The sequence below is a fragment of the Pseudorasbora parva genome, chromosome 21 (genome assembly GCF_024679245.1).
Source record: "Pseudorasbora parva isolate DD20220531a chromosome 21, ASM2467924v1, whole genome shotgun sequence".
In the NCBI taxonomy this organism is placed as follows: Eukaryota; Metazoa; Chordata; class Actinopteri; order Cypriniformes; family Gobionidae; genus Pseudorasbora; species Pseudorasbora parva.
Window position 1 is genome coordinate 8,498,504 of NC_090192.1, and position 288,358 is coordinate 8,786,861.

Genomic DNA, 288,358 nt, shown 5'->3' on the forward strand with positions numbered 1-288,358 from the left:
TTTCAATGCTGCCACATTTCTCTCATAGTGAGTATCATATCAGACAAGCAAACCACCACAATTTTACAAATACTACAGTTGTTGTGTCACGAAATGTAGCTTTTAAATTTATGCTATTTTAAAGTTTCCTAATTTAGTTTTGGAGGTCTCCGACAACAAGTTTACATGCAACGGTCAAAAAACATTTTTCTTTTCTCATAATATGTATTGCATATCACCACATTGTTAAATGAATTCCGAGATTTGAGAAGCAGTCGTCAGTAAAACGATGTTGTTTGCAGGAAGAAAACATACAACATAGGCGGTATTATGCAAATGTCTGTTCTAGTGGCATAGAACCGTCCCGCAAAAAGATTTGAAATAAAAACGACTCGTTAGGATGGTTCCGAGTCGAGTTTTTAGGAGACCATAACTATTTATCGTGCACTTTCGACACTACAACTTTTACATTTCAGACAACTATATTACACACTGCAAGTAAGGGAATATTACAAAAAAACATAATAGGCGCACTTTGAGAGTTCTTTAGTCAAAAATACTTGTACATAAACATTTCCGGAGATGTGAGCTTCAGGCCGACCAAGGACATTCATCACTTATGTACTCACAGAGAACAGCTTCATGTAGATGGGGGATCCCCGAAATACACCATTAAAATGTTCTCAAAGCTCAAAACAACAAATAGCAGAACAAGCTGTAACTGTTGTGTGCGCGTGATGTGCAGCACTTTCAGAGCTGCATGTTTTTATTGATTTTTGTAATTTAAATCTCACACTTTAATCATATTTATAGCTCTTAACTTCATAAAACAAGCTATTACTATGATGAATGACTAGCTCAAAATGTAGATCTATATGTGCAATGTACATTATCTGCAATGTAATTAAACAAACACATCTCTCGCTTTTTCTCACGTTCCAGCGGTTACTCCGTGTGCTGTATAGGTTGTCAACCCTGATTTAAGTTATTTAAGAAATGTAATTTTGCGAAATAAGTTTTTTCTTTTTTTTTAAAGTAACTGACTTCAGTGTAGTAATGTGATGACGGGGCGCGGATCTAAATCAGAGAAAATCATGTGCAGGTGTACAGCAGATTCGGTGACGTTAGAGCTGATCCATGCATCTCTAGTCTGCCCATTTCTACTCTTGTTCTTATTTCAAGTTTACTTCCTATTCATTTACATTTACATTTAATCATTTAGCAGACGCTTTTATCCAAAGTGACTTACAAAAAAGGGTAGAGCAATAGAAGCAACGGAACAGACAAGGCCAAAAACCTGTAAGAGCTGTAAGAAATCTCAATTAATTAGCACAATACACAATATATATATATATTTTTTTTTTTTTTTTTTTTTTTAAGACAGACATCTACAACAAAAACTCACGTCCGCAAAGTGCCGAACACTGGATTTTGATAGCTATGATAACAACCCATTAGGACTAAGGCTGTTGCCCCAGCTGTTGTCCTTAATGCAGATTCAGTGGCCCAATGGGTTGGTTTTGTATTCTAGCTAAACGCGCAGCAATAGCCATCTACAACAAAAACTCACGTACGCAATATACAGAACACTGGATTCTGATAGTTATGATAACTATGTAACATACCCGCCTGAAGGCACAAATCCGGATGAGAGACGTAGATATGATCCAGGAGTGTGCGCTTTTGGTCGTTGCTGTGGTGATCAGTAAGTGCTATTCTGTATTGGTCAAGTGCAAATGGAAAAGATGTGTCTTAAGATGTTTTTTAAGAATGGCTACAGACTCGGCAGCACGAATTGAGATCGGCAGGTCATTCCACCAGGTAGGAACGGTCCAGGAAAATGTCCGTGAGAGTGATTTCATGCCTCTTTGGGATGGAACCACGAGGCGCCGCTCGCTCGCAGAACGCAAGCTTCTGGAGGGTGTGTAAGTCTGAGCAAGTGAATTTAGGTATATTGGTGCAGAGCCAGAGGTTGTTTTGTAGGCGATAACTAGTGCCTTGAATTTGATGCGAGCAGCCATTGGCAACCAGTGCAGTTTGATGAAGAGGGGCGTAACGTGCGCTCTCTTCGGCTCATTAAAGACCACTCTCGCCGCTGCATTCTGGATCAGCTGCAAGGGTTTGATAGTGCATGCTGGAAGCCCAGCCAGAAGAGCATTACAATAGTCCAGTCTGGAGAGAACAAGAGCTTGAACCAGGAGTTGTGCAGCCTGTTCTGATAGGAAGGGTCTAATCTTTCTAATGTTGTATAAAGCAAATCTGCAGGACCGGGCTGTTGCAGTAATGTGGTCAGTGAAGTTTAACTGGTCATCAATCACAACTCCAAGGTTTCTTGCTGTCCTTGATGGAGTTATGGTCGATGAACCAAGCTGAATGGAGAAATTTTGATGAAGTGCTGGGTTGGTTGAGAAAACAAGTAATTCTGTCTTTGCAAGATTGAGTTTAAGAGTTTAAAATATTCAATATTTTTTGCTTCTTACAAAAGCCACAAAGCCTTCAGAAGACAGTAAAGGCTTATGTCATGCCTCAGCTGAAACTTGAAAGTTAAGTTGCATAAGTTACATAAACGCAATGTTTAGGAATTATTATTATTTATATTAATTTTAAATAATATAATAAAATAAATTAATAATAAATAAAATATAATTTATATAATAAAATATAATAAAATAAATTTATATAATATATGGCAATTGAATGCAAGAATCACAATTGAATCTGTGTTTAGTTTTCACAGATATTAATGTATGCAATTTCAGCAAAAAAATAAAACAAAAAATCTAAATATATATAGTATTACTCTTTAATTAAGAAAAAGTAATTTTTATCTGATTACTCAAATAATTACTCAAATAATCAATGGAATAATTGGTAGAATACTCGATTACAAAAGAATCAAAAGCTGCAGCCCTAATTTGACTTGAAGAATATCAGCTAGAGGCCGGTATTTAAACACTTGTGCCATCGAACTGTTGATAAACGGTCGTAGCCGTGCTTCTATATACACAGATGAGCCAAAACATTATGACCTTGCCTTATATTCTGCTGGTCATCTGGGTGCTGCCAAATGATTAAGTTGTTATTCAGTGATAAATTCACAGATAATCTTTCCCTCCCATGAGCTGGTAACCAACCGTTGCAATCAGATTATTGAGTCTGTGATATGAGCATCGAGAAGTATCAGTCAAATTAGAGAATTAATCATTCACACCTCTGTTGTGAACTAGATGAACTGAGTCATTGAACACAGACCCAACTCAAAATAACAATTTAGAAATGGATACTATATTCTCATAAACTCAGTGCCACCTAAGACCTTAGGTAGATTATCAGTGAATAATTACCTAGCTTATGAATCATATGACTTCAGAAGAACTGGAATAAAGTGGTGCAGGGAGGACGTTAAAACCCAGAAGACTAATTTTCCACTGGTTCCCTCAAGATTTTCCAATGGGGTTTTTCAATTTATGCATTTCAATTTAAAATAAGGTCTGTGGTAAACATATTTGAGTGCTTTCTTGATCATTTTGAAAAGTAAATGACAAAAATCCATATTGAAAACATGAATGTCTGTTTCCATGGTAGAACAAAATGTCCAAGTATCATAAATTTATGTTTAACACAGACCTTATTTTACTCATAAATCCCCTTTCATTATATTTTTAAAAGAAGTTAGCAGAATTTGATTTAAATAATTGGTGTGATGCAGGTTTGGACCAATGTGAGGCGGAGTAAATAATGACAGATCTTTTGCTTTAAGAGATGAAGATTACATTTGAAGCCAAATTAAAATAATAGCTTTATGACATTTAAAATTAAGATATGAACAGATGATGTGTTGTGTTAGAAGGAACTCACAGAGTGTTTTACCTCAGGCGTTTGAGGTTTGTCTTCCTCTGTCAGTAGGAATGTCAAGCTACAGGATGAGAGAAAAAAAGGAGACCTGGTAAATGGGTAAAGCAGGTCTGAGAAATGTAATATAACCTTTATTGTATCTTCATCTATTCACTACCATGTTGATAATTATCCTGTAACTGTATTTGGCTGTTGACTTAATCCAGTAAATAATTAATTAATCTTTCTCTTTTTTCAGCATTGGAATTTTGCATCTTACCTTATATTTGGTGGGGTGACACAGAAACGTTTCCTCCAATCAGCACGCACAGCTCCCACAAACCCGTGCAATCCTGGATCTCTCTCTTCACACACAGTCTCCATCTCCCAAAAAACAACTAGAAATAGTTACAATCAGATCAGCAGCGGTCCACAATATTTGGAGGTTTCATATTAAAATTCATGAACGTGATACTTTCATAATCTCATACATTCCAAGACGCTTTTTTGCAACTCTTTTTTAAAAAAAAACACACTTTAAAGATTCTGTAGTAAAATCTTTTGTGTGTGAAAGTGAGAATCATGATCAGCCTGCCGATGTGGGCAAAACCTGCAGGTTTCCACCTTGGAATGCTCCTCACATATCATCTCAGGACTCTCCCATGAGGACCAGAAAAGAATCACAGTACACACACACTCAATGTACATGTAAAACTCTCACATGCTTTTATCTCAGTGCACGCACAACTTCAGTTGTCACACTATATTTCCCATGTCTTAGTAGGATTATATTTAAATGCTTAGTTTTAGGATAAAAGCTCTGTAGTTTTGGGGAGGCAAAACATATAATGCAATTCAATGATGATGATTGTGATCAACAAATATGTTCCTCAAAAGCCTGATGTATCATATTTGCTACTTCCATTTTAACATGACTTAAAAAAATAAAAAATATATATTGTACACAAATATAATGTATGCATAATTAAGTAAACCTAAGGCATGTATTCAGCAAAGTTTTGATCATGTTCATAATTTAGAGGTTAAGTTTTCTATGATAATAAATTGCATCCTCTGAACAATTTATTTGGAAAAGGTCTTACCTCAGTAAAAGATGACAGATTTCATCATCATTGGATTGGTCATTTGTGAAATCCCCAGATTCCCTCAAAGAGCTTCCTTTGCATGGTGCGGATGTCCCAGGCTTGACATGGCCGGATCTGAAAAACATCTACAAAAACTGGTCTTGATCAGTCACACATACCACGTGTGCGGGAGAGAGACAGAGAGGGAGAGCTTTCGATATGGTGTGATGTCTTTTGACAGATCTGGTGCACTAGGGCTCACGTGTAGAGATGGTGACCCACGCCTGCTGGCAGAATAAGGGTGGCTGTGGGACTCTGGCTACATCCGAAAGTGTATATTTCACAATTAAATAATAGGTGAAAAACAGTGTGACAAAGAAATATGTCAGAATTCACAGTACTCATAAGAGAGTAGGCAAAAAGTACTTGGATGACCTACTACTTCAGACGAGAAATGTGTGAGCACGTGACCAGCCAAAAGAGAGGCTATACTATGAGCACTGAGACAGTCAACAGCAGTGTCAGAAATTAAAGGGTTAGTTCACCCAAAAACCAAATTCTGTGATTAATTACTTAGCCTAATGTCGTTCCGATACCCACAAGGCCTCCATTCATCTTCGGGACACACAGGAAGATATTTTTGTTGAAATCCGATGGCTCAGAAAGGCCTCCATTGACACCAATGTCATTTCCTCTCTCAAGACTCATAAAAGGCACTAAAGACGTCCTTACAAAGTTCATCTTGCTACAGTGGCTCTACAATAATTTTATGAAGCGACAAGAATAGTTTTTGTGCGCAAAAAAACTAAATAGCGACTTATATGGTGATGGGCTGATTTCAAAACAAAGATTTAAATGGTTAAGAATCAGCGTATCGATTCATGATTCGGATCGCGTGTCAAACTGCTGAAATCACGGCTGCGTCCGAAAACCTAGGCAGCTGACTCGTTGCCTTGCTGCCTCATCAGACAATGACTCTGCAGGCAGCGTTTGTGCATGAAGGCACCTTACGGAAATTTCGGACAGACTTCTAAGGCAGTGTAACAGTTTAATGATCTACAGCTAAATAAAGAGAGCTTTGGTGAGAAATAAACACATATTCAATTACTACAATAGTGATTTCTCGCTAACAATGATATCAGAAATGTAATATGTTGGTAAAAAAACATACATTTACACACAAACTGACCCACAAACGCAACTTCTGGACGCCATCTTTTCCCCCCAGCTCAACTGTCCCTGAATGGAAAGCACAGGATTGTAGGATATCAAAGGCAGCGAAGTATACATGAATGATGACTTCAAAAATCGATCAGATGAAGGTTTCTCAGGAGACAGGAAGTAGAGCAAACATTAGATTCAGACGTGGCTCGATGCCTTCCTGCCTTGAAATGTGTCCTCCGAAGGCAGCATTTTCCAGGTTTCGGACGCAGCCCACGTGACATTGGCAATCCGAATCATGAAACGATACACTGATTCACAACCGTTCAAATCTTTGTTTTGAAATCGGCCCATCACTATAGAAGTCACTATTTAGGGTTTTTTTTTGCGCACAAAACTATTAGTGCAAAAAACTATTACACTAATAAAACTACTTGTATAAACTATTACTTTTAAAACTAATGTCTTTAGTGCCTTTGTGTGTCTTGAGAGAGGAAATGACATTGGTGTCAGTGAAGGCCTGTCCGAGCCATTGAATTTCAACAAAAATATTACAAATATCTTAATTTGTGTTCCGAAGATAAACGGAGGTCTTACGATGGTATCGAACAACATTAGGGTAAGTAATTACTGACAGAATTTTCATTTTTGGGTGAACTAACCCTTTAACTTGTAGGTGGTAATATTTCTTGTCTTCAAGGTAGAGCTGCACGATTCTGGATAAATTGAGAATCACAAAAGTTTTGTTTAAAATACCGATCACGAGTCCAAATAGCATGTCATTTACTAGAGGTTTTGACAAAATGTTAATTGCTGCAGTCCGTTTAATTAATTTGAATGAATTTTTGAATGAATGATTCAATGACTCACTCATAAAGATGTCACTTGTTTCATTAGTGGACAATTCGTTTTTAGAAAGAATCTCTTGAATTACATTTTTTTTTCTTTAAGAGTCACAAATCTATACATTTGAACCGTCAAGCACTTTCAAAAGGTGATTTAGAAACATCAGGGTTTACATCTTAACTATAAACTTTTATAGTAGGACTTCTGTGATAATTTGAATGATTTAACACAGAAACAATGTTGGTTCAAAAGACTGTTTGTGACGCAGTTTCATACATGAACACTGCTCTCTCTGAATCAGCAACACAGATATGAATGATCGCTGTGAATATGATTGTACTTGTCAAATGTCAATAGCCTAAAATGAAATTTTACAGAATTAAGAATTCATATGAATTAAGTTAACCACGAATTCGCTGAAACAAGTTATAAAATTCAGGGAGATTTTGGTCCCCCAGTCTTGGGGGAATTCTGCTTGCTGATAGTGTTATTTCATGCAATGAGTTTGGTTAAAAAATAAAGCACAACATGCCATCTTTTTAAGTCATTTTTAAGGCATAAATATAACAAATATTTAGTGAGAGTTATGCTTTTCTGAAAACAAGTTAATATTTTATAGGCTACAATTTTGCTTCTCATGTATATTCCACATATACACCACCCTTCAAAAGTTTAGGTTTGTAAGATGTAATGTTTCAGAAAGAAGTATCTTATTCTCACCAAGATCGTATTCTCAACAAAAATAATAATATAAGACATCTCTTTTGCCACCATATAGGCCTTTTGTCAGTTTCTGTAAGATTTTTAGCTCAAGTCTTGGGTATAATTACAGACTCCGAATTCCAAACTCAAGAGTTTCTAAAACATTCCAATTCTATTTTCAGGAAGATTGTTAGGAAGATATTAAAACTGGATTCAAGCGAAACAAAGTAGTGTTATGCTGAACATAATCAATCCCTGATCATGTGATGTAAAAATAGCAATCTGTTACTTAATTTCAAATCAACAAGTCCATGTTCTTGACTTTAAGCATACAGCATAGCAGAGCCAAAACACAAGATTCAGTGAGAGACTGGGAGGTTTTTTTTTTATCAACGTGGAACTGCAGCACATTTCATTTCTCTACAGTCACATATTTTGAGTGAAAAATTTTTATTCAAATATGAGTTGTTCAGGAATTGATTGGATTGCGAAAAGTGAGAATAGATATAGGCCTGTTGTTACAATGCATGGAAAATTCTTGGTGGACAGCACTCGAGTCGAAAAAGCAAAAACAGTACAAATGTAATACACTTCATACTTGACAGCCAGATTGAGGGAATGGTTGAAAAATATTGTGATTACATGATGAGGTCAGCCAGCAAAAATAAAAAGGAATAAGTTACATTTCAAAGGCAGAGCAGTTAGCACCTAGCCTAGAAATCTAGACGCACCCTGGGGCAGCAAATCTAATCTGCCCGCGAGTGTCGTCTAGCCACCCTCAATACCCTTCTGAGCTGTAAACGTCAAACTCTGGTCGGTCCAATCACATTGTGTATAGAGGTGGGCTTAACATAACGGCTGAGTTGCGCTCGTGCTTCTAGTAAACATAGAAACTGGCGAACAGCGGTCTTTCGAATCAGCTTTGACCGCGACTCTGGAAGACTTGGAGTTAAGCTTTTCTCGGAGAAAAGAACAGCACTGAAGTCATTCTTAAAAAGGGAAGATGTGGTTGAGTTTTGCCGACCGGATACGGCGAATGTTTAATCTATCAACCGTCTATGCAATCAACGAGCTCCGTTTCACCTTCGTTGCTCTGGTTGGTTTTAGCGCTATCCAATCGTGTGCAGAGGGAGTTTTTGAAAGACAACCGTTTATCCCGCCCCTCAGATTGAGCCCTGTCAATGGTGAGTTTCCAGACCAAACATCTTGATTTGGGTCTGGCTTGTCAGGCTAGTTAGCACCACTTGAATCGTGCACAATAACCCAGTAATTCATATTCACTGCTTTGGTACAGTAGCCTAGCCTGCTAAAATAAAATAAAAACTTGCAGAAAGAGTCACTGAAAATTCTCAACAATGATGCACTGACCGGTAGTCTGTCAGTCAAATTGAAACGGTTTAAAATGTATAAAAACTATTAAGGTAGAGTGAAAATCATAGACTGTGGAAAAAAAAATATATGGATGTAGTGTTCATGATGTCACCCATAGGATTCTGAAGAGCAGTTCTAAAGCATGACGGAAAACAAGTCAGAATTGTGACTTTATATCACGCAATTGCGAGTTTATATCTCAGAATTCTGACTTTATAAATCGCAATTGTGAGAAAACGTCCAAATTCTGGGATTAAAAGTTGCAATTACTCTTTATTTTTTATTTAGTGGTGGAAACATATTTCCATAATTTAGCCAGCCAGTTAGCATCAGCTAACAATATTTATTTTAGAAAAGGTTGATTTTCAGCATGGTTCATTAATACATTTTCATTTTTATTCTGGCTTGTCTTTTTAGTTTTAAAGGAAGTGTATGTAAGACTGTGGCCAAAACTGGTACTGCATTTACTATCCCCTCTCCCCCTCCCCGACTCGAGGTTGCCAGATAGGCTGCAGGATCCAGCAGGAACGTTTGTATCTGCAGCTGTGGTAGCTACAGCAGATCTGGCAACCCGGATACCCAATCACTACTGACTTCGTGATTGGTCGATAGGTGGAGGGTGGAGCTTCAGGCCAAAACACAACATGTCAACAACATCAGTTGAGGGCTTTTCAGTTGATCAACTTTTAAATGATAATATCCTGGCCAGACTACTGTTGTCAGTGATATAAGTATTTGAAATTAACATATTTTTTAATGTCTGGTGACATATCAGGGTCATTTTATGATTCATTGAAATACATTTCTTACATACAGTTCCTTTAAGCTAAAACATGCTTGTAATCTGATTTTGCTGTAAATCTAAAAAGCAAATTGCTTTGAGAGTGGGGGGCGTTTTACCCCACCTGTGGTACAAATTTAATGTTTTTTATTTTTTATTTAATAACATGAAAACTGGATATTTTTCATACTTGGTTTATATTTTTTCATTATCACTGAAAACAAGGATAACTTCTAGACACATTTACCTTTCGTTCCCCCACTCTACTATAATCTTCAAAACTACACATATTCTTTTCTAACGTATATAAAAACAGTTTTGAAGGAGTTTGTGTATGATGGAAATTTGTTTGTTTTACTTTTCTTTCTCAATCCAGTCTCATCTGTAAAAAAATGTTTTGTAAAGAAATTCATACATACAGAATTTATATTTGAATATTTTCAACTCATTTCATGAATTAATTTGTGAACAATTCATTGATGCATGTCCAAACTGTTCAGGTCTAAGTGAACCTTGAACCTTCTATTTTGGGAACTTACTTTTCCATCCATTTAGGGTCTTTAATGGCTGAACACAAGAAACATACTCATTTTGGTGCATTTCAATGTGCAGCCATCACCAGCAGGCCAGATTAGTTCTGCCAAGTGGACACAACGGATGAATAATGTATAGCTGGAGGAACAGAGAGACAGAAGAAGAGACATTGCCCTGCTTATAGTTAAGAGTGTCTGGTCTGGACAAAAGAACAAGGTCATGGGAAACAGCTGCTTGACCAAAGAAAAATAAGTGAGAAAAATAAGGCCTCAGGTAAAAAAATAAGATACTAGAAATGTAGGTTAGAAGTTCATCCAGAAGAGGTCAAGATATGGCTAGTTAACTCAGTCCAGTTAACCCCTGCTGGTAGATACAGTAACTAGATAACCTGGCAAAAAAGTGTAGTGTATAAACACTGCATAACTATACAATGCCAGCTGGATATGCCAGTGGTGGCGCCAAATGACTATGTGTGTGGATAAGTCATTGAATCATTCAGTCAACCGATTTGTCCAATAACACTGATTCATTTATTCAAGGGACAGTCTTACGAAGGCGGGTACACACTAGGGATGCCACAATTCTCAATATAATATTGAACCGTTCAGTACGTCATTCACGGTTTAATAAGCGCTTGTGAATAGGTTTTTTTGGTTGGTTTTGCATTGAATTAATTATTTATATTTCTCTCAGAGTCTACGCGCTGATATGAGCAAATATCCAATCATATGCACTAAAGTTAGGGGGTGTTTAGCCACACTTGAAATGCTGGTGTCAGAGAGTTATAGTCACGGAACTCTATAGTTATTCACAATCATGAAAGTTCATTATTTGCGTGCGTTTTAAAGTCTTGCCAGTTGAACATTTCATTCGCGTGCTAATGCACTTATGTGCACTAAAAGCCTGTCAAACACACGTGATTACTGGACTAAGCAGTCTTACTGCGCTAATACAGCTAATACAAAAATACACAAGGTTAACATATATAAACACAGTCGGTTATGTTTAAAGTGAAAGTAAAATCGCTTGTGTCTGTATATGAGATGCGAGCAGTGCTGCATTCCACTACTTTAAGACACGCACTTGCAAATTTCCCTAAGCACTTCCCCTCGGGGGAATCCCTGGTGCCATTTTGAAGTGTGTTCCACTTCATGAAGTGGACAAGGGAAGTTTATATGGACAGACACTTGCTCCCTTGATTTTGATTGAGGGAGCGAGTCTACTTCATATGTAGGCCTACACTTCAGGCAGCTTCATATACCACAATGCAACACTATTTTGATGTCACCATATATCGCGTTTAATTTACCGCACCACAAACAACTCTATGATATTTTAATTAGCTTTAAACATTAAAAACAACCCAAACACACATATATACATATGGAATGCTGCATTAAACAATTTCGTAAAGGAAAATAAATAAATAAATCAACTCCACAGTGGATTGCAACTGATCAAGGGATTAGGGCATTCCAGTTCAGCCCATTGAAAAGCTTCTGCCAGTAGTGGGCACTAGGGGTTGCACCGACTAGTCGACCTTAATGCTCACGACGCTTTAAGCTTGACGTCGACTAGTTGCTGGCCTATAGAGGGCGCAACAGGATAAACAATTCCTGACACGCAGGCTCTGTTTTGAACAGTTAAAAATGACAAATAAATGCATACTCCGTGAGCTCTCCACAAGACATGTTTGATTACCATCTGGATGCTCAAAACTGATCGGGAGAATGCAGGCTTATTGTACACGCAATTTAATTATCGCGCTTAACTACGCGTTGCATATTGCAACACACACACATAGCCGATCGCACATCAACGCAGAGATCGCGTGCGCCATTCAGTAGCGCAGAAATGTATAGCCAACACTGTTCTGTGATTTATCAAAAAAATTGCTTAGAAACTGAAACGTTCTAGCATATATTTCTTGATAACTAAAACTCACAGCTTCACTATTAGTAGAGAGACGCTGCCAGGTAGAATTAATTCACACACAATCACTCACTAACTTACTAATGCCTTCATATACATATTTTGTTGTGCTACTTTATCTGTATCTTATTCAGAACGAACAGAAATCTGTGAGAAATATAACGACCATAAGACAAAAGAACTGATACAAAAGCTGTCATGTAGGATCAATAACCTTATGGGCAGCGCTGTGTCATATGCCATATCAGCTGTGCTGTGCACAAGAAGACCCGAGTTCGAGTCTCAGCTCATGGTTCAGGTTTTTTTTATTTTTAATTAATGACTTTATTAGCGACTAGTCGACGTCGACTTTCATCACATAAATGTCGACTTTAAAAAAATTAAAAAGTCGTTCAACCCCTGGTGGGCACTCATGCAATTTAAGCAATGACGCACATCCGAATGAACAAAACGGAGGGAAGTTAGCGATTGAAGGGGATTTAAGGGTCCAGTTCACCTCTAAAATTATGTTAACAAAACAAAAGACAAAGAGAAAAATCATTAACCGCTATTGAATAAAAAAAAAAAAACTTTTAATCAATGTATATTGTATATTGAAGACTATGCAGTTTTAATTTTAGCCTATATTTATTCATTCAATTTCATACTTAAATGCTACTGTACATCTCTGAGCTGCCACTGTAAATCTTTATAAATATTTATTTTATATTATACAATACACTAGGGATGTGTACAAGGCTTTTTTTTAAATAAAGTTTGTCAAGTCTTTTAAGTAAAAAAAAAAAAAAGTATTAAGTATTATAAAAGAGTATTGCAGTAAAAACATTTTCTCCTTAACCTCTTTCTTTTCCTGTCGCCTAAGAATAGATTAGTAAAAAACCGAACCGAAACCGTGGTTAAAAACCGAGGTATGTATTGAAACGTGGACTAACTGTATTTTTGCATCCCTAGTACACCCTGCACAATTTTAGCACCAATTTTCACTGAAAGTTTTGTGGAATTGGCAGACAAATGCTCAAAATTAGAAGCAAATTAGTTAACATGAATGAGAATCACATAGTTTGCATTATCAAAGACGTCCCCTGAAAGAAGCGCCGATGCGTCACTGACGCCTGTGAGGTATTTATCCTCCTTCATAGCGGGAGTTGTCAAAAAGACAGCATCAACTCTGACTCTCCAGAGCCCGTACCATCGCTTGCAGCCATTTAAAGGGGTGGTTGCATGCGATTTCACTTTTTTTTTTTTTTTTACTTTTACTTTAGTTAGTGCGTAATGTCGCTGCTTAAGCATAAACAGTATCTGCAAAGTTACAGAGCTGAAAGTTCAATGAAAACTAAGATATTGTCTTTTAAACCTATGGCAGTTTTTTACCTACAAAAACGGCCGGTTTGGACTACAACGAGCTTCTTTCTGGGTTGGTGACATCATAAACCCTTGCTAGTCCCCGCAGATGTGACTTCTGCCAGGTAATGGTAAGGGCCGTAGGGTTTCCGGCAACCTGTGCTTGGCACTTCAGCCAATAAAAATACATGAAACTAAAATTGGCCATCTAACCAATCCAAGACCATTTCATTTTTCGGAGGGATGGGCTTCAAAGAAGCAGGAAGCAAATGAGCCGTGAAAGGACAGTGGAGACAGTGTGGAATAAAGGGAGAATATAAGAAAAATAAGGCATTTAAAAAAAAAAGAATTATTAAGACATGTTCTACTACACCCCATAAACACAACCAAGCCTTAAAAAAAACACGGAACCACCCCTTTAAGGAAAATTTCCAGCACTCCCAGTTTTTCAGGGGGTTTTTTTGGTTTATTTTTAGATTTTGAAAATAATATATTTATTTGATATTTATTAATATATTTATAGCACATTTGAACTCTTGGAAAATATAGAGTGCAGTTTTATATTTAGTTGTTGCTTTAGTGCCTTCTAAGGGATTGATTGATCTGTTACATTGCTGAATTATTGCACTTGACATTGATGAATGCTACAGTCTTTGATGCACAAAGATATTGCACAAGCAAAAACAATATGCTAATACCCAATGATATATAATGCCCCCATGGAAAATGAAATGTACAGTACTGGAAAGCCTCCCAAGGGCTTTCACGAGATTAAAAGACAGTCAGGATACCTAAGTCTCATAGTGCTGTTGAACAAAAGCCGTTTCACTTTGATATATCATTACATGATGTAAACGTGGTTACACCGCATGCAATATGAGAAATTACAGAGTGACTCAGCTAATGGATATTTTGTCAATGGACAAAAACCAGAAATAGAGTTATGTTAATTTACTCTCGAGATAATTGATTTCTTACACAAAGATGTGTTAGTCAGTCTTTTGGATGAAAATAAACCAGCTATTGTTTTGCCATGTGATTGTGAAGCTGGGACACTGACAAAAGTGGATCAAATACAGAAATAAAATGTGCTATAAAACATCTCTCTCATGTGACAAATCTCTCTCTTTCTCTCTCTCTCTCTCTCTCTCTCTCTCTCTCTCTCTCTCTCTCTCTCTCTCTCTCTCTCTCTCTCTCTCTCTCTCTCTCTCTCTCTCTCTCTCTCTCTCTCTCTCTCTCTCTCTCTCTCTCTCAAAAAGAAATTGTGAACAGCACAAACCACATGGAATCTGATCTTTTCGATTCTGATTTGGGCCACTTCCACATGTGGTCCTAAGGGTGCGTTCACACTTGTCATGTTTGGTTCGATTAAAACGAACCCTGGTGCGATTGCTCGGTTAGTGCAGTTCATTTGAACACGTGAACTCTTCCATCCGAACCCTGGTGCGCACCAAACAAGCGGACTGAGACCGCTAAAAAGATGGGTCTTGGTCCGCTTCCAAACTAACTCTGGTGCGGTTCGATTGATATAGGAACGCAACACGGACCAAAGACATGTAAATGAACCAAAAACCGGACGTAATGTCACAAGATGCGACGCATAGTCAGCTGATTTGACGACGCGGAAAGATCGGTGTAACCAAAATTAATAACGTTAACGTTAGAGGTAAAATGGTAAAAACGCTAGTGTGAACGCTAAACGGACCAGGACTATAGGTTGTTTTTGTTTTTTGGTCCGGACCAAACAAACCGAACTACAAGTGTGAAGTGAACAGATCAGATATATATATATATATTATGTTTCACAATGTGACCTCAGTCTGAACCTGAACAGTCATATCGGAATTCATGCAGTTTTATTTTTGAAAACTAGTATTTCTTGCCATATTATTTAAAGTCCCAGTGAACCGTAAGTAGCAAGTCTTCAGTGCTGAGACGTATTTCCAAGTCAAGCAGAATATTGAAGTAAAACCCTGCCCTCTATTCAGAGCTCCTCCGCTCCATCTCACACTCATAGCAGACTAACGGTTGGAGGGGAGTGTGGTTAAAGGGGAGGTGAAACACTCAGTTTCAGTCAATCTCATGTAAATATATTGAGTACCTACAGCAGTGATCGCCAACCCGTCGATCATGATCTTTATCACTGTCTCGGTAGCTCCCAATAAGTAACCAAAAATAAGTAACAACAAATTATCATGGCTTGAAATTGCTCCATATTAGCCTGACAAGTCAGACCCACATCAAAATGAAGTTGGGTCTGGGAACACACCGTTGGCAGGACTCAATCCGAGGGGTGGGATGAACAGTTGTCTTTCGCACAATTTCGAACGCCCATAATTCAGAAACAGCCGGTTTTGCGCTCCAAACACACAATTAGCTACCGGAAGGTTCTTAGTTTAATTTTGGCTGATCTCTATTCCGGACTTGCCCACAAACTGCATTGCGAATGTCATTTGTGTGAAAATATTATGAAGTATGTTAACGGACGTTATGAAAGGCCAGAGATGGGACACGAGCGCTAAGACGGACGCGAAGAGGAGATGCGCAGCAGAGAAAATACCAAATACAGTGTCTGGGACACATTCCAGATGAAATTGAACAAATGTAAATGCATCTGGTTTTGAAACCACATATGAAATTTTACTCCTCCAAAAAATGCTAATAGTAAAAAAAAATGTGTGAGTGTGTTAGAGGCTATTTTTGACAGCGCTACTGTATCGCCTCAGACGAGGGGCTGAATCTCTCTTCAGCAAACTGCCGCAAATTAAAGTGAAAGTTGTAGTTGCTCAAAACACAATCATCATCATTAAAAGTAAATAAATTAAGGGTGTGTTCACACTTGTCATGTTTGGTTCGATTAAAACGAACCCTGGTTGCTCGGATAGTGTGGTTCATTTGAACATATGTGAACGCTGCCATCCGAACCCTGGTGCGCACCAAACAAGCGGACCCGAGACCGCTAAAAAGATGGATCTCGGTCCGCTTCCAAACGAACTCTGGTGCGGTTCGATTGATATATGAACGCAACACGGACCAAAGACATGTAAACGGACCAAAAACCGGAAGTAATGTCACAAGATGCGACGCATAATGCAGCTGATTTGACGACGTGGAAAGAACGGTGAATCCAAAATGAGTAACTTTAACGTTAGAGGGCAAACGTGGAGCAACGAGGAAGTGCCTAATCATTTGGTCAGACGAGCATGTTTCGAAAATGCTAGAAAAAACACAAAAAGCATACCTGGCTCTTCTCATCAAAGTTCCTGTGTTGCCCATTATTAGCACAGACGATAGAACGGCCGTCTCTTTTCTGCACAACGGAGGAAATCCTGCTGCTGTTTTTTATGTTTTGAACATTTTATGAGCTCTTCATGAGTTCTCAGAGGGTAAAAATAATGCCACGTGTACATGCATAAAATGATCGCGTTTAATCCAGCACACAGCGTTGTTTTGAATGTTTTGAACATTTCATGAGCTCTTCATGAGTTATTTGGTAAAAAATAATGCCATATGTACACGCATAAAATGCCCGCGTGTAATCCGCACGCAGCATTGTTTTGAATGTTCGGAAAGCGAGCTCCTACGTCATATAAGCCGACCAATCAGGTTGTGACCGTCTAGGTGCCTTTGGTTCGGTAACTTTAGGTTCGCTGTTAAAAATGCCCGTGTGAACGCTAAGCGGACCAGGACTATTATGTTTTGTTTTTGTTTTTTGGTCCGGACCAAACGAACCAAACTAACCGAACTAAGTGTGAACTTACCACTAAATGATCTTACCAGTGATAATGCCACTCTCTCTCTCCTATTGCGGTCTTTGGTTCCGAATCAATATAATGCAGCTCATATTTGTTGATTTCGATGACGTGAACATTAAAAGTGCATAGAGCACAGGAATTGAAGACCGGATTTATATCCATTTTGCGTTGACACATTTATGTGACCAAGTAAATGGAATCGTTCTGATAAATCAGATAGATATCTGATAAGTAAAAACATGTAGGCTAGACCAGGTATAAACAGGCCCAGCAAGATCACTGATGCTTGAAATATAATCAGAAAAATATATTGATTTGGGGAGGGGGTTACTTACATGTATCTCTGAACAAAACTGAAGTCTTCAGAATAGTTTTGATGGCAGTTTTACAGCGGTACTCAAAGAAACGCTTCTTTTCCTACTGTCAGAGAGTGAATTAGCATTTTTATTCAGTCCATCTGTTTTTGTTTTGTTTAGGTGTCTTATGTAACAATTTCACAAAGCTAAATTCATTTTAATTTATGCAATCTAATTTAAATCAAAAACAACTGCTCATGCTACATGTGTGCATCTTTGTTTGGATTGTGATTAAAATGCAGTGGTTGCCTCATTTCAAATGGCTACTTTTTTCAAAGCCAGTTTGGCCTGTTATAGAGCAAATAAACAACAAATACATTTACTTAAACAAAGAAAATCGGCAGCTGGTATGGGAAATGGCCAATTTGCTTGTAAAAATCAAACTCTATCTATAAAATTCTATAGGCAGACCTTGCCTTTCATCAAGGCCGAGGTCAGGGACCTTTGAAAAGGTTGATGACCACTGACCTTCCGAGTAGTATTGCATCTTTCATATCTTCGAAAAGTTTTTAGTTTTATTAAATTTATAAAATAAAGATACGCTTTCTGTAAAAAAAAAAAAAAAAAAAAAAAAAAACGAGTGGTGTGGGTTGAGCAGCTCAAGAATGAAGAGCGCGTGCGTTGAGAGCATCTGCAAGCTCTGACAACCTTTACCGTGAGGAATTTTTTTTAGTTTTAAGTGGTTTTAAAATAAATAAATAAAAACACACACGCACACCTACAGTGGCCAGCTAAACAAATGTATTTAAACAACACACACACACACACACCATACATCGCATGCTCCATAGACAAATTAACTAACTTATGTTCATGTTGTTTACTTGCGGTGCAGTTATGCCAACAACAGACATTTGAAGCAGTTTCACTCACCGCCTGCGGTTCCAACGTACACACAACCGTGAACATTTTTATTGTCTGGACCAGACCGTTCTTTCCTTCAGCAGTACGACCTGCAAATCCTGCGTCGAACTTGGCCTTGTTTATAAAACAATCATGGCCAAAAACACTTTCACAACTTCGTTGATGCTCTGGAAAAAACTAACTTCATGCACTGGTCCCTTAACGCTGGGTTCTTTGGGAATCTGTGCAGGGTTGTTAGCCCTGGCAACCAAAAACACACTTTTTATTTATTGAAGTCCTGAGACCTGTGCCGCCGCTCTCGCGCTGGTCTACGGGTGCGCGTGCGCCTTTCCAGGAGAAGTGCCCTTAGGACCCAAACTTATATGTATAATTTGAAATTCCTCCCCATTTGACGTCAAACAGATCCATACTCGAAAAGAACTTTCCGAAATTTGCCATGTGCGATATAATTTATTTATTTTTTAATTGCAATTATAGTATAGATAGAGTACATTGGGAATTTATCTTGATGGCAAAATGCTATATTCATAAATGCAAATTTTCATCATTAATACCAACATTGAATACTTACCTCTGTGACTTAAACTATTTAATTAGGACTCTTTAAAAAATGAATAACAAAAAAAGTGTCAAACTCCTTGGAACTATACAAGGACTTGTTAAAAATGATATAACTTCTTGCCTCTGTATATATATATATATATATATATATATATATATATATATATATATATATATATATATATATATATATATATATATATATATATATATATAATTTCCCTTTCCTTCCCACTGTTCTCTTAATAGAACCTCATATTGTCATCCATTGTTGCTTGCTAAGATAATTGGCTGTAATGTTTACTTATATCTACAATAAAAAAATAAAAACATTTTTTTTTTAAACTTTCCGAAATTTGTGAGAAACCGGATCAAACGTCCAACTTATTGTTTTTGAAGCTTTGTCCATGTTTAGCATGGGAATCCAAGTATATACCAGCATAAAATCTCAGTGTGCATGAAACAGCATTTTAACCCTCACCCCACTGTCATCTGAGCAGACCGGAAGTTACTTCTCAGATTTTGATTACTGCGACACAAAATAGTTTTCTGTTAACTTGTACGGATTAATTGTTCACCCTAAGACCTGTAAAACTATCAAAGTAAATAGGGTACATTTTGATTTCATGAGGACTTTAATGTGCTGTCCTAATTATAAATGCAAGCGCAAATAGTTTTACATAGTGCACTTTATTAGTCTAGTTAATTTGAATCGGAAGTCTCGCACATTCACATAAAACAGCTGACTCCCGTGTGAACCGTACAGAGCCGAAGACACAAACATTGGGCTATGAAAGCTATTTATAAGTTCATCAGACATGGCAATCTGAACAGCGGAGGACATCAGCATCCGTTGCAGCCGTTACCATGGTCACCAATCGGCCACTTATTGTGATACAGTTTGCAGCGACATTTTCATAAGACAAGATCATTTCAGTGTCTCTGACGTTTTGCATAATTTAATCAGACTGTTAATTTAAGTCAGTCTAAACATTTATGGTGCTCTGTCCAATGACATGTTCTATGTGTATGACAAAAATAAGGGCATGATATAAATATTAAACAAGAAATCTGAACATTTTAGTGTTTGATATTTTTTTCCCTGTTTATTATTAACTGCTGACTAAATAAATGGTCAAAATCGCATCTCATGGACTGCCTGCCTTGTTCACTGATGCCCTCTGGTGACTGCAGGTGATGCGTGTTTTGCCTGTTTTGATTTTTATATAAAATAACTTTATTCCAGATACAGTATAAGCAGATAAACTATATTTTACTTAATAAAATATCATTTATTGTGTTAAGCACCATTGCTTATTTTTAAATCTGTATGCAGGAGACCTTTTTATCATTTCTATAGGAAATGTGGCTGCTCTTATTCTCCCTCCACTTCCTCTCTGGACATTTTGCCAAACCCAGACTGCAGATGGATTACACTCTTTCCTCTTAGTCAGCTCAGCTGTTATATTATTTCCAACAGTCAGAAAAGTACCTACAATTCAATATAAGCTGCTCAGTAGTCCAAAAGCATAAATATTACTAAATGAAAAAGTGTATAGCCTACTTAAAACTAAAATAATAATTTAAAAAAATATTCAAAAACATTATTTTATGATTATTTTGTCATGATTACACTATCCTATTACACTTTGATTACAAACCTTTGAACCTTTATTTTACACTGCACTGATTCAATAGAGAAATAGTCTACATTCAATATATTACAATAACTGATTTTAAAGGATTAATTCACATTAAAATGACAATTCTGTCATTAATTACTCACTCTCATGTTGTTCCAAACCCATACGATTTTCGTTTATCTCCAACACAAATTTAGATATTTTGAATGAAATCTGAGAACTTTCTGTCCCTCCAGCAGCTGCACAATTTCAATTCCCAGAAAAATAAGACATCGTTTATCTGTCTCCTGGGTTTAACCTCAGTTTTATGAAGCAACATGACTTGTGTGTGGGTACTTGGTAACAGCAAATAATAATTAAAAATAATAATAACAATTTACTACTTTATTTACAAAATATTAATCTCCAATGAGCGTTCGAGAGCACCATGATAGACACATGTTGTGTTGACACGAGAGCAGAGTGTCCCTTACAACAAAAAAAAAAAGGAGACTTCAAGTAAATTTTATAACGTATACTTAACTACATTTCAAGTATTTTTTTAAATATATAATAAAACAACCCTGAAGTATACTTTTTTTTTTGTAAGGGACAGTCTGCTCTCCTGTCAACAAAGTATACTTAAATAAACTTAAAGTATAGCCTACTAATATCAATGCATTAGAAGTATACAGTGTACTGTTTCAATCCCATTTGGAAATAAATTGTCCCACTTTTTAGTTCATAAAAAGTAGTATGAAAAGTAGTTTTCATAAGCTTTTATAAGTATATTGCAACAGTAGTAAATTTTGAGTACACAACTAGTAAATTAAGTTTTTCGCTTAAACTTCAACTATATATTTCTAAGTGAACTATAGGTATACTAATAGTTTACTAGTCAAATACCTGTAGCAGATTTGTAGTTTATGAAAGTACATTTTGAAGTAAACTCCCAGTAAACTTTAAGTAGCTTTATACTGAAAGTATCCTCATAAGTTTTCTTTAAGTGAACATAACATCATACTTATAGCTTACTATTTATATATATATATATATTTTGCACTTTAAGTATATATTATGTTCCTATTTAGGCATTCATGTTTTATGAAATATACCTTTAACTGTAACTCCTTGATACATTTCAATGCACCAGTAAATAAATCAATACAAATTAAATTACAATATTGTAACAAAATTATGACTTTTCAAAAATAAAACAATGTGATATGATAAATAAAACTATTTTATAAATATTAACATTTTATAAGCCTAATTGTACTATTTTCATTTTCAAATGCTGTTTATACTGTATACAGATATAACTTTTTAACTTTAAATGTTTTGATTTTGTACTAGAATATGCATAATAGCGCCCCCTACCGTATAACAGTGCAGCAAATTCCTATGTACAGTAGCCTAGAAATCTAGACGTAAGCGGCATCAAATCTAATCTGCCGCGAGTATTGCTAGAGTCTAGCAACTCTCAATACACTGTAAAAACCAAACTCTGGTTAGGCCAATCACATCGTGCATAGAGTCGGTGGGCGGGGCTTAACATAATGACTGCCGAGTTGCGTGCTACTAGTAAACACAGAAGCTGGAGAACCGTAGACTTTTAAATCAGCTTTGACCGCGACTCTGGAAGACTTGGAGTTAAGCTTTTCTCTGAGAAAAGAACAAAGAACGGCACTGAAGTCATTCTTAAAAAGGGAAGATGTGTTCTGAGTTTTGCTGACTGGATACAGCGAAAGTTTAATCTGTCAACTAGCTGCTTCACCTTCGTTGCTCTGGTTGGTTGTAGCGCTATCCTATCGCGTGCAGAGGGAGTTTGAAAGACAACCGTTTATCCCGCCCCTCGGATTGAGCCCTGTCTATGGTGAGTTTCCAGACCAAACATCTTGATGTGAGTCTGGCTTGTCAGACTATAGTACACTACCACTACCAGTGGACTGGCCTACACAAAAACTCAAAAAGATAATCCAAATAAGGAACATACACAAGTGTGAAAGTATGACAGCATGAAACTATGTGAAAAAAGGTGTACACCTAGGATGGCTTTAGGGTGAGTAAATCATAGGGGTAATTTTCATTTTTTGGTGAACTAACCCTTTAATTATACTTTGAGTACAGGGGCCAAATATACTTCTATTTTTAGTATCAGTATAAGTCCTGGAAAGTATCAGTATAATTCTAAAAAGTAGACTAAAAATGATCGTATTTTTAGTTTAAAAGCAGTATACTAATAGCACACAATAAACATTTTTATAAGGGTAATATGTTCTGCACTGTGACTGAGGAGTTTATTTTTATTTTATAACTATAGATAAATCAAGAAATCAGTCAAGTTTTTGGTATGTGTTTAACCATATTCTGTTCTTGGATATGTGGAGTAATATAAATCACAGATTGGATTTGATTACACAAATAAGCACCAAAAACTATTGTATATGTATCATAATTTTACAACCTTTATCCAAGCCTGCAGGTAAACACTGGTGACTGCATGAATAGACCTCAGATTGCATTCACTATGGTTACTGTATCCATGGAGACGAGTCGACAAGGCCACCTCACATCATGGCAGTGTAATGAAACCCAGTGCACATCTTTTACAGTATGTCTGCCTTTGTTTGCATTTTGCATAAACAGGACACGTGTTGTGAAATTGGGCTGTTAAAAAAAGAAAAGACAAATGGCCATGAAGCAAACAATGGTTATATCATCAATACTTTAATAATAAAAAACATAAAAATTCAAACAATATTAGAAACATAAATAATAATGGCACTACACCTAAAGGTGCCATAACCAAAGTTTCCTGTGATGTTTTTTTACAATATAAAAAGTGGTGGGGCAAATAAAAACCCATATGTCCTATTCCACTTTTCACTGGTTTTTTGAATATTATTATGATAAAAAAACATATTTCAAGTAACAACGTCTTGCTGCAAAAAACAGAAAGCAGTAAGAATACAAATGTATAGCAAAATATGTAAAACAGTCAACAAGATCTGGTATTTCAAAATAAAGAAATGAAAAGACAGCTAAACTGCTATTAAAAACAACATGACAGCATGTTCACAGATACATATTGCTTTTTAGCATGTGGTTTTTAACTATAAAATGTGGTCACTATGAAATCCAACTTTTTTTTCATAACAAAAAACAACAACAAACAAGGCATAAACATAAAAACACAATTCGTCCAGTGCTCCATGTCTGATCCCTATATGAGCAGGAGAGACGTTCTCTACAGATACACAAATCAAATACAATAAATAAACCAACAATCATCAAAACTTTGGTACAGCACAATACACTGATTATCACCTGTCCAAATACTGAAGAATGTTTTTCAGATTGTGAAATAGTTAACCAAATACAAAAATGACATTTATTTGTAGTTTTAGTGTAGTGAAGTCTTGTACGTCTATACAGAAAGAACAAAAAAACTCATCTCCTAAAACTTGACAATTTTGAAACCGTTGTTTCTATAAGATCGGTGACACATGGCACTGAAGACTCTCCATTATTTCAACTACCATCCGCGTACAGTAAACAAAACTAATCTAAAAGAAAATCGAAGTGTTCTGAACGCAGGACTAGAGCCTCCTAAAACAAGGCCACAGATAACCTAAGCACGGTCGTTTCTTCAGTGGAACATGCTGAGTGAAAGCATCCAGCTGACAGCTTCAGCTTATTACAGAGCGTGAGAATTCATCTTCTGTGCAGCACTTAACTTTGCATTCATGCTTCAGGCCACCGTTGCCACTTTGTCATAGTCATTAGTGTATTCCGTGTCTGGCGTGTTGGTTTCATCCGTGTTCTTGTTCCAGCAGGACAAAGCAGAGAGGAAAAGGCCAGCTCCTCCCAGCAGCACAAAGCTCCCGCTGAAGTAGAACGCCAGGTCGTAGGAGTGCATCCAGTCGTAAATCCAGCCTGGAGTGAGAAACGGAAAAGTGGCAGACTTACATACAGTATCTCACATACCACAAGTAAACCTGCTGAACCTTTACACTCTCCACACATTTAGAATTGAACCAAGAATGCCTTTTAAATTCTACCGGTAATTGGATTCCTGAATTTGAATTGATATAGAAAGCAGGATGTCTTTTAAAAAGCTCATTTAAAACACATGTTGGAAACGTGTTTATACACAGTCAAACCGAAATGTATTCAGACACCTTCAACATTTTCTGTCATTATCACCATAGTTTAGAAAATGGTAATAAAATATGACAAGAACTCCAAGTTAAACTGTGTCAGAACAAATTAATCTTGATAATGTCAGATAACTTTGATAGAAAGGTATGTAATGACTTACAATCAACCAATCAGCTGTCAAATTTAAAGGGTTAATTCAGCGATTAGCATATTGCTTACTATCAGTAGAAACCCTGGAGTGTATTCGAATGATTGTGCTCCCCCCCCCCCCCCCCCCCCCCCGCAAATATCGTCAGTTTGCGCCATCGGAGGAATTGTTGGCCAGAGGCTAAAGACTACAGCCAGCAGAGGGAGCCATTTCCACATGTTTTCAACTCGCGAGTGGGGGATGGGAGATCGCACTCACAGCACTCAGCTCGCAGCTGCAGCCTCAGGCATTCATGTTTAAACGGTGCGGCCAGCAGAGCAAAGCAAGTCTTGGATACCGATGTTTAGAAGGCAGATGGTGAACGGGAACATGGTTTGTGTAACATTAGCAACACATTATTAGCCGTTTTATAAAGTAGTCAAGTGAATGGCTAATTATATTAATTAAGTTATGTGTCCGATGTTGTAAAGAGCGATACCATTGTGAAGCAAGTTATTACAAGTTGAGCGCTTGGATGGTGCGTGTGAGGGAAGGCGGGGCTAATTTGCATATACATGAGTCTGCATATACTAAATGATGCAAGGGTCTAGAGCGGTGGTTTTCAAACCTGTTCTGGAGGCACCCCAGCCCTGCACATTTGGTATGTCTCCCTCATTTATCACGCCTGATTCAACTCATCAGCTTCTTAGTAGAGACTGCAAGACCTAAATTGGGTGTGTAGGAGGGAGACATACAAAATGTGCAGGGCTGGGGTGCCTCCAGGACAGGTTTGAAAACCACTGGTCTAGAGTTACATTCAAGCTTTTTTAAAGGGTTAGTTCACCCAAAAATGTCAATTCTGTTATCATTTACCCAAACCTGTTTGAGTTTCTTTGTTCTGCTGAACACAAAATAAGATATTTGGAAAAATGTTTGTAACCAAGCAGATAGAGCAACCATTCACTATTATAGTAGGGAGAAAAAAAATACTATGGTTGTGAATGGTTACTCTGCTTTGTTACAAAGATTCTTCAAAATATCTTCTTTTGTTTTCAGGAGAACAACGAAACTCAAACAGGTTTGGGACAACATGACGGTAAGTAAATGATGACAGAATTTTCATTTTTGGGTGAACTATCCTTTTAAAGCAGCACTAGGTAACTTTTCAACCTTCATAATATATTTTCAAGACTCTTGTGATGATACATCGTCTGCCATAGCTTGATGGGGTCTGTATGGTTTTTAATCGTACTTTTAAACTTCGGGTTTCGGGTAGTAACCCAAGAACAAAAAGAACTACAAAATTCGACTGCTTTACGGCATATACGTCACTTCGACCAACACACACACTTCCTTAAATTCGGACGTGCGAGCCCAACTTTGTTTGTCGGATAATTTAGTCATGTCCGAAGCAGCAGAGACAAATAAGAAAGAAGAGGTTTTGTTGGAGGAAAACAATAAGAGGAAACGAAAAAGTGATGGGATTAAAGGCAGGACGAGGATCAACATGTGACCAGTGTTTGCTCGTCGGCGTGAGCTGAAGGAGGCGTGCCCGACCGATGCTGTCCTGCTTGTTACGGTGAGCTACCACTCAAACATTGAACTGAAGTATCAGATTCTGTAAAACGGTAACCAATAGACTACTATAATGACGCTGGCTTGTAAACGTGAGCATCATGATTATTTGGCGTTTGAAAAAAAATAAAACCCATGAAATTATATTCATATGACATGCTGAAACATATGCCACTGACTGTAACGTTACCTGGGATGAAGACATTTCACACGCGACGCCAGAAGAACTCTGAACTCCTCTTGCAGTGTTCAGGGGAACTGTTAGTGCTGCACCAACCCGCGGGGCCGCTTTTATGAAGTTATTTGGCCCGCCCCGCACCACTGTATAGAATTTTACAACCCGCCCCGCACCCGCGACCATTAAATAGATATACGGGGTCCGCGGGTTATGAGACGACCCGCGCATCACTAGTTCAGGGCTATCAGGGTTGTCATGTCAACAAATGCACGCGTGATGGCATCCCCTGTTGTAGGATGACAGCTTACGACAGTAGTTAAGGACATTATTTTTTCCCAACTGTAGGGGGACCCCGAGAGCAAAAGTTACCAAGTGCTGCTTTAAGGGATGAATTTTTATTTTTATTTTTTTATGTCATTTTGGTGACCAAAGAGTGCTTTAAGTGACTACAGGGGGACTTTAAATTCATTTTTTCTCAGTCTCTGGTCTGTACTTCATTTGCTATTTACTATTTACATTTGCTTCGTGAATTTCCCATTCAAATTCCTGAAAAGAAGCTGATTTATAAATTAAAATTTTGGCCAATTTTAATGTTCATTTTAAAGCTACACTATGTAACTTTTCCGTCCGCTAGAGGGCAACTATTCAAACCAAAGGCGTATTTGATGAGGCCAGTTTTGAGCGCAGAATCTCGGGACATGTGGTCTTCACCTCACAGCCGGTGGAAAAGAATCAGGATAGGACTCATGTTCATAAATGTGATTATTAATGTTACTGTGGTATTAAGCAGAGCAGGACCGAGTGTTGTAGAGCTGAGTGAGGCTGCTGGAGCGATTGTTGAGCAACACATGGCTCGCGAGCACCGGGACTTTTATTATGACGGGACACAGTTGCTGGCGTTATTTCCGCTTTTCCAGTCATGAGTATAAGGTAACGCAGCTCTGTTTATCATTTCAGATACATTTAAGTGTGTTTAAAATGATGTTCTGACGTTGCTCTGTGCGTTCGCTCAGCGGCTGCTGTGACACTTGTTCACACTGCTAAGAGTAAAGCGCTTCTGCAGAATAAAACTGGAAACCGAGGGTAACACAGATATGACACAATTGACAGGCGACTCGCTCAGACATCCTGACTCGTTGGTTAAAATAGCAATTTTCTCACAATTTACAAATAGTTGGAAACATTTGGGATATTGTAAGAACTCAACTGAACAATTTATATAACACTGGCCTAGTGGTTTTTGGATATTTTATGGCAAAAATACTACATAGTGCACATTTAAAGGCTTGCATAACATCTGAGTATTAATTTAACAGAACTAAAACCACGGCAACAAGTTAAAAAAATTACCTGCGACAGGTGGTCCGAGCATTATACTAAATCCACCAAAGAACATCAAGATCCCATATGCCTCGGTCAGACGATCCATTCCCACAACCTTAGTGGTCATGTAGGGTATGACAGACCAGTTTCCGGAAAAAAAACCCAGCACCGCTGAGATGACCTGCAGCCCAGTGTAGTTCTTGGTGACGGGGATTATGAGAAGAGCCACCCCTGTGCCCAACAGGGTGAAGGTGTACAGAAAGATGCTGTTCATCCAGCGGATGTCCATCGTGATGCCCAGCAGCAGCTTCCCCACTCCTGCAGCAATGGACATGATCGAGACCAGCGGGATGGTGCTGATGCCATTGATCAGACCCTCACTCTGGGCCAAATCCTCCAGGAAGAGAAGAGGAGTGTACGCACCCAGGCAATACGCGAACAAAGACACGCACGTGGCCAAGAAGACCCTGTTCTGAAGCAGTTCCCCTGTCGAGTGCATGTATTCAATGTACTCCTTCTGTTTCTTCTTCATGAGCCGCACCAACGCCACATAACTCAGGAGGCTCTTCTCGTATGGTGGTGGCTCTTTCTTCTCTCCTGCGATGAGAAGGTTGACGGATGGATTTTTCTTGATGGGTTCCTCCACGACAGGGGTCTTTTCCAGAACCTTCTCCTCTGCCTTCTCGGCCAGCGCTGCTCTCTGTTTCAGGTAGTAGGCCGGCAGGTGCAGCGGTCTCATGAGTCCAGCACAGGCGATGATGTTTAGTGCAAAACAGCCAATTAGCAAAAGGCACCCGTCGAGTCCAAAGAGTGCAATGAACTCATTCTGCGCTGTAGCGTAGAGAAAACCTCCAATACTTGTACCTGAAAACATGAGAAGGTTAATGCATTCCTATTGAGCATCATTATTATTGTGATTGAATTGTTTTGCTTTTAATGACTACGAATGTTTTTTAGTACCAGTGTTGGGGGTAAAGCATTACAAGTAACTTGAGTTACGTAATCAGATTACTTTTTCAAGTAACTAGTGTAGTATTGCATTTTTAAAATTTAAAATAATATATCTGAGTTACTTTTTCAAAAAAGTAACGCAAGTTACCTTTCCACATTTATGACAGCTCTCTTCTCCCCATGATGAGAAAAATTGAGAGTAAGTGCGAACATGATGGTTATTGTAGTTCTAGACTAAATGTGAGCCTTTACTCATCTCACGTGCACAATAAAGAGTCAGTATTCCTCAAAATGAATAAAATCAGTCAAATGCAAAATCAGAATTCTATGCAAACTTCCAATAATTAATTATCAAATAAAAAGTATTTTTATGCATTTAATCTAAACCTTTATTGGCCAATGTTTTGCTGCTAACTTTCGATGATTCAGTTAAACTTTGCGCAAAAAATATTTTCGTTTTTCTGTTTTTATGGTGAATTAAGAGTGTTAAACTTTTTCTCCTGCGTCCTATTTTCCATTATTCAGCGCAGCTGAAAGGTTTGTTTGAGCTGCGCCCTCTATTGTACATGCGTGAATTTGCATTTTTACCTCGACCTGAGGTTTATTATTTAAATTTTGGTGTGAAGAGGTCTTTACATTTGCACAAAATTATCACTTTTTTTGTTGTTATAAAAAACAAAGGTGAAAAAAAAGTTATGCAAAAGTAACGTAACATTACTTTTCGCAAAAAGTAACTAAGTTAAGGTCTTTGCACACTGAGTCCGATATTTTCGCATGCGTTTTTTCGTATTCGTGATCCGAAAAATTCGTCACGCACAGAGACCTTGCACACTGAGTCCTATGCATATTAATGAATGCGTTACGGGGAAAAAACGCAAAATATGTGCTATAATTATAGCTATGATATAACAATATTTGTAGTATTTTTGCTAGAATAATATGTATGGTGGCTCTGAGTTGTCAAAACGTCTCTCAAAGTGCGTTTTTACAGATGCCAAAAAATCCGAAAATTGAACCTGTTCCGAATTTTTTTTTGATGGACGAAAGTTTAAGAAGCAGTGTGCAAGCGTGATTGACATAACATGAGGTCGAATTTATTTTTTGACATGCGTAAATTTCTCATGTGAATTACGGACTCGGTGTGCAACGGCCTAAACGGCCTAAACTCGATTAGTTACTTTTTAACGCAATAGTAACGCAATATTGTAATGCATTACTTTTCAAAGTAACTTCCCCCAACACTGTTTAGTACTATTGCTGCACGATTAATTGAAATAAAACCGAAACTGTGACATGGCTTTGAGTTAATAAGGCTGCAATTTAATTCATCTATTTTAAAGTTTCCTAATTTTGAGGTCTCCTACAATAGGTTTACATGCTTTTGACAAGGTCAAAAAACATTTTCTCATAATATAAAGGCATTATCATCACCTCTCTTCTTACAGTGTCTGAAATGGTGATACAAAGGGTTTAGTCTCTCTACACTCCCCCTTTCCAAGAGCCTACTCTGCTCTGGTTGGTCAGATGGCCCTGCCTGTCATGATGATCATAGACTGTAAAACAGATGGACAATGCCACTTCACTATTTTCCGTTGGAGAAAAGCAAAACCGCCAATGTCTGAATATGGCACTGACATCTTGCAGTGATTTAGGACCAGCATCTGCGCAATAGTGACCAGGAAGTAGATCCGCGATATCATAACCCGCCCACACTCCTGTAGTATCTGTTAGTACAGTTTACTGCAGAACCATTCATTATGTTGGTGTGAAATAAACTTTTATGGAAATGTAGAAAATAAAGCTAAAGCTCCAATCTTTTCCCGAAAAGGTCCTCCGCGACTTCTTCACTCACAGAGAAGTTGTCAATCACAGCTGTCAATCATGATGTCACACCCCTGTTTTTATAGCTAATACAGTAAAGTATTTGTATAATAGCTTATACTAATGATAACAAAGGAGACCTTATTGTAAAGTGTTACCACTACATTGATCACAATATTTTGTCCAAATTGTATAGCCCTACAAAAAAGCACAGTAAACTTGGATTTTTAATCACATTTTGAATCATAAATGATTTTTTTATTAGAAAAATCACAATTTAGATTCCACCCCTAAATTATGCAATCCTAATAAGCACTATTTTACACAATAGAGAAAATCTTTAATTTTATATTATTTTTGGTAACACTTTATTTTAGACTGTCCTTATTACACATTACATGTAGTTACTGTAGTAATAAACTATAAATTATGCATAATTACATGCAACTAACCGCAACCCAAACCAAACCCTATAGTAAGTACATGTAGTTAATTAATATTACTCAGTACTTAAATGTATAATAACACTATAACACGGACACCATAAAATACATTTATTTTACTTGCTTTTAAACAGCATTGAAGGAGTTCGTATATGATACATATCTCATCCAACTATGATAAATAAATGAATAAATAAAACGTACGTTTTCTAGAGAAATTTATATTTGTGCTTTTAGATCATGCTGTGTTTAAAATTGTGAGAAACATAAATGGTCAAAAATTGGACTAGTAGTGTATTATTTTTGACTGATCATATATTTACCTGTTGTTACAATGCCAAGAGCAAGACCACGTCTCTTGTCGAAATACTGGCAAGTGATGGTTACAGTAGCAGCATAAACAAGTCCACAGCCTAGTCCTGTATAATAAAAGTGTGAGGTTAAAGAAAAGTTCCTATGAGCTCAAATTCCCGCCAATTGAATTGCAGTCAAGTATAAAATAAATAAGCATGAATCAAAAATTTTTAAACACATGTGAAAATATAACGCACAAAACTGAAAAATCAATGCAGAATCACAAACAATGCGGTCATAGAAATACAAATAATAAGCGTGAGTCAAACATTTAACAAATTGGCGCTAAGCATTGACGCTCTCTATCACTGTATCGGCAAGGAAACGCAGTATTTTATTGTTATGAATATAATCTTAGGAATCTATTATTTTGTTTTATAGACGTTTAAGGGGGGTTCTCACAATTAAAGCAGTCAAATGAACGTGATCATGACTGCTTACAGACGCTTGGCCGCTCAGTTCAGCCAGCCGAGTTCTCTAACACCAGTGGTGGAGGAAGTACTGAATCTCTGTCATTAAAACAGCGTGTCAAAGGGAAAAATGAACAAAATCTACATCTAAATTCATATAATTTTTGTTTAAATTCTGAGTAATGACTTTATGTAATTTCAGTGCATATGCCATTAATGAAACTGGAATAGGCCTATTAATTTAAATGTGTATATCAAAATGAAAACTGAGTTTAAACTTCATAAATTTTCTCACTATTTTCTCACTTTTTGTGTTAATTTGTATTTCCTGTCGCTGTACATACTCGTTTATTGTATAGGACAGTGTAAAAAGCTTTCAATTTTAATTGTTTAAATAAGGTTTTAACATTTAAGGTTTAAGAGAATGCTTTCTATAGTTGAACTGAGCGGCCAGCCAAGAGTCATATGCTGCCTTCATATGCTTTCGGAAATGTTATAATTCTGACTTCTGAAGTCGTGATTAGGAAATCATTGCATTCAAGTTTCAAAATGTGCAATTTTTACCTTGGAAATTCGTATTTATGATAATTCCGAGAGCATGTGAAGGCAGCACAACATAATAATCATGATCACGCTCATTTGACTGCTTTAATTGTGAGAAACCCCCCTAAAACATCTAAAATACAAAATAATAGATTCCTAAGATTATATTCATAACAATAAAATACTGCATTTCCTTGCTGATACAGTGATAGAGAGCGCGTTATACTCGTAGCTGAAGTCAACAGCGGCTGGCTGTACTGAAGCGTACCAATCTTAGCATCAGACCAATGGTGATGCTAAGACCCGCCCCTGATTTACATGAAACTCGAACTGCAACATTTGGAACCGCAAGCGCAGAATGTGGAAACAAGCAAAGTAGAAAAGAGCAGACATACAAAAAATGAAAATAAGAGCAGAAAACATGATTTTGTGTGCGATTCAGATAATTTTTAATTCATGATTCAGTTTTGAGCACTATAATTTTAAACTTGTTTAAATGTTTGGCACACGCTTATTATTTGTATTTCTATAACCGCATTGTTTGTGGTTTCTGGGTAACTTTGCAATGATTTTTCAGTTTTGTGCGTTATATTTTCACGTGTTTTTAAAATTTTGATTCGCACTTATTATTTTTTTAATGCTTGACTGCAATTCAATTGGTGGGAATTTGAGCCCATAAAGTTCACCCGCTCATTTTATCTTCATTATAATCAAGCATAATAAAGGTAAACAGATTCCAGTTGTTTTCCAAGAAAGGGGGGAAATTAAGCACAAGACCATACTTTAAAATAACATCTAAAATAAACTACAGAATAATTTAGTAATGCAATGATAGATATAAAAGAATTTAATATGACAATAAATATGGCGACTTTTTAATGTTCTAGTACATTATGAGCAAATACTGTGAAGATAAGCGCATTTAATTTGAGCATGTTTTGTATATTTCATCATTATATCGTCCATCAGCCCACATTCAGGCAAGAGTAATCTATGAACCAATATAACTATAAAAAGTGAGATACTTACCAACAACAATCCCATAGGAAAATATGAGAAACTGAACATTGGGTGCAAAAGCACTAAGCATAAGCCCTCCGGAGACCATGACCCCGCTGAAGATGGTCACGGGTCTGGCCCCAAAGTTCACAACACAGGCACTGCAGATGGGACCTGTGCAAAAGGACGAAAGCATCATCTTATTGGAGAACGGAAACTCCGCTTAAAATGATCAGCTGGAACCCGAGGCATTTAACCAGACAGATTTTGATTGACTTATGAAAACACAGGACATGACATCAAATGTCCCACTGACACAAACTGAAAATCATTAGTCACAATTGTAGCTCTATTGATTTGACACGCTACTCTTCATTTTATATTGGTAAACAAGTTTCATAATGAAAAACAAGGTCAAGGGGTATAATAAAAGGGTGAGAAACTTTTCTTTTAATAATTGCTCAGTATATATTTATAGTGGCAGTTGAAGCATATTTATGCGGGACAAAGGGGAACATGCAATGCATATCTTTATGCAGGGTATATTTATTAAGCATAAAGTATCTCATATCAATGTTGGAAGCTTACTAGCGATGAGTCCGACCCCAGAGACGAGAGAGCCGACCCACGCTGTCATGCCTTTGCCATCCTGGAAGGTGTTCAGCCATTCTGGGTAAAGCACCCCCACGGACTGGGGCGAGCCGTAGGCCAGGAGCTGAGCCATGAAAGAGGCAACCACAATGACCCAACCCCATCCACCGTCCGGGGCTTGCTTTGTGTCCCGGGCACTCATGATTACACTGGGTTCCTGTGGTGAAAATCAAATTCAAGGAAAAGAAAATTACAATTCTGTTACCATTTTATTACACACACACACACACACACACACACACACACACACACACACACACACACACACACACACACACACACACGCTTTACAGACTGCTTTTATAATGATGTATGTTTTAGTTTATTCGTTTAGAGATCATGCATATCCATGAACATTGTTGTATAAAAATACACCATGTAAATATGCCAAAATTAGTAAAAATAACTACTTTTCGTCTGCAGTCCCTTGGCAGATAACATAAATATAACACTCATACAACATCATTCACACTGACTATAAAAATATTACATAAATGCATTCAGATTTACAGTGTAAGTGTACAATTGATATGTTAATTGATTGATATGATATTTTAAGTAAGTTTTAAAGGTGTTATGTAGGACATTCTCTTATTGAAAGGGGTAAGCTATTCCAGAGATTACCACATATTACTGACAGTCATTTCACTTTCTTTCCAGTCTCCTTTCACTTTAACTGTATGACAAATATTAGCTTAGATATCTTGCAAACCTTTATTTTTGATCTGATTTTATTCGTAGAGGAAGATATTTTGCTTTTCAACCTCACCTTAACTTCTCTAAAGAACAACACCTACGACTGGATGAGCGGAACGCGCGTAAAAGCAGCGCACGACTGTATGCGGCGGAGACGCGCACGGGCGCAAAACAGAAACCGTGCGCGCTCCTGAACTCTACTCAGATACTTCTAACTGGTTTATTTTCCGCATATGTATTATTATTATTTTTTTGTTTCACACGAATTTACAATTCAAACTGTTGTGAATATTAAGGTAAAAAAATAAAATAAACAGAAACATGAAAAACGACGTATACGTTCATTTAAAGCCAACTGTTAGCTGTGCTGTAAAATATCCAATATATTACAGGACATTACTATTAAAACATTATATCATCTTACTAAGATAATGAACGTAATGTCTTACCTCCCCAACCGGGAAATGATGATGATTTCCGTTGTAAATTCAGTTCAGGATGTTGGACTGGCTGTTTGGGGAATCCGGCGTTATGATTTTAAATGTCATATCTTATCATCGTGTCATAATGTAAGATGACCGCTATGATCTAACATATGGATGATTGTGGATGGGTTGGGCTGAAACATCCCGGTCTGCCCTTCATCATTGTGCGGTGTGTTCTGCACGAGCTCCGGCTTTTGTTGCCAGGCGTTTAAACCGGTTTGAAGCTGTTCTCGCTGGTCCAGCTTCACATTTCGATGCTCCAACTTTCTTTTATTCAGTGACAATAAACACAGCCTGCGGTGTCAACCAACCAACGAACATTTCCAGTTGACACTTAATCAATTACTTTTCGCCACTACTGAAATGATAAAGGCCACTATTTATATTTACAGGAAGCATCCGCTGTGTGTAAACAGAAGGTCGTTTCCTGTGGGCTTTATAGCCAGTGTTCATGGTATTTGCATATTTTATCAGCTTAAATGAAATTCTCTTACTGTAAATTAATTTGTAAACACATGCCACGTGCATCCTTATGTATGTGCGCTGCAGTTCCAGTCCGAACCGGTTAATGATGACAATACAGCAGTGACACGTGTTACCAGGATCATCTGCCTCCTTTCACATCTTAAAGGGACCATAGTCTACACTTCAGTGGCGTATTTTATAACTAATGTGTCATAAAAAACGGTCATTGCTCCCAAAACTCACCGTTAAAATTAAAGTTCACCCACAAATGAAGTGTCTGCAATGCATCATGTGTTCACCCTACATCCAATCACCCATCTAAAACAAGATTTGCTCAAATATAGGCTACTGTGACATTACAATTAAAATGAACTGGTTTCTGTTTCAACATTTTAAAATGTTATTTATTCCTGTTACTAAAGCTGAATTTTTAGCAGCCATTGTTCCAGTCTTCAGTGGCACAAAATCTTTCAGAAATCACTTTATATTATCATAAAGGTTGACAGTTTTAGCTGCTTAATTTGTTTTAATTATTGGAAGTCATGATACACTGCCATTCAAAAGATTGGGGTACAATTTTAACAAAAAGAAAGAACATTTTTTAAATACTTTTATTTAGCAAAGGCACATTAAATAAATAGGTAATGGAATAATTAAGAATATGTGACAAGAATGACAAGTATATTTATATGGTTAGGAAAACTGCATTTAAGCTGCTGCAGTGCGAGTAGAAACGGTATTGTTGCAGTTCAAGAGATCAAGCTATTCTCATGCAAAGCCCAGCTCTTAACTATCCATTTGGAGATCACACACATAAATATGCACATTTTAAACAACCCATCTTTATCAAATCAGGCCCTTGAGATTATGCCAGTGGGACGGACATCCATGCTAAATTTCTCACAGTATCAGAGCAAGGTCTTTGTACAGAGGGAATGCACTGCAAAGATAACGCCCAGTGCAACAGATCATGGGAACCAAAAGAAAACCACAAGACCAAAAGCTGCCAGAAAATGTTTCCTCACAGTACTCCCCAAAAATCTCTCAAACCGTTACTTCTTGAAGATGAGACCTGCAGACTAAACTGAAACATTTAGGAAAAAGGGAGATTGAAGTTGAAGTGGAATATCGTCAGTTGACAACCAACACAGTGAAGAGGTGCAACTCAACCAGCAGAACAACGTCAAAGCATTTCTATTTAAGGCATTTAGCAGATGCATTCATCCAAACTGACATAAGAGATTCAACTTCACATAGGAAAGAAATTATCCTGCAAATAAGTTAAAAAGACAGTGTCGGGTCATTAAGAGTTTTTACACCAATTCGAGATCTTCAGTTATAATCATTATTGTTTTAATAACCAAATTAACCATTACATAATACAGCAACTTTTCACTTTACAAATTATGCAATGCAAACCAGAATTAGTATCTGTTGAGTCAAGCAAATCACTGAACCACGTATTAAGGCATTAATAGTCTGATGTGGGGATAAGCTAGAGCAATACCACAGTGAGTTAAGGCTCAAAGGTGTCCTATCTGTTAATGATAGCGGTAAAATGAGCAAACGTTACATTCATTCGTCAACAGTCTTCAAATAAAAGGTGGAAGGGGCTGAAAATGACAAAAACGAGACAAACTGGTAAAACTGAAATCAACTGAACAAAGTATCCTCTTTCTATACAAAGACATGAATATTTACAGTGACAAAAGAAAAGGTAAACATAAGTGAAACATTACATTAAACATATTCCTAATGCTCATTTCTAATGAATTGTGCTCTCAAATAATACATGGTGAAACAAAACTTTACAGACACACCCTGTATTAAAGACTAAAAGCGCTGATGTCATGCTGCAGCAAACACAGTGGTGTTTTTTAAGAGGTTTCCGCATTCACTTGGCCACAGAAACCAACAAAAGCTTCGGTAGTCAAATATGGTCGCAAGTTCCGTTGAACTCCGTTGGTAACGACAGACCTTGCGACCATAAGCAGGCACTGGGAAACGCACCCCAGGCAGAGAATCATCGGTTGGGTCTTCAGTAAATCCGCATCAAACACTTTTTTTGTGAAGCATACAAAAAGTCTATTTACACATGCTTGAATTGACTTCCAAATTATTTTATACTCTGTATATTTTGAAATAAGAAAACATATCACAGTGGTACCAGACACTGTTTAGCAGAAAAGAGCTGCAGGTGTGTTTGTAAAAAGAAACAGGACAATCACTACACAAACACACACACACTTATCTACAACATTTAATGTTTCAAGTGTCTTGCTGAAATTTTAAAAAAAGCTTTTAGAACCTACCAGGATGATTAAAGTCTGGCAGACGCCAACAACGCATTACATCTGCAGCAGCCACAAAACTAAAAAAAAAGTCATCTACTGCAGAACATTCATTCAAACCCTGCTAAAAGTGCAATAAACATTTTGCATAAAGAAAATGAAGCCTATTTTAAGGCCATGTAGTTTTTTTCTTTTCTTCCCACAATGTTAATTTGTCAGGAAAATGTGCTCGTCATTAAAGTAATGCCACAATGTTAATGGTCCTCAGGTGGTTTCATTTTCTTTATGCAAAATATATTGGGATTCTGATTTTGAAATATGACCTGGACATTTCTTTGAGATTCATCATTAATACTAAGTATTTTCAGCAAGATTAACATATTTTGCAGTCTTGCTTTCTGAATATGTTTATGAGGCAACTATCAAATGCATATTGCTTTATAAACAGGATTTTTTTTCTCCACTTTTTGAGACACTTATTTAGCTTATAATTCAATAGTAATATTTGGGCCAGAGTTTCATCCCTAAATTAGATGCTTTGTCCATGTTTTTTTATCTGGAGTACAGAACGTTACTTGAGGCTTTCTGGAACGTCTTACTGGTCTACTCTGGCTGACACTTTTAAAGTGTCTAAACATGGAAAATGTTAAACAATGAAACATATATGACCACACCATTTCCTCAATGTTATTTTTTAGACCAAGCAATTTCTAAGAGATTGCTATAGGCATAGATTGCCAAGTACTCGCTAAAACTGTGCTATACACTGAAAACATGTTCATTCCCTCTAAACTGGAAATGCCTTTACCCCTCGTCTCAAGTGGAGACAAGAAATTCTTCCAAACACACAACTATGAACACAAGACAAATGAATGGTTTCAGTGCGAGACGAAGATAACTAGGATTTTTAAGCCTTTGGCTTGAAGGATGTTACAGTGAAGCAGCTCTGTTTGGAGTCCTCTCCGATGCATTGATCTATGGCAGTTGAGCTGCCTGGGATGAAGTTGGGTGTCCGGTGGGTGGAGGGGGAGGTGGTGGATGCACGCCGGCCTGCGTGTTGGGGGACGGTGGAGGCGTAGGCCGTTTAAATTTGTCAGGACTGTTGCTTCTTCTTGGGGATGGTCTCTGTTTGGAGAGAAAGGACAGTACATACACTAAACAATCTTGAACTTGTCATGGGATGTGAAAAAAAACTGATGTTTAGAACAGCTGAAGATTCACAACAGTCCTTTCTAGAGCTGATAAGACCATGACATAGTACAAGCAAAATCACTATCAGGACATAAAGTTTGTTTCTGAAGTTCCAAACAGTAAGCCAAAGTGAAATGTCTGAAAAGGTTCACTCAGGGAGGTAAACACCTTAAAACTACTTGTTTGCCATGTTTAATACTGTAAAGTGGCTTGGCTTTAAAGCAATCTATTGTATAAAGGGGTATATAAATTAATGTGACGTGACTCGACTGGAGTGCTGAATTGCAGGGTTTAAAACATTTTTAAAGACCTGTACAAATTAATACCATATGGGCATGTAGAGCAAGATCCATGGTAACACCCAAATCATTCAAAAAAAATTGATGAGCTACCAATATTTAGTGTAACCATGTAGCAAAACAGTCAGTTATGTCTGTTTTGGCTCTTAGATCAGTGGAAGCACAGGCTAGGATTTGTAGATCACAAATGTTTGAAATGTAATCCAAATTACCTTTAACACAAACACATTACAACAAGATAAAACAGGATAGGCCCACATGGAAATTGTGCTTTGTTTGGAGCAATCAGCAGAAAACTGTACCGAATGAACGGTTGTGTATTACAGGCTATCTGAAGTTTTCAAAGTCAAAATTAAACATGTTTAGACTTTATTTTAAGACCCACACAAATTAAAACCCATTCAATTTCAAAATAAAATCTTATTTTGCATGCAAAAAGGAATATTAGCAAAACAAGGTAACTGCTCATTTAAAATACTCCAGACTAGACTAACTGCATGATTCTAGATAAATTGAGAATCGCTAATTTTTTGTTTAAAATAGTCAGAACCTCTATTAAATTGCATGTTATTTTGTTTAATTGTCTATTCAGACTCTACTACTGTATGAATCAGCATTTTTGAAAGAATCTTATGAATAATCGATCAAATGACAAATAAATGTGAAGTCACTTGTCGTCACCTACCAGTGTAACAATGTAATTGATACAATATTTATTTGAAGCTAACACAGATTTTAATGTACCACTGTGATCGAAGTTAATAGAAACAGCCATTTCATTTTCATTTAGGAATGCAATTGTGTGGGTATTTGAATCAAGATCGTGATCTTGTAAAAATGTATTGTGCATGTGAATGCATTGAATTCGGTTTATATATTATATACAATGAGGAAAATAAGTACATTTGAACACCCTGCTATTTTGCAAGTTCTCCCACTTAGAAATCATGGAGGGGTCTGAAATTGTCATCGTAGGTGCAATTCCACTGTGAGAGACATAATCTAAAAAAATAAAAATAAAAAATCCAGAAATCACAATGTATGAATTTTTAACTATTTATTTGTATGATACAGCTGTAAATAAGTATTTTTTTGAACACCTGAGAAAATCAATGTTAATATTTAGTGCAGTAGCCTTTGTTTGGAATTACAGAGGTCTAACGTTTCCTCTAGTTTTTCACCAGGTTTGCAAACACTACAGGAGTGATTTTGGCCCACTCCTCCACACAAAATCTTCTCTAGATCAGTCAGATTTCTGGCCTGTCGCTGAGAAACCCGGGTTTTTGATTCTCTATTGGGTTTAGGTCTGGAGACTGGCTAGACCAAGCCAGAACCTTGATATGCTTCTTACAGAGCCACTCCTTGGTTATCCTGGATGTGTGCTTTGGGTCATTGTAATGTTGGAAGACCCAGCCTCGACCCTTCTTCAATGCTCTAACTGAGGGAAGGAGGTTGTTCCCTAAAATCTTGCAATACATGGCCCCGGACATCCTCTTCTCAATACAGTGCAGTCTGTATGTATTTTCTGTCAGTCCCATGTGCACAAAAAACACCCTCAAAGCATGATGCTACCACCCCCATGCTGTTCTTGGGATGGTACTCATCATTCTTCTTCCTCCAAACTCGTTTAGTAGAATTATGACCAAAAAGTTCTATTTGAGTCTCATCTGACCACATGACTGTCTCCCATGACCCCTCTGGATCATCCAAATGGTCATTGGCAAACTTAAGATGGGCCTGGACATGTCCTGTTTTTAGCAGGGGAACTGTCCATGCCATGCATGATTTCAAATCATGACGTCTTAGTGTATTTACCAACAGTAACCTTGGGAACGGTGGTCCCAGCTCTTTTCAGGTCATTGACCAGCTCCTCCCGTGTAGTTCTGGGTTGATTTCTCACCTTTCTTAGGATCACTGAGACCCCACGAGGTAAGAACTTGCATGGAGCCCCAGTCTGAGGGAGATTGAGTCATGTTTAGCTTCTTCCATTTTCTAATGATTTTCAAACTGCTTGGCAATTTCCCTGTAGCTCTTTCCAGCCTTGTGGAGTTGTACAATTTTGTCTCTAGTGTCTTTGGACAGCTCTTTGGTCTTGGCCATGTTAGTAGTTGAATTCTTACTGATTGTATGGGGTGGACAGTGGTCTTTATGCAGCTAACAGCCACAAAAAGGTGCATCTAATTTAGGATAATAAATGGAGTGGAAGTGGACATTTTAAAGGCAGACTAACAGGTCGTTGAGGGTCAGAATTCTAGCTGATAGGCAGGTGTTCAAATACCTATTTGCAGCTGTATCATACAAATAAATAGTTAAAAAAAATCATACATTGTGATTTCTGGATTTATTTTTCATTATGTCTCTCACAGTGGACATGAACCTACGATGCCAATTTCAGACCCCTCCACGGTTTCCAGGTGGGAGAACTTGCAAAAGAGCAGGGTGTTCAAATACTTTTCCTCACTGTATATAAGGGGACCAAGAGATTCTGAAATCTCTTGCTGCTTCAATATACCTGTATATATCTTAATTAAAATCATAATCAAAAATTATTTACAATATTTATCTTCCTACATTATTATAACGATTATTTCCAGTTATGATTTTGTTTAAGAAAATCACGGATTGTTTCTTGCTTTATAAAGTATTTGGTTTCTGAGGAGTGACTGAGGGCCTGGCCTAGAGATGTGTGATTGTTGCTATCAAGTGTTTAGTGACGTGTTGTTTGTTTGGATTTTGGGCGCATCACACACCCCTAACATGCCAGGAGTGCAGAAACAGTGTTTGCTCACTTGGCCTGGCTTCCAGATATAAAATATGGATTTGTCTTTCATTTAATTTCTAATATTATACATTTCCTTTTACTGAAAAACTAAAGAATCAAGATGAAAATTGTCTGTACTATTGAAAGTTTCTGGTCAGAACTGGAGCTTAATCAGCTCCAACCTTGGAGAGAATGTGTATCTTTGTATGAGCGCAATATTCTGTGTTACAGATGAGACGGGGAGAGGGCGAGCGTGGCCTATGAACTCCTTGTGAGACTTGAGAAGCTGCTGATGAAACTGCTAACTATTCTTCAGTAAATATTTATTTAAATTAATTGCACTCCTGGCGCTTGGCCTTCATTTTTCACTACTGGTCTTGGGTCATAAACTGTTAAAGGAACTGTATGTAGGAAATGTATTTCAATTAATCTTAAAATGGCCCTGATATGTCACTAGACATTAAGAAATCATATTAATTTCAAATACTTTTATCATTGACAACAGTAGTCCGGCCAGGATATTGTCATTTAAAAGTTGTTGTCGCAGCCCTCAACTGATGTTGATGTTTTGGCCTGAAGCTCCACTCTCCGCCTATCTACTAATCACAAAGTCAGTAGTGATTTGGCATCTGGGGGGAGGGGGATACACCGCTCAGCAGTCATTTGAAAGTAATTGCAGTACCAGCTTTGGCCACAATCTTACATACATTTTCTTTAACCCCTAACAATACAAATTGGAGGTTGACCATAATAATGTTTCAAAAAATTGTGCCACAAAAAAGTTATTTCCTTAGTCTGACGAGGCAGTCCGACAGAAGCTACAACTTTTGACAAGTCAGACTGCATGTGTATAGTGCACACATGCCATGTAGGTAGGTTAAGGACCATGCCACTGTCAGCAGCTAAGACTATTGGCAATAGCAGTGTTGTTTGAAGGGGGTCATATAATGGTACATGCACTTTTATAAGATGATCGTATGGAAATGTGTGTTGGCAGTGCCTGTACACAACTATCATATAATGATAAAAATCCATCCAGTGTTTTTTTTTTTTTTTTTTTAAATCTCCTTATACATTTTCCCATCTCAAATCAAGCCGTCCGACTGTGTGACGTCACAGTCAGACGCCCCTCTCACGATTGTTACTGACAGCAGCGTTTCAACACAGACCCGCCCTGAGCGAGCTATCATAGTCCGCCATTGTTGTATGCTGAAGCAGAATGGCGTCCAAGCGATTGTGGTGTTCTGTTCTTGGATGTAATAATGAATTGCTAATAATGAATTGCATTTTGATGTTCCTAAATCCAATCCACTGAAGACGCAGTGGCTGAGTTTTGTTTTTGAAGGGAATATTCCCCCCGATCAACGTCAATGCTTAAATGTTTGCGCAAATTATTTCTCACCACACTGCTTTATAAACGAGGTTCAGTATAAACCAGGTTTGGCTAAGAAGCTGCTCCTGAAAAAAGGATCAGTCCCAACTTTTCGTGTTCCTGCTGCACCTCCAGAAGAAGTGAGTGTAACGTTTTTTTTAACCTTTATATTAATCTTTGCAAATCGCTTCCACGATTCATGTATGCGGATAAAGTTGACAGGGTAAGTTACATTACGGCATGTTTTCTTTGTATGACGTTCTCAATATAATTCATAATCCTACGTTTATAATGAACATGGAATCAGAGACGCGGGGTGAGCAAAGCTCATTATCATTTAAAGTCGAAAGGGTTCACCAGGTAAAACGAGTGTTCTCTTACAATACTAATGAGAGTTTTTAATTAAAGTATATTACAAAGTTTTCATTTAGACACTAAAGAATAATATTAACTTTTACAAAAATGTAATTTTCCCCCTTTAGAGGTCATTTTCTACAAAGTTACAAAATATGTTTTATATGTACATATGATAAAAACTGGTAAGATCTTGTATTAAAGGGGTCAATATGATTCTATTTTAAATGATGCTACTTGGTGTCAGAATATGTTTTCATGGTTGAATGCTAAAAAAAGCATTATTTTTCACATACTGTACATTATTGCAGCACCTTCATTGCCAGTCTGACTGAAAAGCTTAATTGAAGCTTCGTCTTCCTTTCCGTATGGCTTTGGGCAGACATTATGCTAATATGGCACATTGTGATGTAGATGTTTGCAAAAGTAATGTCTGGAAATCGATCTAGGCGTTTTTGGCAGGTCTGTATCAGTGTTCTGTCAGAAAAAATAAATCCTGTTGTGGGAGACTATGAACTTTGTAACTTTGCATACATGCACAGATATATTACATACTAAAGGAAAAGAAAAACATTAAAGGAGACCTATTATGCCGCTTTTTACAATATGTAAAATAAGTCTCTGATGTCCCCGGAGTGTATATGTGAAGTTAGCTCAAAATACTCTTTTTTTTATAACATGTTAAAATTGCCACTTGGGGTGAGCAAAAACACTGAGATTTAAGAGCTCATGGTCCGTGATATAGCAAGCAACAACAAAACGGGACAATCTCACATACTAAAAATGTCAGACACAGTGTTCAGCCTTACATGTTTGAACCGGAGTCTGACAATAATGTAGAGACTCAAGAAAAAGTGACAACATGCAGCCGGACATTTCTGAATGGTTAATTTGATGAGTTAACCATCTCCAAGTCATCAATAAGCATGTTCCGTCATGATAATCTATAAACTGCTGTACAGGCGCTTGTGTGAGAACTGTTTTAAGATGCCTACAAAGCCAGAGAATATATGCAGCATGGAGACAGAACAAGTACAAGAAGGTAGAACAAGGTTTAGTTTAATTACGGTAATAACTTATGGTGTCATCTTGCTTTTATGACATGCTATTGCATTTGTGTTGCATACTGTATTACAATAAAAGTGAAAAATCCTGGATGCAACAGCTTGAGCAGACTCCCAAATGTGTGATTGACCATCCTGGATTGGAGCTCGTTTAAACGTTTATTTTCTTCAGATCACACATAAAATTTGGCACAGACATTGTAAATCTCCAGCTGCTACAGCGAGGATACAAAAATAGTGGACTTTGTGCTTCTCACTCAAGGCTGTGTTTATGCCAATAGGGCATATCGTCACCGGCTGTGGGCGGGACTTCTCCCTACAATGGAATCTGAAGAGACTGCTTTTGAATTTATATTGAGTTTTACCATCACAGGCTAGTTGTTTTCACATGCTGTGGACACACATCGGTGTTCAAACACCTTATTAAAAGTGAATTTTGCATAATAGGTCCTCTTTAAAAAGCATCATATGACTCCTTTAGAATTTGTTTACTCGCTTTAAAAGCAGAGCATTCTAACAAGGCATGTTAAAGAGAAAATGGGAAATGAAAGCATCAGTCTGAATGTCCAAATGGCGTACATGGCGTACACCACTTGATCAAATCATTTTGAAACAGACTAAAAATATGAGATTTTAGGATGGATTTCTATGCTGTTGACGAAATTGATCGTGTACAGCCATAGCGGACATTTTAAAACCCAAGTATACTTTTGGGCTTAATAGGAAGGGGAAAAAACACATTCATGATGGTGCAGACCAAAAGGAACTTACTGCAATGCCGTGCGAGGCTCCTACGTGGACATGCAGGCCGGGCGTGTTGTAGTAGGACATGCCTGCTCTGGTCAGTGTAGTTGGCGGGGTGAAGCCCACTGTGTGACTCGCATATGACAACCCTACAAAACCAAACATAATGAGGTACACAAAGTCAGTGAGGGTTTAGCAAAGTCACTGAAGTGTATTAATGAGTTGTTATACAGTGTTAATGAACTGGTCGCTCTTTTCCACACAATAACAATGAATAGGGATTGAAGCGCTCAAGATTTAAAAAGGGGGTTAATAATGGCCTTCTGAAGCGAATTGGTGGGCTTATGTGAGAAAAACATCCATACTTAAAATGTTATAAAGTAAAATATCTAGCTTCCGCTAGAACACTTCCGTATTCTACTTGACATGCTACGTCCAACGTCATCGCTTGCACAGCAGTTATGCTTTTTCCATAAGTTGAATACGGAATGCGGTCCGCCAGAAGTAGTGATAGGTCGGTCATGAACGATTTGTTCATTTTTAACAAATCTTTAATATGATTTGGGAACAACAAACCATCTCAGAAAGTGATTAGAAAAAAATGAATATCCCATAGTTTCTGTCCCGGAAAGAGAAATTATTAGCTCACGCCTCAAGTCTTTGGTTCCGACTCTTCTAAGTCACTTTCTTTAATATTAATTTCTCTATCCAGTGCCGACAGCATAGCTCAGCTTCACATGATGAACGAATGACTCGAACCCGAAGACTTGAGACAAGAAGTAATCAATTCTGTATCCGGTACCACAGACTGTATAGCTCAGTTTATGGGGATGCCATGTGGTAAACACGATTCAGATGAGTTTGATTCAGATGATTAGGTTAATAGCTCGTTAAGGGAACCTTTTCATGATATGCTAATTTTTTGAGATTTTGGGAATTTTGGGTTTTCATGAGCTGTATGCCAAAATCATCAGTATTAAAATAATAAAAGACCTGAAATATTTCAGTTGGTGTGCAATGAATCTAAAATATATGAAAGTTTAATTTTTATCATTACATTATGGAAATAATGAACTTTATCACAATATGCTAATTTTTTGAGAAGGACCTGTACACATACATACATACAGTACAGGCCAAAAGTTTTTGAAATAAGTTTCTTCTGCTCATCAAGCCTTCATTTATTTAATCAAAAATGAAATATTGTGATATATTACTACAATTTAAAATAATTGGTTTTCAATTTATTTTAATTTAAATTATTTATTTCTGTGATGCAAAGCTGAATTTTCAGGATCATTCCTCCAGTCTTCAGTGTCACATGATCCTTCAGAAATCATTCTAATATGATGATTTATTTTTAAAGTTGGAAACAGTTCTGCTGCTTAATATTTTTTCATAACCTGTGATACTTTTTTTATAATACTTTGATGAATAAAAAGTTAAAAAAAACAAAACAAAGCAGCAAATGTTTTAAATTAGAAATCATTGCATTTGTGTGATAAAGACATTTTGCGAGACCTGTGGGACAAATCATTCCAGTTGCCTTTTTCCCACATGCTTACGGAGGGGGGAGCTAAAGCTCATTATAATATGCAAATCACTGTTATCCAATCATAACAGTGGGCTTTTACTTCCAAGTCTTTAGTGCGGCACTCCCATTAAAACAGAGCATTCCATGAGAGCCTCAAAACCAGAGTAGAAAATACCCTATTACTTATTCATTATGTTTTCGAATGTAAAAACCACACGAATATAATAAGTTGACCTGAAAACAGTATAAGATAATTTAAAAAGCCAGTTCATGACCCCTTAAAAATAACTCTCACTATATTCATCTGAAAGAAAAATGTCATGAACATCTAGAATGGCTTGAGGGCAAGTAGGCTAAATCATGGGGTAATTTTCTTTTTTGGGTGAACCATCCCTTTAATTATGCTTTTTTTGGAGCTCGACACACCCAGTCCTCATTTAAAATATATTTTGATTAATTTCCCTTTTAATCTTTCTGAACATTTTCATTAAACAATGCATTGCATTCCAATTGGCTTATCCATGATGCATACATGCTTTGATTTCAGTCAAAATATGGCATATTAATTTAGTTGCCTGATGTTTAGAACAGTCTTCGTGATGGGAACACTCAGTAGTAAGAGAAAAAACTGTTTGCTTGTGGATTAATTATGAGTATCTGCCTTAACCTGAATGCTCTGATCTGCTAAATAATGTTGACTAGACCTGCTCCTGAAGACATATTAGGACTAAATCTGACTACAATCATATCAGTTCAGAATCAGTTTATGAAGAAGTGTGTTCCTGCAATAAACAAATTAATAACCGTATATTTAATTTAATTCTCTAATTGTCTGTGTAAAATAAAGGAAAACAGATTTATTGCTTTTCTTATTAAAAAACAAACAAACAATCAAATACTAATCAAATAAAATGATTAGTAGATTACAATGATCAGATGAGTTAGGAAAGTTGCATGAAGTTCTATTTCAAGTAAATATGGTGTACCTGGTGAAATGGGTCTGCTGGAAGACGGGGAGGGGCTGTAGGGAATGGGGCTGGATACGGTACGGGGACGTAGGCCTTGCGCGGACATCTCATTGAAGTACCTGCATAAGAATAGGTGGTGGTTAAAATGTTCATCAGTCAAATTAACTGGAATAAAATAGAGCATATAAGTGAAGCATAAAGCTTTGTTTACAAAATAAATAATAGGTTAGCAATTAGATGTTACAACACAACCATGGAAATATTTGGATTTGTGCAGAATAAGGTGTAGATGAGTTCATAAAATTAAGCAACTTGTCAGCTTTGCATTCTGTTTCACCCAATTTTCCTCAGATTTAAAAATGTTCCATGAGTTATTCCGCTGGACATGAAATCTTGTTTCTTTTCCCAAATCTTCACTCACGTCTCACCCACTTTTGAACCCTAGAATGGAGTCCGAAAACTTTTTAGAGGCTCTTAGTATAGTTCAAATGGCATGAAACTCGACACACATCAGAACTTTCAGCCGCTAGACACAGAAAAGAACTTAGAAAAAGTGGTGGAGAGGGAGCTCTGTAGTGCCACCTTTTGACAAAAGTGGGTGGGGGGTATTTTTTGCCAATAGTCACCACATTTCTTTTACTGAAAATTATAATTTAACACTATGACATGAAATTCATCCAAATTGAAATTAACTCATGGATGTGGCCGTGTTTCTGGTCATAGTGGCACCAGCTAGTGAAGTAAACGTGGCATATTCAAACAACTTTGACTTGACTTGTCTTTTTCCTCTTCAGACCTTTTACAACAAGTGTCAGTTATTTTACATCGGGAGAACACGAAGATATTAGACCAGAGATGGTCTCTCTCTGTCCTGCTCGTGTCCCACATCTCTCTCAAAGTGCAGAACAGTATACGAGATGACATTTTTATTTATATTAGGAAATAGAAGACAAATGTTGTTTATTTTTACTTAATATATGTACAGTGACAGATACTGGCATGTTAAAAGACAGGTGTTTGATCCGCATCACCTAGCTGTTCCATGGGATATGAATGTTTTTTTCCTTAGGCTGATCACAACGCGCTAAAAAGACAGAAGTATCTCTGCAAAGTCGGAGTGCAGACGCTGATCCATTAAGCCGCATCATTCTTACGGCGCATCAAAGCGGCCGCTTCCGAGGATATTGACAGGCAAGTGCGTAACTGAAATAAGAAATGATGGGCCTCGGTGGTGATTTTCTGTGGCTTCAGCTTGATGACGAATCTGTGTTATGGGCAGCCCCTCATTTATTTTTTCAGCTGCGTACTGATACGCTTGCCTGTCAGTTTCTTCAAAGCAGCTGCTTTTAGGTAACCTGACATGGTTATACTCAGTTCTAGTCAGAATTTGAGTCTGATACTGCTCCATTGGGCTGTAATTATGAGGCTTGTTTCAACCAAACCAGGAAAGACCTCAATTGGATACACTTACAACCAATCAGAGCAACGAAGCAACGGATAACGTTAGTTGTCAAATGTCAACAGAACTCAACTGCACTGTGTTGCCAAGACTGCGTTTTTTTTCTGCGAGTTGTTTTACATGTCTGTGGGTTGAAGAAACCTCAATTATGCAATATATATACCCAGGAATGTGAATTTTAGCAGCTAACCTTGCCCAAATAACACACATTTTACACCCCAAACGCCCCCCCCCCCCCTGCCAGAGCTCAAATGTTGTGGGCGGGGCTGAGTTCGGCTGGCATCCAGGCTAGCTTTTAGGATCATGATAAGCTTTTCTTTGACTGTTAGTCTTTTTAAGACGATCTTTTTGGGCTCACCATCTTCTAACATTACAGTCTGACACACTGTTTCTTGGCTGCTTAATTAGAGTTGTTTGATGACTGGTGTATATATCAGTCCAGAGTTTTTCACTCCCTAATTTAAATTGATTGACACTGACAGCACTAATTTGTAGATGATACATACCCCACACCCCAAGTGTTACATGTGATGTTTGGGCTGCTGGTACCTCTCATCGTCCATCTCCAGGCTGGACTCACTCTCAGAGAGCTGTCGGCACAGCGCCTCCCTGCGCTCCACCTCCCTCTGGAGCTTCCGCTGCAGCCGGATGTTCTCCTCCCGCATGTGGCGCTCTTCTTCAATGTACTGAGCCCTTTTCTCTGTATCTGTAAACACATACACAACATTGAGCGGTGCTCATTTTTATGTTAAAGTCATACGGCTACAGTGCATTGGTACACGTGCACATCCACGAGTAAACCAAATGAGGTCAACATGATAAAAAGCATGTGACCATATGAGAAAGTTTTAAACCAGTTGATGGAACCATCACTTGCTGTATTGGGCCAGATCATTTGTTCTTACTTTACAACAGTCTGACATTTATTAATCATGTACAGGTAATTTTAAATGTCACCAAGGCTGTGTTATGTAATTTTTATACAACTGTGCAAATGTTTTGTGATAACAGCAACATATCAACTTGTGACGCACTTAAAGTGATGGACTGTTGGGAAAAAGACTAGGATTTTATGAACCATAAAAATAAAGTAGGAGAGCCTTTGTACTCAGAGACTTCATAAACACACACACAAAAACACGAAACAACAAGTCTTCACCAAGCTTGACCTCGAGGACAGGATCATTTCAGCATAGTACAGTGTCCTTTTTGTTAATGCAGATACTGCCATCTAGTTGCCATGTAAAGTAATGTCATGAAAAATCACCAGGTGGCAATAGTGAAAACAGGATTTGAAGAAGATTTTTAATTAGGGCCCAAGCCCTAAAAGGGCGCAGAGCCCGATTGTTTTTCTTAGGAGTTTTTTTTAGACTATTCCGGCACTTTTGGGGCCCTTATCATGCTCAAAAACTCTTGAAACTTTGCACACACATTGGACTCTGTGGCCATCAGGGCCGGACCAAAGCTGGTACCCGGGCGTGGCAAGGGGGCTTGACAGTGGGGTCTGAAAACTTGGTCCATATCAAACACACTTGCACATAGATGTATGAAATTCGGTACACATAGATCTCATCGGGCCAAACAACTTTCGTGCTCTAAGTTATACGTCAGCCCAACAGGAAGTCAGCTATTATGGGTTGTTCAGAAAAACACATGCTCTGGAATTTGAAATACTCCTCCTAGGCGATTGACCCGATCAGTGCCAAACTCGGTCAGGCCAAGGCATTGAGGATGCAAAATTGCGAGCGGATTTTTGATATCTCGAACGGTTTGGCCATGGCGAGACAAATTCATGGCGAGAAAAGGGAAACAGGAAGTGTGTTATAAATTCTGCATGCATTGACTAAATGGGCAGTTTCCAGATTTTGATACCGTCAAACCTCCTCCCTATTTTACTTCGGTATACGGTATTACCGTGAAAAATTAAAAAATTAGGACGTAAGGCTCAGACAGCGTCAACAAACGGTTGGCTTGTGGCTAAACCACTCAGAAACTGAATATCAAACTATTAAAAACTTTTTATTAGTAACAAATAGCAGTTTATAAAAAAAGTGAGAAAAAAACCCAGTAAAACAGAAATAAATTAACAGGGTTGCGTTTCCCAAAAGCATTGTAAGCAAGTTGCTCGTAGATCAATTTTCACCAATGGTCTCTACGGCAGCCCAGAACATTTGCGCAGAGACGCGCACACAAATTACTTAAATTCAAACACACCGGGTCAACTTTTAATAACAAAGAGCAGCTTATAATAAAGTGCAAATAGACCCACAATAAACATAAACATCCATATTATAAAAATGATTGCAAAGCAATAGTCCTAAATAAAAACTTCCTTCTTTCCAGTCTCATTTCAAATATTGTTTTTAACAAAAAAACAAATGAAATACCTGAATCAATTAAATAAATAGAAATAAAACGCACAGCATTTTTTCCAGAGAAGTGGAAAAAAAATTCCTCATCTCGAGACGTGTAACTTGATCCAAACAGTGGGCTGTTATTTCAGCTCTGACTCGGTCCTCTACGGTGCCGATACCGACGGGACCTGCCATTGCATCGGCTTCTTTTTTTCCCTGCTTTTTTTTGCAGCAAAAAAAGCTGATGTTTATTTAGGCCTATTTATTTATTCATTAATTCGTTTAACAAATGAATGAGTTAATTGCTGCTTGCACCTTTAATTGGGATGTGGAGGCTGAAGGTCAAGTTCATATCCCAATGGATACATTCTATGCTTTTTTAATTACTTTATTACATACTCATCCCATTCAAAAGTTTTGGGTCAATTAGATTTTTTTGAAAGAAATCTGTTCACCAAGGCTACATTCATTTGCAAAAATACATAAAAAACATTTTTATTTCAATTTGGAATTACTGCTTTCTATGCTTTCTAATATATATATACAATTATTTTGGAATTGGATCGTGACTTCCAGAATCAGATCGGATCTTGAGGTGCCTAAAGATTCCCACCCTAACATACAATGATTTGTCTTTGTTGAATAATTTGGAAGATAAAATAAATACAAATCAAAAAAGCCTTACTTTCAATCTAAACTGCTTATGTCTCCTAAGCATAGTATTAATGAATGTTTCATGAGCAGTACAATAATCTCCCTCTCGTTCTTTAGTTATGAGAAAGAACCATATTCATCTACACAGTCGCACAAAGCAGAAGCACAACCAAAACAATGTTCTTCGACAAAGTGTATTCAGTTTTGTTTTTTATAACCACTAAAGGGCCAAAACTTAGAATGTGTACCTAAACTTTCATGGAAGAAACATTTTCTTTGAAATATTCATTATAGAACAAATCTGATGAATGCCATACATTAAGGTATTTTGAATTAAATAGGATCAAATTTTTTTTTTATGTTGTCAAAGGACAAAAAGCAGATCTAATGCAGTACTGGTACTTACGCTGTAATTCTGAAGTGCGGAGATTCTTCTTCAGACGCTCCACCTCACTCTTAAGGAATCTGATGTGTCTCATCATATTCTCAGGTGAGTCGATCTCCATGGAGATGTCTCTCGGGGACGGAGGAGCAGAAACCGGCTGGTCAAGCTTCTCCTGAAGAATCCTGCAGGGGTGGAAAAAATACAGACCTCTAACTCTTTCCTTTATTCTAACTAGGGATGGAACGATTACCGGTTTCAAGATCAAATTTACTGACAGTTAGTAATATCGTTTAAAATTGAATGATCATTAAAACCGTCAGTGATTATCACGATTTTGAAAACTTGCGGTAAATCCTGTCCAGTCTAGTGCAGGCGTGCGCAGCATGTGACGTAACGCTGTTTACTGAATGAGAAGAAATGACAGAAGGCAGTGACAGCACCGGGAGATTTTCTAGCCTTCTTAAAGTACAAAATCTGGGATGTGGGCATATTTTGGCTTTTACAAAAGTCCTGAGGGAAAATGATTCAAAGATGCTCTGGTCACTCTGTCTGCAGCAGAACATGCCAGAAGAAAGTCACTGTAATGGGGGAAACACTTCAAATCTGCGAAGATTTGCGAACGCAAGGCAAGTGGACTTTGACCTACATCTGGGAAATAATAACGTGAAGCTTGAGTCAAAGATGAACGAACACGTTCAGGCACGACTAGGGTGACATTTAAGGAATAAAATGTAGGGCTTGACATAAACACCCGACGTTTGTTTGGTGTATTTCGGCTGTGGCGTGTAACACACCCACTCACGTCGCTGTTGCTATAGTCACTTACTTATTATAGGCTTCTGAAAAGCCATCTGTTATAATCAAGTTGCGCATTATAACCGATCATACGTGTTTCTATTGAGTTTATGAATGCAATGTTTAATAATCAGATGCGTTCAGATAAGCCAGAGTTTTGTTCAGAGCGCGCTCTCACTCACTGGAATCTGCACTCAAAGCAGAGATGATCGTGCGTTTTACGCAGGAGATTCATTCAGCATACGGTTGAATGTTTTTGTTCTAGCTTATTTCAGCAGCAAAAATAGTTTAAAACAAACGCAGCAAAACCATAGCGGTAGATATGATATGACTGGCATACCATAGATATGACTGGCATAAAGTTGATTTGGCTAAAGTTGGCTTGACATTCGAGATTCTCAAATTTAGGGACGTCTCTAAAGTTACATACAATATTGGTATGCGGGTTAGTATAAAACTGACTGTAAAGTGTTTATATAGGTGTCGGGCATAATGCACACCTTTTGCATTTCTGATATTTATTAAAATAAACTGTCAAATCATATGAAAATATGGATATTATTTATTTTACTAGGATACTGTTTGGGCTCGTACACAAAATATGCTAGATTTAAATGCGTCATAGCTGATAGGACACTGATGAGAATATTGCTTGAACATATTTATAGAGATAATATTAGAGATTATATTTACACAAAATTATTATTTATGCATTATGTGGTGCTTTTATTTTCAAATATGAAACTGAAATGTTTTTAGTGTGTGCATTGGTTCTTTTTGAACACTTTACATTCCTAATATTAGGATCCGAAGGAAGCTTATGCATTGTGTTCTTATGCGACTGAGCTTATGTGACTGTGTTCTTCCACAACCAGGAATAACGATATATCTTAATCTTCCTCTGCATGTTTATTGTTGTTGGCTAGCACGAGCCCTCCGTGAGTCGGTGGGCAGGGCTACTGGATTAGACGCACTGTAGAGGTTTTTCGTCGCGCAATGACGCATATGAAACAAGACCGTTTGCTGAGTGAGCCTGATGTCTATAAAAGCTTTTCTTTGACTAACAAGGAAGTTTTCAGCTCTGAAACTTAGAGGATATTCTTAGATTACCATGACCTTTTATATATCAAAAGCTCAAGGGAAAGTTGATTTCGCAATTCATCACCCCTTTAAACTTATTTACACACAAAAGCATGTGTTCAGCATGTAGGGCACTTTAAATATTCAAAGTGTCTTCACTATGTTCTCAGTTACAAGGTAGTGTTTACATTTCTGAGGTGAGCCGTGGCAGCGTTACTGACAACAGAATAGACCTGACCTTTTTTCTGCTTCCAGTTTGTCCATGCGTTTCCATAGCCGATTCACAAGAGCTTCTTGTTCTTGCTCCAAAGTGTTTTCCAAGTCGATCTTCTCACGTCTGAGCTAAAAGAACACAACAAATATTCAAATACATGGGGGGGGGGAAAAACATTTAAAAGACTATTTTGGGACTCACGGAGCAAAAATTCAGTGGAGTTACCTGCTCTAAGGTGAGCTGTTTGGAGATGGTGTCGTTCTCCAGCTTCTTGATCTTCTTCATGAGTTTGTTCACTTGAAACTCTTGCTCCTGTTCTAAGTGCTGCTCCAATTCAGCTTTCTCATGTTGTAACTGAGCAAAAAGTGGAAAAAAAAAGGACTTTAAACTGATAAAACTATGAAAATAGTGTGTGCCAGATTTTATATTTAAGCTCATATTTATTATAGAAAGTGATAGGAATCTTAAAGGGGGGGTGAAATGCTGTTTCATGCATACTGATCTTTTTACACTGTTAAAGACTTGGAATCCCATACTAAACATAGACAAAGTTTCAAAAGTTAAGGTGGACGTTTGATGGGAGTATTTCTTTGTCAAAAATACTACTTCCGGTTAGTCATAAGTTTCGGCAAGTTTTTTGAGATCATGCGTCCCCTTTGACGTTAATGGGGACGGAATTTCCTTGTATGGGCCTTACGGACAATTCTACCGGAAGCGCGTGAGAGAGAGAGAGGGAGAGAGCGAAAGCAACAGCCTACGCCCATCAAAGCACTGGCTTGTAGGATGCTGGACAGGTGATATGCACATAACAATGTCACCAAAAAAGTGCGTTTTTGGTTGCCAGACCAAGACAGTCCTGCACAGATTCCCCAAAATCCCGCGTTAAGGCAACAGTGGATGTAATTTGCTTTTCCGGATCAGCAACTGAGTTGCGCGAATGTTTATATCTGTTCGCTGCATTTCGTTGCCGACTGTTTCATAAACAAGGCCCAGCTCGACGCCGGATTTTCCCAATCGCCTAATGCTGAATGATGGAGCAGTCCCAACGTTAGAAGGGTGAGTGAGACTGCTTCAAATGTCTGTGTTTTTTTTAGTCCGCTTACTGTCTACACAAACCACGCGTAAACACACAAACACACGTGCACAACTGCACTTCCCACATGTACACCTTCAAAGACAAAAATACGACGATATAATTCAAGTATAAATATGTAAATAACACAAGCCGCTAAGCATATTATATAGTTAGTGTATAACTTGTACCACATACAGACGTCCTGCTCTAGTCGTTTTTGCTGCTGCTCCTGTTCAACTGCAGCCTCTGGGTCTGATTCCGGATCATAGATGTATGGCTGTATCTGATTAAAAGCCATATTTTTATTTTGAATAAAGTTTTTTTCCCGCTGTTAGGGATGAGACAGCTTTACGACGCACTCGACTCAACACACAGCGCGCTGCTGCACACGTCATTATTTAGCTCCGCTCACACGACACGCCCCCACCCGCTCGGCTTTTTTCGGAAAGACTCGGAACAGCGCATCTTTCTTATATAATTATTAAAAAAATAAAGACTTTTCGGAGATATGCAGGATGCAATGCTACTCTATAGGTACTCAAGATTGACATGACACTGACTGAAACTGAGTGTTTCACCCCCCCTTTAAGGACTTTAAGAGTTCTTAATCGGTTTCCACTTCTGGGTTCAAACTATGCTTTGGTAACTTATTTACAACTTTTAAATGCAAAATGTTATTGTATTGTTTGAGGTCTGTAATTTAAAATTGTACAAAACACTTCTATATCACACTCTATTCATACTTAAACAATTTATTTGGAGTATTTAGTTTCCTCAAAATAATATTCAGCACCACAATTGTTTTCAACATTGATAATAATAATGTTTTTAAGCACCAAATTAGCATATTAGAATGATTTTGAAGACGTGAGTAATAATTCTGAAATGTAAGCTAAAAATAACTAAACTAGAAATTTCAAATTCAGATTTAAAATGGTATTCATTTTCCACAATATTTATTTTAAAACTTTTTTGATCAAATAAACAGAGACTTGGTGAGCATAAGAGACTTTCAAAAACATTTTAAAAATCTACAGACCCCAAACTTTTGAACAGTTGTGTATAAAGTCATTAGACACATTTTGAAAGTAAACATCATGAAAATCAGTGTGCTCCAGTATTTTCTAAAAGAAACCGCTTTCTGATTTCCAGCCTTAACTTAGGAGAACATTAGTTGAGTCTGAGTGCTTCATCTTTTATCAAAAAGCTGCGCCCATAACTCAACGTTTAACCATCTGTAATGAAATATGCAGTCGCATGTCACAATATGATTCTCTGCAGCAGCTCTCTTCCCCACTCAAACCCTTTCCTCTTTCTCTCATGTTACAAGGAAATTGAAGACAAACAGAATTCCCTTGACTCTTTAAACGAGTCGGCACTGCTGAAATAGTTCCCCAAAAGGGCATGGCGCACTACCTCTAAGGTGGATGAACCTCAAGAGTGTGGTAGAACTGGAAAGAGACTTTTGAGGAAGTTATTTCCTAGGTAGGTGAGACACTGAATGCTCTTGGTAAGGGAGTCAAATGTAATTATGTTAGCGACAGACACATTGAATGGCAGCCGAGCACTTACTTGCATGAGTTTTCGAGAGAGCTCATTGGTGAGGAACTCCTCCTCCTTCTCATAGTTGACTGCTAGGGTTTCTTTCTCTTTCTGCAGGGCCTGAATCTTCTTGAAGAGGGTGTTACTGATGAATTCTTCTTCTTGTTCTGCTCTCGCTTGCTAAAAAAAGATGTTTCAGAAAGTGTAACAATGTTATGAGAATACATCAGTAGCAGGTAATTGTTGTTTCATTAGGGCTGTATGTTAACTTTTTTGAGCACAAGTGTAACAAATATAAAACGTATGTTACATCTAATAAAACAACCACAAGTAGCTTAGTTTGTCACTTAAACAAGCAGGTGACTGGCAAAAGGAATGATAATGCTCAAACAGGGCAGGCAAAATCCAACCCTTAACAAGAACGCTTTAGACATTTTCTTTCTTTGTCCAAAATGCAGGAACGTAACATGCTTGCTTAACATTGTGTTTATATAGCCCAATATCTTAGCCTGACCCACATCAAGATGTTGGGTCTGGGAACACACCATTGACAGGGCTCAATCTCGAGGGGCGGGATAAATGATTGCCTTTCAAATTCCCTCTGCACGCAATAGGATATTGCTACAACCAACCAGAGCAACAAAGAAGGTGAGTGACGTAGTCAGAGTGAGTGTCCTTTTTTAAGAATTTAAAGGTTCTTTGTTCTTTTCTCAAAGAAAAGCTTTACTCCAAAGTCTTCCAGAGTCAATGCCAAAGCCGATTTGAAATACCGCTTTTCAGCAGCAGCCATCTTCTTTATTTTCGAGTAGGAGGAAATTCACGCGGAACCATTACAACTCTGCTGTCATTATGTTAACCCCGCCCACCAACTCTATACACGATGAGATTGGCCTGACCAGAGTTTGGTTTTTCAAGCTCGCAAGCCAATGGAGACGCTAGACGACCCTGGCTGCAAATTACATTTGCTGCTGGGGTCCGTCTAGATTTATAGGCTACCAATATCTCTGACTACAATCCAAACAATTTCCATTTACAATTCTCACAACAACAACTAAAAATTCAATGTAAAGAAAATCTACATTTCTCATTTTCACTCATGGAGATGACATGGAAAATGTGCTACGCAAAGTGGATAATTTCTGCCACCTGTTGGTAAACATGCCCTTTTAAAATGAAAACGGCATGAAATTACCATTATAAGTTATAACCAGTAGATGGCTGTAGAAGACCTATCATTTGCTAATTTGCCATATTTTTTTCAGAGATTATTAAATGACTATTATAGCAAACTTAAGTACTTTAATTGTTCTTAAGTATGATGGCAAATACAGGAAAAGTCAGTGTCATGCCATTTCGATGAAGATTGAAAATACAAAATAAATGTATTTCATTATTAATACCAATAATGTAATAAATTATTTGAATAACGTATTGAATAACTTTTTGTAAAAAACTAAAATAAAAAAATCTAATATTTTTTAGTTATTTTTTCTTTAACAGTAGGAGTTGTTGAACTTATCCAATAGGGACTTGTTTTTATTTGTTATCTTTTTTTGTGGCTTATAGCATGTAAAAGTCAAAAACACACTTTCTCTATTATTTTGATAATAGAGTAATCAGATTTTTTTTTTTGTGGTAATAAAAATAGACCCAAGCAAAGAATTAAATGTAAACATAATGATGGATAGGATAGGACTAGATGGAGGCAGATGATTCGCTGTGGCGACCCCTGAAAGGAACAGCCGAAAGAAGAAGATAATGATGCTCAAATAAATTATCAAAAGCAAGTAAACGTGTTTCCTAGAACAAAACTAAAAATACATAAACAAACATCGTCTTATGTACACTGTGCATATAACAATTGCCACCAACTGCAAGGCGCTGTTAGACTTTACAGCAGATCCAAACCTTGTTTAAAAATGGCCAAATTACACTTAATTCAAATGTTTACTTCATCTTTAATATTTGGCCACTTCTTTATGATAGAAATGTTACAGCCACAATCATTTCTTGAACAAGAATATGTGAATATCAGACAGTGTTCACTACCAGATGAATGCCATAAGCAACCTAAACTCACAGCATATGCAGATGGAGTTTGAGATGCGCTCCATGCATGTAAATGATAACAGTTCATGTGGAGCAGCATTTATGTGAAGAAGCTCAGACTCGTGTAACCTACATGCATATAAATAATTAAAGTGCATGTATATTAAACCCGCAGGCATGCTTGAATCGCAGCCTTTGTGATTTCCCAATAGCACTATGTCATAATACAGGGTTTTAAATAGTTTTCTGAGGCTACACGTATTAAATTGATCTAATAAAGCAGCCAGTTCCAGTATTTTTCCGGTTACTTGACACGGGTAAATTGCAATCGAGAATTTTCAAATGAGATTCATGACAGCTCTAATCCCATCATAAATCAACACATATTTTAGGTAGTTCACAATTATTAAATTTGGTTTTTACAAGCATTTAACAAAGTGTCCTGTCTCACTAGTTTGTTTCTAAATACACTAGCAATGATTTAGAGAAACACATGAGATGGTAAACACTGGGCCTAGGACAACAGACAAGATCATGAAAAGAGAAATCAAAGGCATTTCAGGACAATGCTTTGGTTATGAATTATGATTTATTTTTTAATTTACAATCCAAGCTCGTCTGACTTTTAGAGAAGAGAGACCAAATTGCAATGTGCTCCAAAACACAAGTGAGTTGCATATAAGGAACTGAAAGTCTACTGTCTAACAGAAAATATATTTCTACATGTGTAACTATGTAGCCATTGTAGCCATCTGCAGACTGTATTCCTGAGAGAATGGGACGTGCATGATGGAGTCTACAGTCCCTGACAAAAGTCTTGTCGCTTATCTATTTTCTAGAAATGCCTGATATTAACCTGACTTTTAATTAATTCATTGGTGTTAGAAATAGCTCATATGAAAAGCTAAAACCCTCCCAAATGAAGTTTAATGCACTAAAATAAATAATTTTCCCAGAAAAAATATTTATCATTTAATCAAGACAGAAAGGTCAAATTTTGGCAAGACAAAAGTTGTCGCCTATACAGAAATTGAACAAATTTACTGCAAATACAAAAATATGTCAGCAAATTAAGTTGTGGTGCTGTGAGATTCAAATTGAATATCTTGTATGACTTCCATGAGCTTGAAGGACTGCATCCATGCGGTTTGGCAAGGATTCATACAATTTATTGATGAAGTCATCAGGAATAGCTAAGAAAACAGTCTTGCATGCCTCCCAGAGTTCATCAATATTCTTTGGTTTCGTCTTCCATGCATCCTCTTTCATCCTACCCCACATATGCTCAATGATGTTCATGTCTGGTGACTGGGCTGGCCAATCCTGGAGCATCTTGATCTTCTTCGCCTTGAGGAACTTTGATGTGGAGATGGAAGTATGCGATGGAGCACCGTCCTGCGGCAGAATTTGGCCTCTTTTATGGTTGGGAATGAGAGGTAGCTAAGATTTCTTGGTATTTTAGACTATTGGTGTTGCCTTCCACCCTGCAGATCTCTCGCACACCCCCATACTGGATGTAACCCCAGACCATGATTTTTCCGCCACCAAACTTCACTGTTTTCTGGGTGAATCTCGGATCCATTCGGGCACCAGTAGGTCTCCTGCAATATTTGCGGCGACCGTGGTGTAATTCAACAGAAGATTCATCTGAAAAATCCACCTTCTGCCACTTTTCCTGCGTCCATCCTTTTAGCAGGCTGTGGGCCTTGGCAAATGCCACACGGTTTTTCAATTGTCTTTTGTTTAGTGCTGGCTTCCGGGCACTGATTCGACCATGGAGGCCATTTCGAGACAGAATCCGACAAACTGTTCTGGTTGACACAGGGACTTCAGGTGACCAGGTCTCGTGGAGCTCTGCTGCAGTGGAAAATGGGCTGGCCTTGGATTTGAGCCAACAAACGGTCCTCTTGAGCAGTTGTCTTGCGGGGTCTGCCTGACCTGGACTTGTCAAAAACGTCTCCAGTCTCTTCAAATCTTTTTTTTATCCTCTGTACTTGACGCTGAGACACATTGAAGGTGTCTGCCACATCAGCAGTGGATCTGGTCTTCAGCCTCTTGATAATCAAAACTTTAGTCTCAGGGTGAATCTTAGGCATGTTTGCAGAGGTCTAGTTGCAGTTGATGTGAAGGTCTAGTGTACTGGGGTTGTTTTTATACACACTTGAGACCTAATTGATCCATTATTAGTCACAGGTGAAGCTCATATGACAAGGTGACAACACTTATGTCTTTGCAAAAATTGACTCAATGGGCTTTACCAAGCTGTGAATATTAGAATACTTTTTGAAAGTTTAGTTTTTCACTGAAACATTATCACAAAAGCTGGTGGGATTAAAATGAGCCATTTCTTGTAAAAAAAATCTTGATTAGAAATATATTTCAGCGGCACTTTAGGTCAGTTTGTACACAAGCGACAAGACTTTTGTCAGGGTCTGTATGTAGATAAAATAAGGATGAAATAAACCTGATGAAGCCACCTAATCTAAGACCAACCAATCTCTCATTTTGAAGTGAACACAAACATATGCTCACAACAAACAAGAACAACTGTCAGATGATTATCACATATTAACTAGCACCTAAAACAAACTGATGACAGATTGTATTGTACTGTGCTTTATAGTACGGATGTGCGTACCAGTATATCATCAATATTTCATGCTTACAGTGTAATCAATCCATCATTCAGATGTGACAGTTTACATTATGTACTCTAGATTCCACATTATCATATTTGATACTCAAATATCGAAGGCCTCTAAATTGTCAACATGATCAAAATTTTGCAGAAAAGACTGTTGTACAATTTACTACGTGCCTTGTATCTTCTGGTTGTTGGTATGTGTATGGTTTTTTTTTACCCGTGAAGTTAAGGATTTTTAAACTCAAATAAGAATAACTTTTGTATTTTTGTTAGTTCCATTTCAAGATGAACATTTACTGAAGCAACTTAGTTATCCATAGCATATACATCCTTTTTTTATAGGAAAATCATGTTAAAATGTGAGTATCAAACATCAAGGCTTTTGAAGACACCTCTCAATCATCGTATAGCATTACAGTATACACTATATTGCCAAAAGTTCTGAGACGCCTGCCTTTGTATGTACCTGAACTTTAATGACATCCCATTCTTAATCCGTAGGGAGTGTGTTTATGGGAATTTTTGACCATTCTTCTATAAGCGCATTTGTGATGTCAGGCACTGAGGTCGGATGAGAAGGCCTGGCTCGCAGTGTTCGCTCTAATTCATCCCAAAGGTGATCTATCGGGTTGATGTCAGGACTCTGTGCAGGCCAGTCAAGTTCTACCACACCAAACTCGCTCATCCATGTCTTTATGGACCTTGCTTTGTGCACTTGTGCGCAGACATGTTGGAATAGGAAGGGGCCATCCCAGAACTGTTCCCACATAGTTGGGAGCATGAAGTTGTCAAAAATGTCTTGGTATGCTGAAGCATTAAGAGCTCCTTTCGCTGGAACTAAAGGGGCCAAGCACAAGCCCTGAAAAACAACCCCACAGCATAATCCCTCCTCCACCAAACTTTACACGTGGCACAATACAGTCAGTAAGTATCGGTCTCCTGGCAACCACCAAACCCAGACTCGTCCATGGGATTGTCAGACTGAGAATTCACGATTTGTCACTCCAGAGAACACGTCTCTACTGCTCTAGAATCCAGTGGTGGCATGCTTTACACCACTGCATCCGGCACTTGCTTTTCACTTGGTGATGTAAGGCTTGGGTGCAGCTGCTCCGCCATGGAAACCCATTCCATGAAGTTCTCTACACTGTCCTTGAGCTAATCTGAAGGCCACGAAGTTTGGAGGTCTGTAGTGATTGACTCTGCAGAAAGTCAGCGATTTCTTCAGGGCTGAGTTGCTGTTATTACCAATTGCTTCCACTTTGTTATAATTGCACTAACAGTTGACCGTGGAATATTTAGTATTGAAGAAATTTCACAAACGGACTTGCACAGGTGGCAACCGACACAGTACCACAACTGAATTCACAGACCCATTCTTTTCACAAAAAAATTATTCTAGAAGTGTCTGCAAGCCAAGGTGCTCTATTTATACACCTGTGGCAATGGAAGTGAATGGAACACCTGAATTCAATGATTTGAAGGGGTGTCGCAATACTTTTGACAATAGAGTGTATGTTATGCCCCACAGAATTACAACTACAGACAGAGCTTGGATCATAAAATAAGGCATAACATAATCTTAAAACATTATTGCGAAATATATTGAGCCAGCTGATTTTTTTTTATAAGCACTTTAAGTAGTCTGCTATATATATAAATATCAAATATTATAACAATTGTGCTCCAATTGGCATTCTACTGTAGCCTACTTAACTGTAGTGTCACTTAAAATGAACACCAAGAAGTTCCAATGAACCGTGTAATCTGTTAACTATTTAACTTGTATAGATATTAATTTAAACCAAATTAGTTATCATAATAAGGCTGACATTCACAGAGTAAATTACTATTCCCAATTAACTCAATTTTCTTGACTCTAAACACAAACAAAACTTCAGCGGAGTCAATAAAATGGGACTAAATGGCGTTTGTTTATGAATTAAAATGTTTAAATGAAAAAAGCATAACGGGTAATATGGGACAATAAAAGCTAATCATTAGCACATTAGCTTTAGTGAAGCGTAATTGCACCGTAACAGCTGTAAATGAGTTTAATAACACTATTTGAACTCGTTTAGTGTTTGCTTCCATATTCATTCAGGTAAATACGTATGACGAAAAACAGTAGTGAATGACTCACTATGGTGACACTGGCTTTGCGCAAGTCTCTATTCTCCTCCTGCAGAGCTTTACACTTCAGTTTAAACGTCTCGAGCTCGATCTTCAACACTTTATTCTCTTGCTGTAAAGATGCCAGGCGGTTCGACAACTCCTCTAGACGGAATGAAGAGATGAGAATGGAGGATGAAGAGGATGAGGAGCAGTGTGGGGTGGCTCCGTCCGTGTCGCTCTCACTCGCACTATCCGCCATCATTGAGCATCAGCGTGTGTGAGAGTCAGTGAGAGGATGAGGAATAAATACTGCTGTAGAACGTGAGTCGCTACTCGCTACAGCGACCCCTAGTGACTCAATTTATTATAGCGAATCGGTGTTCAGACGGGTTGTACTGGAAATGGGCGGGGCTTAAAGATCAGACACTGTTTTAAAGGAGCAGTATGTAGTATTTATGAGGATATTGACAGAAATACAATATAATATACATACCTATGGTTTCAATAAAGAATGAGCTTCAGACAGGAATCACAATGGATGATGACACTGTGATCTGTAGTGTGAGCAGGGAGTAGGTGGAGGAAAGTCTAGAGAGGTGGAAGTTTGCTCTGGAGAGAAGAGGAATGAGGGTTAGTCGCAGAAAGACATAATATACATGTGTGTGAATGAGAGAGAACCAAGTTGACAACTTGTTGACAACAACACAGTGAGGTTACAGGGAGAAGAGGTAAAGAAGGTGCAGAAGCGTGTGCAGCCAGGCAAAAAGTGTCAGGTCTGTTGTGTGATAAAAGAGTACCAGCAAGAATGAAAGGAAAGGTGTACAGGACAGTATAGTGAGACCAGCGATGTTGTATGATTTGGAGACAGTTGCACTGAGGAAAAGACAGGAGGAAGAGCTAGCAGAGCTAAAGATGTTGAGGTTCTCTTTGGGAGTGACGAGGATGGATAGGATCTGGAATGAGTAGCCTACATCAGAGGGACAGCATGTGAGATGTTTTGGAGACAAAATTAGAGAGGCCAGGCTGAGATGGTTTGGACATGTTCAGAGGCGGGAGAATTAATATATTGGAAAAAGGATGCTGAGGTTAGAGCTGCCAGGCAGGAGGTCAAGAGGAAGACCAAAGAGGAGGTTTATGGATGTAGTGAAGGAGGACATGAAGGTAGTCAGTCTGAGAGTAGAGAATGCAGAGGATAGGACAATGGAGGCAGATGATTCACTGTGGCGACCCCTAAAGGGAACAGCCGAAAGCAAAAGAAGATTACCGAATGAGCCATTTCTATACATGCACCGCAGGTCGCCATTTTGTGCCGTCATGTTTCTATAGTAGATTTAGATTACAGTAGCCCATGATTTACTCACCCTCAAGCCATCCTAGGTGTGTTTGACTTTCTTCTTTCAGATGAATACAATCAGAGTTATAGCAATGTCAATGGCCGTGACTGTTGATCTGTTTTTGAAGTCCATAAAAGTGCATCCGTCCATCATAATTCCACATGGCTCTGGGGGGTTAATTAATGTCAAGCAATGTGTTTGTGTAAGAAAAATATCCATAGGCTATTTAAAACTTTATAATGTAAATTATCTAGCTTCTGGCGAAACGCCTTCCATATTCAACTTACGGGAAAAAGTATGAAGCCCGCGCCTCTCGCAGTTCAAACAAGAGGAATAACTGATGTGCAATCAATGTCGTCAGACCAACTGCGAGAGGCGCGGGCAGCCGGGCGCTTTCGTAAGTTGAATACGGAAGGCGATTCACCAGAAGCTAGATCATTTACTTTATAAATGGGAAATAGGCCTATGGATATTCGTCTTAGAAGGCCTTTATTAACCCCATGTATCAGTTATCTGATGGATATAGATGTAGGCTACTTTTATGGACTTGAAAACCAGAGGCGGACAGTAGGCTATAGCCTAACGTTACTTCAATATATTGAAGTAACGTTAGGCTATTTTGACTTTCCAAGTAATTTTGTTTCTCAAGTAACTTATATGTACTTTATCAGTGTTCTTCTTTTGAATACTTTTACTTTACAACATTCCAAAACATAATATTGTACTTTTTACAGCAATACATTTCATAGTCTATTGAATATCATTTAATACCTACTTAATTACATAAAAAATGTAGCACTGTATACTTTTACTCAAGTAAAAGTATTCAAAGTTTGACTTGAGTACAAGTAAGGTAATTTAGTAATTTTATGTAATTAAGTATTAAACATAAGAAAACACAACTTTTATTTATGAAATGTAGTGCAGTAAAAAGTAGGCTATGACATTATATATTATGCTTTGGTGTGCAGTGAAGTAAAAGTTTTCTAACGAAAAACACTGATGAAAAATATGCTTAAAAATACAAAGTAAAAATAGTCCACTACTGTTTGCCTCTGTTGAAAACAGAGCAACAGTCACTGCCATTATGCTTAAGAGCCAGGGCATTTTTTATATTGTCTGAAAAAAGAAGGTCATATACACATGACTTCAGAGTGAGTAAATCATGGGATCATTTTCATTTTTGGTGAACTAACCCTTTAAATGTTTGCAGAAGCGCAGCACAAGAAAACACTATCAAGTGCCGCTAGCTGTTCATTTTCTATGCGCTGATAAAATTGGACCAATTCAAATGGTCTGTGGTTACTTGATTAGCCAGATTTTAAATTATATTTCTAAAGATTATTGTGGCACATGTCTGTTTGTGTTTAGTATATATCAGTCAAATATTACATTCAAACTATATATTTTTCAGTGTACAAATATTTCCATATTATAGGGCAAGCTAATGCAATTCTAATTTATCTACCACTAACACCCATGGCCCTGTGTTTGGCAGTTAAAACATTTTTATTGTCTTTGTGGGGACTCCACAGACGTAATGGTTTTACAAACTGTATTCTACCCCCTTACACTAACCCTACCCATCACAGAAAATGGTCTGCATTTTTACTTTTTCAAAAAAGCTCATTCTAAGCTTATTTCCCCAATGTGATACAAGTCGCAGTGAGTCAGTGTGCATTCAGGTTGAAGTCCACACCGGTATAGAAAAACACATACATTTACAAACATTCTAACATTTTTTTGTCCATCCTATAAAAGTCCACAGAACCAAAATATTCAAGCTTTAAAAAAAAGTTCAGAAATTGTAAAAGAAGCTTATCCTATTGAATCAAGCAGTTAAATCCAAGTCTTCCACTTTTAAGAACATTCCGATGATACCGAGAACATTTTGACCACACTTTCTCAAATGTTGAGTGCCTACTATAAAGATAAAATAACATTGAAATTGTATTGAAAAGTATATTTATACACTAAAATTCTATGTATATATTATGATACAGGGCTACATTTGTATAACAATAAAACACAGTCTGGACATGGTGATTGTTATTACTGTATTACAGTTATGAGAATGAGGGGAACATGTGCTTAATTACAATTGAAATGTCCCAATGCAACAAATAAATAATATTATATGTTTCTTTTGGTTTGGGAATCAATATGTCCTGGACTGAACATGACTTTCATTATGTAAATGTTGCAATTCTTAATGTTGAACAAGAAAGAAAACACAGTGAGGGTTTGAACACAATTTATTATAAGCTTAAATAATTAATTTGATCATCCAGTGTATGCTTGTTTTTCCCCCCATACATATGTTTGTTACCAGATCTATCATCCATTAATGCTTGGGTGATTTCTCAATAATGCACCAAAACCAGAGTAAAATTTCCCCAAAACCACAGCAGCCTTGAAAGTAGTAAAACACTGCTAGAATGATTACAAATGACAGGCTGACAGAAAGACTTCTACATCTTAGAGCCAATACACGAGAACAGTTAAAAGTGCATCACGGCAGTCGACGTGACACACTCCGGTGAGCATTCGGGTTTCGGTAACTGTCACTATCTGTAACTGCATAGGGAAACCGACGCTGTGATGTGATGGGACACAGTGTATTTTAGTGAACAATGCGTCAGTGGCGGTGTGATACTGTCATCTTTCTAAAAAAAACGTAAGCATTAGCAAGGCTGTGAGTGTACGCATACAGAACGTCATTTCCCCTTCTTTTGTGTGTTATGCCGTTTAGAAAAATCAAAATAAAGTGATTCACATGCATGAAAATATTAGTACTCTGAAGAAGTCTTTGAACAGAACTACAGCTGCTCCAATGTCCGTACCACTGAGAACCGCGGTAGGTTTAAAAGAAATATAAGTTGTTAAAATCAAGCTGGCTTTTTTCATTTACAAACATTTTCTGCTAATAATTATACAAGTGCATGTGAAGCGTTCCCTTAAAATTGGAATCAGAATTGGTAGTTCATTCCTAAACACTTGCCAGTGCATTAACAATATCGTGGCCCACTTTCAAATTTATACAGTGTAATTTATATACATCATAAGCTCCAACAGCATTATACACCCCGACATTATGGGTCCGAGAGGGAAAAAAAAAAGTAAGGCGAGTGTTGAAGGTGATTCAAACAAGTCCCTCCATTTCTGTCAACCAGCAGTATGTTTCGTGGCCTCTTTGGTCACGGAAGTGCTTGGGCGCTGCCATGGAGCATCTCGCATCGGACGCCCCCAGTCGATTGAAACGTCGCACCACCAATGTCTTCTCGACCGTTAGCCATTATTGACAGATTGACAGTTTTTTTCATGCTCATGCGAAATCAAAAGTCGTCTGGCTGAAAACCCTTTGTTTTTATGAAAGCTGCAGACACGTTCCTCACCCCTTGGCCTTGTGTGCGATTCTAGTGATCTTCCTCCCAGGAAAATGGTTTTCAAACACTTTCAAATCTGAAACACAATGACATACAGGACAATTATTATTATTATTATTTTTTTCACAAAGAAAATCTAATTGGTTTTGCCTTGATCTTTTGGTATACAAGAGGTCACTTTGCTGCTGTCACTTTAAGACCTGATACTGTATCATTGTACTGTACATTGTACTTGATACCAGCAGCCATATCACCTTGTAGCCCAAGACCGGTTTCCCATTGAAGCTAAGCAGGGCTGAGCCTGGTCAGAACCTGGATGGGAGACCAACTGGGGAAACTAGATAGCTGCTTGTAGAGGTGTTAGTGAGGCCAGCATGGGGCGCTCATCCTGTGGTCTGTGTGGGTCCTAACACCCCAGTATAGTGATATATACTCTAACAAGCACCGTCCTTCAGATGAGATGTTAAACCGAAGTCCTGACTCTCTGTGGTCATTAAAAATCCCAGGATGCCCTGATGATAAAGAGGGTGTAACCCTGGCATCCAAATTTGCCCATTGGCCCCTGTCCATCATGGCCTCCTAACCTCCTAATCATCCTTTCTCAACTTTACGTTCACTTAATACATAACTGACTCACCATACTCGCCAAGATCATTATTTTGACATTATTTTGTGTGTATTTTGGTCAATGACCAGTGAAAAAAACTTAATTTAGTACTGAGAGGCGCCTTTATCTGCGAGCACTATGGGCGCGAGCACAAGATCTGTGTAAACTGCTAAAATGATGCACAATGCATGCAATCCTATGGTGAAATTCAAGCCCCAAACAATATTCACCCAAATGTAAGTCAAGTCAACTTTATTTATATAGCGCTTTTACAATGACAATTGTTTCAAAGCAGCTTTACAGTGTTAACAGGAAAATACTGCAACAAAATTTGATTCGGCTATACAGTCTGTACTCTGGAGAAAACTTTCAATTTATCATATAGTGACAAAGTGGGCAGATCAGTGATATAATTGATATAGTTAGAGGAACTGTATGTAAGATATATATTTCAAATAATCATAAAATTGCCCTGATATGTCTCAAGACATTAAGAAATCATGTTAATTTCAAATACTTATATAACTGACAACAGTAGTCTAGCCTGGATATTGTCATTTAAAAGTTATTGTTGCAGCCCTCAACTGATATTGATGTTGACATGTTGTGTTTTGGCCTGAAGCTCCACCCTCCATCTATCGACCAATCACAAAGTCAGTAGTGTTTCTGCACCCGGGTTGCCAGATCTGCTCTAGTTACCACAGCTGCAGATACAAACGTTCCTGCTGGATCCTGCAGCCTATCTGGCAACCTGGAGTCAGGGGGGAGGGGGAGAGGGGATAGTGATTTTAGTACCAGTTTTGGCTACAATCTTACATACACTTCCTTTAATTTAGTAATTCATCTTATTTGGATATTTAGTTGAAAACTTTAGTTGAAACTTTAGTGTCCCCAACTGAGCAAGCTAAGCCAAAGGCAACAGTGGCAAGGAACCAAAACTCCATCAGGGATGATGGAGAAAAATAAACCTTGGGAGAAACCCAAGGGGTAAGTGAGGGGAGGCCGGTTTCTCGCTGAGAGAAAGTGCAGCTGGCATCGTGTATCTATTCTGCAGAAAGTGAGTACTGGAAGCGTAAAAGTATAACAAAGACACATTATGAAGTAAACAAGGTGAGAAATATTTATGATATTGCACTGTTTCTTGGCCAACAAACATTATTTAAGTAAAAAAAGTTGTGAAAGTCATTTCACATTGACTTTAGACGTCCAGTCAATGTGCGAATTTGCAATGCAAGTCCTAAATGACCCTTCAAAACATGTCCTGGTCTGCACATAGTGGCATCAGTAAGAGAACAGCATGGACTAATTTGATGTGTCAGCATGTCATCAGTGAGCTGCTTTTCAACTGGAAAAATCGCTGTAACAAAGCGCATTTCTCTGGTGACTATTGTGTTGATGACTATACACAAAAACTACCGTCTGATCCGGCAGGATTCTACTCTGCTCTGCTCTCTACCCAACTGACCCTTCCAATTTTTTTGCCTATGAGCTTACCAAAAAGAGCACAACTGTTACGATTGACCCTTTTCCTCCCTTTGTCTTCCTTCCTTCTTTTTGCCCTTCACTCCTCCTCCAGCCTGAAATTACAGAGGCAGATAAAACATGTTAGAGATACAATGGATGGAGATTTAATACAACATGTTTCCACTGCCCATCCATGGTAGCACAAGCAAACTCTCTCTATAAAATATCAACAGGGTTAGGGTTAGGGCATATCAACAATGCTTCTTGTTGAGCAAAACCTACAGAACTTACAGCCACATGAGCAGTAATACAACATGTGCGGTAAGTGTCATTCTTTACAAAACATTTTATACAAACATTTTTTCTATATTTTTTGCATAGAAAAAACAAACAAAAAAACAACAACTATATTTATAATAAAAAATATAATGTATAATTATAATATACACTCAGGATTATTAGGAACACCTGTTCAATTTCTCATTAATGCAATTATCTAATCAACCAATCACATGGCAGTTGCTTCAATGCATTTAGGGGTGTGGTCCTGTTCAAGACAATCTCCTGAACTCCAAACTGAATGTCAGAATGGGAAAGAAAGGTGATTTAAGCAATTTTTTTTGAGCGTGGCATGGTTGTTGGTGCCAGACGGACCGGTCTGAGTATTTCACAATCTGCTCAGTTACTGGGATCTTCACGCACAACCATTTCTAGGATTTACAAAGAATGGTGTGAAAAAGGTAAAAACGTTCAGTATGCGGCAGTCCTGTGGGCGAAAATGCCTTGTTGATGCTGATTCAATGGGCCGACTGATTCAAGCTCATAGAAGAGCAACTTTGACTGAAATAACCACTCGTTACAACCGAGGTATGTAGCAAAGCAGTTGTGAAGCCACAACACGCACAACCTTGAGGCAGATGGGCTACAACAGCAGAAAACCCCACCGGGTACCACTCATCTCCACTAAAAAAAGGAAAAAGAGGCTACAATTTGCACAAGCTCACCAAAATTGGACAGTTGAAGTGGAAGGAGTGGAAAAATGTTGCCTGCTCTGATGAGTCAGAATTTGGCGCAAACAGAATGAGAACATGGATCCATCATGCCTTGTTACCACTGTGCAGGCGGGTGGTGGTGGTGTAATGACGTGGGGGATGTTTTCTTGGCACACTTTAGGCCCCTTAGTGCTAATTGGGCCTCGTTTAAATGCCACGGCCTACCTGAGCATTGTTTCTGACCATGTCCATTCCTTTATGACCACCATGTACCCATCCTCTGATGGCTACTTCCAGCAGGATAATGCACCATGTCACAAAGCTCGAATCATTTCAGATTGGTTTCTTGAACATGAACAATGAGTTCACTGTACTAAAATGGCCCCCAGTCACCAGATCTCAACCCAATAGAGCATCTTTGGGATGTGGTGGAACGGGAGCTTCGTACCCTGGATGTGTAAACCACAAATCTCCATCAACTGCAAGATGCTATCCTATTAATATAGGCCAACATTTCTAAAGAATTCTTTCAGCACCTTGTTGAATCAGTGCAATGTAGAATTAAGGCAGTTCTGAAGGCGAAAGGGGGTCAAACACAGTATTAGTGTGGTGTTCCTAATAATCCTTTAGGTAAGTGTCTGTGTGTGTGTGTATATATATATATATATATATATATATATATATATATATATATATATATATATATATATATATATATATATATATATATATATATATATATATAAAAATAAGACAACCCTCTGAATAGTTTTAGCTTGTTATTGAATAGATGCTAATGTATTTGGTCTTGGCAGACTAGATCTGCAACGCTGCTGCTGTAGATTATTGCAAACATCGACCTGCTACTGCTTACAGATACACAGACACGCTACTATGAGCATGTAAGATATGTTGCTGCTGCATAAATTCATTTCCATAAATCCCATAGCAGATCTGGGGAGGTGGAACTGGGGGAGGTGGAGGGTTTCAGAGGAACTAGCCTACAGCAAACACTGAACACCAGACAATTTAAATATTGAGCTCTCATTGGCTGCAGCATCACAAGAGTCCAATCAGCCTACGCCCTTCTAGAGCTTCATGACCGAACAAGATATGTCATGGAATACAGTTATTATTTATTCATTTTTAAGGTAACCCAAGATAAACTAGTTTTGTCAAGACAATAGTAGCTTTTATTACGAAAAGTCAGTCATACTCATGAGAAAAACAAGACATTCCACAAAAAATAAAAATAAATGCGTTTATGCACGGCCTCTGTGTCCTTGTGCATTTCTGGAGAGTCATTTATTTTTCTCTTTCATTTGTAGTAGGATGCAGGCTAAATAAATCAGCATAGCTTTAGCCGAAAATTAATGGACATGCAAATGATTTAGCTGATTCAAGCTTTTTCACCACACGTTTGAGTCTGCTTTCTCCTTGGATTGTTTTTTGTTCTATGTGGGAGCAACATTAAAACTGCGCACAGCTAGAGAACACAGCACATCAATCAACACAGATCAGTTTTCCATTAATGAAGCCACGTCAGACCAAAATCTTGAGTTAGATTCCTAATACAACACGTTTTGCACACTGCAGGCCTGCACTAGCATTAGCATCAGCACTGCACGCGAATCCAACCTCAGTGTGCGCTCTGTGGGGCCCGGGGCCCACCTCTTCCTCCTGCTCGGCCCTACTGGCCTGCCGGGAACGCTTCCCACGTTTTCTCCTGCCCTTCTCCTCAACAGCAGCTGTGTGGCGCACTACTTTACGGATGACCTAAGAGAAGGGGGAAAGTGACGACTCATGGACTGGTTTATACCGACATGAGGACAGAGGGAACAGAACAGATTTGGTAAAGTGAGGAGATGGTGACACTTCTAGGAGTGGGCATGGACATTACTTTTCTGGTGACTATGTTTCCATCTTCATCTGTGTACTGCTCCTCTGTCATGGTCTCACCAGGGATGTTTTTGGCTTGATCACCCTACAGAGGTGGGATGCATGATGAAACAATACAGATCCTTTATTTTGTTTTGATCTTTGACTCAGACACACACACATGCACACACACACACACACGCACGTCTGTAAGGACATCTAGAAAAAGTGTTGATTTCAATATCATTTGGCAAAAAAGAAAAGTGCTTTCCTCAGATGTTTTTTTGCTGAAATAAAATAAAGATATTCAAACCAAACATGCTGACAACATCATCACGGATGCATTCAGTCAATCAAAAAATTGTCAAATGTCGATCTAACAGCATGAGCTAATTGTCTTATGCATGCCAAAAGCATCACTCTTTATATTAGCATAATCTGGTAAATCCAGACAAGTTTTTTATTTTTATTTTTATAATAAATGTAAAATCAAGATGCACAAAATGAATCAATATGTAGCAAAGCTTAATATTAATATTAAGTATTAGTAGTGATGCTTTAGCAAGCACCATTAATTAAAGGTAGGGTAGGCAAACACTTTTTGTTATACTGATTGAAACTATTCACATCCTTATAGAAATCAATAATAGTGGTCTGAATATTTAAAAAATGTACATAAATCTTCTGCGGAAGTTAAGCTACTTAAGCTACTTTCCGCGTGCGTGAGGGTCCGCATGATGTAAAAATCATCATCGGAGTGTGTCCGCAAAGCTCTTCCCTCCCTTTTTTTGGGTTGTGCTGGAAAAACTACATGTACTTCGAATTTGAAGAGAGGCCATGTGAAGAAGTCTGTCGCTACCCACACCTCTACAATCCATCGTTAAAATATGTAAAGATAGCCAGATGTGCAATAACTCGTAAAGAGTGAATTTTGAAGTGTGGAAGTTAACACGGTAATCTAATGTGCATGTGTGGAACACGTCGTCCGCTGAAAGGACCCCAGCAAACACTTTTAGTAGTATAAATACAAGTAGCCCGCGTCCGTGCTGTCTGCAGCTGTCAGTGTATGAGTCCGAACGGGAGTATAACCGAGGCTTTAGGACCAAAATTTCCTACTGAACCAAAACAACGAGCTTATTCATTCCAGAACAACCATAATTGTGAGACAGCAACCTGTGATGTTCTACTCTGAGATTTGAATTTATGCGTTTCTATTGCAACACTATCAAAATTAATCTGCAGCAGTCAGGTGCTACAATTCAGAGCTCTTTACGTTTACATTCATTATCATTGTCATGTTTTGTGCTTTAAGATATGAGGTAATTTAACACCATCTCTTTTGACGCTATGCTGAGTCTACTCTGTCTGAGTGCGTTGATGTGTTTTGGAAGAGATGTAGCTTTTGAGACGCTCTAAAGGGAGGGTGGGATTATGCTTTCAAAGCAAGCTTGTTATTGCTAGCCTCTCCGAAATTACCTACCCTACCTTTATTAACTCTTTCTCCACCAAATATGTAATTTTCCGATATTTGTGAGAAAACGCTTCCCCGCCAAACACAGAATTTTCCAGGTTTTCACTGTCAGGCGCTAGGGGGCGCTATTACGCATCTTCTGAATGAGTACTGAATCTTCTGATCAAAACACACGAGAGGAAGACGCAGTAAAAAACAAACGATCTATGTAAGCAGAGGCATATGTAAAATAACGTGATCATCAACATTAAACATCATAGAAATCAAAACTCTCTAATGTTAGTGAATGAAATGTGGACCCAGGACGAGCTACAGGACTGTGGAAGCATTAGGGGTGTTGATGGACTCGATCTACTCCATCTGTGTTTGATCATCGCTCTGAATCTGATCTGGATGTAGTCTTTCACAAAAATTTGATTTTCTCAGCTTTTTGTTCAATGTGTGCTTTTTAACACCCAAATTCAAGTGTTAATACAAACGGAATGCATGAAGCTATAATACAACTTTTTTTTGTTTTGTTTGTTTGTTTAAAAGAAGAGGGTCAGCTCTTTCTTTTGATATATTGCAGATATTCATAAAACAAAATATTCTATGGGCTATTACATTTTTGTAAAAAATGGTCAAAAAGCCTGGCGGTGCCTGGAAACTTTTTTTTAAATCTCTGGCAGGGAAACAGTTAAAAGGAAAGGAGAAGAAAATTAAAAGATGAAAGAAGAAAAACAGATAATGAGAGGCATAAACACTTCAGAAATCACAGCAACTTCTTCATGAAAAGTGACGGTGTGCCAATCACTTCATTCCCTTAGCACACAGACTAAAGCGCACGCAAATTTCGTAACACACAAACCGGCCCAAATCTACAAGAGTACCACTCCCAGTACCTTCAGAATCACTCTCCGCCGATACACTCTGGTGGTGACAGTCTCTTCCTCATCAGAGCTGTATTCATTATCTCTACGCGCTTCCTGCTAGAGTCAGGTCAGCACATTACAGCAGTGCATGAGCAATCAAGCTCATATAAAATGCTTCAGACCTTCAAGTAATGTTCATCAAATTTACAAATCTCAAGAACTGATGGTGACCCAACCTTGATAATAGTTATAATTTATTTAAATGGAGAACATAATCATAAAACATTCACATTTACATGTGGTTATAATCAATGAAATTATTATTATTATTTGTGTAGTCAAGCTCCAGTCTGTCCAAGTATACATGATAATCGAGTATTTCAAGTATTAAATACAATAAACATCACATATCAAAATGCCAAGGCCAATTGTAGTCTGGTTTAACATGTATACATGCTGGAAAAAGCTAAGCTACACATTGACTAGGTCTGGTAGCCCAGCTGGTATGTAAAATATACTTATTAAATATAAAATGCACTTTTTGAAAGAAGTATCTCCTCTGAATTAATATGAGTACTGAAGGTGTGTCAATCCACTCCCTAATTCCCTATGGTGTGGTGAGGTACTTTCAAAAGTCTTGATCTACTAAATACTAGGACATTAAATACTCAATTACCTGAGACATGATTACAAGGTTGCACACAGAAATACCTTGGCTGGTATTTCTGCAATCAATATTTTGGCAATTTTTACATGGTTTAGTGTGCATCTTCATTGCACCATGAGACTTCAGAGACCAGAGAAGACCCAGTAACATTTCCAGTAAAATTATAAAGTACAACATTTTCAGTGCACCGGAGAGCCCACAATAAATGTCTGACTCCCTGGGCAGTGTACTTAGTTCAGGACAACGGGGCAGATTGAGACACCCTGAGCCATGTGAGTACATGCTTGGTTACAAACTGGGTTTATCTATCTTAGAAAATCTACTGAGCTTTGTATCATTTTTTTGAAGGTCTCTCAAAGAACACTGTACCTGGACTTTAGGATCAGGAACCTCATTCTCCCTGTTCTTTGGTCCTCTGTCCTCCAGAGCCTCACTGCTCACTTCCTCACGTCCAGAGTCCTTCCTTGCTTTGCCCTTTGGTTTGCTGGAAGACTCACTGGCATCTGGCGATAAGACAGCTTGGGCTTGGAGTACATGATGTTCTCCATTTTGCCTCTCAGCTTGCGCTCCTGGTGTTGAGGACATTAGCTCTTGGCTGTGGACAGATGGAAGTTTAAAATACATGACTTGATTGATAACCTGCTGAGCTTGTGGAATAAGATGGCTAGTTTGTTGATAGAGGTCACAGTACCTGAACTCTCTTTGCCCTTGTTTATCAGTACCCAGTCCTTGGCCAGAAGTTGCAGTCTTTGCATTTGCACCGGATGTCTCGCTCTGCAGACCTGAAATTGAAGACATGTCTTTTTCTGCCTGTTGCACTTGGGAGAGGATTGCTTGCAGTCTCTCCTCAGTCATCTCTTCATCCTCTGAGCCTTCCTCCAAATTAATGCTCTCTAAGAGAGACTTTATCTTCTCTTGAGTTATCTCTTCATCAAACCCAGACTTGCCACTCTCTCCAGGACCTTCATGGGCTGAGGCACAAACAGGAATCTTAGGTTCCTGCTGCTCTTTTACTGGCCTGTTTGGGAAGACATCCGATTCTTTGGAGGTTCCCTCACTGCCACGTTGTTTTGAGGGAGCCACAGATTCGTGGCTGACACCAAGGTCATCTTCAGCTGACCCATCCTCTTGGCTAACAGACTCTCGACCTCCAATAGAGGTGTCCTCCGCTATGACAGTAGGCGGCTTGCTATCTGTAGACACTGGGCCACTAGTGGTTGTCAAGGACAGTTCACTGGGTCTAACAGGAGCACTAAAGGAGAACTGTAACCTACTTTCGTCGCTAAAGAAATCATCCTGGTGAAGAGGGGTAGGGGGTTCATAGCTCAGCTCTGAGGGACTCTTGAGCTCCAGCTCTATGTTGTGGTAACCTGAGTGATACAACACAGTGAGATGGATGCGAACACAACTTGTGCACAACACCACAGCAACAGATGTTATGACTGAGGCCTTTGAAAATGTCATGGATGAGAATGTTGGTGTTAGGGTGGTCTTTTAAATTTAATATGCCATATTTTTTTATGGCTTTTAAGGAATATTCTGGGTTATTTGCAGAAGTTCCTCCAACTAGAGTAGTCCCACATTCCAATTTAGCAAACTCAAATAACAAACTTTTTTTTTTTTAATGAACAATTATTTAAATGATTTAGCAAATATACAAGCTTCATATTTCAGGTACACTTGCCCCACAGACTCCTATTGTATATGGATTATTGTAAGTTTGTTTTCACAAACAAACTAAGGGAAAGGTTATTTTCTGTTGTAGTCGAAATGATACGCACATGGCCGATAGACAATAAGTTAACAGAATATTCCATTACAAATATCAGCAAAATATAGTATAATTAGTATGGTTTTATATATATCTTATAGCTAACCATGTAATTTTCAAAGGCAGATAATTACAACACTAGATATAAAGTTCTGGAACAGTGGGGTCCTGACGTAAATGGAGGAAGATGGGTGATGATGAGGAAGAGGAAACAGACAGAGATTGTTTGGTCAACACTTTAGGGATAGGAGATACAGATGATAAAGGTGTAATAGGGGCGGTAGAAACTATCAAGGACACCAGTTTGCAGAAAAACAGAGCAAAACAAGATAAAATGTTGAACAGTGTTAGATACATACGACTGATGGATGATGTTGTTACATGAAGGTAAGAATGCCATGTTAATAACAGAGTGAGTTACCATAGCATGAGTGAAGAGCTGTAGCAAGATCTAGTACTGATTTACTGCACCACAGAAAGAGAAACTATGCTACAGTGCTGCCCAACTGCGCTTTGAAATGAGGCAAAAGTGTTGCTATGAAAGAGTTGGTAGGCAGTGGAAAAGCAGCTGGTCTGGATTTGAAGCGGAAGCACTCTATCAGGAAGGTTCAGAGGATTCTGGGATATTGACGGATCAGGCAGCTTGACAGCAAGCAGACATTCCAAAGTAGCCAGAGCCATGCTATCGATAAAGCTTCCAAACGACTGTATGATCATTATTCAATAGCACTACACAGAGAGAAACATTAAGCCAATCATGCTGTAAAAGCAGTTTGGATATTATGTTTTCATGTATGTTTAATATCTCAGAAAAGTATAGTGAGAAAACAGAGAGGAGAAAATTAAAGCACTATTGCTATTGCTAATGGTTAGTTGCTATTGTATACTCTGTATACACATAAACATAATGTTTATCTTGATACAGTATGAACCAAATCTTAAACCCATCAGATACACATAATAATGAGTGCCCATTTTTTCAGCGGCCTTGAATCTGAAATTATTTTTCCCATTCAAGAGTTTTAAAACCTGAACCAATCCAACCAGCTCTAAGAGTTACAACATTACAAATTTTGATTTTAAAACAAAAGTGAAAATCTGACGAAATTACCACATTATCAAAGGTATTCACAAAAGTATACAATCAATATATAAACTTATTGCAAAATATTCAGATATATACAAATTAATTAGTATGATAAAGACAGACTCATTATCACTCACATTGCAGTTTATACATAATTATTTCTCTTTGGTGAAAATGTATGTGTTTTTTTTTGTATGTTACTCCATATATATTTATTGTAATTTCCACTAATATTAAGATGGGATTAAGTTTTGATTCAGCATTTTCTTATGTCATGTACTAAATAGCTGCATGCTTTAATGCTTTCATACAATCATACAATCATAATAACTCTATATATATATATGATCACACTGATCCCTGACTGGTCCAACACCAGGCTGGGAAATAACAGTGTTGATAATTGGTGAATCTGACTGATTAGAAAGGAAGATTGAGACTTAAACTTAAACTTGAGTTTAAGTTTATACTGGGTTTAAATTTAGAGCAATAAGTGTTTTGCCATGATGGTTCTATGAATCTACAGATTTGTGAGAGACATAGAGAAGTAGAGTTCAGGTAGATGGGGCTAAACTTTACCATCAGCCTGCTCCTGGGAAACTGCGCTATCATCTGCAAAACACCTTGTGCCTGAAATGTTACCATAGTCAAATATCGGCCCTTCCAGCAATGTCACAATATCCAACCGATTGATCTTAGTCAGGATTGCAGTTAAGGCATCCGCTAAAAGGAGAAAAGGAAATATTTTCATGGTTAAACATATCAGCTGAACAATAAATTATGCCTTTAAATAATATGCAAAGTGATTTCTCATTTAGTGGCTGAGAAAATTATTTGGATGAAGAAGTCTCTGTCCCTGCCCACACCTTACCCCACCCGTCTCCCTTCCATATAACCCTCATTCAAAAAATATATAGTCCATAGCCATACTTACTTGTAGCGTTTTTACCATCTCGGCTAACCCATTTCTTTAATAGCATGAAACTCTGAGCTGTCAATGAGTTGGGGTTTTCCACACGGATGTGATTTATCTCATCAACCGAAAATTCCATTTCCCTGGCCAGCTCTGCAACACATTAAAAATAGATTAACAACTCCTCTGTCTATAGCACTCCCCCGTACACATGTGCGCAGTACTGCAGTGACTGCAGATGGCACACCCTACTGATCACAGCAGCACCGACGCTTTGAGAAACAACAACAAAGGCAAAGTCATACATGCACAAAAATGTTAATAAAACAATTGTATTTAGTCCTAAAAATGTGATATACATTACTTTAATAAATTACTTTACAAACATTATTAAAGATATATAAACAAGTCGAGTATATTTGTGCTAAGGTGGTCATGTAACACTTTGTCCTCTAGGTGGTGTCGTTTCTTACCAGTCCAACTTAGACCAAGATGATCCGCCACAATAGCCATTCGCAAATCGGTTCTTTCACAGGGGCTCTGAGGGCCTGAGAGCAAAAGATGGAAAGTCGTGAAAATCTTTTAAAATCCATGTTATTCAGAGAAGTTAGAAAAATATTAAAGTAGACTACCCTATTCTGATCAAGCAAAGGTATTTAACAGAAAGATTTTGGTGTACTTTGGCCACATCCAAATTATAGGTCGGAGGACATTGACCAGAAAAGTTATAAAATATTTTGATATAACCAATTAATTTGTCAGTGGTTTTAAGATGTTAGATTTGTGAATAATGCATCCTACCAATCTAACAGGAAATGTTTAAACCTTCTGACAGTGTAATCTTACCAGACACAAATAAATCACAAGAAGACACAATTCAAACGTCTCTACAGCTACAGCAGAGGTTCGAACGTGAATCCACAGTATCAAAGGAAACTGAACATGCGGCATCTTCATTGCTGTGCTAGGACTGTGTGTCTGCGTGGGCTCACAAGATCAACAGGCTTCCTTAGCACTTTACAAGAACTAGAAACCAATTCAAATGGCCAGCAACCCACTAACACTGACATGCTACAGTAAAACTAACTTATCCATAGAAAGAGATCTAAAGAGGAGAGTTTAGAGACCAGTACACAAGCACACAAAGAGAGAGAAAATGACAAATGACAAACAGAGATGACGTCTACAGTCAGGTCACACCACAGGCACTCACAACGGCTCATGCAACTAAGATCATACAAGTGGAAAGTTTTACAAACTAGGCTCGATCTCCACGCCGGGGGCCACTTGAGGCCCAGCTCCCTGACTGCCTTCACCTCCATCAGTCCTCCTACTCCTCCTTCTCCTTCTGTCTCTGCCGGAATGCTCAACCTGTGATCTCACGTCTCTAGCAGACCTGGATGCACTGGAGGGCTGCGATGAGTCTGACAAAGATGTGTTCCTTGATGTGCTGCTTTCTTCATTTTTATCAAATGCCTGCATTTTTTTCTCTCCACTGGATAGGCAGTCCACCGGCTTTACTGCACTACTAGGTACTGAACGACCACTAGAACGTTTGCCAACCTCACGTAAAGTCTCCTGACCACATTTACTGCCTGATCTACTGACTGGACCAGTTTTTAATCTTTTGTTGGTGGTTATTGCTTTGGTTGGCTGTGCTTTAACTTTCTGTTTGGTCATTGTTGAAGGCCTACATTTTCCCACTTGTGAGGAACTAACATTTTTGACCATCATCATTGGGATTCTAGATTTAGCCTTCACATCTGGGAATGGATCTAATCGATTCTTGGCTACCAGTCTAATCTTTTGGATTGGTCTCGAAAATGTTATATTGTTTTTACAACCCAGTAGTGGATGAGGTGCTCTCACTGGTAACCTAGACTTTGGTGGCTTTATTTTAATGTCTTTGCACTGGGAGATTAAGTCATTATTCTCTATACTACCATCTCTGAAAGTACCGGTGTCCTTTCTGACTGAATCCTCATATTGGTTTATTACTTGAACTGAGCAAGGCTCAGACATTGACAGCTGTTCAGTTTGTACACTGCTTTGTACTGAGCAATGTGTTCTAGCATTTAAGGCCTCAGGATTAGCATTATTACTGCAATTTCTGGAATTATTGCAAGTTGTCTGGAGGTGTGATTGCTCTGCCCTCGATGAGTCGGTCCTTTGATCATACTTGCTTGTTCTACAGGTTTCTGATCCTATATGATGTGCAGTCTCTGATTTTTGACCTTGAGAACTATTCCAATCTACACAAACAAAATCCCTCCTCTCAACATTGGAAGTTTTGAGTCCTATCTTAAAAGAAGAACACATAGAACTGACTTCCGAATAGGGGGGAGGCTCCATGTCGTGAGATGTGTCAGAGTGGTCAGTGCAAATCTGAATGATATTGTATGATATAACAGTGTTGTTCTCCACGTTAACTTGTGCTCTCTCAACTATTTGTGGATTTGAGGTGACTACATTTGGTTTTCTCACCCCATCCCCTATCCTCCCTCCAAATGTATGCTCACCAATCTGAAAAAATTGCAGCCTCTCTTCAACAAAATCCCGCTTGCTCATGTCAATCGCACCACTGCGGGTCATCTCAAACATCTTCCCTTCGTGGAAGGGGAAAGGGTTAGGCTCGCTAGTTGGTGTGCTTTCATCAGTTGGTGTTCTTGCAGGAGTTGTGTCAGGGGTCGTTGCTGTAGACCTGTCATCTATTGCTAGTCCAAACGGCTTGGGCTCATCATCTTTAATTCTAGCGTCCACTACTTCATCTTCTCCTCCCTTGCTTGACCAAGGATCAAATCCTTTTGTTGCAACAGTTTTAAAAGGAGTATTAAACTCCTCATCTAGCTTGTAACTAAAGTACGTGTCTGACAATCCTTGATCAGATTGTTTTCCATCCTTTTCACTGTCCTTTCCATTCTTTTTGTTTGAGGGATCAGACCTAGCTTTGGTCTTATTGCAGTCCTCAGCTGGTGATTCTTCTTGAATTACTTCAAGTTTACTTTGGCAACGATCACTTGGTCTTGACAAAGTATCTGATGCCCAAATATCTTTTCTGCTCTCATTGGGAAATCCAAATGGTTTGGCAATAGGATCACTTAAGCCGTCATCCTCATCCTGAAGTTCATATCCATCCAGAGAATCAATCTCAGTGGCATCAGTGTCATGAGAGAACTCTGCAGTTGTCGCTATTGAGCAATCTGTGATGGACTGATCATTGCCGTTTTGTTCATAATCATATTCTTCTTCTTTTTCATTACCATTTGTCCCTGGTTCTTTATCATTCCCATTATTGTCATGATTTTTTGTTGGCATTTTCTTCAAATCTTCGTCCTCATCAACTTTAAAGGTATATTTCTTTACTGGAATGGGTTTAAAGACTGATTCATCATCACTTGAATCGCTTTCATTAGCTCCTGGGGGCACAGGAGATGGAGGCTGGACTCTTATTATGGGTTCAGCAAGAAGATGCTTATCATGCTCCTCTTGGAGATTTACTTCCATCATTTCAGTCTCAGCCTCTGAGGAAGGAGTCGACCCTTTTTTTTCAGGCTGTGACGAATCAGAATCCAAGGGTGGTGGAGGAGGAAACTCTATATATGCAACTCTTTTGTCTTTTGTCTCATGGCTAGTTTCATGTTTACCATTAGCTTCTTTTTCTGGTCCATATTCTTTCAAAGAAATAGCTTTGCCTTGTTCACTATCGTCTGACTCCTCTGAAACCTCAGCTATGGGGCTTGCAATACCTGGCATAAATGCATTAAATGGATCTGGGGTTCTCGAGGTAAGATCATAGCTGACCTCTTCTGAGCTTGGTGTTTCTGGAGTCATAGGACTTTTGCCAGAGCTATCGATAAAAGAGAACTGTTCTAAGGTGTCATCATCTGGACTGCCTTGAGGAGATGGGGGCTGTTTCTGTTTAACTGCATAAATTGTTCGACTTTCTGAGCTACCTATCTTTTTAAATGTTCCATTTGTTCCTCCTCCCATATCTTTGTCAGCCTGTTTTCCCACTTGGACACTTACATAGACTGGTAAAGTTTTAAGCCCTCTGAAACTTTCCCTTGTTGTAACTGTGGATATTTTTTCCACTGAACTAGTGTCACTTAGACAACTTGCTTTTCTACTTTCAACAGAAACCTCTTCAGACTTCTTTGTTGCAACTTCCTCTCTCTGTATCTCTGAACGGCCCTGAACTCTTGGTTTGGTCAAGGTAGGTATATGTGATTGGGTCTTTTCAGACAATTTACTTAATGTGTCTTGATTAACCTTCTTTGACTGATTAGTATCTGAGGAACCGGAAGATGTTCTCACAGGGATATGAGATTCTGTCTTTTTCTTAAGGGTCTTTATCTGGAAGTCATTCCTATTGATATCATCCTTAGACAAGGAAGCTGTTTTAACAGTCTCACTTTTAATGTCTTTAATATCATTAACTACACTATCCCTATCTGCAATGTATTCATCTTTTAAGTCATGACATTGCACTCTAGTAGAACTCTCTTGAGTTTTATCAAACTCTTGATCCTTATTCTTCTCAAAAAGTGAGGATCTTTTTACAACAGAGTCTGATATGGTACATTTTTCAAGTAAAGATTTTTCACATGATTGCTTTGTGACAGCAGTACTACTGCTACTGTGAGGACCTTGAGCTTTACTACTCTGAGGGGCAACTTTACTTTTATCAGTTTCTGTTAGTTTTTTAGTAGGTGAGTGTCCTTCATCTGTGGAATCAGCCTTTGAAGGCTTTGAACCAGTGAAAAACTGATATACTGGTAATTTACTTTCTGGCAGTTTTTTAACTGGTTGTTTTGATTGTGTCACAGGGATATCCTTATCCTGTTTCTGTGCTTCTGTTTCAAACTTTTGTCGAACAGAACTCACTTTAGAAGTCTTAACTGGGACTGGGGGACCTGTCTTTGCCTGCTGAGGGACTTTCTGCTGTTTTGGCTTGTCCTCACTGAACTGTGACAACAGATGTCTCTCAGGACTGTTTGGCAGACTTGCACTTTTTCTTTCGTTTGTACTGCCAAACATCTTCTGCCTGCCTTTGTCCCATTCCTCACTTGCACTCTTTTGATTTTTCTCAGGGCTGCTGCACATTGAGCTTGGCCCTGACCGGGTCTCCTGTGAAAGTCTTGTTGGTTTCTTTTTCTCAGGGGACAGGAGCTCATCGTTTAACTTTTCAGTTTTGTCTCTAAAAAACTGTGAGACCTCACTCAGTTTTTCCTCTGCTTCTTTAATGGTCCGATCTACTCTATCTTCATAAATGAGTTTCTCTCTATTCCTGTCCTGCTTATCTTGTGTGAATCGCATCCAGACTGCATGTTTAGGGCTACCAGGTTCAGTTGTGTAATGTAATACTGTAACGTTGTCATATTGTTCATCTTGTGGGGGATATTTACCTGATTTGTCTGATGCATCTCTTGCTGACCTTAATTTGGACTCCTTCCTTGGGCCAGCTACCTTTTCTCCACATATGCCTTCTGCCCTTTGTACCTCAGTGGCTATGCTATGTGACTGGTCTGCCACTGAGTCCTCAGTATCAGAATGTGATATGTCTAATTTTTCTGAGAGCAACATTTTCTCAGCAAACCTGTATGACTCCCCTCTCAAATCGGACAACTCGTCATCATGATATTCGATTGAATGCTGGCTTAGAAGCTTTAAAGCTTTATATGACTCATCAGCAATGAGCTGAGCTGAACTGGGACGGCTCTCTTCCTCTTGAAATACAGGTGTATTGACTCTGGATGTGTCTAAGAAGAACGGCAGTGATTCCTCAGCAGCAAGTTCCTCCTCATCTTGAAGAGTCTCATAATCACCTTCAATTCTTTCAACGAGCTCCTTGATACCTCGATCACCCTTGCATATAAACTCTGGATGCTTTTTAGTCTCTCTGATTATAACTTCAGTTGGGTCAGTTGTATTGCCCTTTTCTATGTGCACCTCAATTATTCTCTCAACTTTGGGCTTTTTGTCTTTTTCAAGGAACCTTGGGGACAATTCATCTCCTTTAATGGTGTCTTGGCCAGCTTTGTGCTCAAATAAACCTGCAAACTCTTTGGAAGGATCTCTTCCAGACTGAAAAGCTTTCATTATGTCTCGGACTGACATTGTTTCCTCAATCCTGTCAGAGCCAGCATCTTTCAGTTGAGGTTTATGGTAGACCATTCGAGTTGTAGTAGTAATATGAGTTTCTTCTTTGACACAAGCCAGCTCCTCAGAGTTGACTTTCATCTGCAAGGCCTTTACCTTATCTTTGATTGTGCTAACTGACGGCTCAAGCTCAACGGGAGGCTTCAAAGCTGTTGCCTCATCCATTAGTGGCTCACAGAGCTCCTCCGGATGTTCATAGCTTCTGATAACATGAACAACCTCAGTTCTGGTTTCTGTTATGACAGGGGGAATAGGCACATCTGTGAAGGGGGGTTTGGGCCCTGTGCTCTCTGCACTTTGAGGAGCTGATGGGGTCTTTTCACTTCTGGTTTCAAAACCACTATCTGAAAGGGGGCTCTTATCTTGTTCATGGGAAAAGTCATCTGGAGATTCCAGGATAGCATCTGTGCCACTATAGGAATCTGCTAATTTACTCAAGTCTTTCTCTGAGGGAGAGGTCCGCATACCTGTGGGTGGCATTTTGAGCTTGTGCTCTGGTTTCATGGTGCGCTTCTGTTTCTCCTCCCCTTCCTTCTTTATTTCATCATATCTGCTCTTTACATCAGCTATTTTTGAGAGGGAACTAGCACCAAGATCATTAATTAAGTAATCAACCACTTTAGCTAAATTGAGATCTTTGTCTGGCACCGACTGCGGCCCAACAGAAAGGGTTGGTTCAAATGTTGGCAGGGAACGCGGGGCACTCTGCCGTGCCTCCTCAATTTCATCTTTAGAGAAATCTTCCCATTCATCCTCTGAGGCCCCCTCTTTACTTGAGCTTTTAGCCTCACTCAGGACATCTTTTGTGAGAATTTCACTAACTTTGACAAGGTCCTCTTTAACTTTCTCAACCAAACTGAAAGGCTCTTCATCCTCCATCTTGGACTCTTTCGAAACATGCGAGTGGAAGCTCTTGGCTGCAGCTGAGGAGTCTGTTTGTAAGATTGCAGTCATTCTTATCAGATCTTCCTTCATATCTGCCACATCCTTAAGAATCTCTTGACTGGATGTCAATGTTGGTGCGGCAGCTGCTTTAAGGACTGTTGGGGAAATGAAAAGCGAGGGCTTTGAGGGTTTCATCCGCGATGTAGAGGGCTGTGCTTGAGTGTGTGTCTGAGGTGTGATTGTTATTTTGTCAGGGAGTGTCTTTCCCTGGGGTTCAGAAAGCACATTGACCACGGAGAATACTGGAACAGACATGGAAATGGATGATATTGACGTTGTGTTGGTGGTGGTGGCGGCTGAAGATCTAAGGGAATCGTAAACAGAACTTGATAAGTTTGATCTTAAAGGTGAAGATACAGATTTTAACACACTATAGTTTGACATAGAGCCAGCGTAAAATGTTTTCTCAGCCTCACTGAAGGCTGCACCAACACTAGCCGTAGCTGCTTGCGTTGTAGCTTGTATCCTTTCTTGTAAGCTGTAAGCCCCTCCTGAAAACAGACGGGAAGATGCAGAGGATGATGAGGGGTACTTTATCGGTGAAATGGATCCGTTTAACAGAACTGTTTCAGTACTGGCAATTGTAGACTTAGTTGAAGAAAGCGATGACATAATTGTCCCCCTAGCTGCATCTGCGGTGGTTTTAATAGAGGACAAGCTTGTTATGTTTCGAATAGGAGAGGACACTGCTATACTTGTGGGGGCCAGGGGGGATTTAAAGGATAAAGACGTGTATGTATTTGTGGTCGACTTTATAGAATCAGACCAGGTGGATCCAGGTGAAGAAATCAAGTTAGCTCGTGAGGACAATGAAGCAGCAAGCCCCTTAATGGACACAGGATCTGTGCCAGTTTTACCCGGTGAAGACAGGAGACTAGAGGAAATCGGAACTTGGTTTTGGGGGTGTTGAACCACAGTCTTAATGGGAGATGACATAGATCTGTATGTTCTAATGGGTGATGCTACATCGTTAACTGATTTGGCAGGAGAAGCGTTTGAAATTCCTAGGGTAGACTTGATTGGAGAAGCAGAGGAAAGGGACCACACAGACTTTAGTGGCGAAGCAGATGGCGTGTTGGAAGGTGAACTGGAGAGGGAACCCAGTCCACATTTTGTTTGCCCAGGGACGGTAATAGGAGCAGTCGACCATGCCTGGTAAGATCTTGTTGAAAAGACAGGTTTGTGAGTGTAACCAGCAGGCAGTGTTCTTGTTGTACTTCGTTCAACTGTTTCTTTAAACAGACAAATGAAAATCCAACATAAATCAACAAAAAATGGTGGAAAAACAGAGAGACCAGAAGGAAAAAATTGGTCAGTGGCGTTCGTCTTATAAGGAGGTAGAACAGCAGTTTATGACGTGAAATGGAACTGAAGGTGAGTGTGTAGCCAAAATAAAGACGATCCACAGAGATTCATGGCCCACAAAGGGTTTACAAAACAAAACTGAAAGCCAACAAAGCACGCACACATAGAAGGATGACATAAATGATGAACTACAAAACTTAAAATGGCAAGACAAATGCACAGGACCAGAGTAAAACAATTTCACTTTTGACTTTTGATGTGCTAAATTCTCCTGTAACTGACTACCCTCATTTGCTACAGTGCCTTTTATCTGTTTGGTAAAAAAAAAAAAAAAAAAGATCCTTCCCCAATTTTGACAAAACCAGAAGGTTCCAAAACAAAAAGCATCCTTGTTCCTTTGCTATAGCAAAACATACTATGACAAATGCAGGCTAACAATGACTACAATTTAAAGTTCATAATAACGCGCACATCATGCAGATCTGAGTAACCTTAGTGACAGGCAATTCAGTGCAAGTTGTGAAAGCCCCCCAGAGAGTCTAACTGTGAGTCTTCATGCATTTCGGTCAAAAATGCATAAAATTATTCTGCACAATCACAAAGCCAAAAGGAGCAAGACTGGTTGTAAACAGGAATAAAAAAAATAAAAATAAAGATTTTTACTTTGATGCCATATTGCATACAGTTTGCATTAATAAGTCACTCAAAGTAAAATGTTATGAATGTTTCAAAATATTATTCTTGCTAGTGGGGGTAAAAATTAACAAATAGATTAAACAATATCTCACAAGCACAGGGCAAGCACGGCACACCAACTGAAATACCAAATTTTACATGCAAACTGAACTTAAAAAAAACAAACAAGAAACAAGCATGTGAACGGTTCATGTATGGTAATAATGTGCTGATAAAACATTTATGCTTTTGCCAGTTAATATATCATAGATGGTCACAGTAAGTTACATGTTAGCTTTAATCACTCCCAAGAATTTGGTTCTCAAAATAAATTCATATATTAGGAAAATCATCACACTCACTCGTTCCAGGCTCGGCCAGATAGCTGTAGCGCTTACGTAAGGCTATTGATGCAAACGTATGACGTCGTTCTGGCTTTTCAGTCTGTAACAACAACAACAAGAATCCTATCAGTTCTCCCATTTTCAACCCTGTTTAAAGTTTGACTAACTCTCGTATTGTTCTTTCCTTCTGAAAATAAAAACTGTTGGACTGTGAACTGATTTGGTCAGTTTTTATACTTGTACTTTATATTTCTATACTTTATAAATTGGGTTTTAAAATTTCAAAGGAAATCAAAGCTACATTGATGTCCCTTGATTAATTCTTAAGGCCATGAAACAAAATGGATAGCTACGATCGACTAGGTCAATGAGATTATGGGCGACGATGACCACCAATTTGTTGCACAATATAAACATATTTTTTCTCCTTTAATCAAATTTGATATGTGATCCAATTAAGTCTTGACAGTCTATGCAACAATACTATACTTGGTGCATGGATGAGTAAAAAATCAGCTTGCAGAAAGTTGCAGCAGCATGCAGTATGTGTACTGTATGTGTACCCATGTTAAAGCCGCCTTAAACAAGCAAATAACCCAGAGCTAAAGCAACTAGCACACTACATGGAAATGAGGGGACAGCACTATTACCTCTTCTTCGGGATCTGAATCCACATCCTTTCGGTTCCCGAGATGCATTGCAGAAACAGAGGGAATAACGTAATGAAGAGCAGGGGGGAAAGAAACATCAGGATGTGAAAAAAGGCGATTGAGAGCACACCAAGTAAAAGTAACCGCAAAGCCACAGTGAAGAAACATAAAGGGGTAAAAATAAACAATAATACAAAAAAGCACAGAGCCACAACCACAGAAGCTGTTGAAATAAGCACAAGCCTGTGCACCTTCAGCCAAAGCAGGATCCAAATCAAAAGTGTGATTTGGGTCAGCCACAACAACAACTTGATAGAAGCTTGAAACAGATAAAAGACACACTCAGGCAGTTTGAGCCAAGTTTAACCCTAAACAACTAGGAACACTGCTCTGTCTTTCCTGAGTATGAAGATGGCATGATATGACGCAGATGATTACAGTTTAGCCTTACCTTCTTGAGTCCAGGCAGTGTGATGTTTAAATTACAGATAGCTGCCTGAGTGAGACCCTTGGAAGTTTTGGCCTCTCTGAGGAAGGACAAGCGGCCGCACGGCTCTTGGCTGCTGTCTCTGACCTGCACAAGACAAACAGATGTTACTGCTAACAAATTAGTCTTTCGATCTAACTTGCCCAGAATTTGCTGGATTAAGGCATGTAAAAGGTAATAGAGTTGGATGACATCTGATTAAAATAAATATACCGTTTCAGCTGGGAAATACAAAACAAGCTAAAGTGAAAAGTTACAAACAGCTACATTTTTCCCGTTACCTTGTGATATCTCAGGGTCTAACAGAAAATGTTTATTTTTAACCCAAAAATGTAAGCAAAATGTTTTTTTATATATTTGTATGTGTATGTATGTTTGTTTGTATGTGTATATGCATGTATATAATATTATATAATATTATATATATATATACACTTCTCACAACGAGTGTTCTAGCATTTATTGGGTGAGAATGTAGTCAAATATGCGATTTATATATACACATAGCACATATTTGACTATTTTTTTAGATGTTTTCCAGGCCGTCAGTTGCCGTTTAGCACTCATGTACCCAACGAAACAGCTTTATCTCGGCCAGACCTTTGAGAATTTGCCACTGGCTCTTATGTACATAGTTTAAGCATGAGGTATAACATTAATTTTGGGTATATCAAGTGTGAAATCTTTAGTCTTATTAATCTATTACTTGTTCCAGAGCAAATCGATTTGGCAAAGGGCAAGGTTAAACTTCATAACTTTATAATTTTATTTAACTGATATTGTGAACAAGCACTGCTTTTTTACTTGTGACTGAAACTGTTTGCATTTTTTTTACAATTGTACAAATTTCTTATATTTTTATAATGGCCAATATTACCTAATAAAGAATTATTTCTCAATAAATGATTTTTTATATAAATAACATGCCATATTTGTTATTGAGAAAGGGTCCGTTAGTGATTGTGATTTCAATTTCAGTGAATGTTGCCTACATCATTACACCATTAGATGGCAGCAAAGACTGTCTTTATGGGTGAGTACGGAGCTTTTACACACTTTTGCTGTCAAACTGTGTTAAAAATGCAATATCACACTCGATTGCCTACGGCCAAATCACAGCCGTGCTGATATTGAGAGATATCGAACGGCTACTTGTATGATATATCATACATAATTGATTAGGTTTTTTAATCTGAAACCCCAAAAGTCATATACAAATTTGTGGATAGAAACATATCTTAACGTAGCACACTCATGATATTATTTAAATGACAAATTAATAAATTACTTTCATGGTGCATTTTGAAGTTCTGAATACAATTTATGCTTATTTTTTATTTTTATTTTTTAAGTGCAGGCAGGGTGCATTACTAATGTGCTTAACTGTCATGAAATAATGTCAAAATCCAAGAGGAGATGGAAATTCTGAGTGAAATTGTGAACTACCTTGACACAGAACGGGAGTCTATTTTCTTTGAAAGCATAGAAGGTAAAAACCAGCTGCTGTCCAGCTTTGGTCAGAGGGGCCAAATTGCCATAGCAGTCCACGTAGATGGGTTTCCCTTCCAGCACCTTTAAAATAGCAGGTCATGTCAGTGCAACAACAACATTTTTTAAACTGTCAGACACAATTCTACAAAAATCATGATACATAAATATCATAAATATCAATAAATCACATGGAAGTTGTATTCAGTACATCAAAATCATATGATAATAGCAAAACAAAAACAACAACAACAAAACAAAACAGATAATGTACCTCAATGTCTTTGCTTCGGGCCACCTCCTCAAAGTTCTCTTGTTGTTCGAGAGTTTTGTCCACTTTATCGTCTGTCATACAGAAGCACCGCAGGCTGGACTCCACAGGGTCATTCATTTTAGCAAACACTACAAACTTGGCCATGTAGGGCACACAGATGAGCTCCCTGTAGAGCTGGGTGGCCAAACCCACAGTCTCTGGGATCTGATGGCAGTCTGCAAGCCAGAACCTGGACACAAATTTAACAATCCCAAAGTTGAAAAGGTTAGATTTTGATAACGCACCTTCTTATTCTTTAGAATTAGAGCAGAGGTAATGAAAAAAGATCATAACAGGATTTTATGAGAGAGAAGCTCAATATTCTTGTACCTGGCAGACACATTTGTGGTGAAGGACACACAGTCATTGATAAATGTGAGAGGTGTAGTGCCAGTGATGTCCTCCCACTGAGCCGGCGATGTACCACCTGTCACGAGATGCATTATTAAATGGATTCTTAAGGATTAAAAGTTTTCTTGCCAATCTAAATAAGAGCCTCCTTAATAAGATGAATACTAAAAAAGAGGAGTTATGAGGCTGGAATACACTTGCTGACTTTGCAAATGGTTACAGATTAAAACAGATTAGGTATCATACACTAAACGGCTGTCGATTGCACACTACCAGACATTCAAGTTGCTCAAAGCACAACACACTCACACAGAAACACACGTCTCATTATAGGAGATGACACATGATAAAGGAAAACAATAAGAATGGAGCCCATTTATGAATTTTGCAAACACAACTAGTTAAAGGTCAAATAGGAGCTTGATAAATGTTTAAAATTATTCGATATTTCATTATAGATTGTTATTGATGGCTATAAATCAGTCCTACCAGTTATACTGCAGAGCAGGCGCAAGCTTGGTGTGGTGTCTCCTTTGTAGCCATTCACCACTCCCTCTCCAGAGACTGGAGGCACAGGTATGGTCATGGTAATGGGCTTATGGAACTTCCTCCTGCGAGGCTCCACTGTCACTATCGGGCTGAAGGTGGCACGATTACCTATGATCTTCTTCACAGCTTCATCTGGGACAGGTTGGGCCTGTTAGGAGAAAGCAATAACATCCAAGCTAAACAGGGGTTTTGCAGAAATGTCATGGAAGAACCATTTTTGGTTACTCAAAGAGTTTTTTTTACTAAAGTAAAAAAAAAAAAAATTGTGTGTGAAGAACATTTTAAAAATCTAAAGAATCTTTTCAACTACAAACCCGATTCCAAAAAAGTCGGGACACTGTACAAATTGTAAATAAAAAGGAATGCAATAATTTACAAATCTCATGAACAAATGTTGAAAGTGACATTTTGAAATTTCATGACAATATTTTTGGATTTCATGAGAGCTACACATTCCGAAATAAGTTGGGACAGGAACCAATAAGAGGCCAGAAAAGTTAAATGTACAAATAAGGAACAGCATGAGGACCAATTTGCAACTTATTAGGTCAATTGGCAACATGATTGGGTATAAAAAGAGCCTCTCAGAGTGGCAGTGTCTCTCAGAAACAAGATGGGCAGAGGATCACCAAAACCCCCAATGCTGCACAGAAAAATAGTGGAGCATTATCAGAAAGAAGTTTCTCAGAGAAAAATTTCAAAGAGTCTGAAGTTATCATCATCTACAGTGCATAATATCATTCAAAGATTCAGAGAATCTGGAACAATCTCTGCGTAAGGGTCAAGGCCAGAAAACCATCCTGGATCTTTGTGCCCTTAGACGGCACTGCATCACATACAAGATTGCTACTGTAATGGAAATCACAACATGGGCTCAGGAATACTTCCAGAAAACATTGTCGGTGAACACAATCCACCGTGCCATTCGCCGTTGCCGGCTAAAACTCTATAGGTCAAAAAAGAAGCCATATCTAAACATGATCTAGAGCGCAGGCGTTTTCTCTGGGCCAAGGCTCATTTAAAATGGACTGTGGCAAAGTGGAAAACTGATCTGTGGTCAGACAAATAAAAATTTGAAATCTGGGATGCCATGTCACCCGGACTAAAGAGGATAGGAACACACCCAAGTTGTTATCAGCGCTTAGTTCAGAAGCCTGCATCTCTAGAATGGGGTTGTATGAGTGTGTGGCATGGGCAGCTTACACATCTGGAAAGGCACCATCAATGCTGAAAGGTATATGCACCATATGCTCCCATCCAGACATCGTCTCTTTCAGGAAAGACCTTGCATTTTCCCACATGACAATGTCAGACCACATACCGCATCAATTGCAAAATCATGGCTGCATAGAAGAAGGATCCAGGTACTGAAATGGCCAGCCTGCAGTCCAGATCTTTCACCCATAGAAAACATTTGGCGCATCATAAAAAGGAAGATGCGACAAAGAAGACCTAAGACAGTCGAGCAACTAGAAGCCTGTATTAGACAAGAATGGAACAACATTCCTATTCCTAAACTTGAGCAACTTGTCTCCTCAGTCCCCAGATGTTTGCAGACTGTTATAAAAAGAAGAGGGGATGCCATGTGGTAGTAAACATGGCCTTGTCCCAAATATTTTGAGATGTGTTGATGGCATGAAATTTAAAATCAACTTATTTTTCCTTTAAAATTATACATTTTCTCAGTTTAAACATTTGATATGTCATCTATGTTGTATTCTGAATAAAATCTGAAACTTCCACATCATTGCATTCTGTTTTATTCACAATTTGTACAGTGTCCCAACTTGTTTGGAATCGGGTTTGTATTTTCTAGAATGGTACCTTTTGTTGAATGGAAAGGTCCAAATAGATTCATTGAACCATAAGGCGCTTTCACACAAGGTAGTTATAGGAACTATTCACACTGCCATTAAGAACTCTTAAGTGACGTAAGCCGGAAACAGCACAGATTTAGCAACTGGAAAATGGAGGACGCTGTGATCACAGCTGTGTATTTGTGGTGTGTTGTGGGATTTGTGATAACGGAGATGGAATGTAGATGTATAAGTTATGCGATGGAAAGATTAAAAAAGACATTTTTCATGTTTCGCTTAGTCCCTTCAAAGTCATGATAGCCGTTTCCTATTGTGAAGTAAAATGTATGTGTTTATACAACTTTTTAAAAATGACAGGTGCAGGTTTCATATGACATGTATTCGACCAATCAATGTAAACTTACATCACTGATAGTTCTTACTGTGCTGGGTTAGACCCTACTCTGAATTAGGAGATAATTTAGTTCCCCCAAAATATGTTTCTAGAACTAAATCAGTTTCCAATTCCTGTGTTGCGAACATGCCAAAAGTGGGTACTAAGTTCCTCCGGTGTGAAAGTCCCTATAAGGGCCAGTAAAGAACCTTTATTTTAAAGAGTGTATAGTCTCTAAATATAAGCTGAGATAGGAGAAAGTATAATACTGTTAATACTGAGAAAGTTAGTACTGTGAAATAATTACACACAAATAAATGGACTCATTTGGACTGCAATCTACCTGCAGTCCAACTCTGATCTTCTTGGTGAGTGCACCCTCAGGAAAGGAGGCCTGGACCTGAGGTATAGTCAAACTGGACAGGACGCCTCCCTCTGGACCCATCTGATTACTCTCCTGTTTGATCCGTGATACCACTGCAAAGTATTGTGGGAAGTCCTTTGTGATGATCCGGCAGATGCGCTTCTTCTCCAGATCAGATGAGCTGTCCAGCTCTATGGAGTACACCAGTACTATGTGAGTTTAGTTCAGGAAGTGTATACATAACATTTAAGCATTTTACAGGAGCAAACAGATTGTGAGTGATGTTTGCCTATGTCTAGTGTTGGTGTAAAATGTGTTGCTATGAGGTTGTAATGAATGTGTTGATTTCATTTCAACATGTTTGTGTACAATATATGCAATCACACTAAATTGTAGTATTTTGAGATACACCAATCAGGCATAACATTATAATCTAATATTGTCTACTGACCACTGTAGACCGGGAACACCAATCAAAAGCTGCAGTTTTGGAGATGCTTTGATAATGTTATGCCTGATCAGTGTATATCGTCATTATATCAGTCATTGGCTATCCTAGTTTCTAGATATTGCTATCAATACCATGTGCTCTTAAAAACTTACATCAGTCGAGCACACATTTACACTCACTAAAGGCCTTTCTGAATGCCATTATGTTGATTGGCAAGGTCAATAACAGTGTGGTTTTTAATAATCATAATTTTACCTTCATCCATGCCATTGAGGAGCTCATTGAGGTCTTCAGTTTTGCAGTCATAATGATGCTCCTTCCAGGTCTCACCGTTTTCGCTCCTGAGCATAATGAGCTCTCGCTCTTTCCCTCTCAATGAGCCAAAATGAGGGATCTCCACAATCACGGGGCTGTAAAAACACATCGCAGTCCTTTATCAGTGGAACTTCTCAGACTAATAAATGTGAGAGAGCACAAGAGACAAATGCTGCTGATGATTTTAGTAAATGGCAATGACGCACATTCATGGAACATTAGTGCAAAAGAGGGGCACTTGGCAAATGCATCTGATATTAATAAAGGTAAAGACTACTGGTTTCTGTTATGATCCCAAGGGTAAAGATGCAGAGATTAATTTAATAAGGTTTTAGTTTAGCAAATTCTTTTTTACCAAGCGTCACTGCTTCATGCTTTTGAAATTAAATCTTCCAAACACCAAGTAAGATGCAAAGTTAAGATGCACTGCACAAAATCTTTTTCTTAATCGGTATCTTTGTTTTGATGTTCCGTAAAATATCTGACCAGATAAATTCACTTTCAGACAAGTGTACTGCAAAATATATTTTTAGAAATCTTCAACCTGAATGTGATGTGACAGTTATGGTGAGTTAACATTAAAATAGATGTTCTTGGCTTGATTAAGGCTTAAAGGAAATTTGTAGAAATAGGTTCAATTATATTACAAAACAATATTTGCACTTTTGAAACAAGCATAACGAAAATTAAGCAAAACAATTGCCAATGGGATATTGGTTAAAAAAAAATCAAAGATCAGAATGCTAACAATCTTAGTGAAACCAATAACTGTGGTTTTATTTCAAACATTATATCAAGTAATATGTCCTTATTTCCCAGAGAAATTGCAAGGATTAATGTAGCTCAAATGGTAGTACATGGTGGTAATAATGCTGAGGTCAAGGATTTAAATTCCCAGGAAACACATATACTGACAGAATATATACCCTAACTGCACTCAGGTCAAATGAGTAAACGTAAGTTAATTGGTCCTAGATTATAAGTACGAAAAAAATCAAGGTGCAAAAGTGTAAATTATGTTAATTTTTTCATTTAAAAGAATCTTATTTAAAAAATTCACTTTTTATTTTAAGGCTAGTCTGTATGTTGTACTACAAATTTCAAGATGCAAATGATCAAAACAAGCAGATTTATTTTAGTTGAAGTCTTTACTGTAATTTTTTAATATTAAGTTACTTTTTAAACATTTAGGTTTAAGATCAATTAGTATTATGAGTCAGATCCCATTGGCAGATCCCATTGGCAGATATAGCAGCTCTTCCTATATTTCCCATTCAAGTGTGAGTTTTGCTTGTTTCAAGATAGGCATTTCTTGCAACTTGGGGCAATTATTAATAAAGAATATGTCAATCAAACTTATTTATTACAAAAAAAAAAACAACCTGTTTTTGCCAGTACATGGGAAATTAAATAGCTCATGTTACACAATGGATGAAAACAGTAACATCAGACAAACATGGAATCATGGAAGAAAAGATTTAATGTGTAGACAGAGAAGGTACCATGGGAAATTTCATGCCTGAAGGCCCCAGACTCAGACCCACTAGAACTATGAGTTAAACTGGGCGAAATTGACACTAATCGGTGTAATCCAAATGACCTTACCCTTAAAAAAACACACACAAAAAAACACTGATACCTTCTCTAAAAACTAAAAGGTCAAATGAAAATCTCTTAGCATAAAAAACACAGGGCTAAGGCAGCAGCCATGACTGCAGACACTCATGCTCACCAAGCACTGCATAACCAGCCCAAACAGCCAGTATGAGTCACTTTCAGCGATGTGTACATTCACTGAAAGCTAAAAGGAAAAGGTGTAGATGAACATAAAGGAGGAAACAATAGAAACATCAGCTATGGCGTCAATAAAAGTAGTAGTTGAAATCATGAAGTGCTGTGTCTTCACTAAACAGAAACTCCTACCCAGAAAATTTTGTTCCTCGTGGCCCGAGCTGCAGGATTCGGCTAATGTAGCTCTCACCCTCGCTAAGAGGGGGGAGGTTTCGAGGAAGATGGAGTTTACTGAATTATATCCATGCAGCATTTAGAGGAACAAAAAGGAGGAACAACTTGTCATTCCTGCAGGATGGGATGCTAGCCCTAGTGTTGTAATGTCTTAGTGAGCTATTACTCACTCTGTTCCAAGTACAGCGGCCTGTTCCAAAACCTAGTGAGCTTTCTTACATCTACTATGCGCCCAAAATGAAATAAATGAGTTATTTGGGACACTCATAAGCAACAACTCATTCAAATAGCACACAGGAGACTTTCAAAATTTCAGCAGAGTTTGCCGTTAGCCTGCTGCAAAGCTAACAGCGTGGCACTCCAATAAACAAAAACACATAAACACACAAATATTGCTGGGTAAAATAGCATATTTTAATTAGATTGGACTGTTTGTCAATTAATACTGAATGATCTAGCTTTGTCTGCCATCTCACAGTGTATTATAGGTCTGTATTGTTCATGATGAAGCACATATATTTTGGCCGAAAAGTAGAAGTGTAAGAATGTAGTACAATCACTTTGCCAATTTTTTTTCTCTCCAAAGTTCTATATCTGGAACATGCCTATGACACCTTAAGGTAGGACACTGCCGGCAAAATGTTTTTTTTTTTTTTTTTTTTTTTTTGCATGCACTGAGTCCGAAACTCCTGCTGAAAGAATTTTCTGATTTATGAAGTGATAAAAACGATATTCTAAACAGTTAACTTTAATATGTCACCAAAATGAAACAAGAATTTGGAATGTTACTTTATCCAATGTTCAAATTTCTGTTCTAAAAATATATTGAAAATATTACTATTATTCCTTGTTGGCAGAGGCTATTTACACTAACTCCGCCCACTGACGTCTGGTTGGTGTAGAATTATTAAAATTATTGAATCTGCTGAATTGCCGAACTCACTCTAATCCCTTTTCCCATCACATATCAGATTGGAAAGGTATTTATTTTCAATCAAAATAGATTTAAATGAATATAATAATGTTGTTATTGCATAACATTAAATGTACAACAACACTGAGATGCAAATAGTATCTGCCACTATTTATAAGTTGCATCTAACTATTATTTACACTTATTGCAACAGAAATTCTGCTATTTTTACATAGTGTAAATAGAATCTAGCTGCTATTTTCATTTTCACAAATAGCAGCTACCTTAAAAATGTTTCAGAAAACTTTTTGTACTGTGCTAAATCAACAGTGGGAAGTATGGTGATATCTATTTTTTTCACATTTTACTTTATTCACCAGTGGGGTCTTGCCCTAAAATGCTGTCATGTGGGCAACTCACCAGGTTCTGGAACAGAGCCATTATTGTGTAATTTTAAAACACTTATTACTAAAATGGTGGAGCTCTTTCAGCAGTCCTCAAGATATTTACTGGGGAAATTTGACGACCTGCAGGATGTCATTGTAGGAAATAGAGTAAAGGAAAGGGTAAAGTCAAGGTACATCCCTGAATCAGTGTCAAGTACCAGAGCTTTGGCATGACAACAATGGTAGGCAAAGCCGCTCTGTGTCACTGCTGAAACACTTCACCGACACACACTACCAAACACAGAAGATGATTTCCATGGAAATGATAAGGAAAAGCTGGTGTAAAATGAGCAGGAAGGTGAAACCTACCCCAGAAACTGAGCCCCCGCTGGGCCCACCTCCACCAGCCTGCTCGCCAGCCCTTCTCCCTCCACCATGGGTGGCAGGGATGCCAGCTTGTGTCTTTTGACCAGGCGGCACGTGATACGTGTTGGCGCGGTGCACTTGCGGGGTGGGATGATGATGCGCATGCCATTGTGGCGACTTCCCCGCATGGAACCGCCGCGGGCGTCCACCATGAAGCTCACCAAAAACCTGCAGGAGGAAAACGACCCGGTAAGAAAAGATAAAGAGAGACTCAGCAGAGTTGAGTTGTCGCATGCTGTGATAAAAACACACTCGCAAACACATTTCAGAGAGAAAATCAAAGAAGAGGATGTGATCTTGGATCAATCCATGCACCTGGTGAGAAGTTAGTGAGGTAGAGAATGTTGATAGGATATTTAAACATTGTACTAACAAAGACAGCTAAAATTAGTTTACTGTAAAATATCAGAATTCAACCAAACTGTTAAGGTGTCACAATCTAAACCTTGTATTATTAATGGCTGTCTTCAGTCAGTTGTGTTGTATTAACATTCATTATTGCTATACCGAAATCACAAAAATAACACTGAATGAAAAATGTTTTATGTTATATAGATCCAATTTTTTATAAAAATCTAAATATATAAAAATTGTCAAGAACATGTCCTGGTCACTGTTCATTCAAATCTCAAAGAAATTATAAGAAATAAAAATTTTACAAATGCAAATGAAACCTAATTTTACACTGAAGAAGTGAGAACAGCAAAGACAGGGAGGAAAAACTGTGATCACATGATCAACTGTCACCTGTTGTCGTACTGAAATAGTGAGGGAGAAACACTGCAAAGAAACAAGCGGAAATGTGGAACAGGGCAGAAAAAAATCATAAGCACAAACACAGTAACACTCCTTTATGAGGTCTCAATTATTATAAAATACATGGAAGATCAGGAAGGTATCTGGAAATATGAACTATTTCCCCACCAAAAAACAGATTTTTAGGCTCTTTGTGAGAAAATGCTTCCTGCCAAACATCGCATTTTCTGGGTTTCCGAGTTTTCACTGTTATACCCTAAGCCTAAGGGGCGCAATGGCACGTCTTCTGAAGAAAAACTGAATCTCCTGATTTAAGCACATGCGAAGAAGTTGCAGAAACAAGCGATATCACATCATCCTATGCATACATAAAATAATGCGATTAAACATTAAACACCATATAAATCAAATCTGCCTAATGATTCTGAATCTGGTTTGATCATCATTCTGTATCTGATTCAGATGTAGTATTTGACAAAAGTGTGATTTTCTCAGCGTTTTGCTCAAAATGTTGCTTTTTTTAATGAAACTTACCCATATTTATGTGTTGATAAAAAAAAGAATACATGAAGCTAGAATAAAACGTTGTTTTTTGTTGTTGTTTAAAAAGCAAAGGGTCTGTTCTTTCTTTTGTTAAGTTACATTACAACAAAATATTCTCTGGGCCATGACATTTTTGTGAAAATGATCAAAAACACTGCCAGTGGCTGGCTTTTTTTTAACGCTGGTGGGGAAAGAGTTAAGGTCATAAAAGAATAAACAATAATGAGAAAATATGAGTGGTGCTTGCCAATTTAAATCTACGCATCAGGAAGTATAGGTAGTTGCTAGGCTGTGCTGGGTGGTTGCTAGGTAGTTGCCTACTGGTCCAATTCTATATCATATTCTGGTCCCTAGGAACGGATCCCTCATTCAAAGTTCTCGCACAAAAACCTGTCACTGAGGCGTATACTAATATAGGTATTTAGATTTAGAAGTGTACAAGTTCGAATCATCTGCAGTACAGTATACATAGAGGGCAGTACTGAGTCGTGTCATTTACAGGACATTCGCTCAGAACGATAGAAGAAGTATCAGATTTGTCTTTTAAAACAATGTAACACAATTGTGACGTCGCAACTCGCAACGCTTGCACTTTAAATTTAAGTGATCATGGGCTCAGGGTGTTCCATTTAGGCCCTGTCCCAAATGGCACCCTAAATCCTTACGGTCTTCCTCTGAGTTCGCACTTTCACAACGTAATGCTGCTTTGACTGCCGGGTAGAAGTCCTCTGTGTAGCTCGCAAACTTGTGGGCTCAACCGAAGTGCGCATCGAGGGAGCATAGCAGCTGCAAAGGGGGCGCTCAAGAGCACCCTTCTTTAAGCTTAAATGACGAATCGTACACCCTACGGTCTTATGGACTTAACGGACACGAGTACGCAACAGCCATTGTAAGTCCACAAGACCGAAAGTACAATGAAGTGTGCCATTTGGGACAGGGCCTTAATCCCACTCCAACAGTTCCGCCAATGCAAGTAATGAAGTACATCTGAGTGAATGAGATGGAGGGAAGTTAGCGAGGGAGGGGCATAAATAAAGTGGACTTAAACATAGCCAGGGCTGCATGTGGATATTCACGGAAATGACATCACGCAGACAAAGCACGGACCTTTGCAGAACGCAGACAGCCAAAGTATACTTTGGGATATAGGCGTAAATAAGGTAAATACTATACCACCGCAGTGACATCTTATGTAGTTTTTGCACCTTTTTCTTCTGAGATTTTATGTACTGTATATGTCAACAACAAAAAGTTTAGTTTTACTAAATACTACTTTATACCTTTATTCTTTTAAATAAGGTGTCATTCACACTCAAGATTAATACTTTGGGATAATGGTTTTATTCAAATCCCAAACCCTAAGTTTATAGTAATGTGCTGGCCTTACCCTGAATGGACGGGGCTGGAGACCAGGTTCACGTTGTCCAGAGTGTCCGGTGTCCAGCTATAGCGTCTCATTGATTCTGTGTTGTAATCTTTTGCTAAAGCCAGGTGCTGAAACACAAAACATGCTTGTTTAGAACTAAACAAACTACTCATGTTTCCATTCACTGCGGTTCTGTGGTGAACCGTGACTTTCACAATGCTCTCATATGAGACTGAGGCTCTACTCTCTGCAATTTACAACTCAACCGTACAATTATCACCTCATCTTGTGGTTGATGATGACAATGACAATCAATAAAACAACATGCAGGAGCATTATTTGTGAGAAAATCCTTGATGCAAGACCAAAACAGCCAAAACAATGTGAAAAGCTAAGCTGTAAAAATACAACTGAGACAGAAATGGATGAGAACCCAGGAAGAATCTGGCTTAAAGAGCAGAACATAAAAGAACAACAACAAATGTATCTTGCCGAGCAAATCTCATGTTTGCCTGCATTGGTTTGTAAGATAAGAAACAATGCAGAATTCCTCGATGTATTTTATACCTTATAATGAGAGTCAACAAGGGTGGGTATGTCTCTACAGACCCCCTGAAGCATTTGAAGAGAAGAGACAGATTCTGAATCACTTCAAATTCACTGATCAACAGTGACAGACAAAATGAAGATCCTTTCTCTGGTTATAAAGTGGAATTTTCGCTATATTAATTTCTACAATGAAGTCTATCTTTTTTGGCCCACCTCTCAATATATTTGCATACTTATTTCTGGCCTTTGATGTGCTATGTATTTTTGGTTTAATAAACTTCATAGAAATCTCCTATGGACTTATATTGTTAGAATGTTAATCATTCCAAATATAACATACTGTAGGTTGAAGGTTAAAAGTGAACTGTATAAATTTTAGTGGCATCTAGTGGTGAGGTTGCAAATTGCAACTGCTCACCCCTCCCTTTGAAGCACAGAGAGAAACTACGGTGGCCGACAAAGGTCAAAGATGTCATCGTCTAAGATAGAGAGTATCTAGTGCTATATGGGCCAACTTTTCTAAAGAATGCTTTCAGCACCTTGTTGAATCAATGCCCCATAGAATCAAGGCAGTTCTGAAGGCGAAACTTGGTCAAACACAGAATTAGTGTGGTGTTCCTAATTATCCGTTAGGTGAGTGTATATTATATTCCCTTTCTGTCAATAGATCCTCCTTAATATTACACACTGCACCTTTAAGTGTGCTTAATTTGACTGAATGTGCACTTCACTGACATGTACTGTAAAACTTAAAAGTATATTTTTGAAAACGAAAGTCTTACGGGTTTGGAGAGAACATTATGGTCTGGGTGATTTTAATTGTTCAAATTCACAACTTCCACATGATATAAAGACTCAAAAACAACTCAACTGACGGGCATCACAGAATCTGAGAACTCAAGGAGAAAGAGGGCATACCTTGTCCTTGGCAGGAGCCAGGATCTCTTCGATCATCATGCTGTCACGGGCGAAGGAGCTCCGGTTGAGTGTGTTGGACCTATCCGAACTGAAGGAGCGCAGGCTGTTGGCATTTATATTAATACCATACAGTGCGGGGGAGTGACAGTGAAATACACGCAAAACACACAGACACACAAACACACAAAACACAAAACAAAAACACTCATTATTGCATGCAACTTCCAGGGAAATTGATGCACAATAGCCTAAACAAGGATCAAGAGAGACATTTGTAGTGGTGTGATGGTTTAGTCATTAAGAGAAAACAGGAGAAAGGCTGTCTAGAGATGAATTGACAGATGTGAAGCATCCTAAATGATACCCTGGTGAATATTTGTTATGACTTAATTTTGAATGACTTAATGAATGAGACAAACTCGAAGCATGATAGCTTTTAAATATTAAGCAAACTGATCCTTCCCTAAAGCACGATTTTAAATGTTACTGACCAATCCTTCCACAGCTGTAGTTCATTTACACATTATCAGGCAAACTTTTGCTCTTTTCTAATCTAAATCTAAGGAGGATCTGCATGTTCGGGAAGTTTAAAACAGAATTTTACAGAAATTAACTTGTGAAAATGTTATTGCCAAATAACTTCTAATAGTTGAGACATATTAAACATGGTTCTTTTTTCTTTACAAATCTTTAAATACATCTTAAAAAGTTGATGCCATGAATTGAACTGCCCTTATTCCCAAATAAACACACTGAGCCTCAGTAAGAACACCTACATTTGCTTAAAAGTTAATTAAATACTTCTCATTTAACATAATTTCATTTATGCATTGATTCATGCCGCTGTGTTGACACTAAGAATGCACAGATGTTTAAAATTCCAGCCAATAAAATAAAATTCATAATTTTAATAATATTTTTATAATCTAAATGGCTGGTACTAAAATTCTTTATTATTTTGTGTAGAAAATATTTCATGTGAATTGAACTTAACATCTTAATATTAATATCTTTAAAATATTACTTTTAGACATTTAAAGTGAATTTAAGCATTGACATCAAAATGTACATAAACATTTATATTTTCTTTGAGATTTGCAAAAAAAATTTACTTAAAGGTGTTATAAATTAAATTTAACTAAGTTTTTTAACTTTGACTTTTAAAGGCCCACTGAAGTGCCTTGAAACGCGCTGCATTATTCAATGTGTTGATGTAATTTCCCCTGAAACGGCTTCAGCTGTTAGCAGCTCCTCCCCTTTTTTGAAACGGCCAAAAGCGTTTCGTTAATACACAGTTCGACTAGAGCGCAAGAGCGGACTTTTCTGTTTGGTAAAGCCAGTTTCCTCTAACCGTTTATCCTCATAATCTCCTACATATCACTTTGAAATGCAGCATTATGTGCAGAATTTAAATGGGACGATATGTTTGTTGTCAGCGCCGACTCGCGCATATGATCCGCGCTGCGCTCTTGTGTCTGTAGTCTAAATTTAGACTAGAGCCGTTGGGGTGTGTGCGCTGCTGTGGTGCATGAAACTAACGTGAAAACAGACTTAATTCGCCTCAAATGAAAGTATATTTACACTGAATAGTTTCCTATCACATATATAATGCACTATGTGCCTATCACCATGTAGAAATTAGTAAATGTGTGTTAACAACTGACCAATTTCAGCAGCAGCTTCAGCAGTGTAGGGGGCGGGCTTTAGATTCTAGAGAGCATTTTGATTGGACAGAACATTTGAGGAGAAAGTGAAGTCTGCGATGATGTCACCTTAAAAAAACTTAAATTTTGATTTCAGTGGACCTTTAAAGCTGCAGTCCGTAACTTTTTGCACTCTAGTGGCTAATAAACAGAATTGCATGCATCTTGCGGAAGAACATTGCAGCCGGAGCTACTTTTCTCTGTTTATGTCTTTAGCGGATCACGCAGGGACTGTGCTCCTCCGCAGTGGTACCTACCAGTCTGGCCTTAAATAGTCCCAATATAAATACTTATTATACGTGTACCATAATGATTCAGGGTAAGACAAAAACACGGTTTAGAAAATGGATTCATGTTGTACAGTCTCATTATATAATTTTTGTAAATCTTGAACACAAAAAAGTTACGGACAGCAGCTTTAAGCATTAGATAAACTAAACGCAAAAAATACAGGGATATGAGCACAATTATATGCAATAGACAGATTACAGTAAATAAAATATTAAAACTTACTGCAAAAAGTTTTATTTCTTCAAAGTATGACCGATTATGATAATTTGCAATGTTGCAATCCATTCAGGCATATATAATAATAATAATAATAATAATAATAATAATAATAATAATAATAATAATCATAATAATAATAATAATAATATATGATCAATTTTCACTGCTCTTTGAGCACATTTTACTGAAGATTACTGTTTGTGGAAACTTATAATTCATATGGGATATTTTGTAAAGTTGTTTGAGAGTAATAGTTATCAAGCTAGCAATTGGACAATTATATAAAAGTGTACCAGAGCTAAAACAGATCTGGAAGTTGGTTAATGTATAATTTTTTACTTTAGCCTTCATTTCTATTTACAGTAAGGCCAGGTGCATTAATGCAGGCTGAGCTAACACGCACATGCTCTTTCCTAAGGCTGTGCCCAATCAGAAATCAATATGATGTGGCGGTTCTCATATTCGGTTCTCAGTTCACAGCAAAACCTGGCACTGCCTGGCTACCAGAGGAGAATCGCTTACTGATGAACATGTACTGCGGTCTGGGAGTGTGCTGATTTAAATGGATGAGATTTGATTCAGCTGATGAAACTTCATGCATCCCTGGAAGCTACATTGAGAAACTATTTGGCACAGTAACTGGACTCAAAGGGACAAAAACTGAAATGTTTACGACAGTCAAACCTGAGAATAAAAAAAGGGGGAAAAACTTGACAAATCAGGTTCACACACCAAACTGTCAACATAAACCTAAAATTGAAAACCATGAAAACCAATTGAAACCATAGTCCACGGACAACAAGAATGTGTATTCTTCATCAAAATAAAAACAATGTTCAAAGCACAGTACACAACAATGGTTTCAAAATGACTCGGGATAAGGGGTGGAAAGGGTCGGAAGCATCATGCCCTCTTACCTGACTTTAGGACTATGGTGAGAGTTTAGAATGGAAGAGGAAGAACAGAGGAAATTGAAGGCAACAAATCAGAATTGCAGTGGTTGAATGAGACAGGCTCTTATGTCTGGTGTTGCATTGTGCTATATTCTCACACACACTAATTAACTGCGAATTACACTCCCCTTAACTTTTGAATCCATTCGAATGTTATCTTATAAAGAAAAGAACAAAGATGCCTGGAAAGGTGGTATCCCTTATACAAGGATAGAGCCTCCGCTCAGTTTTGGAGCATCACTTTCCCAACACTTGTGTGGGAAAGCTTTATGATCATAATGTTTATGGTGTTGCTATAGTGATAGGATGATAATTCATTTATTTATTCATTTATTGGTTTGCATTTGGCCTTTTTTAACACTTGAGTTTAACTGAGCCTTGAGAGTTTGTAGATGTTTAAGAGGATGTTGGGTTAACCTTGATTTATTGCAATATTGAGGTGCTCAGTTTTATTCCGATTTCAGAAAATATTTGTGATTGTTCTCTAAAATTCAACTGTTTCAGGGTTATTTTTTTTTTGTACGTGTATTTTTTTTTTTTTAACATGTCTCTAAGGTGTTGAGGACTAGTGCATCTTTGAGCCATCATTCAGTATGAGTAAAATACTTAAGTACTGTTAAAATCAGAATGTTAAAATTATGTTCAAATATGTCACTGCCATTGTTTTGACTCAAGATTCACACAGTAATGTTTTTTTTTCTAAGGCACATTTATAAAAGATACTTGAATGGCTTAAACTAAGGCCAAATCCTGACTTCATCTAAGCTCTGACTTTTACTCAAGTCGTATTGGAATTGGTGACTATTGGAGTCATTTTTGTTTTGAGGTATCTGTACTTTTACTCAAATATGGTTTTTAGGTACTCTTTCCATCTCTGTAAAATTGGAGAAAATAATTAAATATGAAAAGATATATGCTTTTATATAATAACATTAAGTCATCAGATAAAAGGTGTCCTCTCTGTGACAAATGCTTAAGGTAGTTATTGAACATGGTCATCATTTTCTGTTACGAAGCTTGCATGTAGTTTAGAGTCTCACTCAACCCTTTCGATTATCGAACGCTGTCAAACTTGTGTGTGTTGGAGGGAAAATACCCTGGAGCTAGTTACATGTAGGTTAAACATTAGCTATGGCCTTCTCACTCAACAGCACATGCTACTGAATCAAAAGATGACAGCAGGCGTCAACACACAATGCAAATAAAGAGCCCACAGCCTTCAGATAAGACAGGAATCAGGAAATAACAGCTGGGTAATGCAACCAGGAATACTATCCATTCATAATGAAACCAGCTCATTTACATTATGCCGAGTTAAAGTGAATGTTCTTTAAAACAGCTAATTTTGTGATTACAGAGAAAAAGAAAGTCATAAGGGTTTAGAACAACACGAGGACAAGGACAATGTCTTCTCTTATCTTATGTGAACTGTTAACCTAGTCCAATAGTCTACATGTGAACCCGTTATGTTTACTAGTTCCTAACTATATTTTTAGAAATGTGTACTGATTCCAATAAAACTTACAGCATGCTTCCAAGAGATATGATAGTATGGGGTTTGAACCTACAACATTTCACACTCAAAAAAGGCCTACATTTAATATTTATGTATTTGAATTGCATATAAATTTCCATTAAACAGTTTTGACATAATGTAATAAACTTAATGTGACTCATATTTGTCAGTCATACATAAAACAGGTAAGATTTCCCCCAAAAAATCATGGCATAGTAAATTATTAACTATTTGCATCTATTTGACCTCATTTACGTTATCATATTTCCAAAATGCATTTATTCAGATTGCTTAGAATCAACATAAATCTGTTCATTGTGAAAACAATTAAATTTAGTCTGTTAAAATGTTTGAATGTGGTTAAAATTTGGCTAGTGTGGACAATATTCAATAAGTTAAAATTGGATTATTGATGATAACGAAAAATGTATAAATATATTCCTGCTGGTTATTGTGCATTTAAAACAGATTCAAGGGCTTTTCACACAGCGCTTAACCCCCAGGTTAACATTGTACTAATCCATGCATTTAACCCTGGGTAAAGGAACGTTAAACACTTGTAATTTAGATGTGGGGTTAGCAACGCTTTTCACACGGGGTCAGAAACCGTCTCGGGTTATGTATATAACCCTTGTTCCCTGAGAGGGAACGAGCACTGCGTCGAAACGACGAATTAGGGAGCATCCCCAATTCGTCGTTTCGATGCAGTGCGAAGTTCCCTCGATATAGGGAACGATATAGTAAAAAGTCCCGGCCGAAACATCTTCCCTCACATCTCCCTATTGACAGAAATGAGAGAGTGAGGGGGAGGTGTGAGGAAAGATGTTTTGGCCGGGACTTTTTACTGCGCCGAGTCGAAGTACTCTCAGAAGTGCTAATCCGCCATACATTATAGTTCTCCTTTTTACTCCGATTAGAGAAGTACCACGTTTTATTTTGGCACCATACTTGATCGTTCAACTATTCGTGTAACTGTATTTAAATAGGGGAAACGTGGAGGTGTTTGGTACTTCTAACTTGATCTCTGTTTGGTACCATAGTGAATGAACTGGGCTTGGTGGGCTAAGCTAAATGCTATCAGATCGTCACCGCGCGTCAGAGAGATTAAGTGCACGCACTGAGACGAGAGAGGGATGTATCAACTCGTTTTAGTTAAGGGAATAACATAGTTTAATATGAAAAAGCGGTGACGTATCCCTTTAAGACTAGATGCTTATCAAAAGCCAATCGTGTGCATTCACATACTTTGGATCATCTGCGTATTGTATAAAAAGTGATTTCAGCTGTGACAGAAAATGTGACCTCATTCTTACCTTATAGTCTGATACATTTTATAGTACAGTCGGCAATATATACTATATTACCAAAAGTATTTGGACACCCCTCCAAATCAATGAATTCAGGTGTTCCAATCACTTCCATGGCCACAGGTGTTTAAAATAAAGCACCTAGGCATGTGGATGCGTCTACAAACATCTGTGAAAGAATGGGTCGCCCTCAGGAGCTTATTGAATTCAAGCATAGTAATGTGATGCCGCATTGCCACCTGTGCAATAAGTCTATTCGTGAAATTTCCTCACTACTAAATATTACATTCTCAACTGTTAGTGGGTTTATAACGAAGTGGAAGCAATTTGGAACAAAAGCAACTCAGCCACGAAGTGGTAGGCCACGTAAAAACATCACAGAGCGGGGTCAGCACATGCTGAGGTGCACAGTGCCCAGAAGTCGCCAACTTTCTGCAGAGTCAGTAGCAACAGACCTCAAAATTCGTGTGGCCTTCAGATTAGCTTGAAAACAGTGTGTAAAGAGCTTCATGGAATGGGTTTCCATGGCCAAGCAGCTGCATCCAAGCCTTACATCAGTGAAAGGCAAAGTGCCGGGTGTTGTGGTGCAAAGCACACCACCACTGGACTCTAGAGTGTTCTCTGGAATGACAAATCACGCTTCTCTGTCTGGCAATCCAATGGACAAGTCTGGGTTTGGCGGTTGCCAGGAGAACGGTAAAGTTTAGTGGAAGGGGGATTATGTTGTGTTGTTGGTTTTCAGGGGCTGGGCTTGACCCCGGCCCCTTAGTACCAGTGAAAGGAACTCTTAATGCTTCACCATTGCAAGACATTTTGGACAATTTCATGCTCCCGACTTCGTGGGAACCTCACAAATGCGCTTCTAGAAGAATGGTCAAACATTTCCATAAACACACACCTATACCTTGTGGAATGGTGGGACAACTCCATATTAAACTCTACGGATTAAGACTGGGAAACTTAACATCTATGGGCAATTTTAACTCTCCAATTCACCTAATTTGCATGACTTTGGATTGTGGGAGAGCCAGTTGACACAGGGTTAATAATTAGTGTGAAAAGCCCATAACATTTTTTAGTACCTTTACAGAACTGTTCTGTAACAACAGATCTGTTTCCTACCCATTTCATTTCTGACAAACATGCAAGAGTGGATAGAAATTTGCAATTCAAACATAAATCTTACATTTACAGTAGGCCTAAATATTTTTTGAAGCGCAGTAAGACCTACAGCTTTGCATAGTGTGTGTTTTGCTGAAAACAGTAAATGATGAGGTGTAATTTTCATAAATAAAAAACTGTTTAGACGACAAATTCTGCATGTGCTGAAAGTTTTTTACCTCGCAGTGCGGGCTCCAACACTGAATCCCACGTATCCCTCTTGCGGCAGAGAGTCGTCTCCGAGCTCACGCAGGTCTTGCGGTCCCAGGTACTTGTCCGTGTCTCCTGTCATCGCATCCTCACCTATCAGCAAAAGAAAGAATGACTACACCCTTCAGAGAAAAAGACACTCTTTACAGCAACACTGACCCTTTAAAGTCAACATGAATGGCATTCAAATCGCATTTTCCAAATTTTCTCTGGAAATAATGTAAACTGATGAATCAGAGGCAATAAGACCAGGATCAAAGTGAATAAGGAAGGTTTGGATTTCATGTTGGCGTTAAGAATGAATGGCTGGATCAGACCAAAATGCCCCCCCACAATCCCACAAAAATCACTGGCACACTTCCCAAACTTTTTCATGGCTACAGATTCATGCAGTCTTTGTTTCAATTATATGATTATAAGTACAGAAATGTAAGCAAGGCACTTAGAGAACATCAATACCATATGTTCCAACTAGTTCATGGTGACCATAAATCTGTTTTTAATATGCATCTATGACAACATAGATTCAAACAGGCCATACATCCTCAGAAAATGCAGTTAATAGACACTACAGCACAGCAGCAGTGAAGTGGGTCACAGAAAAAGCTACAGCTAATGCATAGATGAGAGAGGAAGACCAGAATGCAGAGAGAGGAATAGAAAAGCTTAGTCACACTGCAAGAACAAGCACCCAATTACAATTTTCTAAATGTGGCTAATGTAAGATCTAAACTAATTTCATAAATAATGAAATATATATATACAAAAACATTTTTTGATGCAAATAGGGCTGTCAATCGATTAAAATATTTAATTGTGATTAATCACATGATTGTCGTGAGTTAACTCGCAATTAATCGCTACTTAATCACATTTTTATCAGCTGTAAATGTATCTTAAATTAATATCCTTCAAGTTTTTAATAATCTAATCAACATATGGACAAATAATGCATGCTTTATGTAAAAAGTATGTTTATTATTAGTGGAACCATACTCTGAGCATGAAGACTAGACATGTATCAAAGGTCACAGATGTTTGTCAAAGAACTAGTTCATGTCTCTTAAGCCTAAACTTAAAAATTCAGAATATGCAGTGATTTCTCACATTTTAAGAATATAAATAAAGGGAGTTTTTACACTGGCAGTTTAATTCAGAACAGGGCACAGTTCGTATGAAAAATGTGTTTAAAAAAAAAAACGCTGTTATGTGGACCTGTGAGTGCACCAGTACTTCACCACACCTGGAGGAGTTCCATATTCCACAAGTAGGAATATAATGTGGCCCCTTTAAGAGATGCTATTGAACTGCATGAATAACTGCTGATATTTTGTGTGTGTGTGTGCCTAACTGTGCTGCGAATCACACGAACAGTGTGAGAAACACGGACACAGGAGCGCTCTGGTTCAGAAAAGAAACCTGCGTATTAGTTTAAGCCAATTGTAATGTATTTGGTTCAATAAAACCCATGTACTGTAAGTGGTGATGGTGTTAATGATTTACCTCAGACATGAGCGAGAGTGAGCTTGCAGTGTATTCGCGCACCGCAATCGGACTTGGACTGCAGAGAATGTGCTCAATGTAAAATCACACTTTTCTTTCGACCAGGAGTCTAATAAAATTTAAACAGAAAATATGGTAGCTTATGTAGGCAATAACTGCACTTGTTTCAGAATAGTAATGTTAACCTCCTACTATTCCTATTTCTTAACCTATTTCTATTTGCTGCTGTATCCTTTACATCTATGGCTGATCTCAATTTCTCCAACTACGGGCCACGGATCAAACTAAAAATGTCCGCTGCGTTAATCACGCGATAATAAAAGGAGAACCATTAAAATTAATTTGCGTTGACGTGTTCATTTCGACAGCCCTAAAATATACTATATATATATATATATATATATATATATATATATATATATATATATATATATATATATATAGGCAATCGATTAATCACAATAAATCTAAAATAAAAGTTATAATCATTATGTATATATAAATACACACACATGTATATATTTAAGAAATATTGTCATGTGTGTGTATATATATATATATATATATATATATATATATATATATATGTATAACACTTGTGATGCAATTAATACATTATGTTATATAATAGTACAATGTAAAAAAAAAAGGTTAAATGACCTGCAGCAGTGGCTGCCAAACAAAAACCAATAAATTAATTTGAATCCTAATTTTAATAAGGAAAAGAAAATGTGTAAAATAACAGTTCTCTCTAAAACTTTTATTTTAAATGTATGTAAAATTATTGTTTTTGCACTTTGAATTAAGATATGTCACTTTAATTTTACGGTTTTTATTTAGCAGCCAGAGCTACCGGTCATTTGACAGTTTTTTTTTTTTACAGTGTAAATATTAAACTAATTAGATTTACTTTAAAATTACAACGAATAATGTTAAATTGTTATGGACATAAACATTTAATATAATGAGCTACATATTTAATTACAGATTATTTCTGTAATTTTACATAAATTTGTATGTCATTTAAAACAACAGAAAAAAATACTGTATAAATAATACAGCAATTTCCCTGTATATATATTTTTTAAATTACTGTAATTTGTCATTAATTATATAATCCTAATAATTATATAATTTGTCAGGTTGTTAATTTAAAGATATTGTTTGTAATTTTACATAGTTTTGTGTATATAAGCTGGTTCAGTGGCGTTAAATAATATTTTGACCAGAATAAAACAAGTTAATTTAGATTTTATCATTTAATAAGGTTACTATTTTTCAGTGTGTACTCAATAGCCAAAATTATTCACAAAACAAAAAGGTTTGAATATCTGTTTGTTTGGGCTAAATGCTTTTCGATTTATTTCCACTTTGGAAAGTGGCCCAGAATCAACATCATTTTTTCTGTCCTGTAATTTGTAAACTACGTTGTGAATGCAGGCTATGAGAGAGATTGTGGGGGCAAAATTCCAACATTTACCCCCCCCCCCCCAATCCCCCCACCTCAACTGTTAATCACCCTGACAACCACCTCCCCCAAAATCAGCCCCATGGAACTGAAACTTTCACTCTCTTTCATGCACACACATACACACACACACACACACACACACACACACACACACACACACACACACACACACACACACACACACACACACACACACACGCACAGAGAAATATTTGCACAATTTAATTGTGAAATGTCCTAAAAAGAATCCAAGCCTCTTACACAATAAAACAGTTCACTAGCAGCCTGAACACTACAACGTTAACAGGTCAGTAAAAGCATTTTAACAAGTGGTGACTGAACATAACACACTCAAAATGCACATCCAAATAAGGATACAACATCTGTATAGTTTTTAATTGTGGCTAATTAATATATACTTTAAGCTCAAACTAACCCTTTAAAATCAGGCTTTAGCAAACTTCTGGGGATAGTTTTGTAAGTAAACTCTGTCTCTCTCTCACACACACACACACACACACACACACACACACACACACACACACACACACACACACACACACACACACACACACTCACACACACACTCACACACACACACACACACACACACACACACACACACACACACACACACACACACACACACACACACACACACACACACACACACAATTTCTCACTCTTCAGCTTTCCTTCCACCTTTAAACTATCATGTTGTATGGCTTTGGACAGCGTGATCAAATCAGAAATAGCAGTTAGTGAAAAACAAGATCTCTTACACTGAACAGCCAAATCCATCCTTCATCTTCACACCAGCTTTAAAAATATTTACAGGTCCTCTTTGTCCTTTTTCACTACCAGAAGCCAAACTTCCTCAATCTGGTAAACTCCACACAGCACGATTATTTCCACATGTTCACTATGGCCCTGTCCACAGTGTCTGAAACGATCCAGTTGCTTCTTTCTGTGTGTGCTCACACACACACATACACACACACACACACACACACCCCTCTGCCGTAGCTTGATAGGACGTTCAAATGGTGAGGGGCTGACATGAGCCTGATCCGAGTGAAGTCATCACAGGAGCGAGGTTACACTTGAGGCAGTTTCAGAGTGAGTGTGGCAAGCGGATCTCGGCATTCCTCATGCCTCAGGAGCACCCAGCTGGGGTGGGACACAATAGACGTGGAAGGGGGCGTATTTCTATGGTAATTTGTGCTGGTGCTGAGGTGCTCTCTGTAATTAGACCCTGTACAAGTGAGGGACAACAAAAGAGCCCTTCTACAGGCAGCAGAACAAATAGTAAAAAAAGAAGGGGGACCATGAAGAAAGAAAAAAAAAACCCGCCTGCCACCTGACCATGGCCCCCGGGGAACAGCGTTCTTGAGCTGCCAGAGTTCAAACTCCAGGAATTCAAAATCCTGTTCCAAACGGAAATCACAGAACACATTGTGACACCTGTTTATAATCCCAATCATGTAAACATGTTAATCCAGAATACAATTTAGAGAATTCACTCACTCTCCGACCCACTCACTCACTCGCTCAGTCACTCGCTCGCTTGCTCACTCACTGACCCACTCACTCGCCTCACTCGCTCACTCACTCACTCACTGACCCGCTCACCGACCCACTCACTCACTCACTCACTCACTCACTCACTCACTCACTCACTCACTCACTCACTCACTCACTCACTGACCCGCTCACCGACCCACTCACTCGCCTCACTCGCCTCACTCACTCACTCACTCACTGACCCGCTCACCGACCCACTCACTCGCCTCACTCGCCTCACTCACTCACTCACTCACTGACCCGCTCACCGACCCACTCACTCGCCTCACTCGCCTCACTCACTCACTCACTCACTCACTCACTCACTCACTCACTCACTCACTCACTCACTCACTGACCCGCTCACTGACCCGCTCACCGACCCACTCACTCGCCTCACTCGCCTCACTCACTCACTCACTCACTCACTCACTCACTCACTCACTCACTCACTCACTCACTCACTCACTCACTGACCCGCTCACCGACCCACTCACTTGCTCACTTGCTCGCTCACTCGCTCGCTCACTCACTCACTCACTGACCCGCTCACCGACCCACTCGCTTGCTCACTCGCTTGCTCACTTGCTCGCTCACTCGCTCGCTCACTCACCGACCCACTCACTCACTCACTCACTCACTCACTGACTCACTCACTCACTCACTCACTCACTCACTCACTCACTCACTCACTCACTCACTCACTCACTGACCCGCTCACCGACCCACTCGCTCGCTCACTTGCTCGCTCACTCGCTCGCTCACTCACCGACCCACTCACTCACTCACTCACTCACTCACTCACTCACTCACTCACTCACTCACTCACTCACTCACTCACTCACTCACTCACTCACTCACTCACTCACTCACTCACTCACTCGCCTCACTCACTCACTCACTCGCTCACTCACTCACTGACCCACTCGCCTCACTCACTCACTCGCCTCACTCGCTTACCAACCCACTCACTCGCTTCACTCGCTCACTCACTCCCATCACTTGCTCACTCACTCACTCACCCACTCCCTCACTCACCCACCCACTCGCTCACTCACTCACTCACTCGCTTCACTCACTCACCCACCCACTCACCCACTCACTCACCCACCCGCCCACTCGCTCGCTCACTCACCCACCCACCCACTCTCTCGCTCGCCCGCCCACTCACTCACTCACTCACTCACTCACTCACTCACTCACTCACCCACCCACCCACTCACTCACTCACTCACTCACTCACTCACTCACCCACCCACCCACTCACTCACTCACTCACCGACCCAGCCATTCCATACCAAAATGTACACAGATCAAAATGTAAGTTTGTTAAAACAACACAACCAAGAAAATGTGTATTAAGAAAGTAAATAGTCAGTCAGATTTGGTTTAATGTTGACATAGATAAAAGCATGTGCTAAATGAATAAATGTAAAATGCTTTAAATGCAAGTTACTCGCAATGTTTGGCTGGGATCTGAGTTATTAGTGCTGCACCTCACGACCGGATAAACAGAGCTGAGCTCTTCCACTCTGCCAAAGAGAGCGCGAGAGAATCAGATGGAAAAAGCGAGCAGCGTCAGCAATGTCAAAAGGTTTTATGCCAACCAGACGTTTGCATTCAGCTGCCAATTGATGATGTGAGCAGAATTGATTCATTCATTTTGCAAATCCAAGATATTGTAAAAGAGACTTTTTCATACAGGAATGTCAGAATGTTAAGAGTATATTCATATGACGTGCTTATTTAAAGGCACAGAGGTGTAATATGTAAATAAGAAGTCATGCAAGTTATGTCAGTTATGCCCCAGGAGTATGCAGGAATATCAGCTTTCAGAAACTAAACTCCATGTTTCAGTCTTTACAACACACACACACACACACACACACACACACACACACACACACACACACACACACACACACACACACACACACACACACACACACACACACACACACACACACACACACACACACACACACACACACACACACACACACACACACACAATTCTTGTTACACATGCAAAAACTATATTCACCACATGTCAGAACTGTCAAAGGGACAAGTTATAAACCACAAAACGTGACCAGAACATCAGACTAGATATTCAACAAAATGTTTGCTCCTCAAAGTCAATGTCTCACATGCATTCAGAACCATCATGTTACAGTATCAAATAAATGGATACACAAAATTGTCTTTCATGGCACTGAATGGCAAACTTCTATTCAATCGTTTTAGCTTAGACTAAAGCTCTATGGGCTTTGACTGCAAAACAGAAATGGACCAAGCCAAACAAACGTTTGTCCAATTATCCAACAGCCAAGTTTCCTGATGAAAACAATTCTTCCCATAGAGGCTAGAATTACAAAGATAGTATGTGTGAAATTGTAATTATATATACAGATGTTAATATAATAGCAAAACCAAGACTTAATATATGCAAGCCAATGGAGATTTGCATATTGAGGAATTTCATATTCATAAAGAGTAGCCTAGCAACTAGTACAAAGCCATATTCAACAGCCATGAAGTGAAAAGAGTCTATAACACAGACAAAAAAAGACTGAATAAGAAGATCTGGTTAGTTGGAAAATGTGAAAAAAAGAAAAAGGCAGGTGCTTTAAAAACAAACCACACAAAGTAAGAGATACCTTCATCAACATCTGAAATATAGTCCTCATTGAGCATTTCAGGCACATTGGCTCTACGGACTGTGTAATTTAATAAAAAAAATGTTAGAAATAATGTGTAAATGAACAAAAATAAACTTTACATGAAAATATGACAACACAAATATTTCCTTTTTACCTTCATCATCTGACATGTCCAAAACCTCGTTCATTGTTTCTGGAACATTCATTTTATGTTTTTCCGTCACTGTCTGCATACAAAAAAAAAACATAAAAATGCATTTGTGGATGTGGCTTCATTTTGCACGGTCACATAAAAAGCATGCATTTTATTATTTGTGCATGTGTAGCATTCTTTTTTTATCTGTGACACTATCACAAAAGAACTGCGTCCCCCTTTTATGCTGTGATCTGCCCGCTGAAATCAGTCTGTACTTAAGCACAGTAACACCCGGTGTACAGTATCCTGTAGAATAGCTGTATCTATATATTTAGAATATAAAGTTCCTCACCACAGTAGTGTGCGTCTCCTCTGTCACGACTTTGAGTGTGTCGACCACAGAGATGTAACCCAGGCGTCTGGCAATAGCTAAGGCAGTGTTTCCATTCTGTAGGTTCAAGAAAAATAACATTACATCATTTTTTAGTATTATAATTATTCCTTCAGTAAAGGCTTTACGACGTATAAAAGGCAATTTATTAATTAAACCTATTGAATTTTCACAAATGCACATCACCACATATTTCTGTTGTACTATGATGCCTATAGTATATGGGAATTATTACGTACATGATACTACATAGACTATTTTATTTAATTAATATTTCTATATAAAAACATGAATGCCTAAAACATTATGACCAGTCACGTGCGAAGCAATTACTGTTAATCATTTCCTAACAAGGCCGTCTATTAAAGTCTGGGTTAACAATCAGTTCTCGTAATCTCATGTTGGATGCAGGAGAAAGGCTGGAATGAAGATCTTAGTGACTTTGACGAGAGCCAAATAGTTCTGGCAAGGCGACTGGGTCAGAGTATCTCTGAAACAGTGAGGCTTGTGTGTAGCTCCCGGTCAGCGGTGGTGAGAATTTCCAACAGTTATCCGAGGAAGGACAAACCACAAACCGACGAGGGGGTGTTTGGCGCCCAAGGGTCATCGATGCATGAGGGCAACAAAAGCTATCCTGACTGGTCTGAGCCAACAGAAGGTCTACTGTGGCATTGCCACACAACATTTTAATGGTTATGGGACAACCCTGTCACAAAACAAAGTTTTGCTCTGCTGGATATGGGGCTGTGTAGCAGCAGACAGTCAGAGAGCCCTAGATGACCCCTGTCCTCCGTCAAAAGCAGTGGAAGAAGATTGCCAGATCCATTGAGTACCGATTTTTTTTTTTTTACAAAGAAAAGCCATGTATTTGTGTGCCAATTATGGTAAATGGACTGCATTTATATAGCGCTTTCAAGAGACCCTATGGCCATCCAAAGTGCTTTACATATCGCCTGACATTCACCCACCGACGACGATGTCAGGCCATGTAAGGCACCATCCAGCTCATAGCAGCTGGGGTTAGGTGTCTTGCTCATGGACACTTCGACAGTTGGTCAGGTGGAACCGGGGAACGAACCACCAACATTCTGGTTTGTAGACAACCTACATGAACCACTGAGCCACTGCCGCCCTGGGGAAGTGATGGCACCAGGATGCACTGTGAGACAATGAGTGTGATGCTCTGGGCAATGATATGCTGGGAAACCCTCGGTGTGGCCATGCATTTGACACGTGCCACCTGCCTGTCTAAACATTGTTGCAGACCAGGTACACCCCTTCATGACAACGGTGTTTCCTGGTGGAAGTGGCCTTTTTCAGAAGGAAAATGCACCCTTTAACACTGCACACGTTTTTTTTTTTTTTGAGGAACATGATGAAGAGTTCAAGGTGTTGCCCTGGCCTCCAAATTCCCCATATCTCAATCCAATTGAGCATCTGTGGGATGTGCTGAACCAACAAGTTCGATCCATGGCAGCTCCGCCTCACAACCTACAGGACTCTGCTGTTAACGTCTTGGTGCCAGAAACCACAGGACACCTCCGGGGGTCTTGACGAGTCGATGGCTCGGCAGATCAGAGTTGTTTTGGCAACACGTGGAAGACTGACAGCATATTAGGCAGGTGGTCATAATGTTTTGGCTCATCAGTGTATAATATAATATATTCTAAAATCAAATAAAATCAAATATTCTAAAACTAAACAAAACAATTTTAAAAAAAAAATCTAAGATTTTAAAATCAAATAAAATGCTGGCTGCCTGCTCCTTCAATTTAAGTTTATGGGATTTTCCCCTCTTATTTCACAGTGAACTAGGCAAAAATCAGTCTGATTGCTTAGAAAATTAACAGTTAACATTAACACGATTTGAGGCATCTCGTTTTGAAGAGGAGCAGGAATTCAGACTTTGTGCTGTTGTGAGACTCACCACTGTCAGCTCATTAGGAGAGGCTCCATGCTGCAGCAGAAGGTTAATGATATGTGTGTGACCCTGCTGAGCGGCCTGATGAAGAGGTGTGTATCCATTCTGAACATGATAGGATTTGAGAGATTAAAACTTTATTCTGAACCACCGGTAATCAGAAAAGATGACAAGAGACTATCAAAGAAATGCAGTTACTCAGCCTAGCACTGCTTTCTGTGAACATTGTTTCAATAACCTTAGTTTTGGCGTTGACTTTAGCCTGGTTCTTCAGGAGGAAGTGCACCATCTTCACATTGCCATAGTGACAGGCGACATGCAGGGGTGTGTATGCCATCTGAACCAGAACACAGAGACATGCATTACTCAGTTTCCAGTCAAGCACATTAATTTTTCACACATAAAAAGTGCAATCATTTATTTAAAGAATACTCTTACATGTCTAAAAACAATCACACTTAACCTTATAAAAAATAACAGGCCATAGTATTTTTTAGAGATTTTTAGATTTAGTTATTAATTTAGGATAATTTTTCAAAATGTATGACCACATCAAAGTTCAAAGTAGACTCCAGTTCAATCCTAGGGTATGTTCTGCAAAGCTTGTCTAAATTAGCAACAATAACAAAGAGGGCGGAGCTTAGTGAATAATTAATTTATAAATAATTAATTTCTTTCTAAATGCCACACACAAGTAATAGTCAGCACTTGTTCTTTATCATTGTTCTGCATCATTCTCTGTGCACAGAGAGGGGGTGTTTTCTATGGGTCATTGTGCTGTTGAGTATTGATCTGTGTGCTGTCTGTCTGTCTCACGCTCTCTCAACATCTGAGAGCCGCACTGAATGACCTTGAGCCGGGGCCGTTCGATGTTTATACACGAGTGACCAATGAGGAGACTGGCCAGACATAGTATGTGGATGCATGTCACATATCTATCTACCTATCTGTCAGTCCTAACAAGGATAGTAAAACCTGAGATCAACTACACTGGACATGAGGGAAAGGGATTAATAAACATAATTAGTGATTCTTATTTGAAAATGTAAAAATGCAAGATGATTTCTCTGATGGGTAGGTTTAGGGGATAAAATAAAATACAGTTTGCACCGTATACAAATCATTATGTCTATGAAGAGTCTCTTCACAAAGATACCGAAACCTAATCTGCGTATGTGTGTGTGTGTCCTGGTAATTCCTTCATTACTGAGACAAAATGTCCCCACAAAGATGGCAATACGGTCTCCAAAACCCTTGTTAGGGTAGGGTTAGTCTAGGTGGATATAATATACAGTTTGTAAAGTATAAAAATCATTATGTCTATGGAAAGTCCCAAAAACATAAACACAATGTGTAAGTGTGTGTGTGTGTGTGTGTGTGTATGTGTATGTGTATGTGTGTGTGTGTGTGTGTGTGTGTGTGTGTGTGTGTGTGTGTGTGTGTGTGTGTGTGTGTGTGTGTGTGTGTGTGTGTGTGTGTGTGTGTGTGTGTGTGGGGTAATCCCTACGTTATGAGAAAAAAATGTCCCCAAAAAAGATGGTAATATCCAAAATCCTTGTCCTTGTGGGGACATTTTTTGGTCCCCATGAGGAAAACATCTTATAAATCATACAGGATGAGTTTTTTATAGAAAGTAAAAATGCAGAATGTTTCCTGTGATGGGTAGGTTTAGGGGCAAGGGTAGTGTAGGGGGATAGAAAATACGGTTTATACAGTATAAAAACCATTACGCCTAGGAAATGTCCCCCATTTCCCCCACAAAATTGTGTGTGTGTGTCCAATACCTTAGTCTCTGGGTCTACCGTGGCACCATGATTAACCAGCACTTCTGAAACATTGACCTTGTCCTCTTGAGCCGCCAGGTGAAGAGGGGTCAGTCCACTCTGACATAAATATGGATTAACCAATTTAGTGACATAACTACACAGATATGAGAAATCATGCAGAAATGAATCATCCCTCATGATAATTAAAATAAATAGGGTCAATTTGGATTTGATGTTAATGAGGTCATTATCATTTCCTGTAAAAAACTTTACTCACCCCAAAACAAATTGTAAGTTAAATGAAAGAATTATAATACTGTTTAATAATATGCTCTTTATGGAATAGCATCATAAAGTCACTGAGCTAATTTTTCACCTTGTTTCCCAGATTGACGGCGGCTTCACGAGCGAGCAGGAGCGTGACCATGTCAACATTGCCCTCTTGGGATGCCAGGTGGAGAGGACTGATGCCCTGGCGCGTCATGGCATTGGTATCAGCTCCGTACTCAAGCAGAGTGGTCGCTATCTCCATCTGGTTCTTCTTGGCGGCTATGTGCAGAGGAGTATAGCCATTCTGGGAGGGGAAGCAAGTGAAGGAGATCATATTAAAATAATTTCTATGGGCATCCAGACAAAAATCAGAATAACAACGATAACATGCAGAAGCTTATCCTGAAACACGAATTACTCTCAGAATACTACTTGAACTTTTTAACGGTGTAAACAGTATGTAGGATTGATATTAGGCACTGAATGTCCAGTAAAGAATCCCGTCATGTTATAGTAATCATGTTTAAAATCCGAGACTCTATTACAAAACCCACCAACTTGTAAATCTACAACTTTCCTGTAGCTCAACCAGCAGACTCGGAATTGACTCGTACTCAAACATGTTAGGACTTGGACTTATTTCCGAGTCCACTCGAGTCCCATTCAAAATATTCATGATTATTACTCTATGTTAATATTTCTTTAAACTGATGTTTGACGCTTCCAATGATGTGTGGTTTTCAACTGCAACAGCACATGCCTAACGTTAGTGTAAAGGTAGCAGGACTCGGGTCAGGAAAGGATGACATGTGGAGCGAACCTCTAGCTCTTAACTATGTATGGAAATGTCTGCTACATCATCTCTTATTCTTTTTGTATATAAGAGCCACAAAGAGTTCATATGTAGTAAGACTCTAAAAAAACAAAAACATTCTGGGATGTGTAAATTCTGCGGTACATCAATTACTGAAGCATAGGGAACAACGTCCATTTTTCATCGACATGTGGAGCGACAGCACAAAGATTAAGAACTAATAATTTCTGTAGCCAATATGCATAAAATCTCAGCATTTTGACAGCTAATGCTTAGTAGCTAATGCTTAGTAGTATATATATATATATATATATATATATATATATATATATATATATATATATATATATATATAAAATCCTCATTAGTGCCTGCGTGGATCGGTTGAATGAGGATTCTATGTAAATATATTTATGATTGCACCGGCTCTCTCTGGTCTCGGTCTTGACTTGGACTCGACTCTTTCTGAACTCGGTCTCGACCCTCTCTGAACTCGGACTCAACTTGGACTCGACCCTCTCTGAACTCTGACTCAATTCGGGCTCGACCCTCTCTGAACTCGGACTCAACTCGGACTCGACCCTCTTTGAACTCGGACTCGACCCTCTCTGAACTCGGACTTGACTCGTACTCGACCCTCTCTGAACTCGGACTCAACTCGGACTCGACCCTTTCTGAACTCGGACTCGACTCGTACTTGACCCTTTCTGAACTCGGACTCGACTCGTACTTGACCCTCTCTGAACTCCGACTCAACTCAGACTCGACCCTCTCTAAACTCGGACTTGACTCGGACTTGACCCTCTCTGAACTCGGACTCAACTCGGACTCGACCCTCTCTGAACTCGGACTCGACCCTCTCTGAACTCGGACTCTCTGAACTCTGACTCGACTCGGACTCGACCCTCTCTGAACTCTGACTCGACTCGACCCTCTCTGAACTCAGACTCAACCCTCTCTGAACTCGGACCCAACTCGGACTTGACCCTCTCTGAACTCGGTCTCGACTCGGACTCGACCCTCTCTGAACTCGGACTCGACCCGGACTCGACCCTCTTTGAACTCGGACTCAACTCGGACTCAACCCTCTCTGAACTCGGACTCTCTGAACTCTGACTCGACTCGGACTCGACCCTCTCTGAACTCGGACTCAACTCGGACTCGACCCTCTCTGAACTCGGACTCTCTGAACTCCCACTTGACTCGGACTCGACCCTCTCTGAACTCTGACTCGACTCGACCCTCTCTGAACTCAGACTCAACCCTCTCTGAACTCGGACTCAACTCGGACTCGACCCTCTCTGAACTCGGACTCGACTCGGACTCGACCCTCTCTGAACTCGGACTAAACTTGGACTCAACCCTCTCTGAACTCGGACTCTCTGAACTCTGACTCGACTCGGACTCGACCCTCTCTGAACTCGGACTCAACTCGGACTCGACCCTCTCTGAACTCGGACTCTCTGAACTCCCACTTGACTCGGACTCGACCCTCTCTGAACTCTGACTCGACTCGACCCTCTCTGAACTCAGACTCAACCCTCTCTGAACTCGGACTCAACTCGGACTCGACTCTCTCTGAACTCTGTCTCAACTCGGACTCGACCCTCTATGAACTCGGACTCGACCCTCTTTGAACTCGGACTCGACCCTCTATGAACTCGGACTCGACTCGGACTCGACTCTCTTTGAACTCGGACTCGACCCTCTCTGAACTCGGACTCGACTCGGACTCGACCCTCTCTGAACTCGGTCTCGACTCGTACTCGACCCTCTATGAACTCGGTCTCGACTCGGACTCGACCCTCTATGAACTCGGACTCGACTCGGACTCGACCCTCTTTGAACTCGGACTCAACCCTCTCTGAACTCGGACTCAACTCGGACTCGACCCTCTATGAACTCGGACTCGACTCGGACTCGACCCTCTTTGAACTCGGACTCGACCCTCTCTGAACTCGGACTCAACTCGGACTCGACCCTCTCTGAACTCGGTCTCGACTCGTACTCGACCCTCTCTGAACTCGGACTCAACTCGGACTCAACCCTCTCTGAACTCGGACTCAACTCGGACTCGACCCTCTCTGAACTCGGTCTCGACTCGTACTCGACCCTCTCTGAACTCGGTCTCGACTCGTACTCGACCCTCTCTGAACTGGGACTCAACTCGGACTTGACCCGCTCTGAACTCGGACTCGACTCACACTCAACCCTCTCTGAACTTGGACTCGACTCGGACTCGAATGAGCTGCTCTCGACTCAGACTCAACCCTCTCTGAACTTGGACTCGACTCGGACTCGAATGAGCTGCTCTCGACTCGGACTCAACCCTCTCTGAACTTGGACTCGACTCGGACTCGAATGAGCTGCTCTCGACTCGGACTCAACCCTCTCTGAACTTGGACTCGACTCAGACTCGAATGAGCTGGTCTCGACTACAACACTGGTGACCTCAGTCTGAACAATCATATCGGAATTCATGCAACTTTTACATCATTCATAAGCATCATTCGTCAGAATTCTGCGCTTCAAAGATTTTACAGACACAAAGTTATCTTTACATATTTCTCATGTTGCCTTGTGGCAAAGCACTAAAACTGGGCAATATTTTGTTTAATCATAATATATTTTCCCCCCAAAAAAATGCAATATTAAATTAAAGGTGCACTGTGTACATTTTAGCGGCAGCTAGCTGTGAGGTTGCGAATTGCAACCTCTCACACCTCCCTTTCGAAGCATAGAGAAGCTACGGTGGCCGACACTGGACAAATATGTCATCATCTGAGACAGCAGAGAGTAGCTAGTGCGCTGTAGAGAAGTTTGTCCATTTAGGGCTACTGTAGAAACATGACGGTGCAAAATGGTGACTTCAATTTAAGGGGACTTGCGGCATATGAAGATAGAAATGGCACGTTCTAAGGTAATAAAAACATAACGGTTCATTATGTAAGGTCGTTATACACACTGAAAACAGTTATGTTATATTGCATTTCTGTCAATAGATCCTCACAAATATTACACACTGCACCTTTAAGTAACATCGATTCACAACTCTTATTCAAATATTAATTTGCATCATCGCTTATAAATGTTAATGGAAATCCCTGTGGGACACTTTTCGAAATGAAAATAAAAATATACAGTATAACTTCAAAACTAAAGTTGTGTCGAAAACTAGATTTTACTGTAGTTTACTATATGTTTTGCAGCCTCTACACAGCACTAAGCCACATGCTGCCAAACCACTAAAACCACACTAAAACCTTAGATTTATGACATTTCCAACACAGGAACATGTTGACAGCAGCGTTTTCCTTTTAACCTCACAGATTAAGAGTGGAACTATGGTTGAAAGGTGGAGAAAGCTAGTAAAGCTAGACGAACTAAGCATAAGAAAGAAACTTGTTTCGCAACAGCTAGTGAATACTGAGGTGTCAGCCAGTGAGGTCAATGGAGAACGCTCCCATCCGAGTCAGTTAGTGTTCTCTACATGCCAGGCCTGGCTGCTGTTCGTTGTGAAGGAACAAAGGCAGTATTTGGGTCACTGTATTTGTTTAGGGTTCAGACTGAGCCGTTGCAGGGTGAACAAAACAACACAAACAGTTCACAAGCGTTAACACATGGACTCTCTCTTCAAGTTCAAACAAAAAAAAATAATACTGTGGAAAAAGATGACAGACACAATTAAAGATGAGTTTATGAATTTAAGAATATGATAGGAGAAAGGATTCGTTAAACTTCCAGATCTCTATGCTCTGTTCCAAAAGCGGCATATGTAGACCATATTGTATGACATCATAGGCTCATTCCCGACATGATTGCTGTTAAAAAAAAATTATGCTGCCTTTTAAAGAAACTTTTTTCTATTCTGATGAAGCTGAATCACATATACTAATTAAAGTCATGTAATTTATTTAATATCGACAAATATTGACACAAATATGATAATTTAACCAATACTTATGCTCAATAGCTTAGCAACATGCTAACATCATTTGTGCAACAGTGTCCGCCCAATTTTTCAGCTGCATTTGTTCTGGAAGTATTTTTCCATTAATTTCTCCCATAGGGATTTTAAAAAATGTCTTTAAAGAATTATAAGCCATGAACCAAGCCAGATTATTTTAAAAGCATAGCATAGCGTAGCATTTGTAGTGAGTCATGGGAGTGAGCAGAGCTAACAAGCTCTTTTGTCATGTCTTGCTTGCGATGACTCTGATTGGTGGAATTGTATGTGCATTACATTACCAAATTGAAATAATGCGGGCTGATGTCTTCAACAGAAGCAAATACCATCCATTAACAACCTGACATTAGAGATGTCTTTAAAGGTTTATAAGATATTGTTAAAAATCAATTCCTCTATGAAGAAAATGAATGAGTTTTTATTTCTGGAACCTGAATGTTCCACTACTTTAGCTGCGTTTCACCCGCAGGAACTTTCCCCAGGAACTAGGAACTTTGGGTGGAGTGTTTCGACCGCAGGGACCAGGGTCTAAATGAAGTTCCGGGTAAAAATAGATCCCCGTTTCCACTGAAATTACCCAGAACAATTTGTAGCAGGAACTTTTTTACAGGAACTTTTTTACCCCCAGACCTGCTACTGTCTGCGTTTCCACCGCTGACGAAAAAATACCGTGAAGATTATGCAAATTAGTCCGGTGATGTAGGACTGCTCGCGAATGCTCCTCCCAGTCAGTGACGGACAGTAATCATTTTTAGCAACACTAGCCATTCCGATTAAAATCATTCAGAATTAAAGATTTAGTGGACTGTTTACATGAGACATTATCTAAAGCGAGCTGGTATTTACATTTATGTGCCGACTTCTAATCGCAATCATTTTGTGACATGCAGTTTGTCTGCAGCATCAAAAATATCGACGCTGTCCTCTCCAACAGCTGGAATGTGTTAACTGTAGCCATAGAAACTCTAAACGGCTACCAGGACTAAAACGTTATTATATAAGTGATTTATTTGTTGTTGTAAATTGTAATAATCATCTTAGAAAAAAATATTTCTTATTATTTTCCAAACTGTTGGAACTTGATAAAAAAAAAAAAAAAAAAACATATATATATATATATATATATATATATATATATTGATCCTGACTTGAGGATGAATAAATGATGACAAAATTTTTATTTTTAGGTGACCTACCCATGAGCAATGTGCCAAAATAACATTAACCACAGAAGTACACAGTTTTCAAGAACTTCTTCTTTTCAATGCGATATAAATGTGTACAAGCTTACCATCCCCTGAGGTTACAGTGGGTGGATTAGAAGTAAAATGAAAAAAATGATGTAGGGTGGAGGAGGTTTAGTGAGAGCATGCGTGCAGCCATTTGGTCTGCGGCCATATTTCTTCAACACTTGTATGTGTGTTTGTGCGTGTGCATGTGTCTGCGTTTGGATGAGGTTTGCCTGTGCTAGTTGATATATTGCGTTTAGTAGACAGATGCGGTAAGGGTTTCATGATACCTTCGCTGCTGCGTGTGGGGAGGCTCCTTGGTCCAACAGGAGGAGGGCCACTTTCTGGTTATCGTAGTGTGCAGCAACATGCAGTGGTGTTAGTCCACTCTAAAAACACACACACACACACACACACACACACACACACACACACACACACACACACACACACACACACACACACACACACACACACACACACACACACACACACACACACACACACACACACACACACACACACACACACACACACACACACACAGATATACAGCTATTATTGGCTGAGGGCTCAAAGCTGGGGTGTGTGAAACAGGTGCTGTTATAAATCAATCAGCTTTTAGCTTTGGAGAGTAAATTTAGCCAGTGTACATTAGCGAATGAAACCTCTGGCATGTCTGGAAAATGATAGTATACTGATAGCATACAAATGCGTCTCCAATGTGTGTTTTCATCTAGAAGAATGAAGAGGGCATTTATGATGATCTCTGCAATGTAAGCATGCTTTCTGGGTAATAAAACTGTTTAACATTTTACATAATAGTGACTAGGTTTTTAATGATAATAGCATTGTGTATTTATAGGCAACTGGGGTTATTGGGATTATATGACCCCACACAATTTTAAATTCATATACCTGCTTTTGATTACTGGAGGTCTTAATGGTGCGCTCACACTTGATTTTGTGTTTCATTCACTTCCATTCATACACATGCAAATGCATGAGAGTTGGAATGAGAGTTTATTTTAAGTCTGACGTAAAAACTATATGATAACATGGATATACATATACATTTTTCTATTTCTCTTTGAAGCATAAATAGTATGTCATATGCCAGCATATGCTGGCATGCGGTCACATCTTTGTATTAAAAATAATTGTTTGTTTGCCGAGTTGGAAAACAGATGTAACCATTTTAGACATTACACAAAGAATTCAAATGTGTCTCTTATTTATATCTCTCATCCAAAATCCCTCCTTTCAACAGATGCTTAGAAAGGAAAAGCAATGCTTTATTTCTTACCGTGGTCATGTTACCATACCATAAACTGAAGGATGGCTGTGATGACATAAACATTTAACACAAAACTTGTATATCTTTAGTCAGGGAGGGCCACTATCCTGCAGAGTTTAGCCAGGAGCTAAACTCTGCAGGACAGTGGCCCTCAGGGACCGAAGTTGCCCATCCTTGTTATACATTAAAGGTACACTGTAAAAATTTTTTGTTGGATTAACTTAAAAAAGTAAGTAACCTGTTTGCCTTAAAATTTTGAGTTTATTCAAGTTAAAAATTTGAGTTGATATAATGAAGGAATTGGTTAAATAAATAGAAACTCAAATATTATTGTATCTATATCACATAAAAATAAATATGATAAATCATGAAAATAGCACAATTTGGCATGTTTAACTGCTTCATCACAAATAAAATTACCCAAATATGTTTACATATTTTAATCACATTTGAATAAAGGTTGTCGATTCTCAAAAATGTTCATTGTATTAACCCACATTTTTAATTTCAATGAACTCAAAATGTTAAGGCAACCAGGTAACTTATTTTTTAATTTATTTTTTACAGTGTAGTAATCTACAACCTATATCTACTAGTGCAAATAGACACTTTTACCTTTCCAGCTGCGTCAGGTGGCGCTCGCTTCTGCAGTAGCAAGTTAGCAACTTCAATCTTCCCGTATTTGGCTGCAACATGCAGGGGAGTGAATCCCTTCTGCAAGGACAAAGATTTCATAGAAATTTACCAACTACATTTCAGAGACCATTCATTCAGTGTGACATGCACAACTGTTTTAGAAAACTGGTAAGTTTTGGGGTGGGGTTGATGAATTGCAACAAAAAAAAACTGATCTGTGTTGCACAAGTTTCCTTCTGTTAAGTAATATTAAAGTATACCAGCCCTTCAGTCCTGCTAGAGGTGAAGTATTGCTGTAACCAATCCGGCTTTACACAAGAACACAACAGTGCCCGGCTGTTCTGCTCAGACAAAGTTGATCTATCAAATGCATTAAGAATTTTTTTGAGGTATAACCATATTTCTCCCACAATCAAATTGTAATGCAGAAAAATACTTTAATAAATGAATAAAAACCAACCACTTACATGGCCAGTTTAGAAGAGATGTAATCTTGTACTCTAATTAACATTATGGAACCAAAACTAAACTGATTGTTTTATAACCCCCTTTTCTCCTTTATAATCAATGATATAAATTTACTGTCATAATGTTTGTTTTATTTTATAACCTTAACCTCAAAGCAATTATAGAACTGTTTCCCCTAGACTCATTGGAGGCCAGCGTTTCATTATGCCATACTAATCAATCATGAGCAATTATTAGAGACACAGGACAAACATATCCAATGACAGCTATGTTATCGGAGGGAAACTCTGCTCTGCGGTGAATGGAGCGGTGGAAAACACCATGAATTCATTCTCCTTCCTCAGCACATTCCCACACTGTAACACTTGGCAGCTGATCAGTAATGTTTGTCCAGTATTTTATGTCTATCACAATCACACAGTAGGACACTGGGGGATTTTTTTTATTTCTACAGCTAACAAAGCTGCTTATAGTAGTTTTGGTCAAAGATACAGGCTGAGTTTTATTGGACAACGAATTCTTAAAGGTCCCATGTAGTCAAAGTTAAGCTAGTGTACACTTCTGGAAAACAGACTAAAAGTTTTGGCTCATTTTGCATTTTTCTCCAATGACAAAAATAATACATTTGGCAATTTTTTAAACAATAAAAAGTTGTTTCAAATATTTTTTTTCCAATGTAATGTCTCCCAGCTGTTTACAAAATAAAGCGTTGCCCCACCCAAACTTCCCGTTTCAATAGAAAATATATTATCATAGAAAGGGAAACTGTACTCGCCAAGCCATTGAATGTGGTCTTTAAAGTCACCATGACATCAAAATTGATGTTTTTATGGAAAATTACAGCATTTATTAATGATTTATCCGTGCACATCATTTTTTTTTGTCTTGTGCCCTCATAATCTTAAATCAAAATAACTTCCCCTCCCACTAGCCTCAAAATCTCTTCTCTTCTCTAATGGTGTGTTTACTGGCCGCCCTCACGCCAGTCGCATGAGATGACAGCAAAAGCAAACAACAACTATCCAACCATCCATTCCAGATGGACAAAATCAAGTCCCGCCCTACAATTTTATAAGCCGTTTCACTTGAGTATACGTCACAATAGGGATGAAAAGTATATTGCAACTTCCATTTCATGCTGACTTTAAAACTCTTTCCTCCCCAGCGTTTTTTAAAGGTCCCATGGCATGGATTCTTTTATTATTTTATAATGTTTCCTGAGGTGTACTTATATTGTTAGTATGGTTTTTACATCAAAAAACGTCATAATTTAGAAATAAAACGTATTTTTTCTATACTGATATTAGCCCTGTGGCTGGAATGCTCTGTTTCAAGGGCGTGTCTTCAGCGAAAACACCCACTGTTGTGATTGGCTGACATCTTTGCATTTGAAATTAGATTATGTGCGGAGGGGCGTGGTTTAGTCAGACGTGATCAGCAGCACTAACTCTCTGCCAGTCGAGACGAGAGAGAGAGAGACAGAGCTGGGGTTCTTTGATCGCTCTCTGTAGTTTAATCATTTAAATAACAGATTTGTTTCATGCTCCTAAGAGAAACGACGTGAAGTTGATCGTTTCAGTCACTGGCTTGATTCACTGATGTATCAAGATGGCCAGCGGAGTGACTGACAGTATTAAACGATTTAGAAAGAAGGTCTGTGTGAATTTGAATGATAAGCTACACATCAGAGCTCACTGATCCCAGATCAGGCATTAATGAACACTGTTACTCACTGTATGTGGCGGTGCTGTCGAATCCATATGGTAAAGCCTATGCTGACATCGCGACTGATAAACTGAATCATTCTCTACTAATTCTCTGGATGGGCAAAGCAGAGGAAGGGGCGGTAACCTTTCTTGGTATGACATCATAGCAGGAGAATTCAAGATCAGCTCGTCTGAGCTCTCAAAGGCAGAGAAAGACAGCCAGAACTCTGTTTACACTGATCAGAATTTCTATCCACTTGGGGACAATATTCAGGCTAGGGGAACTCATATTAATGTTGAAAAACCTCATAAAATGAAAATGTCATACCATGAGACCTTTAAAAAAGTTGCCAGCCACCGCCAGGGTTTTTGTAGACTGGGTAAGCCCAGCCTGATCTGCCGGCGATTTGATTTCGCCCGGCAACTCAGTCTGTAAACCTGTACATTTATTTCTGCTGCTTCTGTTACACTTTTGCGGGAACCAATCACAGGCTTATCAACCTGGCGTACTATTGGTGGGTTTAACAAGATGACGGATAGAGAAGTGATGGGTCTGATTGGTCGAAGGATTGTCCAATTGCGTACAGAGACATTTGAATAATTCTCATTGAATCCGCCTCTTGTGCAGTAGAAAATACAGAGAGCAGAATCTCCAGACTAATGTTCAATCTTATTTTGAGCTTGATCTGGTGATAGTCAGACAAGGGTTTTTGATCATTTTCACAAAAATGTAATAGAATAGAATATATTGTTATATGAATATCTGAGAATGCAATATATCAAAAGAAATAGCAGACCCTCTGCTTTAAAAAAAAAAGTTGTATTCTTGCTTCATGCATTCCTTTTTTATCAACTTTTTTATTACCCCTTTATAGGGGTAATTTTAATTTAAAAAGCAACATTTTGAAAAATCTGCTTTTTGTCAAAGACTACATCCAGATCAGATTCAGAGCGATGATCAAACACAGATGGAGTAGATCGAGTCCATCAACACCCCTAATGCTTCCACAGTCCTGGGTCCACATTTCATTCACTAACATTAGAGAGTTTTGATTTCTATGATGTTTAATGTTGATGATCACGTTATTTTACATATGCCTCTGCTTACATAGATCGTTTGTTGTTGTTGTTTTTTTTGCGTCTTCTTCACCTGTGTTTTGATCAGGAGATTCTGTACTCATTCAGAAGATGCGTAAAAGCGCCCCTTAGCGTATAACAGGGAAAACACGAGAAAAGTTTGCGTTTGGCGGGGAAGGGTTTTCTAACAAATAACAGAAAATTCTGTGTTTGGCGGGGAAAGAGTTAAAAGCTGTATATAATATTTCCCGCAGGAACATTTCTGTATCCTGAGTCTTAACTAGGGAGAAGATATAACTTGTTACTGACAGATAAACTTTTAGTAAGAGTATAAGCGAGTATCAATCCACAGACCCTTACATCACTGAGAAATTTGGAAAGGAAGGCCTTGTGTTCAGTAACGTAATCAATACAAACACCAGGATACTAATGCATCCCACGTGCAGCAACTGCAAATAATCCTAAACATAATCAGATGTTCCTCATAATGGACATGATGTCAAAATCATGTTGTAATGTAAAAGCATAATGTATTCCATGTAATGGAAATATAACACAGCAATAATATAATGCATGCACAGTCCTACATCGGCATATGACAGGTTGGTGAGCTGTCCATGATGGATGAGATGCCCTTTCTTTGATTTGCAAGAGTTGCAAACCCATCACTGGCTTTTATATGGTCAGCTAAAATGCTCAGGGAGGAGATGTCAAGCGTTTCATATAGAAAACATTTAGTTAATTTATGTTCAACCCACAATTTAACACTGCTGTGAGATTTATGCTAAAACCAAGTGTGTCAGGATGCATGATTTATGCCAGTGAGGAACTGCTGTGTGTTAGTGTTGGGATATCTATCTAGCTGTCTAACTCAGATGTTTCATGATGAGCTTGAGTTTTTCACAAATCATTTTGCACACTGCATTCGTTTCCATTAGTTGTTCACACTGACAGAGATATCTAAGAAGCCCCTAAAGGGACATGGTGGTGGGGAAAAAATATGGGATGGGAGAAGAAATAAGTCAATGATTAAACTACCATCTCATTTGTGATTAGTGATGTTAAAGCACCACACAGAAAAATAGGGTGTCAAAATTGTACCTTTAGCTTGTCGCTGGGGCAGTACCCTTAAAAGGACATCTTTGTACCTGTTTTACTCCTAAAAGGTGCATATTAGTAACTTTGAGTACAAATGCGTACCTTAAGGTACTATTATGAACCTTTTTGTGGTAAAAATGGTACAACGTTGTTCTTTTAAGGGTACTGCCCCAGCGACAAGCTGTTGTACCCCTAAAGATACAATTTTGACACCCTATTTTTCTGTGTGTATACAGTATAAAGTCTTTCACGACTCTTCCATTTTACTTTTTGGCAAAACCATGCTTTCTTATAATTTTCCTGGAGTCCATTTTAATGGTTTAATTACAATTTAATAAATAAAAAAGGATGCCTAATAACTTGAATAAGTAATTAAATTAAACAATAGTTACGTGTTGTAATTAATTTTTTCAAGAAATGATGTTTTGTCTCTTTTAATGTTTGTTAATTCTGAGATGTATTAATATATAAAAATGTATTAAACTGCTTCACAACAGAGGTTTACTGTGTACGTGTACATTAAAACATGGATGAAAAATCGCATGATATTCCTTAAATAATGTTTTAATAAACTCTATTATTATTGTCATTATTATTGCTTTAAGTACATTCTACTGTAGAATAGACCTTATACAGAACAGCACCATGACAGGTATGAAAGCGAGGCTCTGAGGGATAGACGTAAAACCACCTCTCACACCCTCGCTTTCATTCCAATTAAAAATCAAAGATGGCGCTTCTGTGAATAAGTTCAATAGTAAATATTTTTCATCATAAGGCATAGTCATAGGAACTCTTTATCCACATATAATGAGATGCTGAAAACATCACGAGCGACATGCATGCTTGAGTTTATACTGTAAATAACTATATAGTAAATTCCACTTTTATGACTAGATTCTGTGATTCCGTCCACATGTTCCGCATCCCAGAAATCACGGGCCCTAACTCTACTGGAGGCTACATTCAGTTTTCAATTACGTCTATTCAGATATCATTTCTCTGTAGTTCTTTGGGTTGTGCTTGTTGATTGTAAAGTAAATCGCAAGACACTCTGCATGATGATTCGTTTAACTGAACAATCAATTTAATAAATCATTTGAAACAGCCTCCTGTCTGAGTGATGTAACATGACACTTTGTCAGCAGAACGCAGCTCACATGCTCAATTTATTCAATATTGAATGAATTTACTGATTCATTAGAAACACAACTGCATGCTTGATGAGGAAGAGTGTTTGCTCCATTAAACCAAATAGAAAGAAATCAACATCCCATCACAAGGAAAGCAAAATGGAGGAGATCAAACAATCTTGTTTAAAAACTGACAAATGTAACAGGACCATAGAAAACAGCAGGCAGGACTCACTAAACAGCACAAAGTGGGAGTCTTTTGACACCTCACGATATGATTTCATTCCGATTTTGGGAAACATGAGCTGATTATTAAATTATTCTTGATCTAGATTTTCTTGATTTTTAATTAATTTGTTTACAGATGTTAAATATCTAATTTATTTGTGCATTTGTATTAAATTGCGTATATAATTATTACCTCTTTTTAAAATAATAAATTCATATTACATCAAAACAACTGAATATAGAATTATAATAGAATTATTATTGGATCATTACTGGAGTGATAAGCACAGTTGTGGACATGTTTTACCCCCTTGGTAAATATGAACAAAGCAGCCTGCAAATATAAATTTGCATTTTTATCTTTTTTATCTATCTATCTATCTATCTATCTATCTATCTATCTATCTATCTATCTATCTATCTATCTATCTATCTATATATATATATATATATATATATATATATATATATGTATATATATATATACATATATATATATATATATATATATATATATATATATATATATATATATATACATATATATATATATATATATATATATATATATATACATATATATATATATATATATATATATATATATATATATATATATATATATATATATACATATATATATATATATATATATATATATATATATATATATATATATATATATATATATACATATATATATATATATATATATATATATATATTTTTTTTTTTTTAAATCAAACCTCTCATTGAAGTAAAATAATTGAAATGTGGAGAAAATCTCTCTATACAATAAATGTTTTTCTCCAAAACACATTGGACATAACAGGGCTCCAGACTGCCACCAAATGGTTGGATTTTGAGAGTGTGCGACCAGTAAATTTGGGCGTGTTTATTCAATATTTTACTTGAATTTATTTACTCAAAATACATGCCCTCTAGAATGCTATATTTACGGACGTGAGATACGATATCTATTCAACCAATACTGTCTGTCACAATTTTTTATTTGTATTACAGTTTTTATAGAAGTGCATGTCTCAAACGTAATGAAGTCATTTTATTTAAAAGAAGAAACCTTTTTTAACATACATAATACAAACACAAAACCAGTGCTTATACTCTGTACAGTAATAATTTAACCACCAGCCTGCGTTATTACATTACACACTGCGTTTTCATTACAATGGTACATTTGTGTCTTTGCTGCAAATCAGTATCCTTCAGCAACTGGTTCATTATGTTAACTTCACGAACGACATGTACCAGCTCGTTCAATTCGTTCCTGAACTAGATCTCTCGTTCAGACTCAAAAGGGTGTATTTGTTCACTGAATTCAACAAATCACATGCTCCATCACATCTCATACTTGAAACGCTGTTGGCTCGAGACTGACATTCTTTGTGTATTTATTAGTAAAAATGTGTAAATTAGCATGTTGATTTACGATGTGCGCCCCTAAATATTTTGGTTGTGCCCCTAAAATGTTTATTTGGGGGTCACTGTGCTCCTAATAAAAAACGTTAGTCTGGAGCCCTGCATAATTATTGGCACCCATTTATTAACTACTTTTTCAACCTCCTTTTCCCCGAGATAACAGCTCCGAGGCTTCTTCTATAATGCCTGATGAGTTTGGAGAACACATGACACTAGATCAGAGATCATTCCTTCATACAGAATCTCTCCAGATCGTTCAGATTCCCAGCTCCATGTTGGCGCTTCTTCTCTTCAGTTGAGCAAACTCATTTTCTATAGGGTTCAGGGGACTGGAAAAGCTTCATTTTGTGCTCAGTGACACATTTTTGTGTTGATTTTGATGTTTGTTTTGGATCATTGGCCTGATGGAAAATCCAACCATGGCCCATTATAAGATTTCTAGCAGACGTATTTTTTATCTGCTGGTATTTACTAGATGATGCCATGATCCATGATGCCATGTATCTGAACAAGATGTCCAGGACCTCCACAGATATATCATTTTACAGATCCAGTAGTTAATTTAGTAGTTAATTTTAACTATATTCTTCGCTTTTACTCATTGTGATGTATGATCAAGGGAATCTGACGTGTGTATCCTCATATTTATACTCCTGTGGAACAGGAAGTCATACTTGGATACTTTCATGTTCCGAGTCACCCTGGTGTGCTAAATGTAAATGTAACCATGAATAGGAATATACTCCAGAGATATTTTATTCATAAAAAATTCTAGGGGTGCCAATAATTATGTCCAACATGTTTTGGAGAAAAACATTTACTTCATTATTTAATTTCCCTCACTTTCAGTTATTTTACTTAAATTGTTTTAATTATTGATCAAAAGGATAAACAATGCAGTTTCTTTTTTTTTGTAAAGCATTCTTTGATCATATTTACCAAGGGGGACAATATTTCTGACATCAACTTTATTTGCAACAGTTCTTCAAAACCTAATTGATGGAGTGTGTAGCTTTCATTTCTTAAACAACCATATAGGAAGATACATTGTGGCCATATCCCAGGATAACAATGTCAAGATTCATCAGACTCAAATTGTGAAATAATGTTTGGGAGGAATCAAGAACAATCATTTCCTCTGAGTCCAGACCTTAAAGTCTTTGGGATGTGATGGAGAAGACTTTACAGACTTTACTCTGTAACATAAAAAATGTATATAATAACATTTCCATCAAGAGGTACATATATTTTTGGTTTGGTTTTCTGTTGCCAAACATATAACATGATAGAAACATATCCACTGCAATAATGATTTAATCATTGACTCATAAGAATTTAACAATTTAAATAGCGACTTTTTTGGCCAGGCAGCGTCTCTTTAAATACAAGCATAATAAAGTAATAAACCTAAAAACTATAAATATACAAGCACAAAGTCATTTTAGCATGGCTAATGATATGGCTGTCTCTAGTGCACACAAGTGTCATCGCACATATGAAAGAAAAAAAGGGGAAAAAAGCTCAGTTTTCAGAATTGATTCAGATTCGTTGAAGAGAGAATTGCGAGTCAATTGTCCCCCACCTCTCCTTAATTACTGGATCAAAGTACATTCTATTTTGATTCGGCAGATGAAATTTATGAAACAAGATATACCACATACAATATGACGCACTGGTTGTAACACTACCACCGAGGAGCCATTATTTCCTGTGATGTACATATAGAAGTTGAATCGGGACCTATTAAAAGGCTCTTCCTTGTAATATAAACAATGGACTCTAATTTATGTCACAGCCTGGCTGTCGATGATTATCTGACCACACACAACAAAGCAAATGGAGTATTATGGTCCAACTTTGCATGCTTGACTGACCTTGGTTGTGATGCCTAGAGATGCTCCGTTGTCCAGCAGGATGGATGCCACGTCTTTGTGTCCGTCACGTGCGGCCAAGTGGAGCGGTGTGTATCCGGATGTGGTGATGGAGTCGGGTGAAGCCCCATTTTGCAGCAGTTGCTGGACTATGTCTGGTTTACCCAGACGACTGGATATATGCAGCGGTGTCTGATCGTCCTACACACACATAAAAGCTAAGTTACTAATTTTTTCCTTTTTAGAGGTTGTAAGATGCTAGACCGTTTCAATATTTACTTGCAGGACTAAAGAGCTAAAATGAAGGAAGGCAACACTTAAAGAGGTTTGGGGCCCTTTGACAGTCGTTCATGTAACCACACAAGCGACTGTTTCCTATTAGTATAGATTGACTGCATTGCATTCCACAGCTATTACACTCCACTTTGAACAATACAGTAGTTTTTCCACATTTTCATTACATCATCTGTGCCTCTAAAGTCTAGAATCATTATACAAGTATAATTTATATATGATGGTACACAGATGGAACTATTGTACTCTATATGATGTGGTTGATACTTAAATAATAATATATAGACTCAAATAAAAAAAAAATGAAAATAAAATAAATAGAAAACTATGTCTATTCAGTTGCTAATGTAGCCTGACGTGGTCATACTCAATTCTAGTCAGAATATGAGTCTGAAACTGCTCCATTGGACTGTGATTATGGGGCGTGTTTCAACCGAACCAGGAAAGACCTCAATTGGATAGACCTACAACCAATCAGAGCAACGAAGCGACGCATTGTCAACAGAGTTCAACTGCACTGTGTTGCCAAGTCCGCGTTTTTTCCCCTGCGGGTTGTTTTCTATGTCCACGGGTTGAAGCGACTATTATGTGATAAAGACCCATGAGTGCGAATTTTAGCAGGCAACCTTGCCACCGTCTAAAGCCCGCCCTGATGATTTCATTGGTCTGAACAGTTTCTGTTCGGGGATAATTACTCCTCTATGGAGCGAGGCCAGACCGAACTGCCCGACCTAAAAATTTTGTGAGTTTGGCTGGCATCCAGGCTATTGCTGATGTGTTCTGGATTTTGGTATGTGGTTGCTAAGGTGTTCTGAGTGGATTTAATATTTCGTTATGCACTTGCTAGGGGATTGTGGGTATTCGCCAGGGTACAGTCCCCGTCCCGAAAGTATTTTTTCCATTAATTTTCCCATGTTTCCCATGAAAGTGTTATAGGCCATACTAGCAGTGCCCTTTTTTGTTACAAAAAATGGCTAAACTTTCATTTATGACACATTTAAGAAAAAATCACATCTTGACATAACAGGACGCCATAACCCTTTTGTTGTTTGAATGTGAACTAACAGATAATTAGGATTATGATGATAGTACCAACATCTTCAATTAAAAAAACAGCCAACTCCGAGTTGTTTAGAACAGACATCAGCCACACAAGGTAAGCTACGGGTAAGTGTTTAGTCTGGCCCGCCATGGCATGGCTATGCATTATTTGCATGTAAAATTTGTGAGCAAGTAGAAATGTAAGCCAAATGTACTATGACCATTAGCGATGGCAGGTTGTTGATACAGGACTCAGGTATTGTGATTTCTCCTAGGGATATAGTTATCTAGCCTGGATGCCATCCGAACTTAGCTCTGGCCACAACATTTTTAGGTCGGGCGGTTCGGTCTGGCCTCGATCCATAGAGGAGTAATCTCCTCTTGGAAATCTTCCAGAGAAATGGTGTTTTGGGGGGGGGGGGGGGGGGGTTGCCTGCTAAAATTCACACGCATGGGTCTATATATTTTATAATAGTCGCTTCAACCCGCGGACATAGAAATCCAATTGAGGTCTTTCCTGGTTCGGTTGAAACACGCCCCGTAATCACAGCCCAATGGAGCAGTTTTAGACTCATATTGACTGACTAGAATTGAGTATGACCACGTCAGGCTAATAGTTACCAGGACTTTGGTTGGATCTCTCTCCTGTTTTGTTTTTGTTTTAACAAATGTTCACGTTGCAGCCGCTCACACTCGATTGCATGGAACTTAGTGCTTACAGGTGAAGTATTTTGTTTCTGTGACATTAGTAGTACCTAGCGGAATTTCAAAATAAAGCAACCATGTCCTTACATGTGTCGCGCTCAAACATGCCAAACATAGCTCGTAAGGGAGCTTGAGAAGGCGGCAACATGTAGAAGTATACTATATTAAAAGACAATAAGGTCCATCATATGAGGAATACTTTTAGCTGTGTTGCTATGTTTCAAGCAGATTTTTGGATCCGTCTTCCGAATTAAGGGGTAATGTGAATTTAACACTATGGGCTAGGGCTTTGTTCTAATCACTAACCCTTAAAGGGGGGGTGAAATGCTGTTTCATGCATACTGATCTTTTTACACTGTTAAAGACTTGGATTCCCATCCTAAACATAGACAATGTTTCAAAAACTAATGTTGGACGTTTGATGGAGTATTTCTGTGTTAAAAATACTCCTTCCGGTTTCCAACAAGTTTCGGAGAGTTTTTTTTCGAGTATGGCTCGACTTGACGTTAATAGATCGGAAGGTCCTTGTATGGGCCGTACGGGCTCTTCTCCCGGTAGGGTGCGCGCGTGTGACTAGAGCGAGAGAGGAAATGCACGCCGTAAACACTCTCTCAGCTGCAGATCCAGTCGTCCGTGAACACTAATGTCGGTTATAGTCCGCGCCGCGCTCCACTTTATTCCTCCACTTTGACATCAAGCGACTTCAACGCTTCAGCACAGCATTCCGGGAAGGCAGCGCTGCATTTGAACCGATTTGAACGCAGAAATGACAGGAAGCTTCACAACATCGCATCGCAAAGTGGATCTCCACACTCCAAGAAGTGTGTTTTTGACGGAGTGGTCCCAGCGATAAAAGTTCGGTCCTGCTTTGGAAGCAGCCGGTGAGTAAAACTGCTTCAAATGTCTGTGCTGTTGCTTATCGTTACGTGAGTAAACGACACGATCGCGTGCTTCGTCATTCAAATGAGCTAACGGACTTCATTGCTGTTCTATGTATAACGTTACACTAGTCTGAGGTGCAAAACCGTTTTGCTTGCTACTGCTAAGGTATAGTCCCATACAATAGTCCATAAACCGAATCAGGTCCTCATAGGGGTGGGCGATATCTCGATATTTAAAATATATCGAGATATTTTTTCAACTCGATATGGATTTGGACATATCGTATATATCGATATATTGTTTATATTTAATTCTGATTCCGCCACTTTGCTTGTTTGCCTTCCCTGAGCTGTGCTCGCTCCCGCTCGCGCGCCTCCCGCCTCATTGTTTTTGTTCCCCCTCCCCTCGCGTGTCGTCTCAGTGCACACAGCGGCGTCCGCAACCAGGTGAGGATTAGTTATCATGTTGACAAGCGCGCGCGTTGTTCAGGACTCAGTTAAGAGACCATGTTTTCCTTCTAACACAACTGCTTGCTAAAAATTATAAAGAAATATTAATGTTCATCATAGTTCAAATCGCACGTTCCACCCACAGTCAGGTGATGACACTATTGGTGCGAGACGCACTCTCAGTCGCAATCATGCCAGTTTATGATTTGTGTCTAACTGATCGCATGGTTTTCGGTTAAAATGTCAAAATGATCGCATATCATTTGAAAACATTTAAAAAGTATTGCAATATCATTACTATGATTATTTTGTCAGCTTTATCACGGGATTATGATGAATAGGTCTATTCATGTTTTAACCAAGAGGGAAAAACGCGACATCCCGGGTGTCCTGAGACATAGTGCTCTTCTGTCAGTTGTACTGTATCAAATTATCATATAGCCTACCTTCTGACATTCATATTTCGTTCTGTAACTGGAAAAGAAGTGAAATTCAGCTCATGTGAAGCCTACATGATCCGCATGATGAGTTTGAATTTGGTCAAACTCATGACAAACATCACTGTTTGAATTTTGATAAAAATTTAACAGGAAATGGGGTTATGACAAAATCAGTTTATTTATATCTCAGTCATGCCCCCATCTTTCTGCAAAATGCTTACTGTTTTACTGTTAAGTGTAAAAAAGGGAGTCTTTGATTCATCTTTTGAAAGCATGAAATAAATGAAAAGAAGGCAATATTATTTATTTTCTTTTACAGTTAAATTATTATTATTTATGTAATCAGGGAGTTTTTTTTTAAATGTCGCAAAAGCACTTTGTTCCTACATGAACTGACTACCTCTTTGCACTTCAATAAAAAAAGAAAAGAATTTGTGGTATTTGGCATATTTGTTTTTGCTGTAGTTTTTAGGGGGTTATTTTTCCTGTAAAGATATCGAGATATATATCGTATATCGAGATATAGCAAAATATATCGAGATATATTTTTTGCTCCATATCGCCCAGCCCTAGGTCCTCATAAACGGCGAGTAAAGACACACAAATGTTGACAGGCCACTAAATACAGTACATACCACAGAGACGGACGTCCTGCTGTTGCTGTTTCTATTTCAGCCTCTGAATTAGATTCTGGATCATATCTATTAGCTGAGATCGATAGCAAGGGTTTCTCGACGCTTGAGGACGTAACCGCTTTGCGCATTCGTCATTCTTTAGCTCCGCCCACACGATACGCCTCCAGGCGCTTGGTTTTTTCCGGAAAGACTCGGTACAGCCCATATTTCTTTTATAAATATAATAAAACTAAAGACTTTTTGGAGATATGAAGGATGCAATACTACTCTATAGGTACTCAAGATTGACATGAGATTGACTGAAACTGAGTGTTTCACCCCCCCCTTTAAGAAGGTGTCCACCAAAGCCTGAGGCTTGCATATTTTTCAATTGTTTTCAATGTGAACGCCACGTTTTAAAAAGTGGCAGAAGCGTGACGATTTGCCGAGCATCTATGTCATGCTGAACACTTGCTGTTTTTTTTTACCAGTCGCAAAGTGTTGAAAATTCTTTACACAACGCTCATCACCTTCACTTTTTACCCAGCCATCCAATCACAGTGTAGCAGGGGCGGGACAAATACCACTCCAACCAATCATCACATTCTGCTTGTACACCAATAACAAATGACAACAACAAGCACACCCGTTCATTCAAAACTAGTGCCAGAGCAATTATGTAGACATTTTATATTCAGAAACATACTATTAGTGAAATCAGATACTAGTAAGAGTTCCGTGGATATTCTGTATCAGCACATATAGCGTCTCAACTTAAAACAACAACAACGCTGCGCCGGAGCAATGCGTTTTCAGAAGAGCGCTGGGCCGCTGGCATTTTCATCAGGCTAAAAACACTTTGGTGGACACCCAGATTAGGTTGAGCAACAGTAGCTCTTTGCAAACACAGCTAATAAAGCAGCATACCCAGACTTAGATCTCCCACTCACCTTGGCTTTAGCGTCCACATCTGCTCCATTCGCCACCAGGAATTTCACCACGTTTGCCTGTCCAGCCCTGGCAGCCATATGGAGCGCCGTCTCTCCCCTCTAAAACACACACAGAGGAAGCTTACGGAAAAAGGTACTACTGTGTTTCGGCAGCAAGCCTTTGTGTGTGTGTGTGTGTACACAGCCTTTTCATCAGACCAGGCCCCTGTCTTGCTCTCTTTGTTTTCACTGTCTCAATGAGCTGCACCCCAACAAAGCCTAAAGCATGTTTCTACGGTAACAGTGACTTGCTGTTGGCCCACCGTCTGTCTGATGGGGAACAGTCGAGCCTGATTACAGTCTGACTGTACTCTAATTACAGTAGAGTGAGGAGCTCCAACCTGTGGTCAGACGTATGTTTAAGCACATGGACAGAGGCTGTTATTACCCTAAATGGCTTTATGAAACGGGAGACCAAACCAATGTGGCAAGCAATGACACGTTCCAGAGAGGAACATGGCTGGCCTCTGGGGCTTCGCTAAAAAGGTTTGTTTTACTCTTTTTTTCCATTGTCAAAAGGAAACTTGTAAAACTGTTTGTTTGGTGCTGGTTGGGTCGGGGAAGGTTGTACTCACCACATTCATTGTGTTAGGAGACGCTCCGTGATTTGTCAACTGAGTCACAATATTTTCATGGCCCATAAAAGCGGCCACATGAATCGGAGTGAGTCCAGACTGCCAGAGACAGAAAAATGCAGCTTTGAGGTGATGGGAACCGCATGCTAAAGCAAATATTACCTCATTGCAAAACGCATGCTGCACAAGAGAAGATTTCACATCAAATGCGTGACTGCTGTGCATGGAAGCTTGTTTCTACCACAGATTAAAGTAAGATTAAAACAACAAAAAAATATTTCACACTGTGAGAAATAAAGTTGCAAATGCTGAAAGATAAAGTTGCAAATGTGAGATATAAAGTCATAATTATTGTATAAGAAAGTGTCACAATTATTGCAACTGCAAGATTTAAAGCCACATTGCCAATGCGAGATTTTAAATAACACTGCGTGATAGTCGCATTGTGACGTTTGCACACTTAGTCACAAATTTACATATAATGTCATATTGCAAATATAAAGTGACATTGTGGGTTTTTAGTTTCACTGTGAGATATAAATTTGCATTTATAAGAAATAAACTTGCAATTGCATATATAGTAATGTTGCTTGATATAACACAAAAATAACCACAAAAAAGCAAAAAACACAAAATTGCAAACTATTCTTTGTATTTGTGACTCATAAGGGTTATAAAGTTGCAAAATAGTCACAATTATTAGAAACAAATTTAAACCGGCAAGATTTAAAGCAACCGTGCAATATATAAAGTAACAACATGAAAACACTGTTGCATTTTAAATTCTAATTTAAATTGTGAGTTTTAACATTGCAATTATAAGAAACAAAAGAAAAAGAAAAAAAAGTCGCAATTTTGCTATATAAAGTCACATTGCAAAAGATATAAAGTGAAATCGCAATGTCGGACTGTGAATTTGCATTTATGCGGAATAAAGTTGCAAATGCATAATATAAAGTCACAATTAGCAAATATAAGTCACTATGAGAAAATAGAGATTTTTTAATGAAATAAAAATAGTCTCTAAGGTGCAAACAGGTTTGGTAAATGTATTTCACAATATAGCGTTTTCATTAGCGATGTAGGAACAATAAAAAAGTAGGAGAGACACTTTATATTTGGCTCATGAATATTAATCAGGTGACACATTGTTTATATTTTGCTCATTTGCTAAAATGCAGGTAAATGGTCAGTAGCCAGGGTAGGATTACCCCTAACTACCTGCTCGCCTTACAATTCAACCAAATGGTCTTAAATTCATTGTACTTCACACCATATGCAATCAAAATAAAAGCTTTAAAATAAAGATTTATGTCCTGAAGTATGAGGGAGACAAATGTCCCTCCAATTACAATGGCTGCTACGACCCTGGTTTCCATAGATAACCAAGATTTCTTGCAAAGACATATGCAATATGTCTATATATGCAATATGCAATATTTCTTACATTCAGAGTTGATTGGTGTTTGTTGAACTGTTGATTAAAGGAGATCAAACTGCATAAGCAAGCTCTGCAAATGTAGATATTAAGAAAATAAAAAAAATCCAGTTTCTGTCTCACTCACCTCAGTCACAGCCTGAATGGACGCTCCGTGTTTCAGCAGCAGCTCCATCACTTTAATCCTGTTCTTCTTACAAGCTATGTGAAGTGGTGTAAAACCATTCTACAGAAGAAAAGGAGATTCCGTTGAGTTTTACTCCAGTTTATTAATGAAAATATGGTTGCTTTTTGTCCATAACCAGATGACGGAAGAGTTCACAAAGCTTTGTTTCCAGACGAATGAAAACACGTGGCTCCTGCTGCTCAATGCTTGGCAGACTCGTCTTTCTACAGTTTTCTTTCTCTCTTCCTTTTTTCCTCATAAACTGCAGCGACACGCCCGTTCTGTAACCATTACTTCAGAGCATGACAGTATGCACTGCACTCTTTGCCAAGAGAGGCTTTTTACAGATCGCCATGGTGCTGTTCAGAAACAAAACTTGTTAAATGTCATGCTCACATATAAAATGCGAAGGCTACCATCTAAGTTGGAAGCCCAAGGGGGAGTTCACAGTCCCAATCTCAATTCTGGGATTTCACAGGACTAGCAAACTATTTTTTTCACCTTAGTGACCATATTTAAGTAGATTATGTTTGGACTACAACAACATCTGATGCATATTGCAAACAAAACTGGAAAAAACTTTTAATCTGATTGGCACAGTTTTTTTTTTTCCGCAACAGTCTATTATTGTGGAATAACATTCTTCTAGATAAACCCAGCCATAAATGGCACATAACAACAAAACCTGTTGGAAGCTTTACATGTCATTCAGATGGTCTGCTCCTGTTTAGGTGGAGGGTTTTTAGTCCGAATAAACAGCAATGTAGACCAGATCTTATGCTGATAGCCAAAAGTCTGGCAATGGGAGACTATAGCCGTGTTTCCACCACAGGAACTTTCCGATGGAACTAAGAACTTTGAGTTGGTACTAGTGTGTTAAGACCACAGGGACCAGGGTCTAAATTAAGTTCAGGGTAAAAAAGTCCCTGCTCACGAGGTAGCAGTTTTTCAATGTTCAGGAACTTTCAGGGGTGGGACTTGTGTGCAGAACATGCTGATTGGTTGAGATCACGCAGCATATTTCTATTTCAAAAACCATTTTAAAAGTATGCAGTGCACCCAGTAAGATTCGAATCAACAATGGAGTTTAAAAATAAGACCAATGGATCGATGATGAGGTTCAGGCCCTATTAAAGAGGATGTCTAATGCCATTTCATGCATTCTGACTTATTTACACTGTTGAAGAGTTGGATTCTAATGCTCAACATGGCCAACATTTCAAACAACAAGATGGACGTATGACAGAGTATTTCTTTGCCAAATATACTCTGAACTTTTTTTCGTGTACGGCCCTGTGTAACATCAAAAAGGCGCCTGTATGAGCACTTTTACCTGATGAGTGTGTGCGCACATAAACTAGAGCGAGAGCAAGAACACGTCCATCAATGAGCTTCGTTCGGGTTACAGAAGCCATCCGCAGCGCTGTCATTTTGTTTTTAGACCATAAAATCAACAATGTCACTAAATAAGTGGGTTTTTGGTTGTGAATTAGAGTTAAGATTCACTGCCCGAGCCCAAACTTGACCCAAACCGATCCACGGGTCAAGTCAGGCTGAGATTTCCAGGCACTATTCTTAATTCCTTAATATCAAGCGTTTGTGTTTGAGTTTGTAATAATTATTTTATTAGCCTAATTGGGTGGGCAAAGCTGTGGCAAAATCAGAAATAATATATATTTTTAGCAAAGTAAGAACTAATACTACAATTAAGAAACAAATGTATAAGCTACAAAGTTGCACAAGTGAGGATTGGTCAAAAAATGTGCGTTAAACTCGTTAAACAGCACATGCAGTGATGGAGCGCAGCATTCTGAACAGAAACGCTTGTCATGAGCTGCTCGCGTGAACATTGCACTTTTCTTAACTAAATCTTTTCGTTTCGAATCGTTTCATTTAAAAGAGGACATTTCATGCTTTCTATAGACATATTTCTCATGTCTGTGATGCAAGTAGCCTGCTGAGTTTCAGTTTATTTATGAGACACACTCCAGTTCATGAGCAATGAAAGCGATCACATGCATCGACTTCATGTCACGATTATAGTCTGCTATTTGCTTCTTATTTATTAAATCCCGGCATTTGGCTGAAGAAACCTTTATTAAAATTAAGATACAATTTATACAAAACGAAATTCACTTTAAAGAAAGGCCTACTGCAAAACCAAACTTAATATTAAACACCAGAGAAACAGCCCCTCTCACCGGACATGTCATTCCTCTCTCCAGCATCCCCGCATCTGAGCTTCTCAGAGAAAATGGAGGACTTGGTTCATGCTGGAATCAGACTATCACACTCGATCGCTATGAGCCCCCAAATATCGACCAAAAATCGTGGAGCCCCACAAACACCAAAGCCTGTGGGCCCAGCTCGTCCTCGCCCTCCTCCTGTGAGATTTCTTCGGTCACAACGTCAGGGCCCACACCCGCCTCCATCTGTTGTAGGTGAACCAAAAACAACTGATTCCAGCTCTCAGTGATGTGTTTTGGGTCCCCGCTATGATAACAGTAACTTTATCAAATGTTTACAAAACAAGGGGGAACCCAGTGTGCCTGCCTCTTTCTCTATCTCTGTTCTGTTACGTGAAAAAAAGTCTAAGGCCTTGTCAGGCCGTTTAACAAACCAATATAATCTGCTGCCTGTTACCTGCCAAAATAGGATTAATGTGGAGAAAAAAATTATTACTGTTAAGTTAGCGCTTTTAAACATCCGTTCACTTAAGAACAAATCATTTCTAGTCAATGACTTAATAACCACTAACAACCTAGACTTTCTGCTTCTAAATGAAACGTGGCTAGAAGAAAACTGTAGTGCAACAGTCCTAAATGAAGCAGCCCCTCCTAACTTTACTTTTATGAGTGTTTGCAGATCTGTTAGGAGAGGTGGGGGTGTTGCTGCTCTTTTTAAAGATTTCTATCAATGTAAGCAAGTATCATTTGGTGACTATTTGTCTCTAGAATATCTGGGTATTGTGTTAAAAGGTTCTCCACGCATCCTGCTTATCATTATTTATAGGCCTCCGAAATACTCTGCAGGCTTCACTGAGGACTTTACAGAACTGTTATCAATAATTTCCTCAGAGTTTGACTGTTTTGCTATTGCTGGGGATTTTAACATTCACATAGACAATATTGAATCCAGTAAAACAAAAGAGCTCATGACTGTTCTTAACACTTTTGATTTGACACAGCATGTAAATGGACCCACACACAATCGTGGACACACTCTAGATTTACTTATCAGTAAGGGTCTAAACATTTCATCAATTGTTATTAAGGATGTGGCACTGTCTGATCATTTCTGTATTTTCTTTGATATATCAATCTCTCCTGCCATTGAAGCTAGATCTGTCTCTGTCAAAAAGAGATGCTTAAATGAGAACACTAATGTGCTGTTTATGAAGGCTTTATCTCTAACACCAAGCATATCTGCAGACTCTGTTGATTTTCTCCTTGACTCCTTTAACTCAAAAGTTAAGAGTGTAATTGATGATATTGCTCCTCTAAAAGTCAGGAAAAAGAGTACCAAACAAAAAGCACCTTGGAGAAACTCAACAGCAGTTCAAATAATGAAAAGACAATGCAGAAAATCTGAACGCATGTGGCGGAAGACAAAACTTGTAGTCCATTATAACATCTATAAAGACACCCTTCATGCTTTCAATGTTGAACTAGGCAAAGCTAGACAGACCTTCTTCTCAAATATTATAAACAGAAACATAAACAACACGCGCACTCTTTTTGCTAGTGTCGAGAGACTAACAAACCCCCCGAGTCAGACTCCTAGTGAAATGCTCTCAGACAGTAAATGCAGTGAGTTTGCTTCCTACTTCTCAGAGAAAATCAATAATATCAGAAAGGCGATCAGCACATCCTCTAGTTGCTCTGGGGTCAGTCAGATCATACCAAACCCTCGGAAAATTACCATGTCAGATTTCGATGCTATTGACTGCAAAATTTTAGAAGACACAGTACAGCATCTTAAAACATCAACCTGTGCCCTAGACACACTCCCCACTTCTTTCTTCAAAAGTGTGTTTAACTGTTTAGAAGCAGATCTCCTAGAAGTGGTAAACTCCTCACTCCTCTATGGGACTTTTCCAACCGCCCTTAAAACTGCAATAGTTAAGCCTCTTCTGAAAAAGAGAAATCTGGATAACTCCATACTGAGCAACTACAGACCAATCTCAAATCTCCCCTTCATAGGCAAAATCATTGAAAAAGTTGTTTTCAATCAGTTGAACAAATTCTTACACTCAAATGGATACTTTGACAATTTTCAATCTGGTTTCCGTCCACATCACAGTACAGAGACAGCGCTCATAAAGATTATAAATGATATTCGCTTAAACACTGATACAGGCAAAACATCAATTCTGGTACAACTGGATCTCAGTGCCGCATTCGATACTGTTGACCACAACATACTTCTAGACAGGCTGGAAAACTGGGTTGGGCTTTCTGGAATGGTCCTCAAATGGTTCAGATCATACTTAGAAGGGAGAGGTTATTATGTGAGTATAGGAGACCATAAGTCTGAGTGGACGTCCATGACATGCGGAGTCCCACAAGGGTCAATTCTAGCACCTCTCCTGTTTAACCTGTATATGCTGCCACTGAGCCAAATAATGAAAAAGAACAATATTGCTTACCACAGCTATGCTGATGAAACCCAGCTCTACTTAGCACTATCACCTAATGACTACAGCCCCATTGACTCCCTGTGCAAATGCATTGATGAAGTTAACAACTGGATGTGCCAAAACTATCTTCAGTTAAACAAAGACAAAACCGAAATCACTACATTTGGAAACAAAGATGAAATTCTCAAGGTGAACGCATATCTTGAGGCTAAAGGCCTGATAACAAAAAATCAAGTCAGGAATCTTGGAGTGATTTTACAGTCCGACCTGAGTTTCAGTAGTCATGTCAAAGCAATAACTAAATCAGCATACTATCATCTGAAAAATATTGCAAGGATTAGATGTTTTGTCTCCAGGCAAGACTTAGAGAAACTCGTTCATGCTTTCATCACCAGTAGGGTGGACTATTGTAACGGCCTTCTCACTGGCCTTCCTAAAAAGACCATTAGACAGCTGCAGCTCATACAGAACGCTGCTGCCAGGATTGTGAGCAGAACCAGAAAATATGACCATATCACACCAGTCCTCAGGTCTTTACACTGGCTTCCAGTTACATTTAGGATAGATTTTAAAGTACTATTACTTGTTTATAAATCACTCAATGAGCTAGGACCCCAATACATCGCAGATATGCTGATTAAATACAAACCCAACAGATCACTCAGATCAGCAGGATCAAGTCAGTTAGAAATACCAAGAGTTCACTCAAAGCAAGGAGAGTCTGCTTTTAGCTATTATGCCAGCCGTAGTTGGAACCAGCTTCCTGAACAGATCAGATGTGCTCCAACAGTAGCCACATTCAAATCCAGACTCAAAACACATCTGTTCAGCTGTGCGTTTACTGAATGAGCACTGTGCCACTGTACGTCCGACTGATTGCACCCTATCTTATCTCTTTATTCTTTTTATAATTATTTTAGTTTACCTTTGTTCTTATCTCTGGTTATTGTTTATTTTATATGTTCTTTTGAGTTGAATATGACGAGTGAAAACTGGGTTTGATGGAAATAGTAAGTTTGACAATAAGGTTTGAGTATGTGTAAATCTGTGGAGGGTATGATGAGTGAGTAAGGGTTTTAACAAGAAGGTTCCTGAGTAAAAATCAGGGAATAGTGATTAAAATGGATGTTATGAACGTGTTTGAGAAAGAAATGAATGAGAGGTGTTCTAATTAAGATGGTACATGTATGTAGGCTGTAAACTTTTTTATTTTTATTTTTTTTTTATTTTTTATTATTATTATTATTTTAATTACTATATCTTTACGACTGTTTTAACTATGCTTGTTTTTAATTCTTTATTCGTCCATATGGTATTCTTTTTTTTCTCATGCATTTGTTACCACTATTTTAATTAATTTCTATGTAAAGCACTTTGAATTGCCATTGGGTATGAAATGTGCTATACAAATAAACTTGCCTTGCCTTGCCTTGCCTTGCCTAAACAAAATATAACCACCAAAATAATTTCTGACCCACTCGCATCTTTGCACTTATCATAATCAGATGACATTTAAAAATAATATTATAGCCTAATATTTAAACATAAATATGAAAACAAAAACATTGTTTAAAGCTACAGATAAATGTCATGTCTGAGCTGGATTTGAGCGAACATCGTTTTAGCGGTGAGCGGTACATGAGAGCGCACCTGCGGATTATTGAGCTGAGTCACACCGGTCCGCTTCGCTTATTACAGGCTCATTCTCATCAGAAAACCCACGTATTTAAAAATGGACGGGTTTAAATCGGGCTTGGTCTCATAATTACAGTTTATGTTCCGGGCCGGACTGGGCTCAGACACAACGTGCACGGGCTCGGATAGGGTTGAGCTTGATTTTTTGAGGCCGATCTAAGCTCTTTTGTGAATGCTAGAAATTGTAGAAATGTGGCTTATTATGGTTTACTTGACAGGGTCAAAAAGATAAAAAAGACTGCAGGACCCCAAGCAACTTAGGCCGCATTTACACTGCAGGTCTTGATGCATAATTCCAAATTTGGTGATTACATCCGATTTTTTTTATGACCTGCTAACATCATCTTGTAAAAGTGACCCTTATCTGATATTTGCATTTACACTAGACGCTGGCGAAACAGCCCAAGACGTTCTAACTCAGAAAAGGAAGTAAAACGGCACGATATGCAATGGATGCAGGCAAAAATGATTATTCATTGTTTTGCTTTCTGCACTTTTCCACACATCTGTAAAGTGGTCATCAAAACATTTCTCTTGTAAGGCGGAGAGCCCTTGATCGCAGTTCATTTCCACCTGAGTTGACGTCATTCGCCTCCGCCCCCTTTTTCACATTTACTGGGGAATATCCGATTTGTCCGCTTACATGGCAGACGCAAATACACTTATCCGGATCATAACGGATTTATTACCACATATGAGTGAGGCCTAAAGCCGATCTGAGGATAACGCAATACATGGGTTTTCACATGTCATATCCAATATGTACCACATGAGAGGGAAAAATCGTAATTGGGCCACTTGAACCATGGCTTGGGACAAGTTTGGAATTGCTGAGTGTGTATACAGGAGGGAAGCCTTTCTTTTGCCAGCTGGGACAAATACAACAAAGTGAGGACAGAAGCATTGTGTGTGGGAATGGGAAAAATAGCATATGACACTGGAATGGGACTAAAACAAAAAATGTTTACAGTTGGGAGTAGGACAATACGGAAGAGTTGCAGATTGGAGCATGAAGAATTAAGGAAGAAATAACTTATTGGCCCCACTTTATATTAGGTGGCCTTAAGTACTATGTACTTACATCAAAAAATAAGTACAATGTGTTTACTGTGTTCAAATTGTATTGCAAAGCACTTTTGCTGATATTGAGGTGAGATACGGGTAGAGTTAGGGACAGGTGTGGTGGTGTGGGTCAGTTTAAGGGTAGGGTTTGGTGTGGGAAGTGCCAACTGTGTAATTACAAATGTTACTACAGAAATGAATTACAGATGTAATTACATGCAGGTTTTTAAAAATGTAAGTACAATGTAAACACATGTATGTACAAAATAAGTGCATTGTATCAAATGATTAATTAAAACGTTAGTACATAGTAGTTAAGGCCACCTAATATAAAGTGGGTCAAAGTTATTTTTAGCAGAAGAGCTGGGAACAGGACCTATATGTTAGCGCAAGACCTACCAGCGCTTTGGCATTAGGATTGGCCCTCTTGTCCACAAGGACCTTGGCAACTTTGTAATGTCCGCAGTGTGCAGCGACGTGCAGGGCCGTCAGGTAATCGTTGGTGACATCGTCCACGGGCACGTCATGATGAAGCAAGAGCTGAACACAGTTCAGATGATCTCCTTGTGTGGCCATGTGCAGCGGCGACAGGCCGTTCTGTTGAAACACACACACCAATTTAGATTATGAAGAAATTTAACTGAACTAACTGAACATCTTTCACTTCTCTATTCTTTATTTTTTTATTTGTTATCTTGCAGGAAATCACAGATGGATCAAATCTAAAACAGTCTTTTATCTTTCTAAGAATTCAGAGAAGAAAAAGTAAACTTTTAAAATCTAATAGAGCCATAATCCCCCCCTCAAAAAGGACATCTGGGGTAAAATAACAGTGAGAGGCTTTTTATACGTCACTATTTGTACTAAAACAATCTCTCCATTGTGACATTAATAGGCTGGGATATTATCTAATTTGCCGAGAAGTATGTGACCATGCTTTGCTTTGCTTTCAGATTCCAGGAAAGTGTTCAGTGATGCAATGGAAAATAAAAGAAAAAATGACAATGTCACATCTGCATATGCTTAAAGTAATAGTTCAAAAATGATGTAATTTACTCGCCGTCACATCATTCCAAACTCATATGACCTTTTCTGCAACATAAAAAAGGTAGTTAAAAAATTAGGGTTTAAAAGGCAATTTATCCGCACTACACTCCACATTAGATGAGAACAAAGCTTGAATTGATTGAGCTGGATAATGAAACTACTGTGTTTTGTAGAGCTGCTTATAAATAAATTGAACTTTGCACTATTATTGAACTGAAATGAATCAACACTGAACTGACTTGAGCTGAATAATGACACTATTGTCTTGTGTAGAGCTGCTTTATAGAATTGAGTTTGTTTCATAACTGGTGAACTTACCAACACAAAGAGCTGTTAAAGGGTTAGTTCACCCAAAAATCAAAATTCTGTCAATAATTACTCACCCTAATGTCATTCGACACCCTTAAGACCTCCGTTCATCTTCAGAACACAAATGAAGATATTTTTGTTGAAATGGTGGCTGATGGCTGATGGTTTAGAAAGGCCTCCATTGACACCAATGTCATTTCCTCTCTCAAGACCCATAAAAGGCACTAAAGACGGCGTTAAAAAGCCCATCTCGCTACAGTGGCTCTACAATCATTTTATGAAGCGACGAGAATAGTTTTTGAAATCATGTGATTTTGGCAATCCGAATCATGAATCGATATGCTGATTCATAACGGGTCGAATCTTTGTTTTGAAATCGCCGTCTTTAGTGCCTTTTATGTAGCCTGACATGGTCATACTCTATTCTAGTCAGAATATGAGTCTAAAACTGCTCCATTGGGCTGTGATTATGGGGCGTGTTTCAACCGAACTAGGTAAGACATCAATTGGATAGACCTACCACCAATCAGAGCAACGAAGGGACGCATAACGTTACTTGTCAAATGTCAATAGAGCTCAAGTGCACTGTGATGCCAAGTCCGCGTTTTTTCCGCGGGTTCTTTTCTATGTCTGTGGGTTGAAGCGACTATTATGTGATATATAGACCCTGGAGTGCGAATTTTAGCAGGCAACCTTGCCACAATAACACACATTTTACCCCCTAAACTCCCATTTTTTCACCGGAGAACCCCCCCTAGTAGTTGCCGCGTTTTGTTGTAAAAACTTGGCAACCCTGTCTGCACCCGCGCTGAAATCAGGCTGGAATACACGATCTTTGCCAGAGTTGTAAAATAATTTAATGATACACAGAGTACTTACCCAACATGATCATCATTTCTGAGAGAAATTGTGATGGTGAATGCATATACAAACAAGCTCTCCGTTTAGGATTCAAACAAATATAATCCAAGCCCCTTTGATGACGTGCATGATTACGTTACTGTTGATCATCTGACCGTCATCGTCTAAAGCCCGCCCTTGATGATTTCATTGGTACGAACAGTTTCTGTTCGGGGATAATCACTCCTCTATGGAGCAAGGCCAGACCGAATTGCCCGACCTAAAATTTTTGTGGGCGGGGCTAAATTTGGCTGGCATCCAGGCTACCTTTTATGGTAAATGGTAAATGGACTGCATTTATATAGCGCTTTTATCCAAAGCGCTTTACATTTTTGCCTCACATTCACCCATTCACACACCGACGGCGATGTCAGCCATGTAAGGCGCCATCCAGCTCGTCGGGAGCAGCTGGGGTTAGGTGTCTTGCTCATGGACACTTCGACACTTGGTCAGGTGGAACCGGGGATTGAACCACCAACCTTCTGGTTTGTAGACAACCTACATGAACCACTGAGCCACTGCCGCCCACTGCCACCTTTTATGGGTCTTGAGAGGGGAAATGACATTGGTTTCAATGAAGGCCTGTCTGAGCCATCAGATTTCAACAACAAATATTTTCATTTGTGTTCCGAAGATGAACGGAGGTCTTACGGGTGAACTAACCCTTTAAGCAGAATATCCAGTGTGAATGGACACATCCATTTCATTTTGCCTTCAGCATTTCATTCTGTTTGGCACACAAAGTTTCCGTTTACTTTTAATAATACTATTTTAATCATAAGAATGAAAATTCTTGAAAATATCTCCTTTTGTGTTCTACAGAAGAAAGAAAGCCATGTAGGTTTGAAATGACATGGGGTAAGTAAATGATGACAAAATATAAATTTTGGGGGCCTTTTAAAGGCAGAACAGCGTATCTAACCTTTGTCTTAGAGAGAATCGGTGCTCCGCGATCCAGTAACATCTCAACTACTTGCTCATGACCACTCCTCGCTCCACAGTGTAAAGGTGTCAGGCCGTCCTGGAGATATGAAAAATAAACACACATATATTAAGCACACTGAGAGCTGCCAGAATCTACAAACGTCAGCCATCGTTAAAATGACATCTCCTCCCAATACTAAAGCCATGTGCCAATATGTCAAACACACAATGACAGACAGCGTTCCACTACTGGAGATGGAGTTGAGCGCAACATCTGCATGCAATTCCTCTTCGAAGGTAGTGCCAAACACATGTAATCTGAGGGACTCGGTGGTTATCATTTATTAGAATCAAACCGCATGTATCCCTGAATATTCCTGCCAATAAATTTCCTCTTCATCTTGAAAAGCACCGTGTGCTTCTAAGAGAGCAGCTGAAACTGCCCAGAAATTAACAGCAATTGAATTAGTTTCTTCTGAAACGTGATATGCAATTAGTTTATAAATAACAGCTTTTCTTAAAGCTGCAGTCCGTAACTTTTTTTAGGTTAAAAATGATCCAAACTAGATAACCAGGCTGTGTTCAAAACAATTTCCTTCTTTAGTCCGACTCACAATGGTAAGCTTGTAATAATGTGTTATAATTTGAGTGGTACTGGTAGCTTTCAGCGGGAATTACGGGCTTCCGCTGTATGTATACATAAAGGAGCCCGGGTTATTAGGTTGTATCGTGTGTGTGTGTGTGTGTGTGTGTGTGTGTGTGTGTGTGTGTGTGTGTGTGTGTGTGTGTGTGTGTGTGTGTGTGTGTGCGTGTGCGTGTGTGTGTGCAGCAGGTGGAGGATCATTTGTGGCCTCTTCTTACAGGAGCTGGAATGTAATTGAACTTGTCATTTTGATGGCGGCTTGTAATCCAGAAAGTTCCATTTTTCCTTGCTGAGGAGACATGCCGATGTACAACCCACATGAAGATAACTCTGCAAATAACTGCAATTTCAAACTAACATGGCGACAAAAAGATAAAACTTATGGGCTGCGGCTTTAAGTCTTTCTTAACTACACACATTGTTGTGCAATAAAGGCAATGGGGACAACCATGTGGTCACTTCCTCTGATGAGTTAAATATAGAGCTGGAAAAGAAAGACAGTCTGTTTGGTTCAACTGCTCGCGGCACTGACCTTGGTTCTGGCGTCAATTCGGGCCCCTCTCTCCAGCAGCAACCTGACCATGTTGGCATTTCCTCTTTTTGAAGCCACATGGAGAGGTGTGATGTCATTCTGTCACAATAAAAAAACAAAACTAATTGTCAGACACACAATCAAGTTCTAAAGAGCAAGATTCAAAGCATGCATTTAAATACATACGTCATTGTTTTTGTGTGAATGTATAATAACTGTTTCTTCCCTTATTGGTATTCTTGCATGGTTTCATGAGAACGCGTTTTGGTTTAAATCCTTTTCATGATTATATGGCTAATACCAACCAAAATTGCTGAAATTAATGCTTTAAAGACTTTACACATTAAATGTTTTTTATTCTTTGACAAGTCGATAGAATGTAGTTTCTGATAACATTATCCATTATGGGTGTATATGTATCCATAATGAGAATAAATCAAAAGAGGGGATTATCTGGACTATATTTAATATGTTGTGTCATGAGCATTAAATTTCAGATTTATTTTTATTTTTACAATATTTACGTTACGTTTTATCTTAACACAACAGCATGCAGTTGATGATTGTTTATGCAAATAATTTGTTTTTATTTATTTATTAACTGAATTAATTTCTAAATCTCTTTCCTTTGCATACAGGTTAGTTTTTATTTTGTCTTAAGTTGTCTGCACTTGTGGCAATGTATTGTTGATGGAATATGAGCATGGTCCATCTTAGAGATTTCTAATAAAGTTGCACATGAGAGATTCTGTCGCTAGCTGTAATCATGGCACAGATGTAGTGCACAAAGTCACACTGAAGACAGAATATTGGGCTACACCACCCTCTAGTGATGGCTCACAAAATCCCTAACTGACCATGATGGACTGCTTTTTAGAAAGCATTAAGGACCGTATAAGGCTTGGATGCATTTAACATTGACTGGCATTTTGGGAGCAGCATAATTAAATTAAAACCGTGTGGGATTGAATTTGAGTACACAACAGCAAATGCTTTGACATTGGGGGATGTAGTATATTCTAAATCATGGAGATTTGGATGACAGATCAGTGGAATCAAATTTCGCCTCATGTCAACGTCAAAGATCTGCAGAGACACTGGTTCAATCTGTGTATGAAGTGCCAAGAAGGTTGTTTGGATCAAGTGTTTTGCATCAGGAGAATATGTTTATTGTTCTGGAAGCAACATTGGTTGAGTTTAAGCAAATGATCCTACAATAGTTATTTCCAGTCCTCTAAACTGTTTGGCTAAAAGGTTTTCTAGAGTGCTGTAATATGATCCAACAGCACTGGAAGGCTTCACTGCTTGTATCGCACTTGTCAGTGTTCAAGGCATTCCAGGTCAGAGTATGTGAGTGTTTTTTTTTAAAACAATAACCATTTTTAGTGTTTTCTCTCACTCTATGATAGCTCAGAGTGGGATTTCTTTCAGAGACTCTGGAGCAAGCAGGGAGTGGAAATTCTACTCAAATAAAAGTGTCCAATATAAAGAAAATAAAAAGCCTTTTTAAAAGTCTTGTTTAAAATGTACACTACCATCTCTTATGCTCACCAAGGCTGCATTTACTTGATCCAAAAATACAATAAAAATAGTAATATTATGAAATATTATTCAAATTTAAAATAACTGTTCCCGACGCCTGTTCTGTTTCTACACTGATAACCCTGTTTGTATATAAGCCCTGATTCTCCATAGTTCCTGTATTATTAATGTTAAAGTGGTTCAAAAAAGTGGCTAATCATTGTTGCCAAGTTGAAAAATGAACTCAGCAGCGGTGCGACTATTTCGCCACCCCAAACAGAGAAGCCTGTTGGAGTATTTGGGCTGGGTGCTCCAGCACTATGGTACCACCATCACCAGCCCCGCTCTGCACCCAGAGAACAGTCAGCCACCACCCCGATGCATGGATATGTTGCTAGAGCCATTGGAGGATTTGAAACTAATACGATGAACGAGTCCGGCGCCTACTACAAGTAGTAAAATCCGTCCTTCCAAATCTCATCCGTCCTTCAGATGAGATGTTAAACCGAGGTCCTCTCTGTGGTCATTAAAAATCTCATGGCACTTCTCGTAGAAAGTAGGGGTATAACTCCGGTGTCCTGGCCAAATTCCCTCGATTGGCCCTTACCAATCATGGCCTCCTAATAATCCCCATTCACTGAATTGGCTCTATCACCCTCTCTCCTCTCCACCTATCGCTGGTGTGTGGTGAGCGCACTGGCACCGTTGTACTGTGGCTGCCATCGCATCATCCAAGTGGAGGCTGCACACTGGTGGTGGTTGAGGAGAGACCCCTGACATGAGTGTAAAGCACTTTGGGTGTGAAAGCGCTATATAAATGCCCCATTCATTAATTCATTTATTCATTCAAGTAGTCTTCAGTCACCCCCCCCCCCCCCCCCCTCTTGTGGAGTATGAGGGAATGGAGGAAGACCCTGCCTATACTTCCACTGCCAAAAGAAAGCAGTTTTCTGCTGGATATTTGGATGAGAGGAAATTCCCCTGTTTCTCCCGCCATGAATTCTCCAGTGCCCCATCTGGTCCGACCCAGCTTAGAGTCTCATGTATTCCTAGAATTTCTCACAACTAACCTCTCCAACCTCCTCATCCAAAATCAGCCAGTTCCTCAGACATGTCTTCAGCTTCACCCAGTCAAGGGGAGTCCCCAGCATACAATATCCCGTTCCTCCAACCTTGGCCCGTCGCCTGGACTCCTTCGCTTGGCTCCTTCCTTATCTCGGCTCCACCTGGGACCATCAGCCTTATGGCTCCACCGGGCTCCCTCGATCCTCCGGCTTTACTTCGGTCAGACATTACCTCGCTAGCGCCACGGACTTGCGAGCCGTTCGCTGCGCTTCATCTCTCTACCCCTATGGCTCTGTCTGGCTCCACCTCAGCCCTCAGTTGCTCCAGCTTTAACTTAGCCCTTCGGTACCCTGGCTTCACCTCGGAAGGGGGTTGTTGGTACAGCTCTGTTGCGGTCTCCGAAGCCTGCGGTGTCATGTTGGTCCACCTGCTCTCCATCTGTGCTCTGTCATCCTGGCTGGAATCTGGGTGACCATCTGGATCCTCCATCTCCACCCTAGTTTCTCCCACCATCTTCTCCACACTGGTACTCCTTAGTCTTCATCCCTGGTTGCCTGTCCTCTGCCTGCCCTCCTCTAGAGACCCCAGTCATAACTGGACCTTTTAAGGTTCAAAGTCGCACCTTTCCGGGGGGAGGGTGTAATGCCACGTGTATGATCTGTTTTGGTTTTATTCTAGTTCCTGTTTCCTTTGTTCTCATTTTCCCGCCACTAGTTTGTTTCAGTGGTTAATTAGTTCCTCACACCTGCTCGGTTTCTACATTGATCACCCTGTTTGATATAAGCCCTGAGTTCTCCATAGCTCTTTGTACTGTATCGTTTATGTTGAAGTAGTTGTGCTATTTGTTGTTGCCAAGTTATTTTTTGTTGTTGCCTGCGTGTTTCCTTTTTTGATTTACCATTAAAAGTCTATTTTGTTTGCTACACCAGCATCGTGTGCTCATTACAGCAACCACTCGTTACAAATATTTTTTTAAATGCAATTTATCCCTGTGATGGCAAAGCTGAAATTTCAGCAGCCATTACTTTAGACCCCCCCCCCCCCCCCCCCCCCCCACACACACACACACACAACGCTCCATAAGTAATAATGAATGATTCCAAACTACTTAAAGGCCCACTGAAGTGCCTTCAAACCATAGACCGTAAAAAAATATGGACGACTCGACATCATCCGTTTCCGCTTGCCATATTTGAAGCTTTCAGGCAGCCTTGCACAGCGCTGACATCTTGGGACCGAGTCTGCGCAGTAGCAATTTCGGGACCGGAGTTGCGCAGTAGAGCGCAGGAAGTAGAGCAGGAAGTACAGTCGCGATATCAAAAGCCCGCCCACACTCTCGCAGATGCAGAACAATTAATTATGTTGGTGTGAAATAAACAGTTATGGAAATGTAGAAATTAAAGCTAAAGCTCTAATCTGCTCCCAAAAATTTCGAAAAAAGTCCGTTAGTGCCTCAGTGACAACTTCACTCAGAGAAGCCGTCAGTCTCAGCTGTCAATCATGATGTCACACCCCCCGTTTTATAGCATCAAATAACTAACTCAAACTAAACTTATTTTTAAAACGAACACCTGGAATGAAATCATCGTGATGATAACTGCCTTCAGTGACATAAACTAACTTTGGGGAACATTTTTTAAAGTGTAATTTTATTATTTAGTTTGCCTCGCGTCCATTAGAAAACACAGAGGGGCGGCTATACTGGGACCGGTCACCGGGGGGCGATCGAGGCGCGAAAGCTTCAGTAAATGAGAGGGAGACTGCAGGCTTGCTTCAAACGCGCCGCATTATTCAATGTGTTGACGTAATTTCCCCTGAAACGGCTTCAGCTGTTAGCAGCTCCTCCCCTTTTTTGAAACAGCCAATAGCGTTTTGTTAATATTCAGTTTGACTAGAGCGCAAGAGCGGACCTTTCTGTTTGGTGAAGCCAGTTTCCTCTAACTGTTTATCCTCATAATCTCCTCCATATCGCTTTGAAATGCCGCATTCTGTGCAGAATTCAAATGGGTCGATATGTTTGTTGTCAGCGCCGACTCGCGCATATGATCCGCGCTGCGCTCTCGTGTCTCTAGGCCAGAGCCGTTGGGGTCTGTGTGTGTGTTTGTGTGTGTGTGTGTGTGTGTGAGCGCGCTGCTGCGGTGCGTGAAACTAACGTGAAAACAGACTTTATTCGCCTGAAATGAAAGCATATTTACACTGAATCGTTTCCTATCATATATATGTGCCTATGCACTATGTGCACTATGCCTTTCACCATGTAGAAATTAGTAAATGTGTGTTAACAACTGACCGATTTCAGCCGCAGCTTCAACAGTGTAGGGGGCGGGCTTTAGATTCTAGAGAGCATTTTGATTGGACAGAACATTTGAGGAGAAAGTGAAGTCTGTGATGATGTCACCAAAATCTGAGATTCGTTTTAACGGAAGTGGGAGACTGTAAATTTTGAATGCTTTTATCTCCTAAATGCAAATTTTGTCATAGTTTTGGAACATACCAGCTTACTCATTACTTTAAGACTAACACAGTCATACTAAAAGCTAAAAAACTTAAATTTTGATTTCAGTGGACCTTTATTATTAAGTGCTTCTTTTTAACAATTTATTTGTTTTAATGAGGCACTTTTTGTATTACACTGACATTTTGGCCTGAATATTTTCCCAATTAAAAAAAAAAAAAAAAAATCATGAAAGATATATTGAAGTCACTGTATGTGTAAATTGGTTTTTAGATGTATATTTTCATCAATAGAAAAAGAGGATTAATTTAAAGTAAGTAAGCAAGAACAATCGTTCTGATTTTGCATATATACTTTATATACTTCAAAAGTTTACTAAGTGTCATGTAAATACTGTACATAACAAAATACCTTATGGAAGCTATTTCAGTCCATGCTTTAATTATGACATAAAATAATTTTCCTAAGGGACAAAAAGTGTACTGCATACAGAGAATGACCCTATTCTGACACTAGTGCAGTTCATCCACCATTCATATCCATCAAATTCACTCTCACAGAAAACTACAGCTGTAGTTTGTGTCCTTACCCTCGCCTTGAAGTCTACGGCAGCCCCGCGGTTCAGGAGCAGGGTCGCTACATTGATGTTGCCGTAGTGAGCCGCTATGTGGAGAGGGGTGAAGCCACTCTGGAGAGGGACAGAGATAAATAAAGCACAGGGGTCAAAATGTCACATACAGAACTCTGAAGGCCTTGACCTCACATCACCTGACCTGACCTCATACATATGAAAAGACGACACCAGGACAGGCGTGGTGCAGTAAATCTTTGACAGATCAACACAGATGATCGTAGCACAACACAGAGAGAAGACGCATCCTTCACTCGTTCCCTCACACCAACTCAATCCAGCTGATTAATTATTTTACTGTAGGATGAACATTAAAGTATAGATTAATTAATAAACTATACCGTGATTGCAATAGATGGGAGGGTTTTTCCATTTTGAAGGATGTGCTTTCCTCAAATGTATGAAGCAGCCTTCAGCCAACAGGTGAATTAACACACACAAAGCTTTAGTGAAGGTAGACCCATGACCCCAAGTGTGTAAACATGCATACAGTGCACTGCATCAAACAATGCGCTGATCAAAACCATTCCTTGCCTAACTATGCTCATAAAATCAGTTGAAATTATTTAAAAAGCAATTTGCAGTACATTCTATTGAGTTATATATAGCACACATCTTTTACAGTTTTTCTGAATTGCTAAAACAATTAACCCCGCTCTCTGAACCAAATTCTCAATAGCCTAAACCCATTTTTAAAAATAAATAAATTACTCTTTCTGAAAAACCTTAAACAAGTTCAGACAGTTAGACAGCATTTGCAAACCTCATGCATTCTTTTTTTGTGTGTGCAAAACTCTAAACATATTCTCACTCACTAAAACACATTTTGCACTGTGATGCACTTGTGTTGCAAAACGCTAAACACAAGCAGACAAAAGTTAAACAACTAAAACTACTTAGTTGTCTAAACAACTAAAACACAACAACTCAAAACTGTTCACACTTATTTTGAATGATGTGATCAAACCAGCTGTACAAAATAAGCCAGTTCAGAGTTCACAGGCGGCACAGGTGCACTGAATGTTGATACGAACAATACATCTGAAAAGGAAAGGAGGAAGAGTATGTGTAAGAGGTGGTGGATGAGGGAGGAAGAGGATGAGGACAAGAAAGGTGTGGACAATGTGGTCAGGGCTGGATCCAGCACACTTTTCCCTTTTGTCTGGTAAGAGACGACACAGTCTGTGATGTGGACAAATTCCTCCGGCCAGACCCAGCACAAAGATGCGATGCTGAGACAGAATGAACCTCTCACTGACTTTGATTTTGCAGTAGCACAACCCTTTTGAGTGTACTGTAAACATGCTTTTCATTTAGGGCCCTATCTTGCACCCAGCGCAATTGACTTTGTACACCGACGCATGTGTCATTCCTATTTTGCACCCGTGCAAAGCGCGCTTTTCCCTCCGCAGAAGCACGTCACTAAACTAGTGAATGAACTTGCGCTCCCTGGGCGGTTCAGCGCAAAAAAGGAGGCGTGTTCTGGCGCAAACAATCCCTGGTGCTATTTTGCTGTTCCATTAAACAATTGCACCACTGACCAGAAAAAACCTAGTCTAAAGTCAGTGGCGCGTTGCGCGTTGTTCATTATGCTATTTTAAGGGCGCATGCTTGACACTTTGCTCATGTAATCTACACAGATGCAACAGTTATTTTTGCAAATCATGAATTGTTACACTAAAAAAATATTAACACATGAGATGACGGAAATCATTGTGGTGTGCCACGAAGATGTGAAAAAATCAGCATAAATATAGCTTACAAATTATTCAGGCTAATTTTAGTAATTAAGGATCAGACCTGTTTGCCCAATAGTGGCAAGAGGTATATGTATATAAGGACATGTGTCTTTTACTGCTCTTACAAGAACATCAGTCTCCTCGGCTGTGAACCTCTCATGGCGTGCGCCTGGTAAATACCCCATAATAAGAGCAATCCATAATGGAACTTGCGCACCTGCTTTTAAAGGGAATGTTGGATGTCGCTCTGATTGGTTTATTCACGTTACGCCCAAACCACACCTATGAATAATGAAGCTAATTCAGTCCAACCCATTTTAGATTTGCGCCGGGCGCAAGAGCCATTTATCCCGCCGGGAAAATAGCAACAGCGCCGAGACCCGCCCACAAAGTTACTTGCGCTTCGCGCTTTGACACTTGCGTTTCAGATAGTTAAAATAGGGCCCTTAGAGTTTAAAGTGTTATTTCATCCAAAAAGGAAATTTCTTTCATTAATGACTCAACCTAATGTCGTTCCACACCCGTAAGACCTCCGTTCATCTTCGGAACACAGTTTAAGATATTTTATAAAAAACATCATCAAAGTAGTTTATATGTGACATCAGTTAGTTAATTAGAATCTCTTGAAGCATTGAAAATAGATTTTGATCCAAAAATCACAAAAACTAGAACTTTATTCAGCATTGTCTTCTCTCCCTTGTTTGTTTTTAATACTCAAATAAAGATTCAAACGGTTATGAATCAGCGGATTGATTCATGATTCGGATCGTTTGTCAAACTGCAGAATGCTGGAACGGGACATTGGCGATCCGAATCATGAATCAATACGCTGATTCATAATCATTTGAATCTTTATTTGAGGTATAGTGAGGTATAGACAGTATAGTGTGCATACACTTGCATGCGCTCTCGGACTAAATATAAAATATCTTAAACTGTGTTCCGAAGACGAACGGAGGTCTTGAAACGGGTGTTGAACGACATTAGGGTGAGTCATTAATGACATCAATTTCATTTTTGGGGGAACTAACCCTTTAACCTTTTTGCAATATACTTTTTTCTGTTACTGCATACTTTGGATGATGTGTTCTCTATTTTCTGATGTCTATTGAATGATCTGTAGTGTTTATATTTTGACTGACTGTGTATGATCTGAAAGCATAATTGGATTTTGAGCACAGATAAAATGGTTTTGAGGCAATTGTTTGAAGAGTCAGATGTTCTCTGAATGTAGTTTGAAGGTTTTGTTTTGAGTTTAAGGTTTTGAGAAAGTGGATGATGGTTTTGAGAAATGGGTTTTTAGCAATTCAGAAAAACGTCTCAGGTTACGTATGTAACCCTAGTTCCCTGAGGGAACGAGACGCTGCGTCGAAACGCTGTGAGAACGCCTCTGCGTTAATGCGTCGTGAAGCGCCTGTAGAACCATTCCATCGGAAAAAAGATCGATCGTCGGCGTGATGACGTCATCGACCGGAAGCTATAAAACGTCCGTGAAAACAAACAGGAACTAACTTCTGATAAAGCCTGAAGTAAGTGATCACGGACACGCCGGGAGTATGGCAGAGCGACGCAGCGTCTCGTTCCCTCAGGGAACTAGGGTTACATACGTAACCTGAGACGTTCCCTTTCGGGGAACTCGAGCTGCGTCGAAACGCTGTGAGAACGCTTATACCCACATCGCCACAGGACCAAGTGTCTCGTATGTGTGAAGCCGAAGTGCACACGGTTACGAGAGTACCTGTGCCCCTACTGTAGATGCCAGGTCTAGTTCGTAGAACCTGACGAAGGTAGAAGGAGACGACCATCCGGCCGCGTTGCAGATATCGTGGAGGGAAGCCCCCGACAAGAGTGCTTTAGAAGCAGCCATACCCCTGGTTGAGTGCGCCCGGACAGCCAGTGGAGATGGCTGCCCGGTAGCTTCATAAGCAAGTGAGATGGCCTCGACCACCCACTTGCTCATCCTCTGCTTGGATACTGGGGCCCCCTTCTTAGGGGGTCCAAAGCAAACAAACAATTGTTCCGATTTCCTCCACAGGGCAGCTCTGTGGACATAAGTATCCAGTGCCCTCACAGGACACAGCAGATTTAACCTTTCCTGGTCTGACGTCATAAACGGAGGAGGACAGAAGGCTTGTAGAGTGATGGGGCCCCGTGGGCTCGTAGGAACCTTGGGGACATAACCCGGCCTGGGATGCAGAAATGCTTTCACCATCCCTGGCGCAAACTCTAGACATGAGGGCCCTACTGACAGGGACTGAATATCTCCTATCCTTTTAAGAGATGAAATGGCCAAAAGGAAGATAGTTTTTAAGGTGAGGAACTTATCCGAAACCTCCTCCAGAGGTTCGAACGGAGGCCCGGACAAGCCCCTCAAAACAATGGCCAAGTCCCATGCTGGGACCCTCGAGTGCATAACTGGCCTCAACCTTAATGTGCCACGAAGGAAGCGTGTAATTAGAGGGTGTCTTCCCAAAGACACTCCACTGCAAGGGACGTGGAAGGCACCCAAGGCCGCCACGTACACCTTAAGTGTGGAGGGGGTCAACCCTGCCGAGAACCTTGCCTGCAGGAACTCCAGCACTGTACCAACCGGGCAGTTAACTGGGTCCCACTGGCGTTCTCTGCACCATGCTGAGAAAAGTCTCCATTTCAAAGCGTACAGCTTCCTTGTGGACGGAGCTCTGGAGTGTAGGATGGTCTCCACGACCTCGGCCGAGAGACCTTCCTCTATGAGCCTAGCCCCCTCAGAGGCCAGGCCCACAGTTTCCACATCTCCGGGCGTGGGTGCAGGAATCTCCCGCCCGCCTGAGAGAGTAGATCCCTCCTGATCGGAATCTCCATCGGAGAGCCTTCCAGGAGAGATATCAGGTCCGAAAACCATACTCGGGTCGGCCAGTTCGGAGCCACTAGAAGTACCTGGGCCCCGTCCCGGCGTACCCTCTCCAGAACTCCTGGAAGCAAGACAATCGGGGGGAAGGCGTACAGAGGCAGCCTCGGCCACTCCTGAACCATGGCATCCAGCCCCAGCGGGGCCGGATGGGTCAGAGAAAACCACTGCGGGCAGTGAGAATTCTCCGCCGAAGCGAACAGGTCTATCTCCGCTTTCCCATAAACCTTCCAAAGGAGCTCCACCACCTCTGGGTGGAGTCTCCAGTCCCCGGGCCTCGGCCCCTGTCTCGACAGGCTGTCTGCTTCCTGATTCAGGGCCCCCGGGATATATACTGCCCTGATTGACAGCAATTTCCCTTGGGCCCACAGGAGGATCCGATGTGCCAATTTGTCCAACGGACGAGACCTCAGACCCCCTGGTGATTTATATAGGCCACCACGGACGTGTTGTCTGTTCTGACTAGTACATGGTGGCCCCTGAGGTCGGGCAGGAACTGTTTCAATGCAAGAAACACTGCGAGCATCTCTAGCCGATTTATGTGCCAGTGCCGCTGATGTTCCTGCCATAGACCCTGGGATGAGCGACCACTCATGGTCGCCCCCCAGCCCGTGAGAGGGCGTCTGTCGTTAGCGTTACGCGACGAACATGAGCCCCCAACACGGGACCCTGAAAACCCACCGTTTCACAGTGACGGCTCGGCCTAGCTTCTGTTCTTTGGCGGCTGCCAGGATCGATGCTATGCGTGTTGGCGATAATTGCGCCCGCATAATTACCGAGTCCCAGTTCACACCTAGAAAAGTGGTTCTCTGAGCCGGAGAAAGCACACTCTTCTTGGCGTTCAGCCTCAACCCCAGCTTCGACATATGGGCGAGAACAGCATCGAGATGCTGAACCGCCATCTGCTCTGTATTCGCTAGAATCAGCCAGTCGTCGATATAGTTCAGTATGCGGATGCCCTGTAGACGCAGCGGCGCCAGAGCTGCATCCACACACTTGGTGAACGTGCGGGGTGACAGTGCTAGACCGAAGGGAAGTACACGATATTGGTATGCCTCTCCCCCGAAGGCAAACCTCAGGAACTTCCTGTGATGTGGAAGGATGGAGACATGAAAATACGCATCTTTGAGGTCTATGGTGACAAACCAATCCTCCGATTTGACCTGCGCTACAATCTGTCTGAGTGTAAGCATCTTGAATTTGAGCTTGGCCACCGAGCGATTCAATAGCCGCAGATCTAATATCGGGCGTAAGCCCCCATCCTTCTTCGGCACGATGAAGTAACGGCTGTAAAAGCCAGACTCCCTGCTGGGAGGGGGAACCCTCTCTATAGCCCCTTTTTGCAGGAGTGTCTCTACTTCCTGTGCCATTACCAGAGCCTGCTCCGGGCCCACCTCTGTAGGTAGGACACCGCAGAAAGGAGGTGGCCGACTGGCGTACCCCCTTTCTACTATCTGCAGGACCCAACGAGATATATTTGATAGACGTTTCCATTCGTCTAGAAAATCTACTAAGGGAACCAGCCTCTCGAGGCTGGCCTCTGGTGTATTTTGAGCAACAAATGCAGTGCCCTGAAGCGGCGGACCGGCAGGGAACGACTGACTTGACTGCTCGGGGACCCCCCGGAGGGGGTGCGGACCACCCTCGGGTTGCCCGCGGAGACCGACTGCGCCCCGGCATTGCGGCGGGGTTGGCAGCGCGGCCCCCCGAGGGTGCCGTAGGGAAGCGGGTACCGTTGGCAGGGGTAAACACCGCTTCCCTACGGGGGGAACCACCCTCAGCGTCCTGACGCTTCTGGCGTCAGGAACGCTTCGACGAGGCCTTCTTGGCGATCAGGACTGTCCGCAGATCAGCCCTGCCCCTCGAAGGCCTCGCCTGAGAGCGCCGCCCCTCGTCCCCGCGCTGAGGGGGAGCTCGAGCGGCGACGCTCTGCTTTTGTTGCGCCCTGTGAGCGGAGCTCGTACTCGGCTTAGGCTGCCTGATGTCAGCGGCAGCCCCAGGGACCTGGACCCGGAGAGGGAGAAACTGCTTTAGCGCCGCAGCTTGTTTCTTTGACTCCTGGAACCTCTCGGTGACAGTGTGTACTGCGTCACCGAAGAGGCCACCAGGAGACAGCGGCGCGTCGAGCAGGAAGCTTTTCTCCCTCTCCTTGATTTCAGTGGGGTTGAGCCATAAATGCCTCTCCGTAGCCACCAATGCTGCCATAGAGCGGCCAACACATCTGGCCGTCTCTTTGGTGGCCTGGAGAGTAAGATCAGCTGCTGTTCTTAGCTCCTTTATGACATCACCCCCCACTTCATCATGTCCATCTAAGTCCCTGAGCAGGTCAGCCTGATAAGCCTGCATTATAGCCATGGTATGCAGGCATGCAGCAGCCTGACCTGCCGCCGAGTACGCTTTGCCCACCAGTGCCGACGTTGTTTTTAATGGTCTGGTGGGCAAAGTCGGGGCCTTTAGGGACGATGCCGAGGAAGGCGAGAGATGGCTCGCGAGCGTCTCTTCTACCTTTGGCATCGCCCCATAACCGTAGTGCTTCAGCCCCATGATGTTGCTGTAGACCGAAGTCTGAGGGCTGAACACAAGGTATGATGCCGGTCTCCTCCATGATGTTGCCACCTCGGTGTGCAAATCATGGAAGAATGGCAGGCCCCGCCGCTGAGGTTCTGAAGCGCGAGCGGGCAGGAATCTTTCATCTAATTTGCTAGATCTCTTTCTTCCTGCCTCAGATCTTTCTACGGGCCAGTCAATATTTAACCTGGCCACAGCTCGCGTTAGAACCTCAACGAGCTCCTCACTCGCAGGGGACTGAAGTGGCGAATCTTCAGTCGCGATGCTCTCAACGTCCGACTCCTCGGAGCTGGATAGTTGGAGCACCGGCGGCTCTCTCGGGGGGGAAGAAACCGCAATGCGTGCTTCCAAGCCCCGAGAAGAGCCGCTGGATGGAGCAGGTGAGGGCAGAGATAAGGCAGCGCCCGTCTCAAACCCCTCTGCAACATCCAATTGTGAACCCCACGACTGCAGCCTCCGCTCTGCCTCGGCAGCAGCGGGACCAGAGCCGCGGGGAACATGAGCCGAGGCACCCTCCTCGAAGAGTGCCCGGCGGGAGCGCAGCGTTCTCAGTGGCATACGCTCACAGTGCTCGCAAGCAGCCCCCTCGAGGGCTGCCTGGGCATGCTGCGCTCCCAAGCAGGCAACACAAAGAGAGTGTGTATCCCCACTCGTGATGTAGCGTGGGCAGGGATGTACACACCTCTTGAACTGACTGCTTTCACTCGCCATTTCTCTATCTATTTATTTTCTCTTTTTTGTAAATATAAGGAATATTTAACAAAGGGTGGAAAAACTCTTTCAATAGACAGACAAAAACACCAAATAGACAGACAGGTTCACACAGATCGCTTGCTGAAGGCTCAGAAGCTAGTTCCTGTTTGTTTTCACGGACGTTTTATAGCTTCCGGTCGATGACGTCATCACGCCGACGATCGATCTTTTTTCCGATGGAATGGTTCTACAGGCGCTTCACGACGCATTAACGCAGAGGCGTTCTCACAGCGTTTCGACGCAGCTCGAGTTCCCCGAAAGGGAACTAAAATAACCAGAAGGCCACTTTAAATTTGACAGTGCAGTTGACCTGTAGCTGTAGATGAACATCAGACTATTATTCTCAGTGTTGTCAGTGGTTAATACTGTATATAAGGTGCATGTCATGCAGTGATATTCAAAGCTGTTAAGTTGTAGGACAGCTGGAACAAATCTGGAAGCCATGCTGACTGTGAAGAGAAGAGAAGAGAAGAGAAGAGAAGAGAAGAGAAGAGAAGAGAAGAGAAGAGAAGAGAAGAGAAGAGAAGAGAAGAGAAGAGAAGAGAAGAGAAGAGAAGAGAAGAGAAGAGAAGAGAAGAGAAGAGAAGAGAAGAGAAGAGAAGAGAAGAGAAGAGAAGCTCGTTGGCACCTGCTAGGAAGGGAATGTCATGCATGAGACGGGACGAGTGCTCTGCAGCTGAGAAGTCTGACTTCACACTAGCTTCATCTGCAGGAAAGTACTAGATATCCAGGATTTGGTCTAAAAGGGCACTTTGATTTATTGTTCAAAGAAATGTATAGTTCAAAGACATATTCCAGTACAAACTGATTTCAATACGAGTATAAAAAGGCAGCACACACCCAGCTGGTCACCAGAATATGTTGTGTTTTGGATACTGGGTTGCAGGCTTCTCCACTACATTAACAACCAATACCTTGGTTAAATATCTGTACTAGATACGTGACCACTTGACTTTACTGGACCATAACTAAAATGCCATAAACCAATTCATACAGGTCTTAGCTTGTCTTTTAAGCAGAACTGATTTTTCGTTGTTATTGGGGCAACTTATCCCAATTTAAAGGTATAGTCCACCCAAAAATGAAAATGTTATGTTTATCTGCTAACCCCCAGGCAGGGCGTCCAATATAGGTGTGTTTGTTTTGTTCAGTAGAACGCAAAAGAAGATTTTTTACTGTTGCTGCGTGCCAGTCATATAATGCATGTTAATGGGGTGTGACGATACTGCGGCTCGTGACGATACATTGATTTCTTAAAGGGATCCCATGGTGTTGAGACTTGTATGGCTTAATATAACATAAATGATGTCTCTTACTGAATTATGTGGTAGAAAACCCATGAAAGATCTACGTTATTTAAAAAATCGATTTTATATTTGGACCATGGGCGGCGCCATTTTGTTTGCGTTCTAGGTTGATGACGTAGAGTGGTTGAACTCCTCAATCAGCTGGCGTTACCCGTAGCTATTTTTACCACAACGCAACTCGAAAATTGTTTCAGAGTTAAACAAAACAAATGAATTGCTTTGTAATTGTACTTAAAACACACTCAAACACATGTGCACACAAACTCACCTACACAAGTCACAAACAGATCGGCGGGCGCGCACACACACACCTCTGACAGACTGCTCTGTCTCAATCGCATGCATCATCACCAAAACATCCTGCCTCTCTTCCTCACGTTACTTTATCCCATCGTCCTACCTAGATATTTCCCTCTGCTGGTCACATTAGGCATTATAGTTAATCTACTATCAACAGTCTATCTAGGGAACAGGATGTGTTGAACAGGATATCAACACGGGAATAGATTGAGGGTTATGTATGCGCGCACGCACTGTGTGTGTGTTCGCGCCGATCTGTTGGGGTGTGTGTGTGTGTTCGCGCCGATCTGTTGGGGTGTGTGTGTGTGTGTTCGCGCCGATCTGTTGGGGTGTGTGTGAGTCTGTGTGAGAGAGAGAGTTTGTGTGCACATGTATGTTTGAGTGCGTGAAGTCGGACAGCTGTTTGTAAATCGGCTTTACACTCGTTATTGCGGTGGAACGTGAGACTGAATGACTGCACTCGAACATGTCCACTATGGTGTCGGACAACACTACAAATGTCCGTCCCTTCAAATAATGCCCTATTTAAGGGTATAGGGTCGATTTCAGATTCAGCCCCTGTCGTGGAGACTGAGCAACCCAACATCTCGATTGAGACAGAGCCTGTCGTGTGCGCGCCCGCCGATCTGTTTGTGACTTGTGTAGGTGAGTTTGTGTGCACATGTATGTTTGAGTGTGTTTTAAGTATAATTACAAAGGAATTCATTGGTTTTGTTTAACTCTGAAACAATTTTCGAGTTGCGTTGTGGTAAAAATAGCTACGGGTAATGCCAGCTGATTGAGGAGTTCAACCACTCTACGTCATCAACCTAGAACGCAAACAAAATGGCGCCGCCCATGGTCCAAATATAAAATCGATTTTTAAAATAACGTAGATCTTTCATGGGTTTTCTACTACATAATTCAGTTAGAGACATCATTTATGTTATATTAAGCCATACAAGTCTCAACACCAGGGGATCCCTTTAAGACACGACATTTACTTCCACCATAGAAGTTCAAAGTGGTTCAACAAAACCCACAACGATCATATATATATATATATATATATATATATATATATATATATATATATATATATATATATATATATATATACACAGGGCTTGAGATTAAGCATGTTCATGTGCTTTTCCTTCGGACAAGTAAATCGTTCATTCACTTGTCTGAGTAAAAAATTTGCTTGCCTGGAAATTTTTTCGATTTTTATTACATTTTTTTGTGTGTGTATTATAAATATAATTTATTCTGAAGCAATATTCTTACCAATGTTCAATCAGCTTTGACATATTTATATATACATATTTTTTGCCTATATATATATATATATATATATAAGGGCATTTGCCCCTAATCTTATTAAATATAGGCTATGCTTCAGCTTTAATTTTATATTGTTAAATTTGATAAATATATTAAATTAAAATTAGACCAATCAAATTAAATAATTTACACTGAAAAATAATAACTGCGTTAAATAATGTTTAGAGATTTGTAGTTTTGAATAGACAAAAAAGAAATGTTGGAAAAAAACCTCCAGTAGGTGGCAGCAGGTGGCCATCTTAATAAGTGAGTCATTAAGTCGTTCATTCAAACGATTCATTCAAACACTGAATCGTTCAGTAACACTAGTTGCTGTGGGACGCGTTACAGTTCTGCAAATGAACGATTTTCGCTGCTAAAATAGAACAAAACACTCAATATTGCATCTAAAATGTAAATGATATTAAGTGAATGTTAGTGAATGCTAATTAATTGTTTATGGACCTGTCATATAAAAGCAGTGTCATTTTCAGTCGTGATGGTATTCAGGAAACAGCTTAAACGCTCTAGTGTTGTAATTTCTCCTCGAGAGGCTGCACAAGCGTCAACAGCACAACCTTTTTTATCGTCAGTTCATTATATATTATCATCCACTATCGATCCCGACTTACACTAAATTAATGCACAATCATTCTTGCATTTTGGTGATTCACTAGCAGTGTTGTGTGTAACGCGTTACTAAGTAAGGCGTTACAGTAACGTAACTACTTTTTTGGGCAAAAAGTAGTGTAACGCACTACTACTGAAAATTTGGTAACGAAACGTAGTTCATTTTTCAATTCAGCTTTACGTTACTTTTCCCATGGTAAGATTTAACAGCGACACTGCCATCTGGGTAGGGCCAGCATATTCAGTTAACATAGCCTTTTTAATTCTGAGGCTAGTCATGCTATAAGTTGTGCTTGATTTTATTTTGGCTAAAATGCCTTTGCCTCTAAACTGTATTGTGCTATTTTATTTTATTTACACAAGCCATCGACATCAAGCCATTTTTAAGTTATATTTTTTTCTGTTGGATTTAGATGAGGCATGCATGTTTTATTTTGACACATATGACCAATTTTGAGGTTACCATGTTGTTCTTAAGGAGCTTATTGATACTTTTTTTTTTATAATAAAGAGCAAAAAAGAAATACCTGTTATGTCCTCCATAGTATAACTTTAGGTAGGCCTACACATTAAGGAACAGATATTGGGTTCTGCCCAAAGTCAAGCAACATAAAAGTAACGTAAAAGTAACGAGTAACATAAAAAGTTACTTTTCAAAGGGGGTAACTAAGTAAAGTAATGGATTACTTTTTTAAAAAAGTATCGAGTAACGAGCAAACACTACTTTTTAAAAGTAACCTCCCCAACACTGTTCGCTAGTTATTTTTAGTTTTAATCAGGCTCTTGTCCGTTGGGCAAGTACAATTCTCTTTCACTTGTCCCTTCAAAAAACCCACTTGTCCCGGACAAGCGGACATGCGTTAATGTCGAGCCCTGATATATATAAATAAAATCCTCATTAGTGCCTGTGCGGATTGGTCAAATGAGACATCTATGTACACATATCTATGATCGCTCCGTCATTATAACCTTCTCCGGCGGAAGTAATGGCATTGGGAATACTGGATGAGATTCGTATCATAAAAACTGTTGGGTTACTCGCAGAAACCGTTTTGTGTCTTAAGACATCAATGTGTCGCCACGAGCCACAGGGTTTAATAAGGATTCGTATGTGTATGTGTTTTTTACTCTCATAGAAAAACACCCCATTGGCATGCATTACATGACTAGCACAGTTGGAGTTAAAAATCTTCATTTGAGTTCTACTGAAGAAACAAACACACCTACATCTTGGATGCACTGGGGGTAAGCAGATAACATAACATTTTCATTTTTGGGTGAACTATCCCTTTAACAAACAGAAACAACAAGCAGGCCACTGGAATGTTGATTTCTTAGGCAGGTCTACCTGTGCAACAAATATCAAATGTCGAGAGTGTTCTTAAACTGTTGGAAAGCAATTATGACATTGATATTCCATGGTGCCACTAGTAAACTCTAAGCACAACAAGCCGGCCTTTTATTGTAAAATATATTTTTTAATACAAGTAGTTTGCTCAGCTGCAGACCTCGACCGGCTAAACCAGAGTGTTTCTTCTCCATGCTAGTTTTTGGTTGCCCGTTAGTAATAGAAGCGACATTCTACAAAAAAAGCAATGAGCAGGGGCAGGAGGGGATGGGGCGGCAGCCACAGCAGCAGCGTGATATGGGCGCTTTGTGAGGTGTGTAGCGTTTGTGCGTGTATACCTCGGTCGTTCTATTCACCATCATCTAGAGAGACCACCAGAGCGGGAGGAGAGAGAATGGTCTGATTAGTGTTCACAAAGTCACAATGGGAGCACCAAGCTGTACGGTGGCTACATGGTGAGGGAGAGCAACAAACCACACATCACACGACACCACAAGGGCTTAACTGGATGGTGCATCCGCTAGATTTTTAACTGGTTTGTATTTTCTTTAAACTGACTTGTGATTGAAGACGACTGTAAGCAAATTTACAATGAGCATCTCCCATCATGCACCATTGAATTACATTAGCCACCACAAAGTCTGTTTAGACGTGTATTTCATTACATTGCATTAATTCCAAAATATGACAATCATCCTAGGTGTTTGAATGGAAAGCACCATCAAGTTCTAAATGTAAACTGATGGAAAGACTTGGTTGTATATTGATGGAGGTACCTTGGATTCAACATCTGCATTGTGGTCATTCTGCAGAAGCAACGCTGCTGCTTTGGTGTCATCTTTTCGGGCGGCGATGTGCAGGGCTGGTAGTCGCACCTTCCCCTTGGTGTCGTTCTCCAGGAGCAGAGATACCACCTGATCGTGACCTTGCTGAAGAGCTACGGCCAGTGGAGTAAAACCATCCTACAGACACACAACACAAGAATCCTTGAGTAGCCCAAAAAGTACAAACAAGAGAAAGTTTTTACATCAGTTATGTTTCAGCATGCTCTTTTACAGGGGTGGGTTACTCTGGCTCTTAAGATCCACTTTCCTGCAGAGCTTTGCTCCAGCCCTTATCAAACACACATTGGCAAGCGAATCAGGTTGGTGAGTTTGATCAGGGTTAGAGCAAAACTCTACAGAAAAGTGAATCTTGAGGGCCAGAGTTGCCCAGCGCTGTTTTTTTTCAGTCAGGGGTGTCCAACCCTGCTCCTGGAGGGCCACTATCCTGCAGGTTTTAGCTTCAAACCAACTAGAAACTTCCAGATAAATGTGTTTGGCCAGGTTGAAGTCTACAGGACACTGGCCCTCCAGGAGCAGGGCCTATATCGTGATGGTAGTTGAACAAAATCAGGGTTACAGGATTAGTTTCAAGTACAAAACCAAACCAATTCAATCAGTCTTTGTTGGTACTATCAGCCTGATCATCAACTTTCCCTGTCAACTCAGACTTTGATTCTGAGTTCATGGAGAACATGCACTTGAACATTTTGATCCGCTTTTGTTTTCAAACCTCAAATAAAGATTCAAACGGTCGTGAATCAGCAGATTGATTCGTGATTCGTATTGCCAATGTCACGTGATTTCAGCAGTTTCACACACCATCTAAATCATGATTCATGACTGTTTGATTCTTTATTTGAGGAACATGAAAGAGAAGACAATGCTGAATAAAGTCGTATTTTTTGTTATTTTTGGACCAAAATGTATTGTCGACGCTTCAAAAGAGTCTAACTAACCAACTGCTGTCACATATGGACTACTTTGATGATGTTTTCATTACCTTCTGGACGTGGACAGCAGGGCATACACTTACATTCAAAGGACAGAAAGCCCTCGGACTAAATCTAAAATATCTTAAACTGTGTTTACGGGTGTGGAACGACATTGGGGTGAGTCATTAATGAAAGAAATTTCATTTTTGGGCGAAGTAACCCTTTAAAATGTCTTGATTCTGAATCAGGGATGGGCAACTCTGGCCCTCTAGGTTCACTTTCCTGCAGAGCTTAGCACCAACCCTGATCAAACTCAGCTTCTAGTAATCATGAAGGCCTTAGACCTTGATTAGCTTGTTCAGGTATGTTTGATTAGGGTTGGAGCTAAGCTCTCCAGGGGGCAAAGTATTATAATCAAACTAACAAGAATCAGGCCCCGTCCACACGAAGCCAGCGCTTTCCCAATCCGATCTTTTTTTCCCCCTCGTTTCAAGAAATATCTGCGTCCACACGAGATTACCGAAACTGACTAAAAACGATGTAGTTTGCATGCCAGGCCAGTCTGTGGCGCTGTAATTCTGCCACAGAAATACACTAAAAACGGAGAAGAAGAGTTGTGGCTAGAAGGGGTATAGCAGTGGTCGGAGGTGAGGCAAAATCTCACAATAAAATAACAATAAATACATTTGCTACTTAACAGATGTGTTTTATTAATGCCTACACCTACCCCGACCCTAAACATACCCTTACAATAATGCAGATGCGGTAATTAAATGACGCGATATTGATGTGCGCATGCCCAGTGCCCGTAGTTGTATCCGTGCTGGACGTAGTGTGATGACATCACCGTTTCAGAAAATATACGGATTCGCTGTACACACGAAAACGACAGATGATCGTTTTCAGATTTAACCACTTTGGGACCCGGTTTCGAAAAATATCGGATTCATGCTTCTAAAACGCCGGATTGGTGTGGACGAAACGCTGATACGTTACAAAATTTATACGTATACAGCTAAACGCATCTCCGTGTGGACGGGGCCTCATACTCTGCAAGAAAGTGGATCTTGAGGCCAACTCTGAGTTGTAGCCAACTTTGCTTCTAGAGGGCTGCCTTCCTGCAGACTTCAGCTCCAACATACTTACCTCTTATTTTCATCCTATCCTGAGCGTCTTGATTTATGTGTGTTTGATTAGGGTTGGAGTTAAACTCAGCAAGATGGTAGCCCTCCAGATGTTCATAGATGTTGATTATTTACTATACCAGCACAGCTGAGGTATCATTAACAGCATTACAGTTTCATTTCATGTTCCATGTCTTTAGATTGATGAACATACACATGTGTAACCATTCTTGCCAAATTTTGCATTCAACTAAATTTGAACATTTACATAAGAATGGCATTACAATCACAACACAAAATAGACATTTGTTTTGCTCGGTACTAGTCACGGTACAGTATAAGCACAATGACTGACTCCAGGCTCCTTGTGTGCATTATAGTTCTACAGTTCTTCATCAATTATTCCTTACTAGGTGAATAATAGGGCTGAGTATTGACAAAATCCTCTCATTACACTACACATTGCCATACATGATCACAATATCAGGATCGATTGAATCAGACTCTAGTGTGGAAAACCCTACTAAAGAATAGGATTATCAGAGTTTATGCTTTCAACCAACACTTAAATAAAAAGAAAATATGAATTCAAAAATATAACAATGATCATATACACAGTATATGAATATGATTGATTGCATAAGCACACTTTTAGAAAATAGTAGAATGTTTAATAAAAGCAACATACAAATAGTTCATTCTAAAAGAGCAGCTTGACATCAAAATGCTGTAATGCATCGTTTTGTGGTTTGAGTCTGAATTTCAGACAGACCTTCATTCTTGCCAACACGGATCGTTAACATGCAAATAGCTCTTCAAATGTGAAAGTGTTCTTGGATGCATAATCACTGTCTGAGAGACACAAGGGCCTGGTACATTCTCAAGGACAGTGACGTTTGGCACCCTGCTCTGTCATACACGCGCACACACACTCACCACACACACTTCAAGCCGGGCATTCAATACCCTCATTGCACAACTAGTGTCTGCCTGCTGCCTTAAAAAGGACAGCAAGGTCACTGGGTATTATGAGTCAGTTTTTATACAGTGTGTATCATTGCTAGATGGACCTATAAGTACGGTGCTTCATACACAGTGCTGGGAATTGGAGGGAGGTAAGTAATGAATGGATAGGAACAGAAGGTTCTCCTCACCTCTGTGGCAATGCTCTGACTGGATCCGTTATCAAGGAGGAATTTGACGACGTCCAGGTGGTTCTCTTGGGCAGCCATGTAGAGTGGTGTGAAGCCATTCTGTAGCAAGAACAAGAGCATACTTAGAAATGTCTGCGCTTATCCATGACTCAAATAAAAGATAAGATCACAGCACTTCCTCTGATCTACAGTATGACTGCGTGATTGTACTGCAGTGATGACAATGTTTTAACAAGTTTAGAATCTTATTTGAAATACATTTAAACTTCAAATATATGATATGTCTGGTCATTAGTTAGTTGGATACCTGTGTTGTGCGAACTTTAGAATTTAGCAGCTGGCTTCTATTCATTACATGTGTAGACCTCTTACCGTGCCTCTTTCTGGGCATTAACTGTAATAACTCGGTGTTGCAAGCACCAATCCGGTTCATTTTTTTTCTATAGACTGTACTCACAAAGGTATAACGATCAAGATAAACTTAAATATTCCCCGGAGTTGTCCTTTAACACAACATAGCCGAAATGAGTCAGCCATTAAAGCTACACTGTGTAACTTTTTTAGTTTATTCTTAGCTAAAAACACTTAGTTCTTTCAAAAATATATGTGCTCATTAATGTATATTTACTTCTTTCAAGTAATAAAGTATTCTCGTTAGTTTATAATCTGCCATTGAAAATACATCAGGGTGAGGGGTTCGAATGCCGGTCGCCATGTTGGCCCTCCATCTTGAAAGTACATTAGCCAAAGAGGGACATACCCATAAATTCAAGCTTCGCCTTTCGCGGTTTAACACTCGATGGCACCGTGTCGAATGTGAAGAGGGGGATTGCCTTGTTAATCTTGGACTAAATCAGCCACCGTAGGAGTTAAAATGAAATCAGAATGAAGAGGAACAGAAACTACCCTTACGAAACAAAAATATATTGCAATATATTGGAAAATATCATATAATACATTAGACAATATATTCACATATATGGGATTTAATATTTATATTCTCCAATATATTGCAATATATGAAAGTGGCAATCATTTGTATATTTTGCAATATATTACAGGAATATATAATATATTGTAAAATACCATCAATATATTACTCCATGTATTTACAATATATTATAATATATTTACAAGTAATATATTGGTAAATATATTTTCCTTTCGTAAGGGTAATTTTCACTGGATGGTCATATACCTTTACACCGCTAGATGGGGGAAAATATCACACAGTGTAGCTTTAAGGTAACTAGCTACTTATAAATACTTATAAATGCTTTCTTTTTCCATGGGGCTGGGTGTGAAAATGAAGCCGGATGAAGCTTCAGCCTCTAGGCGGGTATAAGAATTAAGAATGACTGTATGTAGGTTTGTGGAGTAAGGTAAATCAGGAGATTGGGGGTACAATGTCAATGGTCAATTTGGGTGATAGGTGGCTGCTATTAAATCAAGGAGATTAATAATAATAAATAAAAATATACTGCTCCCTGTAACAAACTTCTTGTAAAAATGTTGCAGTCCACAATCAGCCTCCTCATTCATAAAGTGGGTGTCTCTATTTTAAGCACTGCAGTGTGAGAAAGCAGAACCAGGCTGCACTTGTGATAAGATAAAACAAAGTCTGTCTCTACTCTCTCGCACATGTGTGTATGCGATTAATTTTGGACTCCCTGAGGGTAGTTTCAGTGACAAGGCAAAAACGCACACAGTTTCTCCTCAAAATGGAGACAAAAGTAGGTTTAGCTTATATTTAATGCAGCACTTCTAAATTATTTTAAAGCTTTTTGAGCACAAACCGGGAACTTGAGTTTCTGAACGTCTCTCAAAATTCATAATGCAATGCAACGATAGTGTATGTTGCATTATTAGCACGAACTGAAATTGCAACTGATTTTATTTCAGCGCTGTGACGTATTTCCAAGTGAAATGGTATATTGAATAGAGGGGAAGGTTTTACTTCAGAACTCTTCTTCTCCATCAATCGTTCATAGCAGAATAACGGTTGGAGGGGAGTTGTCAAGGATATTCAAAAGAGCCTACTTTATGTAGTTTCATTGTAGTTAGCTACATTTTGTTTTAATTTCAAAGGTTTTATTTTCTGGTGATAACCATAAGTTAGCTAAGATTAGCTAGCATAGTTATTGGCAGGCCCAGATAGAATCTGCTGCCATTTTTCAGATATTCTGCAATGATTTTGTTGGAAAATGTGCTACTTTAAAGTTTGCAGCAACATTTTTTATGGTAGCTACAGTAAACTACTTTAAATTAAAAGTAGCTTTTAGCATGGCAAACTACTGTGCTATTTCAAACTAGCTTCACAAACACTAGGTTCAATGGCACCAATTTCTGTAGGTAACTAAAGTTTGTTACCAGCACAGTAGTCATGAGTCATGTGGCGTTGTTGCCGTAAATTTTCAGAACATCCTTCAGTGAATGATTTATTGGTTGGACCCTGGTCTGTTATGTAGAGGAATCAAAATGTTCACACCCCTAAACATTCTGCTGAACAAAACAAACTGTGATTGGTTGCTTTACATATCAGTCAGATAGCCCATTGGCCATTAAAAGCTCCAGAAATTTAGCCATCATGCTACACAAGAGTACAGCACAGTATTCGAATCACAAGCTTGTAAAGAGTTGGCCAAGCATTTGCAACTGTTTTTTGAAGTATTTCATCGCTTGTCAAGTGCTGACTGTACCTGAGACTGGGAGTTGATATTCGCTCCATTAGTCACGAGTTCCTTAACGACAGCCAACTGTCCAGCGAGCGATGCTATGTGCAGAGCGGTGTTTCCTTTCTAGAATCAGAAGAACAAGACAGAGCAGGTTGACTCATTGTGAACAGTGACCCAATGTTTTTTTTCATAAACCAGCTGTCTTTTGGAATCCTTTCTGTTTCTTTTAGAATACATAAATATAACTTCGAAGAATACACTTTTCACAGATTTACTAAACAGGGCACATTAGCGTGAAAGCGCAATTCCAAAAAAGCGTCAATGGGAGTGAAAAGTTCTGCACGTGATCTAATGACGACACACACATTTTAAAGAACACAGACGGATCATTTCCATAATGACCAATGCAATCTACCAGGAGCAGTGCAAATTAGAGTCTGGTTTAAAGGTGTTTTTTGTAAATTTAGTGTACAATTTTGTGCAAAAGTTGGAAATTGCAACTGCCCACTGCTCACCCGTCCCTCTCAAGACACATAGAGAAGCTACGGTAACCGGCACAGGACAAAAATGTTGTCATCTGAGACAGCAGAGAGTAGCTAGCCCGCTGTAGAGCAGTTTGTCCGTTTAGGGCTACAGTAGAAACATGATGGCGCAAAATGGCGTGGTGTATGAAGATAGAAATGGCTCATTCTAAGGTACTAAAAACATATTCCTTATTTAAGGTCTTTATACACCACTGAAACCATTATGTATATTATATTGCATTTATGTCAATATATCCTCATAAATATAACACACTGTACCTTTAAGGCATGCTTTTTGTGGGGCGTTAAATAATGCCACAAATACCAGTAAATTGACAAGCGCAAACCTTAGTAAATCACTTTGCATAATTCATTTAAATACTCTCCTACCATAAATTGTTTGGGGGTCAAAGGGAAGCTCCTACAAATGCATATGCAATAAGGTCAGATGCAAAAATAGCGCTAGTTTTTTACTGCATGTCTTTAGTAAATCCTGACAACAGTTCAAAGCCAAAAGAGGGTTTGCGCTGGTGCAAGCTGTTAGTAAATCTGGCCCAATGATGGGTGAGTTTCTAAAACCTCTAGAGAAATGGAGAAAGATGAATGGAGAAAGATCTCTTGAAGATCCTTTACATGAATGAGGAGATCTAGCTCTTGGTAGAGGCTCAAAGTCAACCTAAACATCAGGCAACAGTGACTTTGAAGATTTGCTGATGCAGCAAAGGAATGTCTATGAAGTCATGCACAGCTGGGTAGCACACTTGTCGTCTTTAATTCATATGCTCTGTCTTCTAGACTCGAGACTCTAGAGTTGATATTTTAAGTTGTGTGTCATAGTATCTGATCTGGTGATGTGAGTGTTACCTTTGTTGCCGCGTCCACAGAGGCACCAAGTTTAATAAGCTCGGTCACAACCTCCACATGGCCTTCTTTAGATGCTAGATGAAGAGCGTTCAATCCATTCTGTATCCAGGGAAACATTGTAAAATATATTTATTTGCTGTTTATGTACATTATTTAGGATCACTATGAGGCATTTCAGAGACAGAAAATGTCATTTAAAGGTTTATGGAAAAAAAAGGAAATTCACAAGGGCTCCACTGCTAAATTTTCAATTTTCATCGTTACTCCAGTCTTCAGTGTCACATGATCCTTCAGAAATCATTCTAATATCATAATTTGGTGATCAATAAGAACATTTATTATTATTAATAGCTGTGATGCTTAATTGTTTTGTGGAAACCTTGATAGGCTGTATATTTTTCAGGATTCTTTGAAGAATAGAAGTACAAAATAACAGCATTATTTACCCCCAGTGTTGGGGGTAACACATTACAAGTAACTTGAATTATGTAATCAGATTACTTTTTCAAGTAACTAGTGAAGTATTGCATTACTTTTACAATTTACAACATTATATCTGAGTTACTTTTTCACATTTTTTTGACTGACAGCTCTCTTCTCCCCATGATGAGAAAAATCGAGAGTAAGTGCGAACATGATGGTTATTGTAGTTCTAGACTAAATGTGAGCCTTTACTCATCTCACGTGCACAATAAAGAGTCAGTATTCCTCAAAATTAATAAGATCAGTCAAATGCAAAATCAGAATTCTATGCAAACTTCCAATAATTAAATATTAAATAAAAAGTATTTTTATGCATTTAATCTACCTTTATTGACCAATTTTTTGCTGCTAACTTTCGATGATTCAGTTAAAATGACTTTAGTTTTTCTGTTTTTATGGTGAAGTAAGAGTGTTAAACTTTTTCTCCTGCGTCCTATTTTCCATTATTCAGCGCAGCTGAAAGGTTTGTTTGAGCTGCGCCCTCTATTGTACATGCGTGAATTTGCATTTTTACCTCGACCTGAGGTTTATTACTTCAATTTTGGTGTGAAGAGGTCTTTACATTTGCACAAAATAATCACTTTTTTTGTTGTTATAAAAAACAAAGGTTAAAAAAGTCATGCAAAAGTAACGTAACATTACTTTTATAAAAAGTAACTAAGTAACTTTTTAAGGGGGTAACACAATATTGTAATGCATAACTTTTCAAAGTAACTTCCCACAACACTCATTATAACATTATAAATGTCTTTACTGTCAATTCTGATCCATCCATGCTGAATAAAAATTTCTTTTCAAACAAGTGTCTTATTGAACCCAAAAATTTGAATTATAGTGTACAGTGACTACAAACATATTTATGATCCCAAATATCAAATACATTTTTTTACAAAAAGGAAGATGCATAACCTGGTTGCAGATGTTGATGTCCACGCCAGACTTTATGTAATCGAGGGCTTTCTCGATGTTTCCAGCCCGGGCCGCTCTGAGGTAACTGGCATTACTGTCAGTCTGGAAGAGAGAAATAACAGAATGAGATCGGATTGTTTTCTTCACAAACAAATCAAGAGGAACCAATAACAATGTTCAATAGGGAGAAAGAAGCCCTCTAAAAATAACAGATAACAAAATCCAATCTATAGCATCTTTACGGCATTTAAAGCTACACTGTGTTATTTTCCCCCATCTAATGGTGTAAAAGTATATGACCAGTGAATAATAGTTTCTGTTCCTCTCAATTCTGATTTTGTTTTAGCTCCTACGGTGGCCGATTTAGTCCAAGATTAACATGGCAATCCCCCTCTTTACATTCGACACGGTGCCATCGAGTGTTAAAACACGAAAGGCGAAGCTTGAATTTATGGGTATGTCCCTCTTTGGCTAATGTACTTTCAAGATGAAGGGGCAATATGGCGACCGGCATCCGAACCCCTCACCCTTATGTATTTTCAATGTCATATTATAAACTTACGAGAATACTTTATTACTTGAAAGAAGTAAATATACATTAATGAGCACATATATTTTTGAAATAACTAAGTGTTTTTAGCTAAGAATAAACTAAAAAAGTTACACAGTGTAGCTTTAAGGAAAAAATTGATGGGCATGGCAGTGCCCTGGCAACCACGTAACAATGTGCAGAGGCAAGCACCACTCACATCTTCAGTAAATCAAACTCTAAAAAATGAATTGCTCTTTTGCCTATTTATCCAGTGCTTTGTGAAACAGAAGTGAAGTGCAGCTCAGATCTCTAAACAAACAGCTGATCGTGCAGCAGGTCACTGCCTCTCCTGTGTCTGATTATGGGCTATCTGACATTTGTAATAACAGAAACACAAATAAACTGTGGATAAAACTAGCTGCGGTTATGCAAAACAGGGCCTGAGGAAGAAAAGCGAGAAAATGTCAGAGAGCTTGAGGCAGTGGTTCCCTGACAGTGGGATTCCAGAGGCATTCACATAGAAAGTGAACAGTTTGAGGAGCAGTAATGGATGCTTTCATCCTGGCAGAGTAAAGACATCATAAACATATCATATATATCTGTGCGCGTGCGTGTGTGTGTGTCTGTATACACACAAACTATTGTATACAAAATTCATACATGTTGTTTATCAACTCTCAGTGCATTTCTACATTAACAGGTCTCAGTGGATGAAACACAAAAACATTTTTATTCAGAATATGATAAATGGGGTAAATAAACAGAGCAGGAGTCATAAAACACTGCTACAAGTGCAAATGAGCATGTAATATAGATCTGGAAAAAGGTGTGGTCTCTTCAGTGTCCAGATAATCACACACTGAGAGAGAGAGAGAGAGAGAGAGAGAGAGAGAGAGAGAGAGAGAGAGAGAGAGAGAGAGAGAGAGAGAGAGAGAGAGAGAGAGAGAGAGAGAGAGAGAGAGAGAGGAGAGAGAGAGAGAGAGGGTGTGTCTGCCGATGCTGCAGTGCTGTAGTCCTGACACACCCGACACACATGAACACACACGAACACACCGTCTGCAACTGAATACATTCACACACGGTTACAATACAGTACTTTAACATTAGACTAATCAACATGAAAATACATTTTCAAAAACCTCCATGTTTATATGAAATAAGTATGTCTGAATTCGAAGTATTCATAAAACAGTAAAAAACCACAGAGCTACAGACCTACTATATCACATAACAATCACAACATGGGTGATTTCATACCTAATACACAATCATAATGGTCACAGAGTTTGTTCTTCATTACATGTAGTACCTACTCAGGCAGTATGTGATTTGGGAGTCATCTTGTCTCTGTTGCTCTATCAAATCTGTTGCTGTTTGATTGAACATCATTTGCAACAGCATCACTGGCTCAACCCATGGCATGAGTTTAGGGCGGGACTATCTGTTAGTTTGACCAATAAGGGGTGCTTGAATAATCAGTTTGAAAGCAATTATTTTTACAGTTTGTTTGGTGATTTATGGTGCAGAAATTACAGACACAATCTCATGGCAATTCATAACTAATTCAGTTTTGTTTGAACATCATAGCAACAAGGCAGCATTAGCTCAACCAATGGCATGAATTTAGGGTGGGACTGTCTTTTAGTTTAAACAATTGCAGGTAAGAGGAGAGTAAGAGAGAAAACAGCCATGATTTTTACAATTTGGTTTTATGCTATTGGTGTAGAAATTACCAACACAACCTCAAAGCAATTTGTAACTATTTATGTTTTGGTACATTTGGCTAATTCATAAAATTTGACTTTATACAATCTAATTTGTATATTTCTGCTTACGCCCCACCCAGTGACGGTTATGTTTAGGGATGGGTTTAGTGGTAGACCTTCATGCTTACTTTTTTTCTAAAAATTATTTACATTGTATACAAATTCATAAGAATTTGCATAGAAAATGCTTCCCCATGGGATCAGGTTGGAAATTACACACTTTACCTTTAAATAAATGATTGTAAATCTTTGAAGGCAGTTAATGAAATTCACCCAAACTGAGGGTGCAAGTAATTAATGGGTTAATCATTAATCATTTCATACTTTTTGAGTCTTGCACTTTTTCTAACAATATCAGTCCCTGGCTTCTGTCTAGATACTACAGCATGTAGAAATGTCATCCTCTCTCTATGTAATGCAGGCTCAACCTCTGCAGTGTGTGGGAGTTTCCTTTGAACATCTCTCTTTCTCTCTGTCTACCTCTCTCTCTCTCTCTCTCTCTCTCTCTCTCTCTCTCTCTCTCTCTCTCTCTCTCTCTCTCTCTCTCTCTCTCTCTCTCTCTCTCTCTCTCTCTCTCTCTCTCTCTCAATCAAACAACATGTTCTGGAATGACCTGCATGAAGTCTTTTTCTTCATTAGAAAGTAGGACTGTACAAGATAAATTGAATAATTATTATATATTTAAGATAATTTTGCTGATAAGATAAAATCAAATTGAGATGTAGGCATCTATTGTATCCATTAGTTTTATTCTTCTTCTTATAATTCGTCCTTTTCCTTGTTCTTGTTCTGCTCTTGAATCCATGGCAGCCCATATAACTGCTTGCAGAAAAAAAAATGATGACATTTAGCACGTAGAGGATAGTCTGAACATTCACTGTCACTAACCCATTCCCTCTAGTGCCACCGACTGTCCAAATATGCAAATGCGTTTATGATAAGGATTTTAAACTGTAAGGGTCAGTTGCATGAAATCTTTACAGCCATTTTAAAATTTGCACACAATTTTTTTTTTTTTTTTTTTTACATTTCATCACAAACATGACCTGAGGCTACTTTTTGGCACAGTGCCATCTACTAGTCAGGAGATGTTAAAAAGGGCTAATTTTGCTTAACTTTTGAATGGTTTGCTCAAAAATTGGCACAACCATGCATTGTTAAGTGAAGAATAGACACTTGGTGTTAATAGACACAAAACTTTTTTGCGATATATGGGAGTTTTTGTGAAACTGACACATTTCTATTGGCCGTATTTTCAATTCGCAATTTCAATTTGCGCAATTTGAAGGGTAATGGAAATGAGGGGCTGCCCTGCAGTTATATTGCATATCCTTCATTATACAGCAAATCTACAGTTGTACTTTATTGAACTGCAGTTTTACTGAGTTGTACCTCCATATACTGCAGTTATTTTATGTAAGGGGTGCCGAGAACAATCATACCAAACATGCTGTATTTGGTTGAAACTGCTGTCCTTCTAAACTCCTTCTAAATTCTCCATTTTCACCAAATTTTCTTTTAATTTTCTCAGATTATATTCAGACTATGCTGCACTGTAAAAAGAAAAAGAAACAAAAAGAAACAAAATATGTTTTTTTTGTTGGTTTTACTTAATAAAGTAGGTAATCTGGTTGCCTGAGTTTATTGAAATAAAAAATTTGAGTTGATACAATGAAGGAAATTTGTTTAATAAATAGAAACTCAAAATATTATTGTATCTGAACCACATAAAAAATGTGATAAATCATGAAAATTTGGCATGTTTCACTGCGTCATCAGAAATAAAACACAAAATTAAGTTATTAAACCATGTTTGATATACCAAAAAGATCAGTTTTCGAGTAAGATATCAACGAAATTCATGCAATGATGCCAAGCTGATTAGCTCTGGAAAGCTTTGGCATACTGACACCAAACTCTGCATGTGTAATTTTTACCTCACAGTGACCACGTGGCATCAATTTGTTAAGAGCACCACCAAAAGTCTTGGTTAAAAGCAATTCAATCGTATTACAAGTGATTCAACTTTTTGACGTTTTGCCTAAAATATTCTCAAAATGTCTTTAATTACTTATTGTTGCAGTTGTTCTAATGCTCCCAGCCATGCATAACTTAGCATGGCTTTTTTGTGCTTGGCCCCATTAATTGCTGCTTACGGCTATATTTTTATGTGTTAATTTGGCAATTAAGAGTGCATCATTACATTCGTTTCACAGTGCTTCCTGGTGCACCTTGTAAGCAAGAGCTCAGACAGAGAATTATTTTTATTTTATTTCAGTACTAAAAAAGTGTTTTTTCTATCGAAAGTTCCATTAAGTTTGATTCATTTCTGTGAATTAGACTGTCTGTTACAGTGATCACTTTATAATTAAATCTTTTGCATCACAACATAAAATGTTTATGGACATCTCCTTGTGCATTTTTATGCATTTTATTCAACATTTATGTTCATGTAACGAAAATGTCTTTGGTTAATTATAATAACCCCGATTTTGATTTCATTGCTTTTTCATGTTCATTCATAATACATTAACAAATGTAAATTTATAAAGTCAAATGTAATAGTATATTCAGGTGAATGCTGTTTAAAGGTGCCCTAGAATGTGTTGAAACAATATGTTAAATTGTTCTCTGATATCTACATATAGGGTATGTGGCTTATTTAAGGGCAAAAATTTTCCAGATACGGTTTTACAGGTCCATTTACAACCTCAGAAATTGTCAGATTTTAAGGAACAACCAATTGTTTTGAGATTGGAAATGCACGCTTTTGAGTGGTAAGTTTAGCCTTTATTTTCAATAAGACCTGCAAATCATAACGTCAGTAACTTCAGCCTACAACCTACATAACATTAACTTTACACGTTAACTCATATCGTCAGCAGTCACAACTTTGTTTTTAGCATTTTAAAAACATTTAAATCACTGTAATGTGTCACCGTTTGATTTTACAATGATAGCTTCTTCACTTTAAATCACAAACTCTAAACAGTGAACTGGGTAACGTTAGAGCACAAATATGTTGTTTGTACAGCAGCAGCCTACAGTTTTTTTTTTTAACAAACTGAAGTGCCTTGTCAAATTACTGATTGATGATTTAGATCGCCTGCCAAACTGCTGAAATCACGTGACATTGGTGATCCACATCATTGATCGATTCACTGATTCATAACCATTGGAATCTTTATTTGAGGATTGAACAAAAACACGGAAGAGAAGACAATGCTGAATAAAGTCGTAGTTTTTGTTATTTTAGGACCAAAATTTATTTTCGATGCTTCAAGAGATTCTAACTAACTAACTGATGTCACATATGGACTACTTTGGTGATGTTTTTATTTCCTTTCTGGACATGGACAGTATAGTGTGCATACACTTGGATTTGCTCTTGGACTAAATATAAAATATCTTAAACTGTGTTCCGAAGATGAACGGAGGTCTTATGGGTGTGGAACGACATTAGGGTGAGTCATTAATGACATCAATTTCATTTTTGGGTGAACTAACCCTTTAAGTCGTGATGACGTTAGCTAGAAGGATTAAGTGATCGATCTGTAAGCAACTAAGTTATGTGGTGGTGATGAAAATAGCCTATAGGATAAATCATAACTCTATCTGACAAAAGAGATTGCCATATGTATACGATAACATTGGCAGGAGGAAATAATATTAACTTTGAGATTTATCATACTGATGTACACTACTTGGAGTTTCCTATTGTTACTGTACTAGCATCTTGCGTTGGATCTAGACAACACAGGGGATATTATCGTTAATGTTGTCTCACTAAGAAACTTCCAGTTTAATCAGAAATTGTTTAGACAGTCAATAAGTGGATAAAATCACTACTTACTGTTTGCGGGGATATAGTTTGAATTGCCGCTTCTCCAGTATCAGACGCTGAGTGAAGCCTGCTATTATAAGTTATAAAAACTGTCTGTGGTAAAATGGGCTGAGCAAACTAACAACTTTTAATTAAATTGTTGCGGTATCCGGTTATAGATAAACATGCCTGTTGACAGTTTTGTTTAGTGGGAAGGATATGAGAAGTCCCCATGTCCCAACTTCTATTTTCATGATCTGCCATATTCGCTATCCTCGTGTGACGCATGTGCTGATATATACAAATGTTGGGGGCGTACATATTATTGATCCCCAGCAATTATGTCACAGTTGGCGTTATGTTGAGAATCGCTTATTTTTCCATGGTGTTTTTCACAAACAAGATTTTCATATGAAGGAGGAAATAATGGTGTTTGAGACTCACAGTATGTGATTTCCATGTACTAAACTCTTGTTATTCACCTCTGCCATGGTTAATTCAGTTTTTTATTCTATGGCACCTTTAAGTATTATTGAATTTTATTAAAAAATCTTAGAAATATCAATAATTTTAAAGCTACATTCACCAACTCTAGCTAACTGATTTATCTGACACCAGAAAATCTTCACAAGCTTGGCCATGGTCCATTGATTTAGCAGTGGGTGTCTTGCAGCATTTCATAGATTATGCGTAAAACTCATTACAAAATGATTTGTTCAATATCCTGTCAAGGTATGGCCAGCAGTCTCATGTATAGATTTAGAAAATACTATTCTTCTCAGAAAGAACATGGAACTCAATTGATGTGTCAATACAGTCACAAAGAAGCAGATACATTTACAAAGAATCTGAGAGGCTGAAACACAGCGATGCACACAGAGATCTGTCCTGATGTAACTCGACTCTCTCTGACCAGAATTCAAACCAGCTTCACCGGCATGGGAGGCGTGCACAGTAGCAAGGATGCTAAAGATCGCAGCCTCTAGCGTCAGTCACTAGTGTGCCTCTTCCTGGGGAGTGAGGTTTACACACACAGCTCTTATAAGCTTCCCTCCGTTACACTAAGTCTGTGGTTGACAGACAGCTCAGATCATCAGATTGAGGAAATGTACACGGTCGTAGCCCAGCGCCAAATGGAAATGGGTTTTATCAGGGTTGATCATCAGCCAGCATTAGCAGAAGCCCAGCACAAGCTTTATAGAAACACACAGGCTAAAAACACACACAACAAGACCAGTTGCAGTCATTGAGAAGGGCAAGTATACAGATCTCTAATGCTAATTTGCCATAGTTATGTATTAGGCAAACAGAACTTTATTTTGAGAGTCTGTCGTTTCACCAGAAGATCAATTTAGTCATGACATTTTGAAGGGAGGGTGAAATGCTGTTTCATGCATACTGAGCTTTTTACACTGTTAAAGACTTGGATTCCCATCCTAAACATAGACAAAGTTTCAAAAACTAATGTTGGACGTTTGATGGAGTATTTCTGTGTCAAGAATACTCCTTCCGGTTTCTCACAAGTTTCGGAGAGTTTTTTTTCGAGTATGGCTCAGCTTGACGTCGACAGAGTGGAAGGTCCTTGTATGGGCCGTACGGGTTCTTCTCCCGGTAGGGTGCGCGCGCGTGACTAGAGGGAGAGAGGAAATGCACGCCCATAAACACTCTCTCAGGTGCAGATCCAGTCGTCATTATAGTCCGCGCTGCGCTCCACTTTATTCCTATGGGTGACATCAAGCGACTTCAACGCTTCAGCACAGCATTCCGGGAAGGCAGCGCTGCATTTGAAACCGATCTGAACGCAGAAATGACGGGAAGCTTCACAACATCACTTCAGTCGCATCGCAAAGTGAATCTCCACGGTCACTGCTGTCACAGGAGTTCACCAAATCATACCAAAGAAGTGTGTTTTTGACGGAGCGGTCCCAGCGGTAAAGGTTCGGTCCTGCTTTGGAAACAGGCGGTAAATAAAACTGCTTCAAATGTCTGTGCTGTTGGCTATCATCGCGTGAGTAAACATCAGTAAACGGCACGATTGTGTAACGTTACAGTTAATTTATCAATGGAGCATGAGATCTATGGTGTGTGTTTAAATACATTTGTTTAGCTGACCACTATAGGTGTCAGTTTGTTTATTGTAAAACCACCCAAACATAAACCTAGCGTTCTCACCAAGCATGCTTCGTCATTCAAATGCGCTAACGGACTCTATTGTTGTTCTACGTATAACGTAACACTAGTCTGACGTGCAAAACCGTTTTGCTTGCTACTGCTAAGGTTTAGTCGCATACAATAGTCCATAAACCGAATCATGTCCTCATAAACTGCGAGTAAACACACACAAATGTTGACAGGTCACTAAATACAGTACATACCACAGAGACGGACGTCCTGCTGTTGCTGTTTCTCCTGTTCAATTTATTTCAGCCTCCGAATCTGATTATGGATCATATCTGTATTAGTTGAATCTGGGTAGCGTTTTCTTCTCCACGTTTGAGGACGTCACCGCTTTGTACGCACTCGTCATTCTTTAGTTCCGCCCACACGATACGCCTCCAAGCGCTCGTTTTTTTCCGGAAAGATTCGGTACAGCCTATATTTCTTTTATAAATATAATAAAACTAAAGACTTTTCGGAGATATGAAGGATGCAATACTACTCTATAGGTACTCAAGATTGACATGAGATTGACTGAAACTGAGTGTTTCACCCCCCCTTTAAGAAATACAAGGTCAATTAGTTAAAAGTAGTTGCATTTCCATTTTATAGACTTTAACAGTCAACCTGCCACTCCCCTTTTTGAGAATAGACGTGAAAATCCACTATCCAAACTTAATTGGCTGTAATTCAAGAATGTCTTGGAATAAGAGCGCCACAGTTAAGGGGTTAAAACTGTATATTTCTAAATATGTAATAAAAGTGTATGTTGGGATGATATATGGCACAATACAAATTCTATAGTAGTTAATTATTAATAATATAATACATTTTTATTGATATAATAACTTTTATTAATACACTGTAAACAAACAAAAAAAATCGCTCCAATTGAACATTTTCTAGTGACTAATCAAATCTAAATTTTTCAGTTCGCCGAATTGAAATTCTGTGAATTGATGCAATTTAATTCCCAGAAATTCAACTCAGCCAACTGAAAAATTCAGATGTGACTAGTCACTTGAAAATTGTCGATTGGAGACCTGATTTTTTTTTTACAGTGTATAATAATGATCAATAATATAACAAATTATATTATGATATCAGGATCACCACCATGACATTTTTACTTTATACCTCAAAAAATATCAGTATTACATTTAATTAAGAAGTGTAAAACATTCATCATAGAATAATACATTTATAGATCCAGACAAAAAGGGACCAACATTTCACTATCATCATACACTAGCAAGAACTCACTGTCTTCAATAAAATAGTCTATAATTATTAATAAGAGTTTAAACAAGTAAAGCAATAAACCTTCTGAGAACTCGTCTTTATGCGAAATGTATTTCGATTTAGTACAAATGCTAATGATGTTCTTTGAAACATTTAGATGTGTTTGCATTCATGTCAAGATGTAGGATACACACAAGCCATGTTTCTAGCTGCCTACATTACGACGAGCAAAACATGTGGCAAATTTATTGGAGATTATGAAGTTATCCAGTCAGGAATGTTTCCTCCGCAGCCAACAGAGTCGGATGAGCACATACACTGATTGTTTTACACACACACACACGCACATTGTTGTTTGTCTTTATAATGCGACTTGCCTGCAGGGAGGCGAGCGAGTGCAGAAAAGCTGTCAATTGACACTGCACACACCCGCACACAATCGCAGCATGCTCAAATAACAGCACATGCATGAAGAGAGCTGAGTGTGTGATGTATCTGTCCTCATTCCTGACGCTCTTCAGTTTAGAGTGCAGATAGAGCAGAATAAAACAGCGTCCTGTGTCACGCTTCATGATGATAAAGCGTTAGCAGCACCTTCATGATGCATGAAAATAAAGGGGTAGGTGTTCACATTCCTCTGTGTGAACCATCTTTTCTTTTAAATGTATTTATTATTTTTTTCAAATACTGGTTTTATTGTATTTTTCATCAAATAAATGCAGCCTGGGGAGTATTCTTTTTTGACTGATAGTATAATAGTATACTGATTTAATTTTGACTTTAAAGGGGTGATGAATTGAGAAATCATCAGTTTCCCTTGAGCTTATGATATATAAAAGGTCATGGCAATATAAGAATATTCTGTAAGTTTAAGAGCTGAAAACTTCTTTGTTAGTCAAATAACCTTTTATTAACAGCTAGCTCAGCAAACGAGAGATCTGCAAATTTTCCTCCCTGTGACATCAGAGAGAAGCGAAACTCCACCTCGACAGTAGCCTGACAAGCCAGACCCACATCAAGATGTTTGGTCTGGAAACTCACCATTGACAGGGCTCAATCCGAGGGGCGGGATAAACGGTTGTCTTTCAAACTACGTCTGCACGTGATAGGATAACGCTACAACCAACCAGAGCAACGAAGGTGAAGGGGAGCTTGCTGACAGATTAAACATTTACCGTATCCGGTCGGCTAAACTCCGAACACATCTTCCCTTTTTAAGAATGACTTCAGTGCCGCTCTTTGTTCTTTTCTCAGAGGAAAGCTTAACTCCAAGTCTTCCGGAGGCGCGGGCAGAGCTGATTCGAAAGACCGCCGTTCGCCAGTTTCTGTGTTACTAGAAGCACGCAAACGCAACTCGGCCTTCGTCATTATGGCCCCGCCCGCCGACTCTATAAACGATGTGATTGGGCCGTCCAGATTCTGAGGAATACAGCTCAGATAGGAATTGAGAGTTGCTAGACCACACTTGCGGGCAAATTAAATTTGCTGCCGCTAGGGTGCGTCTAGATTTCTAGGCTACCTCGACAGAAGAACAACTCCTAATTCTATAGCCCCACCCACCGATTTGTGTATGACATGTAATAGATAGATAAATAATATAGGCTTATGTGATGCTAAACAGGATTGAACTACCAAGCAATAATATATTAATAATAAATATAAATATTCTACGGTGCCTGGTTGTGGAAGAACACAAAAGTCACTGCATAAGATTTCTTCTGATTCCAATATTAGGAATGTGGTTGAAATTTATATTTACTGAAGTTCCAGCTCACGTGGGTAAGATATTGCGCATATTTTCGCTTCATTTCACCAGAGAATATTTTGTAAACAAGAGACTGGCCTTCTATATTGGATCCGACAGGAATGTTGCAACACACTTGTGAGAGTAAAAAATGTTACAGATCGTTTGATATCTACTGATTATGTGTACATGTATTAATAAAGATAGTTAACAATAACTTAGTACTGTCACAGAATGGAGTATTCTTTGTATTTGCGGTGTCCTGCGATTCGCGATCAGACTCTGGGTCGAACAAGCATGGGCAAATCTTTCCGTTTGCCATTTTTCCACATTGGATGTTTTCATAACAACTCGAAACTCAAAAATTATTATAATATGCAAACTGCTATCCAATCATAGCAGTGGGCATTTACTTACAAGTCTTTAATGCAGCACAGCCATAAAAAACAGCTCAAAAACAGGGTAAAAAAATAGCCAATTACTAACTCATTATGATGTTTTTGAATGTAAAAAGCATGTGAACGTTATTAAGTTGATCTCAGACAACAGTATATATGTAAAAAAAAAAAAAAAAAAAAAGCCAATACATGACCTCTTACAAAAACATTTAGTGAGACATTTAATAAGAGGGTTAAATTTCAGAAAGGAATGCCTTTACCAATGGGAATTGATAGGACCATGAAAGTTAAACATTCCACTCCATACCCCCTTATGAAAAACCGCCTGCAGCCATTTTTGAGCCCACTTTTCAGAGGTTAAAGGTCAAATTTTCCCTCAGGAGGATCTTGATGTATCCCAGTGGTTATATTTCCTTCAAGTGCACTTAATAATCTGGCACAACAAGGTTACATTGTTTAAAGAAGAAACAACAATTTTGCTGGTTTAACCAGTGACTGGGTGGGCAAGTATGTATACTAGTCAGTGTTCCTCTCAGACAATTTGTGAGGTGTGTGGGTCAATTCATGCAGCTGCCGAGATGCATTTCAATAAGACGTTGTAAATGCTTTGAGGAAATCCTCATGCAGGCCAAACCATGGGAGAGTAGCCTAAAAAGTTAGTTCACGCTGACAACTGCAGAACAACAAACCAGCAAAACATCTGACAACTGTAAAAACACTATGCCACAGAATAGTGACAGATCAATGTACTGGCCAGAACATAACAAATATCTGACAATATTTTGCCATTTTGTGATTATTTATATTAGGGTCAATGACGGTTGCTATGATAAAGAAGCATCTTTTTTTAAACACATATTTTTAAGATTTACATATAGTACATGTCACATATACCATTAATACTGTAAATAATGTGATTGTGTACACCTTTATTATTAATTATGAATAACATATTTTTGGGAGTTGCGCCACATGACATTTTACAACCTGAACTAGACTTGTTTTGCCATTAAAAGGTCAAATTATATTTTGAGATGCTTATTGACCTTCACACACATTCATGAGGTTCTGCAGGGGTTTGTCTATGATATCATTTCCTTTTTTTCTGCATGCTTCTGCATGTTGGTTGCACCACATGACTGATGTTGCAGACAAATATTAAAGGAAGTGTATGTAAGATTGTGGCCAAAACTGGTACTGCAGGTGTATCCCCTCTCCCCCTCCCCCCTGACTCGAGGTTGCCAGATAGGCTGCAGGATCCAAGCAGGAACGTTTGTATCTGCAGCTGTGGTAACTAGAGCAGATCTGGCAACCCGGATGCAGAAACACTACTGACTTTGTGATTGGTCGATAGGTGGAGGGCGGAGCTTCAGGCCAAAACACAACATGTCAACATCAACATCAGTTGAGGGCTGCAACAATAACTTTTAAATGACAATATCCTGGCCGGACTACTGTTGTCAGTGATATAAGTATTTGAAATGAACATAATTTCTTAATGTCTAGTGACATATCAGGGCCATTTTATGATTAATTGAAATACATTTATTACATACAGTTCCTTTAATAAGTAGTGAAGCAGTTTTGTTAAAATATATTTTTAATTGGAATTTGACCAGAAAAATTAACTATTAACTAAGTTAGACAACTTTGTTAATTAAAACCTTGCATTAAATATCATGGTTGTATTTGACAATAATTAACACTCTCCAAGTGCCAAATGCAAGTAATAAACAGCGTCGGTGTGTATTTGAAATGGTGTCAATAATATTTATATTATTTTTTGGTAATATTTTTATGCATTCTAAGGATGCAATGTTGTGAGAACGTGAACATAAATAAACGTGAATGATGTTTGGGTGCCGCATTGTCACAAGGGTTTAAGCCATGCCAATTTAAATATTCAAGAGCAAGAAGATGCAAAAGGAAACTCAATATTTTACTTGCACATTGTGTTACATTTTTTGTGTGCGTACAAATCCGAAGTGCTTGAAATTCACAAATATGTAAAAAATGCACGTCTCTGTAAGTATCCTAGTAAACATGCAGTAGTCAGTTATGGCTTAAGTAAACAGTAAAGAAAGATGTGTACCAGTACCAGTGTATTGGATCCATGCATTAGGTCTTAAAGTGACAGCAACCTAATATTCCTGCTGCTGTCTGTGTTTTTAACGTCAATCAAACAAAACAAAAAATCACTGCTCTTGACTGAATAACTTTAATAAGGTTTCATTTATACATTGAAGGGTATTCCGTGTTATTTTACACTTTGATTACTTTATTCAAGGCCTTTACCTGAAAACTACACTGTAAAAAAAAAAAAAAAGAGGCACATTTTGAACTTTTGCAGTACAATCGACTTGGATGTTTAAGTTATTTCAACTTAAATTATGTTAAACTGACTTTAAAAAATGAGTTCCATCTTGTATAACTAATAAAAACAAGTTTAACATTTCTTATCTTATATTGATGAGTTAAAACAATGTAAAAACATATGTTGTCATAACTTATTGAACATATAATTTTTTACAGTGTACTGTTACTTAAAATTTATATTAGTTAGGCAAGTATTTTTAGCTGTGGTATCGAAACTGTGATGGAGAATTGTGAATTTTCACTGGTATGTAAAATGTTGGTGTCACAACAGTTTCATTGCCGGTAAAACATATTTATGGCTGTCATTGGCGATCGGCAGGTGTCAAAAAGTCTGTATCGGTCTACCACTATCAAAGAGAACCATGGTAGTCAGTCCACAACATGCCACGACAGTTCCACTCCAAACTTTCACTCCCAGTACCTGATTGACAATCCGATTCACAAACTCAGCTCCTGCACTCAATGAACTCAACATTAGAGCTCACGTTCAGATTTATATCAATATAAATTAAAAGCCTGCATACCTAATTGGATCCCACTGCCTTCATGTTAAACTGTCAGGTGAAACCGGAGCCCTTTCGAGCAATGCACCATTATGCTCCGAAAGCACCAGCAGAACACCTTCAACCTTTTTATGCTGTTTCAAAGATTAGACTTACTGTTTCTACATCTATTCCATCCTCCATTGTAATTTTTGTCCCGCAGTCTTAAACGATCCCGGTAATCAATGAGCTAGAGTTGTAATCGGCCTCTCCGGAGGTGCATTAAAGGTGAAAACACATGTCCTTGTCAACTTTGGGATACTACGATACTATGTGAAAAGCAAGTTGGAGCGTCCCGCCGCAATGCTCTACCCCACACACCACACAAATCCACTATATCATCAATACGGATGCGGGACATTAGCACAGTTAGCCTACTCCCATTCCCAGCTGTCACCCTCTGCTCCAACCAGCTCCACATACTTGCTCGGATGGGACGGCACTTACCATATTTGTAGGCACTAGTGGTCTCTCTCCTGGCTGAGTGTAATCATGATCTGGTGGACCGAAATAGCAGCGGGCCCCTCCGTGCAGCAGGCCTCCCCGACTGGAATCTGTCCTGCTCGAGTCTTATTGTCATCCTGCTTATCAGCTCTTTTTTACGCACCCCCCTCCCGTCCCCTCCGCTGCACAAATACCCCGGCACAGGCAGCCAGATTCAGCACAACTCAACCCGCCGCTACTGTTAGGAGCCAGTCAGCCATGCTGGAGTACAGCAGCCCAGCTTAAGGGGGATTTGGGGGCATTTCCCCAGGTATTATGAGCGGTTGCGGTGTTGCCCTGATCCGGGCTCTGCCAATCAGCACCTCAGTGCCTCTGGACTAGACTGGACTAGTTTGCCCCTGTCTTTTATCCCTCTCTCTCTCTTGCTCGTGTTTCTCTGGGAGGTTGCAGCAGTCTCTGCCCGCATCAGCAACATTACACCACCAGCACCAGCCAACCCCAGCCCCCCTCGCTACACACACACACACACACATTCCTACAATCGTGCCCTTCCAGTCGCCCATCCCATTAATTAAATCAATGCTACTGACTGTATTTCACTGTGGATTTTGATATAGCCAAATCTATTCCCAGTTCATGATTAAAAGGATGAAAGCCAGAGGGACTTGATATTACATTACATTTTCAAAGACAATGTAACTTAAATGGCTGCTTTAGGTCGAAATGTGTCATTTGTGCACCAGTGTTTAGATGGTAAAATGGTAAAAAAAAAAATTGCTGAGTCACGTACACAGAGAGGATATATACAGTGGCACCAAAAAGTAGGGGTCGCACGGTACATGAAAAAAAACGAACCATTCGCTTGTCTCGGTTCGGAGCATGTGCGTTGCACGGTTTGACGCATGCGCAATGTAGCCTCGTGCCCTCAGACAATGGGTGTCCGTTTTGCGCAAAATAAGAGCCGTGTGTGGACATGCAGTAAAAATGGAGTGCTGCAGGTTACATCACGTGTAGAAATGGCAGGTGGGAGAGATAAGGAAGGCTGTATGAAGTGTGTATGCATAGCGGGAGTCGCACGCGCCCGTTGAGCACATTCACAATGCAAGTGTTTGTCGCGTTCGCAGCTGAACCGCGGCTCGTGTATTGCAAATACAGACGAATATCGTCCATTCGGTCAGATTTTCCAGTGGTCTGCTTGACCCCTGTCATTCTCCTGCTTTGATTTATGATGGGCAGCATATAACTGCTGCAAAGGCGACCGTGTTCCCCTCTGTCCCTAACACACATGCATTTAACATGTTGTATAAGTATAGTTGATATGATAAATGATAATGATTATGACATGATAAATGTTACATTAAAGTTAAGATAAGCTTCTAGTTTTAATCATTAATTAAATTTTGAAGCTTGGTCAAAAAGTTTCTCACACTGAATTAAAGCCACAGTGCATTGTTCTGATCAAAATTGCCAATGTGTTGGACAGCATAAGCAGGAGACAACCAGTTAGGAAACAACTTCTACATGATATAACTTTTTTTAAATACAATGCATTTATTGTTTCAAAATTTAAAACCGAACAAACTTCATTTAGTAGTATTTCTTTAAAACAAATGCATTTATATACATATGTTGTTACACAATTCCAATACATTTATACATTTTAAAAGCGCAAATACTTTTTGTGGCCACTGTAATTTTTTGTATTATTATTATTTTCTATTATTCTATTTTCTTTTCCATATCCTTAGATAAATGTAGTGTATATTGTGGATCAAACAAATTTTTTTTATTTAATTCAGAATTTATTTTAAAAAATAAATTTTCAAAATAAATTAATACTTGTATTTAGCAAGGATAAATTTATCAAAAGTGACAGTAAAGGCATATGTACAAAATATTTTATATTTCAATAAATAGAGTAAATGCTGTTCTTATGAACTTTCTGTTTATTATGAATCCTAAAAAAATACCATGGTTTCCACACAAAAAAAAACATTGATAATATTAAGAAAAGTTTCTTCCGCAGCAAATCAGAAAATTGGTAATGATCTGGAATAAATTACATATTTAATAAATTACATTGCATTACATAAAACAGTTATTTAAATTAGAAAAAAGTTATTTAAATTAGCATACTGAAGTTTTTTTTGTTGTCTTTTTATAAAATCATTGTGAAAACTATTTAAAAATCTTATCAACCACAAATGTATCAGCCCTTTCTTCCCGTTGTAATTAAAAAATATATATTTGAAGATAAACAAAAAAATGTTTTGCTATGTAACTTCATTGCAGCACATACTGGAACAATAATTCCAATTAATTTCCTTGGAATATTCTAAAAAAATAAAGTAACTGTAAGTTATTATTAATTATTATTCATTATTAAAAAAAAAAAAAAAACCTTTTCCATAGATTTCTCAAACACTTCCCGTCTGCCATTGTTCAAATAACTAGACAGTCCCACCCCAAACTCACACTATTGGCCGAGTTAGTGTTCTTGTGTCAGGTTTACTGAAATCTTGCACAAAGCCACATTTTGATAAAGCAACAGTGTTGACACTTGGTGCATTTACAGTTGTCTCTACAAGTACGAAAAAGCATTTTAACACTATTTTTTACAAAAGTCACCTTTAAATAATCAGATAAGGCATTCGTGATAAATAGAGTAGCTTTAATTGATCAAAAGCACCACAAACCAGAGACCAGTATCAAATCATCAAATCGATTCCAATCCACTGAATGTCATAGCCAGACGCTCATGTTTGTTTACGGAACACAGACCTCAAAAACATGTGATTTTATACTGTGGAACACAAGTTGAGGATCTATATGTCTCAGTAGTGCAGTGTTACCATAGCAACCCAACCTCACTGCAGAGGGGACATGAGCCCTGAAATAGAGTTTGTCTTCACACAAACACACAGTATGAGAAGACTTGATCTGACACAACAGCTAACTCATCTATTTACCTTTCATTGTTTAGTTCTTTTTATCTCTAGAAACGTGTGTGCAATGAACGTGTGCATCAACATAACATTCATCTGCTAATATTAATTTCTTACACTCCGCCACATTAAAGGAGCACTTTCTGCCAAGACCTCTTTATAGTTTCACTTCTTCCATTTATACAATTAGTGGCCAATGTTTAGAAATAGGGCTTAATCCTTCTGGACAATCAGTTGTCACTGTCAGTGAGTACACTCTGTCCACCACTTCAAACGCCAACACTCAAGACATTTGGTCACAGTGATACTTGGGACACACATGAAAATAAGCAGGAATTCAAAGTTGCTCTTGGTGGGAATTATAAAAGAACAAATTACCCACTAGTAGTCAAATACTTACAGTCTGTATTTAGTACTTGTTCTAGAAAAGGATTTGGTTGCTTCTTATCTTAGATTTGGAAACTGTCAAATCTTTGAAGAATAAAAAGTGGTGTAACAATACACTTGTGTCACGATTCGATATGTATCTCGATACTGATCACTCACGATACGATATGTATCCCAATATTTTAAGGCAAAGTAAAAAGTTTAAAAAAAATGTATTCATTTTTTTATTATTATATATTATTATTTGTGTTTTATTATCAGGACCCACAAATATTCCCCCATTGCATTATTATACATTATATTCAATATTATGTATAGTAGTTGTATGATTCTATGTAATAAGATTATTAATGTAATAATATCACTGAAAAAAATTCACTCACGCATTATTTCAAGGCAGACAGCATCTCTACGTTACACCCTTATGAATAAATAAAAAGAAGGTCAGTACACTTAAATCAAATTGTGATATATACTAGTGTATTTGCGCGTAGTTTTTGAGTTTTGTGCTGAAATACAGCGCACATTAACAGTGCCATAAACACTTGTTACAAATTACTATGCAAGTAACATGCTTAATAAAGTGGAACAACCTCTTTAAGTAGGTTTCCCATTTACCTAAAAAGACCTACACTCACCAAAAGGATTATTAGGAACACCATACTAATACTGTGTTTGACCCCCTTTCGCCTTCAGAACTGCCTTAATTCTACGTGGCATTGATTCAACAAGGTGCTGGAAGCATTCTTTAGAAATGTTGGCCCATATTGATAGGATAGCATCTTGCAGTTGATGGAGATTTGTGGGATGCACATCCAGGACACGACACTCCCTTTCCACCACATCCAAAAGATGCTCTACTGGGTTGAGATCTGGTGACTGTGGGGGCCATTTTAGTACAGTGAACTCATTGTTCATGTTCAAGAAACCAATCTGAAATGATTCGAGCTTTGTGACATGGTGCATTATCCTGCTGGAAGTAGCCATCAGAGGATGAGTACATGGTGGTCATAAAGGGATGGACATGATCAGAAACAATGCTCAGGTAGGCCGTGGCATTTAAACGATGCCCAATTGGCACTAAGGGGCCTAAAGTGTGCCAAGAAAACATCCCCAACACCATTACAACCTCGGTTGTAACGAGTGGTTATTTCAGTCAAAGTTGCTCTTCTATCAGTTTGAATCAGTCGGCCCATTCTCCTCTGACCTCTAGCATCAACAAGGCATTTTCGCCCACAGGACTGCCATATACTGGATGTTTTTCTCTTTTCACAACATTCTTTGTAAACCCTTGAAACGGTTGTGTGTGAAAATCCCAGTAACTGAACAGATTGTGAAATACTCAGACCGGCCCGTCTGGCACCAACAACCATGCCATGATCAAAATTGCTTAAATCACCTTTCTTTCCCATTCTGACATTCAGTTTGGAGTTCAGGAGATTGTCTTGACCAGGACCAGACCCCTAAATGCATTGAAGCAATTGTCATGTGATTGGTTGATTAGATAATCGCATTAATGAGAAATTGAACAGGTGTTCCTAATCCTTTAGGTGAGTGTATAAGCGGAATCGAATGCACAAATGTTCTATCACAGGGCTCGACATTTATGCTTGTCCGCGACAAGTGGATTTTTTGAAGGGACAAGTGAAAAAGAATTTTACTTGCCCGACGGACAAGAGCCTGATTAAAACAAAAAAAAATAACTAGCGAATCACCAAAATGCAAGAATGATTGTGCATTAATTTAGTGTAAGTGGCGATTGATAGTGGTGGATAATAGTATATAATGAACTGACGATAACAAGGTCGCGCTGTTGACGCTCGTGCAGCCTCTTGAGGAGAAATTACAACACTAGAGCGTTTAAGCTGTTTCCTGAATAGCATCACGACTGAAAATGACACTGCTTTTATATGACAGTTTCATAAACAATTAAGTTACATTCACTTACATTTACATTCACTTAAAGTCACTTACATTTTAGATGCAATATTGAGTGCTTTTGTTCGATTTCAGCAACGAAAATCGTTCACACACAGCAGAACTGTAACGCGTCTCACAGCAACAACTGTGTTACTGAACGATTCAGTTTGAATGAATCGTTTGAATGAACGACTCAATGACTCGCTCATTAAGACGGCCATCTGCTGCCACCTACTGGAGGTTTAGTTTCATGTTTAAACAAACTTTCCAACATTTCTTTTTTGTCTATTCAAAACTACAAATCTCAAAACATTATTTAATGCAGTTATAATTTTTCAGTGTACATTATTTAATTTTATTGTTAACAGCCCTTATAGTGTTTTAATTTAATTTAATGTATAGATCAAATTGAACAATATAAAATTAAACCTGAAGCATAGCCTATATGATTAGGGGGTAAATGCCCTTTATAAAAGGTAAAAATATAAAAAATAAAAATTCACAAATATGCAGATTTAAATATGTCAAAGCTGATTGAACACTGGTGAGAATATTGCTTCAGAATAAATTATATTAACAACACACACAATTAAAAAAAAATTGAACTTTTTTCTGGACAAGCAAATTTTTTACTCGGACAAGTGAATGAACGATTCACTTGTCTGAAGGACAAGCACATGAACATGCTTAATGTCAAGCCCTGCATCATGCCTCAAAATACTATCAAGAAAACGTGATTATGATGTTCAACAAAGCTGAATTTACACGTTCCAAACTGTTATGATGTACAAAAAATTGAATTATAATGCAACAAAACACTGAATCAAACATTCCCAACTTGATTGTAATGCATCTGGTCTGCTGAATCAAATATTCCAACGAAATGTTGCAAGCGCGATTATGATGCCCAAAATTGTGAATAGAACATTTTGATGTTCATAAATCCGGAATTGAACATTTATCTGACAGTGCACAAAAATGCTGAATCGCATTGAATTGAATGTTTTACCATGCCCCTAAATACTGAATGAGACTTTCTAAATGCAATAATGCTAAACAAACAATCACGATTATGCGGAATCAAATACACAGATAAAATGTTCTATCATGACCCAAAATACTATCGAGCATTCTAAACGTGATTATGATGTTCAACAAAGCAGAATTTACACTTTCAACACCATTTAACAAGCCTGTCTGAAATTGATACCAGTTATCTAAAATGATAAGAGAAATAAAACAAAACAAACACTCTTTGAAAAACTAATATCTAAAACATATCATCAGAAAATAGATGTTGCTGCAAGATTACGAAAGAAAAATTATGAAGTGCTGCAATAAGGCATAAAAATAAGAATTTTCTATTTTGATTTCATGCTGACTATAATGTATCACAGTACCCATTACTTCAGTTGAGATTCACCCACCAAATCAAGGTGTCACACAAAAATCACATACTGCACATCTTTTTGTTGTTGAAAAAAACTTATTATTCACAAATTATTAAACAAATTATTCTTTTCTCAGAACTATTTTTTACTTTTCTTCTTCTTCAAAAAACAAACAAACAAAAACAAAACACTATATATTTTTATGTTTAACTTAAAAATAAGTTAAACATGTGTTACATGTTATATCACAAACACACACACACACACACACACACACACACACACACGCACAAACGGCATCTGTGGGCCAGTCCAGCTGCGTCTGTTGCTCTGTGCTCCTGTGCGAACTTCTAGATCTGTACAAGGCCTGATTCTGAGAGATGTGGTTTCACACACTGTGTACATCTGGATTAAAGCTCTGACAGATCTCAAGAGAACCACACAACCGTACAAACACACACACCCAGAAGGCCGATGTTTACCACACTGCCAAGAGTCCGATAATGAGTTTGAACTTTACTTAAGTAAATACAATGATTAGTAGGATCATTTATATATAACATATAATATACATAAATAAATATTATAAAATATTTAGCAGCACAACTGTTTTCAATGTTGATAATGTTTTCTGAGCATCAAATCAGCATATTAGAAGGATTTCTGAAAACTCAAGTAACTGAAAATTCATTCTTTAAAAATTCTACTTTGAAATATGTTAAATTAGAAAATGCTTTTCACATTTTAATCCACAATAATATTTGTTTACAGTAGTTGTATTACAAAAATGTAGACTTTATGAAAAAACTTACTGACACCAAACTTTTGAATCAAATTTATATTTGCTACTAAATAATTAAACACTCTCGTGTTCAGTATTTTCAAAAGATTTGATCAGGTCACTAACCTGATCATTTTCAGAAAAGCCAACGATTAATTCATCCTCAGAGACAGAACTGCTCATGTCATCAACCAAGTACCTTTCAAACACAATTTTGTGTTTTAGCAAACTGGTAAAAAGCCCAGACTCTTAGTAGTTGCATACCAGTCGAGCATGATTAGAGCTTTGCAGTTTTGTTTGTAATGTGTAACGTGATTCCAGAGACTTTGTGACGTATGTTCTGATCCGTGAGCCGATCACACGATCATCATCACCTTACTGTTGTACAGTGCCACTCTTTGCTCATTTAAAGCCCATTAGGACTGATTATCATTACTGAAACATCCCTGTCCTGACTGACTTCCAGCTCTGTGAAAGAGAAGAACGCGGCTTGAGGCACAAAAGCTCATTAACTCCAGCTCAAGAGACGGTTGGCGTCCCAGCAGATCTGGCCTGGACTAATGAACGGCAGTCAGCTCACATTAGCCAGCGGTTTGAACACAGCCGTCCATCAGCGCCTGGCACAATATAGAAGTATTACGTTATTCACAATGAGTTGCACAAACTCCATATGGCTCTGAACATTTCATGATGTCTACTTTCACGCATCTTAGGTCAGCTTTACCAGTGCTAGCCAGTATTATACTCTATAGTCATATATATATATATATATATATATATATATATATATATATATATATATATATATATATATATATATATATATATATATATATATATATATATATATATATATATATATATATATATATCAATTCTGACTCTTTAACAATTAGGCCATGACTGCCACAATATAAGATATATAAAAGATGATTATATATGACCTGTGCTGGCAAAATCAAGTCACAATAAGCAAATTTTCAAAAACCAGCATTTATTTTACGAGTTACATTCTATATTAAAAAAACCTATAAAAATATGTATGATTTGTTTAAATCGTACAAAAAATGACTCAGCAAAGTCAGTTTTGAGAAAAATCGAAAAATCATATAAAAACAAAATCATCTAGCAAGGTAATAACACCAAATTTGACACACAACAAGTCAACACCAGATATCTATAGGAAAAAAAAATATATGTTCTGATACCACAATTGTTTGATTAACAGTAATGAAACAGACAGCCTATAAGGCCTACTGTACTGCACGGACCTAAAATAATGTCACACATCAGATGTTTTTCCTAAACAGTTAACCAAACATTCCCATAACAGATTATGTTTGCGTGAATACTCGCCAAGACAGACATTTTGAAATACTGTAATTCTGTGTTTATGTGTGTTTTATCAGGATCTGTCAGTCCGTGTGAGTAAGACAAATATACTTTTAGATGTTTAATTGCTATTTCGATCATTCTGATCGCTAGATAAAGGCTTAATGAACTAATTTTTGTGAAAAACTCAAAATAGATCAGAAACTAAATTGTTCATTTGTTTTTCCTGTAGCTCAAAATGATCCCGAGTGCAGTCCGACTAATTTTGCCAGAACGGCTCACAGTAAGTAGACTTATGCTCATCAATGATGCATTCATTTGATCAAAAATAAATAAATAATGAAATATTACAATTTAATACATTTATATTTTTATATACTTTTTATACTGTAATTTATTCCTGTGATGGCAAAGCTGAATTTTTAGCAGCCATTACTCCAGCCTTCAGAAATCCTGATTCTAATATGCTGATTAGCTGCTCAAATCATATTTTTGTGGAAACTGTGATACAACATTCTTTTATTTGTTCCCCCTTTGGAATGCAAAAGTTTTTTGCTTACATTATTACACATCTATTTTCAAAATCAACATATTCTTCTTTCAGGACCACTATCTTCAAATATGACTGATTGACTATTAGCATATAGTTTAGATTGGCGGTATGGTTCTGTTCTGGGCAAGAACTTCCTGTGCATACATGCAGCATAGCATGGATAAGAGCAGGGAGAGCAGTGATAAACCACCCTATAGGGTAAACAGAACAGAACCAACATGATGTGTTGCAGATATCATTCATTGTCATATTAAATGTACAAAATAATTCAGTAATTTAGTCTGAATAAGGGGAATACGAATACCAAATCCTGATTGGACGAGAGGAGGAGGGTAAAGGAGCTCTCAAATTTAGTTCTGAATTCTTAGGCCATTAGAGTATAAGACTTCTTTCAAAGTAATTTAAAATATGTCATTATTCCATACCTTTGCCTGGTAGTGTTAACGATACATATAATTAAACAAAAAAGTTTTTTTGTTGTTGTTGTCATCGAACCATAAGCACTAACTGAGCCAGGACTGCCCCCTCAAAAAAGATCGATGATGTTCCTGAACCCAATCCAAACTCTTGGGAACCCACGATGAAGTTTCAGAGGGAATTCCTGTCTCCACTAATATATTCAAATGCACTTCATGCTAAATATTCAAACAGGTACGGTTCAATAGTGCATATAATTAACACTGCCGACTCACTCACCGATCTGTTCCCTCAGACACAGTTTGTCTCATTGATCCAAAACCAAGCTCTGAAACTCATTACATTAATTTTGTATATTCTATAGAATAAAACAAAGACAACCAAGCACTACATATATAGCATTAATTACAATTATAATGGGACATTTCAGATACTGTAAACCGAGCCTGTGTCTGATAAACCCTCAGGACATCTAAGTGAAAAATGTAACAAATTGTGCGTCAAAAGCAAAGCTGGCTGTGTGTGGTAAAGAAATCGCCTGTGTTCTCACAGATGGACGTCTCACGGTTCAGCTGCCCCTTCGACACTTCGGTCAGACACACACACACACACACACACACACACACACACACACACACACACACACACACACACACACACACACACACACACACACACACACACACACACACACACACACACACACACACACACACACACACACACACACACACGTAGTGTTTCCATGTTTTATGGGGACTTTCCATAGGCGTAATGGATTTTATACCGTACAAACCTTACACTGCCCCTGCCCCTAAACCTACTCATCACAGGAAACATTCTGCATTTGTTCTTTTAAAAAAAAAAACTCCTTCTGTGTGATTTATAAGATGTTTTCCTCATGGGGACCAAAAAATGTCCCCACAAGGACAAGGATTTCGGATATTGCCACAAAGATGGCAATGACACATTTTGTCCCCATAACATAGGGATTACCTGCACACACACACACACACACACACACACACACACACACACACACACACACACACACACACACACACACACACACACACACACACACACACACACACACACACACACACACACACACACACTTGTCCAGCCTTCATTTCAACATTTGTTCCAATGAAAGAGAAAAACGAATGTTCAGTGCTGATAAAATACTTAAAATCACTGCACAAAGGCCCATCTTGCATTGATTTGTAGTTCAAGGACAAAGACAGTCGGTGCACTGTACAAAAACAGTATGAAAAGCGCAGGACTTTTTCTCATCAGGACACATGTGATGCCAAAAGCAGTGCCTTAACAAGACAATCTGGATACTCTCAGGCCATCCGAGTCAGGTAGAGATATTTCTGCACTCTTTGTACAGTGCAGAGTGGAGCTTTCAGCCGTTACACACACACACACACACACACACACACACACACACACACACACACACACACACACACACACACCGGCACATTCTGACTGGCACCGGATATTAATTAGACCAACAGCTCTTTTCCCTCTTACGTCAGTCTGAGCTCCCCCACACCAGGAGCGATGACATCACTGTCTTAGCATGAGGAGGAACCCCCTGCTGGAATAAATTGATTCAACCAGTAGGAACGGATGCTGATCCAAGATTTAGCATAATATATATATTTTTAAAAGGTTAGTCCTTTGAGATTAAAATCCCTTTTTTTCAAGAGAGACAGATAATTCGTAAGACTTTTTCTGTGCAAGACGACTGTACAGGAGAGATTGAAGAAATCCATCATACATCTTCTTTCATTTAAATCAAATTATATCCCTAACATGATTACCGGAAGTCTTTAATTTTAGTTTTTAACCTAGGCGCTCAAGCAACTGAGGTTTTTTCCAAGAAAACAATTCAACCAATGTCAAGTCTTTTTTTCAAACTCACTTTATAGGCACAGATGCAAATAATCTATTAGTTGATTTTAACATGAAATTTAAATTTAATTGAAAAACAGATAAATGGTGACAAATTGTAGCAACGACCCAGCAAACAAAAATCTATTGTTCCAAGAACGTTTTGCTAACTTTAGGTTGTAAAAGCATTATTCTGGATATCATGTGAATGTAACATTTTTTAAATTAAGAATATTTTCTACCTATTATGCAAAATTCACATTTATAAGATGTTTGAACACAGATGCACTGTAAAATACTGATGATTAAACTTAAAAAAATAATTAACCTGGTTGCTTTAAAATTTTGAGTTCATTGATATTAAAAACTTGAGTTGATACAATGAAGGATATTGGTTTAATAAATAGAAACTCAAAATATTATTGTATCTGAACCACATAAAATATTTTATAAATCATTTTTCACTGTCATCACAAATAAATCCCACACAATTACCCAAAATGCTTACAAAATATTTGAATAATATTTGAATAAAGGTTGTCGATTCTTAAAAATGTTTATTGTATTAACTCAAATTTTAAATTTCATTTAACTAAAATTTTAAGGCAACCAGGTAACTTATTTTTTATATATTTTTTTGTACAGTGTGTGTAAACAACCAGCCTATAATGGTAAAAATCCTCCCAATGCTTTATTTTATAATTTCCATCAATCATTATCAATATTTCATATGCTGTTTCATATTTCCCCTACTCCTACGTAAGAGTAAGGAACCCATGGGTCAATATCAACTCTTCATCCTTTAACCCACCATCCAGAATATGTAAGGATGGCACTTCATATTTTGTAAATGTTTGCAAATTCCTTTCTGAATGAGTTTTCTAGAATGCTGTAGGGCTCATGTGGCTAAAGCTACCATAGTAAATGACTGTGACTAGAGCCATTTCATTAGATTTATCCAGAAAACGCTCACAGTTGGCATAATTCCTAAACAAACGTTTATTATGTATTGTCAGGTGACACTTTTTTACGTTCCCACCCCGGCACCACGACAAAAGCTCAACATGGTGGTACATAGTCAATGAGTAGAATCAACGTAATTTCACAACAACTAACGTTACATAAATGTATCCACTAACCATTCAGAAACGTCCAGGTGCAGTCTAAAAGTTGCAACCTCTTCATTAGTCTCTCATTTTGTGTCCGATTCTGGTTTAAACTTGTAAGGCTGCACTCCACAACTGGTTATTTCTGACACTTCAGCTGAGTGAGATTCCCGTTTTGTTGGTGACGGAGTATCCAACGAGCGTAAAGGATTCATCCTTTTCTGGAAGGGGGCGGAGTTTGCATTTATTTGCATTTGGACAGCTCATTTGCATTTAAAGGGACACACAAAACCAGAAAGTTTTTGCTCCCACCCAAAAAAGGGCAAATTTGACAAGCTATGATCTGGGAGTATTTTGAGCTGAAAAATCACAAATACATTCTGGGGAGAGATCCAGACTATATTAAATATTGTGAAAAGGGCATAATATGTACCCTTTAAAGGAACACACTGACCTTTTGGTTCTCTGGCTTATTTAGCAGAGTTAGATAAGTCCATAAATACCATTCTCATCTCTGTGCATGCCATAACTCTGTCTGATGCACCCACCGCTAGCCTAGCTTAGCACAAAGACTGGAGTTAAATGGCTCCACCAAGCCTACTGCTCAATAAGTGAAAAAATAATGCCAACATTTTCCTATTTAGATGTTGTGTATACTTATACATTGTGTACTAAGGCCGACGGAAAATGAAAAGTTATGATTTTCTAGACCGATATGACTAGGAACTATACTCTCATTCTTGCGTAATAATCAAGGAACTTGGCAAAGATACAGCGCCTGAAAATAGGCTAACTCCTGTCAACATAACCAACGTGACAACCTGTTTGCACAGAAAGCGTGCTGGGAATATTTCCAGGCGCTGCGTAATATCATTGCGCCTGCTGCTAAAAAATGTTAGATGAACCTCCAACTACAACATTTCAGGAAAAATTTGTTTAAACATTTCTTTAAACATTTTTAGGACCAGATAACTTTGAGCAAACATTAATGTTACTGTAAAATGTTTGTTCCTAAATTTAAGAGAACCTGTTAAATGGGAAACCAATCAGTGCTATAAAGGTGCACTAACCAACCGCTATACTGGTTTGGTACTGGTGTAACTGGTGGCTTAGTATAGTCTTAGCCAGAAGTCTTGCCGGTTAAGCTAGTAAGAAGCTTGGCAGAGACAAGAACATCCTATGCTGAAGATCAGCATCCAAATCACAACATATGCTGGTGGGCAGCCATGCCGAGCTGTACAGTAGGAAACAGTGAACGTCCAGAACACATTCCAAAGTATCACAGACAACAACAGCAACAAAAAACACATTCTGCTTTAGAATACGGCAATTAATATGAAGCGTTAGATTTGATGTCAATGACGTTTGATTATGAGACACAGAAAACCGAATGATGTTTGATGTCATTAATGTCCAGTCTGTGCTATCAGTCCCATGGTATATTTTTAAGAGAGTTATGAAAAGGATGAAGACTTTCATTGAGTACTGCCTTAAATTTCAATCTGGGCATAAGCTATTGTATGATTTAAAAACACATTGAATATGCAGTGTAACGGATAATTGTGAGGATGCAGGTACTGCTCATTAGAGTCAAGGGTGTGCAGTACATCACAGGGAAGTAATGAAGTCTTTGCTCAGGAGGTCATGCAGTCTACTGTCAGGAGAACATGTGTACTAACTCACCCTGTCAGCTGATGAACTGCAAACCAGAACAGAAGAAAAAATAAGGCCAATCTCTCTCCCTGATGTTTGCAGAGCTCAGCAGAAAGTGGGCGGCTCTCAAGAGCTCTGGAGAAACATGCCTTCATTCGCTCCACAAAACCAGACTGATCTGCAGTAATGGATAAAGGCAATGTGTCTGACTCAACATCTTCTTTTGCTTTCAGATGTCAGTAATAACTGATTAACATCTCAAATCAACCAGTACATGAACATTTTTGCTTTCTTCTGTTTTCTAAATGTTGTGGCATCTCACTAATCTGCGATATATGGAAGCTTGTTTCTGCCATTAAACAAAATTAAATAAAAAAAGGTAATTGTGCAGATGATATCTCACAATTCATTATTTTTCTCCTATATATTTTTTGTTTCATGGTGGAAACAAGTTTCTATAGCAATTCAGGTTTTTTTGACATTCCAATTTTATATTTAGTTTTTAGGGTATCTATCTATCTATCTATCTATCTATCTATCTATCTATCTATCTATCTATCTATCTATCTATCTATCTATCTATCTATCTATCTATCTATCTATCTATCTATCTATCTATCTATCCATCCATCCATCCATCCATCCATCCATCCATCCATCCATCCATCCATCCATCCATCCATCCATCCATCCATCCATCCATCCATCCATCCATCCATCCAGAAACGTATATCTTGGGAAGGACACGGGAGATGTTGGGACAACATCCAGTTGTTAATATTCCAGTTCATATTTTCAATATTACCTTTAATATATAAGTAATGAATTAAGTCCACCCTCAGGCTTTTATAAATTATAGGGGGGGAAAATAATGCAAAATTTAAAATAACAAAACTTGATCAAATAAATATACATAACAGTCTTATAGCTGCAGTCATCTCCGTGACATCACTGAGGACTCTCTTGCTATGAATCTCATCTCCAGCTGAAATAATGAGCTGTGACAGACAGAGCCTGTGCCATCCGTGCCACCTCAAGACCTAATCACTGTTTACATACAACACACAAGAAACCTTTCATTTCCTGTAGACAAAGACTGATTACTCACTGTTTTCCATGCATGTGTGTTGGCACTGGGAAATTAATCATGAGTCTTTGATTTTCGTGTATCAGCTTTCCGTCCTCTGATTTAAAGGTGAACCTGGGAGAGTCTCTCTCTCTCTCTCTCTCTCTCTCTCTCTCTCTCTCTCTCTCTCTCTCTCTCTCTCTCTCTCTCTCTCTCTCTCTCTCTCTCTCTCTCTCTCTCTCTCTCTCTCTCTGTGTTTTATAATCTCTTTCTTCTCTCCCAATTCCATTTTAAGCTTAACCCCATTTTTATTTCCTACTTCCTACAGCTCTCTGTCTCGTTGTATCACAGCTTCTCTCTCCCTTTGTCATTCTCTCTCTCATTTAAATCAATGGGGTCACGGTTTGGCTGCTAACACAATCCCCTGCTGGTGAATACTGTAACTACACCATTATGAAAAAAAAAACCTTCTTTCTCTGCTGCCAGTTATTCAAAAGTAACACCTTTTTTTTGGAAGGAATATATTAATATATATTTAAAGGGTTACTTCAGCAATTAACAAATGGCTTTGTATCAGCAGAAACCCTGGAGAATATTCAAATGATTGACAATATTTGAGCATCAGAGCATGGGGGATAGGAGATCACACTCACAGCTCAGCTCGCAGCTGTGGGCATTCATAGAAACGGAGCTATGCAGAGCAATGTAAGTGTTTTAACTTCTCAAATTAATTTCTATGAAATTAAGCTTCCAAAGACATGAACTGAAAACGTGCCAGACTGAACATGCGTTGTGAATGTATGCCGCGAGTGTGATCGCGATTACCGCAGCTCTCATCACAAGAGCTCATTCAGCTCATTCATGACGTTAAATGTAATCTGACTCCTGCTGCGTTAGTGCTGTGAAACTCGCGCCGCAACTCACTCATTATATTGAACAGACATGTTCAGTATTTAATTGTCATGTCTGTTCTCCAACTTAGTCACAGTGATTCAGTAGCGGTGGCTTTGGGAATGGCCACACAGGGCAGCGAAGCATTCTGGGAATTGTTGTCTTTCATCCCATGAGATAAAAATACATTTTCTGTCTTTTCTCAGTCTAGAAGGCACCAAAATCAAAAATTATTTCACATTTCTTCTACATTAATGACCCAGTTTAAATACAGATTCATCCTCCCAGCACTGAAGTACCAATTTAATTATATTATAGCTTATGTTTAGTAACTAGTATTTTTTTATGGAAGGCTTGTAAAAATCCTTGTCAGAATTTTACAGGTCAGGCTTGTCACTATAAAGCCTTGTTTATATTTTCGTCTGGCCCAGCAGCGCGAGTCTCTGCTGACTGCACTCGCTCTTCTCTAAACGGACGTGCTCGCCATTGTACTATTCTTTGAAATGACAGAGGCAGACTTGGAGTAATTGTTTTAAACAATCAGGAAACAGCAGCACAAAGAAGTAAGGTACACGCCTGCAACCTCTTAAATTTTCTCTAAACTTTTTTCATTTTAGTTTCAAATTTCATGTAGTCACATTTTTATTAAACATGGACCTTTCTTTTCATTAAAAGGGCTTATTTCTGGTATTGTATGTGTAACGGAGGCCAGCTAGTATTCAATGTGTGAATAAACCTCACCTCGATCTCAAGAGATGCTCTAGAGACTGATGCTAGAGGTTGCAGCCTTTAGCCTCCTTGTTAGAGCGCCGAACTCTTATACAGGCGGACCCTGGTTCGAGTCACGCTTGGAGCATGTGGGAACAAGAGAGGTTACATGTGCTCATTTTGTAAATATAAGCAACTAATTTAAATACTGGTGTGATGAGACGTCATGCTCAGCCAGATTCATCCCGAACTCATGCATCTTCGGATGCAGAGCCACGGAAAGTTATAAAATTTGCTGTGCACACCGCCAAGCGAAATGGGCTCTTGCGCTTTCGTCGTGCCCGACCGTCCATGCTGCAGTTACGTCACATTTGCTGCGTGCACCTTTGCGGTCATGCGGACGCGTCAAGTATAAACCAAGCTTAAAGGGCTTGGGGTTTGATGAACTCTTTGTCTAACACACAAAGAATTCTGGACTTATTGTGCAGATGATCATTTACACTCACCTAAAGGATTATTAGGAACACCATACTAATACTGTGTTTGACCCCCTTTCACCTTCAGAACTGCCCTAAGTCTATGAAGCATTGATTCAACAAGGTGCTAAAAGCATTCTTTAGAAATGTTGGCCCATATTGATAGGATAGCATCTTGCAGTTGATGGAGATTTGTGGGATGCACATCCAGGAAACAACGCTCCCATTCCACCACATCCCAAAGATGCTCTATTGGTGACTGTGGGGGCCATTTTAGTACAGTGAACATTGTCATGTTCGAGAAACCAATTCTAAATTATTTGAGCTTTGTGACATGGCGCATTATCCTGCTGGAAGTAGCCATCAGAGAATGGGTACATGGTGGTCATAAAGGGATGGACATGGTCAGAAACAATGCTCAGGTAGGCCGTGGCATTTAAACGATGCCCAATTGGCACTATGGCATAAAGTGTGTCAAAAAAACATCCCCCACACCATTACACCACCACCACCAGCCTGCACAGTGGTAACAAGGCATGATGGATCCATGTTCTCATTCTGTTTATGCCAAATTCTGACTCTACCATATAAATATCTCAACAGAAATCCAGAATGCCATCAGACCAGGCACCATTTTTCAAGTCTTAAACTGTCCAACTTTGGTGAGCTTGAGCAAATTGTAGCCTCTTTTTCCTATTTGTAGTGGAGATGAGTGGTACCCGGTGGGGTCTTCTGCTGTTGTAGCCCATCTGCCTCAAGGTTGTGCATGTTGTGGCTTCACAAATGCTTTATTGCATACCTGGGTTGTAACGAGGGGTTATTTCAGTCAAAGTTGCTCTTCTATCAGCTTGAATCAGTCGGCCCATTCTCCTCTGACCTCTAGCATCAACAAGGCATTTTCACCCACAGGACTGCCGCATACTGGATGTTTTTTTCCTTTTCACACCATTCTTTGTAAACCCTAGAAACGGTTGTGTGTGAAAATCCCAGTAACTGAACAGATCGTAAAATATTGAGTCTGGCACCAACAACAATGCCACACTCAAAATTGCTTAAATCACCTTTCCTTCCCATTCAGTTTGTAGTTCAGGAGATTGTCTTGACCAGGACCACACCCCTCAATGCATTGAAGCAACTGCCATGTGATTGGTTGATTAGATAATTGCATTAATGAGAAATTGAACAGTTGTTCCTAATAATCCTTTAGGTGAGTGTATTTATTACAACATGCTTGTTATAAATCTGCTGCAATCTAATTTAACAGTCAAAAGGCTGACTAAAAGATGGCTGTGTCTTTATACACATAAAACAATGTCAGGAGGCACATTATAGCAAAAGGAAGTGTCAGGTTATGACTAGAATAGTCTAATCTCAAGAGAACCAGGGTGAGAGTGTGATGGCATAATAATTAACTATGTCCTTTAATAGTAAAGCATGTGAGGACATCACCTTCAGAACAGACAATACAGACAATATCCATCCACTTTTTAACTGTATGGAAAAGAGCAGCTTAAACACTCTCCAAAATATCTTTTTTACATTTTAGAGTGAACTATATAATGACCTTTCCAAAATCAATTACATTGAATTAAGGGATGAAAGAGAAAAAATTAAAAAATAATCAGTATCTAGTGACTGTATCCTATCAGCTCCAGGGGGAAAGAGGAGCAGGGGACGGAGGCCCCAGGGGAGCCCGAGGCTCTCTCCTCAAACAATGCAAGAAAAGGGGGAAGAGGTTGTGAAAAATGAGGTTGGTCCTTAATAAGTGACGGGGAATTAATGAAGCAGCTTGGCTTGTTTGCTCAAAAAAGGTGGGGTGATGATGCTGCTGGTGGCAGCATGTGTTCATGTGTGTAAATCTGGGGTCTGAACCCCATCCCCCTTTAAAACATGTGCATTTAGTAATGCATGGCAGGAAGCAATATTGCACTCAAAGCACCCACATTAAAAAGATAAAGAGGTAAAGACAGGGGGAGGTGGAAAGGAACGAGAGGGTGTGGGGTGAAAGACACTCCAACTAAAATTAATTAACAGTCAGGGGTTAATGTTTTTGTGCTGGTGGCAAAATCTACTGATTCAAAAAAGCACTCAGTCAATCTGTAAATTAAAGCAATCCATTATGAGGCTTAACAAAGGGTTACATTAGTACAATTTTGATTTGCTCCTCAGTTTGTACAAAATTGTGTTTATAGTAAAGAACCTGTAGTGGTTCTTGGGCAAAGATTTATTTTTTATGAAAGTAATGAGGATTTCCATCACAGTGATTTCCAACACATAGTATGAGTTGTGAGTCATACTGTTCAGCGGTGGAAAAAAAAACATAGTTACATTTAGTTGCAAAATTAAATGATATTTATTTTGTGCATAAATGTACAAAATTACAGCTTTGTTGGAATTTATTGTGATTTTTGGAGAAGGAAAATTAAATATTCTGAAATAAAATATTATATTTTGTTATATTTAGATTTTTCATAGTTCTCTTCACACGCCACATCACATTTTCAACTAAAGCATGGCACAAAACAAGTATACAAACTTCACAAAAAACGTATTAGGTGCACAGCATTGGTTGGTTTGCACTGTAAAAAAAATATTGCTTTTTAAACTTAAAACTTAAATATCCAACTTTTTTTTAGTTAAATCAACACTATTTCTTATTTGAAAATGAAATCCGGTCTCAGCAGATCACACATAAATTGCAATCGGTGTCTCTTTAGGTAATAATAATAACAATAAGCATTGATAATGTATTTTTAATACTGAAGATTGTATTTTAGGATTGAAATTTGCCTCTAAGTAAAGTCTATGCATAATTCTCCATATAACAAAAGAATGAAATTTGTTCAATCACTAGGAAATAAATGTTCCAGAAATAAAAAATAATAATAAAAAAACACCCATACACAACATTTAAAATGATTTTCTATGGCAATCAACAGTATATCACAACTTTTAAGCCCCGAACATGATAAATCACTGTTCGGCTCAATGTAAGACCAACACGCAGGCAGCGTTTGTAAAATATATGCATGAATTATTATTACATTTCCATAATTTACTCTGCACCTGCCAACCAGACATAATGTACAGTGCTACTCCAATGTCTTACACACAGACACATACAAAATATGTCTTGACTGAAGGGAGAAGTGTCTAAAAAAGTGAAAACAAGTTCTTTATGGTGGGTTTCAAATCCACAGTAAAAACGTGACTATCATGCAAGCGGGCAGTCATCCAACTGCCTAAGTGTTTGTTTTCATTTGCTCAGGCCGGGACGAAAGCAAAAGGCTGCCAACAGCCAGGAGGCAGCAGACTGGAATATGGATTTTTCATTTTTGGTTTGCCTGCGTGCCTCAACTGTGCATTGAGCACGACACCTGATACAGCGCCAAAAACATACACATGATACAATCCTCCATTTCCAGTGATGTCCGCATTCCCAGCACAGGTTAAAAAAAACTCTTGATATGATTTCTTGAGACTGCATATCAAAATTATTTCTAAAGGATCATGTGACACTGAAGACTGGAGTAAAGATGCTGAAAATTTGAAGACTTGAAGGAACATGAAGAAAAAAAACAATGGCACTGTATCTATAGACCAGAATATGATAGACTTGCCACCATGCAGAATCCCTTAGCAACACCCTGGAAACCACTCACATCATCAAGGCAGTGTGCATGCGCAATACTCACGTTTTCTTCAGAGAATGTAAAGATCTAGACTGTAGTGAAAGAAAGACTGCAGCTACACTAATCAATGTGTCGGATACCGGATTGAGCGCTAGAAGCAGATCCATAAATGGCCCACTAGGCTAATAAACCAGGGCAGAACTAGTGCTTTGGCTCACAGTTCTCTGTGAGCCCCACACATATTTACACAATCAATAACCTAGCAGCATCTCTCCTTGACCACAGCTATACTGAGAGTCCTGTCCCAGCTTCTCATGTATCGATACCCTGAGTGAACGCTTACCATAACCACCCATTATACAAGCACAAAGAGGTTCACCCCAAATTGGAGTCTAAAAAACAGCCTAAGAAAAAAAACAGCCTAAGAAAAAAAACATACAAATCTGTGATGAAAGCTGAGCACAATAGCACATGAAAGTGCTGATATGCAAGAATGATTGTCCTTTTAGATTATACTGTTCACCTGGATGTGTTGTGTCACTGTTGTTTAATGCTTGTATTTTCGGTAATCCTATAAGATCCTGTAAGATGCAATGCGTACCAGGCATAAAACAAATGTGATGACACAGTGGGGTCTAAAAGTATGAGACCACTGCTGAACATGATGCTGTCAATCGATTCAAAGAAAATCTAATTAATCAACTAATTAATTACCATTAATAGCACTTAACGTTAAAGGGTTAGTTCACCCAAAAATGAAAATTATTTCCTTAATTACTCACCCTCATGTCGTTGGACACCCGTAACACCTACTTTCATCTTCGGAACACAAATGAAGATATTTTTCTTGAAAGCTGATGGCTGAGAAAGGCTTCAGATAGGCCTCCATTAGCATGCAGTACATTTACGCTTACAAGACCCATAAAAGGCACTAAACACATCGATACAAAGTCCATGACACTACAGTGGCTGTACAATAATTTCACAATGCAACAAAATTAGTTATTGTGCGCACAAAAATCTAAATAACGACTTTCATGGGTCTCGTGAGTGGGTCAGTGGGAATGTACTGCATGCCAATGGAGGCCTATCTGAAGCCTTTCTCAGCCATCAGCTTTTAACAAAAATATCTTCATTTTTGTTCCGGAGATTAACGGAGGTGTTACGGGTGTCCAACGACATGAGGGTGAGTAATTAATGAAATAATTTTCATTTTTGGGTGAACTAACCCTTTAAAGTTTTTTATATATTTTTATATTGTAATAATGTCACATTTAATCTCCAAATGAATGTAGAAACAACATAAAGACAGTATTTTTTTTGTTTTAGGTTTATTAGGCTGCAGTCACTTTAAGATATAATGCACATGGCACGGATGTCCTCACAACGCTTTACGGTCACTTAAAACTCATTAAAGACGAGTTTAGGAAAGGATGTTCGACAAAGTCGTCATTTTTGCATACTTTTGTGTGTTTTTGTCCGTTAAAGCGCAAAATAACTTAACTCGGCTGCGAGCTGCCAGAAGCGGCAATCTGTGCGCCCAAGACCTGTGTCACAGACAGCACCCCAGTGTAGATTTAAGTTATGTCGTGTCTTATCGTGCTTGAATGGTTTAATAACACTTGAATGAATGATAGCGTGATCATGTAGTGCAGCCAAAGGATGGCAGGAAAAAGTGTTGTTTTAACTTAAAGGGTTAGTTCACCCAAAAAAGAAATTGATGTCATTAATGACTCACCCTAATGTCGTTCCACACCCGTAAGACCTCCGTTCATCTTCAGAATGCAGTTTAAGATATTTTATATTTACTTTGAGAGCATATCCAAGTGTATGCACACTATACTGTCCATGTCCAGAAAGGGAATAAAAACATCATCAAAGTAGTCCATATGTGACATCAGTTAGTTAATTAGAATCTCTTGAAGCATCAAAAATACATTTTGGTCCAAAAATAACAAAAACTACGACTTTATTCAGTATTGTCTTCTCTTCCGGGTTTGTTTTTTTAATCCTCAAAGACTCAAACGTTTGTGAATCAGCGTATTGATTCATGATTCGGAATTTAGGTTACTAACATCTGCAACAGTTTGTAATGAGATGTGACCTTGTGGGCTGTCAGAACGTGAATCAGAACGCTCCTCAAAGTCAATGGCTTCCGTAAAGTTTTGCATGTAAATTTTTAGCCACATGCACACATCAATGACAGAGGTCATTGAGAGTTAAGCTCTCAGTCCTTGAAAAGGGTGAAGGGAGGTTTTCAATCACGACACGACGTCCCATGAGGGACAGAACGGACCTGCCTTGTTAGCACTATATGCGTTTGCTGTAGTCTGGCAGGTTTCATATAGATTTAGCTAAACATAGTGCTGATAATCTTTCAATATTAAAACCATACATCATGTTTGTTATGATATTGCTGCAATTTGAGTCATTTTAAGGGGGGTTGTATAATATTAATGTGCATTGTCTGTTATGAGACACTAAGACACGGGTTGCATGTTTTTAAATTCTCAAATCAAGAAAGAATGTAACAGAAATATCTCCGTAACTAGTAAACAAAAGGATGGGATGATAGATATTCAGGCATTTCTGACCATTCTGATTTATTCTTTGGTTCATTGTAAGGAAAGCTAAGACAGAAGCAGATGCATATGTAGATAGGTAGCAGAGATGCCGAACGCTGAACTGTGACTAATGGGATGGGTTGATGTGGGTTTGTAATGGGATTGAAGCTGGCTGGGACGGGGGTGTGGGGGGGTAATCTTTAATAAAGCCCGTGGGAGAGGGTTCGTGAGCCCCCGGGGGTCTGGATGCATAGCCTGCGATAAAAATGACACCAGTCACGCATCAGCGTGGAGAACGGATCCCACCATGGATCAAAGACAAAAACACACTCACCCACACGCATCTCAAAAACAAACCAAAAAAAAAAACGACAACTACCGCTTTATTCTACAAAAACCTCTTATCTTATGACATTAAAAAATACACGGGTCAGAAAGAGAGGTGGCGTTTCAAACCTGTTAAAGTTAAATAAACAACTATGTGAATTTTATGGCTATATTTATATCTAACTGAGGGAGAGAAACGTTAATAATATAATCAAAAAAAGCTAAAGAAAATCTGTCAAAACAGGTAAAAAATCTGCTCTCAAAAAACTGCTGTGCGCATGTTCATGTGTGTATTCTGCATTCTTGGTGTGTGCCTTCTTTGTGAGGCACATGTTCACACTATAAATAAGCATTTCCTATCCACACAGGACGTAGCAGCATCACTGCAGTCCTAACAGCCAGCCACTTAAAAAACCTATGAGCCTTCTTAATTTCTTACTTTTACCCTGAAAGTGAGATCCCAGACCTTTAAGATGTTTCCAGACAGCCCGCCCAACCTGCATGCCAGCATCAAAACCACAACCAAAAACCCCAAAAAGCACCACCCTCAGAGCCTTGACCTATTGGTACCTTTTTCTTTGGTTCCCGGATCCTTTTTCGGGACTTTTTCTTCTTCTCTTTCTCTTCCTCGGCAGCTGTAAGATCCAAATCTGCTTTTTTCTTCAGCTGGGATGCTGCGTGTGCCATGATGCAAAGCTCAAGTAGGATATCCTTTGATAAAGTGAAGTGTCTCCCAGTCAATAAAGACTGAACAGTATCCCTCCAAAGTACAAAGACAAGAAAAAAATCTCTCTCAGACACCCTCTATGTGTTCCTGTGAGCAGCCACCGAAGAGCTGAGGATGGGAAACTGCATTTGTGTGAGAGAAGATGAGCATTTCTAGTAGACTGTGCTTGCCTCTTGGTGCTTTTTTTCCTGGGTCCTTCTGGCCCTACCTGAACCCATCCCCAGCGTTCAGTCAGCTGGGACGGAGCGCATCGGAGAGAGGGATGAGAGAAAGAGAATGGGTGGAGGGCAGCTGGGATGGAGAATCTTGCGCGCGTATCCTTCGCCACCAGCTGGAAGTGAGGGGAGGAATGGGGGGGTTGATGCTGATGGGTTCTGTGTGCGGATTAACACGCCCTCACATGCATACGTACACACACAAACACACACGCGCTAAGAGGGGGGCGTCTGTATTGAACCGTCATTGCCGTCTTGAGCTTTTCTGTAGAGCATAACAAATTGCTTTATTGGGAAATGACAACCCAGTCTAATAGATAATGTAACTATTTTACGAGATAGCGATTTAGTATGAATTTGTATGAATTGAACTGTATGAAAATGTACGATTTTTAGACAAAAATTAAGCATGAATCCTCTCCTAAACCTAACCGCCAATTGGAGCGTAAGCACATTGTACAAAAATGTATGCATGAGATCGTACAAATTCATGCGAATAAGACTAAAACATAAAATAGTTACAAATTGCCATGAGATTGTGTTGGAAATGATAATTTCCCAGTAAAAATATCCTGAAAATAAGACTAGTTTACTTGAGATACAAACTATTGAAGATATTAAGGCTTCTTTTCCACAAATATATCTTGAATTAAGGTTGTTTATTTGTTTATTTGTTTTTTGTTTTTTTAACTCTTTCCCCGACAACTTTTTCTTTTCCTTTTTTGCCAGCCACCGCCCGCATTTTTGATTATTTTCACAAAATGTTCATGTCCCCCAGAATATTTTGTTGTATGAATATCTGAACATGCAATATATCAAACGGGAAAAAAACAGAGACTTTGCTTTTAATATATTCTTTTTTTATCAACTTGTGGGTACATTTCATAAGAAAATCTACATTTTGACCAATTTTTTTTTTTTAAACATGTTTTAGTCAGACTACATCCAGATCGGATTAAGAACGATTATCAAAACATAGATGGAAAAGATCGACTCCATCAACACCCCCTAAGGTTTCGCAGTTCTTTAGCTCATCCTGGGTTGACATTTCATTCAAACAAATGAGTCAGTTTTGATTTATATGCTGTTTAATGTTGATAATCACGTTATTACATACATCTGCTTACCTATGCTATCACTCTTTTCTGCTTCTTCTTTTCTGTGTTTTGATCAGGAGATTCAGTACTCTTTCAGAAGATGTGAAATTGCGCCCCCTGGCATATAATAGTGAAAACACAGAAGGTCTGTAATTTCCACCAATGGTGGAGAAGCGTTGTCTCATAAATGATGGAAATTTCAATCATTGGCAGGGAAAGAGTTAAAAGGATAGTTCACCCACAAATGGAAATTTGATTTGATCATTTACTCGTGATCGTTTCATCGTGGCTTTTTTTCTTCAGAGGAAGACAAAACAAAATGAGAATTTGCATGCTGCTCTTTTCCATCCAATTACAGCAAATGTGAAGCATTCAAGCAGCAAAATGGACATCAAAATGCCATAAAAGTGATCCGTAATATTAGTGCACTTTATTATACGTATTTTAATAATAAACATGCAAAGGAGAGCTAGGGCCAGATTTTAAGTGAATAATTGCTTAAATTTAGTCTTAAACAGTTTCAAAGAGAAACACACATTTGGAAGGACAAGATGGGGAGTAAATGAATGAATTTTCCTTTTTAAAAGGACTATCCATTTAAGTGTATTTCACTAACTCAAATCAATATGATATGTTTCAATAACATCTACAATGGAAGTGAAATATAGCCACAACCAGTCGAAACATTTTTGATGTTTAATATACAGCTATGTGGAGCAGGATTTTGAACCAGTGGCATTTCATGGTGAGCAGGGCTAACTTAAGCAACACTGCATATTATGTTATAAGTGAATGTATCTTTTATAAGCATTTTTGTCTTACACTGGTAGATAATTAAATACGCAATAATACCACATTATTTGCAAATGATACATAAAAAAATCCAAATATATCATACACACCAAATATTTTACTAAAGAACAAGATAAAAAAAAGTATCATAAAAAAGTATATATATATATATGTAATAAAAAAAACGGGGGCACATTGTATTGCGGAGAGCTTGCAGTACTTTTGCTGTAATTGTATGTATTTTTTTACATTGTATTTATGTGCTTAAAACAAAGAAGAAGCAAAAAAAACTCATAATATATTAGCTGCAAAAGAGTCTTAATTTGCTATAGATCTTGTTTTATGTATGTTTAGATATTTTTACTAGGAAAAAGGAAATAAAAACACTTTGCAATTCAATCATTTGCAGTCAAAGCTCAGAGAAGGCTTGGCAGAACAGATTTACCCTTACAACAGAAATGAAACAGAAACTCATTCTACAGTGAGACTCAACGGTGCTTTTCACCTCATTTTAAGGCAAAGAAAATCTAGATTAAAGGCTTACTGCTGTTGATACTGTCATTTTATCAATGCGAGTGGCATGTGTTATGTATTCACACTGTTCACATGTTCGCGCTCCGCTCGGAGCACCACCTGAGCCCATGATGGGGACTGCAGTCGCTGAATATTAATTAAGTGACAAGGGGTGGGAGACATTCTTTTGATTGGACGAATGAAAAAGAGCTGTGCAGCCACTGGCTGAGGAGAACAGCGGAAGAGATCGGAAACATAGCAGCCGAAGCCAAGTGAAAACACATTAACTGTGTATCTCAGCCAGTCCAGCATTTAAGAGCATAATTCCAGTGTGTTGCTGGGCAAATGTCATCTCCGGCACAATTTCCTCCATCTGTTTCTTAAAACAGAAGGATTTAGAGCAGGTCATTTGTGAATAGATAAAATAGAGAGATTACATGTAGCTTGCAAGCAAATTTATTTTAAATAATTCAACCCCTAATACATCTATTCAGCACATGAACACGTTTCCAAAGAAAGACTTCTTGTTATGCTTTTAATAGGATATGAGAGAAAAATATCTGCGAGGGAAAGATTTCTCTGCTAAATTCTGTTTTATGGCTCCTGTTGGCTTATTCTAGCCAAAAACCTCCCATTTAGACAGGACACGATAGGAATAGAAATAGCAGATTTTTAATAGATTGATACAGGAAAAAAATAAATAAACAATTCAGCTTAAAATAATTCCATAGCTGTGTCAGTCCAGTAAAAAAAAAAAAAGGTTAACTTATCTAGATTTTTTCTTGAAATATATTGATTATTTCACAGAAAACAATTACATTTTCACAATTAAATGAACATCTTGTCCGTACAGGAGTTCTTAAGTCTAATTAATCTTTGCATATTCAAATATGCACATGTCCATTTGTGGAAACGCAGAGGGCAAGATTTTCCATGAATACTTTTTTTTTTTTTTTTTTTTTTCAAACCAGGCTCACTGGGAAAAATTTCCTGTGAGAACATTTCTGAAAATCGAATTGAAATGTCCAGTGAGCCGTCCAGTGGCGCCAATTATTATTATTTTTGAATAAGACCCCTTATACACTAAGCCCAACCTAAATCTAACCAACAGTGGTAACAAAAGCAAATGCGATAAAAACCACATTTGCTGAAGCAGTCATGCCCAAAGGGTTAGTTCACCCAAAAATGAAAATTCTGTCATTAATTACTCACCCTCATGTCAACCCGTAAGACCTCCGTTCATCTTCAGAACACAAATGAAGATATTTTGATGAAATTCAATCAAATGCAATAAAATAAAATCATCCATGTGACTAAAGTGGATTGGCCTTAATTTTATGAAGCGGTGAAAATCCAAACAAAATTAACTATGTTTATTCAACAATTTCTTCTTGTCTGTATCAGTCTTCTCTGCAGTTTACGTCGGCCAGCTCCAGCATCGGCATCACACGCATGTGTCATGGTGCTCACGTGAACAGCATCGGCCAATGGTAAGCTGGTGTTCTGGTGTAGCTCTGACATAACTCAGAAGTGCTGATCTGTATTAACTACGTCAACAGTGTAGGAGACTGACACCGATGTGAAGAAATTGTTGAATAAAGTTTTTATTTTTGTTTTTTTGCACCCCTAAAGTATTGTCGACAATTCATAAAAGTAAGGTTGAACCACTGGAGTCACATGGATGACTTTAACAAATCTACCTTACTACTAGCCTGACGTGGTCATACTCAATTCTAGTCAGAAAATGAGTCTGAAACTGCTTTGGGGCGTGTTTCCCACGGAAACCAGGAAAGACCTTAATTGGATAGACCTACAACCAATCCAAGCAACGAAGCGACGCATTACGTTAGTTGTCAAATGTCAACAGAGCTAAACTGCACTGTGTTGCCAAGTCCGCGTTTTTTTCCTGAGGGTTGTTTTCTATGTCCGCGGGTTGAAGCGTCTATTATTTGATGTATAGACACATGAGTGCGAATTTCAGCAGGCAACCATGACAAAATAACACACATTTTACCCCCCCAAACACCTGTTTTTTGGTTTGGCTGTCATTCAGGCTACCTTACTACCTTTCTGGATCTTGAATCTTCTGATCTGGATCTTCTGTCTATGGAGGGGTCAGAGAGCTCTCTGACTTTCCGAAGATAAACAAAGGTCTTATGGGTTTGGAACGACATGAGGGTGAGTAATAAATAACAGAAATTTCATTTTTGGGTGAACTAACCCTTTAAATAAAAGGTGCCCTAGAATGAGTTGAAACAAAATTTTAAATTGTTCTCTGATATCTACATAGAGGGTATGTGGCTAATTTAAGGGCAAATAGTCCAAATACGGTTTTACAGGTCTATTTACAACACTAGAAATTATTCCTTGAATGAAAATATTTTCTTTTGCCTGATTTGGAATAGTCATGAATAATAATGTTAAGCTCTGCTCTGAATGGCTCATTTCAGTAGCGCACACAGCGCAGTTCTTTAGCTAACTAACACAATTGCAATCAGCCCAAGCGGCTGACAGAACACAGACCGACTGAATGACACTTTAAGCAGAATTGCACACTTTGTCAAACGAATTGACACTAGTCACAGCAAACAAACAACTTTGAATTCATTTGGTGCCGTATCCTGTTATAGGTTAAAATCAACCATATGTCACAGTATGTGTTTAGTTAGGGTTCACCCATTTGTCAGTGGTCTTTTGAAAGCATGATATTTACATATGAAGGAGGAAACAATGGTGTTTGAGGCTCATGGTATATTAGTTCCATGTACAGAGCACATATTGTTCAACTATGCCAAGGTAAATACAGTTGAATTTTCCATTCTAGGGCACCTTTAAGCTTGTAAGCTAGTTGGTATTGCCACTAGTGAAAACTGCAGTGAATTGTGTAAATAGGTTCATTTTTATAGGCATATTTATGAATGTTTTTCCTGTGAGCCTAGGCTGGATTAGATATACAGTAGTAGAAGGTCTTTTAGATTACTTGAAGTGATTCAATAATTCATGATGAAATATTGACCATTAGTTTCAGAAGGCCAGATCACTGAAACATGTATGACTACACAGTTCATGAGTTACCATATCCAACGCCTGCTACTGTGAAAGAACACTGATCATCCGGATGTCAACACACACCTAACTCATATATGACACAAACAGTCCACACAATGTTGTGTTTGTGAACACAAGCAGCAATTTAAAGCACATCAGACATATGACCAAACTCTGGAACAATCCAGTGAACCGTGATATGCCTTCATTAAATTTTAAACAACAACCAATAAAAGTTCATTACATATTCGCTCCAGAAACACAATAATTATACACATAGCAATTTGATTAAGTGATGAAGTGAATATTGCTACAGTAAGGCATTTACAAATGAACACCTAAAGACTGCAGAAGCATCAATCCAGCAAATTCTACCGAAGCTGCATTAAAAGTAGGTCAGACTGAGAAAGACTGAATAGAAAATGTCCTGGGTATTTCTGCACAACACCGCACAGGTCTGCAGAGAAAAGGACTAGATGAACAATCAGCATCGCTTAAACAAGACGGTGTCAGTACATCTTTATCATCATAAAACCCTCAGTCGAATGATATTTATATGATATTTTTTAATTAACTCAGATAGTGGCGTGGTAATTAAGCTTCTTTGGAAATAAATCAACCTGTACCAAAACCAAATAAGATGTCTAAATAATTCCTCCAAGAATCTATTGTAATAGTATGACAAAGCATGCTGTGGTTACTAAAGCCAGGTCCCTCTGAACGCAATGACATCATCATAACATGATAAACTCCACCCATCTGTGAGTGAGGTAATCAAATGGTTTGAATTATTCTGTATTTTTCTGTCCATTCTCACTGCTGCTATATATAATTTGTCATTAGTAGAATAACCCATAAAGCAGTATTAGCACAACCCGCAATATATTCCAGAATCTTCAGTATTTTAAAGTGAGAACGATCCAGAGCAGAGACAAAGACATACAATAAATAAATCATGTGTCTGTGTCTCCCTCTACAGGACGACTGGAGAACTACATGACAAACGATAACAACAAAATAACTGAACATATCATTTCATTTAGAAAGGTGTTTTGGCAGCATATGTGCCAAACATGTAACTGAAACGGCTTATGTAATAATGAAAACACAATGCAGTGTTAATGTAACAAGCTTGTGACTCATCAATAAATATTGTTCAGTTAATATTATGTTATGTACAATGTACTGTATATGTGCAACATATTGTATGTGCATTCCATAGAATATGTGCATGTGTTGGTTTCTCTATTTTTCAAAAATGGCTGCCAATTATATTTTATTTGTTTAACACTAGTTCTTACTATAAGCAATACACAAGACGCATCTCACTGCTACATGTTCCATTGATTAATCATTCTTTAAAGCAGCACTAGGTAACTTTTCAACCTTCATAATATATTTTTTAAGACTCTTGTGATGATAAATCGACTTACAATAGGTTGAATGACACGTCTGCCATAGCCTGATGGGGTCTGTATCGTTTTTAATCGTACTTTTAAACTTCGGGTTTCGGGTAGTAACCCGAGAAAAAGAAAAGAACTACAAAATTCGACTGCTTTACGGCATATACGTCACTTCCACCAACACACACACTTCCTTACATTCGGACGTGCGAGCCCAACTTTGTTCATCGGATAATATAGTCATGTCCGAAGCAGCAGAGACAAATAAGAAAGAAAAGGTTTTGTTGGAGGAAAGCAATAAGAGGAAATGAAAAAATGATGGGATTAAAAGCAGGACGAGAATCAACATGTGACCAGCGTTTGCTCGTCGGCGTGAGCTGAAGGAGGCGCGCCCGACCGATGCTGTCCTGCTTGTTACGGTGAGCTACCACTCAAACATTGAACTGAAGTATCATATAGATACTGTAAAACGGTAACCAATAGACTACTATAATGACGCTGGCTTGTAAACGTGAGTATCGTGATTATTTGGCGTTTGAAAAAAACAAAACCCATGAAATTATATTCATATGACATGCTGAAACATATGCCACTGACTGTAACGTTACCTGGGATGAAGACATTTCACACGCGACGCCAGAAGAACTCCTCTTGCAGTTTTCAGGGGAACTGTTATTGCTGCACCGACCCGCGGGACGCTTTTATTAAGTTATTTGGCCCGCACCGCACCACTGTATATATTTTTACAACACGCCGCGCACCTGCGACCATTAAATAGATATACGGGGTCCGCGGGTTATGAGACGACCCGCGCATCACTAGTTCAGGGCTATCAGGGTTGTCATGTCAACAAATGCACGCGCGATGGCATCCCCTGTTGTAGGATTACAGAGCTTACGACAGTAGTTGAGGACATTATTTTTTCCAAACTGTAGGGGGACCCCGAGAGCAAAAGTAGCCAAGTGGGGCTTTAAGGGGGATTATTAATAACTTTTTAAATAAAACTGCAAATATATACACATTAATGAACTCATTAGGAGTCTTGTGACACAAAAAACAGCTTTGGAACATTAAGGATGACTATTTTATTAGTTTATTTTAATTTTTATTATTATTATTAAAGGTGCCCTAGAGTGAAATTGAATTAACCAGTATTAGTTCAGTACATGGACATCATACACTGTGAGTCTCAAACACCATTGCCTCCTCCTTCATATGTAAATCTTTTTTGTGAAAAACACCAGAGAAAAACAGGCTATTTTCAACATAATGCCAAATGTGACGAAATCGCTGGGATCCTTAATATGTACGCCCCCAACATTTGCATGTCAGCCCATGTTCATTTTCAGGCAGAACTGCGCATCTGAATCATCAGGAGTTACGCAGATAAACAAGCGTCACACGATGATAACGAAAACGGCAGATCATGGACACAAATGTCATGTTCCAGGCTGTGCAGGAGACGTGAGGACTTTTCATAGCCTTCCCACAGATAAAAAATGTCAAAAGTCATGGTTGATGTTTATTTACAATCGGATACCGCAACAATTTAATTCAAAGTTTGTTAGTTAGCTCGGCTCATTTCACCACGGAGAGTTTTTCTAACCTGGGGCAATCTAGCAGGATTCGCTCAGCGTCTGATACTGTAGAAAGGGCCGATTTCAACCGTATTCCTGCAAACAGTAAGTAGTGATTTTAGCCACTTATTGACTGTCGAAACCATTTCGGATTAAATTGAAAATTTCTTTCTTTGAAAAAGACAACATTACGATAATATCCCCTGTGTTGTCTAGATCTTACGTAAGATGCTAAAGTAACAATTGGAAACTTCAAGTAGCTCATATAACAGTTTGTCAAATGGCAACGGTTAATATTATTTCCTGCCAGTGTTGTCATAAAATACAACAGTAGATACGTACTGTATGCCGATCCCTTTTGACAGACTGATATCTAAATTAGCCTATATTTCATCATTAACACATAACTCAGAAACCAACTACGTTTACTACTAATGTTTAGTTGCTTACAGATAACTCAGTTGATCCTCGTGGCTAACGTCACCTTCTTCACCATCTAAGTTGAAACGATAGTCATTTGACAAGGCTTAGTCAATTTGTTAAATATTTGAGAACTGAAGTATGATTATTTTGCAGCGGGTGTGTAGTAAACATGACATTGACTATTTTGAGTGGCTTCACATTACTTTGTTTGGCTAAATAAATCGACTTTTAAATCAGTACTCTACTGTGAAACTGTAACGTTACTGTACAAACAACATATTTACGCGCTACCCAGTTCAGTTTGTGATTCAAAGTTGAGAAGCTATCATTGTAAAATCATTGCCATGACGGATGGTATAGATGTGTTAGCTGTCATTGAGCAGCAGTGGAGTGAAACAGCCAATCAGAGCAGAACTCTGCATTAATATTCACAACCCTTCCAAATAAGGCCAAAACAGAGCATTACATCCTAGGGACAATTTATAGGGTTGTAAATGGACCTGTAAAACTGTATCTGGACAATTTTTGACCTTAAATAAGCCACATACCCTCTATGTAGATATTAGGGAACAATTTAACACATTGTTTCAAATCATTCTAGGGCACCTTTAACATATTTGCCAAATGAATGTCACTCCAGCAGTGTTTGGAATGTGTTAATTTCATCTAGAGACATTTGTTTTAAATGACTTGTTTTTTTGTTTTTGTTTTATTATAACTGACACGGTCTACTCAATGCACTATCAAGTTTTAACCACTAGAGGGAAGCAATAACCTGGGAAAAGCCAATAGGAGCAATTTTCTTTTTTACACAAAGGCAAGTGCTTGATAATAAAATGAATAATAATAATAAAAAAAAATACATAGACACAAACAGAAATAAAAAAAGAAAGATAAGAAAACATGCATTGTCCAGTCCTTCAGTATCAGTGCAGGGTCAGCTGACGAGAAGATCACAAGCGAATGTCTGTTTTCTTACAAACAGCAAGTGAACAATAGGAAGAATGGCTTGATTAATGAGCCTGTGGAGGATTCTGACAGCCATTAGATGCCTGGTGTTTCAAATCTGGACCGATTAAGTCAACATAAGTCAAATGATCTGCTTTGACGACAGTCAGACACCTCAGTGAGGAGCATTAATCAGCACTAGACCAGCTTTCCTAACGAGCAAGCACTTTTACACTGTGATACTTCATCAGCAAAAGGCCTACTGTAAGTTAAATTGCACGTCCACCGGGTTTCATTATACCCATTCAGGCAGGCCAATGCATTCAATTCTGCAGTCCACGTATCCTAAGTCAAAAAATGTGCAAGCAGGCTCTTCATTGTATTTACATTGCATTGTAACAAGTAGGGTTAGGAATCGAGAATCAGCTTTTTCACATTACATATAAAAAGGTGACTGAATAATTTTTCATGATGTTAACAGTTGCTGACCGTACATATTCCTGTGTTGTTGTGGGCAGAAACGCTGTACTAAAATACTCTAGTTCCTGCACCAACTACTGACTTTTCAATGTTACCAAAAACTTTTCTTTAGTATAAAGTTAGGAATGATAACTTCAAAAGTACCAAAATAATTATTTAGGAATATAAATCATTACAATCTTTACAATTTACAATTACAATATGCTACAGGGACAATCAACCTCCAGTATGACCTGTAAATCAAACCAAGATAAAGGACATGTTTCAGAGATTTAAAGTTGGCATGAAACAGAAAAAAGTCGGCAGATTTTTGTACACTTTTATGCGCATGGCCAGTGTGCATGAATGGTCATGTGACATGCGTTTTCAGTCATGTAGTTTGTGGACTGAGATCATTTCTGAAACGCAGTGGAAACAGCAGTATATATAAGTGTATATAATATATATAAGTGCTCTTTTAAAATGAAAACGCATTACTACGCAACTTAAACAGGGCCTTACAGTATTTACATGAGATTATATTATGTGTAATATGAAAAACAATGGACAATAGACTTAACTTTTGTTAGAAGGCTTACACCGGACGTGACTGTCACATAGCATCGCACCACACAGCAACAGTTAGAAGCTGTCTACACTGGACGCGACAAAAAGACTGTTACAAATCCATTTGTCTTTTCTATGAGATGTATCGCAAGTGCTTGGAGTACGTCATAAATAGATTGAAGCATCAGTTTACTGTCTGGGATGTATCGTGTCACATCCAGTGTAGACAACATCACTGATTATAATGGGTTTTATTGTAGTTTGTTGTATCGCATCATGTCACTTGCGTCCGTTTTGAGTAGACACGGTGTTAGCATGGTGCATCTTTCAAAAATCTGTTCAATAAACATAATCTGACTAGCCTGACAAGCCAGACCCACATCAAGATGTTTGGTCTGGAAACTCACTATTGACAGGGCTCAATCCGAGGGGCGGGATAAACGGTTGTCTTTCAAACTGTCTAAATGCACGTGATCGGATAGCGCTACAACCAACCAGAGCAACAAAGTTGAAGAGGAGCTAGTTGACAGATTAAACTTTCGCCTTATCCGGACGGCAAAACTCTGAACACATCTTCCCTTTTTAAGAATGACTTCAGTGCCGTTCTTTGTTCTTTTCTCAGAGAAAAGCTTAACTCCATGTCTTCCAGAGTCACGGTCAAAGCTGATTCAAAAGACTGCCGTTCGCCAGCTTCTATGTTTACTTGTAGCACGCAAGTGCAACTCGGCTGTCATTATGTTAAGCCCCGCCCACCGACTCTATACACGATGTGATTGGCCCGACCAGAGTTTGGCTTTTACAGCTCAAAAGTGTATTGAGAGTTGCTAGACGACACTCGCGGATGATTAGATTTGCTGGCGCTAGGGTCTAGATTTAGCGCCGCTAGCGTCTAGATTTCTAGACTATCATCTGAAAGCAATGTGTGAGGAAAACAGCAACCATCTCCAAACTTGACATGAATGGATGCATCACAAATTACAAAAAGTCATTAAGCTTACAAAAGCTGTTACTATGAGTAATGAGGAAAAATTAACTGCCATAATAAGAGTTATTCATTCGTTTTCAATCTGGGACAAAAGCATAGGAAGCAAAGCACCAGGATATGGCCAGCAAAGAAAAAACTCAATGGCAGCATGCAGAGAGACTACACAGACCTTCCGGCCCATTAACCCAATTGGTTTGTGAACTCTTTGTAGACTGTAAGCTCTAGATATGTGCCAGTGTTTGAAGTCCTGTCAAGTTTAGTCAACACGAAAAGGCATTCGCAACCCATTTTATTTCCATAGAGTGGTGCTTTTCTAAAAATACAAAAGATGTAGGACAGGACTTGATTTTTTTATTCATCCAACAAAAATGGATTGGTTTGTAAAATTTGCAGAATAGAGGCAGACATGAATGTGACAGAAGACTGCTCACTACCTGAAACACAGCCAACACACTCTGGTAGAAACTCAAGTAGCCTTGGTGACATCTCATGAAAAAGGCATTTTAGAGACGGAACAAACACATTCTGATTCAAGTTTTTGAAGAAACAAGTTTATTTTTAAATAATTATTATGTACAATCAGATGTATTAAAGAGGACACATGCTCTTTTACATTTTCAACTTTCTTGTTGTGAAATGTTGCTGAGCATGAAAGGGTTTGCAAAGCACAAAGAGAGTTTTCTTCTGGGAACATACGTCACAATATCCCTCATTTTAATAATTCCCACCCAGGGCATACACAAAAAATGGGTTCAAGGCCTGGTTGAGTTGCGTTAGTAGTGATATAGATTCTATATAGATATAGAAAGACGGTTTACTCCCTTTACTTATGAATGGGCGAAACTGCAACACGCAATATGGTAAAATAGTCCTGCCTTCTAAAGTAAAAGAGCCAATCGCTGATTTGTAAATGTATTGTGTTACTGCAGCTTCCATTTTCTAAGACTAAGCTCAGTCTTTTAAGATTGACATTGGTCTGGGGAGTACAAAAGCATAGTTCAAATGACTGTACGCAACTGGATAGTCCTTCAACCAATCAGACCAACGATTGCCTCTCTATCCGTCATTGTGTAAAACCTGCCCAATAGCACACCAAGTGGATAAGCTGGTTTGTGATTGGTCCCAGCAAATTTATAACAGAAGCATGATAAAAAAATATGTACAGGATTCCAGCCTGAGCTGCAGGGCAAAATCAAATCGCTGACATATCGGGCTGGGTTTACCCATAGACATCATATAGATAGACGCCCTATCGAGCGCTACTGCCTATTGGCACGGTCGAGCCGTGGAGCCGCCATCTTGAACCGGTCGCCAGCTCCACTCAGTGTAACTTGTTTGCCAGGTGCAGTGAGCTGTCAGCGCATTTAATTAATCACATCTCACTGAATACATAACCGATTTTAACGCGGTTTTTCTTGCTGCAAAGGTCATTAATGTAGCTATGATACAGGACACATGGTTCAGCGTATATTAATATTCTTAAGCCATATTCGGATGGTAATTGTTTCTCGTGGGGTCGTAAGGTATTTTTCGGATGCATTTTAAAGATCTAAAGCCTACACTTTTATTACTAAAATGCTGGAAAGTATTTACAAGAATAATCTTTCATCACCGCTTAAAAGAGAAAGAGAAAAAAAAAACACTTAAACATTTGAAATGAGCCGTTATTTCCGCTCATTTTTAAAATTACTTTTTTTAAAAGACATTTAAATAAAATAATAATGTCTTATTATTAAATATGATTTTTTAAAATTATTTTTATTCCAAGCATATGACATTTTTACAGCAGACAATAATTTGAATTACCACGTGAGCAGTGTTTCCCAGGTGCAGAGGATCACTCGCTCCTCCACCGGGAATAAATCGCCATCCGAATAGACTAGTTTTATCACTGAGGTGGCATGCAAATGTATTTTACAGACGTCCACATGAGAAACAATTACCGTCCGAATAGGGCTATAGTGGGCTTAACAGTTACATAATATTCTGATATAAGATATAAAGTGTCCAGACGTCCAAAATCAAAATATGTGATATAGGATATACGGGGATTTATAAAACCACACAATATATATATGATAAAGAAGTAGAAACAGAGAGTTGAAGTAAAATAAGATATTTTAATAAGTTGAAACAATTTATAATGATTTGTGACTCATATCTCTCTCTCTCTCTCTCTCTCTCTCTCTCTCTCTCTCTCTCTCTCTCTCACACACACACACACACACACACACACTAAATATATAATATTCCGATAAAGTTCCGGCATCAGCCTTTGTGATTGTGATTGTTCTGTTCGCCTTCATCTGCAACACAACGGCAGTTATTATGCCCGGTCAGCAATGCATGTATTAACTTCAGATTGGATTGTGTTGGTTCTAATAGGCACATAATGTTACCAAATGCTTAAAGTAAGTTTCGTGCATCTAACAAGTGCTTTCTAACATCTTTTTGATCTGAATAGTAACTTAAGTTATGTGGAAAACACTTGAGTTGAGGGAGATACATAGCTTAGCTAACATTAGCTAGCTACGATTTCAGTACAGTACTATCAAAGATCCTTGCTCCTTCTCAATTATCTGGATTTAAGGACAAAATACAACCAATAGTACGATGGCAAAGTTAAATCTTACTTGTGGAAAGTAATCCCGCAAACCCTACCTGCGATGGTTCGCCGATTAGAACAGGAAAATGCTGCACAGTGCTCTGGCATCTTAACTGCTGCTATGCAACGAAACTAGGAGTACGACCGGTTCAAAATGGCCGCCGCAAATCTCGGCGCCCAGCAGCCAATAGGGCGTCTACCTATATGATGTCTATGGGGTTTACCCAGTCTAGAAATTCCGGTTTCCATAGAAGCCTGAGATTAGCGCTTAGGACTGCACATGCGCAATGTACAATGTTGCATTTTCATTTTGGTTCGGTTCGCTTTCAAAAGGCAACCTTCCAAAGCCTAACCAAAATACCAAAATTGTTCACGCAAGTCACATGCGAGTACAACTGTCCTCTTATTTGTCAGTTTCCTCTGCGTCACCCATCAAGATGATTGACAACTTTGCTCCATGAGCTTATTGTGGTTTTATTTGCAACTGTCAAGACACACGCAAACACTATACGAATGTTATAATGCCAGCTAGAGCAGGAATCAAGGCTTCATAGGGACAGCAATCTTGCATGGAGAAGTGCAATAACATTTTCAACTGTGATAACTAATGTGCTCCCTCACAGAATCAGACACTACTTCTTTTTATATAGGGGCAATGGATTACAATACCATTTGATTCGGACTGCTTTCACAAGCGAACAAGCCAGAGTTGGTTTGCAATCGGTTCGAAACCACCCGGTTCAGGCGGTCTCAAGGATTGTTTTGGTTTGAATGGATTCTCCCATTCAAATAGACAGGACGTAGTCTTGTATAGCTCAAAATAGCTGCTTAAAGGCATTGCAAATATGGCCGCAGAGTGAACAGACTTTCCTTGAAAGGGATTGTATTTCCCAAACATGCTTGAAGGGGTTGACCAATCACAACACACTGGTCAAGCTAATCAATCAGAGCATACTGTGCTTTTCAAAAGGAGGTGCTTCATGAGACTGGAGCTAAAAAAAAAAAAGTTACTGACAGACTGTGAATAGAGGTGCTGCAACAATGTAAAATATGTGAAAAATATTTCAAGCATGAAAAACTATTCTAGTAGACCCAAAAAGGGCATAATATTGCCACTTCAACTATTCTTAATAGGATCAGTTGTCATTTCATGTTGACTCTGAACTAACATTCTGCTTGCAAGAAGATTAAAGCTAAATCAAAAAAGATCCAACAAGAGCTGATGGTGACAATCTTAACCTAGCTGTCTAAACCATTTCTTTTCTCACAACCAGTGACCTTTGTTTAAACAATAGCTTAGTTGAACTGTCATATAGCATGAAATTAAAAAGCCTTTCGGTTGCATGCGTTAGCTTAAGATGCCACTTAAGAGTAAAAGGAAATTTGATCGGCTGCCAAGTTTCTCTGATCATTGCTGAAAGCACTGGAACAGCAGTTAAAAGTCTCAGTATAGACCGCAAACCCAACAAAATAACACAATATTAGGTTAATAATACAAACACGATTCCAAAAAATTGTGACTGTACAAATTGTAAATAAAAAAGGAATGCAATAATTTACAAATCTCATAAACTTTATACACAATAAATTATAGATAACATCACGTGTTGAAAGAGACATTTTGAAATGTCATGCCAAATATAGCCTCATTTTGGATTTCATTAGAACTACACATTCCAAAAAAGTTAAATGTACAAATAAGGAACAGCTGCAGGACCAATTTGCAACTTATTAGGTCAATTGGCAACATGATTGGGTATAAAAAGAGCCTCTCAGAGTGGCAGAATCTCTCAGAAGTCAAGATGGGCAGAGGATCACCAATTTCCACAATGCTGCGGCAAAAAATTGTGGAGCAATGTCAGAAAGGAGTTTATCAGAGGAAATTTCAAAGAGTTTGAAGTGATCATCATCTACAGTTCATAATATCATCCAAAGATTCAGAGAATCTGGAACAATCTCTGCGTAAGGGTCAAGGCCAGAAAACCATCCTGGATGCCCGTGATCTTCAAGCCCTTAGACAGCACTGCATATCTAAACATAGAAGCGCAGGCGTTTTCTCTGGGCTCATTTAAAATGGACTGTGGCAAAGTGGAAAACTGTTCTGTGGTCAGGCGAATACAAATTTGAAGTTCTTTTTGGAAAACTGGGGCACCATCTCATCCGGACTAAAAAGGACAAGTTGTTAACAGCGCTCAGTTCAGAAGCCTGCATCTCTGATGGTATGGGGATGCATGAGTGCTTACACATCTGAAAAGGCAATAGCAATGCTGAAACATATATCCAAGCTCTAGAACAACATATGCCTCCATCCAGACGTCGTCTCTTTCAGGAAAGACCTTGCATTTTCCAACATGACAATGCCAGACCACATACTGCATCAATTACAACATCATGGCTGTATAGAAGATCGGGGTACTAAAATGGCCAGCCTGCAGTCCAGATCTTTCCCCAATAGAAAACATTTGGCGCATCATAAAGAGGAAGATGCGACAAAGAAGACCTAAGACAGTCGAGCAACTAGAAGCCTGTATTAGACAAGAAAGGGACAACATTCCTATTCCTAAACTTGAGCAACTTGTCTCCTCAGTCCCCAGACATTTGCAGACTGTTATACAAAGAAGAGGGGATGCCACACAGTGGTAAACATGGCCCTGTCCCAACTTATTGGAGATGTGTTGACGCCATGATATTTAAAATCAACTTATTGTTCCCTTAAAATTATACATTTTCTCAGTTTAAACAATTGATATGTCATCTATGTTGTATTCCGAATAACATATTGACAGTTGAAACCTACACCTCATTGCATTTTGTTTTTATTCACAATTTGTACAGGGTTTGTCTATTCCATCAAATTGTATATGAGCATCTATATTCTCATCTACATACATCATGTGTCATTCCATTCTAATGCCGTAATGCTTACAATTACTATTCTTCAACACACGGAAAAGTATTTTTGCTTCACAAATACAGTACTTTTAGGGCATAGTGTGAATAGGCAAAGGGATGCAGCAAATGTATTTTTACTTCTGGAACCCTATTGGGCAGATAGCTGGCCACTCCAGGCTCCTTCAGCTGGAGATGTTCAAGGAGATGTCATTTCACATGTCTGCAAAGTTTGTAAATGTTTCATTTTTCAGACGGGGCTTGTCATTTCCGACATTCTTTTATCAGCACAAACAGAGGTGCCGATGACATTCAAACAAAGGCTGGGGAAACACGAATGGACCTTCAAGGTATTGCAATGCGGCAATGCTTCTCAGTCTCCCTGTTTCGTGTAAAACAAGATCCAAACTGCTATCAGTCACGCACAGGCCTGACTGTCAAGAAAACGAGTCAGAAGTACTGAATTATGCCAGAAGGCTACTAAACAGTTATCAATACTGGCAGCTGCGCAAATAATCAAGGGAATGTGAATTTGACACATTATCACTGTGATTTTTTTTCATCTACTGTAGATGCCATTGCAACATTTCTCAAACTTGATTTAACAAGAATAACTAAAAATAAAATGTACTGAAATAAAATCAGAGTATATATCTAGAATTGAAATTATTTTAAATTATTTTTCAAAGTTTTTGTTTTAAACAAAATGAGGTTTATGCATAAAACAACATCAGAAGATTAGTTGTGTATTTCATTCATATTTGCTTTATAGCTAATCTAGCTGTATTGGGTGTTGTTTTATGGTTACTGTGGTACAATGCACTTCTTAATTTTAGTTTGTACATAAAAATATTCAAAGTTCAGAGAATATATTAAGATTGAACAAAATTAGGCTTTTGCATAAAATAAAAAAAGGTAGGATAGAGTGGAGGGAAATGCCCTCCATGGGGTAAAACGCTCCCCTACTCTTTTTCCCAAAATAACCACTAGATGAAATCAAGATACATTTTTGTTGTTGCTATGGACTACGTTGATCAGACTGATGCAGAAGTTGTGACCACAAAGCTTAAACTAGTGATGTACCTGAGAGAAAACAGATTTCACTTAAAGTGATATAATTTTTAACAGTAATAAACATGTTCTAAAGCTTGTTGTTTTGCAGAACATAACAGTTATGATATGAGAAAAGCAAGGTCTGTATTTAGGGATTACTTATTTAAGGAAAATATATTTTGTATTTTCAGAGACATCTTTTTTTCCCCTTTTTAAAAAAAAAAAAAATTGCTTCCCAGTATCATAATTACTGTAGTTACCTTGTTCTGAACATCATATTCTTTGTTTTTCCTTCAAATGTAATCTAACTAGGTGGTTGAATAAAAATATTTGGACTTTTTATTAAAAAATTACCTCACATTAGCATCAGCTAGCTCTTTAGCCAACCAGTTAACATAAGCTAACAATATATTTTTTTTAAAGGTTGATTTTTTTTCCGGCATGGTTCATTAATATATTTCATATTTATTTTGGCTTGTCTTTTAAATTTTAAGCTAAAACATGCTTGTATTTAGCCTGACAAGCCAGACCCACATCAAGATGTTTGGTCTGGAAACTCACCATTGACAGCTCAATCCGAGGGGCGGGATAAACGGCTGTCTTTCAAACTCCCTCTGCACGCGATAGGATAGCGCTACACCAACCAGAGCAACGAAGGTGAAACAGAACTTGTTGATAGATTAAACATTTGCCGTATCCGGTCGGCTAAACTCCGAACACATCTTCCCTTTTTAAGAATGACTTCAGTGCCGTTCTTTGTTCTTTTCTCAGAGAAAAGCTTAACTCCAAGTCTTCCAGAGTCGCGGTCAAAGTTTATTCGAAAGACCGCCGTTCGCCAGTTTCTGTGTTTACTAGAAGCGCGCAAACGCAACTCGGCCGTTGTCATTATGGCCCCGCCCACAGACTCTATACACGATGTGATTGGTCCGGCAAGAGTTAGGGGAATACAGCTCAGAAGGGTATTGAGAGTTACTAGACGACACTCGCGGGCAGATTAAATTTGCTGCCGCTAGGGTGCGTCTAGATTTCTAGGCAAGCTTGTACTCTGATTTTTCTATAAACATATAAAGCAAATGGATTTTTTTCAGAGTGGTGGCATTTTACCAAAAATCTAATAACATGAAAACTCTGGACATTTTTCACACTTGATTTATAATTTATGTCATTAAAACTGAAAACTGTTATAACTATAGACACATTTAACTTTTGTTTCACAGAAAAGTTACACAAGTCCTTAAAGGGGGCGTTTTCCCCCACTCTTCCCTATTTGCCGCAAATGCATGTTCAGTAAATACTTTTTCTGAATAGCTTTTAGTCTTTTACTATGTTGGTTGCCCAGGAACTCAAGAATACAAATTAGGATAGGCCTACCCATAAAACATAGCACAATCACTGTCCTCCATGCATCAGCATAGCATTTAATGTATGTATATGTGTATCTAGACATTAAACTGCAGCACAAAGCTGCTTTGCTGTCAGGCTCAAGTGTGGCAGCTTTCCAAAACACTAGTTGAAATATACGCCATCACTAACAAAGGCAGCGTAACAAAGTATTTCTATCAAGCAGAGATTTATATTGCTGGCTAAAATGGAAAGTGATCCAACGTTGGTGCTGAGCTAACACCCAATACAGCTGGATTAGCTAAAAGCAAAATGAATTAAATACTCAGCTAATCCGCTGATGTAGGTGCACTGGGCCTCAGAAGTCAGAACTCATCACATATGTTGTGAATAAGCTTCCTGAAGCCTGAGGGATATATTTAATGATGGTATCAGATGGTAATACCATGGTAATACTATGCTACTGAATAATTGGTGTCATTTGAGTCTCTTTAGCCACACTATTGAGGGAGTGTGACTCACATGGACAGAGGTACATGTGTACGAAGTTAGCCGTCACCCACACTCTTTGCTGTCATGTCCGTTCACATAATGTATCAAACACCACATCATAACCTCGTATCTCAGTTCATGTCAACACCCAGACAGCCTTTAACTCACACAGACCCCTTCTTTCTCTCCAGCCTTTTCTCATGCATCCATTCCAAACAAGCCAAAGTCCTATAGTGCTAAAATATCTGAATCTGTCAAGATCATATTTCAAAATGCAATTGTGCTGCATCAAGTATTTCGAAAATTTTAAGGTAAAATTTTATATTTTAATCGGATGTTCTCTAATCTTTTTAAAGGGATAGTTCACCCAAAAACTATAGTTCACCCTCAAGCCATGGTGTATATGACCAGTGTTGGGAGTAATGCGCTACAGAGTAAACTGTTATTGTAATTCCACAACTTTTAGCGGTAACCTGCATGTAACAAAATATTTTTTTAATCAAGTAACGCAATTATAATTACTGAAAATGAAATACGTTTGTTACTCGCATTACTCTCTTTTGTGAGAAATGAACGCTTGCAGACAAGGAGCTCGATCTAGGCCTAGCCAGGCAGTGGTTTTTTTTTTTAATCCTCCGTATTACGCATTGTTGCAGCCATTAAAATAGTTAAGTTTTGTTTTTAATGTCAATGTAGTTATATATATTTTTTTGTTTCTTTATTAAGTTAATCTAGAAAAATGTTTTTTTATATAAAGCTTAAAGAAAATAGCCTAGAAATCTAGACACACCCTAGAGGTAACAAATCTAATTTGCAATAGGGTCGTCTAGCAACTCTCCATTGGCTTGCGAGCTGGAAAAAGCAAACTCTGGTCAAGCCAATCACATCGTGTGTAGAGTCGGTGGGCGGGCTTAACATAATGACGGTCGAGTTGCTGCAGTTCCGCGTGCTTCTTGAAAACAAAGAAGCTGGCAAACGGCGGTTTGGCTTTGGCCGCGAATCTGGAAGACTTGGAGTTAAGCTTTTCTTTGAGAAAAGATCAAAGAATGGCACTGAAGTAATTTCTTCATCTTTAATAAAATCAAAGATGTTCATCAATGATTGTATATTAAGAGCATGGACATGTTTATGTGCATTTTGTTTTGTGATTTCACTGGAAAGAAAGAGTCTCGCTCCGCAATGGCATTAAGCAAAGAGATTGATGCGCTCGTCTGTGTGAGCCAAAATAGAATGTAAACCGGGCTTAAATTGATTTGATAGGCCATCTCAATCTTTTTGATATTGACAAGCACTATTAAACAGCTGAGACAGACCCGACTAAATTTTTTACCTTTAAACCATTTCTAATTATTGGGGGGGGGGGACTTGTCACCATCCTTTGATACAAAGCATTCTATGAGCAGAATGATGCAGTTTAAATATTGCGTGCAAATTGATAATCGTGATTAAAATGCAGCCCTATATCTTGGCTAATCCAAGCATTATAAAAGACAGTAAATGGCTGAAGCCCAAAAAAAAGTGCATCCATCCATTGTAAAAGTACTCCACACAGCTCCGGGGGGTTAATAAAAGCCTTCTAAAGTGAATCAATTGTTTTTTGTAAGATAAATATCAATATTTAACACATTATAAAGTAAAATATCTAGCTTTATGCACACCACCTTTTGTATTCAACTTACAAATAAATAGACAGACTGGGGTTGTTTCTCAAAAGAAAAATCTGAAAAGCATAGACTAATGCAAAAGTCTCCATTGCCTAGGACAAGGCAACATAATCTTAATTAAAATGCCAAAAAACGACTGACAATATATGTTTTAGTTTATTTATTTTTACAACAGTAGAAGTACATATCAACCTAGATATAAGAGCCTTCAAATATTGGGGGCCTTGGAGTCAAAAAGTAGAAATGAATGAGATATTAAAAATGAAACACTCTCAGACTCACGCACTCGGATGTGAGGCAGTCAGTGAAACGGCAGTGCAAAAGTGCTTGTGTGTTCATGTCCACTCTGGAGACTCCAGCACAGGTACAGTAACATGCCCTCCTGTCACATCTCACTGAGCCCAACAGCAATATCAAAAGCTGCTCTTATGATTTCTGCGTTCAGTCAAAAGGCCTTTGTGCAGCTATAACAGAAAAAAGTGCTTACTACCTAACTCCCTCCCAACATTACTATATTAGATTATTGGAAAAAGAAAGCCCACGTGATACAACAGGGAGCTCAAGCTTCATAATATCTGTCAAATGTGTTTTGAAAACATATTAAAATTATTTGAAAGTGAAATACAGGCTCAACAAGACATTAGAGTGAATGGTTAACAGATCTATGATCCATAACTAATCTACAGCACCGCTCTGAAAAGAGAGAATGTCATCCCTGCGTTCTGTTCTTTACAGCTTGGGAACATAATGTGCACTGAAGTAATAAAGCCTGTGCTGTGTCAGCCTCAGTGCTTTCTCGAATGATCTCTTGGAAATCGAGGGAAATATTCTTCTTTTGCTTATTCATAACATTTTCAACTACTATACTGAAGGATCCATATCTGCAGTTAAGAAGAATAACCCAGAGCTGCTGTAAGCAATTTCCACATCCTATAGCTGTACCAAACACAATTGCAAAAATAATGTGATTTGTACATGTTCTGAAGAAAATGTGAATGTGCTTGCCAGTGCAAAACTCATTTCCTTGATGCCAGGGTCTAATGAGTTGTTGCTAAGGCATTGCTAAGCGTTGTGTTAGGCCTGATATACTCATATTAAAGTTATTTTTCATTCTTCGCTTAGGGGATAAAAAGAATACGTTCTAAATACGTGGCCAGAGGTATACTGTTAGCAAACAGCGGCCACGCTGCTGAGAGCGATGTTTAGTGAATATATAAATATGTGCTGTGTGCTTTCCTCTTAATAACAAAATAAACACACCACAAAAATGACAGTGGTGAGAAAACAGCAGTTGAGAAAGCATCTGATCATAGCGATATGGACATGTTTGGACAAGCTCTGCAATTTGTCTCTCCAGTCAAGTCATGTCACCTTTATTTATATATCACTTTATACAATACTCTGCTTAAAAGCAGCAGCTTTACAGTATTAAACATGACAAAAGTGTCAGTATGTTCTATTATAAAGCTGTGTATAAAGCATGTGTTCCTGTTTTTGTATGGATGTCTGACCAGGTGGAGCCACACCAAAGTGTGGAAATTCAACTTATCCGGAAAGTCAAGGTGGATAGGTCTACTACTGCTGCGTCTCACAACCTTGTACATACGCAATCCTTAACATTTAAGTAATAATATACCATTATATTAGCCAGGTAAAAAAAAACTGAGTGATAATTGACTGTTGTGAGATGATCAGCATCAGAAGTAATTTTTAAAAATACTGATAATAATATTGTCAGTAGAGAAACCACTTCCTTTTTTTTGGACACAATGTTACATAAACATGGTGTGAAAGACTACATCTTAACCACAGACACAGCCAGCAAACACCTCTACTAATATTTAGCCCATTTGAAATGACTTACCATGTCTCATCACAAGCCCTTACATGACTGAGTTTGCTATGAAGCATTGTAACAGATCTGGGGTGAGCGAGATGTGTAGGTAGGTATATAGTACAGAGGGGTCTATATTCAGGACTCTTACATACATAGAGGAGTTATCATGGTACCAGGACACACCGTAAGGAGATAAACAACTTAACATGGAGCTAAGTAGGCATTAGCCTGTAAACGCAAGCTCAGGGGGCGCTGCACTCTCATGGCTCCGAGGAGAGCAGGTGTCTGGGTGTGTGTCACAGAACAGGAACTCCCAGGAGGGGGAAGGATGTTGCGGAAGAACACGTACACTAGACGGATATGCCCGGCTCTCTCAGTATCTCTGCTCCATGGGCGAGGTCAGATCCACTACCCTGCTGGGACTCCGCCAAGGATCTCCTAGGCAACTGACATGAGCACACAGCAGCTACAAATAGAACAGCACACACACACACACACAGACTCAAACCGTGAACCTCTCCACAGGCAACCCTGCTCACACGCATCATAGTGCCTTTTATAATCACTGCCATCCGTGTAAAATCCAAGTCTAAAAAATCGAAGATTGCGTCACAATGTAATGCTACTCACTACTGGTAATTTTCGTTGTTTGCTAAGGGTAGCATCACTACGACTCATAATTTATGATGCAGATGTCTAAAGGGCTATTCACACAAAAGACGATACTGATAGCTAAACCTATAAAGGTTTAAACATCATTTGCAATGAAAATAGGAATGTTTGCACCACATATACAACGAGAATGATACAAAAAAAACTGTTGGAATGTTGTTGGAATCACTTGTTGGTATGGATGCTAACATTGTAGTTATCGTTCTTGGTTCCAAAGAAAATAACTATAAAGCTTTAATTAATAATAAAGTTAGCACAACTATAAATATAACAACACAAAGGAATTATATAATTGGATTCACTTTTCTTTCCATGATGAAAGATACAAACATTAACAGACAACCAGTCAACCACACCACTACTGTGTGGATGGCAAAAAAAAACATTTAGAATTGGCATCAAACACAACAGTTCAATAAGCAAGACATTAATATTGACTATCTTACATTTTAGACAAAATATTTAGCTTATTTAGCTTTTGCTCCACTAATGAACACAATCCCAAACAAAGCCAAAATCAGAGTCTGAACCGCTAAAGGCATTTCAGAATGAATCTGTGTTTTTGAACAAATCAGTTGCGTGAATGATTTAGTGACTCACTTAATTCGGTGGTTGCATCTGAACATGCCTACTTCCTTACTATGTGTGAAAACCTGCATTGAAAATAGAACTGTACATGCAAAAAGTTCCCGGATGATCTACTACTTTGTGAGATTCTGAAATGCGCATCCAATGAACGCTTTACTATCCCACTATTTATAAATGGTATAAATGGTAGTGAACATGCAACTGAATCAACATGATAAATGTAGCATCTCCAGTTTACTTCCAAACTACACAATTATAGAAAAAATATATTTTTTATTGGTTAATAAGTGATTATCTATTCAAAAGAAGCACATACTCCGAGAGCATGTGATTTCGGACACAGCCAGTCATTTGTTTTGTTCCTAAATGTATTAGTGTTTATGAACAAATCAGATGAATAAATGATTCAATGATTCAAGATTAGTTTTGTTTCTGCATGAATTGTACTGTATTTGTAATAGCATCGGCATACTATTCTTGCTATTTGTACCATATGAAACAAATGGTAAAAGTAGCATGCTGTTATTAAAGCTGCACTATGTAATTTTCTGTCCGCTAGAGGGCGCCTATTCATAAAAAAGGCGTAGTTTGATGACGCCAAGTTTGAGCACAGAATCTTGGGACATGTGGTTTTCACCTCACAGCCAGTGGAAAAGAATCAGGATAGGAAATCATGTTTATGTATGTGGTTTTTAAAGCTACACTGTAACTTTTGAAAGTTTATTCTTAGCTAAAAACACTTAGTTATTTCAAATATATATGTGCTCATTAATATATATTTACTTCTTTAGGTAATAAAGTATTCTCGTAAGTTTATAATTACCATTGAAAATCCATACGGGTGAGGGGTTCGAATGCTGGTCGCCATGTTCCCCCTCCATCTTGAAAGTACATTAGCCAAAGAGGGACATACCCATAAATTCAAGCTTCGCCTTTCGCGTTTTAACACTCGATGACACCGTGTCGAATGTGAAGAGGGGGATTGCCATGTTAATTTTGGACTAAATCGGCCACCGTAGGAGTTAAAACGAAATCAGAATGGAGAGGATCAGAAACTATTATTCACTGGATGGTCATATACCTTTTCACTGCTAGATGGGGGAAAATATCACACAGTGTAGCTTTAACATTACTCTCAGTCAAGCAGTGCAGGACAGAGTGTTTTGGAGCTGAGCGAGGCCGCTGGAGCGATTGTTGAGAAACACGCGGCTCGCAAGCACTGGGACTTTAATATGACGGGACAGTCGCCGGCGCTATTTCCGCTTTTCCTGTCATGAGTACGAGGTAACGGTAACGCAGCTCTATTTAGCATATTAGATACGTGTAAGTGTGTTTAAAATGTTGTAAAGACGTTAGTCTGTATGTTCGCTCAGCAGACGCTGTAACAATTGTTCATATTTTACTGCAAAAATACAACATATTGCAACTTTAATTCAGCCAAGAGTCATTTAGGACAACCTACTGGTGTAACAATGCCACTTGCATAAAGAGTCACTAAACATGCAGACGGTTCAGCAGTGGAACGCCGAAAATAATTGTTGTGTAATTTGATTTTAGTTATGAATTATTGAACGCTGATGTCTTTTGCCATTTTGTTGTGCTTTATGTCTAATCAACAACTCTTAATCTCGGTGAAATCACATGGCTTATTGTTTCTAGAACAGATGCCCAACTTCCACTGAGCTGTGTGAAGGAGTCTACAAAACAATACGCCACATGTTCACACGAACATCTTAGCCTGTGGATCCAGCCTCAAGACTGCTACAAATATGTATATTACGCCATTGACACTTCTGCTGTCATGGCAACACCACATGTGGCAGCTTCAGGGAGGAGAGAGGCAGATGTGCAGAGTTCATAACTGAGTTATAATGCCAGGAGAGATCATGTGGACACAATTATGTATAATTGAGGAAATAGTAGTATGATTGAAAATAATGAACAATAAAAATATTCTGTTCACAAGTGATATTTACTCAGATTTCTTCCACACATCATTTGTACTTGGTTAAGTGCATTTATTTTTGGTAATATTTTTCAAAAAGAGGAAAATACATAATATATTATGATAATTTCATAATATTGTCAGAATTTTTATAAAAAAAACTAAAATAAATCTTTTCACATAATAAGCATTGAAATGATTTATTTCTATTTTATAATTAATTTAGACTGTCATTATTTTATACTATGTAATTATTCATAGTTTTATGTGGATTTACAGTTGAAAATTTAAAATCTGGAAGTAAAATAGTCAACAAATAGTCGCAAAGGAAAACGAGGATGGTTGAAAGTTTTAATTTGACTATAAAAAAATTAAATTATTTCATAATTTAATAACATTAAACAATAATGAAATAATTTGAATACATTATTTTGAATAAAAATCGACCCATGAGACTTTGAAATGCAAATAGCTTAACAAATACCAAATAACAATTTAAATTTAAATTTAACAAGTATGCCAAAGTCATACAACACAGTCACCCACCTGTATTTTTTTGAATAACGGTTAGTAAATGTTTTTTTAACGTTCTAAATATTCGTCAATGGGCCTTCGTGGGGAACACTTATTCAAAATCAAAATACATAATACATAATGTCTAGGTCTAGTTAAAATACATAATTTATAGCCCCAATCACACATACAGTATTTACCAGTAAATTAACAGTAAATTACTGTTAAAAGATCATGTGTGAACAGGATCTTTTCAAAAATACCCTTAAATCGGACAAAATGACTTAAGATGTCTGCTTTGGGCCAATCATAAAGATTTATGGAGATTACTCTGCACTGTTTACAGTATGTTCTGCTGCTTTTTTAACAGTTGTTCTATGTCAGTATATCGCTAGATGGGTATCTTTAACAGTTCTCGCAGCTTTTTTAGTGTGTCGTGCTCGAGACCTACCTTTTTGTTCATTCATGAGCACTTCGACTCTGCAGTTGGATACTATTATGTGCATCTCATCTCTAGTTTTTAAGATAAAAAATATATTCTGTTTAATAATACCCTTATGGATGTCCCTCAGAAGTCAAACTGAACAGATAGAACATTTTGAAAGAGCTTCTCCTCACATGAATGAAAACACCAGCACAGCGTTTAAAGATCATTTTTCCAATGACTGAAATCACAGAATATACCGATATTTTGGTGCTGATGTGTGAATGGTCTCTTAGCGGTAAAAAGCCATAATTCCGTTGCTTGTGTGAACAGCATATTTGTGTATTTTACCAGTAAAGTCAGTAATTTTATGGTAATTTACCGAGATTGCTCTGTGAAAGGGTCTAATGTCTGGGTCTCTACTCTCCCACACCCTCCTCTCACTCTATGTGTGTGTGTGTGTGTGTGTGTGTGTGTGTGTGTTTGTGTGTGTGTGTGTGTGTGTGTGTGTGTGTGTGTGTGTGTGTGTGTGTGTGTGTGTGTGTGTGTGTGTGTGTGTGTGTGTGTGTGTGTGTGTGTGTGTGTGTGGACAAAAATGTGTATAATAACATGTGTATGACATAGGTATTACAGAAAATGGTGACATATCAGGACATTACCCCATGTCCCCACTTTTCAAAATGCTTATAAATCACACAGGATGAGTTTTTTTGAAAAAGTAAAAATGCAGAATGTTTCCTGTGATGGGTAGGTTTAGGGATAGGGGCAGTGTAAGGGGATAGAAAGTACGGTTTGTACAGTATAAAAACCATTACGCCTATGGAATGTCCCCACAATTCACAAAAACAAACGTGTGTGTGTGTGTGTGTGTGTGTGTGTGTGTGGTAAAATGGGCTGAGGAAGCACCACTGACAGTGGAGGAAATAGCTGTCGAGTCAGAGATGCTCAAGCAGCCAACATTTACAGGCCCCATCCAGACTCTTTCATTATCTCAGATCTGGGAAATGGGTCATTAAAAAAAAACAGCATTAACGCTTCATCTTCTAGACTCTCAGCATGCTCTCCAGACACTAATCCCAAGACTAATCCTTATAACTGATGATATAATTTCCTAAATAAACCATAATGACGTTTACATCCATACATTGCTGTAGTGTGACATGCAGACAACGATCTTGCACATAACGATTTGTTTGACATTGCATGCAATCGCCCACATTAATACTGCACTCAGATAAGGAGCTGCTCACACCCACATATAACTGTAACTGACTAAAATATAAAGCCTGGAGGAAGTTAACTGGGGATTATTAGAGGACTTTACTCATCCTAATGTCCTGCTACAGCATTGGAAAAGTACACATAATGAAAACAAAAACTAAATCTATGGTGATTTATTGGGTGATCCAAACCCATAATATTGTCCTTCTTCTACAACACAAACAGAGATGTATAACAGAACGTTCACATCATTTAATTTTTCACTAACAATATGAGGTTCCAGTTGATCAAATTAGTTAACTGCATTAGGTAGCCATGACATTTTTTTAATTCAATAATACATTATTAAAATTAAAAGTGATATAATATTATTTTATGGACGTGAACATGAACTAACAATAAATAGCGGTTCTTTTGCAGCTTTGTTTACAAGTATTTTCATTGGCGTAATATAGTACACCAAAAACAGACTGGCAATACTGTGTCTAAAATATAATGTTGTATAAAATCAATATCACATAATGCAGATATTTAGGGAAAACAGTTCCTTCTGATATTATAAAACGATATCATATGATATAACTTAATATTGTGTTACATTTTAGACACAATAGTGTTTGTTATTGCTCAGTTTCGCAATTGAAAATAGTTCCAAACAAAGCCAGCAGAGAGCTGTTGTATGTCTCTAAGAATCACACAGCAGCGTTTCATTACTGAATGAATACGCAGTTTTTTACAAAATGAGTAAGCCAATGATTCAGTGAACCATTCATAAAAAAGACAGTCACTTTCTTTGTCCCTAAGAACACACCTATTGGCGGTTTTAGTTTAATATTTAGACAGTCTATGTAAATATCCCTAAATGCCACTTCAGATGCAGCTGTTATTCAGATGAAATAATGTTATGGCCAGCACTGTAGCCTTAAAAGTTCAAGTGTAATAAATTTTATGATGAATCAAAATATTTCTGAACAAAAAATGGTGTTATATAGTACTAAAAGTGGTTCCCCTTCAAAGGAACTTGCATTGCATCGATGACGCTTTGGGAATGCCGCTGCATCTCGTTCCCTACTCAGGGAACTAGGGTTACAGCTGTAACCTGAGAGGTTCTTTGGCTCGTAATCATGGGGAACCACTTTAAGTGCTCTATAGCACTAAATCTTGGTACTTCAGTGGTTCTTTGGTATGAATGAAGAGCTATATAGCACCACTAATGTTGACAGTACCTGTTAAGCCCTTGTATGGTTCTTCAGTGGTTCTTCAGCGGTTCTTATGAATGAAGAGCTATATAGCACCGCTACTGTATACAGAACCTGTTAAGCCCTTGTATTCTTCTTTAGTGTTTTTTCAGCGGTTATTTGGGATGAATGAAGAGCTATATAACACCAATAACATATGCAGAACCTGTTAAGTCTGTATGGTTCTTCAGTGGTTCTTCAGCGGTTCTTTGGTATGAATGAAGAGCTATATAGCACCACTACTGTATACACAACCTGTTAAGCTTGTATGGTTCTTCAGAGGTTATTCACTGGTTCTTTGGGATGACTAAGGTGCTATATAGCACTGCTACCGTATACAGAACCTGTTAAGCTTGTATGGTTCTTCAGAGGTTATTCACCGGTTCTTTGGGATGACTAAGGTGCTATATAGCACTGCTACCGTATACAGAACCTGTTAAGCTTGTATGGTTCTTCAGAGGTTATTCACCGGTTCTTTGGGATGACTAAGGTGCTATATAGCACTGCTACCGTATACAGAACCTGTTAAGCCCCTGTATGGTTCTTCAGCAGTTATTTGGGTTGGTAAAGGTGCTATATAGCACGATTGCCATACAAAGAACCTGTTAAGCCCCTTTAAATGTTCTTTACGAGCCAAAGAACCACTGTTAATGCTGTTTAGCACCATTTTTGTAAAATAAAAATGCAATATGGCACCTCTAATGGGTTCTACATAGCACCATTTGACAAAGGTGCTGTAGAGCACCTTTAAAAATATGGTGCTATATAGCACCAAAAGTGGTTCACTTTTGATTATGATATCTAAATATTAAACTCAATTCAACACAACCTCTCAGAAACATCCAAAAATTTGCTCTACTAAGAGCCAGATCTGTGTGCTTGGCATAGAATGGGACCCTCCCGCAGGTGTGTGACGGAGACGCTCAGGAGAAGTGCTGGGCCCGGGACAGACGGGGCACCTCCAGCAGGCAGCAAAGTACCAGAGACATGATGGTCCAACCCGCTCACCACGGGGCATGCACTCTGATGGCACAAAACATAAATGCAACGAACAGAAACTTTTTATTTTATTTTTATAAATACATGTGCTTTATGTTTACTGTATGGCTGATCAGGTTGTAGTGTGACTTGCGCATGCATTTATCTTAAAGCTGAATGCTATTAATCTTTGAAAATGTACGAATAGTCATAATTTACTCATGGTTTGATATGTAATTTTTGAATGAAGGCTATGGCAGAAGGGCAGATATTTCCGTTTGTTCCTCATAGGTTTCCCAAAAACTTAGAAATTAGCTTATGCGTTTTATATGCACTACATTTTATGATACTTTTTCTCCTTTTTTGGGAAAAATATCCCCGATTAACTGTAACTGTACAGAAAAGAGCAGCATGAACATTCTGTTCATGTTTCACATAAGTTTCACATAACAAAAGTCATAGGTTTTTAAACAGGTTATGACAGAACAATAATTTTTGGGGTGAAATGTATGACTTGATAAATACCGATACTATTTCTACGATGACTAGAATCTAAACAGAATTCCGATATTCTGACTCGCATTCCACTTCACTATTACATCACCTTCAGTTTGGCTTTGTGCAAACCTCTTTCTATCACATCTGTTATGGCCTGACACCTTGTCTAGACTGAGCAAATATGTGCCACAGCAAAACTAAAATGATTCCATTGAAATCAATGAAAATGTTTACACGGCCAGATAATAACTTTATTGATTATAGTAGCAAATTTAGTTAACTGGTCGATACCAGAACTTAAAAAATGAGTAATACCCGTTTTCCTATAGTTTTCCTATTTTCCTATATCAATACCAACTGACAGATAGCTGCTTTCAAACACTCTCATGCATATTTGTGCACATCCTTGTGGCATTTTTAAACTCCAAAGATGATGAAAGCAGGTTAAGAATTTCCAAATAGTAAGAACGATTATTAATAAAAGAACAAACCAAGACAGAGTGCATAGGTAACACAATGAATGAGACTGATAGAAAACGAAAGCAAAACTGAGCCTAACTGTGACACCTTGTGGTAATGCACTTGAGAGAGTCAAAACCCTCCAAATCACAGCCAAAACTATCTCAATCAAATTCTGAGGGTGTTTCCAGGGTGGGGGGTGTAAGGGTATTGCTTCAAACCGCAGCCTAAAAAAAAAACCCAGAGGCAACAGTGTAAAAGTAGCCTTGGCAGCAATAGCTGTGTTTCAATGATTTTGATGACATCACTCTGTACTTTAGCTTCTCAAAAGATTTTCTGTCCAGTCAAATTCTTTCTAGAAACTTAATGTGAATGTGATCAAGCGGTTAAAAAATGCATGCATTAGGCCCTTAAAGGGATAATCCACCTCGTTTTCATATTAAACTATCTTATTCCCTTAAAGGGTTAGTTCACCCAAAAATGAAATTGATGTCATTAATGACTCACCCTAATGTCGTTCCACACCCGTAAGGCCTCCGTTCATCTTCGGAACACAGCTTAAGATATATTATATTTAGTCAGAGAGCATATCTAAGTGTATGCACACTATACTGCCCATGTCCAGAAAGCTAATAAAAACATCATCAAAGTAGTCCATATGTGACATCAGTTAGTTAGTTAGAATCTCCTGAAGCATCAAAAATACATTTTGGTCCAAAAATAACAAAAATTACGACTTTATTCAGCATCAGTCTTCTCTTCCGCGTTTGTGTTCAATCCACAGGCGATCCGAATCATTGATCAATTCACTGATTCATAACCGTTTGAATCTTTATTTGAGGATTGAACAAAAACACGGAAGAGAAGACAATGCTGAATAAAGTCGAAGTTTTTGTTATTTTAGGACCAAAATGTATTTTTGATGCTTCAAGAGATTCTAATGAACTAACTGATGTCACATATGGACTACTTTGATGATGTTTTTATTCCCTTTCTGGACATGGACAGTATAGTGTGCATACACTTGGATACGCTCTTGGGCTTAATATAAAATATCTTGAACTGTGTTCTGAAGATGAACGGAGGTCTTCTCGGGTGTGGAACGACATTAGGGTGAGTCATTAATGACATCAATTTCATTTTTGGGTGAACTAACCCTTTAACTAAGACGAGTTGATACATCCCTCTCTCGTCTGAGTACGTGCACTTAATCGCTCTGACGCGCGGAGACGATCTGATAGCATTTAGCTTAGCCCACTAAGCCCAGTTCATTCACTATGGGGCCAAACAAAGATCAAGTTAGAAGCGACCAAACACCTCCAGGTTTTCCCTATTTAAATAAAGTTACACGAATAGTTGAACGACCAAGTATGGTGACAAAAAATAAAACGTGGTGCTTTTCTTAGTGGGTTAAAATGGAACTATAATGTATGGCGGAATATCGCTTCTGAAAATACTTCAACTCGGCGCAGTGGAAAGTCCATACCTGTCAAGTATCCCGTTTTGGCCGGGAAAGTCCTGTATTTTATCATTTTACCAAGAATTTTCCTGTAAATATCCCGCATTTTAACCTGCGTTATTAAAAAATAATAATACCGGAGAAAAAAACGAAAACATTTACAATCTGAGCTCTGTAACTAGCTTCGCGTTAACTGCCATCTGCAATAGCCTACAGTACTGTAGGTGGCCGTTGTCGCGAGGTTAGTGCGTGAGGTCAGATGACGAGTGACAACACGAGAAAAAAACAAAAACAAAAAAACAGAGACGGATGATGGACGTAAGATGGAATCCACTCCTGCCAAAAAACCAAAACCCTCGTGTCAATCCCGTGATCAATGGGACAGCGAATTTCATTTTCTGAAGAGGAGCAGGTGGGGGACAGTCACGCGTTTTGTAAGTTTTGTAACTGCAACTTCAGCATCTCACATCCACATCATGCGCGAGCAGTGGAAGGTCTTTTAAAGTGACAGTAATCACTTATAATGACAATGTAAAGAACAAAAGTAATTGCTCATATACTCTGCTTTTGACTAAATAACTTTAGTACCTTTAATAAGGAATAATCTATATATATATCTATATATGCAGTGCAAACTGATAACAATGTATGTATATGTCCTACTTATTGAGTTGTTATACAGGTAGGAAGAGCACAGGTACAAATGGAATTTATTATTATTATTATTATGGGTTTATGTGAGGACTTATGACCCCCCACCCTTGACCATATTGGAATAATTCTAGTTTGTTTCCTTTAGTGTAGCCAGAGTAGGGCTCATCCTGCACATCAAGCACACTGAACTAATGCTTAGTCAGTTAGCATTAGCTTGATTTAAAGGGCTAAGACACAGATACAGACACAGCACTTTACTAGCATGGAGAGGCTTCTAATTTTGTTAGGTGCCCTGGAGCTTCAGTGTCTTGAAGGATGTTGTGTATTAAGACTGAAAGTAATATAAGGGAGTAAGTGTGTATGAGTGTGGGCTTCTTTCTGTAATTCATCGTTTTCTGTCACATGACTGTCACCGAGCCCTGGGGGGCAAAACAGCCATTAGAACTGCAGCACAAGCCTGTCAATTTTCCATCTTAAAAACAAAAATAGATGCATGTTTTGGGCACTTGTGATCCATATACAGCACCTGCTGCAGTATTGTAATCACTAAAAACAGCAGGACGTTTTTAAAATGCTTAATGTGAAAAACACAATAGAGTGAGTTGCCCCTATAGGGATTCAATTAAAGGGTTACTTCAGCGATTAGCATATGGCTTTGTATCAGTAGAAACCCTGGAGTATATTAAAATTATTGTGCTTTTCCCCCTCATATCTCCCTGAGACAAGAGATTTATGCATTTTATTTCTGGAAAATTCCTCCTATGATGCAAATTGACGATTTTTGCATCATAGGAGGAATGTTTGCCCAAAGGCTAAAGACTACAACCAGCAGAGGGAGCCATTTCCGCATGTTTTTAATCCGCGCAAGGGGGAGGGGAGATAACACTCAGCTTGCAGGGAGAGCTCAGCTGGCAGCTACAGGCACTCATTTAAACGGAGCTATGGTGAGCAATGTAAGTCTTTTAACTTCTCAAATTAATTTCTATGAAAGTTAAGCTTGTAAAGGCATGAACTGAAACGCGCCAGACTGAACTCGCGTTGTGAATGTATGCCGCGAGTGTAGTCGCGATTACCTCAGCTCTCATCACTCCTGCAGTTAGTGCTCAGTGCTGTGATACTCGCGCGGTGACTCACTCATTATATTGAACAGACACGTTCAGTTTTTAATTGTAGTGTCTCCTCTAACTCAGTCACTGTAATCAAGTTGGTGGCGTTGGGAATGGCACAGGGCAGCGAAGCATTCTGGGAATTGTAGTCTTTCATCCCCATGGGACAAAAATACATTTTCTGTCTTTTCTCAGTCTAGAAGACACCAAATTCAAAAATAATTTCACATTTCTACTGCATTGATGACCCAGTTTAAATACAGATTCATCTTCCCAGCGCTGAAGTACCCCTTTAAGCAAAGTTTAACGCTAATAAAGGATTTGTTGATCTGTTCTCATTGCTCATTGTACCATGTTCTCATGTTCTTATTTTTACAAACTGATATCGATTAGTCATCCTGTTTTCAGTTGATAATCAAATTGCAAGTGTGTAAATTGAAATCGAATTGTGAAATTTGTGTCAATACCCAGCCCTAGTTACTGCCTTTATTTTTGTGCTAAATAAAACCTCTAATTTTCTGCCAGAGAGAGCAGCGATAACAGCATCTCAGTGAGACCTGTGGTGAAAGCAGTGCAGTCTGACAGACATGTCTAGTCCTCACATTCAGACACACTCACACATATTTGCAGCTAAAGAGAGCTGTGCCAGTCTCTGTTAGTGTTCTCAAGAGTTTCTTCAATATGGCACTTGGTTGTATGGTCTTATCTTTTGTCAGAAGAGAGGAGAAGAGAAGGCCATCCAGCCCCTGACATTTACAGCAGCACAAACTCATAAATGCTAGACCAATCATGAACAAAAAGGGTAAAATCAGGCTGTCCTCCATAGTTAGTGCTGTTTGTTAAGAAAAAGCACTGCTATCATCATTATTGCTCATATTTAAATATACATAACTATGTTTTAATATTCATAACTATGTTATGATATACATAACTATGCCATTTCAACCAAATCCCTAAAGCTACGTATTACCTTTGACGATACCTCATGTTAAGTCATGTTGAGACTAAAGGGGGAACCTTTTTATAGTTGCTAGAACTAATGGCAGAAGTACCCGCTTTTTGGCATGTTTGCACTGCACAACTGGGAAAGATTTTAAGATTTTGTTAGGGAGGAACTAAATTAGCTTTTTTTCAGAGTATGATCTAACCTAGCACAAAAGGAACTATAAGTGTACGCTGATTGGCCGGACACACACGAAACACCATTACCCGTCATTTAAAAAAAAACTGTGTACACAGACAGATTATAGCGGCTATAGCCTATATATTTACTCCACAAACTCAATGAACAAAACAGTGATCGATGAACCTCTCAACCTTTACATTAAGGAGAAAATCCAATGCAACTTTGAGGGGACAAACATCATTATGTATTTCTGCTTAGCTGGCGACATAGGACATCAACTACAAGGCAAGTGCTAATACTTTTTCATATACTGTCTACTTTCTTAGTATAACAGTTATATCTAATACCGTATTAGACAGGACTGTTAAACAGATCGTAAACTGAAGACGGAGAATGGGAACGCTGTGTATTCAGGCTCTGGCGTTCTCGGTGCCGTCAAAATCAACGTCCGCCTCTGTCACAACAACAAACACGGCTAACATCACGTCACAGTTCTTACTGGTGGTGTGAATGCAACCAGGAAAATGGCCCTAGGGGATAATTTAGTTCTCTGTCTGGTGGTTCGTTCCTATAACTAAGTTCTAGAACTACCCGGTGTGAAAGGGGCTTAAAGGCGCAGCGTGTAATATTTATGGGGCTCTATTAACAGAAATGCAATATAATATGTTTTCAATGGTGTATAAAGACCTTACATAATGAATAATGTTTTTATTACCTTTAAATTAACCTTTTCTATCTACAAACACTACTGGACCCCTTTTTGGTTGCCATTTTGCACCACCATGTTTCTACAGTAACCCTAAACAGACAAACTGCTCTACAGAGTGCTAGATACTCTCTGCCCTCTCAGACAACAAAATTTTTGTCCTGTGTTGGTCCCCATAGCTTCTAAGATTGCAATTCACAACCTTACTGCTAGATGCCGCTCAAAGGTGCACACACTGCACCTTTAAAGGCACCCACACACTACAAGATAAAAGCCCCTTCTGACAATCCTAGGTAAAGTTCTGATTATCTTGATGATTCTACAGATTATCTTATCAGATTTCTCTATGGTGTGAGCTGTGTTTAGAGTGACCGAATTTTATCGCAAGAGATATTGCAAGATTTCCTGTGTTCTGGTTGTTTGTGAATGGAATCTATTAGTTTGTAGTGTGCTATCGTGATCACATCAAGGCACTCCAGACGCTATTGGAACAAAACTGCAACCATCTAGAACACACTACTAAACACATATCAATGAAAACCAAAAGACTGTAGGAATCACGTAGAAAAGCAACGACCTGACAATGCTCTAGTAACGATCCAGAACACTCACCATAGCAACCGGCGAGCAACCATATAACAAAGCCCTGGAAAACACTCAGAACACCCTACCAAACATCCATCAAATAAGCCAGAAGACTCTAGTAACAACATGGAAATGCCCTGACAATCACTGAACAGCCATCTACAGGTAGCAAAGCCCTAGCAGTAGCAACCACACCGGACACCAAATCAACACCTTAGCAACCACCTGGACATGCTCTTGCAACCATCTAGAACCCTGTGGCAAATGCCTAGCAACACTCTGGTAACCAGCAAACAATCATCTAAAAAAGGTCTGGCAACCAACAACCAGCCAAAAGGCACTACGGAACACCACAGAAACAAAGTTCCTTCACTTTCCGAGATATTAACGATCACCCAGAAAACTGTCGCACTGACAGAAAGCTTTGTATATGTATTCTATTTTGTAGGTTAAAAATACTGTATAAAAAATACATTGTACATAAGTCCTGCAAAGTCTAAGTAGTTGAGTAACATCTATGGAATACTGTCATTTGGCAGGGAAGTCTGCTGTTATAGCAGAAAATTGTTATGATATTTGGACCTGCTGATTTTACTCAGTGATCAGGCCAGAGAAACACTGCAGCTTCATTCTGTTCCCATGATCCTTAGCCAAATTCAGCATTAGGAACACTGTTGGCCTCAGCAGAACTCAATATGGTTTAACAAAATGAGCATCTGACTATAACTTATGCAATAACTTTATTACACCACATATTTAACGATTATGCTCTCAAATATTAAGTTTTGTATTATCACTCAAAGTTTACGTCAGCATTTCCTCAATTAGAAAAAATATCTAATATGTACAAAATATTTCATACTAATCAGTTCCCATCTAGGTCAAAGCATTATTTGGAATATAGAGGAATTTAAAGAGGGAAAAAAAATGGAGGAAAGCACATGCAAAACAATTTGTTGTACTGCAAGATGATAAAACAGACACATGGTTTGGGTGGGCTGGGATCACCACTATTTAAGGTCTCGGGTGGTTTTCCACAGGTCTTCTGTTACCCTTGCTGTTAAAACCGCATCTCTTGAAGCCTGGGAAACCCAGAGTGCATTGAGACCATCGAGTATTTCTCCAGACTCTCGCTGGTCTCTCAACTGTGATGAAAGTATCAGGTTCCACAGATATCAGAGATCCTGGGAAACAGAGCGCTTGAGGCCAAGTTCCGTCGTGCCTGCCGCTGGACATTCCAACTAGGATTACCGGATCAAAATCTGGAAAGCTACAGTTTTCTGGGGATGTTTTACAGTTACCCCAACAAAAGAGTGCAAAATATTGCCTGGAAGGTGCAGAAATGCTGAAAATGAGGGCCAGCTTTTTCATCCCCCCATTGTCTTTATCGGCCATTCTGCTTGTAACATAATTCCTAAGAAAGCCCCGGCTCTAGACAAAGGCGCCTATGATATACTCCACAGTGAGAGGCTGGTCGTACTCCCCCCAGCAAGGCACACTGAATATTATTCTTTGTAGCTGAACCCTCCATTGTCACAGAGTCTGAAAGAATGTCCTGAATGACAGGTTTTGATCAGCTATCTGGAGTAATGTCTGAGAATGCATTAGATGATTCACTTATGCTATGTCATATGCTATTGATTAATATCTAGACTTCTTATCAGGTGGAATGACATACAATTGATTGTTCAATTTCCAGTGCAATATCCTGTCTAAAGACATAAAGACATTGGCGTGGGCTTTGCATCTCAACTCCAAGATCGTCCCTCATGGTTCTTAAGCCATCAAAGAAGTTTCATTTACAAGAAATGCAAGAAATTCGTTTAGGTTATTTGATGTATATAACATTAGTTAATTTACTACTCCTGAACGGTTTGGTATACCAAGAAATGTTAAGTAACCTTTGACCAGAAAAGTTTCAAGATTGTCTGGAGAAGGTTTGATGAAATTGGAAAGGTATGCTTTTAACAAAATTTTAAATGGTTGAATGGGACACGACTGACCTTGGAAAGATATTGACCTAAGGAATCTAGATAGAGGCAACCTCAAAGTATCATTTAAATGACATTGTCTTTTGAATTTGAATTCATGAATTTTACAAATTAATTTTCTTCCAGCATAGTACTAGTGGTAGGAGACATGACAAAACCCCAAAATTATAAAGTTATGAAGCATAACGGTAATGGTCATTGCCATTATAATTGTGGGTTTTACAAGTTTACCCAATTGGAAGTTGTGAATTTGGGATTTAAATGTTATTTTCTTGATTTAGACTTATACAGGATTTTTTTTGTAAACTCACTGATATTTTTATTCGAAAACCAATACAATTGCTGACTAGTGCCTACAATTGCAGAGTTGCCAAATAATCTTCAAGCAATTACTCTCCAAGGTAGTATTGATGATTGAATATATATTTATTGCTATTGTACATTCTGCATGTTTTGAGTCTCAAAGTCAGACACTACAGAAACTACATCAATAGTAAAACAAGAATTATTTTCTGTTCCAAATTCAACATTATTTTCAAAGCAATTCGAATTGGTACCCATACGATTTCCAACGGCTTATTCTAAGTTAGTATAAACTAGCCAAGCTTGACATCAGACTAAAAGCACAAAATGTGTTCAAAAGTGAAGCTCCACAGTCAATATATATATATGCAATATATGCAGTCATATATGCAAACAGCAGCTACAGAGAATCTGCCATTACAGGATAGAAACCAAGGTGTTGAAATATGATTCATCCTCTGTAGGATGAACAAAAAGCAAGAGATGCTCCAGAGTACCATTTGAAAACATGAATAAAAAGAGTGTAATTTTCCTTGGTCTGCTGTTATAACGTTGCATTTGCCAACATGTCTCAAGCTTTGATCAAGCATGCAGTTCTTTTTAGATTACTGAATAAGAAAGTGGGTTACACTGTGTTCTAAAGACAATTAACACTTTACTAATGATTAAACCTGATGTTCCAACCGAATTTGGGTAGTGAGACTCTTTAAAAAGTGTCTTTGACTGTATGGTATGTGTGGCATCTGTGGAAGCCCAACACTTCCTGTACTTTCCACATCGTCGGCTGGGACTTGCTAAGGCTCACTTCCTGAATGATTCTCCAATTAGAGTGGCAGATCCAGATTAGCTTTCAACTACACTGTAAATGTCAACCTTTCATGGGGTCATGCTGAGGTTCACAGGAAGTATGAGTAATTTAACCCCAGCTTCTATCACCAAGGATATCTTTTCAGTCCTGTTTAAAGTAGCCTTATAGCACATTCTTGGCATAATGATCATTTCACAGCGATGACGATCTTATTTCAAAATAGTGACCCTGGTTTAGTTACAAACAGCATGTTGAAAACAGAGCATTAAATCAATGTGACATTGACAATGAAGAAGCTCTTCTGTTTGACTTCTCTACGGAATCAAATCAGCATTTTAGATTGATCATGTGACACTGAACAGTGGTGTAACAGCTGCTATTTCTAGTCAAATAAGCTGTTGTTGGTTTGTCGGTCTATGTAAAGGAATGATTCTGGTTGACTGAGTGTGAGATGTCCTGGGTTCAAGTACGAGCCCAACTGTTAGCTTGTTCGGCTGTTCTGGAGGAGAGTGTTGATTTGAACTATGCTGCCATAACTGCGAACGCGTAACATGAGTTGAGGTCAAGGACTTATCATATTCCAATGGCATTTTACAGAAATGTTGCACGCACCAGGGTTGTGCGTCATTCAGAATGGAAATTGAGAACAGGACACAGAATTGTAATTTAAAGAAAACATTATAAAAATGGATGTTCTTTCAAGAAAAGAAAAAAAATGAAATATTGGCTTGACAAAGCTGTTTCAAAGTTTTGAAAAAGTTTCTATGTCTTGTGGAAAGACAGAACAATCTATATGAATAGAACACAGCCTAGAGCTGGGTATCGTTTAAAAAAAAATCGGTATCGATAACTTGACTCCTGTACGATACTTTTTCCGATACCAATTTTATTTTTGTCTTTTTAACAAGATTACATTACCTTGAATGTAAACTTTGTTTTGTTTTTTAGTTTGTTGACCTTTTTTTTGAGGACTCAAAGTCTCATATGGGGTACTGAGGGGTGGAATAGACTTTTTTAATAATTTGTTAACAAACTAGTGTTTTCTGCACTCTAAAGAAAATTCAGGTCTCCAATTGAACATTTTCAAGTTTTTCCACCACAGCCAATCATTGACATGGACAAGATCAATCAAAGTATTAAGTATCAAAATTTCAACACGATCTCATGGTCATGCGTATAAATAGTACGAGTTTGCAATCTCGTGGAATGTATACGCCAAAATGAGTTTTGGCGTGCGTATGGTACGCACTTTATGGCGTGCATATGACACGCTCTTGGGTAGGTTTAGGGTGGTGGGGTGGGGGGTTCGTATGTATAATACGCCATAAAGTGCGTCTCACGCGAAAAACCGCGTACCATACGCACGCCAAAACTCATTTTGGCGTATACATTCCACGAGATTGCAAACTCGTACTATTTATACGCATTTTCGTGAGATCCGGCTCCAAAATTTGGTACCAAACGTCATGAACCTTACTCGATGGTATCAGTCGGTACCAAAAAGTATCGAACTCGATACCCATCCCTAACACAGCCAGAGCAGAAATCAAACTGCAGAATAGAAAAGGAAATAAATAAAATGAGATTTATGGTTATGGATCAGTTAAGTGCTTGTAGAAGAGATTCATTCAGCCATATTTAGAAAGTTTTGATGATCTCAGCAAATTAGGTGGAAGCATGTTCTACCACAGAGGGCTACAGGGATAATGCTGACAAATGCAGGTACAAAAAGAAGACATATTGGCACTGTTCCCGAAACCTACTGAGCTCCCTAAGTAAGTCGGAAATTAAGGCATCAAAGGCACAATCCTGATGCAAAAGCTAATGTGCTACGTTCTATGACTTCTTATTTTGGCCTAATTCTAAGGTACTACAGCATATATCCTTCACAGAAAAGGCAATCCCCTAATACATTGCAATGAACTCAATAAACAAATACAAGATGACGACATTATTATATTACATAAAAATGTGGCGATATGTATCGTTGATGTATTTGTATTCGCAATATAGATTTGTTACCTTACCTTAATGTATTTATGAGGTATAATTCACCCAAAAATGTAATTTCTTTCATCATGTACTTACCCTCCTATTATTTTAAATCTGTACGATTTTCGTTCAAGTTCCAAACAAAAAGGAAGATTCTGTCCCTTCAATAAAGGCATCTTAAAAATAATAAATCGAGCGGTCTAATCCAAATTCAAGTCTTCTGAAGAGACACAATGGCTTTATATGATGAACAGATTTACGTACAATGATGACGATTTTAAAAAGTCTACATTAAAAAGTTATAAACCATGAACCAAACCAATCAGGTACAATAGGTCAATCACAACATTACAAAATTTGAAGAAAAAAGTATTTGAAAATTGGACAGAAATATAAAGGTACATGGACTGTGTAGCCTACTTAACAGCTTTAACAAGTATTGTATTGGGGCTGACAACAAGGATTTAAAAATGTATTTAAATGAGTGAATGGAGTTTTTTCTCTTGGAACCCGACTGTTGAAACTTATTAAGCTAAACAAAATTGATCACTTATTAGGGTTTTAGATAGGATGCTGCCTTAGAAGACAGCTGTCTATGTAGACAGTATGACATCTCACTTGCTTTTGTACAAAGCCATTATATAAATATGGTTAATTTACAGAAAGGCAATAAATACAACAAAGCCACAGCAGTGATGCTACAAACATTTGCATTGAAATGCTAAATATAAAAAACAGACTCTCCTTCTGCTATCAGCAGGGATTCCCGGCTCAGTCATCTAAACGGCAGCTTCCTCCATTCCCCAGTAGGCCTTCGGTTACCATGGCGACACATATTACACACACCTGCCAATGTTTCAGGTTCCCTAGTGCCCAGACAGCTCTCTCTCTCTCTCTCTCTCTCTCTCTCTCTCTCTCTCTCTCTCTCTCTCTCTCTCTCTCTCTCTCTCTCTCTCTCTCTCTCTCTCTCTCTCTCTCACACACACACACACAAGCTAAGACGCATGCTTATTCACAGCCACTGACCCAAAAACTCCCCCCATGGTTTACTGTCGGGGTCTCCTTGACTTGGGAGCAGTGAAAGGGAAATGACACGTGTTAATGTCTTTGTGTTGAAAGTCTCAATCCGACAGCCACTGAGGAAAGCATCTCTTGTGGATAAGCGTGCGCTAGCAACTCACTCTAACACTCTTTTAGCCTGTCTCCGGCTTTCTCTGTTCCTCTGATTATGAACTGGATCAGTACCGAACGGCCATTTTCTCTCCACTAACATGAGGGGAGGGGCGACCAGCCATGTTGACTGTCTGAAATTAAAATTATATTGCAATATTTGAATTACAGTTACTGATAGCCAGAGAAAGAGGCTTTGTTCACATTGCATATCAAATTTAATCTTTAGGACTGTTTGTCCAATGCTTTGTTTGGACAGTGTAGTATATATCCAATACATTTACATTTGCAAACAGACTTGATGAATTAAAGTTGACAAAATCGGATATAAACATGTGTTTTTAGTTTATATCCTGATTAGGTTCAGCTCATTACACAGAAAAATATCCATCCAACGCTGCTGTATTTGTATTCCATCCAGGTATTTGTCCTGACAAAAAGTCTCTAACTGTTGTTTTTCCATCTTTTGTTTCTCCAAATCACTAGTAAAGAATAATAGTCATTGACAGGGACGGGTCTAACCAGAAAATGAGCTATGACGAACCTGCACGCTGTCTGATTTCCTGCTCTATTGAGCTCTAACAATACAACCATGGCACAAAGACAAACCCCTGCAAAGGTTCATGTCCTCCGTGTCGTCATGAACACCAATTAATTCCTAAATGGGCCCATTCAACCCCCATATGCTCTTTCTGACGAGTCTCTGTAGCCACATCGAGTAGGCTGATTAAAAACGGAGTATTAATATTATGGTATCATTTTGGTGACGTCCCAAGGAACATTAAATTGGAAAGAATATTATTAAAGCTACACTGTGTGATATTTTCCCCTCATCTAGCGGTGAAAAGGTATATGACCAGACCATCCAGTGAATATTAGTTTCTGTTCCTCTCAATTCCGATTTCGTTTTAACTGTCGCCAATTTAGTCCAAGATTAACATGGCTTCCCATTCAACCTCGTCCATGAGTGCTATCCAGTGTTAAAACGCGAAAGGCGAAGCTTGAATTTACGGGTATGTAAATTCTCTTTGGCTAATGTAATTTCAAGATGGAGGGGCAACATGGCGACCAGCATTCGAACCCCTCACCCGTATGTATTTTCAATGGCATATTATAAACTTACGAGAATACATTATTACTTAAAAGAAATATACATTAATGAGCACATATATTTTTGAAAGAACTAAGTGTTTTTAGCTAAGAATAAACTAAAAAAGTTACACAGTGTAGCTTTAAATGTCAACTCACTTTTCATACAAAAAAAGTCAATGGAGTTTAAAAAAATTGACCCTATTGACTTTTATTTTTTGATATTTCATCTTCATTTTTTTTGGGGGGGGGGGGGGGGGGTTGTTTCATCCTTTTTATTTGTTATTTCTAATGTAGATTATAGTGTACAGTATATGCAGCTTACAGTCAGGTTTGGTTGCTTTATATTAGTTATTAATTGTAAGGTTTAAGAAAACATGGAAGTACATATTCCCAAAGCAAGTCAACTCCAAAAGGGAGTTTAGTTGGGTACAGTTGCCAAGTTAACTGAAGTGTGGTAATAGGTCTGTTTATATCTCTCATTTGCAAAAAAATGAATGAATAAATAAATAAATAAATAAATAAATAAATAAATAAATAAATAAATAAATAAATAAATAATTTACTGCATTATACACAAACATCCAGTGGCACATGATTATTAAAAATACATTTTTTTTCAGTTTAATTTTCAAGAAAAAAGTCATATTGCGATACCAAAATCAAACATTTTTGTTACACTGTTTTAGAGGCATTGTTACAGTGTAATTACACAAATAAGTACTGCGTCATATTAGTTAACAATGTACTTACTAGAGTTAGGGTTTGGTTTAGGGTCAGTTGCTTGTACTTATGCATGATTTACTGTTATTACTACATGTAACGTGTAAATATGTCATGTAAAAAAAGCGTTACCAAATTTCTACCAAAAGATTTTACTCATATTGCCCAGTACCAACAAGCATTGAAAAAAACAAATACATAATAGGTTTTATAATTTCTCAAATTTTCCTCCCTTTTTGCTGCTACACATTCCCAGTGTGCATAGCAACAGGTTGGGGTTGCATAAAGAGACCAAGAGAGACGGAGCTGTCAGAGCGATTGTTAAACGCACTCACACATATTTCATTTCTGATTAGAATGATGACTACCTCTGAATATATTAAGCGCAGCCTTTTATTACGTAAAAGGAATAACTGCACCTGTTACACAAAACCAGAGGGAATTCATCAATTTCTCAGAATCATTTGAAGCAAACATTTGTAAAGCCAACAGAGCTGACCCGTGGCTAGTACCACCCAGCGCTGACTCAGATACTGCTTCTGCCAATGCATCTGAACGGCTGCAATTAAGCAGATTATACTGCTCGTGCAGAGAATAGACGGAGTGGGTGGAGGGAAAGAGAACAAGAGAGAGAGACAGACAGAGAAAACATCTGTCCAGAGTATGTATACAAAAGAAACAGGATTAAACTGAAATGTGTATCAAATACACTCAAATACAGTGTGTATAATATATATGGTTTTCATATCTCAGTTGTTTTAAAAGTAAATTGACTGAAAAATGTAAAAATGCAAATAAAAATAACAACATTTCTAAAATAATTCGTTTTTTTAATTTAATATGAAAAAACAGCCTAATGACACTTTAGGTTACACAATCAGAACTCATTTGAAAAGGTCAGATCAACAATTACAAAGGTTTCACTTTTTACAGTTTTACATTTGATCTGAACTATGCAAGACTTTCTATCAATATTTTTTTCAATGATCAAAACTAACACCTTGGAAAACTCCAAACAAAGAGAAGAACCTGTTTCGGAGTTAGCGTCTAGAATGCTCTCCTCCTTAAAAGTGCACTGTCAAACACCTTCAAAACAAAACCATGCCACTCTGAACACACCCCTTCGGTCGCTCTAGAACAATAGAGAAGCTTCCTCCAGACCTCATCCTAGTGCTTTTCAACACCAACAACCACCATTAACACTGCCAAATGCTATAAAAGCAGGGTTTAAACAAGCCTGAAGCGTTTTCCTGAAAAGATCTGGCTGTTAAAGCAGTTTTCTAGTTACCTTTTTGCCCTTCTTCTTGCGTAGCGCTTGCTTGCCGTTCCCTTTTTCCTTGATGTCTTCGCTCATCTTGTACAAAAGATCCTTTCATTTAATCCAACATTGAGAGAGCACTGAGAGAACTAAAGAAAAGTCCAGGAGAAGCAAGCCGCTCTAATACCTGCTGCCCTCTTGTTCTTGATTGTCAACACACACTCAAACAACTCAGTCCAAACAGCACTTGAGCGGCTTGGGTGTTTTGGTTGGTGCCAGTTCCTACACACGCCACAGGTCACTGTGAGGGAGACGGGGGAGGAGAAACCACAGGAGCTTTTATTGGAGTGGGCAGAGAGATCCGTGGGCTGGTTCTTCTGACCTAGCTGCCCACCACTCCCTGACCGACACAGTTGGGTCTTACTGATTCACTGGTGCTCCTCTCACAGACTAAATGGTGCTGATGGAGACTCGCGCTCTTCCCTAGCAGCCAAACATCGAGAGGGAGGGAGAGAGAGAGGGGGGTGGGGGGGAGGAGTGGAGTGAAGAAAGAGGGCGGTGGAGAAGGAGCGCAAAGATGAAGCAATTGCCATGGAGAAACCCCCTGTACAAATAAGAGGGGTGAAATGAACACAGAAGAAATGGTTAATTAATGGTTGATTAACGCCTGCTGATAGAAATTGCACACCCGCCGTCTCTGAGCATGGCCATTAGTGAAATGCCAGTACAGAAGAGTTGACAGCCAAAACCTAGCGGGGTCGGGTTACTGGTCAGTAGTAGATGATGTCACAAAGAAGTCACAAAAGAGAGCAAAAGTGACCATACACATTTTCACCGGCCTTGGTAAGTGCAAGTCATTTTCTATTTCATTTTGTCTATATAAGTATTTCAAACAAATCCTCAATAAAGAGTTGTATGCCATGATGTAATCAAAAAACAGTGCTATATTAGATAGGGATGCAATAATATTACAAATCCAGGTGATATACTGTATAAGTACTGTATAATTATTTTAAATTTTTGGTTGATAACGAACATGAATTAAATAAAAAATTTAAATCTAAAAATTTAAATCATTAATTGTTAGTAAAATCATTATTCAAAAGTACAAATGCTACAAGTAAATTTAGGCATCACAACATTATAAATGAAAAATAGACTTTTTGAGGAAAAAAAAGTTTAATTTACATCTTTAGCATAACAAATTATTTAAAAACTAACAATAATTTAATAATAAATATTATAAATTTAATACTGATAAAATATATTAATAAATGAAATCAACATATTTAAATTAGGCTTTAAAACACTAATTTGAAGTATTAAAAATAAATAATAATTTTGAGAAATACATCCATAGATGCAGTGTTAATAATAGTATTAAAGACTAACCAAATGGCTTTACATATATATATATATATATATATATATATATATATATATATACACCCAAAAATAAAAATTGACCATTCTTTCTTCAGGATAATGGGTAGTAGTTCATCAAAGGAAATTTGGCAATTATCAATTATGTTAAAAAAGATGTTAAAATCACATTATCTTTTGGCATCTACAGAAGCATCTATTATTGCTTAACAACTTTGGAGCTCAAGGTAAAAACTGATTCCTCTATAAAAAGAATGACTGTGATTTTTACTTTTGAATTCCTACATTTGAGCTCTAATCCACTTGCAGTAACTGAAGGAAGGGAACGCTTAGCCGGAGTGTCTGTGCAACGCCTCTGGCCAGAGAACAATAAACTGCAAAGCTTATACTCAACCTCCAGAGAGGAACCAGCATGGAAGCTGCAAAGCATCATGTGATCCGATTTTCCAGTTGCACAGCATGCGATAATAAGTTAAAAGGATGGAGATGTAGAGAAAGTATATTGTGGGCTGTTTATATTGCACAACATTTTGCTTAGACATCACTTAAGCTGTCTAAATGCGGGTCTGATTAAAAAACAGTCACCATTTGAACAATGCTTAACAATTACCTACTCATCGCTGTCTCTCCTCTGAGTGCAGCACCATTTAATATTCAAGAACACCACAAATGTGATCTGAACCTGTAACAATGGATTCATTCTCTATGCGTGAGTTTGTAACGGAGAGCTACAGCAACTGTTTTCTCTTTTTGGTTCGTGGTCCACATGAATATATAGTGTTTATGTAGCTGTATGTCCATTATGGTTTAAAATGAAAACAAGTATATCAAAGAGAAGCTTCTCTAGTCTGTCCTCTGCTGGCCATTGAATGTTATGACATAAACAATACCACCCTGCCCTTTTCGAGATCACAAAAATGTAGAGATCCTTCTGTTAAGATCAAATGTATACGCCTATATTATATGTGTCACTATGATATTAAATTGATTGATTGATATGTACATACAATATTCCATCATATAAAGAAAAGGAAAGCTACCAATGCACACTTCATGCCTTAAAGTTGGCATGCAAAGAAAGTTGTCTTTTCTTCCCTATTGTATATATCCAAGTGAAACGGCTTCTCGAGCAAGAACAAATGTAGGGTAAATTACCTCATAAAAGATTAATTGTACATTAGAAAAGAAGGCAAATAAGCATCCACCAAACCTATGAATTCTCAGTAACACACGACTCCACTATAGTAGTGCAGTTTCTCACCCTTAATTCAATCTGGCAACAGAAGCACATGCGTCACACCTAACAAAAGGTGACAAAACTGAGATTACTGAATCCTACCCCCTCCTTCACTATTCCAACAAGACACGATTTTCCATTATGTGCAAATTATGATGAAATATGATTTCTACAAAGGTAATAAACTGGCAATTAGAGATGATCATTCCTTTTAACATTAAAGGTCTGTTCTTCGCCATTCCATCTTTCAAACTTTAGTTAGTGTGTAATGTTGCTGTTAGAGCATAAATAATACCTGTAAAAATATAAAGCTCAAAGTTCAATGCCAAGCGAGATATTTTATTTAACAGAAGTTCCCTTTCAAAGCCTACAGCGAACGGCCGGTTTGGACTACACCGCTGCACTTCCTTCATGAATGACGTCACTAGAACCGTTTGCTGACTAACCCTCCGCCCACAAGAACACGCAAAATAGGGGGCGTGGTCTTGTTGCTCTCCCACGTGGAGAAGAGCGCGCATTCAGAGCTTGCATCTCCCCGTTATGGTAAGAGGCGGGACCTTTCCGGGCAAAGTGCGCTAAGCTGCTGTCCAATCACAACACGGGAAGCGCTGGCCCAATCAGAACTCGTTACGTATTTCTGAAGGAGGGACTTCATAGAACAAGGAAATCATCAGGCCATTTTTAGGACAGAAGAAACAGCGCTGTACAGATAAGTAAATTATGTGAAAAATACAGTTTTTTTAAATGCAAAACATGAACTCATGTTATATTGCACACTGTAAACATAATTAAAGCTTCAAAAACACGCTAAGAAAGGGACCTTTAAAATGATTAGTTCACTTTAAAATGAAAATGCCCCCAAGACATGGGCGTCGGAAGCAAATAAAAAGTGGGTGGGTCAGTAGCGGCTAAGACAAATATGATAGGTGGGGAAATTGTTTTGCGGGGGGTCTGGGGGTTCTCCCCCAAAAAAAAATAAATGATTTCATAGATGTGATTTTGTGCATTATGGTGCGTTTTAGGCCATATCCCTTTCCTATACCAAAAAATACCTCAAACCAGTCAATACCAATAGTCTAATAAAAAGGCTATATTCATTTAACTGCCATAGAAATCAACAGTTTCACAGATAATGATAATAAACAAGTTGCATGTTTTTTATGCTCCGTATCCAGACAGACAAAGTGCCGTTTCCTAAATGATTGATTGGGCCAGACAAAATGACAGGCCCATGCCCCAAGATGTACTCACCCTCAAGCCATCCTACACTGTAAAAAAAAATGTCTCCAATTGAACATTTTCAAGTGACTAATCACATCTACATTTTTCAGTTGGCCGAGTTGAAATTCTGTGAATTGATGCAATTTAATTCACAGAAATTCAGTTCAGCCAACTGAAAAATGTAGATGTGATTAGTCACTAGAAAATGTTCAATTGGAGACCTGAATTATTTTTTACAGTGTAGGTGTATATGACTTTCTTCTTTCTGATGAACAATCCATATTCCATATCCATATTTAACATGTTATAAAGAAAAAATTTAGAATAACGTAGAAAGTGTAACGCCTCTCGCAGGTCAAAACGCTTAAGATGCGCCCAACATTATACGTTTATTGTAATAATCTCGATATTTTACTTTTAACGCGTTAAATAAACGTGTGGCATATGTTTATGGTGCACTTTTTTGAGCTTCAAACTTGTGGGCCCTGTTTACTGCCATTAAAAAACCTTGGAAGCATCAGGATATTTATTAATATAACTTCAATTGTTAATCAGAAAGAAGAAATTTATAAGATGGCGTAAGGGTGAGTAAATCTCTGGGTATTTTTTTAGGTTTAATATGGGTTAAACACTATTGACTAGCCTGATAAGACAGACTCACATCAAGATGTTTAGTCTGGAAACTCACCATAGACAGGGCTCAATCCGAGGGGCGGGATAAACGGTTGTCTTTCAAACTCCCTCTGCACGCGATAGGATAGCGCTACAAGCAACCAGAGCAACGAAGGTGAAGAGGAGCTAGCTGTAAGATTAAACTTTCGCCGTATCTGTTCAGCAAAACTCTGAACACATCTTCCCTTTTTAAGAATGACTTCAGTGCCGTTCTTTGTTCTTTTCTCTGAGAAAAGCTTAACTCCAAGTCTTCCAGAGGCGCGGTCAAAGCCGCCGTTCTCCAGCTTCTGTGTTTACTAGTAGCACGCAAGCGCAACTCGGCTGTCATTATGTTAAGCCCCTCCCACCGACTCTATACACAATGTGATTGGTCCGGCAAGAGTTAGGGGAATACAGCTCAGAAGGGTATTGAGAGTTGCTAGACGACACTCGCGGCAGATTCGGTTTGCTGCCGCTAGGGTGCGTCTAGATTTCTAGGCTAACTATTGACAGTATGTGACATGCTAACAATCAATTTGTTGGGACATGGTTTAGTTTTGGGTTAATCCTGAAAAAATAATAATAGTTGAATATCTGTTAAATGCAGTCTTTAGCATATCTCAAAATTAATATTGTATACATTGTTATACCATGCATTAAAATGATGTGATGCCTAAATTCACTTGCACATTTAAAATGGACATTTTTAGTTTATTTAGGCAAAAATTGCATAGAATTGTATTAGCATCGGTATCTGCAACAGCAAGAAATGTAATATCAGTGCATCACTATGACCATAAGTGAGACTACATGGTCTAAATATTTTGTTAGGTCACCTAAAAAGTGTTTCAACTTGTAAAATCTTATAAATTGGTTTATTCAAGTCAAAAATATAATTTGACTAGATAAGATTATAAAAACACAAGTCATTTTAAGGGTTTAATTCATCTGGATGCCCATAGATAAAAGTTTAATTTATACTTCAGAGGTCAAATATCACATTTTATACAGAATAGTGTTGTAGCAAAAAAAATCTGCTTTAAAATCTCGGGAACACTTGCACCAAAGACTTCTAATGTAAAAGCATTACTTTAAACAAACTGAGGCATGAAAATAATTTTCTGTGGTAATCAACAGAATGTCAAAGATGTGCACACAGCTTGAATCCTGAACATTCCAACCTGACCACTCAAACCTGACATGTTTCATTCAAGCTAGACAGAGCGCAACGGAACGCAACAAAATGTAGGGAAGTGTGGGTTTTATTGAAACTGGATTATGGTACCTCAAAAATGCAATGCAAAAACAACACTGCACTGAAAAAATAACACGCAGTAACATGCAAGGACCAACGATATCTACGTACATCTGCGCTACATAAAATAATACATTTAAATAATGCTAAATATATTTATGAAATCTGATGGCATAAAAAGACATTGTGTCAGTTCAGAGCTAAACTATATTGGCAAAAGTTTTGGAACATCTGCCTTTACATGAACATGAACTTAAATGACAGTTGGCCCACCCTCTGTAGCTATAACAGCTTCAACTCTTCTTTCCCCAATGTTTAGAATTGTGTTTATTGGATTTTTGACCTTTCTTCTAGAAGCCTATTTGTGAGGTCAGGAATTAATGTTGCACATGAAGGCTTGGGTCGCAGTCTCTGCTTTAATTTCAAAAGGTGTTCTATCAGGTTGAGGTCAGGATATCCATGTCTTTATGGACCTTGCTTTGTGCAATGGTGCACAATCATGTTGGAACAGGAAGGGGCCATCACCAAACTGTTCCCACAAAGTTGGGAGCATTAAATTGTCCAAAATGTCTTGGTATGCTGAAGCATTAATAGTTCCTTTCGCTGGAACTAAGGAGCACAGCCCAACCCCTGAAAAACAACCCCACACCATAATCCCCCCTCCACTTAACTTTATACGTGGCACAATGCAGTCAGCAAGTATTAGTCTCCTGGCACCCGCCAAACCCAGACTTGTCCATTCAATTGCCAGACAGAGAAGCATGATTCGCCACTCCAGAGAACACATCTCCACTGCTCTATAGTTCAGTGGCGGCGTACTTTACACCACTGCGCTTTGCATTGCACTTGCTGATGTAAGGCTTGGATGCAGCTGCTCGGCCATGGAAACCCATTCCATGATGCTCTCTACACACTGTTCTTGTGCTAATCTGAAGGCCACATGAAGTTTGGAGGTCTGTAGCTACTGACTCTGCAGAAAGTTGCTGATTTCTGCGCACTTTGCAGCTCAGCATGCGCTGACCTCGCTCTGTGATTTTACGTGGCCTACCACTTCGTGGCTGAGTTGCTGTTGTTCTCAGTTGCTTCCACTTTGTTATAATACCACTAACAGTTGACCGTGGAATATTTAGTTGTGAGGACATTTCACAAAAAGTACCATGGTTGAGTTCACTGAGCTCCTGAGAGTGACCCATTCTTTCACAGATGTTTATAGAATCGTCTGCATGCCTAAGGTGCTTTATTTTATACACCTGTGGCCATGGCCATGGAAATAAATGGAACACTTGAATTCAGTGATTTGGAGGGGTGTCCTAATACTTTTGGCAATATAGTTTATTATAAGTTAACCAAACTGCAGAAATCAGTTTTTAAAACATATTTAGTATCCATTGTCTGGCTGCTTATATCCTTTAGCATATCTCCCAGCAAAGAAGTGTCAATTCACCTGTTTTGAACTCCATTTGTTGTAGTATAATTGTGTTGGTATATTTCACTTCTCTGTGAACCTAGCAGCACAGAAATAATACGACACTGCTTTTTAAAGAACAGCAGGGTTATTTTTTTTTGTCCTCATGCAATACTCTTGTGAAATCACAGCGGGATCAGTGACATGGTTTATTAAAGCAGCAAAAACTAGAAAATCATTGAAAGCAGCTCTTGAAAAAATTAATGAAGCAGCTCTTTTGCTAAAAGCTTTGTCCAACTGATTTGTTCAGTTATTACAATTTTTCTGTGTACAGTGTAAAAGTACATGACTGGCCATGCAAAATAGCTGCAGCAAAACACACTTGAGCACAATTGGCAGGATAGTATTAAAGGGTTAGTTCACCCAAAAAAAGAAAATTCTGTCATTAATTACTCACCCTCATGTCGTTCCAAATCCACAAGACCTTTGTTCATCTTCAGAACACAAATGAAGATATTTTTGATGAAGTCTGTGAGCTCTATGACCCTTGCATAGACAGCAATTTAATTAACACTTTAAATGCCCAGAAAGGTATAAAAACATCATTAAAAACGTCCATGTGGCTGACTACAGTGGTTCAAACTTAATTTAATGAAGTGGCGAGAATGCTTTTTTTGCGTTAAAACAAACAAAAATAACTTTATTTAACAATTTTGTCATGGCCTGTGCCAGTCTACTATGCAGTTTACGTTGTAAATACAGTACAACTCCCGCATCATCATCACACGCATGCGTCGTGGTGCTCACGTGAACAGCATCAGCTGCCGTAGAACTCCAAAGCACTGCATTATTTAAAATGTAAACTGTGTAGGAGACTTAAACAGGCTAGACTTAAAATGTTGAATAAAGTTGCTATTCTCAGACATCAATGTTTTTACTATGAGGGTCCAATATCCTCATCTTTAATGACCATTTTCACTGTTTAGTGTTTTTTTTTTCTTCAAAATATTACTGGGACACCATGTCATCCGGACTAAAGAGAACAAGGACAACCCAAGTTCCAAGTTGTTATCAGTGCAAAAGCCTGCATCTCTGATGGTATAGGGTTGCATAAGTGTGTGTGGCATAGGCAGTTTACACATATGGAAAGGCACCATCAATGTTAAAAGGTATATCCAAGATCTAGAACAACATATGCTCCCATCCAGCAACATCTCTTTCAGGGAAGACCTTGCATTTTGTAACATGACAAGGCTAGACCACATACTGCATCAATAACAATATCATGGCTGTGTAGAAGATCGGGGTACTGAAATGGCCAGCCTGCAGTCCAGATCTTTCACTCACAGAAAACATTTGGCACATCATAAAGAGGAAGATGCGACAAAGAAGACCTAAGACAGTTGAGCAACTAGAAGCCTGTATTAGACAAGAATGGAACAACATTCCTATTCCTACACTTGAGCAACTTCTCTCCTTAGTCCCCAGATGTTTGCAGACTGTTATACAAAGAAGAGGGGATTCCACACAGTGCTAAACATGGTCTTGTCCCAACTTTTTTGAGATGTGTTGATGCCATGAAATTTTAAATCATCTTATTTTTCACTTCTCAGTTTAAACATTAGATATGTCATCTATGTTGTATTCTAAATAAAATATGGGAATTTGAAAGTTCCAACATTGCATTCTGTTTTTTGTTGTTTTTTTTCCACAATTCGTACAGTGTCCCAACTTTTTTGGAATCGCGTTTGTATATCAAATTAGAAATAAGTTATTGATTGCATCTTAAGCAGTACATTTTACATCCAAACACATTAATGATGTTAGTAAATAAATCAGATGCACCGGCATTGTTGGGGTCTCTTCTGAAACTCTAGAGGAGAAACACATGGGGCAAAATATCTGCATAAACACTTAAACAACTCTTTAAAAGAGATTTAATGTGCAAATTTTCATTCCTAGAGGTACATGCTCCTCCAGGGTGTAGACAGAGTGATCTTTTATTGTTGAGCACACACCTCTTATCATGTTGAAAAATCTTGAACTCCATAAAATAACTAGACCAACATTATGAACAGGCTGTGGGCTCAAAGGTTTACCTAACATCTAACCGTCTCTAAGTCAAGAGGATCACTAAGCAACTGCTCACCTGTCAAACAAATTCCACACATTTCTATGTGGAATGTCACACATCAGCCACAAACTGACAAGATTCTGCTTTATCCAGAAGTGAACTTCAGGCTTTTCTCTCTTACTTATGAAAAACTCAACAAAACTCAAAAGATCCAATGCAGATTTGAGCTGAGATCAAGAAACATTGCAACAGGAAGTATTTGATGAAACCATCAAGTGACAAGCAAAGACGTTAATCGCGTAATTTGTTTTGACAAGGAAATTGCATGACAACATGCCCTTATACTTTGATGGAAAAGCTACAGATAAGCAAAAATACAAATTCATGTGCATGACTGAACATGTCCACTATCACTATCACCATTCACCATCTCCCACAGTCCTATGGGAACACAGGGGCTTTATTCTATCACAGCGATCAGAAATCTTTGATCTGTTTAATTACACACTCCACACCTCACTACAAATATCTGTGCTTAGGGTTTACATCAAACATGTACAAACATTAATTTAGAAACATTACCTGTAGTATGAAGTTTAGTCTACAGGTGGCAGCATTAGTGGATTTTGTGAAATTATTTTGTTAAAAGTTGCGTCACATATCGGAACAAATGTGAAAGTAAAATGAAATATGGGCATGCAATCAAACTAGCCAAGGCTTGCATGTTGGAAGACAAGTTGATTGAAACTGAGAATTGACTAAACTGACTGCAAAATTAAAAATGAAACTGACCAAACTCCCTATCAGTAAGTCTTTGACATTTGCCATGGTATCTTATTCTACAAATCACAAATCTGTTATGAAACCTAGTGAGTAGCCTACCTAGACAGCATTTAAAGGTGTCATAGTTTCAAAGGATTTCATTCACCTTTGAAGTTCATGTAGCCTAAGGTACCTCTTTTGTTTGTTTTTTATAATGCACTGAAAAAACTAAGTGTAAAGGAAATTTTTGACATGCCGTTTTTGTTTGTGTCTCTTTAAATGCAAATGAGCTGCTGCTCCTGACCCCCCTTTCTATAAGAGGGTGGAGCTTCAAGATCATGTGTTTGCAGCTCCAGTTACCTCACGAAGACACTCAATGAAAATATCTGAAACTGTTCAGCTTTTTATGTTCAAACCAGGGTCAGTCAATAAAGGAGAGACTCAAGAAGAAGTGACCACATGTAGAATGCAACATGACGTTTCTGAATGGTAGTTGATACATTTAGGTAGCTGATGTGGAGTTGTGAACTCACTTCAAGTCATTGATTAGCATATTCTGTCATGATAATCTATAAATCGCTCATGTGGGAACTGTTGTAAGATGCCTACTGAGCCAGGGAATATGCTGCATGAAGATAGAACTGTATAGTTTACTTTAATTATGGTTATAACTTATGTTGTCATCTTGGTTTTATGAGATGCTATCGCATTTGTGTTACGTACTGTAGTGCACTAAAAGACGGATGCAACAGCTTGAGCAGACTCCCAAATGTGCTCTACTTCCAACAACTCTTCCTCTTTTCTAAAGCAGTCCAACATGGCCTCGCCCCCTTTGTTGTGTGTTCCCGGGGGCAGGGTTTATGTAAATTTTAGGGTTTGTGATTTTCACCAACCCAGGAAGCTGTTTGTTGTAGTCCTTAAAAAGTGATTTCTTTAAAACGAACTTTGAGCATCGTAACTTTGCAGATGTTGTTTATGCTCAAACAGCAACATTACACTAGCCTAGAAATCTAGACGCACCCTAGCGGCAGCAAATGTAATCTGCCCGCAAGTGTCGTCTAGCAACTCTCAACACCCTTCTGAGCTGTATTCCCCTAACTCTTGCCGGGCCAATCACACCGTGTATAGAGTTGATGGGCGGGGCCATAATGACGACGGCCGAGTTGCGTTTGCGTGCTTCTAGTAAACACAGAAACTGGCGAACGGCAGCAGTCTTTCGAATCAGCTTTGACCGCGACTCTGGAAGACTTGGAGTTAAGCTTTTCTCTGAGAAAAGAACAAAGAACGGCACTGAAGTCATTCTTCAAAAGGGAAGATGTGTTCTAAATTTTGCCGACCGGATACGGTGAAAGTTTAATCTATCAAGAAGCTCTGTTTCACCTTCGTTGCTCTGGTTGGTTGTAGCGCTATCCTATTGCGTGCAGGGGGAGTTTGAAAGACAACCGTTTATCCCGTCCCTCGGATTGAGCCCTGTCTATGGTGAGTTTCCAGACCAAACATCTTGATGTGGGTCTGGCTTGTCAGGCTAACATTACACACTAACTAAAGTTAAAAAAGTGAAATCATAATCAAGGACCCCTTTAATGTTTTAATTAAAGGACTAAGTATACAATAACGTGTTTGTTTTTGCAGGGGTAGAAACTGGTATTGAGAATTGTGACATTTTGGTATCATCCTTGTAGTCATTAGACAGTTAGAGTTTGGAACAGAGCCATAGTGTTTGTGTACAATGTGTCACACAAAAAGAACCAAGAGTGTGTTAAACAGCCACAGGGACTTTGGCAAAAGAGCCCGTTCCCATGCACTAAAAATGACTTGATTTTGGTGCATTATTAATAACTGCCATTTTGTGTGAAGCAAACTAGATTCTACACCATTGAACAAGAGGATTGCAGAATGTATCAGCAGCTGCTCAAATCTAAACAGGATATCAGAAAATGACATGATGCGTCATATATAATCATATCACACTAAATGGGGGGAGAATTTGATTCCACCGGCTGGCGCCGAGGAGAATCATATGTCATACAAACTGCTCATCTTCACATTACCCCAATTACATGCATTCATCAATTTACAGTGACTTATTACTGCATTATATTTAGGCTTTTAACTCATGACT

At 38.6% G+C, this 288,358-nt stretch overlaps 4 protein-coding genes and 1 long non-coding RNA gene across 6 annotated transcripts in view; 1 reads left to right on the forward strand and 4 right to left on the reverse strand.

Moving 5' to 3' along the window:
* The window catches only part of fam13c (family with sequence similarity 13 member C), a 29,505-nt gene extending 25,294 nt beyond the window's left edge, over positions 1-4,211 (reverse strand). Inside the window, exons 1-2 of one of the 2 annotated variants that reach the window (XM_067429310.1) lie at positions 4,094-4,211; positions 3,850-3,895 (exon numbers count right to left, since the gene is read on the reverse strand). In XM_067429310.1, the coding sequence (XP_067285411.1) occupies positions 3,850-3,895; positions 4,094-4,197 (150 nt within the window). In that variant the 5' untranslated portion in view covers positions 4,198-4,211. Of the gene's footprint in view, positions 1-3,837; positions 3,896-4,093 lie in introns of both variants that reach the window. The other variant, XM_067429309.1, reaches the window with a different exon arrangement.
* Positions 4,212-23,433: 19,222 nt separating this feature from the next.
* On the reverse strand, positions 23,434-35,985 carry slc16a9b (solute carrier family 16 member 9b). Its single transcript, XM_067430011.1, has 6 exons — positions 35,409-35,985; positions 34,201-34,420; positions 33,643-33,786; positions 31,630-31,725; positions 28,119-28,955; positions 23,434-24,663 (listed from the first exon to the last, which is right to left on the reverse strand). Exons 2-6 carry the CDS (start codon positions 34,403-34,405, stop codon positions 24,479-24,481), a joined length of 1,467 nt encoding a protein of 488 aa, XP_067286112.1. The 5' UTR covers positions 34,406-34,420; positions 35,409-35,985; the 3' UTR covers positions 23,434-24,478.
* A 1,255-nt stretch (positions 35,986-37,240) lies between these two features.
* ccdc6b (coiled-coil domain containing 6b) lies at positions 37,241-65,148 on the reverse strand. Its single transcript, XM_067429726.1, has 9 exons — positions 64,882-65,148; positions 58,076-58,225; positions 55,654-55,782; positions 55,453-55,556; positions 53,361-53,521; positions 50,496-50,652; positions 48,506-48,606; positions 46,013-46,134; positions 37,241-39,325 (listed from the first exon to the last, which is right to left on the reverse strand). The coding sequence occupies exons 1-9, from the start codon at positions 65,113-65,115 to the stop codon at positions 39,176-39,178; spliced, it is 1,308 nt and encodes a 435-aa protein (XP_067285827.1). The 5' UTR covers positions 65,116-65,148; the 3' UTR covers positions 37,241-39,175.
* A 3,276-nt stretch (positions 65,149-68,424) lies between these two features.
* ank3b (ankyrin 3b) lies at positions 68,425-229,162 on the reverse strand. The gene is made up of 50 exons (XM_067429868.1): positions 228,678-229,162; positions 189,030-189,131; positions 187,638-187,736; positions 186,274-186,372; positions 183,575-183,673; positions 180,317-180,502; positions 179,879-179,902; positions 166,665-166,763; positions 161,035-161,133; positions 159,858-159,956; positions 157,079-157,276; positions 149,245-149,343; positions 147,680-147,778; positions 147,066-147,164; positions 141,694-141,891; positions 132,649-132,747; positions 131,027-131,125; positions 124,833-125,030; positions 124,475-124,573; positions 122,929-123,027; positions 122,697-122,795; positions 120,731-120,826; positions 120,397-120,469; positions 120,240-120,299; positions 113,012-113,135; positions 105,683-105,785; positions 104,783-104,827; positions 104,237-104,343; positions 102,298-102,330; positions 101,494-101,718; positions 97,801-97,955; positions 97,074-97,285; positions 94,481-94,688; positions 93,971-94,067; positions 93,602-93,830; positions 93,286-93,411; positions 91,804-91,926; positions 91,353-91,379; positions 90,721-90,802; positions 83,794-89,610; positions 81,748-81,822; positions 81,296-81,427; positions 80,941-81,084; positions 78,195-78,873; positions 77,873-78,098; positions 76,867-76,953; positions 74,537-74,620; positions 74,275-74,412; positions 71,675-71,757; positions 68,425-69,649 (listed from the first exon to the last, which is right to left on the reverse strand). Exons 1-49 carry the CDS (start codon positions 228,792-228,794, stop codon positions 71,692-71,694), a joined length of 11,982 nt encoding a protein of 3,993 aa, XP_067285969.1. The 5' UTR covers positions 228,795-229,162; the 3' UTR covers positions 68,425-69,649; positions 71,675-71,691.
* A 47,653-nt stretch (positions 229,163-276,815) lies between these two features.
* LOC137055355 (uncharacterized) lies at positions 276,816-278,662 on the forward strand. Its single transcript, XR_010899979.1, has 3 exons — positions 276,816-277,091; positions 277,822-277,858; positions 277,941-278,662. It is a non-coding gene; the product is annotated as an uncharacterized lncRNA (long non-coding RNA).
* Positions 278,663-288,358: the final 9,696 nt, after the last annotated feature.

What these genes read in the sequence shown, in the direction of transcription:
- ccdc6b (XM_067429726.1), bottom strand. Translation starts at nt 65,115, where the DNA reads ATGATGGCGGATAGTGCGAGTGAGAGCGACACGGACGGAGCCACCCCA. An exon ending in AAACTGGAAGCAGAAAAAAG is followed by an intron (nt 53,522 to 55,452) that starts GTCAGGTCTATT and finishes CCACCCCTGCAG; the next exon opens with GATTCTTCAGGAGAAGCTTG. An exon ending in CTGGAGATGGACGATGAGAG is followed by an intron (nt 48,607 to 50,495) that starts GTACCAGCAGCC and finishes ATTCTTATGCAG; the next exon opens with GTACTTCAATGAGATGTCCG.
- ank3b (XM_067429868.1), bottom strand. Translation starts at nt 228,794, where the DNA reads ATGGCACACGCAGCATCCCAGCTGAAGAAAAAAGCAGATTTGGATCTT. An exon ending in CTCTAGGCATCACAACCAAG is followed by an intron (nt 132,748 to 141,693) that starts GTCAGTCAAGCA and finishes TTGTCCTTGCAG; the next exon opens with AAGGGATTCACTCCCCTGCA. An exon ending in TCTGGCCGAGCCTGGAACGA is followed by an intron (nt 89,611 to 90,720) that starts GTGAGTGTGATG and finishes GTCTGTTTAAAG; the next exon opens with AAACAGTTGAACGAAGTACA.
- slc16a9b (XM_067430011.1), bottom strand. Translation starts at nt 34,405, where the DNA reads ATGAGTGCCCGGGACACAAAGCAAGCCCCGGACGGTGGATGGGGTTGG. An exon ending in TGGGGTCGGACTCATCGCTA is followed by an intron (nt 33,787 to 34,200) that starts GTAAGCTTCCAA and finishes CCTTTTGCACAG; the next exon opens with GTCCCATCTGCAGTGCCTGT. An exon ending in TTCCTATGGGATTGTTGTTG is followed by an intron (nt 31,726 to 33,642) that starts GTAAGTATCTCA and finishes TTTATTATACAG; the next exon opens with GACTAGGCTGTGGACTTGTT.